The sequence below is a fragment of the Oryctolagus cuniculus genome, chromosome 10 (genome assembly GCF_051225735.1).
Source record: "Oryctolagus cuniculus isolate XC-2025 breed Fujian yellow rabbit chromosome 10, ASM5122573v1, whole genome shotgun sequence".
In the NCBI taxonomy this organism is placed as follows: Eukaryota; Metazoa; Chordata; class Mammalia; order Lagomorpha; family Leporidae; genus Oryctolagus; species Oryctolagus cuniculus.
The window spans coordinates 113,070,059-113,353,603 of NC_142876.1; the positions used below are offsets into that span (position 1 = coordinate 113,070,059).

The following is a 283,545-nucleotide window of genomic DNA, read 5'->3' on the forward strand; positions in this document are numbered from 1 at the left end:
GATAATAAATACTTTGTTCTACCACCCCAATGTCAGTGAGTTGGTCCAGGTTTTGGGGTTCTACAACAAATGTATTTTCCTTGGGGGTGAGGGTGAGGAAAAAGGGAAGACGTGTCTTGCCAAAGGTGGGGAAGGGGAGTGCAAGGTGTCCGGCGCATAACAAATCTTCCCAGGCAGACGAATCAATTAATTCACAGGCTTTTATTGGGGTTCCGCTCCCGGGCGAGGTTCCCCGGTCCCAACAGAGCAGGGGCCGGGGAAGTCGCACGTCAGAGATTGGGAGAGCTCCTTTTATAGATTCAGGGCATGGGGGTTAAAGGTTGAGGAGGGTCTGATCCTCATTGGTTGACCTTTAGGCACCCGCAGAGACCTTGACAAGGACTTTTCTTCCCGCCATTCCCGGAAGTATAGGCCTTCCCTCCTGGCGGATCCCAAAGCTACCAGGGAGGGGTGGTGAAACTCTGAGTCTCTACTCTTCCTGGGAAAGGCCAGAGGAAGAGGCAGGCACAGGAAGAGAAGCTACAGAGGGAACCAAGAAACAAATAAATGATATTAAGGAATGTGTCCAGTTCAAATTGCTATGCATTTTTTCCCAAACAAATCTAACTGAAACAAGCAAGTGACACAGAAATGTGTCAGATCCTGCTTTAGTTCACAGAGGTCTCCCTCAATTAAAGAAGTGAGAAACCCAGTGGCACAAACTTTCCAAACAAAAATTAGGCAAACTGGCCAGCGCCCACGGCTCACTAGGCTAATCCTCCACCTGCAGTGCCGGCACTCCAGGTTCTAGTCCTGGTTGGGGCGCCAGGTTCTGTCCTGGTTGCTCCTCTTCCAGTCCAGCTCTCTACTGTGGCCTGGGAAGGCAGTGGAGGATGGCCCAAGTGCTTGGGCCCCTGCAACCCGTATGGGAGATCAGGAGGAAGCATCTGGCTCCTGGTTTCAGATCGGCACAGTGCGCCGGCCATAGCAGCCATTTGGAAGACCTTTCTGTCTCTAACTCTGCCTGTCAAAAAAAAAATTTTAGGCAACTTGTGTTAGAGTTGGATTGCTCTTGCCACCCCAAAAACAATCCAAGAGACCTTCTCTCATGCAATTAACAAAGGGTAAGGTTTATTGATGATCCGACATGTTGGGGCCCCCGTCCCAGTACAGGCGAGCGGCCCAAAATAGTCTTGAGCTGGGGTTTTTATACACATTTAAACAAAGAAAATCAATCATTGCATAGATCAGACAGAGGTATAGGGTAAACAATTGATACAAGTTAAGTGATTTTACAACCAGTTGATTTATGAATACAGGGAGTACAGGATATCGAGTAAGGGCCTGATTAGACCTCAGAGAACCATATGGCCTATACAGGGAGTATCAAAAAAGCCTCCTATTGCCAAAAGGGAGGGCCACACAACAAACACAACAAGGTTGCAGGAACTGCCTTGATGATACCTAGGAATGCAGCCGAATGGCGATAAGGGACACATGGTGGGGTCAGGGTTCCAGGAGGCAAAGAGATATATGGTGACTTCTTCTATCTTACTTAGGTGAAACTAAGGTTACGCTCACATTGGGGTAATTTACTGACTAATTAACTTTATAGAGAATGGCTATGCAGAGCAAGTCTAACCGGGTCAGGAAAGTTCACCAGAGGAGGTGGGGGGGGGGGGACCGGCTTTTAACTTTTTAACCCTTCACTTGTAAGTCATCATTTCTAAGTAACTTCATACTGGAGTGACTAAAGAGTTCTGTTATTTTGCCATTTTAAAAAAGGGTTTATTTATTTGAAAGGCAGAGTTAGAGAACTTCCATGCAGTTGGGGCTGGGCCAGGTCTTCCACGTGGGTGGCAGGGGCCCATGTACTTGGGCCATACTCGGCTGCTTTACCGGTATTTTGCCATTTTCTAAGTTCACTTTCCTCAATTTATAAAAACGAGTATAATGTGATTCATCTTGTTGTTACCGAAGAAATTGCAGGGTTCTTGTCTTCGAGCAAGAAAGAATTCAGGCGTGGGACAGAGAGCAGTGGGAGGTAAAATAGCAAGGTTTACTAGGGAAGCGACATCTGTAAGGATGGATGGGCACCTCTCCAGAAAGAGCCTGAGAGACTGGGGGGGGGGGGGGAGGAGTGAGGTTGGGGGGGGTTAAGGAGATGGGTCTTGCTTCACACACTTCCTCCTGAAACAAAGGACTTTATGGATGCAAATGTTAAGAAGCTTCTCCCTGAGTGAGTGAAGGTCTGGCAAATGTTATCAGACAGGAGGAAGGGAGCAGAGTGTTTGAGATGCAGATACTGGGCCGCACCTGGGAGATTGTGGAAGATTTGTCAGGCAGAAGGGGTGGGGACCTCCACCTGGCAGGTTATCAGGTAGAAGGGGGCAGGGCAGGGCAGGGCAGGGCAGGATGTGAATACCGGGCTGCCCTTGAAACACCATTGGGATGACCTTGAGATGCAGCATATGCTGGACATAGACATCTCCTCTTTAGGCCTTTATGTCGCACACACATAAGCTCATGACTGACTTCCTACCTAACATTGTTACCGAAGAAATTGCAGGGTTCTTGTCTTCATGCAAGAAAGAATTCAGGAGTGAGACAGAGAGCAGTGGGAGGTAAAATAGCAAGATTTATTAGGAAAGGGACATCTGTAAGGATGGATGGGCACCCTCTCCGGACAGGACCCGAGAAAGTGCCCAGTCGCTTGGACTGGGCGGGGGGAGGGCAAGGTTACACGGTTGACAAGGTTGAGTAGAGAGATTACACCTGGCCAGCCCAGGCGGGCGACTCAGCAGAGAGGCAGAGGGCTGAGCACACAGTCTGGTTGAGGCGGGGTGTGTGTGTGTGTGTGTGTGTGTGTGTGTGTGTGTGTTTAAGGAGATGGATCTTGCTTCCCCACCTCTGCTCCTCTTGGAACAAAGGGCTTTTTGGATGTAAACAGAAAAACTTCTGAGTTTTCTCTTGAATGTCTGAAACAAAGGACTTTATGGATGCAAATGTTATCAGACAGGAAGAAGGGTGGGCAGGACCCCCTAGAGAATTGGGATCCCTAGCAGGGTGTTTGAAATGCAGATACTGGGCTGCACCTGGGAGATTGTGGAAGATTTGTCAGGCAGAAGGGGTGGGGACCTCCACCTGGCAGTTATCAGGTAGAAGGGGCCAGGGCAGGATGCGAATACCGGGCTGCCCATGAAACATTGTCAGGATGACTTTGAGATGCAGATGCATATGCTGGACATAGACATCTTCTCTTTAGGCCTTTATGTCACACACACATAAGCTCATAACTGACTTTCCTACCTAACAATCTCACAGGACACTTGTGAGAATTAAGTGAAAGAATCCATCAATGCCCCGGCTTGAAGCACCAGCATCCCATATGGGTGCCAGTTCTAGTCCCAGCTGCTCTTCTTCAAATCCAGCTCTCTGCTATGGCCTGGGAAAGCAATGGAAGATGGCCCAAGTCCTTGGGCCCCCTACACCTGTGTGGGAGACCCAGAAGAAGCTCTTGGCTCCTGGCTTCGGATCAGCACAGCTCCAGCCGTTGTGGCCATCTGGGGAGTGAACCAGTGGATGGAAGACCTCTCTCTCTCTCTCTCTCTCTCTCTCTCTCTCTCTGCCTCCTCTTCTTTCTCTGTGTCACTCTGACTTTCAAATAAATAAATAAATATTTTAAAAAAGAACTTTTACGTGTCCCAACTGAAGCTCCAGGGAAGAAAGAACGGATGAGGAAAGTGAAACCACCATCGGTGTGGTGGTCTGGCCTCTGCCATGTGCCCTAAGATGCAGTGCAGACAGAGTGCTCCAAGCTAAGGCAGAGCCAGAGGAGGTGCAGGAGGCGCTGGCACTGGAGTGTGCTGTGAGGTTGGCAGCTTCTAGCGATTCCGACTCATTCATGTGAAAGCTTAGAGGCCGTGATGTGGAAGATTGTGTGGGTTCAGGAAACGTTCCTTCCCCTCCCCGGGCTCTGGGCCGCAGGAGCTAGAGAAGACTGGCACCCCAGTGGTGGGCTCTGTGGGCTGTTGACTCCTCTGATTAAAAGGTGAAAAGCGACAGCCTGATAAATCATCTGGTGGAGCTCCTCGACCGGTTATTCCAGCCAGCTGGCACCACGGCTCACTAGGCTAATCCTCTGCCTGCGGCGCTGGCACCCCGGGTTCTAGTCCTGGTTGGGGCGCCCAATTCTGTCCCGGTCACTCCTCTTCCAGTCCAGCTCTCTGCTGTGGCCTGGGAGTGCAGTGGAGGATGGCCCAATTCCTTGGGCCCTGCACCCGCATGGGAGACCAGGAGAAGCACCTGGCTCCTGGCTTCGGATCAGCGCGGTGCGCCAGCCACAGCGGCCATTGTGGGGTGAACCAATGGAAAAGGAAGACCTTTCTCTCTGTCTCTCTCACTGTCCGCTCTGCCTGTCAAAACAACAACAACAACAAGCTGCCCGAGAGCCTCGTGACAACGATGCAGACTCCAGCCAGGTCCAAGTCCATCCTCAGAGAATGTATTTGGGCGATGGAGCAGATCTGAGCGCTTGCTTTTAACAAAATGCCAGGGAAGGCAGCCCTGGTTGTGGGGGACAGGAGGTGATGGGCTTATGCTATATGACATCAATGTCAAAAATGGCATCAGCCACTGTTCACCTCAGAAACATCCAGGCCATTTCAGACACAGGATATGGGAAACTAGGTTTAAAGCAAACTGTTGGAAACGGCTGGTCTTCTTAGAGGCTAATACTCAAGGGTTAACATGTCCTGTGACAGGAACACTATTCAGCATTAGTTGATGGATTTTTTTAAAGATTTATTTACTCATTTGAAAGTCAGATTTACAGAGAGAGAGGAGAGACAGAGGGAAAGAGGTCTTCCGTCTGATGGCTTACTCCCCAGATGGCTGCAACGGCCAGAGCTGTGCTGATCCGAAGCCAGGAGCCAGGAGCTTCCTCTGGGTCTCCCACGTGGGTGCCAGGGCCCAAGGACTAGAACCAGAGCTCATATGGGATTACAGGCAGCAGGCTAACCCATTGAGCCATGAAGCCAGTCCCATCAGGTTCCTTTTGCCCTCGCCTTTGCCACTTTTGGTCTCCTGCGTGGTTCATCTATTGTCTAAATGTTACAAATGAGTGTAATGGCCTCAAAATGAAAAGTCTGCAGACCAGAGAATGGAGCTGCAGAGGGGACTGAAGTTTGTGAGGACAACTACAGGATCTTACAGCAGGTGAACGGGTGATTGTGGCAGAGGTGCAGCAGCTTCCTCCATGCAGGACAGCAGAGGGGGAAGGACTCTTCCACATTTACAAATCTAACAGGGGGACAAAGTAGAAGCTTGTGCTCCAACATTCCCTCACTATGCTCTCAGAGCCAGCCTCTCTGACGTCGACGTCTTCCTGCCTGTATCAGGAAGACTTGGAATAGGACTTAAGAAGCTTTACACCTGGAGAGCAGCGTCAGCTGGACTAGCAGGCTGTCAGCGTGCTAAGGTAGGGGGAGAAGTCAAAATGGACTGGTGAGACTCAAGACAGCATTACTAGCTTGCTGTCACACAGGGCAGTGCCCCCAGCAAGACCTAAGGATCCTCCCACCATGCCCACCTCTTAAAGGTTCTACCACCTTCCAGCACCACCATTCGGGCAACCTATCCTCCATCACCTGGGCCTTTGGAGGACACGGAAGCCATCTCTAAGCCATAGCAGGGGTGCGTACATCATTTGGAACAATGAGGAAAGGTGTCCTATCCTGGGTTTGGCTGAGTGGTGAGACTGAAGAAGCCTGTTTCTCTGAGGGCTTGGTGGAGCAGAGCAACTATCACTGGAGATAAATTGTGGGGTTCTTGTCTTGCAAGAAAGAATTCAGGTGTGAGACAGAGCAAGGTAGCAAGGTCCTATTGGGGACAGGGCATCCATCAGAATGGAAGGGACAGAGAGTGCCCAATCACTCGGACTGGGGGAGAGTGAAGTTACATGGTTGGATGGAGAGAGTACACCTGGCAGGTCAGGTGGGCGGCTCAGCAAAGAGCAGAGAGCACAGAGCTGAGCGCGCAGTCTTTGTTTAGACCCGGGGTTTCTAACGGAAGAGGATAGTTCGTTCCCGTGGTTTCTCTTTACCTCTTCCTCCTTCTCCTCTAGGACAAAGGCTTTGCTGAGTGTCAATGAGAAAAATTCCTCCCCAAGTTTACTACTGAGTGTCATCAGACTGGAGGAGGCCACCCTGGCACCGGCCTAGGGTGCCTGCCCTGGGGGAAGGATGTTTATCAGGCCAGGTAGCCCATTTAGTCCTGGGGAGAGAGAATTCTCCCGGGAGCTTTCCTAGGGTGAAGGGCTGGCACACCTGGAAGGTTATCAGGGTCTGGGCAGGGCTCTGAAGTGTAGATGCTCTGGTTTGGTTTCCTCAGGCCCCTCTCGCACTCACACAGGCTAATTTCTAACTTCCCACCTAACGCCACCACTCTGCCAACCCCGGGCTGCCTGCCTCGTAGGAGCTTTTCTGTGGCACAGAGGCTTGCACTGTGGCACGGTGGGCTAAGCTGCTGCCTGTGACACCAGCATCCATTTGAGTCCTGGCTGCTCCACTTCCAATCCAGTCCCCTGCTAACGTGCCTGGGAAGGCAGCAAAAGATGCCTCAAGTCCTTGCACCCCTGGAACCCATGTGGAAGAGCTAGACAGAGTTCCAGGCTCCTGGCTTCGAACTGGGCCAACCCTAGCCACTGCAGCCATTTGGGGAGTGAGCCAGTGGACAGAAAATCTCTGTGTGTGTGCCTCTCCCTCTCTGTAACTCTGCCTTTCAACAAAATAGAGAAATCTTAAAAAAAAAAAAAATAGTGCTGTAAGTTACTCATCAGATCCTATACGTTGGAGCCAACTGCTGTAGAAATTATCATGTGGCGCCGGCGCCGTGGCTCACTAGGCTAGTCTTCCACCTGCGGTGCCAGTACACTGGGTTCTAGTCCCAGTTGGGGTGCCGGTTCTGTCCTGGTTGCTCCTCTTCCAGTCCAGCTCTCTGCTGTGGCCCAGGAAGGCAGTGGAGGATGGCCCAAGTGCTTGGGCCCTGCACCTGCATAGGGATACACCTCCTGACAATCGGTTGATCCTAAGGAAAGACATTCCCTGATCAGAGGTCCTGTCAGGATGCGTGCTCACCCATGCCCACATACAGTCCACACCAATCGTGTTTATTCCCACCTGTGAAAGGAAACGCCTTTCTGCCTGGCTCCTGGCTTTAGATTGGCACAGTGCGCCGGCCGTAGTGGCCATTTGGGGGGTGAACCAATGGAAGGAAGACTTTTCTCTCTGTCTCTCTATCTCACTGTCTAACTCTGCCTGTCATAAAAAAAAAATGAAATTATCATGTGGCCTGAAGCGCTTATTAGACAATGCACTGACAACCTACATATATGACCTGTTGGGAGTAGATTAGCTCCATCGGCTTTCTATTGTAGACAGTGACTTGGTTTACTTGGCTGGCTGCTGCAGAATGGGGGTCAGAGTCCTATTTTTATATAAAATCTAATGTAAGGGAGGAAAAAAATAATTTTCCTCTACATTAGTTGGGATGGAGCCCTGTAACAAAAGACAGATTGACAAGAAAAAGAATTCAACCTTTACTGACATGTGTACATCACGTGCACCTGGGAGACAACCCAGAGAACTTGGTGAATCTCCGGGCAGATCTCAGAGCAGGCTGACTTCAGGATTCAGTACCACGCAGGGAAAGGCTGGTTATGGGGAGCTGGCCAGGAAACGCACCCTAAAGGAAGGGTAAGGTTTGTTACGCAGATTCAAGACATTTCCATTTCGTCATTTGCTCTTCCTGGTACAGACCCGAAAGACACCCCATCAAATGAAGAGTTCCCTTAGAAAATGGCAACTTCTGCTCTTGCTTTCAGTTTCTCCAGTGCCTGCCTTCTCCCAAAATAACCAGTTCAACACAGTCCTTATGCCAAAACCACATATTTTGGGGTGACATATTCCGATCTTCTGGAATCATTTGAGGTGGCATGTCCGGAACCCTTTTACTACCACTGTCAGCTCTCTCCCGGAGCTGTACTGCCCATATCCGCCTGCCCTTGGACCTCAGAAGGGCCAGGTCTCTGGCCTTCAGTTCCCAGGACTTCCATCAGCAGTTCCCTCGGTCCCAAGTCTTCAGATGTGGACTGAGCTCTGCCACTGGCTCCCCTGGTTTTCCAGCTCTCAGATGGCCTGGCAGGTGTCCACTCAGCCTCCATCATCCTATGACTTGGAGAGCTCCAAGATAAATCCCTCACCTGTGCACATCTCTCTGTATTGTCAGTTCCGTTTCTCTGCACAGCCCTGACTCATACAGGTCACCTCCTGACAATTGGTTGATCTTAAGGAAAGACATTCCCTGATCAGAGGTCCGGTCAGGATACGTGCTCACCCATGCCCTCATACCAGTCCACACCAACCACGTTTATTCCCACCTGTAAAAGGAAACGCCTTTCTGCCTGACCTTTCACATATCTATAGCTCCCACGGGCTGAGCAATAATTCTCTCTACCGCAATCGCACTATGGCAACAGTACCTTTTCCCTAGTTGCAATTGTCCTCTTGATAAGCTCTCCCTCCGAGGGTTGCCCCATGGCACTTGATGGACTGTGGTGCAGGCTCCCCAACTACACCCAGAAATGCAAATTACACATGACTGGGAAAACCTGTTGGATCATGGGGAAACTCACCCTAACTAAGAAGATGCTGCAGTTACAAGTGCACATCGCAGATTGCAGTCCATATTGCTGCAGCAATCAGCAATTGGACTACCTGCCTACCATTCTCTAGCAGGATGTTCAACACATGTAACCCTGCTCACCCCATCTGACTGCCATGGGGAATTCTTTCACCATCTGCTAGGCAGGCTTCAAGTTGCTTCCTGTGACATTTTCTTGGCCCATACAGTGCATGCATGGGCAGCTTATGATTCCCAGACAGGGCAACTCCTTGGTGGAATCCGAAGGCCTTGTTTGCAGATGTCCAGTACCCATTGCATCAGGGGTGAGGACCACACTTCTGTTAAAATTCTGTTCGCTCTATCTGACCACTCTGACGGATTCATTCACCACCTGCAACACTGGCCTCAGCTGCTTCCCATGAGATGCTGTGTGAGGCTGGATTTGTGTTTCTGTTTGACTATGGCAGTGTCACAGTCCTGTCCCACCTCATGGCAGTGGGTTGAAGAGCTTTCTCCTGGGAAACAAGCCGAGTCTTCTACACCGTGTTGCAAGGTGTCTATCAACACAAGTACTGGCATTTGACCTAGTAGCTGAGATGCCAACATCCTATATTGGAGTTTTTAATTTTTTTATTTGAAAGGTAGAGTTGAAAGAGAGAGAAAGAGAGAGAGAGAGAGAGAGAGAGAGAGAGAGAGAGAGAATCTTTTATCTGCCATTTCACTCCCCAAATGGCCACAATGGCTGGGACTAAGCCAGGCTGCAGCTAGGAGCTTTTTCTGAGTCTCCCACATGGTGGCAGGGGCCCAAGAACTTAGGTCATCTTCTGCTGCTTTCCCACATGCATCAGCAGAGAGTTGGATCAGAAGTGGAACAGCCAGGACTTGAACTGGTGCCCATATGGGATGCCAGCACTGCAGGCAGTGGCTTAGCCTACCAAGCCTCAGCGCAGGTCCCTATGGATTAGATACCTTTGCTCCTGCTCCTAACTCCAGTTTCTTGTGATGCAGACCTTGGGAGGCAGTGGTGATGACTCAAGTGACTGGGGTCCTGCCACCTACACGGGAGACCAGCATTTAGGGAGTGAACCAGTGGCAGAGCCAGGATGGAAATTGAAGCCATGTGTCTCCTTCCCTTGACCACTATATCATCCAGAGGACTTGCCATCACACAGAGCAGGGCCGGCATTGCAGTGCAGCACGTTAAGCCGCTGCCTGGGACACCTGCACCCCCCATCAAGTGCCATGTCCCAGTGCTGGCTTGAATCATGGCGCCACTTCTCATCCAGCTTCCCAGGAGCATCCTGGGAGGCTGCAGGTGACTGCAGCTTGGGTCCCTGCCATGCACATGGGAGACACACATGGAGTCGTGGGCTTCTGGCTTCAGCCTGGCCCAGACCTGGTTGTTGTGGGCATGTGGAGAGTGAGCAAGATGGAAATTCTCTGTGTCTCTCCCTCTCTTTCTGTGACACTGTGCCTTTCAAATAAATAAATAAATGCAACCTAAAAAAAAAAAAAAAAAAAGTGGTGCAACCTTTAACACATGGAGCCCAGTAGAAGGTGGTTAGGTCACTGGGCTCGGGTTGCGGAGTAGATTAGTTCTCCTGAGAGGGGGATGTTAACAAAAAGAGGAAGACCAAGCCCTCCCAGCTCTCTGCTTCCTGTCTCGCCCTGGGATCTCTCCCTGTGGCAGGACAACCCATCATGTTGAGATGTAGCCAGGTCCTCGAGGGAGTCAGCAGATGCCGGTGCCACGCTCCTGCACCTCCAAAACTGTTGGCCAAGGAAACCTCTTTTCCTTCTAGGTGCCCAGTCTGGGATATTTTGTTACAGAATACAGCCAAAAACATCCATCCACGCACAATCAGGTGTGGCCGAGGTTGTTTCTCCCTGAGTGAGCTGAGATCCCAGTGCCTGCTTGAGCTCTGCCACCCATCCCCACTTCTTTGGAAGTGACCTCACTTGTTAGGTTGTGAGTTTCTCTAGGGCACCAGTGAAGTCCCCTCGTGCCCTGTAGCATCCTCAATTTGACCCACTCATGTCAGTCCCTGGGAGAGCACAAAGCTGGCTGGCACAGCTCTGGCCTTCAGATTTACCAAGAGGTGAAATGTGTTCTTGTCCTGCCTCCCCTGGGCCCCAGAGATCTCAGTACCCACTGGCGCTCATCTGGCGAGATGCTGGGGAGCCTCTGAATGACCAGTTCCGAGTGGAGGTCATTCTGAGATCCACTATGCCTGCAGAACAGCCATAGACAACCAAGGAATGAGAACCTGTTGGGTTTGTTTTTCGCTTTGTAGAGTTATTATTTTTTTACATTAATTTATTTGAAAGGCAAGGTTACAGAGATGGGGTGGGAGGGAGGATCTTCTATCCGGTGGTTCACTCCCCAAATGGCCACAACAACCAGGGCTGGATCAGGCTGAAGCCAGCAGCCAGGAGCTTCCTCCAGGTCTCCCACATGGGTGCAGGGACCCAAGCACCTGGGCCATCTTCTGCTGTTTTCCCAGGCGCATTAGCAGGGAGCTGGATCAGAAGTGGAGCAGCTGGATCTCAAACCAGCATCCATATGGGATTCTGGCATAACAGGCACAGCTTTACCCCGCTACACCACAGTGCTGTCCACTGGGGAGTTATTATAAAGGATTTGGGATGAAGGCCCAGGAATGCAACCTAGGCAAGGTCTCTGTCTAAGCAGTGTGAAACCAGCCTGCTGTGACTGGGGGTGTCTGGTGGCGTCCAGCCTGGCCCAGCCTCTGCAGCTGGATCTGCTCTCAGGGTAGTGGGACAGACAGCTTCCACAGACAGCTCAGCACCTTGGTGCAATTCATGGAGTTATCTCCTAGCTGATCAGGAGGAAGACGCCTTTCCTGAGACACAGAAACTCCATCTGGCAGCCTTGAGGGTAGGGCAGCCCTTCCCACCTCGGCCGAGACCTCTTGGTTCAGCCCCAGCAGTGCTCCCCAGGCAGTGGCTGTCAGGGCTTGCGACAGACAGACCCCAGGCAGCAGGTGGCCGTGGAACGACAAAGTCAAGGAGCTGGTGCTGTGGTGTAGCAGGTAAATCCACCACCTATGATGCCCGCATCCCATGTGGATGCTGGTTCGAGACCCAGCTGCTCCACTTCCAATCCAGCTCCCTCTCTGCTAATGTGCCTGGGAAGACAGCAGAAGATGGCCCAGATGCTTGGGCCCAACGATGTCTGAGAAACAACCTGGCGGGCGTATCCTGGCTTGTGCCCATCCACCCAAAGCCAAAGCCTGCAGCTGGGCAGAACCTGGCCCCCAGGCTCCCAGCGTCCCGGAGGACGCCACCTTCCCCGCCCCGGCCCTTTCCCTGCCCCACGTTCTTCCTCCTGCTGGCGGCCCCATCTGCCTCTAGCCAGCCCGCAGTTCTGCAGGCAGGTACCGGCCCTTCGCAGCTCCGCCTCTTCCCCCAAGTCCCGCCCCGCCCACCCTGCGCATTGCCCCGCCCAGGCACACCCGAGCGAGCGAGTGGCATCGCAGCTCTGGGCGCCGGGCAGGGGCAGAGGACCCCGTCTCAGGCTCCTGGCCTGGCAGCTCTCGGAAGCCAGGCGGTTTCTTCCTCGCTCTGGTTCTCCCCGGAGGCAAAGGGGCGGGGGCCGGTCGGGACTCAGCCCTTTTCCTCGTGAACCTCACACGGACCTCCCTCGGAGATTGCCCAAATCGTGGGTGGGGCAGTGAGGGGGACATGTCTTCTCCATTAAATGTTAAACATCTGAACAGCCAAAGTTAATGTAAAAGGACAACCTGGGGGAAGTATTTGCAACACATTCCGGAGATAAGGACAACTTCTTTATAGAGAATTTTCACAAATCAATTTTTAAAAGGCTCAACAAGTAACTGTTCAAGAACGTGAGTAGGTGATTCACAGAAATACGGCTTTTAGACATGAGATAGGAGACCCAGCTTCACTCATAACTGAATGTGAATAAAAACACGAGAGTGCGTTTTTCATTGATGAGACCAGAAAAGACCAAGCAATAGTTTCACAGAGGATTTCGGCGAAAAGTGCATTCTCTCACACACGCTGGGAACCACGTTTCCAGTTCTATCAAAACATCGGATGCAGCTGCCTTTATTGTTACCAGTGTATCCGTCAGATACAGTCTCACAAGTACCAAGGACAGTGCAGGGCCATCCAGCACAGCCCCGCTTATAAGACAGAAGAGAACCCACACCCCCAACAACCGGGCACTCACTACAGAACCACGGTACTATCACACCGCAGTGAACAAGAACGAGGTAGATCTTATGGGCTGATAGAACCATCTCCTAGACACACAAAGTGAGCAGGTGTAGACAGTGGTATCCCCAAGATCTCGTGTGTGTGTGTTTAAAGTGTGTGTGTGTAAATGCGTGAAGGAACTATGGCTGGGCAGATCCTCGAAATTTACCAGTGTTTGCCTCTGGGGTGGCAGCCTGGCTGTCTGGACTGAGAAGGCACCTTTTCTTTAAATGCTTTTTTACCAATGAACTGTTTACCACAGACAAGCATTCCTCTTTAAAATGAACAAAGAACTATTAGATGGGGCTAGGGGACTCTGGAGGTTGGGAGAAGATGATGTAGGATTGTGCTGAGGGTGATGACCAGTGAGTGGTCAGCTTCCTCACTCAGGTGAGGATTAAATTAGAGCACATCTGGCATTTAGGAAGGTGCTAGGCTCACAGGAAGCCCTCCACTTAAGATGATGATAATCACACCTTGGCATTGGCCCAGCAGGGAACTTGCCAAGAGGGAATCAAGTCCTAAGCAGGAGAATACCCATGAGGCATTCCAGAGAATAATGCATGGGTCAGGTGGACATCAAGGGGCCTGAGGCTGTGAGGTCTTGGGTTGCCCCCAACCCTTCCCCCAACCAGAAAGGCATTAGTGACTACCAACACAGCTTGGTGGCTCCCACTTACCATGTCACAGGTCTCATCGGGCTGTGGAGGCCCAGACTTCTGGGTGGAGAATTTGCTGCTCGATCTTGGGGTCTGCCCATTCTGTTTTCCAAGTAACACATCGGTCCCTCTCTGGCCCCATCATTGGCTGGCTTGGAATGCCATGGTCTCTCGCACTCTGCAAAAGGCTGCCTGTGTGATCTCCAGGATTTCTTTCTCTCCTTACAAGTCCAGTCTCCAAACTCTCCCCAGAACGACATCACAAAAAAATCTGAGACCTTCTGAACAGCTCTTGGTGAGGTGGGTGTTTGCACAGCAGGTAAGATGCCAGCTGGAATGCCCACATCCCTACGTTCAGGTCTCAATTCCAGCTTCCTGCTAATGTGCACACGGGGAGGCAGCAGATAATGGCTCAAGTAGTTAGGGACCCCCATCCAAGTGGGAGACTTGGATTGAGCTCCATGCTCCTGGCTGTTGCAGGCATTTGCGGGGTGAACTAGCAGATGGAAGATGGACCTCTCTCCCTTGCTCTTTGCTTTTCAAATAAGTAAAAATAAATGAAAAAAATTTTAATACACATGGAGAAGGTGCATTACAAAACAAAAACAAAAACAAAAACAAAAAACAAAAAACCAACCCTAAAAACAAAAAAGCTATGCATGGATTTCAAAACGTTCTGCACCAAAATAAATGCACACTAACTTGTTCTAACATATCTGAAGAGGATCTAATTTGAGGCACTAAGAAGACATCAGGGCAATTTTGCGAGAGGTCTGAAGAGAAATCTTTGGGCATTCAACATACAATCCTTATTGACTCCTGATGTCTTTGTTCCGTAACTTTAAAAAATCTTCAAACTGCAACCCTGTTTTAGTTAATACTGTCAAAAACATTGCATTGACATAGCTAAATTCCCAAGATGTTTTACTGATGGACTAAATGACTGGTCTCATGACTTACACAAGTGATTTTGACCTTGGTGGAGCTTTGTGTTGAGAAATAAAGTTTGTATTTTTATCATTTAGTTTCATTTTCCATGCATTTTTTATTTTATGGTGAAAAAAAAAACATATATTCAGAATTAGCCAGCTGGACCGAGTTTAGAAGATCCCAATTTTGTTGGCAACTTCTGAAGCAAACATACGCCATCTTCTGTCCATCAGGCCTGACCCAGGGTGGTGACTGTGGCCACATCAGTGTCACACAGTTTCTTCACAGCCTGTCTGATGTGGTACTTGCTGGAGGCTGACATCTACAATCAACACGAGTGTGTGTGGTTGTCTTCTATCATCTTCATGGCAGACTCGGTGGCCAGGGGGAACTTGACAATGGCATAGTGGTCAAGGTCAAGCTGTGTCTCCTGGGGGTGCTCTGAGCATGCCTGGGCTGCTGCAAGGGGGCGGAGTGTATAGGACTGCTGGAGTGTGGGTGACATGTGGCTCTGTTCTTGTGGCTGTGACACCTCTCAACACTGCCTTGGTGGCCTTCAAAGCCTTTGCTTTGGCTTTGGGGGAGGCAGGAGCTTCCTTCCTTGCCTTGGGCGCCATCTTGGTGAAAAGGCTGTGGTTTTCTCTCCCTCGCATTCTTCAACTGCACCCCTCACCTCACATTCGGTCCTCAGTAGCTGTGGATCTTATTTCCCTGCTCTAGGCCCTTATTTTGTTGCCCCCCTCACCAACAGTCTCCCCCTCTGAACAAGCTGACACTTTTCTTTCACTAGTTTTTCCCCTCCTGATCAGAAAAGTAACTCAGGCGCATGGCGGAAAATGTAGACAGTGCAGGACACTTTAACCACTGTGACCACCCCCATCTATTTGCTTCCTTTCAGTCTTTTCTTCCTGTATACATGTTAGAAAACTGGCTCTAAACACTGTCTTATTGTGTACTATTCATTTACTGTTACTGTGAGCATCTTAGCATGCCACAATTCTTTAAATTATCATTTTTAGAAACAGCACATAATTTAACTACTCACAGTCATTTTAATAAAAAAGTAATGTTGACATATTCATAAATCACTGTCCAAATATTTATTTTCAATATAGCTTCCTAACATGGTGCTATTATAATATCAATACTATTTTTAAAAAAGAGCTTTTGGGCCAGCATTGTGGCATGGCAAGTGGAGCTGTTGCCTCCGATGCTGGCATCCTGTGTTGGTGCTGGTTCGTGTCCTGGCTACTCTGCTTCCGATCCAGTTCCCTGCTAATGGTCTGGGAAAAGCAGTGGAAGATGGCCCAAGTGCTTGGGCTCCTGCTATCCATGTAGGAGACTTGGAAGAAGCTCCTGGCTCTTGGCTTCAGCCTGGCCCAGCCCTGGCCCCTGTGGACATCTAGGGAGTGAACCAGCAGATGGAAGCTCTCACTCCCTTTTGTAACTCTTGAGTTTCAAAACAAAAATATATCAACCTCCCCTAAAATTATAGCAATGTATTAAACTGGTCAAGAATCTGTAGCAGTGGGATGAAGGGAAGAAGCTTCTAAAAGATGGAAAATGGATGAAGGGTAACTGAGAAAGTTAGGCAGTGGGAGTGATGGCTGAGAACACTTTCTGAGGGCAGTACAATGGAAAGAGGTTGCTAAAATACCCTCCTGAACCTCAGAGAGACTGTGACTGGGAAACCCAGGTACAAGGAAGCGAGAGGGCTTAAGATAAGGAGACAAACTGAAAATTTGTATTAACACAACTATTCTCTCTTTCCCCTCTTTTAAAGATATTTTAGAGGCAGAGGCAAAGATCTCCCACCTGCTGGTTAAATCCCCAAACGCCACAGCAGCTGGGACTGAGCAAAGCCAAAGCTGGAAGCTGGAAATCAATTCAGATCTCTCACGCGGGTGGCAGGCACTTAACTATCTGGGCCATCAAGGCCCATACTAGCGGGAAGCTGAAACTGGGAGCAGAGCAGGGACTTGACCCCAGGCACTCTGGTATGGCATGAGGGTGTCCCATGTGGCATCTGGACTGCTTAACACCCACCGTTCTCTTCGAGAGAAGCACTTAATAGTATCCAAATTCCACATAAAAATATGAGTTTTTCTTAAGAAATAAGAGTCCTAGACAAAAGATTCTGGCATTTAGAAGCCCTCACGGAAATACCCCGATCCTTACCAATCACTCCAGATGGAAGCCTGCTAGTGAGCAAATCCCACACCCACACAGAGGTGTCAGTTGGGTTTTTAAAGCACACACATACACATACTTGTATGTGTGTACGTGTTATCAGTAAGACATTCCATATTTGAGGAAGTTCTCCAGTGAGCAGGCAAAACAGAGGAAAAAGGACCCAGGGGTAGATGGAGTGAGAGGGTAGGAGATTTCACATGACAGAAGAGATTTTCAAGAAAGTGCTCATCAGAATACTCAAGATTATGCTACAAGACAGGAATAAAGAGGAAGCAAGGCTCTTAGATATTAAACTAATTACTGTGAGAACTAAAAACTGATTGGAAAGGCTGGGAAATAAGGTCCTCACAAGTGTCACAAGACAAGGTAATGGCAACAGAGCAAGCGGTGCGGATTCGGAAAGCAAATATAGGAACCTACTCTGTATAGGGGTAACTCATACAAATAAGTTTCCAAGAGTAGATGTACCCGAGTTGCTATCCTGAAAAATCCCACTGAGTGCAACAGAGAATTAAATATACCAAGAACAAAAAGGAGATTTAATTTTTAAGATTTTTCTTTATTTTATTTAAAAGGCAGAGAGACAGATTTTCCATCCACTGGCTCACTTCCTAAATGCCTACAACCCAGACCATGCCAGGCCCAGGCCAAGAACCTGGAACTCAGTCCGGGTTTCACACATGGGTGTCAGGGACGCAAGTATTGGAAACTCAATGGAAGTAGAGGAGCTGGAACTCAAACCAGGTGCTCCATACAGGATGTGGGTGTCCCAAGTAGGACCGTAACTATTGTGTCAAACGCCTGCCCTCTTTCAAAGTTTCCAGGAATGGAAGTGAGGGAAAGGACCGCTGTAATGTAAATGATACTGACTGTCCAAGAAACAAGAATCAGGCTGGAATCAGAGAACTCATTAACACCACTGGCTGCTGTAAGTCAGCAAAGTGATGTCTACCAACTCTGGGAAAACTTTCAGCCTAGAATTCCAGATTCAGTCAAACTACCAATCAACTGCAAGCTCAGAGCTAAAAGCTCAGCAATTTTGCCTTCCATGTTTCTTCCGTGGCAAGTGATCTCAAGAACAGATGACGTGAAACGAGGGAGGCAGGAGAAGAAAAAGATGTGGAATCTGGGAAACAATGGAGCCCAGAGTGACAGGACAATAGGCAGAAAGGTCATCCAAGACTAGAGCGTAAGGCTGAGACCTCTGGAAGGGGGCTACACAGAAAAAATGGGCAGAAAGGGGACAGCGTAGAGGATGAAGAATGGGGAAGTCACTGAGAATTACAATCAATCAGCACAAGGCGAAAGGAAAGGAACTGAGAACTGCAGTAAAAACACAGAGCTGTTCTGAAAAGGAAATACGAACACAGTACGATCTGCAGCGAACAAGATTCACATGATCCTCCCAACGTTCGTACAGCTTATTCCCAACGTCCAGACAGATCAATAAAGAATCAAAGTACAACTATGATTACAGAAGTGAATTTAAAATTAGACTTCATGTCAGAAGTGGAGAAGTGAAGGAAAGACAAGGAAAGGGAGGGCATACATCTATCACCTTACAAAATGGGGTACCAAGATACTGTTAGTTAATATAGTGAAACTAAATGTCAGTATAGTAATTTATTTTTGCACAATTAAAACAATTCTTGTTTCTTATAGAAAAATGGAAACTACTCCCCCAAATCTCCTTTCATCAACCATAATCTTACCACTTAGAAGACCTGGGTTTGCTCTAAATTTACCATCACTATGGCTATGAACAAGTCATTGGAATCGCTCATAACATTTTCTTATATTTCCTTCAAGTAATTTATATGCTTTACACAATTTGAACTCAGACGTTTTCCCACTTTACAGCATAAAGTAAAACTCTGGATTCATATTCTCTGAAATTTTTTTTACTACTTCTAAATAACATTCATTATGCCTTTGGCCTCAGGGTGCTTAGAAGCTTCTCAGAAATGAAATTAAACCAAGTTTTATAGGGGGCTGGCACTGTGGTGTGGCAGGTAAAGCCTCCACCTTCAGTGCCCGCATCCCATGTGGGTGCTGGTTTGAGTCCGGGCTGCTCCTCTCTGCAATGGCCTGGGAAAGCAGAAGATGGCCCACGTTCTTGGGCCCCTGCACCCATGTGGGAGTCCTGGCAAAAGCTCCTGACTTTGGACTGGCCCAGCTCCAGCCGTTGCAGCCATTTGGGGAGTGAACCAGGACCTGGAAGACCTTTCAGTCTCTCTCTCTGTAACTCGACTTCTCAAATAAATAAATTAAATTAAAAAAAAGAAATCTGAGGTCAGGTAAGTAGAAGAGGGTTGAGCAGGAAGTGGTGTGAGATAACACAGGCACTGAGGAAGCTGTGAGCCAAGGCACGGAGAACACACCTGCACTTCTAGGCTGTAGCAAAAGATGCAAGGGAAGCAGAGAGATGAGGCTGCACAGATGACAGGGCTCAGGAAGTCACGCTTCCCATGAGATGCAAGAAGTGGCTTTTCTACAGGAAAAAAACCACACATTTTCATAATGAATGAATGATACAGGCAGCCAGAAATGGCTTCTGAGTATCCAAACAGAACGCCTCAAGTGGTAGGGAGACCACCACCAACTGCCTAGAGAGGAAATCCAGAAGATTTAAAGGTTACCTGTCTAGGTCATATTTTATTTTTTTAAAGATTTATTTATTTGAAAGAGCTACACAGAGAGAAGACACAGAGAGAGAGAGTCTTCCAGCCTATGGTTCACTCCCCAATTGGCCATAACAGCCAGAGCTGCACCAATCTGAAGCCAGGAGCTTCTTCACGTGGGTACAGGGGCCTAAGGAGTTGGGGGCCATTTTCTACTGCCTTCCCAGGCCATAGCAGAGAGCTGGATCAGAAGTGGAGCAGCCAGAACTAGAATCAGTGTCCATATGGGATGCCGGCGCTTCAGGCCAGGGCGTTAACCTGCTGAGCCTCAGCGCCAGGCCAGCCCCTAGGCCACATTCTTAAGAGTGCATAGTCTAGGCCAGTGCCATGGCTCATTAGGCTAGTCCTCCGCCTTGCGGCACCGGCACGCCGGGTTCTAGTCCCAGTTGCCCCTCTTCCAGGCCAGCTCTCTGCTGTGGCCAGGGAGTGCAGTGGAAGATGGCCCAAGTGCTTGGGCCCTGCACCCCATGGGAGACCAGGATAAGTACCTGGCTCCTGCTATCGGATCAGCGCGGTGCGCCGGCCATTGGAGGGTGAACCAATGGCAAAGGAAGACCTTTCTCTCTGTCTCTCTCTCACTGTCCACAATGCCTGTCAAAAACAAAACAAAAGAGTGCATAGTCTTTGTTTCTTCTTTATTGTTACTGGTGACTATGTATATATCCCCAAGTGAGACGTGAACCATGGCTTGGCTTCATGGAGCCCGTATGATTCCTCAAATGGGCCCAAAATCCAATGTGCAACGTGCATTTCTTGGGGACAGCATCCAGAGTTCCCACCAGACTGTCAGCCTTTATGCAGCCCCACATGGTTAGGCACAGTGGAGGGAGGAGCAATGCAGCAGATGTGAGAGATGACAGCTGCCTGGGCAAAGGGGATCTGCAGCAGCAGTGCCCAAAGACCCGTCTTCCTGGGCCTGGAGGCATTCACGGCTGATTGTGCTCGTAGGGGAAGACAAGCCCCTGTGGAGACAGCCCCTGTGCTCCCAAAGCCCCTGTACACGACTTCATCACCAGTTTCCCATCTCTGCTGCACTGAACACACGACTGCTAAGTACCACCTCGGGGTCAGAGTTCCTGACTCCACTCTGACGCCATTCACAAGGACCTGCAGAGCCCCTCGTCTGACAGCTCAGTGTGCGAGCACTCGGCAGCTTAAGAAAACAGGGCTTCAGAGGACACAGCCACTTCACAGGTGGTTATTGTTCCCCAAATAGAAGCTGGAAAGGAAAGAGCAGGTCGCAATCTATTTGAGGGCTGGAATTGAATTGGGAGGAGGTGTGATTAGCTGACTAGTAATGTATTTGCATCTCATGATTTGTGCCAAACTCAAGGTCCTGAACTCAGGTTTAGCTTCGTGAAAATACAGATCTCAAGATGAAACACAATCGCAAATGCACAAAGCCCTCAGGGACACTTACAAGCACGTCAGGACCTGGCTTGTTCAGATAAAATGTCCGGCACGTGTACTTAAATACAGAAGGCTGCATCTCAGAATCCTAACACCTAGGGATTGGCGGGGGGCTGCAGGACACCTGGTGCCGCCTAGCGTGTCCTGTTGTGGGTTAATACAGCAGTGCGCCTACAATTTCCTAGGCTGGAGCTCCCCCTCTCTGCCTCAGTGCGCACGTTAGTGGCCTGCCGGCTTTCCTTGACTGCTGCGGTGGCTCATAACCTTGGTTGCACATTGTAATCTCCAGCGTTTTAAAAAATACTGAGGCTTCGGAGTGGAAATCGTTGAAAGTGCATGTGATTCTGACATGCAGCCAAGGCTGAAAACCACTGCTGTACCTGAAGGTGAGTCAGTGACACTCAAACCCAGCTCTGCACCAAAATCACCCGTATAGCTCTTCTCCCCAGCTGACAAACAGAAACCTGCAGCCAGTATACTAAAATCACCATGGCAGAGTTTAATTAAGACAGGGAAGACACAACGTGAAGTTAAAACAGCTCAACTGTTTTTAATGGTCATAAATCCCGGCTGTGAGGAAAGTACACCTTTGAGGAAAGTACACTTCTGGTCTCTTGGTGGGTGGGTCAGGCCATGGAGTTATCCAAACCTTTGGACTTGCTCTCCTGATGTCCTAAGCTTCCAGGAGGAAAAACAGCTACCTTGTTGCTAATATCAGCAGAGACAGATGGTTTTACCCTGGGGTCTCCTGACCTCCCGCCAGAGGGCAGTGGCCGGAGAGGGCATTCCTACTTTTGAATCCTTTCATTTGTGTCTCCACGATTTAGGCTGAAACTCAGAAAAACTGGCTATGTTCTGACAAGATCTGCCCAAGAACAAGAGGTGAGAAGGTGTATGGAATTGCCTGTGTGTTGTATAAACTAGAAACACTATGTGGTTAGTATCACTCAGCCTTGCAGAACTGACACAGCAAGAGTGTTGGACTGCCAAGTGCCACCAGATGGCTTATTTAGGACAAATGCTCTTGCATGCTCAGAGGCGCTGCAAAGGGGTAGAAACAGATACAGAGTCCTAAATTCCAATTTTAAGATTTTGGCTTTCTGGTCACAGTGACAACAGTGTACCCCAAACGCACTTCCCCAACAGAAAATGAGAATACATACCCCTCAGCCTCCCCTGCAGGCCTGAGCAGGGATTATGGGTAGTTAGGCAAGCAGCATGGCACAACAAAGGGAACCTGGATTTAGGTGCTGGATTTGGGTATGGGTTCTGTCCCTTGTTACCTGGCCTTGTGTTAAACGACCACTCTCAAGTAACTGGGCGAAATCTGCCAGTGGTACGTGAGTTCAGGTAATGATCTAGGGAAAGCACTAGGTAACCGCCAGGTTTCATGGTTCTGTTCGTGACGGTACACAATAAAGGGTAAACGTTCTGTATAGATACAGCGCAGTGTTATCACGTTAACACTACCCATTGCATAGTTTCCAGGAGTCCATGCCCAATAGCAACAAAGTCCTCTTACCTTAGCCAGTCTCTTCATCCTTGTCAATTATCATATTCCAAAACCCACAAGCTTCCCCCAAAACTAAGGTCTTAGGAATCATACTCTGCCTCCTCCCTCTCCCTCGGTCTTCTCAGAATTGGAAGAGCACCACTATTTCTTCTAAACATCATCCCGAAGTTGAGACTGAAACCCACACTAAGACCCCTGGCTGGGCTTGGGCAGAATGAGCAGAGACCACTTGGGCATGTCTCTAGACAAGCTTTATTCTGACTCCTGTACCCAGGTGGTGGGAACTGGGGACTTGAGTTGTGTGCAGCTGTCACTCAGTGAATGACTGTAGCTAGTGTGTGTCCCCATGAGTCCTTGAGAGCTGGCCAGGTGGACTGAGACACAGTCAGAACAGACTTGCCATGGCTTTACGATCCCAGAGTTTAGTAGGTACACACAATAAGGGAAAAGACTGTGTCCTACATCTGTCCATTTCAAAAATGGATGCTTAATAGGTTTTGTTTTGGTTGGTTATCTTAAAACTTACCTAGGGAATGGACAGCTTACCAGTGTTTATAGGTGAGTTGTCGAATTGCTACCCCAAGTGGTTTCCTTAACTAGAAACTGCTTCACCTGAAACACTGGATAGAACACAAGGTACAAGGCTCCAGATTCGCCAGGCAGTCTGCTGTTGCTCAAGCAATCACCAGAGTTTCAAAACAAAATTATGCAAAAAGATCTTTCTTCATATAGGATCTTTATCAGCTGGCTCTGCACGGCCCATTCCTAAGAAAGCCACACTCGGTTTCAGAAAATATGACTGCTCAGGGTGGAGCTCAAACACCGTCCCTGCCAGCAGGTGCTTCTCACCGTCTTATTTAGAGCAGCCTCTGAAATGCTCGTCTCCGGTGCTGCACTCCTGAAAATGGTGCTCATCAGGACCCGGGAAGAACAGCAAGCAGGTGTCTCTTTGGGAGCCAGGAGGTCCTCACCAAGGACGACAGGTCTGCCTTGTCCCCTGCTCGTTACTCGACCAGGTGGGTTCTGTGATGTCGCATGAGGTGCGAGTTGGAAATGAAGGCGGCGCCACACTTCGCACATTCATAGGGCTTTTCCCCAGTGTGGGTTCTCTGGTGCACAGTGAGGCTCGACCTCTGCCGGAAGGCCTTGCCACACTCACTACACGTGTACGGCTTCTCCCCATTATGGATCCTCTGATGAATGAGCAGGTATGAGCTACACGTGAAGGCCTTGCCGCATTCGTTACACACGTACGGAAGATCCCCGCTGTGAATCCTCTGATGGACGATAAGGCAAGAGAGCTGGCTGAAGGCCTTCCCACATTCGCTGCAGTCATACGGTTTCTCGGCCGTGTGGATTCTCTGGTGCACAATGAGGTGGGAGAAACAGCTGAAGGCTTTCCCGCACTCCTTACACTCGTATGGCTTCTCACCGGTGTGGCTCCGCTGATGGACAATGAGGTTTGCACTCTGGGTGAAAGCTTTGCCGCAGTCGTTACAGGCAAAGGGCTTCTCCCCGGTGTGGATGCGCTGGTGCACGATGAGGTTGGAGCTCCGCGTAAACGTTTTCCCACACTCGTTGCACTCGTAACACTTTTCTGTAATGTGCACCTTCTGGTGCCGCGCCAGCTGCGAGCTGTAACTGAAGGCTTTCTCACACTCACTGCACTTGAAGTTTTTTTCTAAAGAGTGGATTCTCTGATGCACGGTCAGATTGGAGCTCTGCGTGAAGGCTTTCCCGCACTTTGAGCAAACGTAAGGCTTCTGTCCGGTGTGGATCCGCTGGTGCACGACGAGGTTTGCGCTCTGGATGAAGGCCTTCCCGCACTCATGACACTCAAAGGGCTTCTCCCCGGTGTGGATCCGCTGGTGCACGACCAGGTTCGCGCTCTGGCTGAAGCCCTTCCCGCACACACTGCACGTGAAAGGCTTCTGCCCGGGCTGCACCTTCTGGTTTCCAGCAGGGCCAGAGCTGAGGCTGTGCTTCCCCCGGGGTTTCTTAAGCTTCTGGTCTTCCTCTTCCTTGAAGCTTTCCAGTAAGTGACAGTCCTTCACTGTCACCTGTCCGAAATCCCGCTTCTCCCTCTTAATTCTCTGCCTCTTTAACACGGCCCCCTGTTCACAGGCTTCTCCTAACTCAGGTCCTGGCGAGTCGGCTCTCTGGAGTCTCACTGTTCCGATGAGGGGATCCTCAGCTTCCTCACAGATCTCAGTTTTTGGAACCAGTAACTGCAGGTGCTTTGTTTCAGCACCTGAACGAAGACAGGGCAAATGCAAAGGTTAGCTTTCTCTGGCTAGAAAAAGAACAGGATCATCAAGTCATAAAGGGCAGGGGGCCTGTGACGTCAGTCTCTGCCAAGGGCTTCATCTAAGGCAGCACTCCAGGGGCTGGCACAGTGGTGCAGTGGCGCAGTGGGTGAAGCCACTGCCTGGGATGCAGGGGATCCCTACTGGAGCGCTAATGTGCCTGGGAAAGCAGCCAAAGATGACCCAAGGGCTTGGGCTCCCGCCATCCACATGGTAGACCTGTACAGGGTTCCAGGCTCTTGGACTTGGCCTGGCCCAGCCCTGGCTTTGGGGCCATTTGGGGAGTGAAACAGTGGATGGAAAATTTCTTTGTCTCTTCCTCTCTCTCACTCTGCCTTTCAAGTCAAGAAAAAAGCCTAATCACACATCACTGCTTCTCTGGGACTTCTGCTGGGTCTGTGCCCTCCCCGTCACTCAGACCGGAATCCACTGACGCACGGTCTAGCCAGCACTTCCACTTGCTGCACTGGACATGGGCCCACTGCCACATGCCACGGAGGCCCAGTCTCACAGATGGCGCTCCTCAGATGGAGGTCTGATGGCTGACCCCACAATTGAGACCAGTCACGAAGGCCACTGGCCTCTGCCCAGCCTTGTCCTCTTACCAGGCTACCTAGCGTGGATCTCCTTGTAACCCCCCAGTGAATGAGGGAGATCCCTTACGTGTAAGCAAGATCTGGTAGTTCAGACCTCCGTATCTAAGGAGGCTGGACACTGGACAAAGGGCGGGCGCATACAGCAAGGCTCGCCTAGACGCCCAGACGGCCATAGGGCCCAATGCACCACACTGGGAGGCTGTGCTGAGGTTAAGAACAGGGGTGCTGCAGCCACACCGTGTGGCTTCAAGTCCCTGCTCTGCCACCAACCCAGCTGCACGTCGTTAGGCCACTTAATACTGTGTGCCTTAGTTTCTGAGTCTCTAAACAGGGATATTACCCGTGTCCACCCGGCAGCACTGTGAGTGGGTTAACAGTTACTCCACACCAAGGGCACAGAACAGAGCATGGGGCACGGTGAGCACTCTGAATGTCTGCAGGCACTTTCTGTCTGGCTGACGGTGTGGTGGGGGCCCCGGGGGCGGCGATGAACCCCGACGGGGCGGCAGCTGCCATGGTGCTAGCTAGCTCCGCTTGGGGACTTCAGAGAACAGTGCACTCTTACCCTCATGTCGCGGCAACGGCTTAGCACTATGTCAAGGAAAGCTGACCCTTTGAAATACGGCACAGCCTGATCCACAATGCCAGAAAATACCAAGAGACCAGCAACACATCCTGAAGTTTTAATAGCCTCATCGGTCTCTGGGCCCTCTCCACTACCTCAGAACTCAAACAGCAACAGAGGAGTCCTGCTGTCAGTAGTTCACGGCTCCGCTGTCTGTCTCCTCCCATCATCCAGCACCCTCCAGCCTGGAAGGTGCCCTTGTACAGCTGTGCTGGCACGGGGAACCCCTATTAAGTGTTTGCGAATTAAACCAAGCTCCGGAAAACTATTCTGCACGGAATATTTCAGGTTCTGAATGCACCGTTTCATGTCTTTTTCGTGCACTGCTTTCTCCTCTCTTCGCGTTCTCTACGATCCCCACATCTCCGCTTAGTTTCCTCCCTTCTAACAGCTCTCTCCCTGCTTCCTTTTACCCCCTTTCCCTCCCCTGCAACTCCCTGCCTGGCTGCCCCAGTGGCGTCCCGGGCCCTGCCAGGCATCTCTCCCACAGAAACAGAGCCGTGGACACTTCCGTTCACACTGCACTCCTGCACTCCCTGGACCCGCACTCCTGTTCTTCTTATTGTTAGGAAGACATGAAAGCTGGAGTCCGACAGGAACTACTGAAGTGACTGCAGCCAATAACAGACACAGTTCCTCGTATGTGAATAACGTCTTAGGTCATGATTGCCACAGAACTGGTGCAAGTGTAGCCTAGGTTTAAATGCAATTGGTTATGTAATCAGAGAAAAAGAGAATTATGGCTTATCTGTGTGCTCAAGTTCTACTCTCCCTGGAGGAAAAGACACTCAGTAACTCAGGATCTGCAATCGTAGTTTTTTGAAAGAGTTTTTCCTTTTTGGGCCATGTACAATTACTATAACTTTAAAAAAATATATGCACAGAAATAATGAAGAAATAAACTAAAAACTAATCTGTGATTAACCAGAACATAGGCATATCATTAAGGTTTGAAATCAATACTTTTTGTCTTTTTTTAAAATATTTTATTTATTTGAGAAGTAAAGTTACAGACAGAGAGAAGGAGAGACAGACAGAAAGGTCTTCCATCTGCTGGTTCACTCCCTAGATGGCCACAATGGCTGCAGCTGAGCCAATCCAAAGCCAGGGGCCAGGAGCTTCTTCCAGGTCTCCCACATGGGTGCAGGGCCCCAAGCACTTGGGTTATCTTCCACTGCTTTCCCAGGCCATAAGCAGAGAGCTAGGTCAGAAGAGTAGCAGCTGAGAAACAAACTGGCGCCTACATGGGATGTCAATGATGTAGGCGGAAGCTTAGTCTACTAAGCCACAGCGCTGGCCCCATCCTTTTTTGTTTTTTCTTTAAGGGATCTGAAATACTACACAAGCCTGCCATCACAGCTGCATACTGTATTCCAAAATGGGAGGGGCAATTTATTAGTTTGCAAAACCTACATGCTTAACAAGACTGTACTGACAAGATTTGCAAGTCTTTCTGATTCGGTGTTTGAAATATTTTTTAAAATGAAACATTAAATTCGCAAGTATGTTTTTCATGAGCATACTTCAAAGTCTGGAAAATGAATTTAAAGATAAGTTTGGGGACAGGTGTTTGGCTTGGTGGGCTGCCCATCTTCCATAACACAGTGTCTGGGTTTGAGTCCAAGCCCTGCTCCCAATTCCAGCCTCCTGCTACTCAGATCCTGGGAGGAGGCAGGGATGGTTCCAGTGCCTGGCTACTTCTGCCTATGTAGAAGACCTGGACTACGCTCCTGGCTCCAAGGTGGCCCAGTTCTGCCTGGCGTGGGTCTTTGGGGAGTGAACCAGCAGATAGGAGAGCTCAGTCTCTCCCTCTCTGCATTTGAAATAAACAAATTAAGAAAGACGTGAACCGTTCAGAAGGCCGCAGGCCATTCCTGCTGAACGGGGGCAGCTCTTGGAGTTAAAGGGACAGCTGCTAGCCGGCGCCGCGGCTCACTAGGCTAATCCTCCGCCTTGCGGCGCCGGCACACCAGGTTCTAGTCCCGGTCGGGGCGCCGGATTCTGTCCCGGTTGCCCCTCTTCCAGGCCAGCTCTCTGCTGTGGCCAGGGAGTGCAGTGGAGGATGGCCCAGGTGCTTGGGCCCTGCACCCCATGGGAGACCAGGAAAAGCACCTGGCTCCTGGCTCCTGCCATCGGATCAGCGCGGTGCGCCGGCCGCGGCGGCCTTTGGAGGGTGAACCAACGGCAAAGGAAGACCTTTCTCTCTGTATCTCTCTCTCACTGTCCACTCTGCCTGTCAAAAAAAAAAAAAAAAAAAAAAAAAAGAATTAAAAAAAAAAGGGACAGCTGCTGCCAATGTGAGTTGCCAGCAAGGAAGCGGCACGCAGAGGAGTGCACCAGACACAACGAACAGAAAGCTGAACAGCAAGAACGGCGGGGGCTGACTCCAAGGAATAATTACTGACAAGAAAAGGGAGAGATCCTAACCTTCCCAACAGTACTGGTCCCCAGATGCGCCAGAAGGTGGCGCTGTGGTGGTCATCCAGGTGGCTGTTTCCACACACAGGACTCCCGACTGTGGCATTCCTGACGCACAGGTATATGTCAAGCCTCTCTCACCCGCTGCTCAGAACATGCTACCCCGGGGTCTCAGCGTCGAGAACAGCTGATGAGACGCCATCAGTACTCTCATCAAGACCTGGTTCTGAACACCATTTTGCTTGACATGCTGCTCAAAATTCTCCGGAATTTGCACAAAAATCCACAGAAACAGAGCATCTTCAGGCATTTCCTCAAAGTGAACACAAAAACTGACCACTTCTACCTTAGCTCTAGCGTCCCCGGCAGGCTCACTAACCTGTGACAACCAGAAAGCATGCACACAGGACACACGTCTGCATGTGTGCATCCGTGTGAATCTCGCTAAGCAAATAAACCTGGAGTTCACCTGCGTTCGTCTGGTGTCTTGGGCCTGCGTGCAAAGGCAGGCATCTCCTAGGACAAATGCACAGGCGTCTCTCAGCACCCCTTATCCAGCTCTCCCTGACACTTGTCCACACCTTAATCCTCTCCACTGCTCAAGCCAGGAGACAGATGCCCACCCACGGTTTCCAAGGCAGTGCTGAGAAACCCAACGGATACATTCTGACTCCGGCAGCCGAACCTTACCCAGGGAGTTAGTGTTGCCCTGCGTCTCTAGGATCTCGCTCTTGCACAGAGTCCCAGGCAAGGAGCAACCACCGAGGGGGGAAGCAGCAGGTGGATCTCGCGTTGCTTTCAGGACCACAGCCATGTCCCAGAACATGTTCTGACCCTGCAGACAAGTAGGCATAGGTGACTGACGAGGGCACTGGTGCTGGGGGGCGATGTAATCACAACCTGTGAGGAGGACAAAGGTTCCTATTCCTGGAAGCCATACGACAAGTTAGGTAATGCAAAGGGACACCAGAGTCTTCCCGAATCCACAGGATGGGCAGGCAGAGGAGCCAGCTTGTCACCCTTTCCCCATCCCTTTGATTCTGCCTACTGCTCACTCCAGCATCCATACCACCGTGTCAGTGAGCACCCGACGAGAGAGCACACGGCGAGGCTCTTCAGAGTTGATTTTTCCAGCATTTAAAGACCCAAGAAGCGAAGCCTCCGTGCTGCAGAAGGCTCTGGGGAACGTGTCCTCAGCAGGCCAGTAAAGGCAAGGAGTGTGTCTGAAACATTAAGGACACAGCATAGAGGAGAGCCTCACATCTCCAAGTGCGGCCCACAGGGGCCACCCGTGTCCCCGACTGGAGCACTTGCCCGAGTCCCAGATGCTCCATTTCTGATCCGGCTCCTGCTAAAGTGCCTGAGAAAGTAGAAGACATGACCTAAGGATGTGGGCCCCTGCCACCTGCGCGGGAGGCTAGATGGAATTCTGGGCTCCTTGTCTGACCTGGCCCAGCCCTGGCTACTGTGGCCATTTGGGGAGCAAACCAACAGATGGAAGAAATCTCTGTCCATCTGTCTCCCCTTCTCTCTCTGGCACTGTCTTTCAAATAAATAAATCTTTAAAAAATAACACTCCAAGGCACAGCGCTCCAGCCAGGATCAGGACTGCAGGAGTGTGCAGCAGGGGCAGAGGCTCCTGTGAAACTGCGCGGGTCTGCAGGTCTCCTCCCCCTCCCTCTCAGGCACCACTTACCTTGTCCTCTTCTGACACATCAGGGCCCGGGGGAGGCCCCTCCGCTGGGGCACAGACCGGGCCGTGCTCAGAGCGCCCCTGCTCACTGCATGCCTGACTCCCGTAGGCCGCCGCCTCCTCCTCATCCTCCTCCTCCTTCACCTTCACGAGGCCCCAGGGGGTGAGGGCCATGGCCTCTCTCAATTCCGCGGTCATCTCCGTGCAGCAGGGGAACGGCCAGAGCTGGGGGCTGCCCAGCACAGGTCAAACCCCATGGAACCTGGAACTCGCGGAAGCTTCTGCTGAGCTCCTTCCCAGGGCCACGATCAACAGGGTACACTGAGAAAGCAGAACGCACTGTCAGCGCGGAGCAGAGGCTTCCAGGACGCCCAAGCCCAGAGGCCAACATTCCGGCGCCTGGTCAGCCGCCTCCGGAGCGCAGGGAACACTCTCATCCCCGCTCACAGGATGGAAGGCCTCGGGCTGGACAGACGTCATCTGTTTACACAACAACCACGCTGCCAGCACCCATAAGTAATGCCTACTGATCTTCTGCTTCAAAGTTAACATTTTTTAATGTAAACACTTGGAAAAATACAGAAAACAATGAAGAAAAACTCATCCTTGTTTTTCCTCTAAAGAGATAACCAGTGTATAATGTCTGTAGAATTTAGGATATTTCTTTCAAGGAAAAACTCACAAACCATCATTGTGATTTTACATTTTGTTTTTAACCACAGGAATACATACTTTCATAACTGTCATCATAATAGTTTTTTTTAAAGGGATATTAGAATACAAAGACTATTGCCACGGACACAAAATAGGGTGAACAAAAGACGCCGAGGAAAAAGACCAGAAGTCCATACCAACATAATAGGAATGGGTGGTTAACCTCCAGATGGGGTAATCACAAACAGCTTTGAGGTTCTGGTTTCTTAAGAGTTGTACATCTCCTTATCCTCCAAATGTCCAATGACGCCAAGAGCTACTCTCAAGGCAAAAACAAGGGGCCGTGCTATGGCATAGTGCGTAAAGCTGCCTCCTGCTGTGCCGGCATCCCATATGGGCGCTGGTTCAAGTTCCGGCTGCTTCACTTACAACACAGCTCTCTGCTATGGCCTGGGAAAGCTGTGGAGGATGGCCCATGTCCTTGGGCCCCCTGCACCCACGTGGGAGACCCAGAAGCTTCTGGCTCCTGGCTTCGGATCGGCCCAGCCCTGGCCGTTGCAGCCAATTGGGGAGTGAACCAGCAGATGGAAGACTCTCTCTCTCTGTTCCCGTACCTCTACCATTTAAAATAAATAAATAAATCTTTTAAAAAAAGAACAAAAAAGATAATTTTGTGGTATTCTTAATTTTTTAAATCTCTTATAGAATAACTTGAGATGCTGATAAAGTTTCACTGCAGTAATCAAATAACAGAAACATAAAACTAAATAAATATCACACCCACTGTGCGGATTGAGCCTCTTCTCTGCATTTATTTATTTATTTATTTATTTTGATAGGCAGAGTTAGACAGTGAGAGACAGAAAGATCTTCCTTCCATTGGTTCAACCCCCAAATGGCCGCTACGGCCGGCGCACCGTGCTGATCCGAAGCCAGGAGCCAGGTGCTTCCTCCTGGTCTCCCGTGAGGGTGCAGGGCCCAAGCACTTGGGCCATCCTCCGCTGCACTCCCAGGCCACAGCAGAGAGCTGGCCTGGAAGAAGAGCAACCGGGAAGGAATCCAGCACCCTGACTGGGACTAGAACCCCGGTGTGCCAGTGCCGCAGGCGGAGGATTAGCCTAGTGAGCTGTGGTACCAGCCTGAAGTATGTTTTTGAAAAATAATATGTGTAGGGCCGGCACCGTGGCTCGCTTGGCTAATCCTCTGCCAGCAGCACCAGCACCCCAGGTTCTAGCCCCAGTCAGGGCGCCGGATTCTGTCCCGGTTGCTCCTCTTCCAGGCCAGCTCTCTGCTGTGGCCCGGGAGTGCAGTGGAGGATGGCCCAAGTGCTTGGGCCCCGCACCCTTGCGGGAGACCAGGAGGAAGCACCTGGCTCCCGGCTTCGGATCGGCACGGTGCGCCGGCCGTAGTGGCCATTTGGGGGGTGAACCAACGGAACGAAGACCTTTCTCTCTGTCTTTCTAACTCTGCCTGTCAAAAAAAAAAAAGACATACTTCAGACCACACTTGTATACCATTCACAATCTGCACTATTTGGTTTGCAGCCAGTTTCCACGTTTCACAGTATTCTTAGCAACCTTTCATCACACAGCACACGTGGGGCTACCTCCCTGTGGCACAGTGTTCTAAACCATGGCCCATTACCATTTACTGCAGCATTTCCTATTGATGAACCATTCCTCTAGCTAAAGGAGATTTGACTTTCTGGTTTATTTTCCTGATAAAAATTGTTTAAAAAGTTTTTTTTCCTGCGCAAATTTCTTTTGCTACATTACTCCTTTAAAACAAGAGTGGTGGTAATTGGGTCAATGCTTTTATGGTTGATGTGTGCTGTTAAACAGCTTTCCAAAAACAGCACACCGAGTCACACCACCACGAACGACCGTCCCCTCCTTATCGCGGCTGTAACACAACCCTACGGCTTTGGCTGATGCAGCAGAGATGGAAAATCTCCCTTCCACTCCTCCCCGGACTTTCTGTCGGCTAAATCCGCTCTCGTGGTTCCCCAGGCCCTCCTGTTATTTTTCCTACGACCGCTTACTGCGGATTTGCTGTGCACAATGAATTCTCCGAGTAACGCACTGCGTTTGTTCCCCCGACAACTCCATTCTGGAGCACTGTGCTTTCGAGTCCACCGGGCTGCAAGGCCCTCGGGCCGTTCCAGCCGGCGGTCACGGCCAGACTGGCCAGGGGAGCTCTAACATCGGGGCTCCCATCAGAGTCGCGAGGACCCCAGCCCCGGGGGACGCACAGCTCCCCACCAGGGGCTCCCCTCGCCCAAGTCCTCTCCCCGTCTCCAAACGCCGCAGTCCCCCCGCTCCGCCCGGCCGTCCGCAGCCCCGCTCCCCCGGGCCAGGCCCGCGCCGGCCGCAGCTGGGACGCCGGGGCGGCGGGGCACGGACACCCGGGGGGCAGCCCGTGTCCCGCAGGGAAGGGCGCAGCGGGCCGCCCAGGACGGCCTCCGCCTCTGACGCCGCGCCCGCGCCCACTCACCCTGGCCACGGAGAGGACCCGGCGGAACGCGCCCGCGCCGGACCGGGGCGCTGACCGCCCGGGACCCCCGCTCCCACCGGCGCGAGAACAATGACCGGACAGGAAGTGCCGCGGGGTGGGCTTCCGGCTCCCCGAGTCGCCAGGCCGGCCTCTCTAGGAATCTCGGAGGTGCTTTCTTCTCGATGGGAGTCCAACATTGCTCCGGACCTGGGCTGGGGGCGGAGCGATGGGAGCAGCCCCTCGGCCTCCGAGGGGGGCGTGCCAGGCCGGGCAGGGGGCGCCCAGAGCGCGCTCGCCGGGGGTCCTCGTGCTGCACAACATCCGTCTGTAGAAAAGTCCTGATAGGTTCCCCCGAACGTTTTATTTTGAAAATACCAAACGGTACAGAAAAGGTGAAAGCAGGGAACAGTGAACACCCATGTCCTCCACGGGAACGCGACAGTGACGGCTTTTCCACGTTTGCCCTGTCTGTACGTACACGAACACATGTATGGGAAACTTGTAAACCCCAGGATATTTCATTCCGAATAGCTGAACACGCATCCCTTAATAATATTCTCCAAACTAACACCATCACCATCGCAGGTAAGGAAATAACAAGACCACCCCGTGTCCAGACACGTTCAGATTTCCCCAACCTAACACAGATTTGATAACTACCCCCCACATCAGCTTGACAACACTGTATGTGGCTATTGTTGTTTAGTATCGTTTACGTCTAAAGATCTGTTTATTTGAAAGGCAGAGGTATAGGGGCAGAGAGAGAGAGAGAGAGAGAGAAAGGAGTTTCTTCCATCCGCTGGTTCACTCCCCAGATGACCACAACGGTTGGGGCTGGGCTAGACAGAAGCCAGGAGCCAGGAGCTTCTTCCGGGTGTCCCACAGGGGTGCAGGAGCCCAAGCACTTGTGCCGTCGTCTGCTGTTTTCCCAAGTGCACTAGCAGGGAGCTGGATTGAAGTGGAGCAGCCAGGACTCAAACCGGTGCCCACATGGGATGCTGACACCACAGGCAGAGGCTACATCACAGCTCTGGCCCAGTCTTGTTTACTTTTTATTTTGTAATGACAGAGTCACAGGAAGCTGCAAACAATACCCTTCGCCCCATCTGCCCCAAGGGTTACGTCATGCAGAATTATAACATGGCAATCAGGAAAGAGACATTGATCCTGTGCGTGGACACCTCCGTGTCACCTGACGACGTGGGTAGATGTGTGTAATCACCGCCAGATGCCCAACTGTCTCATCGTCCCACCACCCCTGACCTCTGGCAACCGCTAATTCGTCTCTCCTCTCTTCAGTTTCAGCAGCTTGAGAATGTTTTCTGAATGGAATCGTAGGACTTTTTGGGATTGGCATTTTTACTCAGCTTTAATTCCCTTAAAATTCATTTAAGTCATGTAGCTGTCAATAGGTTGTTTCATTTTATTGCAAAGTAGTAAGTATTCCATGGTGCAGACAGACAGTAGTTTGTTTTGACCACCTGATGAAGGTTAGCTGGGTTGACTACAGGTTTTAACTTACAATAAAAGCTGCTATGAACATTCATGCACAGGTTTTTGTGTGGCGTAAAGTGCATGACTAGTTTCATGAGAAACTAATAATCTATTTCCCTGAGTGGCTGCACCATCTTACATCCCCAGCAATATATAAGATCCGGTTTCTCTGTATTCTTGCCAGCATTGCTGTTATCACTTTTTTAAAAGCTATTCTGAAAGGTTTATAGTGGTTATATCATATTAATTCACAAATTCCTAATGACAAATGATATCAAACATCTTGTCATTTACTACTTTGCCATCTATACTTTGGTGAAATGTTTGTTCATGTCTTTTGCTCACTGTTGTCAAATTGGAGTTTTTAACTGTTAGTTTTTTTTTTTAATTTTTATTTAATGAACATAAATTTCCAAAGTACAGCTTATGGATTACAATAGCTTCCCCCCCCCCCATAACTTCCCTCCCCCCCACAACACTCCCCTCTCCCACTCCCTCTCCCCTTCAACTGTTAGGTTTTGACAGTTCTTCATGTGGTCTAGATATAAATCCTTTGTTGGATATATGATATACAAATATTTTCTCCCAGTCTGTATTGTCTTTTTATCTTTAGGAGGATCTTTTTTTTTTTTTTTTTTTAAGATTTTATTTACTTGAGAGGTAGAGTTATAGACAGTAAGAGGAAGAGACAGAGAGAAAGCTCTTCCTTCTGTTGGTTCACTCCCCAAATGGCCACAACACCCGGAGCTGTGCCGATCCAAAGCCAGGAGCCAGGAGCTTCCTCCCCGTCTCCCACACGGGTGCAGGGGCCCAAGCACCTGGGCCATCGCAGAGAGCTGGGTTGGAAGAGGAGCAGCTGGGACTAGAACCGGTGCCCACATGGGATGCTGGTGCCATGGCACTGGCCCCTAGGAGGATCTTTTGTAGAGCAAACTATCTTAATTTTGATGGTGCTCCATTTATTTTTTTCTTCTATGGAGGATGCTTTTGATGTCACCTAAGAGTTCTCTGCTTAACCCTAGGTCATGTCATTGTTTTCGTTTTTCTCTATGGATATACATTTGCTCCAGCAGCATTTGTTGAAAAGGCAATACGGCATTGCTTTTGCACCAACTGGAAATTAATGGGGGCATTCGTTTGTCTATTTCTGGTGCTTAGTATCCTATGATTCTTTTGTAACTCATAAGATCAACCCCCTCATCCAGTTTTTATACCTTTTATTATGGAAAATTTCATACATACATAAAAGTAGCCAACAGTACAGTGAACTCCCCACTCACTTGTCCAGCCTCAACAAAGGACACATCTTTCTTTCTTACCATGACTGTCTGAAGAATCCAGGGAGGGTTTCTTTATACCATGACCTGGATTTGTCTGTTTCTCACGGAATCTTTCATCTTGTTCCTCTGCCTCCAGTATTTCCTGTAAACTGGCAAGTAGGTCTAGGTCTAAAGTTGATTAAATATAACTTAAACATTTTTTGGCTTATTACATCACACAATGAGACATATTCTGTGGCTGTTTTAGCAATGCAACATTCTGTCATGGGCAACACCAGCTTTCTCCATTGTTAAAGTATGTATGTTGCTTTTTTTTTTTTTTTTTTTTTTTTTTTTGACAGGCAGAGTGGACAGTGAGTGAGAGAGAGAGAGAGAGAGAGAGAGAGAAAGGTCTTCCTTACCCTCCAATGGCTGCCGCAGCCGGCACGCCGCGCTGATCCGATGGCAGGAGCCAGGTACTTATCCTGGTCTCCCATGGGGTGCAGGGCCCAAGCACTTGGGCCATCCTCCACTGCACTCCCGGGCCACAGCAGAGAGCTGGCCTGGAAGAGGGGCAGCCGGGACAGAATCCGGCGCCCCGACTGGGACTAGAACCTGGTGTGCCAGCGCCGCAAGGCGGAGGATTAGCCTAGTGAGCCGCAGCGCCGGCCTGTTACTTTGTAATTATTATAAGCTATCGCATGATTCTTCTGCAGCATGGATATGAAGCATTTTTATAGTCATTACCTCTCTTTAAAAAGGATTTATTCATTCATTTGCTTATTTATTTGAAAGGCAGAGAGAGAGAGAGAGAGAGAGAAACAGAGATCTTCCAAATGGCCTCAACTGTCACGCCTGGCCCAGGTGAAAAGTCAGGAGCCAAGGCACCATTCAGATCTTCTACATGGCAGGGAAGAGGCCCGAGTACTTGGACTATCTTCCATTGTCTTCCCAGGCACATGAGCAGGGAGCTGGATTAGAAGCAGATCAGAGCAGCTGGGACTCAAACCAATGCTCTAACACAGGATGTCAGTGTCACAGGTGGCTGCTTAACCTGCTGTGCTAGAACACCAGCCCCATATTCACATCCTATTACCAACTCTGTGAGGTAGATATTCTTCCTCCTGTTTAGCAGAGGAATTCAAGGTTCCAAGAAGTGAGGGAATTTGTTCAAAACAAGTGGCAGAACCTGACACATTCCCAGGTTTTAAGGCTTGGTCCCTTGGTCTTCTCTCCTGGATACTTTTTATTCTCATCAGGTACCAAGCTCTCAACACTCCACTTTGAAAAACATCATTCTGTTATTTGTGTATTCCAGAACTGGAGTTCTGGGAATTACAATGTAAAATTATGAACTCAAGAACGTAGGCTAATCAAATTTGTCCTTAAAAACAAACTAGGTATATAATCTACTAACACCTTTAGACATTTTAAAGCTGTATTTTAAAACCTGTCTCAAATTATTAAATTACAAATTTACTTATCCACCATACTTTCTATTATAAAATGAACAACTTTGAGTTTCATGGAATCCCCCTCATTCTAATACTGACTCAGTGCATAAACTAACATTATGCCATGTTTTAGCTTTTGACAATACCTCTTATCCAACTTAATTGACAACTGGCTATTTCATAAAGCACTTTCACACAGATTCTTCCACTTAGCCCTCACAACAACCCTGTGAGGTAGGCATATGTCATCATGTGACTGACTCAAACCGAGTCTTCGAGGCTAGTTAGTAATGTTACACAGCTAGCTGGGGACAGAGCCAGAACCAAACCTAGGTCTCCTGACTCTGAAACCAGTGATCTGGGGCTGTCCTCCAAAAATAGGCTCTTGACCACTGAACTCCACTGGACATGTCTGGATCATATTGTCTAAACAGACTTTCTGTAGCAGTGATGATATATTTAAAACATACACTACACATATTTCAGAAACAACATCCACTTGTTAGTAATGACATCAAGACATCTTGTAAGACACAGGTCAGTTTTTTTGGAGTCCTTAGTTGCTCCAAGGTCTCTTTCTAAGTTCATAACAGATGGTCAGGAATGGAGTAGCCTTTAACCAGAAATTGTATTGTTTCTGTAGACCTGAAAGTCTAGATTAACTTTCTTCTACATGCAACTCACTTGCACATAAAAAAGGGTCATGAGTGTTTTTCCCTGTAAGTTATTCCTCTCACAGTTCCTTCAGTAGGCAGGGACTATATTCCATTTTACCTACGACACTAGATTTTCTGAATCTTTATCTTAGACTCACTGGTATTCTGTAGCCAAGAGAATTCTTCCACAGTGTGGATTTTTTGTTGAGGATGTAGATTTGCAGTCGGACAGAATTCTTTTTCTGACTCATCACGCTCACAGGACTTTCCATCTGTATGAATTTTCTGATGTACAGTAAGGTTTTTTCTTTGTCTAAAAACTTTATTGCAATCATTACACCCATAGGGTTTCTCCCCTGTGTGGATTCTCTGGTGGCCAATCAAATTCCTCTTAGAAGTAAAGGATTTCCTACACTTCTCACACTCATAAGGCTTTTCCCCAGTGTGCATTCTCTGATGTACAACGAGGTTTTTATTCTGACTAAAGTCTTTCCCACACTCATTGCATTTATACGGTTTCTCTCCAGTGTGGATTCTTTGATGCACCGTAAGATTTCTACTAGAGGTAAGGACTTTTCTACATATATGACATTCATAGGTCTTTTCCCCGCTATGAATTCTTTGATGTTCAATAAGGTTTCTGTTATAAGTAAAGCCTTTCCCACACTCATTACACGTGTAGGGTTTCTCACCAGTGTGGATTCTCTGATGGGCTATAAGGTTTGAGCGGTAGCTGAAGACTTTGCCACAGTCACTGCATTTGTAAGATTTCTCCCTCGTGTGAATCCTCTGATGCCCAATGAGGCTCTTCTTGAGAATGAAGCATTTGCCACACTCATTACACTCATAGGGCTTCTCACCGCTGTGGATTCTCTTATGCTCGATAAGGTTCCGGTTGGAACTGAAAGCTCTTCCACACTCAGTGCACTCAAAGGGCTTCTCGCCGGTGTGGATCCTCCGATGCACAAGCAGGCTGGAGTTGTAACTGAAGGCCTTCCCACAGTCCTCACATTTGTAGGCCTTCTCCTGTGTGTGCAGCTTCTGATGGACCATGAAACTTTTGCTCATGATAAAGGTTTTCCCACACTCTCGACATTCATAGGGCTTCTCTCCATTGTGCAGCCTCTCGTGGTCAATGAGGTTTCTGTTAGAACCAAAAACCTTGCCACAGTCTTTGCATTCATAGAGGTTCTCTCCGGTGTGGAACCTCTGATGTAAAATGAGGCTCTTCTTCAGGATAAACACCTTGCCGCACTCGTTACACTCGTAGGGCTTCTCCCCGTTGTGGAGTCTCTGGTGGTCGAAGAGGTAAGCACTCTGAGTGAAGGCTTTCCCACACTCGGTGCACCTGTAAGGCTTCTCTCTGCTGTGCATCCTCTTGTGCTCGATGAGGCTGGACTTCGAAGTGAAAATCTTCCCGCACTTTTTGCAACCGAAGGTTTTCTTCTCTGTGTGGACTCTCTGGTGTAAGAGGAGGCTTTTACTCCTGATGAAGACCTTCCCACATTCCTTGCATTTGTAAGGGTTCTCCGCACTGTGCAGTCGCTGATGGTCAACGAGGTAAGTGGTCTGAGCAAAGGTTTTCCCACATTCGTCGCACTTATGGGGCTTCTCCCCAGAGTGGATTCTCTGGTGCAGAATGAGGCTCTTCTTCAGAATGAAAGCCTTCTGACACTTGTTACACTTATAGGGCTCTTCCCCTTTGTGAAGCCTTTGGTGGTCGATGAGGTAAGCATTCTGAGAGAAAACTTTGCCACACTCATTACACTTGTAAGGTCTCTCCCCGGAATGGCGTCGCAGATGTATAATAAGGCCGGAGTGCCGATAGAAACCCTTCCCACACTCCTTACACTTGTACGGTTTCTCCCCCGTGTGGATTCTCTGATGGTTCAGAAGGTAGGCGCTCTGAGAGAATGCTTTGCCGCATTCGTTGCATTTATAAGGTTTCTCCCCAGAATGGTTCCGTAAATGCATCAGAAGGCTAGAGCGCTGGATAAAGCCTTTCCCACACTCCTTACATTTATGCGGCTTCTCCCCAGTGTGGATTCGCCGGTGGTTTATAAGATGGGAGATTTTATTGAAATGTTTACAACACACATCACATTTATAAAGCTTTTTTCCCTCAGTATCCACTAAACTTTCAGGGACAGCTGACCCCAAAGTCGAGCTTTCTCCAAATTCCTTCCACCTTTGGCGTTGTTCCGAAGGAGTCCTTTTCCTCTTGTCTCGGGCACAGAGGGGAACTTTCTTCACTGTGTCTACCCTTTGCTCCACTTCGTTTTCCCACTGCCTTGCCAAGGCCTGCCATTCACACGCTGCCTCAGGCGCCAGGGCCTGGGGAGCATCTGCATGGAGTCTTTTTGAAGTGCCTTTCTGAGAGTCTGCTCTCTGGGAAACACTGGGCTTGGATGTCACCTCCCCATCTTCCACCATGCTCTCCCACTCTGGTAAAAGGAATTAAAAATGAAAATGTTACCATGTTCCTATGTCTGTGAAAACAGGATCTTCAAATGAATTTAAAACATGCTAAATGGATACATTTTTATGCACATACAAAAAGGAGAAACTTCTGATTGAATGAAGGTACAAAGGAGAATACTATACTGACAGGATGTTGTAAATAGATTAACATACAAATCATACTTCTAAGCACTTTACAATCAAGAAGCAGAAGGAAAAATAAAAACGAAGCTGAAAATTTAAATGCAAGAAAGAACCAGAGAGAACATGGGATTTTAACTAGGTGGCTCAGGCCTAGGAAGTTGCGTAGAACACAAAGAACCATTTGGCTCAGAAAGAATTCTCTGTTTTCTCATGTTAGGAAGATGAGAACTTCAAAGGAGAGGAAATACACTTAAGGATTCTGAAAGGCAATTTTTAATTTTTGAAGAGCCAAATTATGAAATCTTTTTAATTAGTCGAATGCAATTAACCTACAGAAAAAAAATCCCTTAAAAAAGCAACTTAGTTCTTAGACTCTATATAAAACTATTACTCCTTCAGAAATAGAAAATTTGAAATTCATTTCACAAACAACGACAGGTCTGTGTTAGACTTGTCTTAATTAGACATAAGAGAAGTACAGAATGAAAAGGAGAAAACAGAGAAGGAGTAAAAAACATGAAAACATGGGTAAAATGATGAGGCTTAACTAGCTATCTCCAAGGTCCCTTTCTACTTGAACACTTGCAAATGTTTCAAAACATAAGATTATTTTTATGAAAACGTTTTGGAAGACTACTCTGAGCTATCCAAGTATGAGGAAAATGATGAGCCAGCTCCCCAAATTGTCTAATAATTAATGTGAATAATACAATATCTATTCTTTGAATATAATAATTTTCTTCTACCTAGAGACAAAAAGAGAAAAGGAATATAACTATTTTTTTTTTTTTTTTTTTTTTTTTTTTTTTTTTTGACAGGCAGGAGTGGACAGTGAGAGAGAGAGACAGAGAGAGAAAGGTCTTCCTTTTGCCGTTGGTTCACCCTCCAATGGCCGCCGCTGCAGCCGGCGCACCGCGCTGATCCGATGGCAGGAGCCAGGATCCAGGTGCTTTTCCTGGTCTCCCATGGGGTGCAGGGCCCAAGCACCTGGGCCATCCTCCACTGCACTCCCTGGCCATAGCAGAGAGCTGGCCTGGAAGAGGGGCAACCGGGACAGAATCCGGCGCCCCGACCGGGACTAGAACCCGGTGTGCCGGCGCCGCAAGGTGGAGGATTAGCCTATTGAGCCACGGCGCCGGCGGAATATAACTATTTTTATTTCATCATCAATGTCAAGTTCATGAGAGGGTAAGGATGGGAAACAGTCAATAACTCTTGACTCAAGCTTCTTAGGTCAGGGCACTCAAATGTTATCTTTTTTTTTTTTTTTTTTTTTTTTTGAGAGGCAGAGTAGACAGTGAGAAAGACAGAGAGAAAGGTCTTCCTTTCCGTTGTTGGTTCACCCCCAATGGCTGCTGCGGCCAGCATGCTGCGGCCGATGCACCACGCTGATCCAAAGCCAGGAGCCAGGTGCTTTTCCTGGTCTCCCATGCAGGTGCAGGGCCCAAGGACTTGGGCCATCCTCCACTGCACTCCCGGGCCACAGCAAAGAGCTGGACTGGAAGAGGAGCAACCGGGACAGAATCTGGCGCCCCGACCGGAACTAGAATCCAGTGTGCCGGTGCCGCAGGCGGAGGATTAGCCTATTGAGCCATGGCGCCAGCCTCAAATGTTATGTCAAGTGCCCCTTTCTCTGGGACTCGGGCAGGGCTGCCAGCTACACTACCAACCACTGGCTGCAGGGATAGGTATGTGTCTTAGTTCTACCCAATATTAGTACTTCAGTTTATTTTTTAACTTGTATTTTTTTTTTAAAGATTTATTTATTTGAAAGTCACGAAGAGAGAGAGAGAGAGAGAGAAAGGGGAAGATCTTCAATACACTGGTTCATTCCCCAGAGGGCCACAATGGCTGGGTCTAGGCCAGGCCAAAGTCAGGAGCCAGCACCTTCTTCCATGTCCCCCATGTGGGTGGCGGTGTCCCAAACGTTTGGGCCATGTTCCAGTGCTTTTCAGTTTTCTTGTCCACAGTGACTGGATCAAGGCACAGTTTCACAGGTGAAGCAGGACACTTGTGAAGAGGAGGGCTCTCTTTCTTTATATAATGAAGCAACAGGGCTGTGCTGTGGCCTACAGGATTAAGCCACCCCGAGATGCCAGATCAGGTCTTGGCTGCTCCACTTCCGATCTATTTCCCTGCTAATGCTCCTGGGAGAACAGTGGAAGATGGCCCAAGTACCTTGGCTCCTAACACCCATATGGGAAACGCTGATGGAGTTCCAGGATCCTGGTTTCAGTTGGGGCCAGCACGGGGCGTTGCGGCATTTGGGAGTTAACCAGTAGATGAAGATCTCTTTTTCTGCCTTTCCCCCTCTCTCTGTAACTCTGCCTTTCAAATAAATAAATAAATGGTTATATAGTGAAGAAAGCTTTGACAAATGAGAACTGTTACGAGCAGTTAAATTGAGGCTGTCAGTTTCTCCTATACTCCTGGACTCTCTGGCCAAACACATCTTATTTCTTCTTGCCTCTCAGTGCCCATGTCCTTTTCTCCTCCAGAGTTGTTCTCCTTCTTCCCCACTTGTTATGTGCCCTGTAACCATGCACTTAAAAGCTAAGCTGCAAAGTGACCCTCTCTGGGCATTACCACTGATCTTCAAAAGATAAAAAGGATTATAAGCAAATAGCATGAATTATTTGATGACAATCAGACTGAAGTGAAAAATTCCCAGGAAGCCACAAATTACTAAAACTGACTTAAGAAGAAACAGACCTGGGGCCGGCACTGTGGTGTAGTGGGTAAAGCCGCTGCCTGCGGTGCCGGCATCCCATATGGGTGCTGGTTTGGTTCCTGGCTGCTCCACTTCCAATCCAGCTCTCTGCTATGGCCTGGGAAAGCAGTGGAGAATGGCCCAAGTGCTTGGGCTCCTGCACCCATGTGGGAGACCCTGAGGAAGCTCCTGGCTCCTGGTTTCAGATTGGCATAGTTCCGGCTGTTGTGGCCATCTGGGAAGTAAACCAGCGGATGGAAGATCTATCTCTCTCTCTCTGCCTCTCTTTCTCTCTCTGTGTAACTCTTTCAAATAAATAAATAATTTTTTTTTAAAAGAACAGACCTATAGCTATATAGATCCACAGCAAGTAAGCAAATTGAAGCAGGGGCAGGTTTCCCGTATTGGGAGTGCCTGGTTTATTCCTGGCTGCTCTACTTCCAATCCAGCTTCCTGCGAAGGTGCACTCGGGGAGGTAGCAGATGATGGCTCATGTATTTGGGTCCCAGCAACCCACATAGGAGACCCAGATGTGGCTCCAGGCTTCAGGCTGGCCCAGCCCTGGATGCGGTAGACATCTGGGGAATGAACCAGTGGATGGAAGGTCTGTCTCTCTGCCTTTTAAATAAAGTGAGAATAATAAAAATTTTGAAAGGAAAGAATTGACTTATTTATTTTAAAAAATTACCCACAAAAAAACGCCCAAGCCCAGATTGCTTTACTGGTGAATTCTATCAAACAGTAAAGGAATACATACCATTTCTTCCCAAATCTTCCAATAAATAGAAGAGGTGAGAACATTTCCTAACTCATTCTGAGGCAAATATTAACCCTGACAGCAAAATCAGGAAGAAAAAAGAAAACTACAAATATACATTAGGAGGATTATGAAGACAGATTTAACAAAACACACCTAGCAACACATAAAAAAATTATATAAGGGGTCTCCAAAAAGCTCATGGAAAATGTATACTACAGAAAAAAGTGAATTTCAAAATTTTTTGACTAAAATCAACTTATCTTTTAATTCTGTATTTTTCTATGAACTTTTTGCAGTACCCTTGTACACCATGGCCAAGTGAGATTTATCAGAGCAATGCAATGTTTAACATCAGAAAATCAATAAATATAATATACCAGAGCAACAGAATGAAGGACAAAAACCACAAAATTACTTCAACAGACACTGAAAAATATTTAGAAAATCCAGTCAACAGGGGCTGGCAGTGTGGCGTACTAGTAGGCTAAGCCTCTGCCTGCAGGGCCAGCATCCCATATGGATGCCAGTTCAGGTCCTGGCTGCTCCACTTTGCATCCTGGCTGCTCCACTTCCCATCGGCTCCTTGCTAATGTGCCTGGGAAAGCAGTTGCAGACAGCCCAAGTGCTTGGGCCCCTGCATCCACGTGGGAGACCCTGAGGAAGCTTCTGGCTTCGGATTGGCCCAGCTTCGGCCACTGTGGCCATTTAGAGGAGTGAACCAGTGGACAGAAGACCTCTCTCTCTCTCTCTCTAACTCTGCTTCTCAAATAAATAAATATTAAAAAAAATCCACTCAGAGCCAGCGCTGTGGCTCACTAGGCTAATCCTCCGCCTTGTGGCGCCGGCACACCGGGTTCTAGTCCCGGTTGGAGCGCTGGATTCTGTCCCGGTTGCCTCTCTTCCAGGCCAGCTCTCTACTGTGGCCAGGGAGTACAGTAGAGGATGGCCCAAGTCCTTGGGCCCTGCACCCCGTGGGAGACCAGGATAAGTACCTGGCTCCTGCCATCGGATCAGCGTGGTGCGCTGGCCGCAGCAGCCATTGGAGGGTGAACCAACGGCAAAGGAAGACCTTTCTCTCTGTCTCTCTCTCTCACTGTCCACTCTGCCTGTCAAAAAAAAACAAAAACAAAAACAACAACAACAACAAAAAAACCACTCAACAAAGTAGGAATAGGAGGGAATTTCCTCAACCTGGTAAAGGACTTGTACCACAAATCCAAAGCTAGCATCGTATTTAATGGTGAAGGATTAAATGTGTTCCCTTTAAAAACAGGACTAAGAAAAGGCTGTCTGCCCTTGCCATTTCTATTTAACATGCACTGGAAGTTTCAGGCCGAGCAATTAGGCAAGAGAAACAAAGAAAAGGCATTCAGCATTCAGATGGAAAGGAAGAAGTAAAGCTATCATCCACTTGTGCTATCATTCACTTGTAGAAGATAAAGATTTTTTTTTTTTTTTTTTTTGACAGACAGAGTGCACAGTGAGAGAGAGAGAAAGACAGAGAGAAAGGTCTTCCTTTGCCATTGGTTCACCCTCCAATGGCCGCCATGGCCGGCGCACCACGCTGATCCGAAGGCAGGAGCTAGGTGCTTCTCCTGGTCTCCCATGGGGTGCAGGGCCCAAGCACTAGGGCCATCCTCCACTGCACTCCCGGGCCACAGCAGAGAGCTGGCCTGGAAGAGGGGCAACCAGGACAGAATCCGGCGCCCCGACCGGGACTAGAACCCGATGTGCCAGTGCCGCTAGGCGGAGGATTAGCCTGTTGAGCCGCGTTGCCAGCCAGAAGATAAAGATCTTGTAAGCAGAAAATCCTGAGGAATCTACTGAAAACTATCAGAGCTAATAAATAACCTCAGCCAGGTTGCAGGACACCAAGATCAATACACAAAAATCAGTAGCATTAGGCCGGTGCCGCGGCTCACTAGGCTAATCCTCCGCCTAGCGGCGCCGGCACACTGGGTTCTAGTCCCGGTTGGGGCGCCAGATTCTGTCCCGGTTGCCCCTCTTCCAGGCTAGCTCTCTGCTGTGGCTAGGGAGTGCAGTGGAGGATGGCCCAGGTGCTTGGGCCCTGCACCCCATGGGAGACCAGGAAAAGCACCTGGCTTCTGGCTCCTGCCATCGGATCAGCGCGGTGCGCCGGCCATGGCGGCCATTGGAGGGTGAACCAATGGCAAAAGGAAGACCTTTCTCTCTGTCTCTCTCTCTCACTGTCCACTCTGCCTGTCAAAAAAAAAAAAAAAAAAAAATCGGTAGCATTGCTATACACTAGAACTGAACGATTCAAAGAAATATTAAAAAATTATAAACAGCATCAAAAGGAATAAAAGATTAGGAATACATTTAACAAAAGTAGTCCAAAACTCATGCTCTGAAATTACGTCTCAAGTAAAACTGCCACAAATCTCTCTCTGAATCATCTGCCTCCTTCTCCTACTCCCTCAACCCTCTGCCATGCCAGGTTCTTACAGGCTCCCACATCACCTCGTGTGCACTTTAGTTATGTAACATTTGGCACGCTGTCTTGTAACTGTCAGGTGTACGTGTCTATCTCTCTAATTTGTACATCCAAGTTCTCAAGAGGGGCTAAGTCTGATATGAGAATTACTCAATATTTCCTGACTATTTCCCTTGAAATTCTAGTCCAATCTCTCAAACAAACAGACACAAATTATAACAAACATATACATACATATATAACAAACATGAATCTTTTATATATTGGAGCAGTGTGTACAAGCTATCTATAAGTCTACTTTTCTACCAACTTATCAATGTATGGAAACTGAGTGCAAAAAACTGTCCTATTGATAGTGTTAGGCCTGCTTCATACTTGGGGAATTCATCTTGGGGAATCTGGTTATGCCCAAGTTTTAACCAATGCAAACAGTTACCTGGGTCTATCTCCACACATTTTACTTACCCCCCTCTTTCTGAACCATTCCTTAAGGCACCTTCTTTAAACCAGAATTGCTTGGTCAGACTCCAACAACATTGACGCTGGAGGATATTTAATTCATGCAAGTTGGCTTAAACTTTCCCTTCCTCATAGAGCTGGAATAAACAAGTAACTCCATTTTCTTGTTATTTTTTTAAAGTTTAACTGCTGGGCCCATTCAGAATTTATTTTTCTTTTAAAGATTTACTTATTTATTTTTCTTTTAAAGATTTATTTATTTATTTGAAAGGTAGAGTAATAGAGAGGCAAAGGCAGAGGCAGACAGAAAGGGGGCTTTCATCCTCTGGTTCACCCTCCAAATGGCTGCAACGGCCAGAGCTGGACCAATCCGAAGACAGAGCCGGGATCTTTTTCCGGGTCTCCCACATGGATGCAGGGGCCCAAGCACCTGGGTCATCTTCTGTGCCTTCCCAGGCCATAGCAGAGAGCTGGACCAGAAGTGGAGCAACTGGGACTCGAACTGGCACCCACAGGGGATGCCGGCACTGCAGGTGGCAGCTCTACCTATTACACCACAGTGCTGTACCCCAGAATTTATTCTGCCATACAGCAGGAACCATGGTGAATGTTTTTCATAAAATTAGCCATAAAACATATTTTAAACTTCTTAGAAAAAATGGCTTATTTAGCAAACAGCATTGGGAATACTGAAAGCCACTTGGTTCAAAAAAAGAAGACTCCATTGTCATTTTATGTATCAAGATAAACTGATAGGGCTGGTGCTGTGACACAGTGGGTTAAAGCCCTAGCCTGCAGTGCCACCATCCCATATGGGCACTGGTTCGAGTCCTGGCTACTCCACTTCCTATCCGGCTCCTTGCTAATGCTCTTGGAAAAGCAGCGGAGGATGGCCTAAGTCCTTGGGCCTCTGCACCCATGTGGAAGACCTAGAAGAAGCTCCTGGCTCCTGGCTTCAGATTGGCACAGCTCTGGCCGTTGTGGCCATCTGGGAAGTGAACCAATAGATGGAAGACCTTTCTCTCTCTCTACTTCTCTGTGTAACTCTTTCAAATAAATAAAATAAATCTTAAAAAAAAAAGATAAGGTGATTAAGATCAAGATGGATTAGTTCAAACATCAAAATAAAACAACAGATGTAACAGGAATATGTGGATGGATTTTTAAAAAAATAATTTTCTAGGAAGAAAAGACTATAAATATTATAAAGGAAAAATTTTTTTTTATTATTTTTTTTTTGACAGGCAGAGTGGACAGTGAGAGAGAGACAGAGAGAAAGGTCTTCCTTTGCCGTTGGTTCACCCTCCAATGGCCGCCGCGGCCGGCGCGCTGCGGCCGGCGCACCGCACTGATCCGATGGCAGGAGCCAGGAGCCAGGTGCTTTTCCTGGTCTCCCATGGGGTGCAGGGCCCAAGCACCTGGGCCATCCTCCACTGTACTCCCTGGCCACAGCAGAGAGCTGGCCTGGAAGAGGGGCAACCGGGACAGAATCCGGTGCCCCAACCGGGACTAGAACCTGGTGTGCCGGTGCCGCTAGGCGGAGGATTAGCCTAGTGAGCCGCGGCACCGGCCCATATAAAGGAAAATATTAAGTTTGATTACATAAAGATTTTCCTAAGGCTTTAAGAATTCATAAATAACACTGAAAGGCAGACAAATGGGAAAATCATATGTAACACCTGATCAAGTGCTAGTGGTTCTAATATATAAAGAAGAGCCCATATATAGGAAGAATATGAACAGGAATAAAATAACCAACAAATATATGAAGAGACTGCAACCATACTAATAATCAAAAACAGCATACAAAAAATTAGTATTTGTCTATCTAGCAAAGATTTAATTAGAACATTGCACTGACCAAATTATACACACATATAGGGGAAATGGGCCCTCTGTTCTCTTTTTGTGGGAGCTCAGTTGGCACTCATGGGTAGGAAGCAGCTTGGGTATATATCAATGCATAAACTCAACAGAAAGTCTGACCCACTATTACCACTGCTGAAATACTAAAGGATATATCCTCCTAACTGTATAAATTACCAGCCAGTAAATACTGAGGCTGCTGGGTACAAAATTAATGATCAAAAAGTCACCATTTTCATGTATGTACCCAGTGGCCAATTAGAAAACATAGAAAACCCCCCTCTGGATGAATATGATTGTGAAAGACGCCTGAGTCATACAAAGGTAGTACAGAGAAGAAATGCAACAGTACACAATGCTACTGAATGGGAACATCAGAATCACGAAGCTGTCAATGTAGAGCAAGATGCGTGAAAACGGAACACTATGCAGTCATTTAAACTGATCATATAAATGTGTATCTCAGTCAGAATTAGCTCATGTGGCTGCCTTCTCAGGTTTTTCTTTTCTTTTCTTTTCTTTTTTTTTTTTTTTTTAATTTGAGAGGAAAGAAAAAGAGCTCTCATCCACTGGTTTGCTCCTCATATACCCGCAACGGCCTGATTCCTCAGTTTTTAACACGTTTCTCCAAACAGAATCCTCCTCCTGTAACCAAGTTCTAGCACAGAAGCCACCTCCTTTATGGTCTTTCCTAACCCCCAGGAGTGGAACTGGTTGCTTTGCGCCCTGCATTCCCATCACACAAGGTTTATGCCACTCCTGTGCTGTTCCACTCTGCCTTATACTTGTTCATTCTTTCCACCTCACTTCCCACACCCCAGGGGGCAGAATCGCACCATTTTCACAGCAACGTTTGCTGGAACCACAACAGTTAGTAAGAAATTTTAAACATCCTTATTTTCCTTATTTTATTACTAATCAAACACATCTACTGGGGCTGGTGCTGTGGTGTAGTAGGTTAAGCCTCTGCCTGCGGCACTGGCATCCCATATGGGTGCCAGTTCGAGTCCTGGCTGCTCCACTTCTGATCCAGCTCTCTGCTGTGGCCTGGGAAAGCAGTGGAAGATGGCGCAAGTCCTTGGGCCCCTACACCCGTGTGTGAGACCCAGAAGAAGCTCCTGGCTCATGGATTCGGATCGGCCCAGCTCTTGCCATTGCAGCCATTTGGAGGTGAGCCAACAGATGGAAGACCTCTATCTCTGTCTATAACTCTGCCTCTCAAATAAATAAATCTTAAAAAATCTACTTTAGAATAAACAGGCATTGGAACTTTACAAAATTATATTAGTAAATGAGTGTGGAGTAAAGGGAGTGTTCTCACGCTGCACCAGTAAGATAAGCAGAGAAGACGGGAGTGGTTGAAGGAGCCTCAACAACTCAACACTTGGGCTCAGTACCTGTACTTCAAAACCACAGTGAGAAGTACAGAAAGGCCACAGACGCAGGGTTGATGACTGTTGTGACAACTAGGCCAAATAAGGAAATGGCTATCTGAATAATGGTACAATCTATGCAGCCAATATAGACTAACAGAGTAAGTTTGTAATATGACAGCAAGAAGAATGCAAGGAGAGGGAGCTGTAAAACTGTACCCCCCCCACACGCGTGTGCACACATGTGGAGGAGAGAGAGCTGTAAACTACACAGACACACACACGTGTGGACACATGTGAAGGAGAGGGAGCTGTAACACTGTACACACAGACACACACTCATTTGTGCACATGTGTGAAGCAGAGCTGCTGTAACACTGTACACACACATGTGTGCACACGTGTGGAGAGGGAGCTATAACACTGTACACACAGACACACACTCATTTGTGCACATGTGTGAAGCAGAGCTGCTGTAACACTGTACACACACACACTCATTTGTGCACACATGTGAAGGAGAGCTGCTGTAACACTGTACACACAGACACACACACATACTTGTACACATGTGTGAAGGAGAGCCAGCTGTAAACTACACACACAGACACACACACACGTGTGGACACGTGTGAAGGAGAGGGAGCTGTAACTGTACACAGAGGCACACACTCATTTGTGCACACGTGTGAAGAACTGCTGTAACACTATACAAAGACACACACACATACTTGTGCACACGTGTGAAGGAAGCCAGCTGTAAACTATACACACACACACACACACACATGTGCACACGTGTGAAGGGACCTCCAACACGAGGGAAAGCGAGATAACCTCAAAATGCCGACAGCTCTGGAGGGGCCTTACCCAGGGAGGTCACAGTTCCGTAGTTCTCCAGCATCACATCCCAGTACAAGGCCCTCTGAATGGGGCTCAGACACGCCCACTCCTCTGCAGTGAAGCACACGGACACCTCCTCAAACATCACCAGCTCCTGCAATCACAGGTGCGTGTGAGACCTGCCCCGCTCAACAGCTCCCCTCTGGAGCTCCCTCACTCTGGGGAAGGGGTAGCTGTGAGCCATGAGGCAGGCCACAGATATCAGATACACAATGAGACCCCAGGTAAGGGCAGTCGTCCAAGAGCGTGCGCCTTGAATTAGGTGGGAGCTCACTGGCCACCCGAGCACCGGGCCGTCAAGGGGAGTTCAGCCACAACTCAGTAATGCAGACAGGAAGGAGAGGGGATGCAAACCTTACCTGGGGCTGGGCTGTTAGCAGCATAAGTGCCATTAACTGATTCCTTGGGTTCTCTTCTTGGGAAAGGGCAGAAGCTTCAGGGGCAGGAGCACCTGAGGAAGGGCAAACAGCTGCCTGAGATGACTGCTCTTCCTGCCTACCCCCAAGTCAACAACTCCCACAGACTGGGAATCCACAAAGACCCAGAGCTCCCAGGCCCAGGAAATCATGGCTATAAAGTGACCTCCAAATCTTTTCTGAGTGATTCCCAGGTGCAGGGCTGGAATAACACACCAAGCAGCAGGGAGCACGCACATGGAGTCAGAGGGACCCAGGTCAGGGCAAGGGGGAGGAGGGGGAGGAGCAGCAGCAGCAGGAAGGGCAGGGCACTGAAAGGCGACTCCCTGCGAGTAGAGGACTGAGCCACAGAGCAAGTACCACGTGGAGGATCCTGGAGGCCGAACAGCACTGAGCCGGGAAGAGGATGTGGGCGAATGCCAGCGGCTACGCGGCCGCCAGCGGGTTCAGCGGGAAGGGCTGCTCCTGCAGTGCGCATCCCGTCTTGGAGGGCGTCCTGGTCCTGGACAAGGACGGGAACCTGGGGACAAGCAGGACAAAGTAAGCTGGTTCTTCTCGTACTTTCTGCAGCTGGACTCACCTAACCACCGTGGACCTCTTTCTGCCCACAATCTAGAACTGTGAGAACAGAGAGACCCACCTCACACATGGAGCAGCAAGACAGCAGTAAAGCTTTGCATGAGAACAGTGGAGCTGCCCTCTAGCCCCACTCAGGGCACTGGTGACCTCTCCCACAGGAGACCGTACAGAACGGTGGGAACAGAAGCCAGACCTGGGTATGGATTAGGAGGGAATGGGAAGTCACAAGCAGTACTCGAGAGCATGGATTTTAGCTTTAGATCAGACTTGGGTTCAGTAACGCTCTTCTCCCTGACCCCGCTACCTGCACCCTGCTCCAATACACGTCACTCGTGGCTTGGCTGCTGGCCAGGTGTCTAACCTTGGCAATCCACTGAACTTTCTTCTGCCACAGTGTCCTAATCTCTCAATCGAGGATAGATTAGAAATTCCTAATGAAATATGTAGCTCTAAAAGGCTTCATTTTTATGATTAAAACAGGCCTGTCCTTGATGTCACTCCCACATCTGAGTCCTGGTTCAGACTCAGAGAGGAACGTTCCAGGTATTTACTGAAAGAATCTCACACACAAGAGACTGTATGATGTCCCAACCTGAGGATCAAGGTCAGCAAAGCCTTTTCAGATGCAGGCATCTCATTCCAACCCCTCATCTCGCAGGGGCCCCAGGAGGAGCACGCCAGGAGAGGTGCTGCTAGATCTGGAGAGCTTCACTTCTATGCCTCTGCCTTCTGTACCCCAGGCTTACATCACCACCCCAGACCCACAGGAACAACGCATGCAGTGCACATGTTGCTGCTAAGGGGGACACGTTATGTTCTTCAGGGTCTTGGACCAAACTCATCCCGGGCACGCATCACCCAGGCGGACAAAGCACAGTCTGTGCCTCATGCTGACACCTCACTCATAAATCCATTTCTCTGCAAAGACACTGCACAGCCTGGACCGCTTGTGGACTTGCTGTAATTAGCACTGGCCTGCCAGTGTGCTGACGGTTAATGACAGTCACTGGGTCACCCTCCAGCCCAGCCTCCATTCTTTTCTCCCCTCCCCCTCCCCCCCGCCTTTCTCACTTTCAGCGCTGGTCCATCGAGGTCCCTCTGCAGCTCCTCCACCAGGGCCACAGCCTCCTCACCACTCCCGGGGCGATGCAGCTGCACCCAGGTCCGGAGCTCCCCGGGCAGGATGCTCAGGAACTGCTCCAGCACCAGCAGCTCCAGGATCTGGGCCTTGGTGCGGGCTTCTGGCCTCAGCCACCGGCGACAGAGCTCCCGGAGCCGGCTCAGCGCCTCCTGGGGTCCAGACGTCTCATGGTATCGCAACTGTCTGAAGTGCAGGTGGGAGGTCTCCCACACGGAGGAGCTGCTCCCTTGGAAGCTGGTTCCCCACTTCCAAGTGTCATCCTTCCCCTTCACAAGCCCCTCTTGTCTCAGAACGCTGTGGGTCCAGCTTTCTCTTGTCATGGTCGACTTGTAAGAAACCTTCGGGTCCCCTGAATCCTTGTTTGACTTCTTCCTCAGCACCTGGAGCTCATCATCTACGAGACCTCAAAAAATCAGTGCTAAAGTTAACCCAGAGAAACCAGCAAGCTTTCCAGACCCCAGTCAGCTCCCGGCAAGCAAGAGAACCCCGAGAATGCAAGGTTCCAGTCTAGGCTCTGGAGAGCTTCTTCGGACAGAGGCCCCCTGGACGAGGCCCTGGGGACACAGCTATTGCTGCAATCAAGAGCATGAAATGGGCCGGCACTGTGGCATAGCGGGTAAAGCCACCGCCTGCAGTGCTGGCATCCCATATGGGTGCTGGCTCGATACCCAGATGCTCCACTTGCTATCCAGCTCTCTGTTATGGCCTGGGAAAGCAGCAGCAGATGGCCCAAGTTCTTGGGCCCCTGCACCTACATGGTGCAGGAAGCTCCTGACCCCTGGCTTTGGAATGGCGCAGCTCCAGCCATTGCAGCCATCTGGGGAGTGAACCAGTGGATGGAAGACCTTTCTCTCTGCATCTTCTCAGTGTAACTCTGACTTTCAAATAAATAAGTAAACCTTAAAAAAAAAAAAGCATGAAATGCCTTATCCATAGCATCTCTTCTCTTTCCCTGCCCTCTGACTGTGGGCATCCTGGCTGCTCCTGCAGTCTGAACAAGTTACCTCACTTCTGAGCCATGGTTCCCTAACCTGTAAAATAGGGATAATAATAGTTCCTACCTCATGGAGTTGTTTTTGAGAACTGGATGTCCAAATGCATTTCAAGTGTTTGAACACTGCCTGGTACCCAGACTCACCCTTTAGACTTTTTAAAAAATGTATTTATTTTTTTTGAAAGGCAGTTACAAAGAGGCAGAGGCGGGGGGGGGGTGTCTTCCATCCACTGGTTTAATTCCAGATGGCTGCAACCACCTTCCCGAGCAGCCAGGACGCAAACCGGTGCCCATATGGGATGCCGGCACTGCAGGTGGCGGCTTCACCCACTACGCCACAGCGCTGGCCTCTCAACCTTCAGTCTTATCCTCCTGTGATTAGCACTCTTTCCAAACTTCGGTAAGAGTCAACAAGTAATCACGGTCTTAATCCTGAATCCATGAGATCAAGTCACAACAAAGAAGGAATGAACTGAGTTCTGCGCAGCTTTGCTGTACATACTTTTTTTTTTTTTTTTTTAAAGATTTATTTATTTGAAAATCAGAGTTACACAGAGAGAGGAGAGCCAGAGAGAGAGAGAGGTCTTCCATCTGCTGGTTCACTCCCCAGTTGGCCTCAATGGCCGGAGCGGCACTGATCCGAAGCCAGGAGCCAGGAGCTTCTTGTGGATCTCCCACATGGGTGCAGGGGCCCAAGGACTAGGGCCATCCTCCACTGCTTTCCCAGGCCATAGCAGAGAGCTGGATCGGAAGTGGAGCAGCCAGGACTCAATCTGGCACCCATATGGGATGTCGGCACTGCAGGCGGCGGCTTTACTCGCTATGCCACAGTGCCAGCACCTGTACATACTTTTAATGTTCTCTGAAAATTGCTCATTTTGTTCATCAAAATATTCGCATAAATTTGAATAAGGTTTTATTATACAGAACTTTGGGAGTTTGCTTTCTTCAAACCAACTCTTTAGAAACAATCTTTTTTTTTTTTTTTTTTTTGTTTACAAAGTAGAAAATTTGTAAAACTAGAAAACCCACACGTGGGTGTTGCCTGAGTTTCCGCTCAGGGATGGGGTCTTGCTGATTTCCAGGAAAATGAACAGTTTACTTCCAACGGGAGCTGCAATGTGTTCTGTGTGTCATGTGCTCCGGGGACTCTTACTCATGTGAAGACACTGTGCTCTCAGCCATATCTGCCACCCAATCTTTTATTTTATGGCTTCTTTCCCACTGTGAGCATCAACAGTCTTCCATGGGGTCAGGATTCTCTAAGGGAGGCATGCTGTGGGGAGGGAGGAGGACTAGGTTCTGGGAAGCCAGTCAGGTTTTGCAACATTCTAAAGCAAAGTAAGTGCTAAATGAAGTAGTAGCAGGGTAAGACAAATGAGAGAATCTGGAGATGACGGGGAGGAATTTTTAAAGAGGATTGTAAGGGGTAGGTGTTGTGTGGAATGGGTTAAGCCAACGCTCGGGACACCTACATCCCAATCCAAGTGCCTCAGTTAGGATCATGGCTACTCTGCTTCTGCTCCGGCTCACTACCAGCGCACCTGTGAGCAGCAGAGGGCCGTCGGAGACCTGGGCCCTGCCACCCACAAGGGAGACCCCAGCCAGGTTCCAGGCTCCCAGCTTTGGCGCAGCCCACCCCTGGCTGTTGCTGCATTTGGAAAGTGAACCTGTGGACGAAAAACCTCTCACCCTGCCTTTCAGGTAAGTCAGTCAGTCATCTTTTTTTTTTTTTGGGGGGCGGGGGGGGGGAGGATTTTAAGTATTTTTCTGCAGTCAATGGTCAGAACTCTACACTTGGCAGCTAAAAACAATAAACCCTTGAACACACTTTCTGCTCGCTTCTCAGAAAACGTCTGTGAGGCAGAAGTTACAGAGAGCAGGGTCAAACGAGCTCCGGGATCCACTCCGGGCCTCCCAGCTCCTTAGGCTGGGAAGCGAATTCGGGGTGCGGGGATTCCACTTCCCAGGGTCCAAAATAACTCCAAGGAGGGGCAGAAAAACCCAAAGAGCGGCGGTTCTAGGGCTGGTCCACGACACAGCTTTAATCCGGCAAGCTGCAAAGGCTGAAGGCTAGTTAACTGTACAGCGACGGGCTGGCAATGGCATCATCATCATTATTATTTTGCAAAGGAGCGCACTCACTCTGAGTTGATGTTTTAGTACTCAGTGTCCGGACGTGTTCCCTGACGCAACGGGGGAGTGGCGGCTTCGCTTTCTGAAGGCTATCGTATTACAAAATTAAAAGACGACAGCCAGTCCGGCCCTTAAAAGATCGCGGTGCCCCGCGCTCGGAGGGCCGCTGCTCCCGGCAAGTCCCGGCGGCGAGGCCACGGACACTGCCCAGTCCCCCACGCGCGCAGGGAGCTGTCCCCAGGCCTCCCCAGCGCGGGCCGCGGCGGCCAGCTGTCCCCGGCTGCCGGGCAAGGGGCGGCCCCGGGCGAGCGAGCTCAGGCCCGCGCCCCCGGCCGCCCTCGGCGCAGCCCACCCGCCCCCGGGCCCACCCCGCTCACCGGGGGCTCCAGCCGCAGCTCCACCTTTGGGTACCGCCGCCTCGGCGCCAGGCCACTGGGAGATGACCCCGGGACCGAACGCGCCAGACCCCAAAGAATGGCCGAGCCGCACATCCTGCGACTTCCGGCGGCGCCTCGCCGCGCCCCCCACCCCGCACCCCCGGCTCTCTAGGAAGCCGCAGCTCTATGGTCTCCTGCTTTGCCCGCGGACGCAGGCGAGCACAGAGATCCCGGGGTGGTGGTCCTCGTGCTGGGCGGCGGGGGCTGATGCCTTTCAGGTGGGGAGGATGCGCGCCCCAAGGACCGGACCCAGGGCCTCGGCAAGCTTGTTGCTTCCTCTCTGGGTTTCTGTTTTAAGATCTTCCATCTACTGGTTCACTCCCCCAAATGGCAGTGCTGTGTCCGAATTGCCCAATCAATGCACCAGGCACACTCGCGGATGCAAAAGCAGAGGTTTATTTGTTACCAGCCGGCTGGGACCTCCTACCCGCACATAGCCATTTAGCAGTGCACAGGCAAAAGGCCCTCTCGTTTGCATAAGAGAGGTTTTTATAGCCTCACACTTTCAAGGGTGCAGGTCATCTCCTAAGTAGGTTACCTTCTTATTCTCTATATGGCAAGGTATTGGGAACTAACATGTTCATTGGTTCATTTAAACGTAAAGACTATATATGTTATGTGGCGGGAAGGCCACGCAAAGGAGATGGCACGGGGAGGCACTGGCGGGAAGCATCATCGGGCCATAAATCCCAGGTCATAAATTCCAGGGGAGCATAGCAGGCAAGCAAGCAGCCAGAGGACAGAAGACTCCAACTCCTACAGCAGCAACACCAGGGCTGGACCAGGCTGAAGCCAGAAGCCAGGAGCTTCCTCTGAGGCTCCTACGCGGTGCGGGGGCCCGAGTCCTTGGGCCATCGCATGCTTTGCTTTCTCAGACACAGAGCAGGGCGCTGGGTCGGAAGTGGAGCGCCCACTGCTCCAACCAGACCCCATAGGATGCTGGAGCTGCAGGTAGAAGCTCCTCCCCGACCTTGGCTCTCACGTGTGTTTCAGCTGATTTTCACAGGGGGTAGTCTTACCAGGCTGGCAAGTCCGAATCTCAGCTTAGGGCAGTTCTCACTAAGAACATGGCTTACACATCACTCCCTTGTCAGTCTGCCTACTGTGGTTGTTATCTCTTGCCCCAGAGATGAACTGCTGGTATGACACAGCGATCAACTGGAAGCTGCAAGGTCATGGGGAAGTGGGGGAGAGGGGCGCCCGCTCTCCCTGAAGAGGTGGTTACTGCAGTTGTCCATCACTCTGGGTAGACAGGTATACGTCAGAGAAAACGGAAGGCTGGTCTTCAGTGGATCCCTCAATCTCTTGGGTTTGGACTTCCGCAGTGGACACCTCTGTACATGGCTAAAACTGGAACCAGGCTCCAAGAGGGCAAAGGTCATGTGTGAATGGCCCTTATGTATACCCAGGACCTAGAACAAAGCTGGATTCACACTCCCACCAGGTGGTGGCTGAATGTTTGCTGCGCATGAGTCTGTTTATTTCTGTGTGTTCTCCTGGCTTTCACCAATCCCAGCTTCTGTTCATTCCTCCACTCAGCAGCTGTTAGCTGAGTACTTGCTGTGTGCCAGCCGCGTGGCTCTAGGCTCCAGGGACCCAGGTGAAGAGGCAAAGCCCCTGTTCTCAGGGAGCTTGGCTCTAATGCAAGTAGAGAGAAAACAAATACCGAAGTGCATCAGTCATGTAAGTGCTGAAAAAAAGAGGGAGAGGAGGACCCAAGAAAGGAGACTGAGAAGCTCCACCGACCCACGTAGCAGGAGAACCAGGAAACAGCACCTTCTGGGTCTCAGAGCACCCGTGGGTAGATTCTGAAATATAAGAATGGCCCTGCTAATGGCCTGGGAAGGCAGTAGAAGATGGCCCAAGTGCCTGAGCCCCTGCCACCCATGTGGGAGACCCAGAAGAAGCTCCTGGCTCCTGCCTGGCTCAGCCCCAGCTGTTGTGGTCATTTGGGGGGTGAACCAGTGGATGGAAGATCTCTCTGTCTCTCCTTGTCTCTCTGTAACTCTGCCTTTCAAATACATAAATAAGTAAATATCAAAAATTTAAAAAAAATCTAAAAAAAAAACAACTTGCCTTACAAAAGCCTGAAATGTCTTTCTGAATGGAAAGGTTATGTTTCTATAGATATCAACCCCACTCTAGGGGTTATTAGTGGCTAAGATGCCGATAGGAGCCCTGCGTCCCACCCCTTAGCTGTAGCTCCTGCTAATGCAGATCCTGCAATGCTGATGGCTCAAATAGTTGAGTCCCTTCCACTGGCATGGGAGACCTGGATTGACTCTCTAGCTCCTCACTGCAGAACTCAGGCCTTGGTGGAACCTGTTGTGGGCATCTGGGGAGTGAATTAGTGGACAGGCGTGCTGTCTCTTCCTCCCTTCCTTCTTCCTCCCTCCTGCTCTCTGTCTCTTTGCCTCTCAAAAAAATATATTTAAAACCCCACTCTACCGGTTTTTTTTGTAACTCAGTTAAAATGCGACTGAGTGGGGGGCAAGATGGTGGATGAGTGAGATACTCCAGTGATCGTCTTCCCAGAGACATCAGTTGAGCAGGTATCCACGCACAAGCCACCTTCACAAGAGCTGAGGAAGCCAGGTGAGAGACCACTGTGCCAAGTGTCATACTAAGAAAAGACAGTTTGAAATGGCAGGAAGCAAATGGTTGCCATAGCACCCAGCTCCTAACAGTACAGCTCCATGCCACGGATCTGAGAAACCGAGAAGGATTTAAGATCCTAGCCAGCATCCCATATGGGCACCAGTTTGAGTCCCAGCTGCTCCACTTCCGATCCAGCTCTCTGCTGTGGCCTGGGAAAGCAGCAGAAGATGGTCCAAATTATTGGGCCCTTGCACCTTCGAGGGAGACCGGGAAAAAGCTCCTGACTCCTGGCTTTGGATCAGCTCAGCTCCGGCTGTTGTGGCCATTTGGAGAGTGAATCAGCAGATGGAAGACCTCTCTCTCTCTCTCTCTTTCTCTCTGCATTGGCCTCTCTGTAACTCTGCCCTTCAAATAAACAAATAAATATTAAAAAAAAAAAAAACAAAAACACACTTTAGATCTGAAACCCAGATCTAAGACCTTAGATCTGAATCCCAGGTCTGGGTATGCCACCGTGAAGTTCAGCACCATCAGGGCCTCCCGCCCCTGGCCCCAGCCAGTACCTCTGGCCTGAGCCTTTGGAGCCCCCTTAGCCAAGTGGCCAAGGGGCTCCACCCCACCCTCTGGCGGACGGTGAAGCAAGACACCAGCCACTGGGAAATAGGGTGGTAAATTCAACTCGGATTTTTCCTTTGAGCTTAGTGCCTGGCCTGCCATAGTGGAACTCAGCCCCAGATGAAGTACAAAGTCCTCTCTCCTCAGCCCTTGGACCTGGGACAAATGTGGGGTCCGGGCGCCCTCTAGTGGTGAAATGGCAACAACACACTAACAGTTGATTTAAGGCCAACCTTCACTTAGGGCAATAACCAAAATAGTATAGAGGCTCAAAGAAAATAAGTAGACTGCTTGGACTCTCTGGAAAGCAGGTGCAAATGAAGCCACATTAAAAAATGGAAAAAACTCCTCATCCTTCAGTGCACACATGATGCCATGCACCAACAAGCATCAGGAACTTTTGGGGGGCCATGAGTTCACCTGACGAACAAAATAAGCCTGAGGAACAATTAGACAGCAACTGACATGTGCAAATTCTTGGGTGCAGAATTTAAAATTGTGTTTTATGAAAATTCAGTGAGGTTCAGGAAAACCCAGAGGAACTCTCCATTACTCTAACAGAGAAACAAAACAGATAAATGGAAGTAATTTTTTAAAAATCAGAAAAGAATCCTTGAGTTGAAAAGCACATTAAGCAGTGGCTGGTGTTGTGGCACAGTGGGTTAAGCCACTGCTTGTGACACTGGCATCCCATAATGTTCTGCATCCAAGAAAGCAGCAGAAGATGGCCAAGCACTTACGCCCCTGCCACCTATGTGGGAGACCAGCATGGGGAGCCTGACTCCCGGCTTTGTCCTGGCCCAGAGCTAGCTGTTGCAGCCATCTGGGGAGTGAACCAGAGGATGGAAGATCTCTCCCTCTTTTTTTTTTTTTCCCCTCTGTCTCTCCCTCTCTCTCTCTGTGGCTCTGCCTTTCAAATAAATAAACAATTTTAAGTACTTTATGGAAAGATTAAAATGTGATAAAAGGCATCAACAGAAGAATAGGTCAAAGGGAAGAATTAGTGAGCTCCAGGACAGGCAATTTGAAAATGCTCAGGCAGAGGGAAAAGAAAGAAACCAAAGAATAAGGAGGAATGAAGAAGATTTACAAGAATCTCAATGCAACACTAAAAGAGGAAATGTCCAAGCTATTTGGGTTCAGGAGTGCATTATTTGGTTTTTCACTACTGTAACTAACACACAAGAGGAGCTGCTTGGGAAAGAAAACGTTTATTTCTGCTTTCAGTTCAGGATCAGGTGGCCCATGGTCTGACATCTGTGGAGGCTGGTCATGACAGGTGCAGAGGTATGATCACATGATGAACTAGGAAGGAGAGAGAGAGAGAGAGAGAGAGACAGAGACAGAAAGATACAGAGGGAGACAGAGGGAGAAGTTAGGCAAAACTCGGATTCACATAATGATCATGTTTGTGGGAACCATGTCCTCAATGACCTAAACACTCCCACCAGCCCCAGGTCCTACCTAGAACTATTAGATCAAGTCTCTATCATTTTTAAAGAAAAAATTATTTATTTGAAAGCGTTACAGAGAAGGAAAGGTATAGGTGGGGGGGAGGGGGAGGGAGGGAGAGAGAGAGAGAGAGAGAGAAAGATCTTCCATCCACTGGTTCACTCCCCAGATGGTTACAATGGTCAGGACTGGGCTAGGTTGAAGCCAGGAGCTTCTTCTGGGTCTCCCACATGGGTGCAGGGGTTCAAGCACTTGGGCCATCTTCTGCTGCTTTCTCAGGAAACTCAATCAGAAGTGGAGCAGCCAGGACTTGACCCAAACCGGCACCCATGTGGGATGCCAGTGCTGCAGGTGGCGGCTTTACCTGCTATGCCACAGCGCCGGTTCAAGTTGCACCTTTAATCCATCAACAGTTAACATTGAGACATCAGAGTTTTTTAAACATCTTGCTTGAGTTTTGGGGAGACAAATCCTACTCAACCCATAACAAAGAGGGACTTGAGAGGGCCAAAGGGGTAGAAAGAATATTCAGGGGATAACAGAAAACCTCCCAAACCGAGAGAAAGATGCAAACAGCCAGGTATGGGAAGGTCAGAGGTCACCAGTTAGATTTCTTTCTTTTTTTTTTTTTTAAGATTTTATTTATTTGTTTGAGAGGTAGAGCTACAGACAGTGAGAGGGAGACATAGAGAGAAAGGTCTTCCATCCATTGGTTCACTCCCCGAATGGCCACAACGGCCAGAACTGACCCAATCCGAAGCCAGGAGCCAGGATCTGCCTCTGGGTCTCCCACGCGGTCTCCCACTTGGGTCATCTTCTGCTTTCTCAGGCCATAGCAGAACGCTGGATTGGAAGAGAAGCAGCTGGGATATGAACCGGTGCCCATATGGGATGCCAGCACTGCAGGTGGAGGACTAACCCACTGCGCCACAGCACCAGTCCCCCACCAGTTAGGTTTCAACGCAACCAATTCTACCCAAAGACATTATAGTCAAGCTTTCTAACGTTCAAGAGGAGATTCTCCAAGCTGCAAGAGAAAAGAAACAGGTGAAACATAAAGGTGTCTCAGTTTGCAGGTCTCAGACTTCCCAGCAGGAAGCTTACAGGTCAGGAGGGACCGGGATGAGACTTTCCCAGCACTGAAGGGATAAAACCTGTCAACCAAGAATACTGTACCCGCCAGTGCCGCGGTTCACTAGGCTAATTCTCTGCCTTGCGGCACTGGCACACCGGGTTCTAGTCCTGGTCGGGGCGCCGGATTCTGTCCCAGTTGCCCCTCTTCCAGGCCAGCTCTCTGCTGTGGCCCAGGAGTGCAGTGGAGGATGGCCCAAGTGCTTGGGCCCTGCACCCCATGGGAGACCAGGATAAGTACCTGGGTTCTGCCTTCGGATCAGCGCTGTGCGCCGGCCGCAGTGGCCATTGGAGGGTGAACCAACGGCAAAGGAAGACCTTTCTCTCTGTATCTCTCTCTCACTGTCCACTCTGCCTGTCAAAATATAAAAAAGAATACTGTACCCAGCAAGGCTGTAGTTTATATATGCAAGGGAGATAAAGACATTCCCAAACAAAAGTTCTCCCCCAGGACCTGCAAAAGGGAGTTCTTCAAACTGAAAGAGACACTAACAAGCACCAAGAAAATAGCAGAAGATGGAAAAGTCGCTTAACAGAGAGCCTGGAAGTAAACCCAGGCTACTGCAGTCAGCTGGTCTTCAGGAAAGGCGCTAAGAAAACACTCTGGGGGGCTGGCACTGTGGCCTGCGGTGCCGACATCCCATATGGGCGCTAGTTTGAATCCCAGCTGTTCTGCTTCTGATCCAGCTCTTTGCTGATGTCCTGGGAAGGCAGTAGAAGATGGCCCTTGGCCAACTTGGGAGTGAACCAGTGGATGTAAGACCTCTCTCTCTGCTTCTGCCCTCTGTAACTCTGCCCTTCAAATAAATAAATAAATCTTTAAAAAATGAAAAAGAATCAGGTTTTTTTCCTATAATAAAATCAAGTTTTTTTCTTTTTTTATAATAATAATAAACAATCCAAAATGAAAATTTAAATAATTGTATCATTTATAATAGCACTGACTAGGACATACTTAGGAATTAATATGATAAAAATTAAAAATCCTGCATATTAAAAACTACAAAATAGTGATGAAATTAAAAAAATAACTAAATAAATGGAAATCTATCTTGCTTATGGGTTAGAGTAAGCAAGACGATGAATTTGTTCATGCTCCACAAATTGAGCTATAGATTCAACTCATATCATTAAAAATCCCAACATTTGTCTCTGTGTGTCTTGTAGAAATTGAAAATTTGTCTCTATCAAATGTGAAGAACTTTGAATATCGAAAACAAATTAAAGAACCAAGACTCCAGGACTTGCATAAAACTAGAGTAACAAGACCATGTGTTTTGGGTAAAATGATAGGGAAAAATAGATCAGTGGAAGAGAATAGAGAATCCAGAAATAGATCCAGAAACATATATGGAGAACTGATTTTTGACAAATGTTCAAAGGCACTCAGTGTATAAATGATAGTTTTTCCAATAAATTTTATTCAAATAATTGAATGTCCCTAGGCCAAAACTATATCTTTGCCCTGTATCTCACAGTATATATAAATTAGTCCATAACAAATAGTAAACCTAAGTGCTCGGTAGGCTAATCCTCCGCCTTGCGGTGCCAGCACACCGGGTTCCAGTTCCGGTCGGGGCGCCGGATTCTGTCCCAGTTGCCCCTCTTCCAGGCCAGCTCTCTGCTGTGGCCCGGGAGTGCAGTGGAGGATGGCCCAAGTGCCTGGGCCCTGCACCCCATGGGAGACCGGGAGAAGCTGCTGGGTCCTGCCTTCGGATCAGCGCGGTGCGCCGGCCGCAGCGTGCCAGCAGTGGCGGCCGTTGGAGGGTGAACCAACGGCAAAAGGGAGGACCTTTCTCTCTGTCTCTCTCACTGTCCACTCTGCCTGTCAAAAAAAAAAAAAAAAAAAAAAAAAAAAAGAAAGTTTAACATGTACCGGCGCTGTGGCTTTTACCGGGTAAAGCTGCCACCTGCAGTGCTGGCATTCCATATGGGCTCCAGTTTGAATCCCGGCTGCTCCACTTCCAGTCCTGCTCTCTGTTCTGGACTGGAAAAGCAGTAGAAGATGGTTCAAGTCCTCTGGCCCCTTTACCTGCATGGAAGACCCGGAAGAAGCTCCTGGCTCCTGGCTCCTGGCTTTGGATTGGTGCAGCTCTGGCTGTTGCAGCCATCTGGAGACTGAACCAGCAGATAGAAGACCTGTCTCTCCTTCTCTCTTTGTGTAACTCTGACTTTCAAATAAATAAATGAATCTTTACCAAAAAAAAAAAAAAAAAAAAAGTGCCTATTAGTGTTTTGAACTGACTCAAAATGAAAACATGGAAAATTATGGAAAATTGTTAAAACAATAGTTGGAAATTACAGCACTAAATGCCCATGTTAGAAAAGAAGAAAGTTTGGGGCCACCATTTTGGCACAGATGGTTAAGCTACGGCTTGCAGAGCCAGAATCCCACGCGGGCACCAATTCAAGTCTCCACTGCTCCACTTCCAATCCAGCTCTCTGCTATGGCCTGGGAAAGCAGCGGAGGATGGCCCAAGTCTTTGGGCCCCTGGACCCACATGGCAGAACTGCAAGAAGCTCCTGGTTCCTGGCTCCTGGCTCCTGGCTTTAGCCTGGCCCAGCCTTGTGTGTTGTAGCCATTCAGGGAGTGAACTAGCAGATGGAAAATCTCTGTCTCTTCTATCTCTCTGTAACTATGCCTTTCAAATAAATAAATAAATATTTAAAAAGAGAGAGAGAGAGGAAAACAAAGAAAGAAAAGAGGAAAGTTTAAGAAATTAACAAAACCAAATCAACAATAGGAGTCACTGTGTACTTTCTCCCCATGTAGGATCTCTGTCCTTAATGTGTTGTACTATGTGAATCAATGGTATAACTAGTACTCAAATAATACTTTATACTTTGTGTTTCTGTGTGAGTGCAAACTGTTGAAATCTTTACTTAATATATACTAAATTGATCTTCTGTAGGTAAAGATAATTGAAAATAATTCTTGATGTGAAAGGAATGGGAGAGGGAGCAGAAGATGGGAGGGTTGCAGGTGGCAGGGAAGTTATGGGAGGGAAAAGGCCACTGTAATCCAAAAGCTGTACTTTGGAAATTTATATTTATTAAATAAAAGTTAAAAAAAAGAAATTAACAAAACCAAAATAAGCAAAAAGTGGATTAATGAAGATCAGAATAGAATCTCTAAAATACAAAACAGAAAAGTAGAATCAAAGAAGCCAAAAATGTATTTTAGAAAAATCAGTAAAATTGATAAGCCTCTAGCAAGACTGAGCAGGGAAAAAAAGGAGAAAACACATGAAATGTCAATATCAGGATAAAAAGAGGTGGCTTCACTGTGCATCTATGCCAAAGAAGGGGGAAATAGGGTGGTCTTATAAATAACATTGTGCCAATAACTTTGACAGAGAAAACGGCCAGTTCCCTGAAAGACAGACTATCAAAGTTCACTTTAGAGGAAATAAATAACCTGAATAATCCTGTAAAATAAGTTTGTAGTTTAAACACCTCCCATAAAGAAAACTCTAAGCCCACTTGGCTTCACTGGTGAATTTTGCCAAATAGTTAAGGAAGAAATAATTCTAACGCTACAGATCAACTCTCGCAGAAGATTGAACGCGAGGACATTATTCCCAACTTGTTCTATGATGCTGGCAACACCCTGATCCCCAAGCCAGACATTACAATAAAGTACAGACCAGTAGCCCTCATAAACGTAGATGTAAAAATCCTGAGGTTGCAGCAAATAAAGTCCAAAAATATATTTAAAAAGAGAACATGTCATGACCAAGTGGAGTTTCTTCAGAGGATGCAGGTTTGGCTTTGTACTTGAAAATTGAACTGCATGATTCACCATATTAACAAACTAGAAACAAAAACTCATAACCATTGCAATAGATGTAGAATAAGATTGTTTTTAGACATTTTAAATTTTATTTAAAAGACAGAGTCTGCTGGTCATGCCTCACCTGGCCACAGCAGCCAGGGCTGGGCCAGGCAGAAACCAGGATGCAGGGGTCCCAGCACTCAGGCCATCTCCTTCTGCTTTCCCAGGCTCATTAATAGGGAACTGGATCAAAAGATGATGGTGTTATAAGTGGCAACTTAACCCATTACACCACAATGCTGGCGCCTAGAATAAGGTTTTGATAAAATTCAACATTCTCGGGGCCGGCACTGTGGTATAGCAGGTAAAACCACTCCTGCAGTGCCAGCATTCCTAAGGGCGCCAGTTAGAGTCCCAGCTGCTCCACTTCCAATCCAGCTCCCAGCTAATGCACCTGGGGAAGCAGTGGGAGATGGCCCAAGTTCTTGGGCCCTTGCACCCACATGGGAGACCCGGAAGAAGCTCCTGGCTTCTGATTGGCCCACCAGCTCCAGGCACTGCAGCCATCTGGGAAGTGAACCAGCAGATGGAAAATCTCTTTCTCCCTTCTTCTGCCTCTCTGTAATTCTCTTTCAAAGAATTAAATAGGGGCTGGCGCTATGGCGAAGCGGGTTAAAGCCCTGGCCTGAAGCACCGGCATTCCATATGGGCGTTGGTTCTAGTCCTGGCTGCTCCTCTTCTGATCCAGTCTCTGCTATGGCCTGGGATAGCAATAAAAGATGGCCCAAGTCCTTGGGCCCCTGCGCCTGCATGGGAGACCTGGAGGAGGCTCCTGGCTCCTGGCTTCGATTGGCACAGCTCCGGTCATTGTGGCCATCTGGGGAGTGAAGCAGCGGGTGGAAGACTTCTCTATCTCTACCTCTCTCTGTAACTCTGTCTTTCAAATAAATAAAATAAATCTTTTTTAAAAAAAGAATTAAATGCATCTTTTTAAAAAACCTCAACATTCTCCCCTGATTTAGGAATTTAGAAACACAATGAATTTGGAATAAGAGATCCTCCATTTGATAAAAAAAAATCCATAAAAATTTTCTAGCTAGCATGATATTCAATAGTGGAGGACTATGTGCCCCCTAAGATCATGAGGATGAGGAAGATGCCTGCTTTCACCACTTCTACAGAATGCTGGACTTGGAGGGTCTCGAGAGTGCGGGTAAATAAAGAAAAAGAAGGGGGGAGGGGAAGGAGGAGAAGGGAAGGCATCGGCTTGTAAAGGAAGGCTTTTGAATTTCACCATTAACTCAGTTTATTTAGTCCTCAAATACATGAGGATTTGCAAATATCTGTTATAAATTCTATTTTAATTCCATGCATGTTCTGCAGTTACTGTTTTTTAATTTATTTATTTGCAAGTCAGAGTTACACAGAGAGTGATGGGGAGAGGGAGAGAGAGAGAGAGAGGGGAAGAGAGAGAGAGAAAGAGAGAGGGAGAGAGAGAGAGAGGGAATCTTCCATCTACTCTCTCTCTGACCTTGGGTGCATTTCCTCATGTACATATGCCAATTGGTACTCAGCTGAATATCCTAGGGGACCCATCACACACACACAGAATTCTCTGTGAAGGTTTCACCCTTCCAGGATTCCAAGTTGTGAGCTATTCTGCCTCAGTCCCTTTGGATTCTGAGCTCTGTCTCTTCAATTCAAAACCTTTGCCAGGGCCCCCTTCTCGCTCGGTGCCTGGGTGAGCTATCTCACCCAGGGCCATGTTTCCCTTAGTGTGCTGGGCTTTTGCAGGGGGTGGAAAGGGCAGGCCTTTCACTTCAAGTTTGGGCAATTTTGAAAGGCCATCCAAGTCTGACTGCGTCTGAAGTCTTTGCTGTGACTCAACACAGCTAACTACTCCCACTGCTAAAACTGCTTTCTTCCTCTCTAATGACGTTAATCCCAGTAATGCTCCCTGATAAGTTTTCTGCTTTATATCCTGTCTCAGAGTTTACTTGCTGGACTAGTCACATTTTCCTCACTATAACAAAATGCCCAAGATAAGCTATGTGTGAAGGAAGAAAGTTTATTTTGGTTCACGGTTTTGAGGTTCACTATCCCACTAGGGTAGGCCCCATTGGTTCAGCCATCTGGTGAGGTTAGAGGCTGGCAGTAGTGGAGCGTGTGCAGAAGGAACACAGAGCAAGCCAGGAGGTAGAGAGAGAGTGGGCCCAACTCAGCCTTTTATAACCAACCCTCCCAGAACTTCCAAGGGCACACCCTCCATGTTCTAAGGACTTCCCAGTAGGCCTCACTTTCTCAACACCATAACTGGATTAATTTCTCCCCTCTCAGTACCATCAACTTAGGACTTTGGAAGTTAACGAACTATATGGATTCAGGAGCCATAGCCCATTGGAACCATAGCACTTGCTAAAAAGCTGAGCTTAAAATAACTCAGGTTTTAAAACTGTTAAATTGCAAACAACTGCTGCAGGTATATTTGGAAGTGTATATTTTATATTACTTTCTTGGTTGGGTATTGCTCACATTTGAACTCCAAACTATCATGACGATTGGCTCACATCAATTACTAGAGACTTATTTTCCACTTAAGTACCAGGAAATGTCCTGTAAGCTTCTTTGATGCTTTCCTTTGCTCCTTTTTTCTAATCCCTGCTGTTACTCAGGGCACAGTCCTGGGTCTGGCCTTCTTGTTTAGATCTCATATCTAATTTTCCACCTCTTGCAAGCCCGAAGACTCAAATCCTGTCCTGTGTGATTGCTATGCTAAACTGCCTCATGACACCCAAAGGCATCAACATCCACTTAGCTTTCTGGCTTCCACTTATTATTCATTTTTGGCTCTGAGGATTTATTTTATTGAAAGTCCTTTAAAAGACATTTCCATTTTACCCAGCATTTCTAGGTGTCTTGATGATCTGATTTGCTATATTCTATTTTTCTAAAGAGAGCTCTCTCATAAATCCTGTGGTTAAACCAACACTGAAAATGTGGCAGCAGCCTCTCAGATTCAGTACTGTTTGCTAACTTATCATATGATCATATAAACTTTGGTACATGAGCCAATAATTTTGTGATTTACAAGATCTTCCAAGGGAAAGTGGATAATTATTATAAAAGTAGTTATGTAGAGTCAAGGCCCTTAAAGGATCTGATTCCCACTGCCAAAGTTTTATTGTATATCAATTCATAGGCCTCCCTCCAAGCTGAGTATGCAGGACTGGGAAATCTATTTGTAGGCATCAAACAATTCCTGATGATCCCCAAGTTTGTAGCTCGCTGGCCTTCATTTCAGACTGGCTGTATTTGCAAATCTAGAATCCATGTGGTTCAACTCTGCCATGTGGACTTGAAATAATCCGTGGGAGAAGTGGAGACTAGTCAGGTTCTGCAGCCATAGCTCCCAGAAAGGAGTCTGCTCTCTTTTTACCCCTAAAATCTACCTTTGGGAACAGAGATGGGCTTCAGAGAACATGGCTGTTGTTTATATGGTCAACTGAGGGCTACATAACAGTGGGGGTTCGAAACACAAATAAGGCAAGAGGGGGTGAGCCAAAAACTCTTTGGATCCATCCTCTAAGAAAATAACAGAAAAAAAAAATTACTAACAGAGAGCTCTCAAATATGTCTTTTAAGAACGAAAACAAGCTTCATGTAGCATTTACATAAAAAACAAGCCAGAGTCACTTCTTCATTCTAAAAACAGCTGCTTAAAGAAAAGCTTGAACTCTTTTCTTCTCACTCTGAACAAAGGAAGCAAAAAGAAAAAAATTATCAAGGGTATGTATAAGAATAGCAGATGTTTATTGAAGGAATACCACTATTTCCTGAAAAAAACAATTTTAAGACTGTAGTTTTATAAGAGGTAATTGAAGACAGTCTATTGACTAAAATCTAAAAAATGAGCATCCCTCATTTAAATGATAGGAAATAACTTTAAAAAAGACATCTGTCAACAAAGACACAGGACTGCAATGAAATCTAGTACAGGATTTAGAGTCAACATAATTACTCAGCTACTTAAAGCTCTTTTTGGTTTTAATTTTCTTCCAAGTAAGACCTAAAACAGGACATACTACCTACAAAAAAGATCTCTAGGTTCAGGAAGACACTTCCCTCTCTAAGAATTCTTTCTGCCTTACGTACTCCCCTTGAATCAAGCTATATGAAATTTTATTTCCCACTTTCTTCTCAACTAAAAAGGGGCATACATATTTTTATTCCACACAGGAGCACTTCTATAATATCAGAATACTTGTGGCTAGGAAAATTTGGGGTACTAAAAATAAATAAATAAATAAATAAGTGAATAAATGTTAGTGGCTGGCAGATGACAAGCACAGGGATGGGGTAACACAGTGTAGTCTCTTTCACTTCAAAACACCCAGGGTTCTGATGGAGACAGAAACTAGCAACTGAGGGACTGCCAAGCGAACACTGCCCTTAGGAAGCAGCCAGGTTTCCATCAGGACAAGAAAGTGTAGAACACCAGAGGTTGTTATAAAAGGGCCTGAAAGGATGCAAAGGGCTGCACGCTTCAACTTTGACTAACAGCTGGTACTCCTGTGGACTCCAGCAGGAAGGTGGGTGACCTGTTCAAATTATAGTGACCTGAAAGAATTCAAGGACCTGTTGTCACTGTTTACTCCTGCAATGTATGCAGGCATCAGCCTAGAAGACGAATGAGGGCTTCCTCAAGGGACCGTAATCCCAGCTTGCCTGGGGCAAGAAATCGGAGGCTATTCTGTATTCAGATGTCTGGATACGAGATATTATGTCCTTCCTAGAAGATACTTTCATAGATCATAAAGTCTTTTAAGATGAAAAAGCCCATTAAAGCAAAGAATTACAGACCCATGACACAGTGATGGGAACATGTTTTGCTCAGAAAATATCTGCTCAGCAATTCAGGGAGCATCAACAGTCAGTGACGATGTCACAGTCCCATCTCCTGAATGAAGTAAATCTGTTCCAGGCCTTCCAGCCAAACAGGGAATACTGCATCAGAAAATTATGTGCAAAGCACTGTCGTATCAAACAGGAGTTTTTTTTTTTTTTTTTCCACATAAACACTTAATTTTCACACCCATCACTTCTTTTTTTTTTTTTTTTCCAGTAACAAGGAAGAAATATATAACCCTTCAACCTAAATTATGAGCCACAGGAGAGGGCATTGTGGTACAAGGTGGTTAAGCCTCTGCTTCAGACACTCACATCCCATATCCAAGTGCATGGGATCCAGTTCCACCTCAGACTCTGCTCAGCCTCCTGCTAATATGGCCAGGAAGCAGCTGATGATGGTTCAAGTACTGAGTCCTTGCCACCCTTGTGGGAGACCCAGGTGTAAACCCAGGCTCCTGGCTTTGGGTTGGCCCAGCCCCAGCTGTCACAGGCATTTAAGAAGTGAGCCAATGCAAGACCTCTCTTTCAGTCTCATTCTGCCTTTCAAATAATACACTTTTAAAAAGACTTGGGGACACAGAAAAAATTGAGGTTCAAATATAGGTCATAAATCTCAGAGAAGATTGACAGCAACTTCCTTATGAAACCATGCTCAAATAACTGTCCAGATACAATCATCTGGTTTTTCAATCACACAGACACCATCGTGGGCAGAGGCACTTTCGTATAAAGAAGGGAATATGAACTGCAAAGTCAGATCTGAGCTCAAATTCTGACTTAATTAGCCAGTCATCTAACCTCACCAAGACTGTTTTCTTGTGCAAATTATGGGAAGATTGAAATAACATATTCTCCACAGTTCCTGAAACAATGAAGTACTCTGTGCATAAGATAAATGGCACTGGCCTTAGGGAATGGGGAGCTTTTAAGTGTTCTCAGATGGATTCTGGGCTAAGAACTTGTAAGTTTCAAATGCTATTTGAAGATGGGCTAAGGCTTTCTTGGAGGCTGGCATAAGGAAAGGCAGAGGAAGCCACTGAAAAAATGTAGTGTTGACTACTCAGTACCACCCTTCCCTTCTTTTGGGAAAGTTTTTTTCCCTCAATGATGAAAGGAACCAAAGAGAGCCTCTACTTCTTATTTACAGACTTTGAAGAAGCTGTGTGAAGAAAAACTTGCAGTTGGGGAAACTGCCTTGCAACCACAAGGTTATGAAAAACGAATGGCAATATGTTGAAAATTGTGGTGTTAACGTGGATGTTTGATGCACTGCTAAGTCACCAAACAAAATTTCAAACTGCTTATCTATTCTCCCCCTTAAGTAAATCATCAATGTTCTTAATGTCTATACTACCATTTGGTACTGTTCATTACACCTGAAAATACTACCTTTGGCAAAACTCCTCCTCAGTCACTCTCAGTGAAGTGTTTAGAAATACCATGCCAATGTCCTACACCTAAGCTATTACTGTTTACCAAGTACCAGGCTTGTTGTACATTATGTGCATTATTTAATTTCATCTTCACAACAACCGTATGGACTATTCCTCTTTTATAGGTGCTGCTCCTCCGCACGCGGAGGAGCCGCACCGGACCGGGCGCTTGTTGTTCCCCTTTTTTTACAAGTCCTTTCTATAGTAAAGTAAGAATAAGTAAACAGCAAACTCCCAAAGCAAGAATGAGTAGAGAGAAATGAGAAAGAACGAAGTAACGAACTTCCCCGCGAACTCTCCAACGCACTCTCCAACCAACCCACACCACCATGCCGTCTCTCTCCTCCTATATAGTCCTCTCCACCAATCCCAACTCGGCTGCCCACACGCCGAGCACGCCGCTCTCCTCCAATCAGGAGCAGCTCCTGCAGCTTGTCAAGTTGGTGAGAGGCAGCTGGGTAGAAGCTGTTTACTTCTCTCCCAGCGCCATATTGTGGGAGAGCAGATGCATAGAATAAATCTTAATTCCAGTAACAGTATAGTCCGAATTGCTCCCCACAGATCCCCCTTTCTTTTTATTTTTTGGCGTTGATACGCGCCTGTGTAAAGTTCAGTGTGATCTTCATGCTATTGACTCTTGTTTGTCGTGCTACTTCAGAGTTTGTTGAAAAATGTCCCGTATTCCAAAGATCCCGGGGATTGGTTATTCATTGTTTTCTTCCTCAAATGGAGTTTTCTTCTTCTAGATCTTCTGCTGGCAGGTTTATCAACCGAATTCTTCTCTCAGGGGTCCATATTGGTTGTGCCGCACCCTGTGGAAAAAAACAAACGGCGCCTCGTACTCTTCTGAGTAAGGGGAACGGGCCTTTCCATTGGTTGTCCTGTAAATCCTTCCACATTACCCACTGTATTGATTCCTTATCAACTGATTGAGTATGCATTTCTGCAGGTGTTTTACCGTTCTTTTTCTTGTTCAAAAAATTAATTGTATAAAGAGCTAGGGCCAAGACATCCTTGTTGGATGTGGCCATTTCCCCTATTCCCCCTTTTTGTTTAATTATTAAATTTTTTAAATATAAGTGAGCGCGTTCTACCACAGCTTGCCCTTGTGGATTGTATGGAATACCGGTAATATGGGAGATTCCGAATTCTTTCAAAAATGCAGCAAAACGCTTTGATGTATACGCTGGGCCGTTATCCGTTTTGATCACATGAGGAACTCCCCAGGCTGCAAAAGCCTGCAAGCAGTGTTGGATTACTTGTTGTACTCCTTCTTTATTCATGGCTGTGGCCATAATTACACCTGAGTATGTATCTACAGTGACGTGAACACAGCTTTGTCGCCCAAAAGAGGGGATATGTGTAACGTCCATCTGCCAGATATGTCCTGGTTTAAGGCCACGGGGATTGGCTCCCGCAGGAATCTTTGGAACTATGGTAACAACGCACTTTTCACAGGATCTAATGATATCTTCTGCTTGCTTGCGGGGAATATTAAATTTAAAACTTAAAGTGTGGGTGTTAACATGCCATTTAGAGTGATATTCTTTAGCTTGTTCCAAAGCGGTGCATGCAAGCAAGAATCTTGAATAATGATCGGCCATCATGTTTCCTCGAGTAAGTGGGCCAGGTAAATTAGAATGAGCTCTTATGTGGCCTATGTAAATAGCATGCTCTCTTTGATTTAATAACCCCTGAATTTCACTTAGATAAGAATAGACTGAGGAGGATTTAAGAATAAGGCACTGTGTAGCGAGCATCTGAACTGCATTCACCACATATGCACTATCAGACAAAATATTCATGGGTGCACTCTCTCTGCGTAATACTGTTGCGATAATAGCTAATTCTGCATGTTGTGGAGAAGGGGATGCTGTTAAAACGAAATATCGTTGATTGTTAAATATAGCTGCTCCTGTTCCGCCTTTAGCTCCATCCGTAAATACGGTAACTGCCCCTTGAATTGGATCCCTTCGCACCTTCTGCACCCGTTTTATTGAAACCTGTGTGCAGAAGTTAACAAATGGATGGCGAGGGTAGTGATTGTCAATCTCTATTTGTAGAATGAGAACTATGTATGCCCATTGCCAGCATTCCCTTGTAAAGGCTTCTACTGCCTCTTGAGCAAAGGGAACTACACATCGCTTTGGAGTCTTCCCCGCCATTTCTGTCGCCTTTTTTATTGCTGTTAATATTAAATCGGCCACCGCAATGCCTTGGGTGTATAGTACACGCGGTGCATGTGAATGTGGGTATACAAACAACAAGGGTCCTCCTTGCCAAATGACTGCGAAGGGATACAGCTGTTCCATAAAAATTAATATTTCTAGGGCTTGTTGTGGATCACATCTTTCCATCTGCATTGCTTTAATTTGTTTTTCAATTTTCTGTAACGCCAAGTGGGCTTCTATTGTCAATCTACGAGGGGAATCAAGCTGGGCATCTCCTTCTAAAATATTGAATAATGGCATCATATCTTCGGTAGTTAATTTACAATAGGGCCTCAACCAATTTAAATTGCCACATAATTTTTGGAAGTCATTAAGGGTCTGTAACCCATCTATTGCAATTTCAAATTCTAATGGGGTTACCTTTTCAGAAGTTACTTTAAGTCCTAAGTACTGTACTACTTCCCCTTTTTGTATTTTCTCTGGCGCTACTTGTAACCCAACTTTTTCCAAATATAATAGCAGCAGCTTATATGCTTCCATTAGGTGACTTTCACTTTCGGCCGTTATTAACAAGTCATCCATGTAGTGTAAAATTTGTACCTTTGGGCACTGTTGTCGAACCGGCTCTACTGCCTGGTCAACATATAGCTGGCATATGGCAGGACTGTTGGTCATTCCTTGGGGAAGCACCTTCCATTCATATCTTTTGTCGGGACCTTGATGATTAATGGAAGGTACGGTGAAAGCAAACCTCTGAGTGTCTTGTTCATGTAGAGGTATGCTAAAAAAGCAGTCCTTTAGATCGAGTACTATTAGTGGCCAATGCTTTGGGATCATAGTAGGAACCGGGAGTCCGGGTTGCAATGCCCCCATGGGTTGCATCTGCTGATTAACAGCCCGTAAATCATGCAACAACCGGTATTTCCCTGATTTTTTCTTTATCACGAATATTGGCGTATTCCATGGGGAGGTTGATGGTTGCAAATGGCCTGCCTCTAATTGTTGTGATACTATATCATTTACCGCAGCCAACTTTTCCTGGGTAAGGGGCCACTGTGGTATCCACTTTGGCTTGTTGTCCAGCCATGACAATGGCAGCGGCTGCATCTCAGTGGCCCCCACGAAAAACCCGTGTCCTGTCTTTTAAAATCGCCTATGGGCTGGGCTAGGTCCCTTCTGCCTTCTCTGGAGCCTAATCCTCTCTCCTGATATCCCTTTTTATACATAATACGCCGTCCTGTAGAACTCTCCAATTGATCCTCATTTGTTAACGTCAGTCCCAATTGTTCTAAAATGTCTCTTCCCCATAATGTGATGGGGAGTGCACTAACATAAGGTTGCACATTTCCCTTGTTCCCTTCTTGATCCTGCCAATGAAGCACCTGAGCACTCCTTGATGGTGTCATGGCCGCACCTAGGCCTACTAAAGTATTATCTCCTGGCTGAAGGGGCCATGACTTTGGCCAATCATTTTCCGAAATTATACTTACATCCGCACCTGTGTCTAGCAGGCCCTGAATTGACTTTCCTCTAATGGTTAAGGTCCACAGAGGTCGATCTGCTAGAGATAGGGACAAGGCTGCAAATTTCTCCCCTTGGGGTCCATTAACATCCTGCGCTCCAATCATGATCAGTATTTGAGCCACAGGTTCTTCTGGTTTGATTTGAATAATACCCTTTGTAGATTGTATTAGCACTTTTAGCTTATCAAAAGGTAACTGAATGACTCCGGTGATGACCATTAGGCCTCTCAAAGCATTTGTTTCTTTTCCTACGATTATTCCAAGTCCGTTATGCTCCGCTGAAATTGTTTCTGCCCTCACCTCTATGGCTTGTGGCCCCATTTGAGGTGTCAGTACCGAATATTCGGTGGCTCGTAACTCTGCGCGGTAAATATTTGGTTTTGGGACCGTGGCACCCACCGATTGTTTTGGCCCCGGGGTGCAGGGGCCCACATTCCGTTTTTTTGCTGTTGACCATATACACCTGATCTTCTTATGGGGCCCGGCTCATTTGGCATCCTCTGGGGATTGCCTGCGCTGTTTATTTTAAAGTAACATTCACTGACCCAATGATTTCCTCTTCTACAGCGTGGGCAAAGGCCTGGTCTTCTCGAGTTCTCTATGCCCTGCCGATCTCGGGCTGGAAATCTGGCCCTACATTCCCTCATTAGATGCCCTTCTCGACCACATCTAAAGCATATACGTCCCCTCATGTTCTGTCTAAATTGTCGGGTTACTGCTACTGCAGCATGTGATCCAGAAACTACATCATCCATGACATCCCTACAGATTTTCAAAAAGGTAGGGATGTCCTTATGCTGCCATGGTCTAAGAGCTTCCCGACATGTTTTATTGGCCTGTTCATACGCCAATCTTTTGACTAAGGGCATTGCTTCTTCCACGGTTTCGAAAATGTTTCCTGCTGCTTCCATTAATCGGTTCACGAAATCAGCGTAAGGCTCAGTAGGGCCCTGTACTATCTTAGTTAGGCTGTGTCTTACTTCTCCTTTTCTGGGTATCACCTTCCAGGCTCTTCTTACTATTTCTCTCACCTGTAAGAGGACAGCTGTTGGTAATCGGGCCTGCTCATCGGGACTGGCAAATCGCCCTTCTCCATTTAACATTTCCTCATCCCATGCTTGATTCCCTGTTTGATAGTTCTGCTTTGAATATTCTCGCGCAAATTCTTTATAAGCAGCTAGCCACAAGAGGAAGTCACCCCCGCCTAACACCGCCTTTACTAAGTTTCTCCAATCCTCAGGTATTAGGCCTTGCTGCCCAATGTTATCAAGGATTGCCTGAGTGTAACTTGCATGGGGCCCATACAATTGTACTGATTGCTGCAACTCTTTAAGTAATTTATGGTCAAGAGGCGTCCATCCCCTGTTTCCCTGTGGATCCTGAATTACAGGAAACACCTGGCCTGGTTCCTGGTACTGCTCCCAAGCAGGTTTTCTATAAACAGCTCCCCTTTGCTTGTTTTCGGTTCTTGGCCTTTCTAGCTCCTCCTGCATACCTACTCCCTCCATCACTCCTTCTTCCTCCCACTCTTCTTCAATCTCATGTGGAAAAAAGGGGCTTTTCTTTACAGGAGGAAACTTTGGTAGTACCAATGGGCGATACCGGGGTGGTGATTCATCCTTTATGGTTGAATTTGCCAACCTTGTATGGCCAGGATATATTCTTGGCATCTCTCTCGGGGGCGAGGTTCCCTCCTCAGCTTCTTTCTCCCCCCCATAAGCTTCCTGGCTCTCTAAATCCTTCTTTGATTTTCTTCTCACTTGTTCGTTACAGTAGTTGCTCGCCTGGCTGCCCTGCCATAATTCTTCCTGCATTTCACTCCCCTCATTAAGCAACAACTCGATCCCTTCCGTGGGGTTCTGAAGCACCTGATCAACGAGTTGCCACAGCTTCAGCACTTCTATCGGTTCCCCAGCCTCGCGCATTTTCCGTCCCACCTGCCTCCACTGCTGTGGAAACCAGGGGGACGTCTCTACGATTGCTCTTACGAATGCATGAATTTTCCTCCCCCCTCGTTTCCCTTGCTTAGAGGAAAAGCTGCGAGGAGGTAGGGAGTAGGAAGAGAGAGAGAGAGAAACCATATTTAGCCCATAGATGATCTTTAGGGAGAAACAGAGGATGGTGCCCAGCAGGAGGAAGAGGTAGCCAGTGGGCAAAGAGTAGCCAAAGAACTCCATTGTCTGTACCGTCTGTGACATGTTGGAGCAGTGAGCGTAATGGAAGACTGAGTCTCCCAGACGTTCCCAGTTAATACCTCCTTCCTAGCTTCTAATTTTCTTCCCCCGCGGCTTTTTTCCTAGGTTCTGACTAGCTTTTCACCGGCACTCTTTCCGTCCGGCCTTCCCCTAGGCTCTTTGCTAGTCTCTCTCTCCAGTAATTTCCCACTTCTTCCCGGTCTTTCCCTCCTAGGTTTCCTATCCGAGTCACGGCACCACTTGCTGCTCCTCCGCACGCGGAGGAGCCGCACCGGACCGGGCGCTTGTTGTTCCCCTTTTTTTACAAGTCCTTTCTATAGTAAAGTAAGAATAAGTAAACAGCAAACTCCCAAAGCAAGAATGAGTAGAGAGAAATGAGAAAGAACGAAGTAACGAACTTCCCCGCGAACTCTCCAACGCACTCTCCAACCAACCCACACCACCATGCCGTCTCTCTCCTCCTATATAGTCCTCTCCACCAATCCCAACTCGGCTGCCCACACGCCGAGCACGCCGCTCTCCTCCAATCAGGAGCAGCTCCTGCAGCTTGTCAAGTTGGTGAGAGGCAGCTGGGTAGAAGCTGTTTACTTCTCTCCCAGCGCCATATTGTGGGAGAGCAGATGCATAGAATAAATCTTAATTCCAGTAACAGTATAGTCCGAATTGCTCCCCACAATAGGTAAGTCTGAGGTTCACAGCAGTAAAGTGATTTATCTGAAATCAACAAGCTAGTGCGTGGTAGATCTGGAACTAGAACACAGATCTCACCAACCCTAAAGCACATTTAGCTACTAAGCTCTACAGAACATATGACAGCAGTCTTCTACTAGTTTTATATTAATGGTAACTCTTTAAAGTGTTTGAGCCTACAATTCTTTCAATTTCACAAAGCCATTTTTCTTCTAGTTGTTTAGACACATACAGAAAAAAATGGAGCCTAAGTAGTTCTCTATCATTCATGGATCCTCCCATAACCATAGGATGCAGTGTTCTTTAACCTAACAGTGATCACACATTTTGCTGACAACTGTAAAGTCAGCTTATCTTAAGACAAAGGGTTGGTGTTTGTGATTTCCCTGAACAGGAAACAGGCTCTAATTGGAAGTGATCTGCTCATGGTTCCTCTACTGCTAAGTGCCAGGACCAGTGAGGATACTTTGAAAAGTTCAAGGAAGATGAAGTTAAAAAATATGTTGGTGCAAACACATTTTGAAATCCATGCAAAGAGTGTTCAAAAAGTTTATGGAAAGTGCATATTATGAAAAAACTATGTATGGAATAGTTTTGTACCAGAATAAACATCTTTTAATTTTCCATGAATTTTTTGAAGTACCCTCTTGTATTGGTTTGCAATCCTGGAACTTGATTCCATATACCATATGCCTTTCCTAACACTGTTGAATGAACATGGGTATGTACTAACTGCACTGAAAAAATACTGTACTTTTTTCCTGAATATAAAAGTAGTGCATTCTCATTGTAGAAAATCTAGAAAGCATAGAAAAGTATACACACAAAAATAGAAACCATCTATAATCCTATTACCCAGAGATAATCACTGTTAACATTTTTAGTTTTGGTTTACTACCTTCCCTTTGTTTCCTACACATACACATTTTTAAAAATTTGGATTATATGTCATTGTTTTCCCTTCTTTGTTCCATTTTATCTAAATCATTTCTCTGTGGCATTAAATATTCTTTAAAACTGCTTATAATGGCTATCCAAAGACTACACAGATGGACTGCTGTTCATTTAAATCCAGTACCATTAAAAAAACTAGTTTTCTTTTTTCTAGTTATGTGTGATACTGGCATGAGTATCCCTTTTTTCAATCTAAGTATACTTTTCCCTATATGAATTCCTAGAAATTCATGAGGATACTGAAAACCTGTTTTTCAGAAAGTAGTAATTAGCCCTATGACCAACAGTATTTGTTACAATCACATACTGCACAACGAACTTTCAAACAGTGATAAACTGCAAATAAGGCAGTGGTCTCAAATGATTACACCACCTGGCGGCACTGTAGCTTCATTTTGGTTAAGTACATTCAATGTTTACATGGCAAGATTATCCAACAATGTTATTCCTCAGAACATATCCTGGTCATTTAGTGACGCATGACTGTATTTATGAGGCTTCTCTCTCTTCATTATGTTTTCTCTGATGTTGAATAAGTTGTGAGCTATAGCGATAGGCTTTCCCACACTCACTACATTTGTATGGTTTCTCCTTAGTGTGGGTTCTCAAATGTAGAATAACTTGAGATGTCTGCCTGAAGGTTTTCCCACATTCGTTACATTTGTAAGGTTTCTCTCCAGTGTGAACCCTCTGATGATCAATAAGGTTTCGATTGGAAGTGAAAGCTTTCCCACACTCATTACATTTGTAAGGTTTCTCTCTACGATGGAGTCTCTGGTGTTCACTGAGGGTCTTCTTTAAGATGAAAGCTTTGCCGCACTCGTCACATTCATAAGGCTTCTCCCCAGTGTGAATTCTCTGGTGGTCCATAATCTTTGTATTAGAACCACATGTTTTCCCACACTCCTTACATTTGTAAACTTTCTTTCCTTTGTGCATTCTCTGATGCTGAGTAAGGTTTGAACTCCGGCTAAAGGCTTTCCCACACTCGATACAAGTATAAGGTTTCTCCCCAGTGTGAACTCTGTGATGGGAAATCAGTCCTGAACTCCGGCTAAAGGCTTTCCCACACTCCTTACATTCATAAGTTTTCTCCCCACTGTGGATTCCCTGGTGCCGAATGAGGTGCGACTTACCACTGAAACATTTCCCGCATTCACTGCAAGTATAGGGCTTTAGTCCAGTGTGGATTCTCCGGTGAACAACAAGGTTGGAGCTATGACTGAAGGCTTTTCCACACTCCTTACATTTGTATGGTTTCTCTCCTGTGTGGATTCGCTCGTGTACTGTGAGGTTTGCACTCTGGCTAAAGGCTTTTCCACACTCGGCACATACATACTGTCTCTTTTCAGCCTGAACTCTCTCATTTGTTGCGGCGTCACAGTTCTGACTACCATCTTTTTCAGATTCTTGGTCACTCAGGTCTGTGAGGGTTTTATTGTCTTTAACCATCTTATGTTTGAAGTTTCTCGTCTTTCTCCTCATTTTCTTCTATGTGAAGCATACCACTGGCTTCTAAAGTCTTCTCTTTTCCTTTTAAGGAAACTTCTACATGTTCACCTCTTTGGCAACAGCTCTGCGGAATTCTATTGAAAGCATGATTCTGATTTTTCAGGAATGTTGCTTTGGAATCAACATCTCCTCAGTCCCACTTATCACCATCTGACAGAGAAACAGAAATTGCACATGTCACCCGTACTCTGTACTAGAACAAGGAGAATTATCTGAGGACAAGATAGGTAGACCATAACAGGACACATACAGACATAATAGGACAGATCTCAGGACATAATAGGCAGACCACGGGCACATGCTCAAGGGCAAGGGAGCTGATGAAAACAAATGAGGAAAGGAAAGTGACACAGAGAGGCCAAGGTGGAAGCTTATGGAAAGCCAGAGGTGGCAAGGAGCCCAAGAGGTCCAGCAGCAGAATTAGCAATGAATAGTAAATATTTGCCCTGGTTTCTTCCTGCCTCATCTTCTTCTTCTTCTTCTTCTTTTTTTTTTTTTTTTTTTGACAGGCAGAGTGGACAGTGAGAGAGAGACAGAGAGAAAGGTCTTCCTTTGCCGTTGGTTCACCCTCCAATGGCTGCCGCGGCCGGCGCACTGTGCTGATCCAATGACAGGAGCCAGGTACTTCTCCTGGTCTCCCATGGGATGCAGGGCCCAAGCACTTGGGCCATCCTCCACTGTGCTCCCTGGCCACAGCAGAGAGCTGGCCTGGAAGAGGGGCAACTGGGACAGAATCCGACACCCCGACTGGGACTAGAACCTGGTGTGCCAGCGCCGCAAGGCGGAGGATTAGCCTAGTGAGCCGCGGCGCCGGCCCTGCCTCATCTTCTAAACCCAGAATTGGATGCATTTAATTCCAAATGGCAGGCTAAACTATAATCTGGGTCCTAGAAAATGTGAACCAGAAGACCCTCAGTTCAGTAGCTCAGATGACTAATCTTCAGATTGGCCTGGCTTTTAGCTCTTGCTGACTTATCCTCTAGTTGTAATGATACAAGAGCTGGCACATAATGGGTATTCAAAACTGTGCTATAGAACAGCAACAGGTGTTCTGTCTTTGGGTACGACTAGGATCCTATTTTTTGCTCTAGGTCCTGGTAGTAAGCCCCAGATGAAACCCTTGTTTGTAAGCCCTTCCTTGATAAGTGGTGACACAAGTCTTCCAAAACCAGAGACTGGCTGTCTCACAGCCACTTCACAGAGGCTTGCCTGTAGCAGGACACAGCTTTATGTGATAGTTTCATCTGTCTGTTTTCACCATGCTATTACTGATAGACCGGGGCTACTGAGTGAATCTGAGAGCCTAAATGAGGGAAGAAGGTTAAAGCATGGCAGAGGGAAGCTCTGATAGGACCCTGCCTGGCATAATAAGAAAGTATCTTAAGGAGAGCAAAAGGGTGAGAGCAAGAGAGAACACAACCAAGAAGGGCTGATACCTAGAACCACATGAGCAGGAATTTCCCAACTGGTCTGACATGAAACTCTGGACATACAGATAACCCTGCAGATCTCAAATCTGGAGGGCACTGGGTTGTAAAAAACCCAAGAAACAGGCCAGCGCTGTGGCGGTAGGCTAAACCTCTGTCTGTGGTGCCAGCATACCACATAGGCACCAGTTTCTGTCTTGGCTGCTCTTCTTCTGATCCAGCTCCCTGTTTATGGCCTGGGAAAGTAGAAGAAGATATCCAAAGCGCTTGGGCCCCTGGGCCCACATGGGAGACCTGGAGGAAGCTCCTGATCAGCTCAGCTCTGCCCATTGTGGCCATTTGGGGAGTGAACCAGTGGATGGAAGACCTTTCTCTCCGTTTCTCCCTTTCTTTGTCTGTAGCTCTCTCTCTCAAATGAATAAATCTTAAAAACCCCCAAAAACCCAAAAACCAAAACACGACTCTAAGATATTAAGACATGACTTTCCATTTATTATGTTCCTTTCCAGAATTTTCCATATGCATATTGTTAGATAATTAAACAAAAAATTGTGTATATTTTCATAGTATCCAGCATGATGCTTTGATATATGTACACACCATGGAATGGTTAAATCAAAGTAATTAGTATACCTATTGCCTCACATACCTACTTTTTGGGGGAGTGAGAACATTTAGAATCTAATCTCAGCAACTTTCAAGTTTATAATACACTGTGATTAACTATAATCACCATGTTGTACAACAGATTTCCTAAACTTTGCTGTCCTGAAATTTTCTATCCTTTGACCAACATCTCCCCAGTCCCTCTCCCATTTAATTTTTTAAAGTATTTTTCCATATTGCTCTTTAATCTTCATTGGATCATTTTATGGCTACAAACACATCACTAGTTAAATTCCTTATGTTACCTGCCACTTTGCTAGTAGTAGACATTGCTGTTGTTCCTTGACGTTTAACCACTATTTTCCTTTGTCTCACAGCTTTTTGACAAACTGAGCCATGCTCTCTGGAGGAGGGATATTTCCAATGAGAGTTCAAGACCCACAAGAAGGGAACTGCAAAGGCTGGAATTCACGGCTCAGGAGGACAGGTGTAAACCATGCACAGACTGACGCCCAAGAGATGGAGGGTCAGCAGAAAGGATGGAGGGGGAGGTGGATTCTTGACAAGGTCCTGAGCTCACTCCTTCAGCTGCTGCTACTTCTCCTCATGGAAGATGAAACAGGTGAAGGAAACTCGATGAGAAGCCAGGGGCTGCAGGGCAGATGGAACAGACTTTTCTGAGCAGACAGATGGCTCTCTCGGATATCCTTTTCCATTTCTAATCTTGTCTGAAACTTCTCTTTTCTTTGTGCATTCCTTAAAAAATTATCTGGTACCCTGTTCTGTACATACCCTGTCTTGGGCCCAACAGGGAATATTTAAAAAAGCACAGCTACAAACTGAATGTTGTGGCTCTTTAAAATTCTTATGTTGAAGTCCTAATGTCCAATGTGCTTGTATTTGGGGACAGCCCTGAATATCTCCTTACAGGTAATAAGGACGGGCACTGGTCCAACATGAGGAGGCACGAGACAGCTCTCACTCTCCTTGTATGTACGCAAGCAAAGGTAACGGGAACACACAGCAAGAAGGTGGGCATCCTCACACCGAGGCGAGAGCCCCCAACATTAACAGAATTGGCTGATCACCCCAATCTTGTACTCACAGCTTCCGGAACTGTGAGAAAATACATTTCTGTCATCTATGGCATCTGGTCTATGGTATTTTGTTATGACAGCCTGAGCAGACTAATACAAGCATGAAATATACCTACTTTTAAGGAACATACAATGGAGTAGTATGACAAAATAATAAAGAGAAGTTACAAATTCGCAAATCACCCAAGCAGGATATGAAGTAGAGAATGGCTAGAGAAGGGAGGAGCAATTAATTACTGGGGCTTGGGATGCTGGGGAAAACTCAGAATTCAGGCTAAGCTGCAGAAAATGAACAGTGACTGTTTTCTCAAAAGGAAGGTGGCATAGTGTTGGTGTACTTAAAAACAAGTGGGAAGCCTGGGTGTTTAATGAACCTGTTAGGTTGCCACTTGAGATGCTCACATCCCTCTCAGAGTTCTCAGTTTGAGCCCTGGCTACTCCGCTTCTTCTCATTCATTCATTCATTCATAGGCAGAGTTACAGAGAGAGAGAGAGAGAGAGAGAGAGAGATAGATCTTCCATCTGCTGGTTCACTCCCCAAATGGTGACAACAGCCAGAGCTGGGCTGATCTGAAGCCAGGAGCCTGGACTGCCTTCCAGATCTCTTCCACATGGGTGCAGGGGCCCAAGCACCCAGGCCATCTTCTACTGCTTTCCCAGGCCATCGGCAGGGAGATGGATCAAAAATGGAGCAATCAGGATTCAAACTGGTGCCCATATGGGATGCTGGTGCCACAGGCAGAGGCTTAACCTACTATGCCACAGTGACGGCCCCCTACTCTACTTCTGATCTAGCTTCCTGATAATGCAAACCTTGGGAGGCAGCAGGTGATGGCCCAAGTACTTGGGTCCCTGCCACCCTCTGGGAGACTCAGGCTCAGCCTAACCCTGGACATTGTGGGTATTTGGGGAATGAACCTGCAGATGGACGATCTCTCTTCAGCTGTCTCTTTCCTACCCTCTCACTTCTCTGCCTTTCAAGTAAGATGAAAATAAATTAAAAATAAAAAAGGAAGTTGTCTTTAAAAAAGTGGGAGTTCATAATATAGTCTAAGCTCCATGCTGGGGGGGGGGGGGGGTTGGTGCTGTGGCACAGTGGTACAGCAGGTTAAAGCCCCGGCTGCTCCACTTCTGATCTAGCTCTCTGCTATGGCCTGGGAAGGCAGTAGAAGATGGCCCAAGTCCTTGGGCCCCTGTACTCATGTGGGAGACCTGGAAGAAGCTTCTGGCTCCTGGCTTTGGATCAGCTCAGCACTGGCCGTTGCGGCCATTTGGGAGTGAGCCAGTAGATGGAAGCTCTCTCTCTCTTTTTTATCTCTCTGGCTTTACCCCTCTCTGTAACTCTTTCAAATATAAAATAAATCTTTAAATTTCAAACATAAAATAAATCTTTAAAAACAAAAAAAAAGTTCCACGCTGGCAGATTCTGTTCACCACTGATTCCCAGCACCTACAACAGTTCCAGGCACGTAGTAAGCACTCAGATTTTTCTCATCATTGAATGAACAAATGAAAGAATCAAGTTACCTGAAGTGAGTCCAGCCAGAACACTGAAATTACAAGGCAAAACAAAGAGGTATAGAACTTGACGGTACACAGGAGACAAGCTCTAAACACAAGAGTGACATCTGCCCTTAACTTTCCCCACTCTATGTTCTTTTTTCTACTTTGATATTTTCTCTCCTGTTAGTTTTCTTCTCTTTCGCACTTGTCAATATAGTTTTTCTTTTTTAAGATTTATTTATTTGGCAGCCACAGTGAGAGAGAGAGAAGGGGAGATACACAGAGAGAAAGATATTCCAGCTGCTGGTTCACTCTCCAAAATTACTGCAACAGCCGGGTCTAACCAGACCAAAGCCAGGAGTCAAGAACTCCAATCCCAGTCTTCCACACAGGTGGCAGGGGCCCAAGGACTTGGACCACCTTCTGCTGCTTTCCCAAGTGCATTAGCAGGAAGCTGGATCATAAGTGGAATAGTGAGGACTGGCACTCTGATATGGGAAGCTGGCATTGCAAGCAACAATTCAACCAGCTGAAACACAATGGCACCCCCTCAATATAATTTTTCAAACATTGCTATTCATTTCCTTTAATCCCATATACCCCACCCTCAGTCATCTCTGCTAATATTTATTTGTTTCTTAGCTTCAGGAAGTGGAAAACAGAAGAGAGAGGCAATTGGTGTATCCCATGGGGAGTAAACTGAGGAAAATGAAAAGAGTCTAAGAGGTGCCACCTAGGAGTAGTGTAATCACATGTTCTGATTTTCCAGAATAGTGCTGGCTTATACCTGCTATCCCAGTATCAAAATTAATAATGTCCCCCTTAACTTAGAAAAGTATCCCAGTTTGTACAACAAATTTTGTATCAGTCTATCCTAAAGTGAAATTAGGAGAGTGCTTTAAGATCAGGCTGATGGTTTGGTTTGGGGAGGGATGGAGGTGGAGGGGGACTGGAGGAAGGGGAATGAGTTGGCAAACAACTTCAGGAATGCAGTATGGGTGAACATTATTCAGCCTAGCATTTTATAGAAGCCTGCAAGTGTTTGTTGAATCAGTAAACAAAGATTGAGATAGCAAGACCCAACAATGAAATTCCGCTATGTCCAAGAAAGTACCCATGTACATCAGAATGGATATATGACTGACAGAAGCAATGTAAGGTCATCAGATCCACAAGTGGGTATGAAGAATGATGGTGTAACTAAGCGAGGTGGGGCATGAGAGATACTTTAGACATGGGAAGGAATGTCAGGAATGCAAATATGAGGACAGTATGACAGATGACAGAGGGGGTCACAAAATGCATGAGCTGGGTTAGAGTGAGACTGGGTTAGAGTGAGAAGCAGGGAGCAGGAGAAAGGCACAGGACGTGTGCTGTGTCGGAAGCTGTGAGGAGGAAGCAGGCCTGGACAGGGGACTGGGGAGGGCCAGGCTGAGGAGAGGTTCACGGAAAGGAAACCCAACCATTTGCTGTTCTGCTTGACCAAAAGGAAAATTCCCTCCGAAATCCCCAAGAATGGCCAGGCATTAGGGAGGTGGAGTCTCGGCTAGAGAAGCAGAGGGAAACGTGAAGCCAGACACTCGTGGTTTCTAGGCAACCGTGCACAAAGGGGCAGGCTCAGATGGTCAGTAATTGAATGAGGACTCAGATCACCAACCCACAAATTGCCCAGGCTCTTCGGATCCCAGGCCTGTCCACTTCAGGCTGTGAGACACAAAGGGCAGAGTGCTCTCCCAGAAAGAGCGGTGGTAGGGGTGGGGGTGGAGAGGACAGCGCCTGCACCAGAGCGAGCAGAGAGCGATAAAGAGAGAGAACGGCTTTACCCCGAGAGGCTGTGTTCCTGTCCTCTGCCGATATCACCGGCTTGTTCAGGTCTCTCTGAGTAATGGCCACATGGTTCTTGGTTACTGCAGTGGAGTGAGGATAAACAGGAAATACCTGAAAATAAATTGGAGAGACAAATGAGTGAAATGTGGGAAGTGAAGGGAGAAAAAAAAAAAAAAAAAAAAAAACAAGAAAATAGCAAGGGACTGCCTACTTTGAGAGAGAGAAAGGCATAGGCCTTAAGAATAAAACAAGGGAGATGCCATAATGGGAAAAGCTGATTGTAACTGACTATAAATACAACAGCCTCTTTACCCCCAAAAAATCACACAGCAAATCTGTGGAGTTGGCCTTGCACTAGGATTGCTGTGTCCCTTCTCACATGTACACGTTAAGCTCTAAGCTCCCGGGAAGCAGGGCCCATGATCCTGACCTGTGGATACCGCACTGTGTCTGGCACAAAGAGGGGACAGCAAATGTTAGGCGACTTGAAATGTACCAAACAAGTTCAGGATTGTATCTAACATCCAGAGTGCTCCCCGTTGGGGATGGTGAATCTTCTGCACATCACCACCCCCACCACTCCTCTGCCTGGTCATCCTCTTTGGGTTTCGTATTATCTGACAAATACCACAACAGTGGACATGCATTCCTGGCGATTCTGACTCGGTGAGGACATCCAAGGGCCTCAGTTTCCTAAGAGACTGACCCAGGCCCACTGTTCAGAGGCTCTTTGAACATCACAGCTGGAAGGGACCTCTCAGACCACCTACTCTCAAATGCACAGAACTTACAGGAGAGCTGGCAATCAATCCAAGTCCCATGACCATCAAATTTGAGTTACTGCTACATCACCCCTCCTTCCACCCCACAAATCCAGAGGCCCTCCTATCACTTCCACACTTTTTTCTCCCCGTCTATTAACCATCAAGAAATGCTCCCTTAGCGGGCAGGATTCCTGTGCCACAGTCTGGGTTCCACCTGCCCAGGGCAGAAGGAAGGGACTCACCCTCACTCTGTGCACAGCAGCTTCACTCCCAGGGATCTGCCCAGCACAGATTTTTTTGCCTGGTCTCCTCCTAATGGGGTCTCCAATCACTGTAAGCAGAGGGAAAGGACAGCGTCTTCTAAGACCTCAACCCCAGTGGACACTCAGGGCAGTGTCCCATCCTGGGGAAATCTGCAAAACGGAACTGAGAGCAGTAAGGATGATCATGCTCATTTTAAAGACAAGGACGTGAGGCTCCCAGCGATGGACTAACGGGCCCAATGCCCCTGGCTGAGTGAGTGACCAGCTTCCTGTAGGGAGGCAGTCCTCAGGCCCCGGCGCCACGATCACTCCCTTCCACCCTATTCGGCTGACATCTGAGAGCCTCCACTCCCCTCAAAATGTGCAAAGTGCACGCTTCCTGGGAAGTTCTGTGCAAGACCGCACACGGGGGTCCAGCTTGGAACTGGGCAGCGTCGAGGTCCTTTAGAAAGACCTAAGACTTCTACGGGCCGCTGGAAGGATGTTTTATTCCGGCGACCCTCTTAGCATTGCCAGGCCTCCCTGCAAACGTGTGTTGTGTCTTCCCCCTCCAGGAACTCAGGCTTCGGGCTCGCTGCTTCCTCCCCGCCGGGGCGCGCTTCTGCCTCGCGCATCCCTGACCGAATGCATAAAGGAACTGACGAGGAAGCCCCGGGCCCGAGGGTCTGCGCTTCTCTCCGGCCGCCGGGCCAAGCTTCGAGGAGGCCAGAGTCCGGCCGGCGGCCCCCCAGCCTAGAGGCACTGAGGACACAGCCCGGTCCGAGCGGGCGGCTCCGGAGCCCGGAGCCCACAGCCAGGACAAAGAGGTGGCGCGGAACGAGAACAAAAGCCCCTGAACTGCCGCGCCCGCCTCAGCAGCCGGCGTCCGCGTGGGAGGCCTTGTTCCCGGCCCGGCCCCGGCCCCGCTCCCTGGACCTAGCCCGAGCCCCCGGCTCCAGAGAGCGGTGCACCCCTCACCCAAAGCGCCAGCCCCCTCTCTCGGAACCAAGAGGACGAGGAACTGCGTCAGCGACACCCCCTACTCCCCACCCAGACCCTCCGGCCCTTCTAGGCACCGGGAGGTTTCCTCATCTCTGTGCCCCCCGGGCCGGAGTCCTCCCGCCCCCTCGGAATCCCTGCGGGATCCGCCGGCGCTCCGGGTCCCGCCTCCCACCCAGACTTTGCCCTACAATTGGCTGGGAGGACAGGCGGGCTGGGAAACGTCAGCCAATGAGAGGAGGGGCGGAGCCTGGGGCAGGGGCTCGGTTAGCTGTGGGTGAGAGACCCAGAAGCGCACCGCCGGGCTGCCCGCCGCCGATCGAGACCCTCGGAAACCACATCCCCAGCTGGCCCTGCCGAGCGGAGCGGTCGTCGCCGTCGCCGTTCCTTCCACAGACTCGCATCTTCCCGCCTCGAAGCCAGGGCCAGCCGTCGGCGCAGAAAATGGCCTCCCTGCCCCGAAGGGCCTAAGTGAATACGGAACGTAGCAGCGAGGGGAGGGAGGGAGGCTGTGCCGAGACCTTGACGGATGACAGGGAAGGTTTAGGACGCCGGAGGCTGCGGTGAGGGCGGCGGGCTGCTCTGACGACGCGGGCTCCAACTCCCCGCCCACCGACCCGTGCCGCAGCTGCAAAGATTTGCTGGTTATGACACAGGGAGCCACGACGCTCCTGCGCATTCCTTGCTCTCAGACCTTGGTCTAACGTAAACCTTGTGAGACAGTTTCAGCTCATGACTTGCATGTTTAAGGTTGCACTGGTTTCCCACCTGCAGGTGGGCAAGGGTGGACGCAGGGAGGTTAAGGGGCTGTGGCAGCATCCCAGGTGAGAAGTGATGGGGGCGGCGAGAAATGGTTCTGCGTTTGTTTCGAAGGCGTGGCCAGCATGATTTACTAACGGACTGAATGTTGGCTGAGGATGGCCCCGTGGTTATTGTTCCGAGCAAGTAACTTGTTTATTGGGAATGGAGTAGCCTCAAGGAGGAACAGCTTCAGGGAGAGGGAATCAATAGTTTCCAAGAGGAACCTCCAATGGCATAGGAGTCTGGAGTTTAGGGGGGAAAACCTCATCTGATGATATACACTTGGAAGCTGCCACTGTCCAGGACAGGATGAGATCATGTAGGGGGTGACTGAAGACACGGAAATCATCTGAGAATTGAGCTCTTAGAGCACGTGATCGGTCAGCAGATCTGGGCCGAATACTTCAGGTAAACCAGGAGCTTTCTCAACTGTCTACTCATATAGGTGGTGCAACTCTGCCACATTTCACAGAGATTGAGAAACAGATTCAGAAAGGTGCTAAGATGCCACGCATTCACACCACCAGTTGATGCTGGAAGTAGAACAGACTATTGCCAACACACTAGGAAACATTTAAGAAGAATATGCCCTATAGTTCCGGGCAATTATAGTCTTCAACTTGGTCTTTTCACCTACTCTCATTTGAAAGGGATCATTTATTCTGATTCAAGCTGCTTGTCCCACACCTGTTTCCAGGAGGAAATAGTTATTCATATTCTGGTCCAGTCATTCTCAAATTTTAGAGAGCAGTAAGAACCAGTTTGGATGCATGTTAAATTCCAGCCTGTGGCCCATCCACCTTGTTGCCCTTACCCACAAGCATAGTTTTCTTCCCTCAAAAATCCATTCAGTCCAGAATGACTTTGAGTAAAAGAAGTTACTCTCCACATGTAAGTTCTTTTGCTTACTGATACCCATTTAAGGCTCCTCCCTATCTTTTCATGGCTTGTTAGCTCTTTCCAAGGCTAAAAAATATTGCAGACTCTGGATGTGCCACAGTCCACTTAACCATTCACTAACAATTGCAAATATCTTTGCTCACTTATACCTTTTGATTTCATGGTGTCTTGATGGGCAGAAGTTCTTAGTCAAATTTTGAAGTCTTTCCTCTTATGGTTAATACTTTTTGAAGTCATTTAAACACTTTCAAGGTAAAAAAAGACTATCATATTTTCTTGTGAAAATTTTCAAGTTTAGCCTTTGACACTTTGATAGTCTTTTTCATTTTTTGGTTCTTTGTCATTTATTTATTTTTAGAAAACTTTTATTTAATATAAATTTCAAAAGTACAACTTTTGGATTATAGCGTTTTGATTCTTTGTCTATTTAAAACATTTTTATATACACACATATGTATATATGTGTATATATATATACATAGCACACATACATACATAATAGTATTATGTAATTTTTATCCAACAACATCTGAAGTTCTTGTCTGAGCCTGTCATTTTGCCTCCACTATGGTATGTTTAGTGTGTGTGTGTGTGTGTGTGTGTGTAATCTCTGGAACTTATGCTTAGTGGGGCTTTGTGGGTGTACTGTACGGCTGGATAAAGGGCATGTTAAGTAGATTTTTTTTAAAGATTTATTTGAGAGGCAGAGTTACAGAGAGGCAGAGGCAGTGAGAGAGAGAGGTCTTCCATCTGCTGGTTCACTCCCCAGATGGCTGCAACAGCTGGAGCTGAGCCTATCCGAAGCCAGGAGCCAGGAGCTTCTTCTGGGTCTCCCACGTGGGTGCAGAGCCTAAAGCACTTGGGCCATCTTCTACTGCTTTCCCAGGCCATAGCAGAGAGCTGGATCAGAAGTGGAGCAGCTGGGACTTGAACCAGCACCCACACGGGATGCCAGAACTGCAGGCGGTAGCTTTACCTGCTACGCTATGGCGTCAGCCCCCTCCTATAGATTTTTAAGTTAGATTCTACTGAGTGTTTCTGGATCACCACCAGCTTGGGGCTAAAATTTTTTTTTTTAAATATCAAAAACGTGTTTATTGGGAAGGTTTCCCACTCATCTTGGTTCAGGGTGCTTTCAGTGCTGCTTCCTCCTGAAGGAACATCCTTCTGTAAGCCTTGCTTTTCCTCCTGTGGGCTGGCAGAGGACAGTGGAGCAGCCAACGCACAAAACTACCATTTGTGCATGGCTGAAAACCGTGGTGATTTTATAGCATCCTGGGCACTTCACGTCCATGAAGTAGGAACTGGGGCTCTGCACCAGGCGCTTCTTCTTGTGTTTCCTCTTCTCCTCTTCAGGAGAGGGATGCAGGAGATCCTTTGCGAGAGGCATGTTTGCGTGGGTTGGTCGTCACCGCCGGAAAAAGCCAGCTTGGGGCTAAATTTTATGCTAATTCTTCAGCTTGCTGGTTCCTGGGTTACACAGTGCAAATTTGAACCCCCAACTTGCACAAAGCTGTAAATTCTCATGGGCCCTGTTCCCCCCTCAGCCCTGGGAAAGTTTCCTTATTATTTCTCCCTGAAAATGGAGTGTTTTTTTTTAAGCTTACCTCTTCACCAAAGATGAGGATTTCAGGGTGCCACATTAAAAAAAAAAAAAGTTCTTTATTTAAAAGGCAGAGTTAGAAGAAGAGACAGAGAGATCTTCTATCCACTGGTTCACTCCCCAAATGGCCATAATGGCCAAGGCTGGGCCAGGCCAAAGCCAAGAGCCAGGAGCCTAATCTGGATTTCCCACATGGGTGCAGGGGCCTAAGCACTTGGGGCCATCTTTTGCTGCTTTCCCAGGTGCATTAGCAGGGAGCTAGATTAGAAGTGGAGCAGCCAGGCCTGGAACTGGCACCCATATGGTATGCCAGTGGTGCAGGCAGTGGCTTAACCCTTTATACCACAATGCTGGCCCCTCAGGGTGCCATCTTTATGACAGTCCCATTTCCAACTTCCTCTCTGGCCTGGGCCTGTCGTCGTTCTCATGCTTGTGTGGATATCAACACTCAAGAGAACAATCTACTCCCATACCATCTCGCAGTCCCTGGAAGTCACGCCATTTTACATCCTGTCAACTCTGGTTTTCATTTCCTCCTTTGTCTCCAGTTCTTGGCAGTTCCTTCTATTTACCGCAAATTGAATTTTTCATTTGAGAGGATGTTATACTTGGGCAGCATCTCTTGCTTGTAGAAGGAATGGTTCCACATGATCTCACTTGTCACACCGACGGAAGTGGAAGTCCTTTCAGGGAGATTTGGATGGTCAGGTGAATTCGACAGGACTGTTTGCCAGGATGACAGGCCCACTTGAGAGGGCATGAGGCCCCTTCGCTCCTGCATTTGCTCCTGCGAGGAGCTTATGTGGAAGGTGAATCATTGAGTTCCAGCCTCTTTTACTCCTTTGGCTTCGCCCACTCTGCTGATCACTTGTTTCAGTTTGTGCCCAACTTGACCAAAGAGGCCTGAACCTGAGACAAGTGTGACAACACCCATGACCAACTGCCATTAAAGGGGCCAGCTTGTCCCAGACTGGCTGGCTAAGAGTTCCTGTGGTCAGGACGTCCAGCAGGGCCGTGCCATTCCAGCCAGTGATGGAAACTGAAGGGGAGAGGGATTTGGGATACCACAAATAGCTGCTTCCTGTGGCCCCAATAGATAGATGTACCTCCTGTTTGCTATGCCCTATAGGAAGCCCCAAAGACCTAAAAACCTCAAACAAGCTTTCTCAAAGGGTAGCAGCAGCCAAGAAGGGAAGGACTCGGAACTCTACACCTAAGGCCTCCACTAGGATTCCCGCAGAGTTTCAGGGCCATTGTCTTCCAGTCAGAGAAAGAGAAAAGGGCTGGACAGAGGAGAGGGCACAGACTTCAAGGAAAGACTTTCCCTATTCTTAAAAGATTTATTTATTTAATCTGAAAGTCAGAGTTATACAGAGAAGGAGAGGCAGAGAGAGAGAGAGAGAGAGAGAGAGAGAGAGAGAGAGAGGTCTTCCATCTGCTGGTTCACTCCCCAATCGGCCGCAACGGCCGGAGCTGTGCCAATCTGAAGCCAGGAGCCAGGAGCTTCTTCTGGGTCTCCCATGTGGGTGCAGGGGCCCAAGGACTTGGGCCATCTTCTACTGCTTTCCCAGGCCATAGCAGAGAGCTGGATCGGAAGCGGAGCAGCCGGACTCGAACTGGCGCCCATATGGGATGCCAGCACTTCAAGTGGCAGCTTTACCTGCTACGCCACAGTGCCGGCCCCAGGAAAGGCTTTCTGCTTACTCTTTTTGACAAAACTCACATTCATCTGCTCACTGCTAGATTGAAAATCAGAATATGAGCTCTTTGACCAGAACACACCATCCAGTTGAGCCATCCACTGGGTGCAACCCCCCTGCCAGACAGCCTCCTGTTTGGGCTCTCGCTACTAACTACACGACAGTACCGTCTATACCTCATGTTAAGTCTCTTTTTTTTTTTTCTTTTTAAAGATTTCATTTATTTGAAAGACAGAGTTACAGAGAGAGGTAGAGACAGAGAGAGAGGTCCTCCATCTGCTGGTTTACTTCCTATGTGGCCGCAATGGCCGGAGCTGTGCTTATCCGAAGCCAGGAGCCAGGAGCTTCTTCTGGGTCTCCCATGTGGGTGCAGTGGCCCAAGGACTTGGGCCACCTTCTACTGCTTTCCCAGGCCATAGCAGAGAGCTGGATCGGAAGTGGAGCAGCCAGACTAGAACCAGCGCCCACATGGGATGCCGGCACTTCAGGCCAGGGCTTTAACCTGCTGTGCCACAGCACCGGCCCCAAGTCTCTTCTTATATTGGGATGCCAGTCTGCCTCTCAGCCATTTCTACTTTTTGGGAAAACATTGGCTCCTACTCATCCAGCCCACTTTGGGGGCTGTGCAGATCAAATCACCCTGCTTCTCTTTTACCTAGCAGCTCCGCCTGGGCCCCTGTCACATTTCCTTCCTCTTAAGCTGAGGAGACCTGGTTCCTCCCATCTGTCCTCTTATAAAATGGCTCCAAAGGTGGACATCACCCACCAGATGTGGTCTGGACTTTTGTCTCTTACAGCTTCCCATGATGGGGTTGCCAGGTGGCCCAGACCACCTCTCGCACCGTTGACCCCATACACAGCAACATCAAGGGCTTGCTGAGGATGGCAGACGAGGGAGTGCTCACTGAGGACAAGGCCAACGCCCAACCCACAAGAGCTCCAGTGGGTGTGAGGGGAGATGCCCAGGAAGCTGTGAAACTTTCCTGTGGAGGAGGCTGGTTTTCCCACCACAGGGGCACACGGATGAGTCTGGAAGCCCCTGGAAGGCCTGAGTTTGCTCTCTAAGCAAAGAAGTGGACTCTTTCCCCTTCGTGCCAAGCACACCGAGAACCTGATTAGAGAGTAATTTCCTCTCTTCCCTGCTCCTATCCAAGGCAACCTGGTCAGTTCCATGTGCTCATCTGCTCCATTAGGGAAGACAAAGGGAGGAGGGACAGTAAGAGAGAGAGGAGGTGAACCCCACGCCCACATCCATGCTGGGTGGGGAAGGCTCTGGGGTCTCCTAGATGCTGCTCACTGCTTCCCTGGCATATGGACCCAACTCGGCCTCACCCCTGTCTGGGGTTAGCTGGACCAGATTGTCTTGGTTACTTCCTCCTGCCCTCACTTGCTCAGAAACATGGAGAGGGCAGCTCAGGAGAACTTCTGGTCTGAGCGAGCTGTGAGAAGCAGGGCTGTTCAGACACAGCTCCCACCCCACCCCAGGATGTCCACCCTGGAAAGGAAGAGGCTGACCAGTGGGATGAGGCTGCCAGAGGAGCCTGGCTCAACTACTATTTTTCTCTTCCTACTTAAGACTCCGTTTTCACCCCACCTCTACATAGGGAAGACGTCCTCTCAAACAGGAAACCAAAGTTCTTGGATGAGCACTAAATGTCCAAGCTGGAACGTTTTTTGATCCTGTCCGGCACAAAAGGCAGAAAATCCAAGCCAGGAATGTTCTGGGGAGATGAGCGATGGTGTCCTGTGGAGCTCCTCTCCAGAGAGGCCTGGCCACTGTGTGTCCTTTGGGCTGGGTCCAGCCTTGGAGCAGAATGGCTGGAGCTCTGCGCAGGTGGTCTGGCAGCAACACAGGCTAGACTGAGAGCACATGGCAGTTGTGGTCTTGTCTTTCCAGGTCCTCCTGATGAGACTATTTTCTGTGTGCACGCTGGAGGCCTATCATGGTTTTCAAATAATTGTGCTGGACACAGAAAAGGGAAGAAAACAGGAATTAGGACTTTACAGGGACTCAGAAGCTGGCCGACTGTGAGATATTTTGGTTTTTGTTGTCCATAGTTCCTGGCTCATCACTCCCTCACCAAAGCAGGCCACAGAAACTCAGATAGTGGGGCACAAGATCCAGGCCTTTGAGGAAAGAGTGCTGAAGAATTTGAATAGAAAGGCCTTGCTGGGCTTCTCCATCCAGTGTACTAACAGCCACGTGTACACAGTGAGGTCTCCCAAAAAACCCAGAAGAGCAGGGCTCAGACGGCTGTGGGATGGCAAAACGTGCGGAGGGAACTGGAGTGTGGCACCCCAGAAAGGGTACACCTCACCCCAAGTATCTTCTCGTCTGTATCTTTGTTACAGCCTTTATAACAAATCGGTGAGTGTGTTTCTCTGAGTTCTGTGAGCTGCTTGAGCAGATTAGGTCACCCTAATGAGGGGGTCATGGGAAACACAGGTAAGGCTACCTGGAGCATGTGACTGGCAGCTAAAGTTGGTGGGTGGGACAGTCTTGGGGTCTGAGCCCCCAACCTGTAAGATCTGACACTCTCTCCAGGTAAATAGTACCTGGTCAGTACTACCTAGTGCCTGGTGAGTTGAGTTGAATTAGGGGATGCCCAACTGGTGAGCTTGGCTACAGAACTGTTTGCTCACCGACAGGGATAAGACCCCACATCTTCTGAGGTCACAGATTGTTGCAGTGTGAGAGTAAAGCAAAGAGGCTTTGGTTTTTCCAACACACAGAGAAGCCACTGACACTCAGCCCATCATGCTTTCTGCAAACAACAGTTTCTGTACCAGCATTTGCTGTGAATAGGCCCAATTCTCTGAGAAATAACATGCTATTCACACCTTTTCATTATTTCATCCTAAAAAAAAGTATGTGGCATTGTTTTAAAATGGTTTGGCAGTCATGTTTAACAGGAGGCATGCATGTTAAAAGTTATTGACAGGATGGGGCCTGCACTGTGGCACAGTGGGTTAAAGCCCTGGCCTGAAGCACCGGCATCCCACATGGGCACTGGTTCTAGTCCCGGCTGCTCCTCTTCTGATCCAGCTCTCTGCTATGGCCTGGGATAGCAGTACAAGATGGCCAAAATCCTTGGGCCACTGCACCCACATGGGAGACCCAGACCCTGGCTCCTGGCTTTGGATCGGCGCAACTCTGGTCATTGCAGCCATGTGGGGAGTGAACCAGCGGATGGAAGATCTCTCTCTCTGTCTCTACCTCTCTCTGTAACTCTTTCAAATAAAATAAAATAAATCTTTAAAAAAAGTTATTGACAGCAAACAGGTTCAAGAAGAAGAGAAGAGGGCTCTCTCTCCAGAGGACTGAGACCCTCCTACAACCTCAGTCAATGAAATGTTCACACATCCTGTGAATACATACCTTCAATGCATGGCTACGTTCTTAGAAAGCAAGTGGTGAATGTCATCTGAAATAGAGTGGGCAGTGAGCATGCAAAGGCTAAAACCTGGAATACGGAGCTGAATCCTAGATTCTTCACAAGCAGGGGAATGAGCCTGAAGCTCCACACTAGCTAAAACTCTTGGTCCTGGGTTGGTAATGTCCCAGGGCTACTTGCAAAAAGCAAGTGCTAGGTAACCCTTTCAGGAGGTAAGCAATTTAACTTATGCGCTCAGGACTCTTAGAGCTTAAGTTCAACCAAATATGAGCACATGACTGAAATACACACTTGTCAAGACATCAGCTGAATGTAAAGAATGCACTCAGTTGGGAAAAGGGCTTTATAGCATCACAAAGAATCTAGAAGCTGAGAAAGAAAAGTCTGATGAATTCCTGCTAAGGTTTGAATATTAGGATCTCGCCAAAATTCACACATTGAAATCTAACCCCCATAGTGATGGTAGTAAGAGGTGGGAACTTTGGCAGTGATTAGGCTGAGAGGGAAGATCCCTCAAGGGATGGGATTAGTGGCCTTTTACTAAGGGTGATTTACCCTTCTTCCAGATAAGGACACAGCCAGAGCTGTCATTTCCACCTGCAGAACTGTGAACAATAAACTGTTGTTTGTAAATTATTCAGTGTAAGATATTTTGTTATGGCAGCCTGAATGGACTAAGATACTTGATTTCATTAAAAACAAACATGGTAAAAAATCGCTATAAGTAACAGAAAAATGACTGGAGCCAGAAGCCAGAGCCAGGCACTGAATCTACACACTCATATATGGGACAAGAGCATCTCACCCAGCATCTTAACCACTAGGCTAAACATCAACCTCATGTCAGGCTTAACATTTAAGTCAGCCTACTGCATCACCTATTCAAAAATGTTAAACACATAATTACAAACATATTTTTGAAAGAATGAGCTCACTGAGTAAGTGGTTATCCCATGTGCATCTGCCACCTGCTGTCTAAGAACAGCCCTTGGGTCCAGGGGATGCCTTCTGACTGCAGGCTGGGTCTTGGCAGAGCGCAGGGAGGACAGTGCCAGCTCTGCCTTAGCTGCCTGTGGTCCTCTGTCCCTGGCCACCTGTGGAGGGTGGTCCTGTTAAAGAGTCCCCCACCCCTTTACAGGCAGAGGACTCTGGGGCTCCCTAAATCTTGGGCTGTGACCCACACATGGATCACTCATCAGCCATGGCTAGGCTTGACCATGGTCTGAGACCCCTCCAGTCACAGCGGGTGACTGTGGATCTGCCTGGGCTGGCTTCAGCTCCAAAGCAAGGAGCATGACCCTGGGTGTCCTTGCTGATGAGGCCCCAAGGCTCCACACTCAAGTTACCTTCTGTTCTGTCTTGACTTTGGCGTTGTAGAAGGAGACGGAATCGGGGCCCTCGGGCAGCACTGTCTGTTGCAGCTGGCTGAACTTGTCCAGGTCATCTTCTCCCTGGGAGAGGACCCACGTAGCACCGAGTCAGGAGCCACCCTGGCAGGGCCCATGGTGGCCATCAGGGCAGTCCCTCGCTGGGACATCTCACATTCTCCCAGCCCTTGTTTCTCAGCATTCTCATGGAGACACATGGGTGGCTCTTGTCTGTGTCCCCCTCCCTTGACCTGTCTGGGCAGCTGTGGGAGAGGCTGGGAGCACCTCACATGAGGCCCTGGTCCTGGACACGACAGAGGACTGGGGGGCAATACCGCCGCCCATGGCGCTCACCAGAGACGCGATCCTGCTGGAGGGCACCATGCCCGGCCGGATGCTGCCACCCGGCTTCAGCGCCATCTGCACGTCCTCAGGGATGACAAAGGACTCGTTGTACCAGATGTCAAATTCTGCAAAGAGCCAGGGAGACAGCGCCGTGAGGACGCAGGTGAAGGCGGCATATGCCCATCTGTCTGGTAGCCTTGTTTACTTCTCACCCTTGCCCCGGCCCTGGCACTCACAGTTCTGCAAACCATGCATCTGGAGCCCTTGCCCAGCCCACGCCTCTGCCACAGAGAAGTTCTGAGGGCGCTTCCAGAACACAGGGGCTGTGCCTCGCCCTCCCCAGCGGGCGCACCCATGAGCAGGCGGTGGCGACACTGGTCCACCAGGCGCCGGCAGTACTGGATCTCAGCCCGCAGGTCGAGCAGGTCCTTGTACTCTCCGCGGTACTGCTTCTTGAGGTCTTTGAGCTTCAGGATCAGCTGGAACTCCTCCTCGTCCACCACCAACAAGCCTTTGGCCTCGTACTCGCCTGCGGGGAGACGGAGGGGTCAGGAGAGGAAGTGGCATCCCCCAGGAGTCGGAGAAGGAAAGTCCTCCAGAAAGAGGGCCCAGTGCTGGCAAGTCAGGAGGACAGGCGGCTGGACGCAGGCTGTGGGGTGGCAAGGAGGCGGGCAAGGCGCAGGCCAGCCAAGGCCACCAGGGCAGTCCTACGGCTCTGGCAGCTCAGGGCAGCGGGGCCACACTGGCACTCTGGGACAAACAGGAGGGGTGGGCGGAGGAGAGTTTAAAGAGGTCCCATAAGCCATGCTTATTTTGATCTTCAGTCTCATCAGCCAAAAGGTATTTAGCCAGTACCCCGATTTCTCTTGTCAGTTATCTACACGAGCTGCCATCCCCAGCTGGCCCCGCAGGCCCTTGGGCAAGGCTCCTTCAAAATAACAGTGGATGCAAGTCCACCGTTCAAATGGTCTCTGCTGATTTCAGTGTCCCCAGTTCCTTCCTTGCTAGAGACAAGTGTGCGTCTGTGTCGGGTCAGGTGGCCGTCAGAGACCTCTTAGGGTCTCAGGCTGGTAAGAGCCATTGGGTTAAAACAGAACAATGTGGTCTCTGAGACATTCACCTGGCTGTACGGTGTCCACAGCACCTGAAAGCTTATAAAAGGTGTCACGTCAGCCCCTCCCCAGGTGCGGGGCCAGCACGTTCTGCCTGTGGCCTGAGGAGTGAGCAGGCACACGAGGCAGTCCCCAGGTGCTGGTGGAAAGCACCGGCGCTTCCACTGATGCTCACAGGGAAACCGAAGATGTGTTAAATGTCACTGGCTCCATTATTGGCTCTGGCTCTGGGGTGGGTGGGGGCTCCAGGGTCCCCCTCACCAGGTCCCTCAGCTTCAACGTGGAGTGAGCACAGACCCCTCCCAGAGCACAGGGCAGTGGCTGTGGCTCCTTCGCTACCACCCAAGGGCTCGCTGAGGACATGTAGGAGAAAAAGAAAAAGGCTGAACCTACAAATGGTTTTTGCATTTTTCTTTACAAAATGTTCTAAGTATGCTGACCTTTCTGGGTTGACAAGCGGCTGTCAATCCTAAGGTATCTGGCAGGTATTTGAAAACAAATGAATTGACTTGATCTATTCCCTCAAAATAAAGACATTTTACTTGGTATTATAATAAGCAATGGAAAAGCACTACTTTGGGGGAGAAAGAGCAAAAATGGAGTTTTGGGGGAGACACATAAAATTTTAAATGTTGAAAGCCATTGTTTATTTCTTCTTCATCTCATCCTTTGAAAACGTCCATTTTCAGGTGTATTTAGGAGTAAATGATTTGTCAGCACCCAGTGAGTGTATTTGACTTTAAATATGTAATAAGGAAGGGCCAGCCCTTCTCCTGTGGCACGAGCATCCCATATGGGCGCTGGTTCATGTCCTGGCTTCTCCTCTTCTGATTCAGCTCTCTGCTATTGTCTGGGAAAGCTGTGGAGAATGGCCCAGGTGTTCGGGCCCCTGTACCACGTGGGAGACCTGTTAGAAGCTCCTGGCTCCTGACTTTGCCTCTGGCCATTGGTGGCCATTTTGAAAGTGAACCAGTGGAAGGTCTCTCCCTCTGTCTGTAACTCTTGCTCTCAAGCAAATACATGAAATCTAAAAAGAATATGTAATGAAGGACCATACGCTCAAAGAAGGTGTGGGCAGCGGGGACAAAGACGAGCTTGTGGGTCACCATGTCCACCCCCCACCCTGCAGGTTCTGGGTCACGTGGGTGATGTCTGGAGCCACATCACTGCCCTCTCTCGTTTCCCAGGACCTTGGATGGCTGTGTCTTGGAAGGGAGTGTCACAGTCTGTCTCATGTGAGCAGAATGTCATAGGCTGTCATGTGTGAGCAGAATATCACAGTCATGTGTGAGAAGGCCACAGACTATCATGTGTGAGCAGAATGTCATAGGCTGTCATGTGTGAGCAGAAGGCCACAGACTGTCACGTATGAGCAGGAGGGTCCCAAGAATCTGAACTAAAGTTGTCCTCTGAGAAGTAAAGAGGAAATCACCCCCGTGAATGAGATGAGCCATCCTGCCTGTAGGAATAGACCACGGGACTCCGCCTCCTCTGGCCGGCGACAGGGCAGGAGTTCACGAGGGCAGCCCAGCAGTCTGCAGGGGCCCCATCAGGGAGAAGACAGTGAGATGGCACCAGGGACAGGAGGAACAGTGTGGGCTCTGACTCTCCTGCCTCCGGGTTGGGATGGCTGCTCACTGAAGTGCCAGCCCTGGGCCCTACTCCTATCTCCTGAACAGAACCACTGCCAGGGGCCTTGCATCTACAGCTGAGCAGCCCTCCCAGACGAGTCCTCTGCACACAGAGCCTGATGATGACTGGCCCACAGGGCAGGTGTGGGCAGCGTGTGCCACTGGCATAGGGCAGCAGGCCAGGGTAACCAGATGAGCATCCTCTTCCCACAGGGGTCCCAGCTCTTCAAGTTCAGGGCCCCTCTACCCATCTGACCTGGGAGACGACACTGCCAGGCCTGCACAGGTGTCAGGGGCTCGGCTTGGGACATGGTCTGATCGACAATGAGTCCCTTGGCCTTCTGGTATCCACATGCTCATTTCCCACGGTCCCTCCTGGCACCCCCCACCCCCAATATGATGACCCTGGGCAATGAGACCACAGCAGGACTCAGGGAGCGTGTATGGGTCACCAGCTACCTGTCTCCTGGGGACACCACTGCAGGGCCAAGGCCCTGGTTCTCCACGGACAGCAGCACAGGTCTGAGACAAGGCAGGGGCTGACTGACAGTGTGGGACTCTTGGGCCCCGTGAAAGGACACCAGGGGAGAAGGCCACCTCCTAGGAACCCTGCAGACCCTTGCCATCTCAGTGCTCTGGGGCCCAAAGCTGCCCCACGTGGAGCCCAAAGACCCTAGACCCCACAGCTCCTGGCCGTCTTCCCGCCCATATACCTTGTTTCTCCCCTAGTGACTTCTGGAAATCGAGGGCCTCCTTGGTCTCGTCAATCTCCCGCTTGATGGCATTGATGCGCTGTGTGATCTCGCTGGCTCTCCTGCTCCGCTCGTTCAAGATGGATTTGTTTTCTTTGAAGATGCGGTTGATCACACTCCCTTGCTCTTTCTTAAACTCCTCAAAGGCCACGGCCTTGGAAGGTGGGGTGCTGGGTCTGGAGACAAGGGGGGAGGCCAAGGAGGATAGAGAACTGGAGCAGCCAGACCCTCGATCTTTCTTCCCCTGGGGCTTCTGTGGGCAGGAGGCAGAAGCCCTCACCACCATACACCCCCAACAGGAGCTGAGCTGCTCATTCCTTCATCGCTGTGTTACTTGGTACACAAGGGCATGTGCCCAGTGCAGGAAATGATGAAAGCAAGGATGAGGGCTGGCACTGTGGCGTGGTGGGTTAAAGCCCCAGCCTGCAGGGCCAGCATCCCACATGAGCACCGGTTCAAGTCCTAGCTGCTCCACTTCTGATCCATCTCTTTGCTATGGCCTGGGAAAGCAGTAGAAGATGGCCTTGCACCTGCGTAGGACACCCATAAGAAGCTCCTGGCTCCTGGCTGCCGATCAGCTCAGCTCTGGCTGTTGTGGTCATTTTGGGAGTGAAGCAGCAGATGGAAGACCTTTCTCTATCTCTGGCTCTACCTCTCTCTAACTCTTTCAAATAAATAAAATAAATCTTAAAAAAAAGAAAGAAAGCAGGGATGAGAAAAAGGAAGTAAGACAAAAACCACTCACTCCCTGCCAGCACCCAACTTTGGTGCAGCTCCTTATAGAATGTCTTTGATGTATTTTTAATTTTTTAAATTTTTAAAAATATTTATTTGTTTGAAAGACAGAGATACAGGGAGAGGTAGAGACAGAGAGAGAGGTCTTTCATCCGCTGGTTCACTCCCCATTTGGCCGCAATGGTCAGAGCTGAGCCAATCCTAAGCCAGGAACCAGGAGCTTCCTCTGGGTCTCCCATGTGGGTGCAGGGGCCCAAGGACTTGGGCCACCCTCCACTGCCATCTCAGGCCATAGCAGAGAGCTGGATTGGAAGAGGAGCAGCCGGACTAGAACCGGCGCCCATATGGGATGCTGGCACTTCAGGCCAGGAACCTTAACCTGCTGCGCCACAGTGCCGGCCCCTGATGTATTTTTTAAATGCTTGAGACTGAGCAGTATATAAGGTTTTATGGGGCCAGTGTTGTAGTACAGCCAGTTAAATCTGCCTGGAATGCTGGCATCCCATAAGGGTGCTGGTTCGAGACCTGGCTGCTTCAATTCTGATCCAGCTCCCTGCTAATGGCCTGGGAAAGCAGAAGATGGCCCAAGTGCTTGGGCCCCTGCAACCACGTGGGAGACCTGGAAGAAGCTCCGGGCTCCCGGCTTTGTGCTGTTGCAACCATTTGAGGAGTGAACTGGCAGATCAAAAATCTTTCTCCCTCTCTCTCTCTCTTCCCCCATCCACTCTCTGTAACTCTTTCAAGTAAACAACTAAATACATGTGTATATATATATATATATATATATACACACACACACGCACGCACGCACGCGCGCGCGCACACACATAAATGTAAGGTTTTCTATCTTACTTTTTCCCACAGAGGCATTCTCTCATGCTAGTAAAAACTTGAGAATGCCAGTTAATGAGCCATTGGGCGAAGTGTTGGCAAGGGGGAAGTGGACTGATGCTGCAACTTACACTGAAATGCACCAGAGCAAGGTGGCGGGATAGGCACAGGATGCAGCAAGAACAGTAACAAAGGACATGTCGAACTGAGAGGGTGCTCGGTGCAGGTGTGCTCACTGCGCCATCCGTTCACGCTCTCTGCATGTCTGCAACTATCTCTGGGCTGGGGTGGGGGGAATTCTGCACAAGTGTCTTTGCACGAGCCCAGGGCAGAGAAGTAGTTCACTTAGTGCCCTTGCTCTTATGTTGGCCTTGCAGATGTTTTCAAAACAAAACACAACAAAACAAATGAAAAAAAAAAACCCATTTCCTGCTTTTTAAAATGATTCAATGACTGCCTTTTCGCATAAGCCTTGCCCACTCACTGCTTCCTCAGGGAGGGGACCGAATGGTGGGAGGAAGGGAGAGTCACATTCTTGCAGACCTCGAGTGCTCTCATGCCTTTGCAAACACATTACTTACGCCTAAGACAGATACTTCCTTATTTAAATAACTGCCATCTGGAGGTTCTAGAATGATCCCCCGTTTAATGGTGAGTCTTAGGTGGCTGCTGAAGTGACAGTGATTAGCATGTGCATGTGTCCTCCTGTTTTTGCCTGTCAAACTGTGCTCCTCGTCACTGCCCATCATCCCCTATTTTCTTTCTTTCTTTTTTTATTTGACAGATAGAGTTAGACAGTGAGAGAGTGAGACAGAGAGAAAGGTCTTCCTTCTGCTGGTTCACCCCCCAAATGGCCACCATGGCTGGAGCTACGCCGATCCAAAGCCAGGAGCCAGGTGCTTCCTTATGGTCTCCCATGCGGGTGCAGAGGCCCAAGCACTTGGGCCATCCTCCACTGCCCTCCTGGGCCACAGCAGAGAACTGGATTGGAAGAGGAGCAATCAGGACTAGAACCCAGTGCCCATATGGGATGCTGGTGCCGCAGGTGGAGAATTAACCAAGTGAGCCACCCACTCACAGCCACTCTTGACATGCTGAGACTCACTCTGCTTCCAGGTGATGGGTGTAGGATCTGATGTTGGGTAGTTACCTGGGTGGGCGTGATTCCTCCTTGGGGGAGTCTGAGGGGAGGCGCTCTGTGCTGGAGGTCTCGTGGTCTTGCAAAAGCAAGTCTTTGACATCTCCTGTGACCAGCTGGGTCTTGGAGGAGGAAGGCAAATCCAGGTCTCTGCTACTCACAGGGCTGCTGGCTCCTTTCTTTTTTGCTGCGGATCTGGGAGGAGACAGGGAGGTCGCAGGGCTCAGTCATGGGCAGTGGTTGTGGGTGACTTTTCTCAGGCATCACTACACGGGAATCCATCCCACTCAGCTCCTCCATCTTGCTCATCTACCTAGGTCAAGGACTGTGACCATGAGCCACACACACACTTTCTTTAATCAGAACAAGGAGGCCTGAGCAGTAATAGTAGGAGACGTGGGAGGAACAGGTACAGTCCCTACAGCCTGTGAAAACTGCACTCATTACTGCTCATTTGTGGTGTGACTTTAGGGAATGGCTTCCCCCTCTCTAAGCCTCAGGCTGTGTGGACAAGAGGCGACCCTTGTGCCATGGCTGGTTCTAAAGCGGCCCAGGCCTGGGCTCAGGTTGGCAGCAGTGATGTATGTTGTGATGACTTGGTAGCTAAGACACCAGGGCGGGCAGGTGGGGTGCAGTTCCCAACTCCTTCTCACTCACAGAGGAGAGCCTGGCGCCAAGCAGGCAGAGTGGCAAGGTCTCTCACCTGGGTGGCACTTTGAATGTCTTCTTGGCCTTGGATTTCTTCCCAGGTTTGCTAGAGGAAGGGGCAACACCAATTCCAAAGGCTTGTTCATCAGGCTCACCTGCTTGGCTGCCATCAACATCCACGAGCCCTGCCTGGGGAGGCCAGCCGGAGGGTCATGGGTTAGGTTAAGGGCTTGGGTCCCTCGGGGGACAAGTGGCCCAAGGCTTCAAGTGGGCATGCTTGCCCTATACGCCAGCTGGTTGCTGCTTCAGGCTGTCCCCAGCAGAGCTGTCCCAGGTCCACCCTACCAAATGTCCACCTTCCACATCAACTCCCTCATCAGTCCTGGTGGCCCCTTCTGAGAATGTTAAGGCTTGGTACCAACCTAACTCGAGGAATTAACCTTATTATTAGCTACATATCTACTTTGTGAAAGGCATTTTCAATTCGGCCGTGCCCTTTTGGCTGTCACCTTTCTCTGCATAATCCTTGCTCTGGTTGAATGCAAGACACTGTTCCCTCTGCAGGTCTGGGAGGAGCAAGAAGCGACTGAGCCCACCCACCTTCTGGACAGCAGAAATGGCTGAAAAGTCATTCTTGTCTGTGAGGGTGAACTTCCTGCGCAGCGCGGTCTCTACTTCCTGTTCCTGTTGACTTGGGGGAGAGAGAGATAGAGAGGATGGCTCATAGCAGGGGCCAAGCTGAACCACTGTCAAGAACTGTGTCCCGGGGGTTAGAAGTCGTTTGCCTGAGGCTGTTTATGATGGAGCTGCACCCTTCTCATGAATCAGATTAGGGGAAACCAAGGAAGGAGTTCACCCACCCCAACTCACACAACCCACTGCCCAGGTCCCAAACCTGCCGGGGCACTGTTTTGTGACAGGTGCGCCTGCTCCAATATGACATTCAACAGGGATTGTAAGCCTGACTTGGAACCATGTGCTCGCTGCATGGTTCTGTCTCCCACAGGCCCCTCAGAATCACATGAGGCCCCTCAGAATCACATGACCCCCTCTGTGACCTCACCCAGCATGAGCTCTGCACCCACACAAACCACAGCTGCCCCGAGACCAAGGGGGCAAGGATCACTCATGATGCATGCTCAGGGCTGGAGCTCCATAAACACCTCCTGTCCAATTTAGGAACTCAGTGAACCCCACCAGGGGCCGGGTATGCCCTGAGGGCTCTGCTTTCCCTCTGAGAGCAGGGGTGCTCTGGGATGCAAGAGCTCAGACCACCAGCAAGAACAGCAGCATGGTGGGGAGGGGGTGTGAGGAGGGGGGTGCAGGGGCCCTCACCTCAGGACCACCCGGAACTGGTTGAAGACCTCCTGGATCTGCCTCAGGTTGATGATCTGGGGAGGGAGCAGGGTGGCGGTGAGACCCTGGGCGCTGGGGGAGAAACCAGGCCCCCTGCTGACCCCTGCTGCGCCATCTCAGGAAGGGGGCATCTGGGGCCAGCCTCTCAGCAGAGAGCAGTCTGGCTGCTCTGCAGCAGGAACGCCAGTTCTTTAACAGCTTTACGACTCGGTGTTTTCTGCACTGTGACAGGGAAGATCTCACACAAGGGAAACGGCTCTAATTCTTGAAAACATATCCCAAGAAAAGAGTTTTAAATAAAATCCAGCTCCTTGGCTCTCTCCTGCTTCCTGGACCTTCAGCTGGCCACCTTCACACGGAGCCCACTTTTGAAGACGTCTGAGTGGACCCGGACACACACACGTCTGTGGCTGGAGCATCAACGGCCCTAAGGTCCTAAGCCCTGGGCCTCACCCTTGATCAAGGGCTGTTGGTGGCTGCCCCACCCTCCAGGAATCCCAGGCCCACCTCTTGCGGCTGCTCACAGTGGCAGCCCATGTGGCCTGCACTGGAAGAACAAGGGGTGTCTTTCCCTCCTTGGCCCACTCCCGGGACCTGCCCGCTAGACAACCAGCACCCCTGCCGTGCTTATGTGGCTTCATCGGAACACAGCCAAGCCCCTGAAGGGCAGCAGCTCAGTAACCCCTGCTCGCTGTCTCTCCCTGCGCACAGCTGAGGTGGGCACACTGCCCAGGTCACTCTGCGAGCAGGCAGCTGGGGGGAACTGAATTCAGGCAGCCTTGCTCCAGGGTCCATGTTTGTGGCCCCCACTGGGCCCACTCCTGTATTGCATGTGTTCAAGGCCACTGGCCACTCTGTGCAGCCCCATGACCTTGTAACCCTAACCATGGAAGCTGAGGCCGTGGTGGGCTAAAGGAACCTGATCCCTGGGGATCCAGTGTTAACCCCCCACAACACACAGACACTGTATGTACACACAGGAAGTGTGCCCAGGACAGGGAAGCCCAAGCCAGCTGAACACGGCAGTCCTGCAGAGGGTTCCTTACATCAATCTCGTCCAGCGTCCCCTCCAGGTACCTCCGCACCTGGGAGTTGATCTCGGCAATCTGGATTTCATCCATGGGGTCGTAGGTCACGAGGGTGCGGTTGGCCTTGAAGGAGGATGAAGAACATGTGGATCAGCTGGGGCCCTTCTGGGAGCCGCAGTGAGGAGGCTGGCACAGGCCTACGAGGCTCTGTCCTTCACTGTCCTCATTGTGCAGGAGAGGGCCTGGGTCAGAGGGGACAGTAGGCAAGAGGAGGAAGCCACTGGACATGGGGCCAGCTGATGAGGAGGTCCACTGGTCCTGTCTCAGCAGACTCTGCAGGGTGATGCTGGGTGTGTGTGTGTGTGGGGGGGGCAGTGCTGCCTCTGTCTTGAGGCCCTGCAACTCTGAACATTGGCCCAGGTGGGCCACCAGGGGACTCTCTCCCACCTCTGCCCTCACGGCCCCCTGCTGCTGCCCCCTCCCAGCCTACCCAGCCTGTCCCAGTGCCCCGGCCCCAGACCCTACACCCTCCCTCTGCTGCGAGCATCTCACCAGGCTGTCGTGGATGGCCAGCTCTTGCTTCAGCAGCGCCACCTCCTTCTCCAGGTTCTTGACCATTCGCTAGCAGGAAAGAGTGGAGACAGGGCAGGGGTGACGGGAAGCATCGTCAAGGAGGCCACCTGCCTCTGCCACATCAAGTGCCGGACTTCTTGTCTGTGCCCTGATGTCTGGCTGTTCCTGGGGCCTCACGGGCTGTGTCCTCAGCTTCCGGTCCATCCCCTCCCCTCCTGCTGGTGACCCTTCCCCAACTGCGGTGAATTCAGGCTCTGAGGGGGCCTCAGCAGTCCCTCGGCCTTGGCCTCTTCCAGCAGAGAGACTGGGAATGGGGAGAACACCGGCCCTTTGGCCACCCCAACTCTGACTCCAGGGCTCCAGGCTCAGCCCATTCTGCCAGGACAGTGGCCCCTTCCACGCAGCCTGTGGGCTCCAGGGTGCTGCCTGTGGAAAACCACAGTGTAGACAGCTCACCACCCTTGGAGTCCCACAGCACAGCAAGCTGAGCCCTGCACATGGGTCACGGCATCCTCACAGGCTTTGTAGAAGACCGTCGCCACCTCTCTTCTACCGCTCCCCGAATCAGGTCACATGAATCCCACCGGGCTGGCACATCCCCGCCTCTGCCCACCGGTCTCCTGTGCCCCAGTGCTCTTCTCCCAGGCACTCTCACGGCTCATGCCCAAACTTCCTAAAATCTTTGTTCAAAACCTTCTATGTGTGGATTTCAAAACGTTTTTGCACCAAAATAAACTTTGCTTTTTATTTCATTTTCCATGAACTTGTTGAAATGCCCTTGTATTTCCTATCTACAGTTGGCTGAATCCATGCAAATGGAACCCATGGACACAGAGGTTCAGCTTGGAGCTACTGAACCTTTGTGATGTGGCTAATGTGACTGAGGAAGTGGGCTGTAATTTGAGTGGATTAAGTAGCCACATGTGAGGAGTGGTCCCTGTACTGGGTGAGGAGCGATCTCTGTACTGGACAATGAAGCTCCAGGACTTGCCCGGCCACTGTGTGTGCTATCATTGCTCTTCCCTGCCCCAGGGAGCTGGAAGCTCAGAGATGTGTATTTCTGTTCACCGAGCCAGGACTCCCAAGTGCTTCAATATGTGCCCTGCACAGGGTCAGCACTGCTCAGATCTGACTCCAGGAGGTATAAAGGATAACAGTTCCGGAGGCAGCCCACTTAGTCACTTCGTCTTTAGTAGAGACTGTCTGTCTCCCATAAAGCAGCACAGAGGATTTCATGCTGTGAACAACAGGGCTTCCTGTGTTGTCATTGGGTGCAGCTGGTTAAGCTGCCCTTTGGGACACTTACACTCTGTATGGGAATGCCGGTTCAAGTCCCAGCTACTTGGCTTCTGATTCAGCTTCCTGTTAATGCACCTGAGAGGCAGCAGACAACAGCCCAAGTACTTGGGCTCCTACCACCCATGTGGGAGACCCAGATGGAGTTCCGAGTTGCTGGCTCTTGGTTTTGGCTTGGTCCAGTCCAAGCTGTTGTGGGCATTTGGAGAATGAACCAACAGATGGTAGATCTCTGTCTTTTTCTGTCCTCCCACCCTCGACATCACTCTAATAAATAAATGAAAAATATAACCAAAAACAGATCTTGGATTCCAGGACTAATGACCAAAGCTGCAACCAGTCCACAGCCCTGCCCCACCCTCCCTTCCCCAGGACAAAGGCCTGCTTCACTGTAGCCCTCCTCCAGCCAGGTCCATGGGCACGGAGGCCCACCTGCCACCTGGCCCTCACCTAGCAGGGGGTGACAGCTTGCTAGCACCTTAGTGGCTCTGTGACAATTCAGGTAAAAAGACTGGAACCCAAGGCACCTGACTAGGGTCCAAATCCTGGCTCTACTTCTCTGGGTGTCCGAAGGTCTCCTTTAGGTGTGGCCTTCCTGTGAGGTCAAGGGGAGCAGCTGGATGGCCATCCCTCTCCCTTCTCCTCAACTCTGGAAAAGATATCATGGGAGTGGGCCCAGTGACCTGTGGATCAGCAAGCCAGCCGGTGACTCTGATGCCCCAAGCTATCTCTCTGCCCCAACCCACAATGTGTTAGTGCCACAGAGCCAAATCCTGTCATTCTCCTTCCGGATTTAGAATCTGGGAAGTTTAACTGGAACTCCGTGAGCTCCTGCCTCTAGTAACATGGTCCAGAAGCACCTTTAAGCAAAGCCAGATGAGCACAAATGTGCTTTAACTTCAGTAGGTGTTACCAAAAAGCTCCCAGAGGTGGGTGTGTCAATTATGCGCCACTTAGAAATGTAAGTTTCTGTTTCTCCACATCATTCTTCACTAAAACTCTAACGTTTGGTGCTCTGTTTAGGACCAAGTTCTGATGTTTGGGATTCAGGAGCCTCAATTCCACTCAAGTTAGAATTTACATTTCCCTGGCTAATGGTGATGCTGAGAATTCATTCTGATTGGCCAGCTCTGCCCACCAGGCCCACCCAGGCTGCAAGGAAGGAGACTTAGCAGTGAGGTGGCCCAGAGATACACACACTGATTTAGTTCTGGCACACTTAGCTCCAGGGAAATCTTGTGGAGAACCCTTGGTGCCCCACACGCGACCATGATGGAGGCCTGCGCTAGCCCCTTTCACCTCTGTGGTAGCCTCTTAGGGTCTCCAGGAGCCCTGAAGACTGCCATGTCCCAGGGTGGAAATAGACTGATCCAGGGTTGAGGCAGGAAGGAAAGCCAGGCTTGTGTGCCCCAAGGAGCAAACCCACACCACCAGGCACCTGCCCACAGCCCCTCAGTACCTCAGCATCATACTTTTCATTGACAGCGGGCTCCGTGGTGACCAGCTTCATCCTGCTGGCAAACCGCAGCGAGGACAGCTGAAATACAGACCAGGCCACTGTCACCCGGTGCCCCGCTGCAGGCAGACCCTGGGGGCCACCTTCTCAGACTCCTGCCTCCCCTTTCGGTGCTCTTCACACTGTCTTGCCAAGCCAGGTGGGTCCACTTCCCTGCGGGGACACTGCTCGGAAGGGCTCTTGGCACTGCAGCCCCCCAGTGAGTGGAGCAGGAAGGCAGGAAGCTGACAAGCACACACACGACAGCCTGCTCCCCACCTTGGACACTATGAGGACACACGATGTCCAGTTCTCCAGCCGACCTGATCATCACCCACCTCTAGGCCTTTGTTCCAGGGCTGCCTCGCCCAGGAGGTTCCTTTCTCTCCCTGCACCCTGACAGCCTTCCTCCGTCTCTCCAATGCCTGCAGGAAAACCCTCGCAGGGGTGGAGACAAAGGGAGGGCGGGCATCCTTCTTAACAAGAAGGCAGGTGGTGCTGGTTTTTTATGGCTCCTTGAGGTCTAGCTCTGCTTTGCTGGAAGTTTCCAAAAGCCTCCTCTGGGGTGGCGGCAAGCGCTCCTGAGTTTCAGGGCCCTGGAGGCTGGCACAGTCCCTCGGGCACACAGCTGGGAGACCCTGCAGGCCATCTTGCAGCAGTGTCCCTGGAAAGGACGCAGTTCCCTGAAGGCCTCGTGTGCCTTAAACAACCGCACACAAGAAGCAGACAGTCTCATGGCTGCTTTTCATGCCTTTCTTGTGCACGAGGATGGGAGGGGAGCTCCCATGTGGGGTGCGCCACCATGTCGCACGATGGCAGGGGAGCTCCAATGTGGGGTGCATCACTGCAACGTAGGCTTCCTCCTGCCTCTGGCTCTTAGGAGCTCCCCCTTCCCCAGGCCGCCTGTGTCCTGCCTGCCCTGGGGTTCGTCTGCAGGAGTCACACCTCTGGCCACAGCTCTCCCTCCCTCAGTCCCTGCGATGTCCCCAGCCACCTGCAGCAGGCCAGCCAAGGCCTCCAGGGCCCATCCAGACCCTGCTATCTCCTTCCTTTCTCTCTTTTCTGAACCCCTCTGAGAGGCAGCCAGATGTTCCCAGCGGGGTCACACCTTGTCCCATGTTACCTTTGACAGGAACAGCCCTGCAGGCCCCACCACCAGTCCTCTCTCCCCAGCCGGTCCAATGTCCCCTTCCCCACTCAGCTTCAGGAAGCCCACCACCTCCAGCCTCCTCTGAAGGTGGCTTCCATCTGGGCCTCACACTTGGGGCCCCAGCTTCTCTCTCTTCCTGGGCTGGGGACTTCGGGGCCCAAGGCCATGTGCTTCTCAAGTCTCCTGAGCTGTGCTCCCTCCCTTACCACCTGCCACCTGTCTCCTCCTACAGGCCACAGCCATGCCCTGGACACCGTGGTGTTCTCGAGATGTCTAAACACGTGTGGACAGAAGAATGAGTAACTCTCCATCCTGAGTCCTGGGAGTAGCTCCCCAGGAGGCGCGATTCCGCCCCCACGAGGCTGACTCCCACTCGCCTCCTGCACCTGCCTCCTGCCTGGCTTGCTGCCTCTGCACAGCCCAGGTTTGGGGTTCACCTCCTGGCTCCAGGTCCCCAAGCAACTCTGGCTCAGACCCATCCCCTGGATGCCTCCAATCCGGACAGTGCCTGTGGCTGGTGTGCAGTTCCTGTAGCCCGCAGCCAGCCTAGGCCAGCCCCGGGGCCCTGGGAGGGATCCCTGCCAGCCTTCCGCCATGGCCTCACCGTTTCTTCCAAGTGGGCGGCTTCACCGTGGATGTTTGTCACCAGGACCATGTTACAGTTTCCCCCTGTAGGGAGTGGGACACGGAGGGGCCGTGAGCCACGTGGCTTTTCTGCCAAGGGCCTCCCATGGAGCTGCTGGGGTCTGTTATGGTCTGAACATTTCTCCCCATAAGAATCTGCATATAGAAGTCCTACTTCCCAGGGGGGGATGGTGTTTGGGGGTAGGGGACTCTGGGAACTAAGGAGGTATGGATGAGGTCCTGAGAGTCAGTCCCAATGAAGGGCTCCATGTGCTTGTGAGAGGACAGAGACCAGAGCCTCTCTCTCTTCCCATGGAGGTCATCTGCAAGAAACGAGCACCTGCCGGCACCTCCTCCTTGCACTCGCCAGCCTCCAGAACGCTGAGAAACATCTGCCGTCGAAGCTGCCAGTTGATGGTAGTTTGTGATGTTGGCCCATGCTAACTAGGACAGGGTCGGCAAGAACTTGGCAAGTGTGCGGAGGCTGGCGAGACAGAGGGGAGGGGCCGAGGCCAACGGAAGTTCCTAAAAGAGGAGTCAGAGAGGACAGCAGAGGAGAGGTGCGTGGGGCAGGGTAGGGAGCGGGCTGAGCCAGGGCTTTCCTGGCTGGCACTTTGCTAGCAGACACCAGTGACCGTGTGGTCAGGCCCAGCACAGGGGCCTGGGACACGGGGACGACAAGGCACAGTCATTGTTGCTCCTGCGGGAGACTGTGGGGCAAGGGAGGCAGCGTGGGAGACGCCCTCCTGCTGGGCCTTCAAGGCCATGCAAGATTCTGCCCCCTATTTCCGGATGAGGGAAACGAATGGTGTTTCCAGCAGAGTGAACGCTGGGAGGAGTGACCAGTACTGAGTGTTCTGGGTGTGAGAAGAGGGCCCTGGGCTGGCTTCTGCCTCTCTGGGAGTGGCTGCAGGTGGGTCCACAGCACTGGGAGGGGGCGGTCCTGTGGGCCCCAGGGGAGATGTCCCTCCTGGGCCCCAGCCACGCTCTCACCTAGAGAGTCCTTCAGGGCGTGGGTGAGCTTGCATTGCCGGAAGGGGATGTGGTCTCGCCTCTGGTCACCCAGGGCGATGATGGCCTGCTCCAGGAACGACAGGGACTTGTTGATGTAGGTGGCTTCCTTCAGAACGCGGCCATCCGACTGGAAACCAAAGGCCAGCTTCGCTCACTCCAAACTGCCCTCATGCTCGGGCTGCCATCAGCCTGAGCTCTCCCTACTCCTCCCAAGCTCTCTCCCTCCCATCTCAGCAGCTCAGTCCCAGAGTCCAGCTTCAGCCTTAGCCCAAACCCCTCCCAGCTCACACTGTGATCTTGCAAGACCTTTAGAATGAGCCCAAGCCCTGGGGCTGGTTCCGCGGCATAGCAGGTAAAGCTGCCACCTGCAGTGCTGGCATCCCATATGGGTGCTGGTTTGAGACCCGGCTGTTCCACTTCTGATCCAGCTCTCTGCTGTGGCCTGTGAAAGCAGTAGAAGATGGCACCCATGCAGGAGACCCAGAAGAGGCTCCCGGCTTTGGATCAGCTCAGCTCTGGCCCCTGCACCCATGTGGGAGACCCAGAAAAAGCTCTTGGGTCCTGGTTTTGGATGGGCCCAGCTCCGGCTGTTGTGGCCATTTGGGGAGTGATCCAGGGTATGCAAGATCTCTCTGCTTCTGCCTCTCTGTAGCTCTGCCTTTCAAATAGATAAATAAATCTTAACAACAACAACAACAAAAACCCAAAAAACCAGCCCAAACTATCCCTCCATCTTGGCAGCCCAGCTTTAGCTCAGACCCCCAAGCCCCTGCTCGCCACTTTGCGCTACACAAACCAGTGGTTTGTAAGGGGGGGGGGGGGGCTCGCTCTCTGCCGTGCCTGCACCCGGCAGTGAAGCCCTCCCAGGCTTTACTTTCCTCAAGAAGCCTGGTCTGGCTGTGGCTTCTTACTCTCTTCTTTCCTGACACCAGGGCTCATCTCAACACTCCTGAGACTGCCAGTGCTTGCATGCGAATTGCTCTTTGAAACGCACTGCTCATGCTCCCACACTAGCCAGGCACCTCACTGAGAATTTAGGGGGCATCATCTCACTCACTGCCTATAAAAACCCAGTGAGGCAGGGCCTGCTTCTGCTAATTCTGGCCCTCCAGCTACTCTACGGGCTCCACTTGACCTTGCCCACAGACACCCAAAGAGGGACGGCCCCTGTGCCCAGGCACTACGGTTACTAGGTGGGAAACTGTCTCAGGGCTCGCTGAGAAGGGATCTCCGGCGCCCCTCACTTACCCCAGACCTGCCCAGCCTCTCGGAACCTGCCAGATCCACCAGGTTAATTTTGGAAGTGATATACTTTTCGTCTGATAAGGTCCGAGAGTGAGCCTACGAAACACCCCAAGCAGAAGTTAGGCTTTCTGATGGCCCGGGCTCCAGTCTCATCAGAGGGTGCGTGCCTACCTCCACGTAGATGGTGAAGATGCAGTGTGACCTGGACGAGTTTTTATTCATCGTGTGTGAGGCTACGATCCTGTTGGTCTCTCCCTGAAGAAGAAGGGAAACGTGGACAACAGTTGGAAAAATCAAAATGACAAGAGAATCTCGTATCGCTGCCAGCACCTGGGCCTTCCAGGCTCTCCTCCATTACAAACCACTGGAAAGGGAGACGCATGGGAGTCTGGATCGCTGCTTCCACCTGCTAGAGAAGAGGAGTGAACTGGCACAGCTTTTGGAAAAGCAAGGTGCCAATTAGGCTCAAGATCCTTAGAATTGTTCAGGAATAGTGCATGGGAATCAACCTGCACACCAACATCAGAGAATGATCCATGTGTACAATGGAATATCAGGCAGCCAGGAGAATACTGACAGATAGTTCTAAATGACAGAGAAAGGCAGAGTCCAGAATCACGTTGTACTGTGATTTTAGGAAGGTAAAAGCAACCATACAGGATACAGCAGAATACTGCTATATGGATATCAATGACAGTCATTTCTGGATTGGTGGATATGTGTTTCTTTTTAATACTGTTTGGTTTTTTAGACTTTTTTTTACAGTGAATATGAGGTGCTTCATAAAATTAATAGAAAGTAGAATTAAAAGATACATTTATTCTGGTGCAAAAATTTTAAATTCTTGCATACAAGGGGTCTTCAAAAAGTTGATGAAAACGTGTATTATGAAAAAATGCATGGGTTAAAACTTTTTTGCACCAAAATGAACTTATCTTTTAATTCCATTTTCCTACAAACTTTTGAAGTGCACTTGTATGTATCACTTTAAAAAATGTGGAAAAAGTAAGAAATTTGTATTTTTAAAGGGACAGTAAGACCCTGCCCTCCAAGCAGCATACACTTAAAAGGGAGTATGGTGGAAATGGCTGTCCTTGGAGAAGAAGTCCTGGTAGGATGGACATCTGTCTCCTTGAAGTCCCCTGAGAGAAGCTGAGGATGTCACGGCTCCTGGAGAGAGGGGAGCACCTGCTGAGGAGTGGAGCCCGGGCCTGGGAAGCAAGGCTGGTCGGCCCCATGGTTCCATCTCGACAGCTTCTTCCCCTCCACGGCTTCCACAAATCCAGCACCACTTACTGAGTGCATCAGGGGTTACTGCTCCTGTGTTTTCCAGTCTCCTCTTTCAGAAGTACCTTCTGCCTTTGCCTTTGTCTCTTACCTAGCCACCTCTGCAGGCCAGAGGAAGTGCCCTTTCTTCGAGCAGAGTCCTGTGTTGACTGCACCCTGGCCCACATCCATGGTGTGCCTGCCACTCCCTGACCATGGCCCACACTGGGCCACTGTCATTACAGATTCTTTATTTGTTTATTTGAAAGGTAGAGTTACAGAGAGAGAGGGAAAGAGAGAGAGAGAGAGAGACAGACAGACAGACAGATCTTCCATCTACTGGTTCACTCCCCAGATGGGTGTAACGGCCAGGAGTTTCATCCAGGTCTCACCTGTAGGTGGCGGGTGCCCAAGTACTCTGGCTATCTTCCACTTTCCCAGATGCATTAGCAGGGACCTGGATCAGAAGTGGAGCTGCTGGGACTCAAACCAGCACCCATATGGGACTCCGGCCATGTAAAGAGCAGTTTAACCTGCTGTGCCAAGGGCATCAGCCCTCCACAGAGCTCCCTTAGACCTTAGGTTAGTCCTCTCACCATCAGAGCTCAGCAAGGATATGGGACAGGAATGCCTCAGGTTGGAGGAATCATTGCTGCTAAGTGCCTGGTTCAATTCTCATCAATGAGTCCTCAAGCAATACTGGTCATGCTTCTGAACAGCATCCACAGAGCACATATCCTGTGCAAGGCCCGGGGCTCAAAATGCCTGATCCTATCTCATTTGCAGAACAACCTTTTGGCATAGGGACCATTAGTGTCTCTACTTTTACAGATGAGCAAACTGGGACTAGGAAAGATAAATTATTTTTTTAATTTTTAAAAAATATTTATTTTGCTTATTTGAAAGACAGAGCTACAGAGAGAGGTAGAGACAGAGAGAGAGGTCTCCCATCTGCTGGTTCACTCCCCAAATAGCCGCAATGGCCGGAGCTGCACCGATCTGAAGCCAGTAGTCAGGAGCTTCTTCCAGGTATCCCATGTGGATGCAAGGGCCCAAGGATTTGGGCCATCTTCCACTGCTATCCCAGGCCTTAGCAGAGAGCTGGATTGGAAGAGGAGCAGCCGGGACTAGAACTGGCACCCACATGGGATGCTGGCACTTCAGGCCAGGGCATTAACCCACTGCGCCACAGCGCTGGCCCCAGGAAAGATAAATTATTTGCTTAAAACTAAAGCTTCATAGATTTAAAGAAGCCTGGACTTGAGCCCCAGAGCCCAGGCTCCAAATGCTTCACCTTTTGTACTGCATCTCAGCCCAGAACATGAAGCAGGCTTCCATTTTCAGCAACACCAGTACAACGGACTAAGTATTTAGAAACCCTGCTGATGGAGCATCAACAGAAAGCTTTAGCTCCACGTTGACCTCTCACCTACATAGCAGCCAGGCCCCCACTGCTGCCCTGCCTTGACCAGCCCTGCCTAGTCTGTACTGCTGGACACACACCTATCTGAAGAGTCCAACCAGCAACCTGAGCTCTCCCCATGTTACAGAAACCTGGAGTGGGAAAATTCCCTTTGTTCAAATAAGCATCAGACAGCAAAGGATATAAAGCAGTTTACGAACTCCAGCAGGCTCAGTGGGAATCATTCCCTGAGAACTGAGCCCTGAGCCTAGGTTTCTTACCATATTTATAAGTTCGTCAGCATCATACCTGAACTGTTCACAGCACTGGTGAGTTTAAATTGTAGCCTGCGTGACTTGGGACCACACTTCTAATGGTCGGCGGGTCTGCTATGTTTGTAAAAGAGATACCTGGGGCAGGTTTACAGGACAGATTTTATGTCTAGAGCTACAGAAAGCAGAGCTTACGACATCTTTCCTCCCTAGATAAGATAACCGGGCACAGCTGCTTCACCAGATATTTGGGAGCAGCCGCTTTCCAAGTTAGTGCTGGAGGGTCCGCTTTCCTTCCTTTGTCTCTGCTTGCAGCCTTATTTCCTCTACACCCACTCTTCCCAAGCTCTCTCCCCCAACTCAGAAGCTCAGTCCCAGTCCAGCCTCAGCCTTGGCCCAAATGCCTCCCAGCTCACACTGTAATCTCGCAGGACCTTTACAAGTCCTAGCTCTCCCTCTACCGGAGCAGCCCAGCTTTAGCTCAGACCCCAAGCCCCTTCCTGCCACTTTGTGCCATATAAACCGCTAGTCTGTATGGGAAGGGGGCTCTCTGCTGTGTGTTTGCTGGCAACTCTTGGCTGAGTATTCACCTGGGCTGAGCCCCTCGCAGGCTTCATTTTTTCTTCTGAAGAAACCTGGTCTGGCTGTCACTTCATACTCTGTCTCTTCTCTCCTGACACCTGCTACTGCAAAAACACCTACAGCTAATGGGCAGAATATTTAAAGCTTCCTTTTGAATGAATGTCTGAGACTGCGAAAAAAGTACAGAAGAGCACACAGGGGCCAGAAGCAAAGTGGAAGCAGGAATCCAGGGACTGTCAGCCAGAACCAAGGCTCTCCCTGTCACCCCCCATAGAATGTCTTCCACCAAGCCCCCTCAGGCCATTTGCTCTCCATATTCTAAGCAGGGCTGATGGGGGGCCACTGGTCTCCAAGCCCAAATCTGTCCAGGTGCAGACTCCCTGCTCGCCCAAGCCATCTGCTCCCAATTAAAGGGTGATAAAATCTCTTTCTCCCTTGGAGCCTGGAAACTTTACATTCCAGGGTGGAGACTTCCCTGATTTCCCAACAGAGAATGTGCAAACCCTCCCAAATCAAAGCCTGGTTTCCCTCATTCTCTTTCCTTCCCTCTCTTCCCCCCAACACCTTAATAATTTTCTTTCCTCCCACAGAGGGAAAGAGGGGTAGATGTGGCAGCTATTACATAAACTCTGAGATTCATAACTTTGAAGTTTCTCTCCAATAACACAGATCCCCACCCTCCCTGTGCTGCCCCATGGGGGACTGGGTATAGGGGTCAAGCATTACAGTACAGATGCAACCACTTCTGCTGTGAGGCTGTGCGAAGGCTCTTAGTTCTGATTCAGATATTTCTGGGTGTGTGTATGGAAGACTTCAAGACATGGTAATCCAACCGTGCAAGCAAAGGAAGAGAAAACTTGGGTTCTACCAAGGGAGGTGTCTAATAAGCCACATGTGCAGGCTATCCCTAACCCCTTTGGCAAAGGAGGAAAAGAACAAAGTCTGATGCAGAAAATGGAGCACAAGAAAGCTATTTCTGCACTGGTCTTCTGTCTGGACAGAAGGGGTATGAAAAATGTGTCCAAAAATTCACAATCACAACCTCAACCCAACATGAGTTTGGGGCACAAGTATGTGCTACTTATAAGTTCTGACAATATTAAACATTTCATTTGAAGGGGCCCTGGGTTAGCTAATAATGTTTCCTAGGCTTAAAGAACATTTGCTGCTGACAGAGCCCACATTGTGGCATAGATTAAGCTTCTGACTGTGGCGCCAGCATCCCTTATGGGTGCCAGTTCAAGTCCCAGCTGCTCCTCTTTTGGTCCAGCTCTCTCCTAATGGCCTGGGAAAGCAGTAGAAGATGGCCCAAGTCCTTGGGCCCCTGCACTGTGTAGGAGACCTGGAAGAAGCTCCTGGCTCCTGGCTTTGGATCAGCCCAGCTCCCACCATTGTGGCCATTTGAAGAGTAAACCAGCGGATGTAAGGTCTCTCTGTCTTTCCCTTTGTCTATCTGTAACTCTGCCTCTCAAATAAATCTTAAAAAAAAAAAAAAAAAAAAAAAAAAAAAAGGACAGCTACTGATACAACTCTAAGGAAGTACAGCATGTGATCAAGTCACAGAAGGCTCATGGAAACAAGGTACCCTACACAAGAGTCCATGGCAAGAATACCTGCAGGGCTGACCTGCAAAATCTAAGATAGTGGGATTATTAGAGAAAGAATATCAAGGGATGAGAGTGTGGGTGGGAGGGTGGGTACAGTGGGAAGAATCACTATATTCCTAAAGTTGTATTTATGAAATGCATGAAGTTTGTGTTCCTTAAATAAAAGGTTTCTGGGGAAAAAAGAATATCAAGTAATATGTCTGATGTGTTTAAAGGAATGAAATTGAAAACATGAGAAATTAATAATAAGGTTCTTTCAAAAGTAACTAGTAGGATTGAAGAACAAAATAGAACTTTTAAAAATGAAAAAAATATAATGCTTGAGTTTAAAGAGAAGAGTAGATACTAATCTGCTGAAGAGAGGATTAAGAGACTAGAAAGTCCATCTATGAGATTAGCAAGCACAGAGCATGGGCAGGTAAAAGGATGGGGAACATAAAAGAGGGTTGAGAGACGTAGAGGGCAGGGGGAGAAGACAGAAGGACACTTGTTCGGAATTCCAGAAGGAGATAACTGAGATTAAAAAAACAGAATGCTCAGAAAAATATGGCTGTGATTAGTCCCAGTTCAAATGAAAAACATGAACTCACAGATCCACAAAATATAATAAATCACAAGAAAGATAATTTTAAACCATATGCTTGGTACATGCATAAAGAGAAACCACACAGTGCCAGAGGTGCAGAAAAGACCTAGATGCGGCCAGTGAGAAAGGAGATCAGGGAGGCAGATGGAGAGCTGCCTTCTCAATGACCATGATGGAAGCTGAAGGCAGTGAGATGCCGCCCTTGGCATCGTGAGAAAAAATGACCTTCAAGCTCCATTCTATGCCCAGTGACAGAGTCTTTCCAATAGACTGGATTATGTGAAAAAATCCTCCTGTTGAAAGAAACATAAAAGTACTTCATAGAATACCCTTAAGATCACCTTATAATGCTGAAAAATGGAAAAGATGGTAGAAAATTCCCAGCTCAATGCTGACAGAGTCCTGCACCCAGAGAAGTAACAACAGGCCCAGCGCACTAAGACTGCCTCGTCTGAGGGCACTTCTTCACCCAGAAAACTGTTTTTTTTTGTTTTTTTTTTTTTGTTTGTTTTTTTTTGTTTTTTTTTTTTTTTTGATAGGCAGAGTGGACAGTGAGAGAGAGAGAGACAGAGAGAAAGGTCTTCCTTTGCCGTTGGTTAACCCTCCAATGGCCGCTGCGGCCAGCGTGCTGCGGCCGGCGCACCGCGCTGATCCGATGGCAGGAGCCAGGTACTTCTCCTGGTCTCCCATGGGGTGCAGGGCCCAAGCACTTGGGCCATCCTCCACTGCACTCCCTGGCCACAGCAGAGAGCTGGCCTGGAAGAGGGGCAACCGGGACAGAATCCGGTGCCCTGACCAGGACTAGAACCCGATGTGCCGGTGCCGCAAGGCGCAGGATTAGCCTAGTGAGCCATGGCGCTGGCAAAACTGGGGTTTTAACAACAGCTTCACGGAGAAGGGAAATAGCAGTCAAAGTTCCGGGAGGGCCCAAGGTGAGCAATGGAAGAGGAGATTCTTCTCCACCCAAACACACACATGAAGCTACGACCCCAAAGACTGCACCCACTGGATGTGGCACCACTGAAACTAAACCTACCCTCAACCTCAACCCTAGAGGATTACAGAGAAGGCTGCTTCAGCACTGGACAGGACAGAAACAGGAAAGCAAAGGAAAGCAAAACCATCCCCAGAGAAGCTGTGGCACAGCCTGGAAAGCTATGGTTTTGAATTAAGGTGGTACCTGATTGATATCTTCCCAAATGTTCTGGTTAGAGTAAAAGCACATTCTTCAAAGGCCTTCAGGAATCCCCTCCATTTTTCAATGGCAATGACCAGAACACAGTCAAATATAAATAGGCACAGAAGCCAATAAGGAATTGAGAAAGTAGATGGACTGAAACTCCTAGACACTTTGGTCACTAGAAGTACCAAAGACTCTATAACTATACTTAACATGTTTTTAAAAATAAGAAACTTCAAATTATTTAACAGAAAATCACAAAACGTAGCACTTTTGTACAGTGGGTTAAGCCACTGCCTGCACCAGCATCTCGTAAGAGTGCTGACCCACTTCTGATCCAGCTTCTTGCTAATGCGCCTGGAAAGGCAGTGGACAATGGTCCAAGTGTTTGGACACCTGCCACCTACATGGGAGACCCAGATGGAATTCCTGGCTCCTGGGTCTGGGTCAGGCCATTGCAGCCATTTGTGGAGTAAACCAGTGGATCAAAGACCTCTTTCTCTGTCTCCTTCAATCTCTGTAACTTTGCCTTTCTTTCTTTTTTTTTTTTTTTTAAAAGCCATTTATTTATTTCAAAGTCAGAGTTACACAGAGATAGAAGGAGAGGCAGAGAGAGAGAGAGAGAGAGAGAGAGGTCTTCAATCCGCTGGTTCATTCCCCAATTGGCTGCAATAGCCAGAGCTGCGCCGATCCGAAGTAGGAGCCAGAAGTTTCTTCCGGGTCTCCTGTGGGGAGCAACTCGGACTAGACTAAGTTACTGGAATTAAGACTTATTTTATGCATCTGCTCTCCCACAATATGGCGCTGGGAGAGGAGGCAACAGCTTCTACCCAGCTGCCTCTCACCAACTTGACAAGCTGCAGGAGCTGCTCCTGATTGGAGGAGAGCAGCGTACTCGGCGTGTGGGTAGCAGAGTTGGGATTGGCGGAGGAGGACTATAAAGGAGGAGAGAGACAACATGCACCAGGAACATCTAAGGGGAACATCTATCTGAAGGAACACCTGTGCAGCCCCCGAGAGAGCTGGCCGGCGGTGTGCCACTCCCCTGCGGAAGTGGGGAATGTGGCAGGGGGAACCTCCCTTCCACCTCCGTGGAAGGGACGGTAGCCAACCCGGGAAGAACCAGCAGCAAACCCGGGGAGGGCCGAGCAGACGAAAGAACAACGCAGGGTCCTGTGTCATTCCTCCATGAAGACGGGGAGCGACATCTCCTACACAGGTGTAGGGGACCAAGGACTTGGGCCACCTTCTACTGCTTTCTCAGGCCATAGCAGAGAGCTGTATCGGAAGTAGTGCAGCCAGGACTTGAAATGGCGCCCATATGGGGTGCTGGCACTGCAGGCAGTGGCTTTACCTGCTACAACACAGGGCCAGCCCTGTAACTTTGCTTTACAAATAAATAAATAAATAAATCTTTTTTTTTTTTAAAGAACTAAATAGAACTTCTAGAAATTAAAAAACTACCATAATGATGAACTCAGTAGACATGACTTGTAGCAAAGACACACAGAGAAGATGGAATTAGGAGCCGGTGCTGTGATATAGCGGGTAAAGCCACTGCCTGCAGTGCCAGCATCCCATGTGGGTGCCAGTTCGAATCCAAGATGCTCCACTTCTGACCCAGCTCTCTGCTGTGGCTTGGGAAAACAGTAGTGATGGCCCAAGTGTTTGGGTCCATGTACCCGCATGGGAGACCCAGAAGAATCTCCTGATTCCTAGCTTCAGATTGGCATGGCTCTGGCCGTTGTAGCCATCTGGAGAGTGAACCAGTGGATGGAAGACCTCCTTCCCTCTCTCTCTGCCTCTTCCTCTCTGTAACTCTGCTTTTCAAAATAAAATAAATAAGTCTTCAAAAAAAAAAAAAACACACCAAGAATTAGTGAATTCAAACAGGGTCACAAAAAGGTATTAAAAATAACTCATAAAAATACATCATGGGAAAAATGGAAAAGAGTGTAAGATAAACTGGGAATAGATGAGAGGTCAGGTATTAAGAGTTCAGAAGCATGGGGCTGGTGCTATGGTGCAGCTCTCTCCTACAGCCTGGGAAAGCAGTAGAGGATGGCCTGAGTGCTTGGGTCCCTGTACTCGCATGGGAGACCTGGAGGAAGTTCCTGGCTTCTGGCTTTGGATCAGGCCAGCTGCAGCCATTGTACCCATTTGGGAAGTGAACCAATGGATGGAAGATATCTCTTTCTGCCTCTGCCTCTTTGTAACTCTGCCTTTCAAACAAATAAAATCTTAAAAAAAAAAAAAAGAGTTTAGAAGAAGAATGATAGGAGAAGGTAATATTGGAGAAAGGGTGGGTGCAAAAATTTCCCAAGAAGCACAGCAGAGGCAGGCACATGGCACAGTGGGTTAAACTGCTGCTTCGGCCACCATCATCCCCTATCGGAGTGTTCAGGATTGAGTCCTGTTCTGCTGCTTGTTCAGCTTTCTGCTGATGTGCTTGGGAGGCAGCAGATGAGTCCTTGCCACGCACACGGTGTCTCTTCCCTGTAGACACAAGGATCAGGCACAAATTATCCTGAAAACAACCATGTGGGGTCTTCAAAAAAGCTCATGGAATACACACGTTATGAAAAAGCTATAATGGTTTTCAAGATTTTTTACACCAACATAAACTATAATTCCATTTCCCATGTACTTCCATCCTCTCATATTCAACTTCAAAATATAAAGTTTCATTGATGCATAATTCAAACACCATAAAACCCCTGTTTAAAATATATAGTTCAATGATTTTTTAAAATTTTTTTTTTATTTTTTGACAGGCAGAGTGGACAGTGAGAGAGAGAGACAGAGAGAAAGGTCTTCCTTTGCCGTTGGTTCACCCTCCAATGGCTGCCAAGGCCGGCGCGCTGCGGCTGGCGCACCGCGCTGATCCGATGGCAGGAGCCAGGAGCCAGGTGCTTTTCCTGGTCTCCCATGGGGTGCAGGGCCCAAGCACCTGGGCCATCCTCCACTGCACTCCCTGGCCACAGCAGAGAGCTGGCCTGGAAGAGGGGCAACCGGGACAGAATCCGGCGCCCCGACCGGGACTAGAACCCGGTGTGCCGGCGCCACAAGGTGGAGGATTAGCCTAGTGAGCCGCGGCGCTGGCCCTAGTTCAATGATTTTTAATAGATTTGCAGAGCTGTGTAGCCATTAGCATGTCCGTGCTTTAGAACTTCTGCATCAGCTCCGAAAGTACCCCCGGCCCATGATCTATTTTCAGAGTCTACTTGAATGGACTCATATACTATGTGCTCTTCTAGGGCTGAATTCTTTCCCTTGGCATGTTCTCAAGCTATCCACCTTGCAGCATGTATATACCATATTCCCTTTTATTGACAGTTTTCATTGTATGGATGGATCACATTTTGTCTATCCATTTATCAGCTGACAGGTATTTGGGGGCATTTCCAGTCTTTGGCTATTCCGAATGACGCTGTTCTGAATATCGGCATTCAAGTTTTTGTATGCACATATGTCTTCACGTTTCTTGGGCAACCTAGGAGGAGAATGGCTAGGTCCTACGACAAAATTACTCTTAATGTTTTAGGAAACTGCCTAAGTGGCTGCACCATTTTACATTCCCACCAGTAACATACGAGTTCCAGTCTGTATGATTTATTTATTTATTTTTTGACAGGCAGAGTGGACAGTGAGAGAGAGAGACAGAGAGAAAGGTCTTCCTTTACCGTTGGTTCACCCTCCAATGGCTGCTGCGGCCAGCGTGCTGTGGCCGGCGCACCACGCCGATCCAATGGCAGGAGCCAGGTACTTCTCCTGGTCTCCCATGGGGTGCAAGGCCCAAGCACTTGGGCCATCCTCCACTGCACTCCCTGGCCACAGCAGAGAGCTGGCCTGGAAGAGGGGCAACCGGGACAGAATCCGGTGCCCTGACCAGGACTAGAACCCGATGTGCCGGTGCCGCAAGGTGGAGGATTAGCCTAGTGAGCCGCGGTGCTGGCCATGCCTGTATGATTTTTAAAAGAACAACACACACTTGATTGATTTGTAAGAGCTTTTATGCTCCAAGGCCATTCATCCTTATTTTTTCTTTACAACAAGTTCTCATGATTTAATGTTCACTGAAAATGGGAGCAAAAGAATAACTTCAACCAACAGACAGAAAAAATTGCATAGGAAAGAAGAATAGAAGGAAATATACGTTATACGTTACTGCTGCCTTATGTAAAAAAATAAAAAGATTGAGCAAATTCTTTTTTGGTCCTATAGCTTTTTTCAGTACCATCTAAATGTGCTAAATGAGCATCTATTGGCATTTTCACCTGGACCATCGAAGGAAGTAGAAAGCTGAGAAGGCAGGAGGGAGGGAGAGGAAGGAAAGGGTCCCACAGACTTGATCATCTCACCTCAAAAAGGAGGACGAAGGCGTCCTCCTCCTGACTGGTGAGGTGGACTGACAAGCCCTTAACGAAGACTCCTTGTGGGTTTTCCACGATGGTCATTGGTGTGACGGAAGGTCCAACGTAGGGCAGAGTGGACAGGAGATCAAACAGGTTCTCGTTGTAGATTTCCAGGTAGGAAACACGCACTGTGATGGCATGTGTGGGGCGTTCTTTGATCATCCTAAAAACCTGGATGAAAGGTTGCACAGCAGTCACTCCAAGCTGGCTAGTACTGGGGTGGGGGGGAGCACTGGGAAGTGTGAGATAACTCTTGCCCTAATGGCATTTGCAGACTAGGTGATCAGCCAACAGCATCAGTTATTATTAGCACAGCAGGTGACATTTATTTTCATCTTATAGCTTTTGGAGGCTTGATTTACAATCTGCCTAACACGTGTAAAGTCCCAAGTAGTAGAGACATGATGAATGTAAAGATCTCTTAATTTATGGAATGTCATCATATACGTGCCTCTTTCATGTCTGCTGTTTAATCCCCTCTGAAGCAGGGCAGGGCAATATCCACTTGAAGGCTTCAGAGACCATTCATCTAGGGTCACCCTGCTGGTAGGGGTAGAAGCAAACCCAGAGTCTGTGTTTCTCAACTCCTTATCCCGTCCCCAGTATTTATCATATAAGTGACTTTGAACTGGTCTTTCCCCCTCGCTGGGCCTTAATTTTCTTATCTGTCAAATGGGGAGCCAGGCAATATAATCCCTGAGGTCCCACTTTCCCCTGACAGTACAGACCTGTGCTGTCTAAAATGGTAGACACCAGCCATAGATGACTGCTGAGCAGTTGCCAGTGGCAATGAACTGAAGCTTAAATTTCATTTAACTTCAGTTAAACTTTAATTACAAACTAGTAATTCAGTTATTGGTAAGCTTCCTAAGAATATCTGGAACAACTTGGGTACATAAATCTTTCCTCAATGCTAACTTCTGTGAAATCTAAATACAGACCCAATATTTCTGACGAACACTGCCTAAACTGAAATGCGCTCTAGGTATAAAACACACATTGAATTTCAAAAACTTAGTATGAGAAAAAGAATTTAAAGTATCTAGATAACTTTTATATTGGTTATATGTGGAAATGATACTTTGGGTTTGTTGAGTTAAATGAAACACATTGTTAAAATTTTCACCAATTTTACTTTTCTATGGCTCCTGGAAAACTCAAAATTGCATACCTGACTTGCATCATATTTCTGTTGGATGACACTGAGGCATACTACTAAAATCTAAGCTGTTGAGCTACTGAATGAAACTTTGGCAGTGGGGTATGAAGGGCATTGCTTCAAAAACCAGAGCATGGACAGCAAACAGACTGGAGGGGTGTGTATACTTCTTATAGGGCAGGACCGTAAAATTAAACATGCCCTTCGAGAAAGATCTTTCATCTCCTACCTCCAACCAGAGGGTCCTCCCAGAACCCCATAAGCTAGTGGGCCCCAAAGAAGGGCCCCTCTGCCTGTCTTTAGTCATACTTTCAGAACCCCAGCCCTGACAGGTCAAGTCCCATCCTGCTTCTTGTCTTGGCTCTTTCAGGGGATGTAGTGGTAAAAGAGACCAGAGCAGGCTGGCAGGAAAGCTTTGCAGGGGTTCACCTTCCCCTCATTAAGGCCAGGAACATTGGGGAGGGGGGTATTTGGCATAGCTGTGAAGTCATCCCTTGGGATACTTGCATCCCATATTGAACTGCTTGGGGTCAAGTTCTGGCTCTACTTCCAATCCAAATTCCTATTATTGTGCAGCCTGGGAGGCAGCAGACAATGGATCAAGTACTTGGGTCCCTACCACCATGTGAGAGATGTGCATGGAGTTATAGGCTCCTGGCTTTGGCCTGACCCACTACCAGCTGTTGCGGGCATTTGGGGAGAGAACCAGCTAACAAAAGATCATCCATTCATATTCATTTTCTCTCTGTTTCTCTCTCTCCTCTCTGTCTCTCTTAATAAAAGTAAATAAAACTTTAAAAACTGTTTTTTTTAAAAAAAAAAAAAAACCAGGAGCATGATTAGGAACTTTGAATCCTTAGGACCTTTGAATCCTTAATTACAGGATCATGGGCCATCAGAGCTCTTCATAAATGAGGGTTCAGCTCAGGGCGGGTATGGAGCAGAGTCTGAAACCTGGTTTCCAGATACCTCAAACCCCACCTCTGGCCATGTGTATCCCATCTGATACCAGCATTGGTTGCCATTCCTCTGAGGGCTGGATCCCATGACTTCAGTAGCTGGCCGGGGCTGGGCAGTATCTTGCAGAAAGAGGGGACCTGTGTGGCACCCCTCCCAAGGACCCAATCTCTACCTGCTGCAGGGCACGAGGGAGGATCCCCCGGTGCTTGTAATTCTCAGTTGCCCCCGTCATGGTGTATGTCTTGCCAGCTCCTGTCTGCCCATAACAAATGATGGTACCTGCAAACATTTCAAAACATGTCTTGGTGACATTCAGAAAAATAACTCCAAAGACAATTCTCCCACTCCCCTGGCAAGTCTCAGGTCAGCAAGGACCTTGGGATGAAGGTGGGCAATGGGATCAGTCAAACACGCCAGGAATCCCCCTATGGAGGTGGTGGGTAGACAGGGGAACTGTGACATTAACAACCAAGACATAGACTTCTGTCCTGGATCTGGGGTCACACAGTATTCCACTGCCCCTTTCACCAAGAGATGTTCTGGTCTTGAGGCTTCCCAGAACACGGAAGCGCAGGGAACAGAGGAACTGGAATGCTTCCCAGAAAGACGAGGAAGGAGACAGGAGCTTCAGCCCATGTTTATGAAGTCTATCCACAGGAGACATCAACTTAGCCACAGAGATGAAAGCTTTAAAAATCTCCATGAAGAGACACAGTAGGGAGGGCATTTCCTGCCAATGCTGAGAATTCTCTGCTGACTGCAAATTCCCAGAGCATCAAACAAGGCCCCTGGTCCAGAAATGGGCCACTACGATCAGGCGAGGATCTGGTCCCACTGCCCTTCCTGGGCAAAATTTCACGTGCACCTGTCATGTCCTTTAGGTCTCCACCCCCACCAGGCAGTCACCCTGGGGTCCACCTGCTCTTCCTCATGGCTTGGCCAGTCTGAGCTAGACCCCATCCCAGAGGCTGCCTCTGGGCATTCACACAGCAGACCAGCTGGGGCCACAGAGGGCTGTGGAAATCACATTTGCTCTAGTTCTAGGGATTGGTGGCAGGTTTGAAAAGAGGGGCCCTAATTCAGCATTTGAATTAGAGCCAGAAACAGGGTCTGTTATCACAACAAACTGAGCAGGAAGGAGTCACATCAGTTGACTCAGAGCCCATTTGTGCTTCTACAGCACCCAGTGCCCAAGACACTCAACCTCCCTGGGCCTTGCTTCCTGTCTCCACCTCCTCAGGGCCACATTCTCTCAGGGCATCATGAAAACCAATGAGAATTTCTTTGGTCAGTGGGACCATATGGATAACATGCACGAAAAACTGCAATGTCTGAGCATCCACACTCAACAGACTTACATAGAGAACCTAAAATATGCAAAACCGGAACATTCTAATTAGCAACCACCACATGGCAAAAATCAACATTGCAAAAACCTATGATGTATTCTTTTCAAGGATTTTAATCCTTTTAATATTTTAAATCAATCTTAAATGAACAAGGTTGTAAAATTCCCTAATAAAGCTGCTTTTAAGAAGATCAAATTCTAATCAAGTTTTTGGTGGAATGTAATTAATCCTATAACAGAACATGAACAGTACATTGATAATGTTATAGGACAGAAATAGCTCCTAGCAGGCAGTTAGAGAAAAATGTTTGAACTCTGTCAAATTCATCATAAAGGCATATCTTCAAAACTAATATTTGAGGGATCTGAGACAGATAATAGTTGAACCTCCATGACATGTAAAAAAGCCAGGGGCTTTTAATCTTCCTAGGAGGGTAGGATCCCAGAACACGGGATCAAACCATGCCGACAGTGTCACCACTCAAACAGTAAGTCTATCACCACAAGAACATGCAGACAGAAAAATAAGCATACAAATGCTAGGAAATGTGTGAGCCTTTTATTTCATTCACTACAGAACCGTTGCACCTCTTGCTTCAGGAGGGGCTCCTGGTAAGACAACAGTTAATTAAATTACCATTATAGCCATCAAGGGCCTGAGAAACCACATCTTGTGCCACTGTCTCATAAACCAAGTCCTGGGATGCGTCATGGAGGACTCCATCCAGCTTGAATGACCAATCTGTCTGCTGGTTATTGACAATTCCTCTCCTTGTGTCCTTTTTAAAGTGAATATCAATGCTCTGGGAAAAAAATAGGTAGAGAAGGTTATTTGTCAGGAAACTGGTGCAAAAAAAAAAATCATTGACCTTGAGAAAATAGCAGTGAACTTGAGAATCCATAGGAACTCCCTCATATGCACTGATAATAGGCACGAATGCTTTTGGATGGGAGAGGGGAGCTTGTGCACAGAGGCCACAAGACATCAGTAGAGGAAAGGTCTAGAGCCTGGAGCACCCCCGAGTTTCAGCACAGTTTAGAAGGTGCTGTCTGTCATGCTTCCCCCATCTATGTCACAGGGTCCGGAAAATGTTCTGATTAAGCAAGGTGAGATTCAGCAAGTACATGGAGGTACTGAATTAGGGCATAACGAGCAGGGAGCTTGGTGCCAGGCCTGGGTGCCAGCCCCATCTCCCTGCTTCCCTGCTCCCTGCTGTGAGGCCTCCCTCAGCTCTGCATTGTAGTGAGCTCCTACTTCTACACCTGGTGTGGGCCAGTGTAACAAGGAAAAGAACAGCCACAGAAAACACCCTGGCCTTTCTGGATACACTCACTCACAGGGATCATAGTGAAGCGGGGGAGTCCAGCTTGCTGTGGTCAGCAGATATTAAGGTGTACACTCCTTGGCAGCTGGGCAGCTGTGGCTGCAGCTGGTTCAAGGACACCATCGGGTAAGGTCAATTCCCGTATAATCCCCAGCTTCTTGATGCAGACTTCTGATGTGAACAGACTCTTGCTGATATCTTGCACTGGCTGCTGTCATCTGGGAGCCAAGACATGGCCATGCAGTGCGACACTAACACCAAGAACACGGGCTGTAGTATGCCCACAGACGTTTGCTGAATGAAAACACCCAACACTTGGCTGCTGACCTAAGCCTGCACAGGCTTCAGAAGGGTTCTGAGGACACAGGCCAGATAAATCGTTCCAGTTCTTGTGATCGGTTTCTCACACTGCCTTGATAAATTTAACAGTAACAAACTCAAGACATTCTTAGCGGCAGAGACTATGGTGCCCTGGGATAAGCTGATACTTGGGATGCCTGTACACCACATCAGAGTGCTGGTTCAAGACCCAGCTCCTCCACTTCTGATCCAGCTCCTGGCTAATGTGCCAGCAAAAGCAGCGGATGATGGTTCAAGTATTTGGGTCCCTGCCACTCACAGGGGGGATCCAGATGGAATTCTAGGCTCCTGGCTTCGGGCTGCTCCAGGCCTGCCTGTTGTGAGCATTTGAATCAAAAGACAGAAGATTTTCTCTCTCTGTCTCTGTCTCTCTCTCCTCCCTCCTTTTCAAATAAACAAATAAATCTTTTTTAAAAAAGACATTTTTACTATATTCCCTCAAAGATTGCATAATGCCAGACCTAATCACCAGCAAGTGTTGAGTGTGGGAAAATGTCCATTTTCTTGTGTCTGATATTAAATTATTAAAAGACAAAGATGGGAGGCTCAAAAACTTCCCAAATAACAGCATCATGAGGGAGTGGTTTGGACTTGACAGATTCTAGAATCCACTGGAACTCTGACCAGTTCTGTCTTGGTCCTGAGGCAGCTGCTCAGAAACAGGGTCACACTACTGAGGTAGGATGGGGAGAGGCCCAGGCAGGTGAAGGCAAACACACGGCACTTACTTTGTTGTCATCTCCATAGGTGATCATTTCATGAGCAAAGTCATCAGTGGGTTTGACACGCACAAACGCATGAACTTTTTTCCTAGTATCCATTCTAGCTAAGGAGAAGAAAATGGCAAGATTTTCAGCAGCCACTGTGAAATAACGACGAGTTATTCATTGAGATCAGAAGATCAGGCATTCATTAAGAGATCGGAAAGAGCACCATTTCCTCCCGCCCTGCAGAGGGCCAGGCTTCCTCTTGGCCCCTCCGCAGGGCATTTGTTACCAGCGACTCTGTAAGACCAAAACTCTTTATGAAGGCTCCCTATCTTAGTCAGCTTTGCATTACTATAAGGAAATACCTGAGGCAGCTTAACTTTATGGAGAGGGAAAGTTTATTTCGGCTTGTGGTTCTGGAGATCTGCCCATTGGTTCAGCCTCTGGTGATTTTCTTGCTGGTAGACTCCAAAGGTAGCCCAGGGCATCACCTGGCAAGAGGCAAGGAGCATGTGTGTCTGTCTGCACAAACGTGATCTCTCGTCCAGCCACATGATTCAATCACGGGGCCTCACCTAACAATCTAACCTAACCTCTACCCGAATGCCCCACTTCTAGACTTCGTTGGATTGAATTATTACCCTTAGAATCATTAATGTAAGACTCTGCAGACTAAACTCTTCAGTTTGAGGGGAACAAATAACCAAGCCACAGTACTTCCTTTATTTGCCTCATCTTAGATGTTGTTTCTAGAAATGTTCTGCATCTAAGATGGGCCCGCTTATGTTTTGCCTCACTGGTTCTATCTTCTTCAAAAACACTATAGAATACATTCATTTTGGGGCTGGCGCTGTGGTGCAGCAGGTTAAGCTGCCACCTGCAGTGCTGGCATCCCATACAGGCACTGCTTTGTGTCCAGGCTGCTCCTCTCTGCTGTGGTCTGGGAAAGCAGTGGAAGATGGCCCAAGTCTTTGGGCCCCTGCACCCACGTGGGAGACCCAGAGAAGCTTCTGCTTCCTGGCTTTAGCCTAGCCCAGCCCCAGCCATTGCAGCCATTTGGGGGAATGACCCAGAGGATCAAAGACCTCTCTTTCTGTCTCTCTCTCTGTCTTTCAAAATAAATTAAAAAATCTTAAAAAAATACATTCATACTCATTTTTTCTTCTTTAACATGGCTTGCTTTAGATACAGAATCCCCTCTTCTACTTAGACCAACTGAATCAGAAACATATGCCCTGACGGTATATTTAGTATAGTCTAGAATCAACTATTCCTTCTCTTCTCACTCCATTGAAAGAAAAAGCAAAAAGTCCCCTATCTTACCCTCTTCTCCTAAAACCTAAGTACAGCCTCATCATTTCCTTTCAGGTAGCCACAAATACATGTGCCTTCCCTCATCTATACAATCATGAATACCATGTACAAGCTCAGTAAAATGTTAAAATAAGTTTCTAGTGTTGTTTCCTGGACTATGATGGAAGAGTATAGATACAAGTGACAGGGAGGCAGATTTGGGTAAATGACTTTTCTAGATGTCAGGATGGAAAAGACCTTCTCAAGGTAGTGTGTTGACAAACACTGTCAATAGTTAGGTCAACAGGGATGCTACAAAGGTGACTGCTGCACTGAATGGAGGACTGATTCATGAGACCCTGTCCAATAAAAATAACTTATAAAAATTTAAAAATTGAATTGCACAACCCTCTAAATAATTAATATCATATTTTCTAGGATATTAGTATCACTGGTCAAATTACACTGAACTCCCTCTTAGGAATGCTTGTGTAAAAATATTCAATATTAATCAGATGGTCAGTTTTGTTTCTAGCACTGACATATGTGAAGAAACAAACAGGGTTATTAAACAGAGGTGATAATGTATGGTACTGTAGCATATTGGGCTAAGCCTCTGCCTGCAGTGCCAGCATCTCATATGGGCACCAGTTTGGATCCTGGCTGCTCCTCTTCCAATCCAGCTTCCTACTAATGGCCTGGGAAATCAGTAGAAGATGGCCCAAGTACTTGGGCTCAAGCTCCTGGCTCCTGGCTTTGGATCAGCCCGGCTCAGGCTGTTGCAGGGATTTGGGGAGTGAACCAGCAGTTGAAGACCTTTCTCTCTGTCTTTCTCTCTCTATTACTACATCTTTCAAGACATAAATTTCCTTTTTTTCCTTTTTTTTTTTTGACAGGCAGAGTGGACAGTGAGAGAGAGAGACAGAGAGAAAGATCTTCCTTTTGCCGTTGGTTCACTCTCCAATGGCTGCCGCGGCCGGCGCACCGCGCTGATCCGATGGCAGGAGCCAGGTGCTTCTCCTGGTCTCCCATGGGGTGCAGGGCCCAAGCACTTGGGCCATCCTCCACTGCCTTTCCGGGCCACAACAGAGAGCTGGCCTGGAAGAAGGGAAACTGGGACAGAATCCGGCGCCCCGACCGGGACTAGAACCTGGTGTGCCGGCGCCACAAGGCGGAGGATTAGCTTATTGAGCTGCGGTGTGCATACATTTCCTAAAAAATAAACAGAGGTGATAATGACACTAACTTTTATTGCTTTAAGGGAGACTTAAAACTTAATAATCAACTTAGCCGGCGCCGCGGCTCAGTAGGCTAATCCTCCGCCTTTTGGCGCCAGCACACTGGGTTCTAGTCCCGGTCAGGGTGCCGGATTCTGTCCCGGTTGCCCCTCTTCCAGGCCAGCTCTCTGCTGTGGCCAGGGAGTGCAGTGGAGGATGGCCCAAGTGCTTGGGCCTTGCACCCCATGGGAGACCAGGAGAAGCACCTAGCTCCTGCCTTCGGATCAGCGCGGTGCGCCGGCCGCAGCGTGCCGGCCTCAGCGGCCATTGGAGGGTGAACCAATGGCAAAGGAAGACCTTTCTCTCTGTCTCTCTCTCTCACTGTCCACTCTGCCTGTCAAAAAAAAAAAAAAAACAAAAACAAACAAAAAAAAAAACCAAACAAAAAAAACCAAACTTAATCAACTTTTCATTATACACATTGATGACAAAGGATTATATATTGAGAGAAAATTCCAAGATTTCTAAGGAAAGTTAAGTAAAAACCATCTGTAATCAAGATTGCATTAAATATGGTTAAGTAATACTAAAAAATAAGATAAAAATCTCTAACTTTATTACTCAAAATGACTGGAAAAATCAATAGAATAATTTTAAATTGTCCTAAGATGAAACTTTTTTTTTTTTTTGATAGGCAGAGTTAGACAGTGAGAGAGAGAGAGAGACAGAGAGAAAGGTCTCCATTCCGTTGGTTCACCCCCCAAGTGGACTCTATGACCGGCGTGTTGCTGCCAGCTTGCCTCGCCGTTCTGAAGCCAAGAGCCAGGTGCTTCCTCCTGGTCTCCCATGTGGGTGCAGGGCCCAAGCACTTGGGCCATCCTCCACTGCCTTCCTGGGCCGCAGCAGAGAGCTGGACTGGAAGAGGAGCAACCGGGACAGAATCTGGCACCCCAACCAGGACTAGAACCCAGGGTGCCAGTGCCGCAGGTGGAGGATTAGCCTAGTGAGCCACAGCACCGGTCAAGATGGAACATTTCTAATTTTACTTATAAACTTTGTATTATTTTATCTGAAATAATACAAGTTTCATATTTTTTCCTTTTTCTTAATAATTTGAAGAATATCATCACATAGCAGTCCTAAAATTAGGCTGTCAAACTTTTAAAAAATATTTATATTCATGGTACTATAAATATAAATATTAAAAATCCACTAGGAATTACTGCTCCATATTGTGGATGGAGAAGGGGTGTGCAGGCACAACAGTTGCTATATTATGCACTTCTTTTTTGACCTCCCATCAGCATCAGATCAGTTCAACAAGAAATGATGCATTTTCCCCTAAAATAAGGAGAAAGGATAGAGGTAAGGCTAAAGAAAACTTCTGGAAACACTTTTGAAAATGACAATCACCAAAGGCATTTGCTGCAGCATTTGTATAAGGTTAGGGAAACGAGGCATCAGGAGCTGTCAATTTCCAGCTTCAAATTGGAAAAAAATTGCTTGCTGACACCACTGCCGAGGACTCTGGCAAATAAACTGAAAAGATACTTAATATACTCTAAAGTAATTTTAACACCTTTAGTGTAAATAAATGAAAAGATAATCACATATTACAGATATTTCTTCCTTTGTGTAGTTAGTATTGTTCTTTAAAAAAAAATACATTACAGGCTGATGCTGTAGTGTAGAAGGTAAAGCCACTGCCTGCAGTGTTGGCATCCTATATGGGCATCAGTTTGAGTCCTGGCTACTCCACTTCTATTCCAGCTCTCTGCTAATGCTCCTGGGAAAGCAGAGGAAGGCCCCTGCACCCAACTGGGGGACCTGGAGGAAGCTCCTGGCTCTTGGCTTCAGGTCAGCCCAACCCTGACCATTGTGGCCATTTGAGGAGTGAACCAGCAGATGACAGATTTTCTCTCTTTCAAATAAAATAAATAAATCGTAAGAAAAATACATTGAAGAATGGTAACACTTTACATGTTAATTATCTACAAAGGGGTTATTGTTACCTCACAAAAATTACTTCAGATATTAAAAATATGTCTTTCAACATGTCCAGATGTAACTTATTACACTTGGTTTCCTCTTCCAACTATATCTCCCTAGAGTATGCATGTACTTCCTATATTTCTCATGTTATTAGGAAGTCTTCCCCTAGCCACTCTGTGGCCAATTAGACATTTGTGTTTTATTTTATTTTTTTTAAAGATTTATTTATTATTTATCTGAAAGTCAGAGTTACAGAGAGAGGAGAGGCAGAGAGAAAGAGAGGTCTTCCATCTGCTGGTTCACTCCCCAATTGGCCACAATGGCTGGAGCTGCACCAATCTGAAGCCAGGAGCCAACAGTTTCAGACCTTTGTATTTTAGAAAATGAATCTTGGGGCTGGTGCTGTGGCATAGCAGGTAAAGCTGCCACCTGCAGTGCCGGCATGCCATTTAGGTGCTGTTTCGAGTCCTGGCTGCTCCACTTCCAATCCAGCTCCCTGCTAATGTGCTTGGGAAAGCAGTGGAGGATGGCCCAAGTCCTTGAGTCCCTACACCCATGTGGGAGACCTGTATGAAACACCTGTTTCCTGGCTTGGGCCTGGCCCAGCTCTGGCCATTGTGGCCACTGGGGAGCGACCAGTGGATGGAAGACCTCTCTCTCTTTCTCTCTCTGTAACTCTGAATTTCAAATAAAATAAATAAATCTTTAAAACAATGATTCTGAAAGATATCTGGGGTGAACAAAGATAATGGCTTGTCCACTTTAAGTCCCCATATTTTTGTCTGCAAATTTGAACTCGAGAGATAAAAAGCCACAGATAGTCTCTTCATAAATTTCAAAAGGAGAACATCTCACCTGTAAGTTCGCTTTGATCTTTGCTGTTGGGGAGTTAGGAGAGAAGCGAGTTTTGACGCAAACACTTAAGCTCTATTTTTAAAGTTCTGAAAAACACTTCCCCTGTCACTCCCAGGGGCCCATCCTCCTGCCCTGGGAAGTTCAGATGTCATCCAGGGTATCCTTTGAAAGGGACCATGAAGAAGCAGGGGTGCTTTGAGAACAGGTGTTGAGACCTTAAACAAACACAGCAGGAGTGGAGCACAGCCCCGACCCAGGCCTGACCCTTCCCTGCCAACAACTGGCCAACATGCACATGCACATGCAGCACCTTTCCGCTGCCCACAGCCCTGGTATGCTCATGCCCCAGCTCCAAGCATGCTGGGAGCCACACCCAGCTGCAGAAAGCCTTCTGCGTGAACCACACCCTCCCAGGAGCCTGCTACCTGGCAGCTGCTCAACAGTGACACCTGCACTTACTGAAATCCTGCTAGTTATTGTTTTACGCTACTTCATTTGAGTGAGCTTCAGCTTCCAGATTAAACTATAAGGTACTTGAGGGCAAGGACTATGCCTTTTCTCTCTTTTGAATCCCCCCACCAGGCCCAGAACAGCGCCCAGCACAAAGCAGGTGCTTAAGAAATGGTGGCTGGTGGTGACAAAGGGCATGGCTGGAAGTCAGAAGACAGCTGAATCTCCCCATGTGTGTCCATCTTTGGTCACTACTGAGAGAGCCCCAGGGACACAGGATGCCACTCCCTCCCATACCGTCTCCAGTCCTGAGCCCACAGCCCTGCAGAAGAGTTGGGTTTCCAGGTGCCAGAAGCCCCTCATCAAATCTCCCCTTTTGGTGGCCTCCTGGGAAATGCCCCCTCTCTTCTGGACACCACCTTCGGGGGGTTCTGGTGCAGCAAAGTGAGTCAGGACACCCCGGAGCTGAGAGGCTCGTGGCTTCCTCATTTGAGAACGAACAGATTTGCCACTCAGCATCCCTGACTGATGGGAGAAAAGGCACCAGGCAGGTTCCTGTCCTTCAGAGCTCCTGCCCAGACGGGGGCTCTCATGGGGAACCCTCATAGCCACAGTACCCCCAAGCACCTGGACCCAAAACTCAGGGCCCAACTGCACCCAGCCTTGGGCTGAGCACAAAACTGCGATCCACACAAAACCAGCGTTTGTCTTTTTTCTTACCCTTTGTAGGGAGCCCGGGTGGCAAGGGTCCCTGTGCCCAATGCTGTCTTCTTTCTGTAAGGGTTTTCTTACCCGGAGGGCGAAGGGCCTGGCTCTGTGACCCAGTGAGAAAGCCCACGGGTACAGAAGAATCCTGAGACTCCTGGTCGCCGCCTCACGCCGCCCACGCCTCGGCAGCTCTGTGGGACCCGGGATACTACTAGCTCCGAGGACCCCTAGCTGCAGTCAACGCTGAAACAGGCCCCGCGGTGCTGCGCGCTTCCGCGCAGGACTTCGCAATCGAGCGACCCAAGTCGGGGACCCCCGGAGGCAGCGGTTTTCGAGCTTCGGCCGTTGGCACCGCCCGGGCGACATCGTCCAGCCTAGTCCCTTCCACTCCTCCCTCCGGCGCGCGGCCGCCACCGCAGGCACCTAACCCCGCACGCGACCCCGCAGTCAGCAGGTGCGGCAGCCCAGCTGTGTACACGGTCGCCACAGCAACGAGCCACGTCCGGGAGCTGGGGGGGGGGGGGCGTGGCGGTGAGCCTGGGCGCCGAGGACGCCGCTCAGGGCTGCGCAAGGACTGCAGACAGCAGCAGCACACAGGAAACCAGTCTACCCGGAATGAAGGCGGCAGGTAAGCCAGGAAGCGGGGCTTTCGCTAGTTTGCAGCTACGATGGCCGCGCCAGCCCGCTCGCTCCTAGCTCCTTGCCGTACGTCGCAGCGCCACGGTCAGGGCGGGGAGGTGGCGGTCGCCGAGAAGCCGGAGGACCCCGGGGGCACCTCTCGGTGTCCGGTGTCCGCGCACCTGCCGGTCGCACCTGCGGCTTCCTGACGAGCGGTGCGACGTGACGCTCAAGGTCCCGGGGCTCGGCGCTGCGGGCGAGGGGCGAGGGGCGAGGGGCCGAGCAGTCGGGGCGAAGTTGCCGGACGGAGAAGAGGGCAGCCCTTCAGGCCTTGGAAGGAAAGGCTGAGGCGCGCTGCTGAGGGCTTCGGACAGAGAGGGCAGGGCGCTCGCCTCCCTCCCACCACAGATACCGGAAAATGGACTTGCGGTCCCTCAATGGAGAACAGGTGCCGGCTTCTCACAGTCCGCGCCATGGAAGCGCTTTTCCAAAGCACTGGAGACATTTGTCCGTGCACCTCCCAGTTGCCTGTGCTGGTGTAGAGGTGGAAAATTCACTTTAGGAGTCAGCGCCTGCCCTTGACCCCTACCCTGCCACCTCCTAAGATCTGGGAATGGAAGGCAGACGGCCGCGACTGCCTCAAAGCGGCTCACACAGGCTGCAGGGAGATGGAACTCTTACCCACCTGTTTCCCGCCAGCATGAAGCATGGCGCGGTGCTGGGGGCCTACAGTGAGGCCAGGCTGCTCCAAGCTCGCTTCTTGTTGGGCTTGGGCTGGAAGGCTCTCAGGATCTGTGGATGAACCTGTTTAAAATAAACAATTATGCAGGCATGTTCCTGTCTTCCTTATTTTCTACATGGTTAAGGAAACTTTTCTTCCATATACGAGGGGATGTCAACAAGCTAGTGAAAAATGGAGTTTAAAGACTATAAACCTTACTTCTCAACATAAGCTCCATCCAGTTCACGACGCTTTTCTAAGTGATAACTAAAGAACTCGGATTTTTTTTCCAGATTAGGAAATAAAAACAAGCCAAAGGAGCCAAGTCAGGACAGTAAGATGGATGTCTAATGATTTCCCATAGAAACTCTCAGGAAACTGCCCTTGTTTGGTAAGGGGAGTGAGCAGGAGGGAGTTCCATCACGGTTTCATAAAGCTTTGGCTAACTTTATCAAAACGCTCTAGTGAGCAGATGATGTTCTTTGGCCCTCCAGAAGTCAATAGAAAGAATGCCTTGAATGTCCCCAATGGTGCTGCCATGACCTCTGCTCTTAACCAGTGCACTTTTGCTATCACTGGATGTCTTCCACGTCTTGGGAACCTTTGATTATGCTTTGTCTTCAGGATCCTACTGGTAAGGCCATGTTTCATCTCCTGCTACATTTTTTAGAAGAAACTCTTCAGGATCTTGATCCCATTTGTTTTCCATTGAAAGTTTTAATTTTGTCTGCAGCTGATCTGAATGCAATAGTTTTAGCACCCATCCAGCAGAAGGTCTGCTCCACTTCAATTTCTGTCAGAACTGTGTAAGCTGCACCAGTATCTGCCTTTTGTTTCTGCTACTAGTCATCAGTCCTGGTCAGTTAAGACATGCTCAAGTTTTTTGCCTTGCAGACTGATCTGGGTGGTCTGCCATGTTGGGCTTCTTCTTAAACATCATCTCCATTCTTCAAATTACCCATTTGTAAATGTCTGATTTCTCTGAGGCACTGCCACCACAAACTTGTCATAAAGCATTCTTCCACCCAAGCTTCACCATAAATTGGATGTTCTTGTTCCATTTTAGCAGGATTCATGTTGCTTTGATAGTTTCTTCTTGAACTAACATCTTATATGGCTTAGTGCTTCAAACTAGATCCTGCTCACACATGCTGTGTAACTAATCTGAGTTTATTTTGGTGCAATGAAAATTGGTAATCTATGCAGAGTTTTTTCAAAATACACATTTTTCATACTTTTTGTAGGCCCCTTCTATCATTGGGACAATTGCCCACCCCAGCTGAGAGATGTACATATACATGTACACACACACACACACACACACACTAGCTTTTTAAAGACAGTACTTGTAGAAAGACTTCAGGAGTACACGTAGAACACAATGGCGTATTTGTATGTGATGTCTTATGATAAGATGCACTGCCATCTTTAGAAGCTTATGTTCTGATTGGGGGAGGAGATTGTGCATACTTTAAGAATGATTCCATTTAAGGGTTGAGGTTCAAAAATTATTTAGTATATATAAACTGTTACCTGTATGCTGAGATACATACACAACATCAAGAAGTCAATGAAAGTATATACATTATGTTAAGAACAGTGTACAAGGCAATTCAATAATAGTTGCAACATTGTAGCACCAGATAATTTAAACCATTCAGGTCAAATTAATGGAAGCTTAAGGGGAATAAAGAAACATTTGAAGGGGCCAGCCCTGTGGCTCACTTCGTTAATTAATCCTCCTCCTGCAATGCCAGCATCCCACATGGACATTGGGTTCTAGTCCCGGTTGCTCCTCTTCCAGTCCAGCTCTCTGCTGTGGCCCAGGAGGGCAGTGGAGGATGGCCCAAGTGCCTGGGCCCCTACACCCGCATGGGAGACCAGGAAGAAGCACCTGGCTCCTGGCTTTGGATGGGCACAGTGCCAGCCGAAGTGGCCATTTGGAGAGTGAACCAACGGAAGGAAGACCTTTCTCTGTCTCTCTCTCTAACTCTACCTGTCAAAAAAAAAAAAAAAAAACATTTGAAGAAGAAAGTCTAAGTGATAAGATAGATCTTGAAGGAACTGAAGGAACATGTATTACGAAACAGAAGTAAAGGTTTTCAGGGAGAGAACACAGTGATGAGAAGCTACGAGTTATAGGTTGAAAAAAGTAGATGTGGAGGACCATATTAAACAGGCAGGAAAGAATTAGGGTCTTACAGAATACTTTTATGTAAATAGTGAAATGAAGGTAATCCCATGGAATAGAGAAGATATCTCTGTATCTGGTAAGCGCACAGTCTGATTACAGGATGCATAGTTGGAAAGAGACAGAAGGTGGGTGTTAGGCCTGGAAATTAAAATATGGGTTAGGACATCCAAGTCCACAAGAGAGTGCCTAGGTTCCAGTCCCAGTTCTGGTTCCCGTTTCCAGTTTCCTAGCAGTACTGACCCCTGGAGGTAGCAAAGATGGCTCAAGAAGTTGGATCTCTGCGTCCCCATATGGGACACTGTTTCACCAACCACGCCAGCTATTACAGGTACATGGGAAGCAAAAGAGCAGACAGGAGCTCTTTCTCAAATGAGTAAGAAAATTTTTAAATGAGATATATAAAAATAGTTAACATTTTAAAATATAGGAAAAGGGAAATCTTCAAGTGAAACATGTAGTCCCTACTTTCCCAATACTAGTGAAAGATTGCACCATGATACTCCCAGCTCCCAAGTGAGTGACCCAGTGGAAAGCAGCTAGGGAAGGCCAAGCTTTGATTAGTACTTCCAGGAGAAGACGGCAGTGAGCATCCTTCTTCCTAGAAAAACATCATAAAGTTCCTTGTACTTGGCAGAGAACCAGACCTTAAGAAGAGACTGAGCCAGACCTGAGAGTTTCTCTCCAGTGTGAGTTCGCTGGTGATAATTAAAGGTGGAACGCTGACTGAAGGCTTTCCCACACTCAATACATTCATAGGGTTTCTCTCCAGTGTGAACTCTCTGGTGTACAATAAACTGTGAGTTGTCACTAAATGCTTTCCCACAATCATTGCACTTATAAGGCTTTTCCCCGGTATGAGTTCTCTGATGTACAATAAGGCTGGAGCTATAACTGAAGACCTTCCCACACTCCTTACATTCATAGGGCTTCTCACCAGTGTGAATTCTCTGGTGTATGATGAGGTGAGAGTTCTAATTGAAGGATTTTCCACACTCCCTGCATTTATAGGGCTTTTCACCTGAGTGAAGTCTCTGGTGCCGAATAAGGCATTTACTCAGATTGAATGCCTTCCCACACTTGCCACATTCAAAAGGTATTTTTTTTTTATTTTTTGACAGGCAGAGTGGACAGTGAGAGAGAGAGAGAGAGAGAGAGAGAGAAAGGTCTTCCTTTTGCCGTTGGTTCACCCTCCAATAGCCGCCACGGCTGGCGCGCTGTGGCTGGCGCATCGCGCTGATCCGATGGCAGGAGCCAGGTATTTATCCTGGTCTCCCATGGGGTGCAGGGCCCAAGTACTTGGGCCATCCTCCACTGCACTCCCTGGCCACAGCAGAGAGCTGGCCTGGAAGAGGGGCAACCAGGACAGAATCCGGCGCCCTGACCGGGACTAGAACCTGGTGTGCAGGTGCCGCAAGGAGGAGGATTAGCCTAGTGAGCTGCGGCGCCAGCCTCAAAAGGTTTTTCTCCAGTATGCATTCACTCATGGACAACAGGCTGAGAGATCTGACTGAAGGCTTTGCCACATTCACTACATGTGTATGGTCGATCCCCAGCATGGAGGCTCTGGTGACGAATGAGACATTTGCTCCGACTGAAGGCCTTGCCACACTCATTACACTGATAAGGCTTCTCCCCGGTGTGGATTCTTTGATGGTCAGTAAGATTTCTGCTGGAACAAAAAGCCTTCCCACACTCATTACACTTGTAAGGTTTCTTACCAGTGTGAAGGACTTGGTGTCGCACAAGATTTTTACCACGACCAAAAGCTGCTCCACACTCCTTGCATTCATAAGGTTTCTCTCCGGTATGGGTCCTCTGATGATCCAAGAGTTTGGAACTCTGATTAAAGGCTTTTGCACATTCACTACATTTATAAGGTTTCTCCCCATTGTGGAGTCTCTGGTGCTGAATGAGATGGGAGCTGTGCCGATAGGTCTTCCCGCACTCCCGGCATTCATAGGGTTTTTCCCCTGTGTGGGTTCTGAGGTGAACAATGAGCTGAGAGCTCTGCCTGAAGGTCTTCCCACACTCACTACACGCATAGGGTTTCTCTCCCGAGTGGATTCTCTGGTGGCCAATGAGGTGGGAACGCCAACTAAAGAATTTGCCACATTCATTACACTGGTAGAACTTCTGTCCCTTCAGGCCTCCTTGATGTTCAACCAAACTGGAGGACAGATTCCCCGTTCCTCTGCTTCCTTATAATCCTCACATGTATCTTTTGTGGATTTTTCCTTATCTTTGTGTCTTATTTTGAAGAAGTCACTTTGCAGTCTGCTCCCTTCTTCACTTGAAGGCTGCCCTTCTAGCTTCTCTAAAGTATCTCCACAGACAGCTCCAGGTTCTGGTCCCCCAGGAACTACCCCAAACAGTCCCCCTGACATCCTATCAGATGACTCCAATCCTTTAGATAGGTCCTGCTCTGGAGTCAGTTCTGAACTCTCTTCCACGTTCCTACCTGCTGCCAAAAGAAAGAAGAAAACAACTTTTACTCATTTCTTGTGCTGTTGAGGGATCAGAAAGAATCATGAAGATCCCATGGACCTGAAGAAAAGTCACAAAAGCTTCCCGAAGGTTAAGGAATGACATAGTACAGAGAACAAGACAGGAAATAGAAGTGTCTCAATTTTTAATTAAGGTACAGAAAAATAAGGGGAGAGAAGATGGCCAGCAGGATGACAAGAAAGACGGTCAGGAAGACAGTGGAAGGTGAAAAAATGACAGTGAGACAAAGGTTAAGCCAGCACAGTCAAGTGACAATGATGGGGATGGCACTGTGGCCTAGTGGGTAAAACTGCTACCTGTGGCACCAGCATCCCATATGGGTGCTGGTTCAAGTCCAGGGTGCTCCATTTCCAATCCAGCTCTGTGCTAATGCACCTGGTAAAGCAGTAGAGGACAGCCCAAGTACTTTGGGCCCTATACCCACATGGGAAACCCAGAAGAAGCCTCTGGCTCCCAGCTTTGGATTTGCCCAGCTTTGGCCATTGTAGCCATTTGGGGGAGTGAACCAGCGGATGGAAGATATCTGACGTTTTCTAACTCTGCCTTTGAAATAACTCTTTCTTAAAAAGTGAAAATGGTAACTGGAAAGTAGTCTCCAGGACTGAAAAGCATGACATGGCTGGCGCCGTGGCTCACTAGGCTAAACCTCCACCTGCGGCGCCGGTACCCTGTGTTCTAGTCCTGGTCGGGGCACCGGATTCTGTTCCAGTTGCTCCTCTTCCAGTCCAGCTCTCTGCTGTGGCCTGGGAGTGCAGTGGAGGATGGCCCAAGTCCTTGGGCCCTGCGCCTGCATGGGAGATCAGGAGAAGCACCTGGCTCCTGGCTTCAGATCAGCTCAGTGCGCCAGCCGCAGTGCACCGGCCGCAGTGGCCAATGGGGGGTGAACCAACGGAAAAGGAAGACCTTTCTGTTTCTCTCTCTCACACTGTCCACTCTGCCTGTCAAAAAAAAAAAAAAAAAAAAAGCATGTGATGATCTTAAAGAAGTCACTGTAATGCCAAGTCTCCTTAGTAAACTAAGGATCTCTAAGTTCCTTTCCAACCATGATGCTGTGTGGTTTCCTGCTTTACAGACAACATGTTGCAAGATACAAGAGTGGCAAATATCTTAAGCCAAATATGAAAAAGTGAGAGGAATAAAGATGGGAGTGAGTTGATGGGAAGTCTATGTAAAGAGAATATGGATAGGAAAGTGCACAAAAAGAAGAGATCTTATATGACACGACAGTGACGAAATTTAGAGATGCTATAGGATCAGAAATGCTGGGGACCCATGTTAAAGGGGGCAGAAGAGGAGGTCCAAAAGTGGGAATACCACTGGTCCCCAGAGCACTGGACTGACAAGAAAAGGATTTATTATCATATAACAAGAAAGGCAGCAATAATTTGAAATATGAATTAAAATATCTTTATGGTGTGGGGAGCAACTCGGACTAGACTAAGTTACTGGAATTAAGACTTATTCTATGCATCTGCTCTCCCACAATATGGCGCTGGGAGAGGAGTAAACAACTTTTACACAGCTGCCTCCAGTTCGACCAGTAACCTGCAGGAGCTGATCCTGCTCCTGATTGCAGGAGAGCAGCGTACTCAGCGTGTGGGTAGCAGAGTTGGGATTGGTGGAAGAGGACTATAAAGGAGGAGAGAGACAACATGCACCAGGAACATCTAAGAGGAACACCTGAGGAACATCTGAGCAGCCCCCGAGAGAGCCGGCTGGCAGTGTGCCGCTCCCCTGCAGAAGTGGGGAAAGTGGCAGGGGGGCCCGCCCCTCCACGGAGGTGGAGGGATGGCAGCCAACCCGGGAAGGACCAGCAGCAAACCTGGGAAGGGCCGAGCAGACAAAAAGAACAGCGCAGGGTTTAGTGTCGTTCCTCTGTGAATGGGGGAGCGACATATGGGATCTTGGTTCTCTAGAAAGATAACTTAACATTCACCTTAAATTCTGGTTTTGAATACAAAATATGGGAGAAGGGAGAAATATTGTGGTCAGGATTGGTTCCTAACATGCTGTTTCCTTTCAATCATATCTTAACCAGGGCTATAGTCAACCGGCCACTTAGTATATAGAATGTTAAAGATGGGGGCTGGCATTGTGGCTTATCAGGTAGATCTGCCGCCTGCATCCCATATGGGTGACAGTTCAGTCCCGGCTGTTCCACTTCCAATCCAGTTCCCTGTTAATGTGCCTAGGAAAGCAGTGAAGGATGGGCCGAGTTCTTCGGCCCCTGCACGCACGTATGAGAATTGTTAAGAAGCTCCTGACTCCTGGCTTTGGCCTGGCCCAGCCTTGGCCATTCCGGCAGTGAACCAGCAGATGGATCTCTTTCTCCGTGGACTCTGACTTTCAAATAAATAAATAAATCTTTAAAGTCAGAAAATAGATGGAAGTGTAGTTCAACTACAGTGCAGTCATTAATTTTTGCTGTGGCCTGGGCCAACAGACTGCCTAAACAGGTGATATACAATCGCTGTATCAACCAGAAGCCTTTTCTAATAAAGTTTGGAATAGGAAGTAAGGCAAAATTAAAATTAAGTCAGTTATGAGGCAGAGTATAACCTAAAATGATGCATGCAGCCAATTCAAGGTATTAAGACCCATAGCAAGCAAATATGAAGGATCAGAAAATCTAAATAAGTAGGAAGAGCTATGGTAATTTAACAAAAGATTCAGTGAAGAAATGGGTAGCAGTGAGAGGAGACAGAAAACTTGTAAACAGTTGTACTTCATTCACACTGGAACATTTGGTTTTTCTGTGAGGCTCTTAGGCTGCCTTAGGTCAAGGCCTAATCTCCATGAAGACCTCTGTCCATTAGTTCATTAGTTTGTTCTGGGTTCCTATTCCTTTAAGTCAACAACACATAGCTAGCTCCTTACTCATCCTAACTTGAGTGATTCCCTATTCCTCAGAACTTAAAAAAACACCCTGTCAATCATGAAGTAAAGAGAATGCTAAACTGAGTAATGGATGCAGAATTCACTCTGCTACTTCACCCACATTTGGAAATCTTCATAATAAAAAGTTCGAATACGAATACAGCAAAGAAAATGCACACAGTGCAGACTCCAGGCAACTGGGAAAGAGAGCCATTACACAGCAAGGCCGTGTCATGGCGATTTTCTGGCTTCATGTTCTGGTGCGGGGCCCTCTGACTGAGGGCTGGACCTCTCCAGTTCTCCTGACTGGAGTCCACAGACAGGTCCTCAGACACTGCAGTCTCCTGGGATGACAAGCTTCTATTGCGTGGGAACATCCCCAGTGTAAGAGCAGAGGCATCAGAGATACAGAGCGTTCAAACTCTTGGTGGGCCAAACGGTGGGGAAAGGGAGCTAGGATGATCCATCCCATAGGACAAGTCCAGGGCAGCAGAGTCCACTAACTACAAGTAGGAACCCAGCTCCAGGGAAAGCAGTCAGGAGACCCACAGGTGCTGTCTCAGAGGGGAAGGGCCCTGGGGGTGAGCTCTAGCCATTCTTGGACTACAACATAGGAACTTGGGAAAACAGAGCCACGCAGGCCTGGGGCCTGACCATCTAAAGCACAGTGGCCACTGCTTGGTCTCCTGAGTTCCCTGCTTGGGGAAGCAAGCTGAACTGAGAGAGGGAAGAAGGCTGTGATCAGGAGAAGCCCCACCCTCACCGCGGTAAGATCTATATTCCCACTGAGTTTAGTCAACAGACCCCAGGGAGCTCCACACACACTGACTCTTCTCCTTCTTCCAGAAGGTATAATCCCAAGAGTGCTGTGAATTTTCCCTGGAGGGCTCAGTAGAAAGTCTTCCTCCCAGCGCTCATTCTCTTCAGCCTCTCTGAAGCAAACTGCACTTCTGACCACATTCTCTCCCCATGGCCTCCCCAGCAACTACCACAAGCCTGTTTTCCACCTCACAGCTCATCTTTCTTCCTGCTCCTGTCCTCACTATGGACACTCTTAGAAGTCCAGTCCCTGGTGCTTCCTTCTGTCAATGATCTCACTGACTTTCTCACTTCTCTCATAGTTCTCACTTCTCCCCTCCACACGACACACCTATCACACACTTTTGGTTGCCTATGAGACATTTCATTTTTTTCTGTTCCTTTACTGATTTGCAAAGTTCTGTCAAATGACTTTATCATACACCCAAACTCTTCACTCTTCCTCCTCTCCTTTTATTTATTTATTTATTTGAGAGAGAGAGAGAAAAGAAGGGCTGGGGCTAGGCCAGGCTGAAGCTGGGAGGGACCAGATACTTAATTCAGGTCTTACATGTAGACCAATTACTTAAGCCATCACTGGGGTCTCCAAGAGTCTGCGTTAGTGGGAAGCTGGAGTCAGGAGTCAGAGCTGGGGATCAAATCCAAGGACTGTGTTGCTGGAAAGAGGCATTTTATCTGGTAAGCCAAATACCCACCCCACTTCCGTTTGTTGGGAACCCAAGTCCTATGGACCCTTCCATCATAGTGTTTTTCACATCTACGCTTTTCCATTCAGCCAGTAACTACCTCTCATCTTTCTACTACCACAGCCTCTTCTATCCATAATGCTCACCAGAGTGAACTTCCTTACATACTAACATATCACTCTCCGATCACCAACGTCTTCCTGGCTTCAACCTCAAAGGCCCTGCACAAATAGAACCCTTCCAGAGCCTACCTTAGGAGGGGCCCAAGAAAACCCCAATATGAAGTTTTTGCTTATATCCTCTGCAAATGGCACACTTTTCACTTTTCTAGCTCCTTCAGAATCCTCCGTCATTTTTCATTGAACACCCACAGCTACTTCCTCCATGAAGCACCTCCTTCCTGCTGCAGCACACAAAGATCTTGCTTTTTACCCAGTGATCATCTTTTACAACACCCACATTGCTCACATGTGATGGGGTCATATCCCTGAGGACAGATGTCACTCATATGTATCCTGTGAGATGGCCTCTTACATGTATGAATAATTCCCTACCACAAGATAACAAGCTCTTTGAAAGCAGTGAGAGTATACTGTATTTCTTCGGTCCCCAGCAATGTATTTCCCATGACATGGACTTGACAGAAAGTTGCTAACTACATGACTGAAGAAGGAACAGATAAAAATCACTAGGGAAGACAAACAGATGGCAGGGCAAGAGGGATTCCAATAGGTGGGAGATGGACAGATGAAGGAGACTCCTGAGTAGATAAGGGAAGCATGATTTGAGGCCACGGTTCGGGAGATGAGTACCAAGTGCCTATTGTGGTTGGGTGGTGGTGTGCCCCTGGGTCATGAGGCTGCAGGTGGGCTCCAGAGGATAAGCCCCCACTGCAGGGTGAGATATGAGATTCCTCTGCTGTACCAAGAGCTGTCATCTCCTCCACTTCCACTTCCTGGTCCTGTATTGGTGCTGAAACCTAGAGATCGAAATACAATTGGGTCCAAATAGCATCCTTGAAGATGCTGAGCCCAAATCTCTAAGAAGCCTCCTCCAGAAAGCAAACCATGGAAAAGAAGAGTCAGGGTGTCCTTCCAGCCCTAGCAGCTGCCTACAGGAGAAAAACAGTACAGCTTCCTAAGAAGAAAAATTGTCGAGGCAGAATCTAAAGCTTGTAATCCTACTTGCCATTCCTCTGTTGACCTGCTTGGTAGGAACCTGAGGACCAGATTCTATAACCATTTCTACTGTGTCAGATCTTCAGATGCAAATTTGCTTATGAAGAATCATCTATGAGAGGGAGCCAGAAGAGCAATTCAGTACATTCTCTAGGGCCTTAGCCTACAACATGCAGAAGTAAAAGGAATTAAAGAGTGACAGGTGTATATACCTGTATGTGCACAAATAATGTAGTAAAGCTGAGGGCTGACACAATACTTTGGAACAGAAAGCTCACAAACCTTAAGAGAGTTTTTCCAATTTCACAGGAAGCTGTCTCCTTTTCAGAAAAGCTTTACTACACTGACAAAACAGGGATAGTCTCTCTCAAATTACCTGGTTATATTTTCTATATGGCATATATTAATTTTTTTTGACAGGCAGAGTGGACAGTGAAAGAGAGAGACAGAGAGAAAGGTCTTCCTTTGCCGTTGGTTCACCCTCCAATGGCCGCTGCGGCCGGTGCACTGCGCTGATCCAAAGGCAGAAGCCAGGTGCTTCTCCTGGTCTCCCATGGGGTGCAGGGCCCAAGCACTTGGGCCATCCTCCACTGCACTCCCTGGCCACAGCAGAGAGCTGGCCTGGAAGAGGGGCAACCGGGACAGAATCTGGCACCCCGACTGGGACTAGAACCCAGTGTGCTGGCGCTGCAGGCGGAGGATTAGCCTATTGAGCTGCAGTGCCGGCCAAATTTTTAAATTATATTATTTATGTCCTTATTGTCTATTTTTCCTCCACTACAACCTAAGTTTTTTGACGGAAAGAACTTATCAGTTTTGGCTACTAGCTCTTAATGCTTACCCCCATGTTAGTGTTCCATTAATATTTGCTGACTTTTGACATTTTCTAAAGGTCTTTAGGGTTATATGCAAACTCAGTTTTCAATTATGTACTATATCTCCTCAATAATTTATATAAAAATCAATTAGGATCAGGCAACACTATACTTTAGAAACCTTAAGAAAACCTCAGGGCTGGCACCGTGGCATAGCGGGTAAAGCCTCTGCCTGCAGTGCCAGCATCCCATATGGGCCCCAGTTTGAGACCTGGCTGATCCACTTCCTATCCAGCTCTCTGCTATGGCCTGGGAAAGCAGTGGAGGATGGCCCAGGCCTTTGGGTCCCTGAACCCATGTGGGAGACCCAAAAGAGGCTCCTGGCTCCTGGCTTTGAATTGGCACAGCTCTGGCTGTTGCGGCCAATTGGGGAGCGAACCAGCAGATGGAATACCCTCCCCCTTCTCTCTGTTTAACTCTGACTTTCAAGCAAAATAAATAAATCTTTAAAAAAAAAAAGAAAAGAAAAGAAAACCTCAGAGCATAGACATTTAGTTTCTAACCCTTGCTTCCTGTTACCTAACTAGCCCTTAACAATCTCATGGTTATATTTTTTCACCAGCAGTTGGAGCAGAAAATCAAAGCTTAGAGCATATTTACAAGCTCACACTGTGGCATGTTCAGAGCACAAATACAGGTAAAATATACCTTCTTCCATAAACTGTGCTGGACTTGCCATTTTTGGGTTACATATACTGAGATTTTAGGGGACTCTCTCTGTTAATATATTTATCACTAGTAGTGGTAGAACCAGAAGCTCCCCAGGGTGTGAGGTCCCCAGCTTCTCCACTAGGCAGTTCTTAATAAATGAGTCACAGCTCTTCAACACAGCAGCTGTGCATATTAATTAGCAGAAGGCAGAACTAAACTGCACTGTGGTAACAAACTTGTAATTCACTGCCAGTTCCATCCCGGTACTGTTCTTGTTCATTATCTAGGACTCAGACTCAGGTTTCCTTTCCTTTTAGGCATGAAAACCTCATTTCAATTCTCATTCTAGAATGGCATTCGTCATATGGCACTAGGGCATAGGTGGTGACCATCTGGCCCATGGGCCATTTAAGGTCCACAAAATCACTTGGTCTGACCATGCCAAAGTAACTGTTGGTGGGACTAGAAATTCAGTGAATCTACAGCAGGCTAATTTTTAAGATAATAATTTTGTATGGCCCACAAGTAATGTTATAAAAATCCAATGTTATAAAAATCTTCTGCCCTTGGCAGAAGAAGGGTTCCCCAGTCCTGCACTTGAGAAAATCAAGTGGCTTAGAACCTAGTAAGGTGGAAAACCCCAGCTTTCACATTTAGTGGTAATCCGCAAGGACATATATTTTAGGCTAAACCTTGTGGACGAAACAGTACTTACTAGACCTGTCCTCGCTGGTGAGTTAATTAACCTCCCCGTGTTCACCTCACTTGCCAAATGGATATAATGATTACTGTGCTGCCTGATCTGTAAGCCTGGACGGAGCTAAGACACAGGATAAAAAAAAAAAAAAAGCCATGTTGTAAATCGTTCAATTCTGCAACCAGCAAGGATTACTCTATACCCCCAACCTAACCCCAAGTGCACCCCTGTCCATGCCCTTCAACTGCAGTAAAGTGGCTTCCTCCTGCTGAGCAGAATGAATCTGATTTGCCCTGATCCTCCTTAAATTCTTCCTGAAAAACTGTCATGGAAAAGCTTGCTTATTCACACAGCCTTTTTTAAAAATAATTCTTTTGTTTTATTTTTTCACACAGGCTTTCAATCAACATTTTCAGAACTCCTACAAGGAAAAACAGTCCTGCCCTCATGTTTTGATTTCAGAAGAACACTGATAGTAGTGGAGGAGCAGGAAATGGAGTCAGTGTATTGACTCCTAGGCATTGACTCTTTGGCCTGCTCCAGCTCTGGCTGTTGTGGCTAATTGGGAGAGTAAACCAGAGTATGGAGGACTTCTCTCTAACTCTGCCTTTCAAATACTAAACAAATAAATAAGAAAGTAAAATGAGAAAAGATTTTTTAAAAAAGCAGTGAGTAAAATGATATAGTGGGGAATGGAGCATTTGGTACAGCACTGAAGACACCACTTGGGGCATCCTCATCACCTACTGGAAAGCCTGAGTTCAAGTCCTAGCTCTGCTTGATCCCAGCTTCCTGCTAATACAGACTGTGGGAGGCCACAGTGAGGCACAAATAGTTGGAAAGTCCCTCGTGGAAGATCCAGATTGAGCTCCCAGCTCCTGGCTTTGGTCTGGCCAGTCTCCAGCTGTTGTGGGCACTTGGGTAATGAAAAACAGATGGAAAAACCATTTCTCTGCCTTTCACATGAATAAAAATAATCTTTAAAAAAAAAGAGTATGCTGGGGCCAGCATTGTGGCATAGTGGGTAAAAGTGCTGCTTGCACTTATGGGTGCCAGTTTGTGTCCTAACTGCTCCACTCCCGATCCAGCACCCTGCCAATGGTCAACAGCAGATGGCCCCCTGCACCCACAAGAGAGACCTACCTGGAAGAAGCTCCTGGCTCCTGGCTTCAGCCTGGCCCAGTACCGGCTGATGAGGCCATCTGGGGAGTGAACCAGTGGATGGAAGATCTCTGTCTTCCTCTCTCCCTCTGCTGTAACTCTTGCAAATAAACAAATCTTTTTAAAAAAGGACATGCTGGGTATTTGGGAAATTCTATATACTAGTTTTCCTGGTAAAATGCAAAGGGATCCCTTTCTCTGGCCAGGAAGCAATTTGAGATTCATTAGGAGGAACTAATGTGTCACAGCACGATAGTCTCTTGATGTGTTAACTTGGCACTAATCAAACACTAATCCAGCTGTTGCTGAGAAGTATTTTCTAGATGTGATTCAAGCCCATAATCAGTTTACTTTAAGTAAGGGAGATTATCCTAGATAATTATACAGGGGAGGGAAACCTTTTTACTGCTAAGGGCCATTAGGATATTTCTTACATCATTCACAGGCCATATAAAATTATCAGCTTAGAAATTAGCTTGCTATTGATTTACTGAATTTCAAGTCCTGCCTGCAGTTCTCCTGGCAGAGCCAGACCAAATGATTTTGCAGGATTTATGTGGCCTGGAAATTCCCTACCCCTGTACGATGGATGGATGAAAGGGCCTCAATCAGCTGAAAGGCCTTAAAAGCAGGGGGCAAAGTTTCATGAAAAAATTCGGTCTCTGCACTGCAGCTTCAGCTTGTACCAGAGTTCCAGCCCTTCCCTGACGACTTGTCTTGGGGATATTTGACTTGCCTCGGCAGTCTTACAATCACATAAGCCTCTTTCTTTCTTTTTTTTTTTTTTTGACAGGCAGAGTGGACAGTGAGAGAGAGACAGAGAGAAAGGTCTTCCTTTTGCCGTTGGTTCACCCTCCAATGGCCGCTGCGGCGGGCGCACCGCGCTGATCCGATAGCAGGAGCCAGGTACTTCTCCTGGTCTCCCATGGGGTGCAGGGCCCAAGCACTTGGGCCATCCTCCACTGCACTCCCGGGCCACAGCAGAGAGCTGGCCTGGAAGAGGGGCAACTGGGACAGAATCTGGCGCCCCAACCGGGACTAGAACCGGGTGTGCTGGCGCCACAAGGCGGAGGATTAGCCTAGTGAGCCGTGGCGCCGGCCAAGCCTCTTTGTTTTAATACCACTGTATGTACTCCAGAAAGTTCCTAGAGGGGCAGGTGTTTGATGTAGTGATAAGGATGCCCACATCCCATATTGCAGTGCCTATGTTTGAGTCCTGATCCCAAGTTCCTGCTAATGCAGACCCTGGGAGGCAGCAGGTGATGGCTCAAGTAGTTATGTCTCTGCCATCCATACTGGAGAACTGGAACAAGTTCCCAGGTTCCTTCCAGCTTTGGCCTGGTCCATCTCTGGCCTTTGCAGAAATCTGGAGGGTGAGCTAGCAGATGGGAGCTCTCTATCTTTCTTTCAAATAAATAAATAAAAAATTAAGGAAAAAAATTGTGGGAAATTAAAAGAAGTTTATTTTGGTATAAAAATATTTTGAAACCTATGGGTAGTTTTTTTTTGATAATACACATTTTTCATGAGCTTCTCAAGATCTGGCATGTGAGTATACACACACACACCCCTGCTCCCTATCTCCTACTCCTACTCCTTATGTCCTACTGCTTCACAGAGCCACTTATCCTTGTGGTTCTAGAAGCTGGATTTTCCAATGTATCATACTGCTACCTCTTTACAACTTTTCGTCTAGTTTGCGTTATCTTGGCTTTAAGTTTAATAGAAACACAGGAAATAGGGAAATTGAAATTAGGGAGACAGAAGTTGGACTTGGAGAGCTAGCAAAAGGAACAGGCCCAAAAATGTCACCTCTCAAAAGGAACCTAAGAGGCAGGAAGGGAGAGAATCCACAACAAGGAGTCATGAGAGCTTCCCAAATGAGCACCCGTGTTATGAGCAGGCCCCAAGACCCTCCTCTCCCTTCCCTCCCATTCTAACTACCATGCAGATGTCCTGCCTACCTGGAATGCTTTGTGGATCTGTAGGCTACCGGTAGGCTCACATACAGTATTTCACGGAGTGATGATTCACAGAGCTTAGCCGAGTTGTCTTTTTTTTCTAATGCCCTGGAGCACAAAACTATTTCCCCTCCATCCATAAAGCAGGTTAAGAAACCCTACAGACAGACTGTCCTAGAATCTGGGGAATGGAGAATGCCTGTTTCCAGGCTAATCCAAACACCAGAAAATAGTTCCAGGTAGTGTTCTAGACTTAACTTCTCACCTCTCCTGGTCCACTGAAGTGTCTGTGGAAATCTTCAACGACAGCCACAGCCTCCTCACCACTCCCGGGGCGATGCAGCCGCACCCAGGTCTGCAGCTCCCTGGGCAGGATGCTCAGGAACTGCTCCAGCACCAGCAGCTCCAGCATCCGTGCCTTGGTATGTACCTCTGGCCTCAGCCACCAGTGGCAGAGCTCCCGGAGCAGGCTCAGTGCCTCCTGTGGCCCAGACATCTCGTGGTAACCTAACTGCCTGAAGTGCAGCCGGAAAATCTCAGACAGGAGGGTGGTTCTTCTGGAGACTGCAGCCCTGCTCCTGAGTCTGGCTCCCTGGCTCCTGCTTCACAGTCAGGTGCTCCTCCTGCTTCTGGAAAACAGTGCTCCAGGGGCTAAGACCTAAAGTTCCCCTGCCACTGGTGGTCACTGTGACCCCTCAGAGAGGCTTGTTCCTGCAGCAGTTGGTCCAATTAAAATCATGGTCTCAGGAATTGTTTTTCAGGATTGTAGAAGGGGGCGATAGGAGTTATCACCTGCAGAAATATCAAAAAAGAAATCAGGGTCCCAAAAGTGTTCAGCCTCAAGCTGGTAGCAACAGATGCTTCACTGAGTTAAAAAGCAAAGTTTCAAGGAAAAAAAAAAAAAAAAACAAAGAGTACAACCAAGGAAGGTCTTTCTTGGCATCTCTGCAAGTAGAAAATCATCTCTTAAAATTTTCAGTGGTTAGGGTTGGTGCTATGGCATAGCAGGTAAAGTCACTGCCTGCAGTGCCAGCATCCCAAATGGCTGCTGGTTCGAGTCCTGTTTACTCCATTTCCAATCCAGCTCTCTGCTGTAGCCTGGGAAGGCAGTACAAGATGGCCCAAGTGCTTGGGCCATGCACCCATGTGGGAGACCTGGAAGAAGCTCCTGGCTCCTGCCTTCGGACTGGCCCAGCTCCAGCCATTGCGGCCATCTGGGGAGTGAACCAATAAGATCGAGGACCTCTCTCTGCCTCTGCCTCTCTATAACTTTACCTTTCAAATAAATAAGTAAATAAATAAATCTTAAAAAAAAAAAAAACAACAAACAACTTTCAGTGGTTCTCTTTCTTCCAGGCTGAAGTCTAAATGTCTACACCTAGCATTGGGAGCCCTTCACAACCCAGGCTTAGACTTCGGGTCCAGCCATTTTTCCTACCACTCTCCCCAAGCACTCAGGCCAAACATTCTTTAACATAGAACATGGAAGAGATCCCAAAAGAAAGTACTAAACTGTCATTTGACTCCCATTTAACGTATGTAATATAATGTAAATTAAGATATAGTAGTGTATACCTGTTTTACAAATAAATCTTTGTTGGAATCCCATGCTTAAAACCTCATCTGCTAGAAATGAACAAGTTTTGAGACTAAAGCTCTCGATACACAGGTAGAGTTCAGTCTTCGTTTTAATTTTTCCTTTTTTTTTTTAAATTCATTTATTTATTTGAAAGGCAGAGTTACAGAGAGAGGCAGAGGCAGAGAGATCATCTTCCATCCACTGGTTCATTCCCCAAATGACTGCAACAGCTGGGACTGAGCCAGTCCTCAGCGTATGAGGCCACACCTCAGGCACATTAGCAGGGAGCTGGATCAGAACAAGATGGCCGAAGTGCTTGAGCCCCAGCCATTCATGTGGGAGACCTGGATGGTGTTCTGAGCTCCTGGTGGCCACTGAGGCCAACTGGGGACTGAACCAGTAGATGAAAGATTTTCTTCTTTCTTTGTCTCTCCTTCTCTATCACTCTGCCTTTCAAATAAATAAAAATAAATCTTAAAAGTGTCAACACTTTTTCTACTGGACTCACTTCCCTCAGAAGGCTTTGCTGGTGTCTCCAGGCTTCAGCGGTTATCACCTCAGGGAGCCCACAGCACGTCTTCCATCCAAACCTCTGTAAGAGCACTGCTCACACTGTAACTGTCTCCCCCGTTTTCCCGAGCTCTCCAAGGGCAGAGCTGGCTTCCAGGCACCTTTGTACACATGTAGTGCATGGCACGTGGGGACACATATTTGGTAAAGGGAACGAAGGTGGCTCATTTAGCTGACACCGAAGTGGGGGGAAACTGTAATCCAGTTTATCTACTGTAAAATACTCTTGGCAAAATCAGTAGCTTACTGGGTGCTCGGGCATGTGTGCTGTGCTTCCAACTCACTATTCATCCCCAGGTCCCTGGGTCAGCAACTTGTTCCTGGGCCTCAACTGTCTTTTTTTTCCCCTAAAAAAGAGAGCAAAGATGGATTTAAAAATAACCTGGGGACTCTAATCCCACCCACGTAAGAAGTGCTGGCCTTAGCTGGTGCCGCAGCTCACTAGGCTAATCCTCCGCCTAGCGGCGCCGGCACACCGGGTTCTAGTCCCAGTCGGGGCGCCAGATTCTGTCCCGGTTGCCCCTCTCCCAGGCCAGCTCTCTGCTGTGGCCAGGGAGTGCAGTGGAGGATGGCCCAAGTGCTTGGGCCCTGCACCCCATGGGAGACCAGGAAAAGCCCCTGGCTCCTGGCTCCTGCCATCGGATCAGCGCGGTGCGCCCGCCGCGGCGGCCATTGGAGGGTGAACCAACGGCAAAGGAAGACCTTTCTCTCTGTCTCTCTCTCTCACTGTCCACTCTGCCTGTCAAAAAAAAAAAAAAAAAAAAAAGAAGCGCTGCCTTCTCCTGCTTCCTTGCCATCTCGAATGCACAACAGCCTAACTCCAGTGGATTCCGGCGTTTACAAGTCGCACCTCACGTCCGACATTCTGGGCCTGGGTCTGACCCTCTGCCTATCGTCTCCCAGGCCAGGCTGGGCAAAGAGCCACCTCCACTTCGTGTTACACCAGGTTCTTGCGCCGCTCACCTGCCCTGCTCTTCGCTGTGCCCGCCTCCTTGCCAGGCACGGCTGGTCAGAGAAATGGGACAAAGAGGTCTACACCGGGCGGCCTCACGGCGTCACGGGGACTGCGCGGCCCGCGGGGACCGAGGCCAAGCGAGCTCCGGGCCGGCGTTAGCGACCCTCGCTGAGGCGCCCCCTGCCACACTGTAGCCCACAAGCGGCCTCAGAAACGACTCCGAACACCTCCTAGGCTCGCAGAAACGAAAACAACATCCGCGCCGGAAGCGACATGACCCCCCCCACTTCCGGCCCGTGCAGGATCCCGGAAGTCTCGTCGCAAAGGTGGGCGCGCGGGGGCGGGACCCAGGGCACCAGGACCCTCTCCCTCCGCGACAGGCGCGGGGCGGGGCTTCACGCGACGCCTCCGGGCCCCTGCCCCGCCCCCGCTTCCCCCCTCCCGCTCTGCCCCTTCCTCTCCCAGCAACCTGGGAGAAATACCTAACTTGTAAGCCCCAACTGGAAAATGCAGAGCCCAGCCCGTCTGCTGGGGCCCATGAATGGGGTCACGTAGGGACACTGCCTAGCCAAAGGTCAGGCATATTCTGAGCCTTCTCTCTGCTGTGCCAGGTCTGGTGCTCAGTCCGAGTCTGGAGGAGAGACTGTGCTATGCGGCAACAGAACTGTGGTTAATCTCTGCGAAGACGCAGACACCGCGTTCTGGTGTCCAAGGAAAGGCCAAGGAGCAGGTAAAACGTGGGAAGATGCAGTTGTCCGGGCTGGTGTGTGGGAGACACGTGACTTTGCCTATGGATGTAGGATGTGAGCAGCTTCCTGCTGCTAACGTGATTGAGCAGGCACTGTGAGCACAGCCTCAGTGGGTGCAGCCCAGAGGTTTAGATGAGCCATTTTCTGATGGAGTTATCCATGTATCTTTATGCATCTCACTGTAGCCCGGCAGGTGGGTCCTTTACAGGGTGCAAAGTAACCAGTCTCTTGAGCCGTCCAGGAATCAGCTCTTGGGTCTACCTTTGGTCCTGACATGCTCCCCTCTTGTATCTGCACAGGCCAGCATAGAGACAGAGACATCGGAAGTCCTGCTGCACAGTTCTCACAGGCTTGAAAGGGAATACCTTAGAGTAGTCTTTGTCCACAGAGCCTTAAGGCAACCTCCTGACATCAGTTTCTCCTCTGCATTTGGAAATATCAGAAAGAAGTCAGTTACCCGGGCCTAGCCTCTGACTAGGTGTAGCCCACTGGGGCACCAAAGCCTCCAAGGCTGAGTTTTTGAGCAGGAAATCTCTTAAGGCCAGGCCAAATGCTGTCCAAATTTACTTGACCGTGTCTGATACTGCAGTTCTGGCTGCCTGCTGCATGAGAAATGAGGATCCGAGACCAAGACTGAGTTATTTTTGTTCCTTAGGGCTGCTTCATGCTCAGCTGGTTGGTTTTCATTGTGAGGGCCTGGCCATCTGGGCGGTGTGTCTAGACAGCAGAGGTATTTCTGTGTCCAGCATTGTGGGCTTAATCTATCACTGGCTTGGGCAAGACATGCGCCATGATGCCTCCCCAACAGCACCTTGGGGCACCTACATTGGTGCCAAGGACAACCCCAGAATGCCTGTAGGCATCCTGTACCCCACCCTGACCTCCCTTAGAAACTATCACAGGAGCTTTGGTATAACAACAACCAGACAGGTAACCCAAATTCTACATTCCTTAAGTGAAACTCACCACCTACCACCGCCCACCAACAGCTTTAAAAGGCAGTATCATTCACCCAGGGGTCTAGACTAGGATCCTGGATATCATCCGAGCTAGGTGACCCTGGGTGAGTTACTTAGCCTCTCTGTGCTGTAGCTTCCTCATACGTAAAATGAGGATAAAAATAATTCCTAAATTGTGGAGTCATTGTAAAGATTGGATGTGATAAATCCTGTAATGCGGTTAGAGTGGTGCCTGGCACACGAAGTCCTACAGGTGTTTTCTGTCATCATGTTCACATACTTGTTTCATCCCTTATGTCCAGACTTTTGCTAAGGCCCTCCAAATTTGATAATATTCTTTGATAATAATAATAGAAAATACCTGTACCGCTTGTTGTGCTGCTCTGTGTCACCATTGTCCCTTTTTTGTGTCAGATCCTGCCTGGAGGGGAGCAGTTGTGAGAAAGGCATCCCTTGGCATCTTTTAGTTGTAAGAAGACCACAGAGAGGAGCACAGTGAGGTCTGCAGTTCTCGGCCCCAAAACTGCTCAAACTGTGACATCATCGGTGTCGATATTCCCCTTTAAAAAGGCAGAACACTCATGTATGCCATAAAAGAAAATGGGGCCCTAGACACCCAAGAGAGTCAGAGTTTGCTGCAGCATGTACAGAAAGCTCAGCTACTGTGCTTGAATGGGAATGATGGAGCCCAAACCCTAGCTAGGAGAGCAGACAGATCTTTCATCTCAAAAACTCCTATTTACCCTTCAAGACTTAACTGAGAAGCCCCTTCTCCGGGAAGCCTTCTCGGCATCCATGTCCTAACCTTGATTAGGTGCCCTTTCTTTCTTTTCTTGTTTCCCCTTCTTCCTCTCCTTCCTCTGCTTCCCCTCCTCCCCCTCCTTCTCCTCTTTCTCCTCCTTCTCTGCCTTCTTTTTTATAAAAGTTTATTCATGGGGTTGGCGCTGTGGTGTAGTGGGCCAAGCCTTCACCTGCAGCACCGGAATCCCATATGGGTGCTGGTTTGAGTCCCGGCTTCTCCTCTTCCAATCAAGCTCTCTGCTAATGGCTGAGAAAACAGTGGAAGATGGCCTAAGTGCTTAGGCCCCTGCACCCACATGAAAGATGCAGATGGAGTTCTGGCTCCTGGCTTTGGATCAGCTCAGCTCTGGCTGTTGCGGCCATCTGGGGAGTGAACCAGCAGATGGAAAGATACTTCTTTCTGTGCATCTCTCTGTCTGTAACTCTACCTCTTTAGAAAAAAGATTTATTTATTTATTTGAAAGGCAGAGTCACAGAGACAGAGAGAGATGAGATCTTCCATCTGCTGGCTTATTCCCTAAATGGCCACAAAGGCCAGGGCTGGGCCAGGCCAAAGATAGGAGCCAGAAACATCATCTGGGTCTCCCATGTGGGTGCAGGGGCCCAAGTACTTGGGCCATCTTCTTCTGTTTTCCCAGGTGCATAAGCAGGGAGCTGGATAAGAAGTAGAGCAGCTGGAGCTTGAACTGGCACCCACTTAGGGTGCGGATGTTGCAGGTGGTAGCTTAACCTGCTGCAGCACAGCACCAGCCCTGTCATTTTCTCTTCTGACACTTGTTGGGTCATATGAATGATTCAAGAAGCTTGGAGTAAAGAGAACTCCTCTGGGGTTTAGGGTAGCCAGTAATTACCAATTGGTATAAGGAAACTTAAAAATGCTAAGGATCAGGATGGCTGTAACCATGTGAACAAACTAAACTTCCTATGGCTCTGGGTCTACTTCTCCTTCTCATATTGCCACACAAAGTCTTTCCATGTTATACCCAGAGAGCATCCTGCTCTGAGTTCTGACCCTCTTGCTGAAACTGAGCACTTTACAGTGCCTTTGATGCTGATGCTAGATACCATCGAGTTCTAGTCTCCCAGTCTTTCTCCCTCAATGTAGAGTTTCCCTGCCTTGCTTTTATGATTGTAAATCATCCTCCTACTAAATTGAATTGAGGGAGTGGTATGGCAGGCCCAACAGGGTCCTTAAACCCAAGACTCATGAGCTCATTTATCTCCCCTATAAATAATGTCTTGATGTTGGGTCTTGTCTTAAGGGCTTTTTTCCCCAGAAACCCCAGGCGCTGAACAAGAAAGTAACTCCTACCTGACTAAGAGGAGCGCACTTTGCCATCATCAGAACTTCCGAAGAACATGATATCACTGACCGATCGTAGGAGGGCCACGAGCACTGCAGGCCAACCAGGGACCTGGACATGAGCTTAACACTCACCTTTCAACTCCAACTTCAATCTACAAGAATCTTTACCCCTAACCCCTGGAGGACCCTAGGAATTAAGCCATAGCTGCCAAACTCTTTCCTTTGAGCTTTCCAACAAATTGCCACATTTTTACCTCTCTGACGTCAGCAATTGGCTTGTCAGGGAAGGAACTTAGTTTTGAGGATGCTATAGCAATTTCTCCTACTAGTATTAGGGGTGTTCTACAGAAATCTTTTCCTGTTTGACTATTCTTGGCCTTGATGTTTTGGATCATCCCTGCTTCCCTGTGTGGTGCCCATTTTTGGACAGGGATTTTAGATTTCCTGGGAACCTTGCGCTTTGGCCTGTCCTATCCCACAGCATCTGGAATCCTGGCTAGGAGCCATGCCATCTCCCATTCTTCCTCTCCTGGGAAGGGGACAGTAGAGATTGTATGGAGTGCTGTAGTGAATAGGCCAATGGGTTCGGCTTCAGTGGTTATGCTGCATCAAGAGAGTGTTACCTGGTTCTTGACTTCCTTCAGTATAGAAACTGAGTTCAGGGTGCAAAGTGAAAGGAAGTTTACTGAGCCAGTGAGAAGAAGGATCAAAGCTCTCTAACTGGAGATCAGTAGTGCAGAGAGCGGCCCCAGAGCCAGGAGTCTATTGGGGAAATGGGGCCCTGAGTCTTTTACAAGTAGTTTAACATCCTCTTTGCTTATTCCTCTTAGGCGGTAACATGAGCACAGGGTATGAGGCAGCTTTGAAAGGGGTTTTGGACTGGTTTTCTTTTTTTAAAGATTCATTTGTTTGAAAGAAGAGTTACAGAGAGAGAAGGAGAGATACAGAGATCTTCCATTTGTTGGTTCACTTCCCAAATGGCTGCAATGGGCCAGTGTGAAGCCAGGAAACAGGAGCTTCATCTGGGTTTCCCATGTGGGTGCAAAGGCCCAAGGACCTGCGCCATCCTCCACTGCTTTCCCAGGTGCATTATCAGGGAGCTGGCTCAGAAGTGCAGCAGCAGGGGCTTGAACCAGTGCCCATATGGGATGCCGGCATTGCAGGCAGTGACTTAACCCGTTATGCCACAACGCCGGCCCCTGGGCTGGTTTTCTTGTGTTCACAAGCACAGGCACAAAAGGGTATTTGATTGGCCATGCCATGGTGCTTGTGCAAACAGGATTGGACTGCAAAATGAGGAAGAAGAAGGAGAATGGGGAAGTCAGTGGCCATTTTAGACTTCGTGGTTCATTTCGGAAACCTTATGGGAGGCCCTCTGTCCCTCTGTGTGGATCTGCCTGCTCTATGGTTATTCCACTTCCTGACCCTGTTTTTCTTGGGCCACCCAAACCAATATGTGGCAGGCAAGGTGCTAGGAGCTTCAGAAAGGATGGTGTCACAAGCATTATGAACAACCCCTCTCAAATCACTCCTTCAACTTTGTGCTGGTCACCACTTGAAGTTTATTGTATAATTTCTTGGCATTTGTTTTCCTCAGGAAGCCGTGGCTCCATCCATCGTGGGTCAGTGGGTGTGGGTTTTAGGAAAGGCTGTTGCCTGCATCCTGACAACCTTTGAACACTTGCAAAAATGTGCCTCTGCCTGGAACGTTTCATTGCAAGGAGATCGAGAGCCCTTACTTCTTGTGACCGGTTATGGCCTTGCTGAGGAATGTCCGTGTTCCAGTTTCCATTTTGACCCCTAGCTTTGGATCTCTGCCGTGCCCGTGGGCGGAGGTCCTCCAGGGCAGCTCTGAGGTCCAGGAGCCTACGTGGCCCTCAGAGGGAGGTGACGGGGATCCGGGAGAAGCGGAGATGTTGGCCCTCCCAGTTTCCTGGAGAGTCCGCGGGGGCCCGGGACGGCAGCGCGCAGGCGCAACACTGACCATCTGGAGGGGGCGCGGGGCCGGGGGCGCGAGGGACCAGGGTGCAGCCCGGGCTGTGGGCGGCCTGAGGGGGCGCGGGGCCGGGGGCGCGAGGGACGAGGGTGCAGCGCCGGGCTGTGGGCGGCCTGAGGGGGCCGGGGCCGGGGGCGCGAGGGACCAGGGTGCAGCGCCGGGCTGTGGGCGGCCTGAGGGGGCCGGGGCCGGGGGCGCGAGGGACCAGGGTGCAGCGCCGGGCTGTGGGCGGCCTGAGGGGGCGCGGGGCCGGGGGCGCGAGGGACCAGGGTGCAGCGCCGGGCTGTGGGCGGCCTGAGGGGGCGCGGGGCCGGGGGGCGCGAGGGACGAGGGTGCAGCGCCGGGCTGTGGGCGGCCTGAGGGGGCCGGGGCCGCTGCTGCGCGGGAGCCGTATGCCCCGGGGGTGGCGGAGACCCTCGGCCTTGCGCACAGCGGCGGGCGGCCGTGGCTGGACGCTGCGCCGCGGTGAGGGGCCAGCCCTGACTTCCCTCAGGAATGCGGATGAAGCGCCTTCCCCCGGGGCATTAGAATGCAGGGGTAAGTGGAAGGGAAACGTGTCCTCCGTTCGCAAATCTTAGCCTCCGGGCTGCTCGCTGTGGAGAAGCCTCGCGGATGCGTGTGCGCCCTCATGCACGCGTGTTGACTCAGTGTGATTGTGAAATGGGATCGTGCTGGTGCGCTTTCAGAAGCAAGCCCGATGACATACACAGAACATTTACCGTACAATAGATTAAAATGTAACATCCCCAGTACTTAAAAATTAGGATTCTGTGGCACTAATCACTTCGATTTTCTGATCTGCAAAATCGTGGATTATTCAGTCAGCCTCCTTAATAGATATGGTCGTGCTAGTTCTAACCGCTGTTCAGTTGATTCTTTTTTTTTTTAAATTTTAATTGTTTAAGGATAAACACTAGTATCATTTATGAGCAATGTTAGGTGGTGTATCCTTTATTTCCGAACAGTTTTCTGTATTTTTCATTTTTCTTGTCTAATTACATGGGCCAGAAGTACATTGTGTGATTCTTGCCAATTTTAGTGTTGAGGCTTTTATTGTTTTTATCATTTAGTATCACATTTATTGTAGATTTCTTTTGGCTGTTTTTAATCTCAGCTTAGAGATGTTTCCATAAGATTGCTAAGTGTGCCCACAAAGGAGCTATAATTATAGTTGCTATAGACTTTTTTTTTAATTTGATAGGTAGAGTTACAGACAGTGAGAGAGAGAGAGAGACAGAGAGAAAGGTCTTTCTTCTGTTGGTTTACTCCCCAAATGGCCGAAGGCAGGAGCCAGGTGCTTCTCCTGGTCTCCCATGCGGGTGCAGGGCCCAAGCACTTGGGCCGTCCTCCACTGCCTTCCTGGGCCACAACAGAGAGCTGGACTGGAAGAGGAGCAACCAGGATAGAACCCCGTGGCCCATATGGCATGCCAGCACTGCAGGTGGAAGATTAACCAAGTGAGCCACCGTGCCGGCCCCTGTAGACTGTTCTTTAAGAGAATGCCAGTCCAGTGAATAGCCTTATGCCAGTAAATGGGAAAACCCAGATGAACACTTGGTTTGTTTCCTCCTTATGACTGTTGGGAATGGATTCTGCTATGAACATTTCTACTACCAGCTTTTTCTTTGAACAGCTATTTTAGTTTGTCTTGGATTTATACCTAGGAATAGGATTGCCAGATCAAATAGTAACTGTGTGTATAACTTAACTATGTTTTGGAGAACTGCCAGAATATTTTCCTAAGTGTCTGTATCAACTATATTTCCACCAGAAGTCTATGAGATTCTAATACCTCCACGACCTCCCAATGCGTGTTATTATCTGACTTTTTATTCTAACCAACCTAGTGAGTGTGAAGTTGTATCTTCTTGTTTTGTTGATCTGTGTTTCCTGATAACTGAAGTTGTTAGCCAGTCCTTTGTGATTTTTTGGTCATTTTGTATTTTCTTTGGAGAAATGTTTATTCAGACCCTTTGCCCATTTTTAAATTGGATTTTTTTTTCTTACTGAGTTGTAAGAGTTATTTATATATTCCAGATGTAAGATTTTATTAGATCATTTGTGTATTTTTTTCCCAATCAATGGGCTATCTTTTCGATTTCTTCATTTATCTATTGAAACAAAATGATTTTTCCATTTGATCAGATCTAAGTTACCTGTTTCTTGTTATCATGTACTGTTCATTTGCATTTGGCAAGGATTCTTGCCAAATTCATTGTCACAGAGATCTATACTTTCTTATAAGAGTTTTGTAGTTTTAGTTTTACATGTAGATCCTTGATTGGTATTGAGTTACTTTTTTATATGGTGTGTGTGCAATAGGACTCCAACTTTATGCTTTTGCAAGTAAATTCCCAGTTGTTTCAGAACTATTTGAAAATATGATTTTTCCACTTTGAGTGTTACTGGCACCCTTATTAAAAAAATGACCATAGATGTATGGGTTTATTTATGAATTTTAATTCTTTTTATCTATGAGAGGCTACATCAGAAATTTCACATAAAAATGAAATTAAAATACAATTTTAATAAGTTTTTTTATTTGACAGGTAGAGTTATAGACAGTGAGAGAGAGAGAGACAGAGAGAAAGGTCTTCCTTCTGTTGGTTCACCCCCCCAAACGGCTACTATGGCTGGAACTACGCTGATCTGAAGCCAGGAGCCAGGTGTTTTCTCCCAGTCTCCCATGTGGGTGCAGGGGCCCAAGCACTTGGGCCATCCTTCACTGCCTTCCTGGGCCATAGTAGAGAGCTAGACTGGAAGAGGAGCAATCGGGACTAGAACCTGGTGCCCATATGGGATGCTGGTGCTGCAGGCAGAGGATTAACCAAGTGAGCCACAGCGCCGGCCAGTTTAATAAGTTTTTTTTTTTTTTGACAGGCAGAGTGGACAGTGAGAGAGACAGAGAGAAAGGTCTTCCTTTGCCGTTGGTTCACTCTCCAATGGCCGCCGCGGCCAGCATGCTGCGGCCAGCGCACCACACTGATCCGATGGCAGGAGCCAGGTACTTCTCCTGGTCTCCCATGGGGGGGGGGTGCAGGGCCCAAGCACTTGGGCCATCCTTCACTGCACTCCCTGGCCACAGCAGAGAGCTGGCCTGGAAGAGGGGCAACTGGGACAGAACCCGGTGTGCTGGCGCCGCAGGCGGAGGATTAGCCTAGTGAGCCACGGCGCCGGCCCAGTTTAATAAGTTTTTAAAAAAGACTTATTTATTTGAAAGACGGAGTTACAGAGAGAGAGAGGTAGAGCTAGAGAGAGAGAGAGAGAGACGTCTTCCATTCTGCTGGTTCACTCCCCAAATGACTGCAATGGCCAGAGCTGAGTTGATACAAAGCCAGGAGCCAGGAACTTCTTCCGGGTCTCCCACATGGGTGCAGGGGCCCAAGGAGTTGGGCCATCTTCTGCTGCTTTCCCAGGCCATAGCAGAGAGCTGGATCAGAAGTGGAGCAGCTGGAACTTGTACCAGTGCCCATATGGGATGCCGGCACTACAGGCAGTGGGTGGCTTTACCTGCTATGCCACAGCGCTGGCCCTTCAGCTTACTCTTAACATTATTTGCTATATGGATCTCTTGAGTTTCATATGAATTTTAAGATCAGCTTTCATTTTCTAAAAAGAAGCATTCTTGTACTCTGTTAGAGATTGTATTGTATCTGTAGATAAACTATCAAAAATCCATTGGGCATGAGTTTGAAGAAAAAAGAGGAACCAGAATGTTTGACAAGCATCTGGATTAATTGACAATATTTAGCAGATGAGGAAAGGAAGGTGGGAAGAACATGCATTTTGTTTTTCAAAGGATAATTTATGTATTTGAAAAGCAGAGAGAGAAACTTTGATTCCATCTGCTGCTTCACTTCTTAAATGCCTGCAACAGCCAGAGCTAGTCCACATTGAAGTCAGGAGTCAGGAACTCCATCCAGGTCTCCCCTGGATGGCAGGAACCCCAGTACTTGGGCCATTATCTGCTGTCTCCCAAGCACATTAACAGAAAACTGGCTAGAAGCCCGGAGTGGCTAGGATTTGAACCAGGCAATCCGATATGGGACACAGGCATCCCAGGCGAGGGCTTCACCTACTGTGACACAACACCAGCCCCAGAAAAACATGCATTTTAGACACCAAACTTAAGGTGTTGTGAGACACCCAAGTGAAATGTCCAGTAAGCAGTGTACATAGGCAGTGGAGCCTGGGGGAGAAGTGAGGACTGTGAGAGCAGTGGTGAAGTCAGTGAGACTGGTAACAGAAAAAAGAAGAAAACAGTAGGACTGGAATTCCGAGGGTGTCCACAGTGAGAGGACAGGAGCAGGAAGAAAGACGGAGGTGTGAGGTGGAAAACAGGCTTGTGCTAGGTTCTAGGGAAGCCGTGGTGGAGAGAATGTGGTCAGAAGTGTAGTTTCCGTCTGAAGAGAATGAGTGCTGGGAGAAAGACCTTCTACTGAGCCCTCCAGGGAAAATTCACAGCATCGTTGGGTTCATAACTTTTGGAAGTAGGATAACAGTTTTATGGAACTGCCTGGGATCTCTTGACTAAACTCAATGGGAATATAGGTCTTATGGTGGTAAGGCAGGACTCGTCCTGCTCACAGCTTTCTTCCCCTCCTCATCTCAACTGGCTTCTGCAGTTCCTGCCTTCTCCAAGCGGGAAACTTAGGATACAGAGGTGGCCACTGTGCCTTGGATGGTCAGGCCTCAGATGAGCATGGCTCTGTTTTCTGGAGTTCTGGTGTATGTGGTCCAAGCTGGAGCTCACCCCCAGGGCTCTGCTCCTCTGGAATGGTGCCTGTGGCTTTCCTACCTAACTGCTTTCCCTGGAGCTGGGTTCCTACTTCTAGTTAGTGGACTCTGTGCTGCCCTGGACTTGTCCTATGGGATGGATCATCCTAGCTCACCAAGAGCCTGAACCTTGTTTCCTTTGTATCTCTGATGCCTCTGCCCTTAGACTGGGGATGTTCCCGAGCCATAGAAGTTTGTTATTCCAGGAAGACTACAGTGTCTGAGGACCTGTCTGTGGACTCTGCTCAGAAGAAGTGGAAAGGTCCAGCCCTCGGCCAGAGCCCTGCACCAGAACATGATGCCAGAAAACCACCACAGTATGGCCGCTCTGGGTAATGATTCTCTCCCCCAGTCGCTTAGAGCCTGTGTTGGGTGCATTTTCTTTGCTGTATTCTCATTCTTTTAAAATTTTTATTACGAGGATTTCCAAGCATAAGTGAAGTAGTAGAGTAAACTTCTGCATCCATCACTCAGTTTAACATTCTTCATAATTGACTGATCTATGGTGGTTTTTTTAAGGAGATTTTTAGTTTTAAGGAATAAAGGATCACTCAAGTTGGGGTAACATGGTAAGGAGCTGTGTATTGTTGACTTAAAGGAATGGGAACCCCAAACTAACAGATCAGTTAGACAAGATTGTGGGAAATGGAGTCACATGAAAACTAGGCCCTAACCCAAAGCAACCCAGGATTCTCAGCCCAAAAGCAAACGAATGTTTATACCAGCATTCCAGTGTGCTCTCTGTTTTCTTTCTGTCTCTTCTTACTGTCCTCATGTCCTCACTCTAAATCCTTTGTGAAGGAATCATCATAAATCCTGCTTAATTCTATTTTCCGTTCCCTCATACTTGTTGTTGGCCAATGTCTTAAGTTGGCTCCATGAGTCATTTCAATTTCTTCTCTGGCTTGTCTTATATGTGTCCTGCTTTCCATTTAAAAATTTACTCAGGGAAGGATTCTGATTGGTAGAGCCATTAAATATCATCTGTGTTTTGACAATCTTTGGCTCAGGCCATGGCAGAGGCTAATCATTAACGCTTGGATAAGCTACACTTGGGTCTAGCACCTGGCTCTGGCCTAATCATCTGTCATCATGGGATGCTCAGGGTCACATGACACAAAATGTGGTTGTCTAAAATTTCTTTGCAAAGGCTAGGGCAGGGGAGGTCCTGTGAATGACATGTTTAGTAGAACAGACAGTTTGGCAGAGTGGGCATAGCAGTCATTGATTCAGACAACTTTGACTTCCCATATGGTAATGCTATGATACCTGTGGTGCTGGTTAAGACATGATTGAAAGGAGCCAGCGTATTGCTATGAAGCTATGGCCATGATTGCTATTTCCTTTCTCAGATTTTGCATTAAAATATTCAGATTCAAGGGAAATCTTCAACTTTTCAATTTACTTTTTATCCTAGGGAACCAAGATCCCACAAATTTTAATTCATATTTCAGATTATTGATGTGCTTCTTAATTTTTTATATGAATATAGAACTGGCTCCCACCAGAGTGGTATTCTTGGAACCAGTGGCATCCCCACTTTTAGAGCTCTGCTGTCCCCTTCAACATTGTTCCCCAGGATTTCAGAACCTACAGATTCTCCAAATCTTGTCACTATCCTGTCATATAGACCTCTCCTTTCTGTGCACTTTTCTTTTCTTTTTTTTTTTTTTTGTCATTACGTAGATTTCTTAACAGCTCACTCCTATCTTTGTGCTCTTTCTTGTGTTTGAGATATTTGCCAGACTTGTCTCTTGCAGCATTTTATCTCAGAAGTGTGGAACCATATAATACCTTGGTTGGAAGGGAACTTAGAAATACTCAGTTTGTTAAGGAAATTCAACATCCCAGTGACTTCTCTAAGATTCCTCATGCTTTACAGTCTGTGCTGCTGCTTTCCAATTGTCATTGTCACTTTGCTCTGCTGACTCAAACTCTGTCCTGTCATTTTTTTCACCTTCCTTCAATGACCATCTTCCCATATTTTTCTGTCCCTGAATTAACCATTAAGCTACTTCCTGTTTCCTCCTTTGATCTCAGTGTCTCATTTTATTCCTTACCCTTCTGGAAGCTTTTGTGACTTTTCTTCAGGTCCATGGGATCTTCGTGATTCTTTCTGATCCCTCAACAGCACAAGAAATGAGTAAAAGTTGTTTTCTTCTTTTTTTGGCAGCAGGTAGGAACGTGGAAGAGAGTTCAGAACTGACTCCAGAGCAGGACCTATCTAAAGGATTGGAGTCATCTGATAGGATGTCAGGGGGACTGTTTGGGGTAGTTCCTGGGGGACCAGAACCTGGAGCTGTCTGTGGAGATACTTTAGAGACGCTAGAAGGGCAGCCTTCAAGTGAAGAAGGGAGCAGACTGCGAAGTGACTTCTTCAAAATAAGACACAAAGATAAGGAAAAATCCACAGAAGATACATGTGAGGATTATAAGGAAGCAGAGGAACGTGGGAATCTGTCCTCCAGTTTGGTTGAACATCAAGGAGGCCTGAAGGGACAGAAGTTCTACCAGTGTAATGAATGTGGCAAATTCTTTAGTTGGCGTTCCCACCTCATTGGCCACCAGAGAATCCACTCGGGAGAGAAACCCTATGCGTGTAGTGAGTGTGGGAAGACCTTCAGGCAGAGCTCTCAGCTCATTGTTCACCTCAGAACCCACACAGGGGAAAAACCCTATGAATGCCAGGAGTGCGGGAAGACCTATCGGCACAGCTCCCATCTCATTCAACACCAGAGACTCCACAATGGGGAGAAACCTTATAAATGTAGTGAATGTGCAAAAGCCTTTAATCAGAGTTCCAAACTCTTGGATCATCAGAGGACCCATACCGGAGAGAAACCTTATGAATGCAAGGAGTGTGGAGCAGCTTTTGGTCGTGGTAAAAATCTTGTGCGACACCAAGTCCTTCACACTGGTAAGAAACCTTACAAGTGTAATGAGTGTGGGAAGGCTTTTTGTTCCAGCAGAAATCTTACTGACCATCAAAGAATCCACACCGGGGAGAAGCCTTATCAGTGTAATGAGTGTGGCAAGGCCTTCAGTTGGAGCAAATGTCTCATTCGTCACCAGAGCCTCCATGCTGGGGATCGACCATACACATGTAGTGAATGTGGCAAAGCCTTCAGTCAGATCTCTCAGCTTGTTGACCATGAGCGAATGCATACTGGAGAAAAACCTTTTGAATGTGGCAAGTGTGGGAAGGCATTCAGTCTGAGTAAATGCCTTATTCGGCACCAGAGACTTCACTCAGGTGAAAAGCCCTATAAATGCAGGGAGTGTGGAAAATCCTTCAATCAGAACTCTCACCTCATCATACACCAGAGAATTCACACTGGTGAGAAGCCCTATGAATGTAAGGAGTGTGGGAAGGTCTTCAGTTATAGCTCCAGCCTTATTGTACATCAGAGAACTCATACCGGGGAAAAGCCTTATAAGTGCAATGATTGTGGGAAAGCATTTAGTGACAACTCACAGCTTATTGTACACCAGAGAGTTCACACTGGAGAGAAACCCTATGAATGTATTGAGTGTGGGAAAGCCTTCAGTCAGCGTTCCACCTTTAATTATCACCAGCGAACTCACACTGGAGAGAAACTCTCAGGTCTGGCTCGGTAGTTTTCTAAAGCCTAGTTCTTTGAGAGAGGGAGCAAAAATATTGAGTTAATCTTTCTTTTTGAGAAAGATGCTCACACTGTTTCTCTTGGAACCACCAATCAAAGTGGATCATTCTCTTAATTCTTTCTTTTGCAGCACCAACGTTAGTACAGTTCTTCCCTGTTATTGGGAAAGTAAGGACTACACATTTTATTTACTCCTTGTATTTTTTCGTTATTTTAACATCTCATTTATTAGCATTCATTCCATAATCCGATTATGTTTCTGTTTTTAAACAAGCTTTTTTTTTTTTTTTTTGAAAGCAGAATGACAGAAAGGGAACAGAAGAGAGAGGGAGTGAGCGAGTGAGCTTCTATCTCTGTTTCACTTTCCAAATGCCTACAAGATTTAGGGCTGAACCAGGTCAAAGCCCGGAGCCTAGAACTCCATTGAAGTCTCCTATGTGAGTGGCGAGGACCCTAGTGCTGGGGCCATCATGTGCTGTCAGCCGGACTCATTAGCAGGAAGCAGAATCAGAGTTGGAGGTGGATCAACCCCAGGCGTTCTGATATGGGATTCAGGCTTCTCCAGGGCAGGCTTAATCTGCTGTTCTAGATTGAGTATTTCTAAAGTGCATTGATCATAGCTTTATTCAATTGCATCGCTCTGTGTACATAAGTCATTTCACAAGACCCTCTGTAGGGCAAATTTTTTTTTTTTGACAGGCAGAGTGGACAGTGAGAGAGAGAGACAGAGAGAAAGGTCTTCCTTTATGCCGTTGGTTCACCCTCCAATGGCCACTGTGGCCAGCGCGCTGCGGCCGGTGCACCACGCTGATCCAATGGCAGGAGCCAGGTACTTATCCTGGTCTCCCATGGGGTGCAGGGCCCAAGTACTTGGGCCATTCTCCACTGCACTCCCGGACCACAGCAGAGAGCTGGCCTGAAAGAGGGGCAACCAGGACAGAATCCGGCGCCCCAACTGGGACTAGAACCCGGTGTTCCAGTGCCGCAAGGCGGAGGATTAGCCTAGTGAGCCGTGGCGTCTGCCTGTAGGGCAAATTTTATGTCATGTTAAACTTATCACTTCTTCTTACCTAGGACCCTCCACATCTACTTTTTAAATTTAATGGTAATCTATTAGCTTCTCATTTCTTATATTCCCTACTTAGAAAACCTCTATGAGTAATCTGTTTTCCTTTCAAGTTCAAAATCTGTCTAATTTCTGAAAGACTTTCTTTTTTCAGATGTTGATTCTTCTTCAACCTCTATTGATTGGACTTCAGTTCTTCAAATTAGCTGGTGCTTTTGTATGCATCTGTTAAGTTGCCTTTTTAATTGCTCTTAATGAGGATACTATTATACCAACTTGCAGTCTCTTGAGTTTGGTGAAGGTATCATTTTCTTTTGATATATAAATAATAGTTTGATCACTCATCCTTAAATGATTTCTTAAACTTTATTCTCCCATATTTACTGGACTAGAAACTTTGAAAGAAGTGGCATCTCATCATAGGATATTGGTACTGGCTTTGCCCTGGCCCACCCCTGGGTTTTGCAGACATTTGGGGAGTGAACCAGTAGATGGAAGATCTCTTTTTCTCTTGCTTTGCCTTTCAAATATATAAAAATGAGCCTATCTTAAAAATATTCAGATAGACTTTTTTTCTTTTTAACTCTTTTTACTTTGGGAGCTACCAGATACCAGGAAGAGTCCAACTCTATATCAGCATGTGGATGCAGCCCAGCTCCTTGACTTAGATATTTCTGGTCAGGTTTTTGTTAGCATCACACTGCCTGTTGGATGCTCTGTTTTACCTTTTGGTACTTATCTGCTCATCTTCTTCTACTATAAGATTCTGGAGTGTGGGAACCAGCATTATCCAAATGGCTACCAGTCTGGGGTAGGTACTTGGTAAAAATGAATGCCCTGGCATTCTGAGAAAGCCAGACACTCTGAGGAAGTAAAAAAATGGCTGCATTTGAAAGCTGTATCTCAGTTCCTGTTGGTAATTGTTATTATAAACAAAATTCATAAAATTACTTTTAAAGAAATTATATGTAGAGCCAGTGACCTTGATAAATATATATCATTTTAATAGTTTATTTCATATCCTGGCTCTTCTGGGTCTGTTTATATAATGATTTGTTTAATCTCCATTGCCAGTCTTATGCCACTTTTGTTTACATTTGCCAAAACATCAAACAGTGTTTGTTTAATAGTGGATTACCTGCATTCCATGTCTTATTCCCTGTAGGGGAATGTTTTTAGTGTTTTGCAGTTTCATATGGTGTTCATTATTGGATTCTGATAAATAGGCCATTGTATTTAGGAAGTTTCCTTTTATTCCTATTCCTGTTTTTAGAAGAAGCAGTTTATTATAGTGGTTATGAGCACACAATTTGTAGTCAAATCCTGTATCTACCACTTTGCTAAGTTTATGACTGAGCAAATCACTTAGCTTCTTTGGGTCTCAGTTCTATGAGCTATCTCAGGGTTGTGAAAACTCAAGTTGAATATTTATAAGGTACTTAAAAACTGTACTTAGAACACAGTACACACTATGGCAATTAGAGTTTTTTTTAATTAGGAATGATTGCTTAGTACCATCAAGTCTTCAGAATTTGTGGTAATTTTATGAGCTCTGTACTTTTTTGTAATAGAATTTGTTAACAACTTTGCTAATAATTGAAATGTCTATACTTCTTGAATAAAATATACTCCTGGTGATTTTGTTGTTAAGTACAGAACTAGATTCATTTTGGTAATGTTTTGGTAGCTTTGAAAAATGAATTTGGAAGATTTTTAAAAATTTTGTTTCATCTTTTACTACTTGCGAGAGTTCTTTATTCATTGAAGGCTTTCTAAAAATAACGACCTCATTCTTTTTGGTCATGGGTGGAGGGGTGGTAGGGACATATCTTTAGCAACTGTGGTAGTCAGCTTGAGCTGCTGTGATGAAATTCTATGGACTGGGTTACTTATTCATAGTCCTCTAAGCTTGAAAGCATGGCCGAGTGATGGTGAGAGTTCTCTTCCTGGTTTATAGATGTTTACCATCTTGCTGTGTCCTTATGTCTTGGAGAGAATAAGAGCACTGGTGCCCCTTCACTTCTTTTAAGGGTGTTAATCCAATTGTGAGTGTCCCTGTCCCAAGCTAACCCTAATTACCTCCCAAGGGCTCTGTCAAAACCCCCTCCCAGTACCATTACATTTAGGATTAGGATTTCAAAGTAAGCATTCATTCCCTAACCTTCCACTTTGGCTCACACCCCAACATGTCCTTGAGTGCAAAATACATTCATTACATCGCAACAAACCCAAAAGTCTTAATTCATTCTAGTATTGACTAAAGTTCAAAGTCACACTTAAATTTCTAAGCCGTACAGAGGTGAAACTATACATCTTAACCCTGACTCTGAATTCCTCTCCAGCTCGAACCTGTGAAACCAAGAAGTGTGCCTCCAGAATACAGTGGTGAGACATTCCAATTCTAAAGGGAGACATTAGAAGGAATTAAGGGAGGATGGGTCCTATCCAAGCTGCAAACTTAACAAGGCAAATTCCATAAGATCTTAAGACTCAAGAGTAATCCTTTTTGGTTTGATGCTGTCTCCTGCATGATCCTTAGGCTGGTGGTCCTGACCCTGTACATCTGTCAGGCAGAGGTCCTTCCCTGTTGAAGGCCTTCTGGCCTGTTGAAACAGTGTCCTTGCTGGTCTCTGAATAGCAAAGAGGAGGGTGGTTCTTTCTTTCTGTTGAACAGTACATGTTCACAGGCTTCCTCATCCCTGGCTGCAGGACTCCAGGTACTTTCTATTGGAGCTAAGGACTTCAGTGTATGAATTTTGGGAAACACAGTTCAGTCCATAGCAGTACTTCAATTCCCCTGATCTGCAGCTTGCCCAGTTACCTCCAAAAGTACTTGTCATCCCCTGTATTGATGACATTCTCCTTGCCAGCCTAAGAAACAAATTAATCAGTTACTATGTAAGGTCAAAGACATTCTGACACATGTAGGCTAGGCTGTCAGTCATGATAAGATTCTGGACTTGCACCCATCTACAAGAAAGAAATTTAATAGCTTGTAGGTATGTTTGGCTATTGTAGTCAACATGTACCACATCTGGTTATTGCCTCCATTGGTTAAAAGTTACCTGCAGGGCAGCCACTTCTGAGAAGGGGCCCCAGCAATAGCAGACTAGAGGCATACAATATGCATTAGCATGAGGCTGCTATCAGGGCCAAAGGAGCCCTTGGGTCAGGGAATTACAGGTCTCACTGACTCCTACCCACATAAATTGGGAGCCTGTGGTAACAAGAGACTTATCTAGGCCCCTCAGGATTGGACCATATAAATTACTCTGAATGGTCACCAGTTACACTGTCTTTGCATGCCAACTTGTAGCCTACTGTTGGGTCTTAATGGAAACAGAATGCTTGACCACAAAGAGTGAGCTTCAGTTGCTTATTGCACCAGCATCTTTTATGCTGGCCCATGGGCTGGCTCACCTGAAGGCCACAGTTTCTATCAGGTGGCCTGATCCTAGCGGTGATAATAACCTTCTGAATATTGACACTTAGGATTCTCTACCACCTCAGGTTGCAGTTCCTTAACTCTGTCCACCTTTTTTAAACTGATAAGAACAGATACTACACTTGATCTTAGCCAAAAGGCCGAGAAGCGATCTGTCCACCTTTTTTTTTTTTTTTTTAAATTTTATTTTATTTATTTATTTTTTTATTTTTGACAGGCAGAGTGGACAGTGAGAGAGAGAGACAGAGAGAGAAAGGTCTTCCTTTGCCGTTGGTTCACCCTCCAATGGCCGCCGCTGCAGCCGGCGCACCGCGCTGATCCGATGGCAGGAGCCAGGATCCAGGTGCTTTTCCTGGTCTCCCATGGGGTGCAGGGCCCAAGCACCTGGGCCATCCTCCACTGCACTCCCTGGCCATAGCAGAGAGCTGGCCTGGAAGAGGGGCAACCGGGACAGAATCCGGTGCCCCGACCGGGACTAGAACCCGGTGTGCCGGCGCCGCAAGGTGGAGGATTAGCCTATTGAGCCACGGCGCCGGCCTCTGTCCACCTTTTTTAAATCACTCTGATCTCTCTTACCCGATTTGTGCCATCTGTTTCTCTTCCATCTCATCACCATCTTTCTGGTGTTCAGAGTCCATTTGTTTCCATCATTGGTGACTGGAACATTGAAGAGGAATGTGAAGCATGGTGAAAAAATCTTGGCATCTCTACTTTCCTATTATATTTTCCCCCTTACTTCCTCAACCTTTGGGTCAGACCAGTTCTGCTCAGCCCTGCACGTAGACACGTTGTCACTAGAGGAATTCTGCTTGCAACTTGAGGTTTCTGCAAATAGGTCCTTACCCAAGGCTTGCCTCCCCTGAGGATATAAGAAGATATGCACTGAAATAGTGACTTGTTAAGGATTTATAGGAGCAGCTTAACCAGACTCACATCTTCAGTCAACTACCCAAGGACAAAGAGTACTTGCTGGTACTCAGGTGTCTGCATCTTTATTATTTCTTGACCCTGCAACCCCCTCCCCCAACTCTTCCTGCCACTTATACTTAAAAATTGCCTGTTAAAAGGCATTCACAAGATTTTTTAAAAAAATATTATTTATTTGAAAGTTAGAAGAGAGAGGGAGTGAAGGAGAGGGAGAGAGATGTTTCATCTGCTGGCTCACTCCTCAGATGGCTGCAACAGCCAAGGTTGGGCCAGGCGAAGTAAGGAGCTCCCATGTGGGTGGCAGTCTTCTGCTGCACTTTTCCCAGTCCACTAGCAGGGAGCTGGATCAGAAGTGGAACAGCTGACACAGGAAATGTCACCCACATGGGATGCTGGTGTCTTGGGTGGCGGCTTTATTTGCTGTGCTGCAACTCCGGCCCCAAGATGGTTTCTTTATAACACTGGTCAGCCCTCTTGGTTTGCCAGCACACTGCATAAACTGAATTTCTTTTTCAGCACACTGCCATTGAATTAGTGGCTGTGTGTGTGTGTGTGTGTGCACCTGCATAGTGGGCAGATGAGCTTGGATGCTGTAACAAGTGGAGCAAAGCCCAGGGCACAGATGGACATCATCAGCATGCATCTGAGAGATCAGCTGGCCGATGTGCTGCAGTCTGCCTCCAGGAAGCTCAGACCAGAGGTCTACCAGGGTTCTCTGGTCACTGGGCACAACTGCTTGCAGGAGATGATCTTAGGGCATTGGCTGTGCACCCTCAAGGTTCTCTTGCACTGACAGTAGAGGATACTTTCTGCTACCAGGTTGGGCAGTATCTTGATGCTCTGCTGTTTTTCAGACAGCCTGTCCAACCTCCAACCTACTGCAGGATTCCACGTGCTGTTCAATACATTGTTCACCCATCAGTGAGCAGTTAGGAGTCACCAATGGGAGAAAACAGGTGGAGGCCATTCTGTAACGTTTCTGTCCTGCTGGGCTTGGGATGAACAAATCCCTGTATGGATGGTGGTCTTGGGAATGTGGTGTCCTGGACAGGCAGGAGTCTAGCAAGTAGCTTCCCAGTAGGGTCTGGTTTCCTTCTTGAAGGGTAACCCCGGGAGGAGGAAAGAGCAGCTTCCGTAACAGTTCCTCCTGGACAGAATGAGTCAGCTGCTCCTCTGTTCATCTCTGGTTTTGAGTAACTTTGTTCTCTCGGTGGAGAAAGGCCTCCAGGGCAGCCCTGCGGACACCAAGAGGAGGGAGGTGGGGCAACAGGCCATGCGAAGTGTGTGTGTGGCAAAGCAAATGGAGGAACTGAAATTTTAGCATCAACATCATGAATGTATTGAAGGGCCAAAGAATGGAGAAGCAGGACCTCCACGTCCACAGGTGTTGGCACACCGCGGTATGAGAGACAACCAAGGTAGAGTTTTACTTCACCGAGGAAGGACTGTGCCTCAAGAAGCCATAGTCTCGAGAGGGCATGGAGGTTGTATTTGTGTATTCTGGGGTTTCAACGACAGCACGAGCTCCTGTTGTTGCAGGCAGCAGCCACGGAGGATGCTCTCAGGGTCGGGATGCAGGTGAAGCCGGTCCTTCTGTCCTGTGGAAGTCTCCAGAATACCCACCTGTGAACAGCTCCTGTAGAAGAAGTCTCAAAAACACCTTAGTTGAATGTACGCATTATTTTGAGTTGAGGAGGTCCTGTGTTCCCTAACAGGAGCCTCATTCTCAGATCAACTTCTCAAGTCGCTGAGGGTTGAGGAGTTTTTATACAGGGCAGATTGGGGCCTGTGCTGTGGCGGGTATAGCTGCCTCCTGCAGTGCCGGCGTCCCATATGGACACCAGTTTGAGTCCCGGCTGCTCCACTTTGATCCAGCTCTCTGCTATAGGCTGGGAAAGCAGTAGAAGATGGCCCAAGTCCTTGGGCCCCTGCACCTGCGTGGGAGACCCTGAAGAAGCCCCTGGCTCCTGGCTTTGGATCCGCTCAGCTCCAGGCTGTTGCGGCCGTCTGGGAACTGAACCAGCGAATATAAGACCTTTCTCTCTCTCTGTAACTCTTTCAAATAAATAATGAATAAATCTTAAAAAAAAAAAAAAAAAAAAAGCACAGGGCAGAAAGAGCCCGGAGGGGTGTGAGACATGCTAATTATGGGAAGAATAGTCAAGCATTTTCTTGGGGTAGGCGGGGATTTCTCGGAATTTGGATATTTCTGGTATTTCCTGTCATGGCCGCCATCAAGTGTGTCATTTACCATGAAATTATAAAGTTTGTGGGCTGCTGGAGGTCACTGAGGCGGTCATCTTGGATCCAGCTGATTCTGGCCAGCTAGCCTCAGGAGTAACTTCTCACCGAAGGCATCCTGTTCTAAAAGATAAACAGTGCTAGCTTCACGGCGGGAACTTTACTAGGCCGCGTTGCCTCAGGTCCCGGGCATCCGGCATCCGAGCGAGTGCGCCAGGTGGCCAGCGGCGGGAGGCAATGGGCAGCCCAGCGCCGCCCTGGGGCCGGGGAGAAGCGGAGACGTCGGCCCTCCCGGTTTCCTAGAGAGGCCGCCGGAGCGGAAGGGGTGGTGGGGGGACCAGGGCGGTGACGCGCATGCGCGCTCTCCGCCACCGGAGGAGGCGCGGCGCGGCCGGCGCGAGGCCCGAGTGTGGGGCGGCGGCTCCAGTCGGTGAGCTACCCGGAGGGGCGTGGGCGTGGCGGGGGCTCCTCCGCGGGCTCGGGGCTCCGGGGGAGCGGCGGGGACACTCGGCCCTGCTCGGGGCGGTGGCGCGGGCAAGCCTGGCTTGGAGGCTGCGGTCGGGCCGCGAATCCCGCCCCCACCGCGGTGAGGCTTCCTGAGGAGGGGTCTCCTGAGCACCTGGGCGTCGGGGCGTGGAGTCTGGGGTCTGTGTCTTTTATCCCGGTTAAGGCCCGTGAAGCGCATTCATCGGAGATGGTGCGACAGCAGAGGTAAAAGGGAGAAAGTAAAAGTAGTCCCAGTCCGGAATTGTGAGTCTCCAGGCTTCTGGACGTGGAGGAGAATGTGTGCATAATTACACACGCGTTCACATGTGTGCACACGTTTTGAATGGGGACGCGGGGTCGTGCTGCTTGCTCTTGACGAAATTTGGTTCATACCATCGTGTTGAAACAACACTGCGATAAAATAGACGCACCGTCAGACAATACGTGACATTTTAACCGTTGAGAGAATACGCGATGCGCTGATGTTCAGTAATCATACTACTGCCTTGTAAAAATTGCGTTCCGGACTTGGCGGAAGGCCTTTGTTCATATTCTGGTTAAAACGGGTGCTGACGTTATGGCGTTATTTTTTATTATTTTTTTAAGCCTAGTGAAGACGTAGTGTTTGCAATGTACGCCCTGTGATCTGCATCTATTTGAAGCTCCCCAACAGGTGACTTTTGTGCAGGAAAACATTTGCAAAACTGTTGTAGGGGAGAGTGGCCGGCTTTCGGAATGAGGGCACAGGGTACAAAATGCGGTTTTTGTAGGGAGTTTCCGCCGCTTCCCACAGCCCTTGTGTGCTCTGACTGATAGGGGCGGGAGAGAGGGGAGAATGGCCACTCTCTGTCAAAGGTGGGCCCAAGGGAGTGCTCGTTATCAGGGCCTTCTTGCACAGAAGTGTCAGCAGGTGGTGTGAGCAGTAGTTTGATTAAGCAGTCTGAGACACGTGCATCCGTGTGCACGTGCGGGAACTGAAGAATTCCGCTGCTCTTGTTACCTTAATGCTAAAGAAAAGCAGGCAGATGTTGCTTAAAAAAATGCCTTCTTAGCGCAAGCTGAAGATAGGAATGTTTTGAGGACAAACATCAAAATGCATTTGACGAGGAAGCTAACAAAGCAGGACACATAGGAGTGTTCTTGGTTGGTGGTGTCTGGGAAGTTCTAGTCCACAAGTATTCCAGGACATCAGAGTTGCCTGAGAGTTGTGGTGGCCGCAGTCTGAAAGAGGTCTCCTGGGCCTGCCTTCCTGTGCCAGCCTGTGTTGGTGACCTCGAACAGCTCCCTTTTTTGTGGGGTGTGTGTGTGTTTTGTTGCATAGCATCAGTCGCTCAAGGACATGCTTTTTGTCCTTGTTCACTTCCGTGACTTTAGTGTGCAGGGCATTGTAGGTGCTCAGTAAGTGACTGAAACTAGTGAAGCGGCGAATCCAGGTTGGGAGATAAGAATGGACAGTTTTTAATGTTCTCAACTTTTAGAAATGGCTGATTGTCATTTTTATACAAAATGAAAATGACTCAAACGTCTTAATTTGCAAAAAAGCTTATTTTGAATAATTGGTTGTTGGGGACATTTGGGGAGTTCATGTCTCTCTTTTTCTAATAAAATGAAAACAAAACCTAAGATAACATTACACTGACACAATGCTGTTCATTTAACTGTTGGCTTTACTGAAAAATCATCAGTGTTTTACGCTAATGGTTGCTTTTGTTCCAGGATCCAGCCTAGAATTCTTTAGTACATTTAGTGTTTCCTTGGTCTCCTTGGGTCTGCGACAGTTCTTTAGTTCTTTCCTTGTTTTCATAACCTTGGCGCTTTTGAAGTGTTTTGTATTTGTATTTTTAGAATGTCTCAGTCTGTCTGTTGCTAACACCATAAACCCTATCCTGTGGTGTCTGTCAGGTTTCACCATGTAAGAAAGTAACTTTCCCTTTGTGTCAGTAGTTGGGGGCAGATCAGTAGGTGCTTTGCATACAAATATTGTTTCTCCTAAACTTTCACCCGCTAGTTAGCATCCTTTGGTGGATCTTGCCTGTGGCAGTGAGTGCAGTTATTCATTGGAATACGTGGCGAGGGGGTGTTGGCCCTTGGCCTTTATTTACTTATCAATCCCATCATAGTGTGTGGGTGCATGTGTATTTTAGTCTTTGGCCTACAGTGCATTACTATTCTTCTTTATTTTGGTGCTTACATTATTCTAGCTTTGGCTGTTTGGAGGAGTGCTTTAGGTTGGTGCCTGTGCCTATATGGCTTCTTGACTTGCATCATCCTTTTAAAAAATGTTTCCCTCATTTTCTGGTACTGCACACTCATGTTTTCCCTGCCTCAGCCTGGCATCAGCCACTTCTCCAAGGAGCCCTGGTTCCTTTAGTTGGAGAATGGAACTAGCATCCAAGTTTTGAGCACTGTAGGTATGAGCTTATTTCTTAATTGATGAATTAATGTAAATGTTATTTTAAAAATGTGTACCCAAAATAATCTTTCTTTAGTGGTGATTATTTTAGAAACCTGTTGGCTTTTTTATTATTATAAAATACACTTATGTATACTCACACTGATAGGAAAGATAAGAATAAGAAAGTAATGGGAATTTTAAAAGGAATAAGAAAATCACATTGTCCATGGGATGAAAAAACTGTTGCATCTACTTGTCATCTAAAATAGAATATTACAAAAACCAGTGACAGTCACACACAAATTTTATTGAAAATGAGAGGCAAGGCAACTGATTGGGACTGACACTCTTTACCAGAGTGTGGCCCCTAACCGTGAGTTACACAGCTTTTTATAGTATTCTCTCCACTAGGGCTCTCAGTTTCTAACCCCTGGTATGTAGTGAACAATAACAAACCCAGAATATGGTTGTAAGATAACAGTTATCAGCAACAAAACCAGGAATAGTAATAAACCCAAGATATGGTAGTGTGATAACAGTGCAGGGTGCATTTCTGTCAGCTTAGGCAGAACACAGGTTGTGCCTTTTCTCAGTTTCTGGAATTTGGGCCCACATAGTTTCATAAGATACACCCTTAGCTTTTAGCAAGCAAAGCTAGTATGTACAGAAGGAAGAGATCTGCAATTAGCTGTTATCCACACTTATTCCATTTTGATTTTTGACTCTACCAAGCAAAATAACGAGAAGAAGTCTCAGAAAAAAGAGCCAAGATTTTGGTTGAAAATTTCCCTATTTTTTTTTAAAGGTTTATGTATGTATTTTGAGAGAGTTACACAGAGGGAAAGACAGAGAGACTGAGAGATATTCCATCCACTGGTTCACTTCCCAGAAGACTGCGACAGCCAGTGCTGGGCCAGGATGAAGCCAGGAGCTTTATCTAAGTTTCCTGCATAGGTGACAGGTGCCTAAACACTTGGGCCATTTCCCATTGCTTTTCCTAGGCCATTAAAAGGGAGCTGGATTGGAAGTGGAACAGCCAGGACATGAACCAGCGCCCACATGGGGTGCCAGGGTCACACCCGCCACATTGCAGTGCCAGCCCCTCCCTGTTCTTTCAGGAGCAGTTTTCCTTGGGGTGAGATGTGAAGCTTCAGGAAGAGGGTCCAGAGAGGAAGATCCTGCTCGGGTTGGTCCCCCAGCTCACTGTTGTGGTATAATCTCAACAGGTTGATAAATGAAGCTTTTCTTCTGTGCTCAAAAGCTGATTGGACAGACAAGGTGGCTGCACAGGATGGGAGAAACAGTGGTCGTGGACAGGAATGGTGGGGCTGTGGTGGAACAGGCAGTAGCCGCAGCAACTTGTTGGATAAATAGAAGTTTGATTATAGGCCTATAAAAATTGATAACTGACATGGGTTGGCGGTGAAAACCTCTGAATGATTCTGCCAAAAAGGTGAAAAGCACGAGTATGTGGAGAATTGTGGTTGAGTTGATGGTTGCCTCACCATCTGTACGAGCTCCTCTTCTTTGCCATAGCAGCTTTGATTTGGGATTGGATGCATCCCTTTCCTGAGTCCACACCCATTTTGGCTTTTTATGTCTTATTTTTTAAGATTGATTTATTTATTTGAAAGAGTTACACAGAGATAGAAGGAGAGGCAGTGAGAGGAGAGAGAGGAGAGAGAGAGAGAGAGAGAGAAACAGAGAGAGAGATTATCTTACATCTGCTGGTTGGCTGCAATGGCCAGAGCTGTGCCGATTTGAAGCAAGGAGCCAGGAGCCTCTGCTGGATCTCCCACACTGGTACAGGGGCCCAGGGACTTGAGCAATCTTCTACTGCCCTCCCAGGCCATAGCAGAGAGCTGGATTGGAAGAGGAGCAGCCAGGACTCCAACTGGCGCCCATATAGGATGCTGGCACCGCAGGCAGTGGCTTTACCTGCTACACCACGGCGCCGGCCCGTTGCCTCATTTTTCTACTTGCCAGTCTTCACATCACTTTACAGATATTTTATTGACTTCTTTGGACATTTCTGCAGCAGCTGTTTCCAGACAGGCCAACTTGGAGATTTACTGTTATTTTGAGCCTCAGTTCCCTAAGTCGGTGCCTTTGATATTTCTCACTGGGTGCGCTTCTTCAGAATAGTTCCCTCTGGCCTCAACTTCCTTCTCTAGCCTCACTGCCAGACTTCTCCCCCTTAGCAGCAGTCTAGTTCTTCTCACAGTTCAGTTGTCTTCACTTTGTTCTCCAAGTTTGGCTGCGAAAGGCTCCCTCTTTCTTCTTTCCCCTTCCCCCTCAACAGGTATTTTTTGCTTCCTGTTGGTGCTGCTGGCGCCAGCTCCCTTCTGGAGCTCCTCTTGGTTCACTTGCTGCTGCGTGTCTGCCAGTCTCCTTCGGTTACCTTAGCCCTTCACTCTTTTTCCTTTGAATGCTGCTGCTCACCCTGCTCTCGTTTTCCACAGTGGGCCTTCCCTTAGCAGCCTCCCAGACTGTGTGGTTCTGATGCAGCTCTTCCCTTGCCTCTTCTTGGTCCTTGGAGCGTTGGTTTCTGTCTTTGTGCTGCATGACGGTATCCCTCCTGGTCTGAATCCCCTTCACTTCTCAGTTTACAGTCATTTCTTTTTGTATTTGCAGCACTTGCTGAGAGCAGGTGACATAGAGTAAGTATTGCTTAAGAGCAGATGTAAGAGAAGGGGGTTTTTCTGTTTTTGATAGTAGGTGACTCACTCAAGTGGTGAGTCCACTTCTTGGTAAGCAGGATCAAGAAACACACCAAAGGAGTTACACAAACACACTTTTTTATTTGTAACAAATAAGGAAACTGTGAGAAATCCCAAGGCCTTGGCTCCCCAAGTGAGGGAGAGCTGTGTGCCTTAGGGGGATATGAGAGGCTGGCTCTGAGGCCTGGGAAAAGCAGCAGAAAATAGCTCAAGTGCTTGGGCCCCTTCCACCCACATGGGAGACCTGTATGAGGCTCCTGGCTCCAGTCTGGGCCAGCTCTGGCCATTGAAGACATTTGTGGAATGGACCAGGGAATAGATCTCTCTCTCTCTTGGTTTGTCCCTCTCTTGCTGTGACTCTGACTTTCAAATAAATAAATCTTAGAAAATACACTAGAGAGGAAGTTGTTGTCACCATTAGGGGTGAGGACAAGCCCCCACAGGTCCAGTTTAGAAACGTGCCCCAGTATACTTTGCAGTTTATGGTATGAAGGGTTAGGCTCCTGGGTGGTGGTGGTGAGAAGATGTCTTAGAATTAAAATCAGAGAAAGGCTAACCTTTGGGACTTGCTCATGCGTAGTTGTGCTGTCTGGACAGGATTGTAGCTGGTTTCAGGGTCAGAGCCACCTGTTTCCTCTCTGTGGGACAAAAAAGCAGCTTTGAAGAAATGTTACTTTTTGTGTGTGTACCCATGGGAAGGCCTCTGCAAACTCTTGGCATGTTGGTCACACAGGGAGTAATTCTTTGAAATTTGCTTCACAGAGGTGAGAGGTAGGGGTGCTGATGTTTTCAGGGGTTACTGTACCCCATCTGTGAGTTGGTGCAAAGAGTAGTGGGCTGCTGTGTGACAGGTACAGAGAAGCTTGTTGTCCATCTCATGCTTCCTTGTAGACCCTAGCTCTGGTCTTATGTCTTCATTCTGTGAGTTCAGTGACTATTGATAGGCATTTCAGTAGGGCAGTGGGTCTGATGGATCTTTTCTGCCCAACAGTAGTGAGTGAGCACTTTGACTCATCAAAAAAGAAGCTTGTGGTTCAAGAAGATGAGTGATGAGATGCTCCCCAGATTGAACCAAGAATCATATTAGACAAGTTCTGGAGAGTTCCACATGATGTGGACACTTAGCTGATCCTTTGCGTGTAGAACCCTAGTTGGCAGGTTTGCAGCCAGAATGTGGTGTCACAGAACTGGCTCCAGGCCATCCCTGGGTTCCCATGCCAGGGAAACACTGCTTGTGCTGCTCCCTTTTCTATGTCTCCTCTTCACTGCTGCTGGATGCTCTTTTTGTGGTTTCTGGGTTTCGTTCGTTTGATTCTTTGTCATGTTTTCGCAGCGCTTTGCTCTTCTCTGCCTCACGGCCACTTTCTGTCTTAGCTCTGTTCTCAGCTGTCCTTTTCTGGTCTGGTTGTGACTTAACTGAGATAGAACTAAGGCCACCTGTGTTTCATCTGCCTTGTAGTTGTGTGAGGGGCTTTCTGAGAACAAGGGAAAAGGGGAACAAAGAGTGAACTGGTGGCCTAATCAGTATCAGTGGATACACGGGCAACCTTGTAGCAGCCTTGTAGCCTTAGAGTTCTCAACCAGATTGTGTGTTACCATGTAAGGGAACAAAGGGAGATAACAAAGGGACTACAAGGCAACCTCCTGCTGACTGAGGCTCTGCCTTTGGATGTAAATCTGCCAAGCCAGTGCAGGCACAAATAAACCATTCCTGCTAAAGGCCTCCATGTCCGGCCTCTCTGTGGGATAACCCTGCTACAGTTGCTTGATCTGCAGCTTCCTGTGTGTATCTAAGTGCCCCTCGGGGATACATTGTCCCTTCTAGCTGCCCACCATCTTCAGTCCTGGGAGCTACTTACTACTCGTTTGATCACTTTGCTGATTATAAAAGGCAGCATAGACAGGCAGGTATTTCATCCTGTAACACCACATTTTTATTTAGGCCAGTTGGTGGACAAGTAGGGTTTATTTTATTTTTTTAAAAAACATTATACTGTTACAGAGAATATGCTAGTAAGTACTAAGCAGATGTCTGTATACTTGTGTATGCAGTTTTCCAGGATAGGTTCTTGGAAGTGAAATTCCGGGGCAGGCACTTGGCTTAGAGTTAAGATACTGCTTGGGACACCTGTCCCATATCAAAGTACCTGGGCTCAACTACCAGCTCTACTTCCAATTCCAGCATCAGGTGATAGCTCAAGTAATTGGGTCCTTACTGCTCACATGAGAGACCCGGATTGAATTCACAGCTCCTGACCCCTGGCTTTGGCCTGAGTCAGTCCTGGTTGTTAGGGATATTTGGGAAGTGAACCAGCAGATGAGAGACCTGTGTCTGTCTCTCTTCCTTTCAAAGAAATAAAATTTAAAAGGAAGTGGACTTTCTGCTGCACAAGGAATGTGCCATTTTAGTTTTACTCCAGACTTTCACGCTACCCTTCCTGGTACCTGTGTACATTTACACTTCTGTCTGTGGTGTGCATTTTTGTTGGAGTGTTGGTGGTGTTAGTGCATTTCAGTGGGATCACCATTGTGTTCAGGGGTTTTGGGTGGCTTCCCTAGGTGAGGCTCAGACACAGATGCTCAGGCGATTTCTTTGCAGCAGCACTGCTGTAAGGTGATAGCAGGGAGCAGACACAGTCAAGGTGGCAGATGACCAGTTGACTGTCGTGGTCTGTTAGGGAAAGGATGAAGGCAGAAGTGAGGAGTCTGGAGGTGTCTCCACAGCGAGCAGGTTTATTGGAGAATAGACCTGTGAGGGGGCAGTTGTCAACCTGAGCAAAAGGCAGAGCTCGCTTACAGGCTAGGGGTTATGTGGGGGGTTTGACCCGGCTGGGGCAGGAGGCGGGGCTTGAAGAGCAACTGTTGAGACTTGTGTAACAACAGGATACTGCAGGTGTGCTTAGGTCTTGGAAATTACAGACAGAGGAGTTTAAGAGTCATCAGCTATGTTACAGGGACAGGGAGGATGCGTCTTGGACTATTTGGCTTCTTTTTGCTGTTACTGGGTTCCAGCATGGTCTTTGCAGAGAAAATGTGCAGAATCCTTCCCCTGCCTTATACCTGTATTCAATCTGGACCAGTTGTAAGGTGTTTCATAAAGGTAGTTTAAGTTATTCTTATAAGGGTTGGCTTTAAGATTGCTGATAGTTGCCTTGCTGCCGAGGTGGCCTTGTCTCCCTGAAATCCCTGGACAGGTTGCGTCATGCAGCCAGCTGATGAGGGTCAGGCCTTCAAGATACCTGATTGGGCCTTAGGGGACGCTTAATTGGACCTTAGGGCTGCCATTAATGTTATAGCCACAGTGTGTCTGTTATAGTATATCACTGTCTTTCTCTCTCTCTTTTTAAAGATTTATTTATTTATTTGAAAGTCAGAATTAGACGGAGAGACAGAGAATATCTTCTTTCTGCTGGCTCACTCCCCGGTATAGACAACAGCCAGGGCTGGGCCAGGCTGAAACCAGGAGACAGGCACTTCTTCTGGATCTCCCACGTGGGTGGCAGGGGCCCAAGCACTTGGGCCATCCTCCACTGCTTTCCCAGGTATATTAGCAGGGAGCTGATCCGAAGTGGAGCAGCTGGGATGCCAGCACTGTGGATGGTGGCTCAACCTGCTGGTTATATGATCTCGTCTTAAGAAATCATTTTTACCCCAAAGTTCTTTCTTTTTCCTTTTTTTTCTTTTTTTTTCAGTTTTGCTTTTAAAGTTTAAATCTTTCACTAAAATTCATTTTTGTGTGATTTTTCAGGTTTTTATTTGCTTTGGCATTTGGCCCAAACATTTCATTGCATAGACTGTTCTTTCCCTCTGACTTATAATACATCCACTGGTTTACTCTTCAAGTGGCTGCAATGGCCAGGGTGGAGCCAGGTGAAAACTAGGAGCCAGATGCTTCCTCTGGGTCTCCCATGTGAGTTACAGGGACCCAAACACTTGGACTGTCCTCTGGTACTTTTCTTAGGCCACCACCAGAGAGCTGGATTGGAAGTGGAGCAGCTAGGACACGACCCAGTGCCCATTATGGGATGCAGGTGTCATAGACAGTGGCCTTAACCACTACACCACAATACTGGCTCTGTTTACAAGTTTTTATGTAAATATTTTCATTTATTCTGGGTGCTGTGTCAATGTAGTGACTTTTTTTCAAGATTGGTTTTATTTATTTGAAAGACAGAGTTAGAGAGAGAGAGAGAAGTCTTCCATCTGTTGGTTCACTCCCCAAATGGCCACAGTGGCTGGAGCTGAGCCGATCTGAAGCCAAGAGCCAAGAGCTTCTTCCAGGTCTCCTACCTGAGTGCAGTGGCCCAAGGATTTGGGCCATCCTCCACTGCTTTCCCAGGCACATTAGCAGAGAGCTGGATCAGAAGTGGAGCAGCCGAGACTAGAACCAGCGTCCATGTGAGATGACGGTGCTGCAAGCTGGGACTTTAACCTGCTGCACCACGGTGTAGGTCCCAGTAGTAACTATGTAGCAACCGTATTTTTTGAAAAACTGCCAGACTGTTTTCCTTGTACCAGCTTACATTTCCAACACTGTTTTGAGAGTTCTGGTGACTGCAGTTCCTCATCACACTTGGTATTGTCTGACTTTTCTATTCTAGCCATCCTAATAGATGTGCTGTGATATCATTGTGGTACTCTCTGCATCTGCCTGATGACTGCTGTTGAGTGGCCCGTTTGTATATTAGCCATTTTTTTTTTTTTTTGACAGGCAGAGTGGACAGAGAGAGACAGAGAGAAAGGTCTCCCTTTGCTGTTGGTTCACCCTCCAATGGCCACCGCGGCCGGCGCGCTGCAGCCGGCGCACCGCGCTGATCTGATGGCAGGAGCCAGGAGCCAGGTGCTTTTCCTGGTCTCCCATGGGGGGAGTACAGGGCCCAAGCACCTGGGCCATCCTCCACTGCACTCCCTAGCCACAGCAGAGAGCTGGCCTGGAAGAGGGGCAACCGGGACAGAATCCGGTGCCCCAACCGGGACTAGAACCCGGTGTGCTGGCGCCGCTAGGCGGAGGATTAGCCTAGTGAGCCACGGCGTCGGCCATATTAGCCATTTTTATATCTTCTTTGGAGAAATAAATTGTTCAGATCCTTTGTCCATTTTAAAATTGATTTTTTATTATTAAGTTGTCGATACACATCCTTTATTAGATATGTATATGATGTCAGCATTTTCTTTCAATCTGTGGGATCTCTCCACTTTGTTGTCCTTTGAAACAGAAGAGTTTTTCATTTTGATGAAATCCAAATGATTGATTTTATTTTTTTTAAAGATTTATTTATGGACTTGAAAGGCAGAGTTAGAGAGAGAAGAGGAAAGAGTGAGAGAGAGAGAGAGAGACAGAGGGAGCTGAATTTGAAGTAGGGCAGCTGAAACTGGAACTGGCGCCCTCATGGAATGTCAACATTACAGGCTCAACCCACTGTACCACAGTGCTCTCTCCTGATTTTTCCTTTTTTTTTTTTCTCAAAGTTTTTTTATTTCCATCTGCTTGAAATGCAGAATAAGGAAAAGAGGGAAAGAGAGATCTTTCATGCTTGTTTACTGCCCAAATGCCTATAATAGCCAGGATTGGGCCAGACTGAAGCAAGAGACCTGAACTCTGTCTGGGTCTCACGTGGTAGGCACTCAAGTACTTGGGCCATTATATGCTGCCTCCAGGATGTACCTTGATAGTAAGTTAGATCAGAAGCAGAGTAGCCAGGACTGCAGTCAGCACTCTGATGTAAGATGTGGGCGTAGCACATGCAGCTTAGCCCAAGGCTGCAACACCTGCTACAGCACCAGCCTCATACTTTGAGTAGGTGTTAGTGTGTGGTGTGCACTAGGACTCCAGCTTCATTCTTTTGTGTGTGAATATAGGATTCTGCCATGCCCCAGGTGTTGAAAAGACTTCATTTTTTCCCACTTTGAGTGATCTTGGCCTCCTTCTGAAAAATAAATAGACCTTAGATGTGTGGATTTATATCTGTTGTACATGGCTTTTCTTGTTTTAGTACCACACAATTTTGATTTTTATTATTTTGTTGTAAGTTTTGAGGTTGGGTGTTCTCTTTGTTTTTCAAGATTGTTGGTCTGTTTTTAATGTGAATTTTAGGATCAGTTTGTCAGTTTCTATAGGGCAGTCAGCTGATCTTTTTTTTAAAAGATTTTTTTAATTTATTTGAAAGGTAGAGCTACAAAGTGAGAGAGAGAGAGAGAGAGAGAGATCTATCTGCTGATTCACTCCCCAGATGGCTGCAACAACCCGGGCTGGGCCAAACCGAAGCCAGGAGCCTAGAACTCCTTTTCCCAGGTACATTAGCAGGGAACTGGATTGGAAGTGGAGCAACTGGGACTTGAACTGGCACATTTATGGGATGCTGGTGTCACAGGCAGCAGCTTAACTTGCTAAGCCACAACACTACCACCCAGCTGATATTTCAGATAAGGATTGTATTGAATCTGGAAGTCATTTTGAGGAGTATTGCTATCTTGGTAATATATATTTTTTTTTTTTGACAGGCAGAGTGGACAGTGAGAGAGAGACAGAGAGAAAGGTCTTCCTTTGCGGTTGGTTCACCATCCAATGGCCTCTGCGGCTGGCACGCTGCGGCCGGTGCACCATGCTGATCCGATGGCAGGAGCCAGGTACTTATCCTGGTCTCCCATGCGGTGCAGGGCCCAAGTACTTGGGCCATCCTCCACTGCACTCCCTGGCCACAGCAGAGAGCTGGCCTAGAAGAAGGGCAACCGGGACAGAATCCGGCGCCCCGACCGGGACTAGAACCCGGTGTGCCGGCGCCACAAGGTGGAGGATTAGCCTAGTGAGCCGCGGCGCCGGCAATATTTACTCTTACTCTTAGAACAATTTATTTTTACTTTCTTTTGAATGGTGGGGAGACACACACACACACACACAGAGAGAGAGAGAGAGAGAGCGAATGAGCAGATCTTCCATCGGCTGGTTCACCCCGCCAAGGTCTGCAAGAGCCAGGGCTAGACCAGGGTGAAGCCAAAAGCCTACAACTCTGGGTCTTCCCTATGGGTGTCAGAGACCCAAGTGCTTGAGTCACCACTCAAGGCCTCTCAGAGTGTGCATAAGCAAGAAGCTGGAATAGAAGTGGAGCAGCTGGGACTTGAACCATGTACTCTGACCCATATGGTATAGAGATACCCAGGTAGTGAATTAACCACTATTCCAAATACCTACTCCAATATTTAGTCTTCTGGTTCATGAACAAAAAAGTGTCTTTCCATTTATGAAGATCTTTAATGTCTTCTAACATTATTTCTGATTTTCATAGTATATGTTTTGCTGTTCTTTTGTCAAATTTATTGCTACATATTTTATTCTTTTTTAAAATAAAGATTTTATTTATTTATTTGAGAGGTAGAGTTATAGACAGAGAGAGGGAAAGACATAGAGAAAGGTCTTTGATCCACTGGTTCACTCCCCAAATGGCCACAATGACCAGGGCTGGTCCGATCTGAAGCCAGGAGCCAGGAGCTTCACCTGGGTATCCCACATGAGTGCAGGGTTCAAGGACCTGGGGCATTTTCCGCTGCCTTCCCAGGCCATAACAGAGAGGGAAAGAGGAGTTGCTGGGATCGAACTGGTGCCCCTATGGGATGCCAGTGCCACAGGTGGAGGCTCAGCCCACTGTGCTACAACACCAGCCCCCAAGTATTTCATTCTTTTTGATGCTATTGTGAATGGAACTGCTTTCTTGATTTTATTTTTGGCTTATTTATTGCTATTATATAGAAATGCCATTGATTTTTGCATATTGATGTTCTGATCTTTAATCTTGTTTAGTTTGTTTATTTCAGTAGCTTTTAGTAGAGTGATTAGGATTTTTTTTTTTTTGACAGGCAGAGTGGACAGTGAGAGAGAGAGAGAGAGAGAGAGAAAGGTCTTCCTTTGCCGTTGGTTCACCCTCCAATGGCCGCCGCGGCTGGCGCACCGTGCTGATCTGAAGCCAGGAGCCAGGTGCTTATCCTGGTCTCCCATGGGGTGCAGGGCCCAAGCACTTGGGCCATCCTTTACTGCACTCCCTGGCCACAGCAGAGAGCTGGCCTGGAAGAGGGGCAACCAGGACAGAATCCGGCGCCCCGACCGGGACTAGAACCCGGTGTGCCGGCACCGCAAGGCGGAGGATTAGCCTAGTGAGCCGCGGCGCTGGCCTAGGATTGTCTATATATAAGATTATATCTTTTAGCAGTAAAGATAGTTTTGCTTCTTTAGAAGTTAGGAAATATTCCCTCTTCTCTTTATTGGGAGAGTTAGTGAATTGATGTTAGTTCTCCAAATACGTGATAGAATTCAGCAGTAAAGGAATTTAGGCCTTTATTATTGACTTTTTTTTGGTGGATGGTTTGATTATGAATTCAGTTTCTTGTTTTAGGTCTGTTCAGATTTTCGGTTTCTTCTTGACAATTTGGTAGTTTGTATTTTTATAGGAGTTTGTCAGTTTTTTGTAAATTATCTGATCTGTGCACAAAAATTATGGTACTTTTCATAAGCTCGTGGCTGAGTTAGGGACTGTCACGTGAGGCCCGGAGGAGTTCATGGGCTGTCTCATGATCCCCACATGACCAGAGTGTAGGCGGTCATGCATTCGGTCCTGAGCAGTGCCTGGGCTCCTCACAAGACCCCTATGGGCTGGGAGGAGGCGGCAGTGCAGAGGAGTTCGGGGGCCCCTTCCGTGTGGAAGCCTATGGGCAGCAAGCTGACATGTGCCGACAGCCGGGCCTGGCACTCCAGCCTGCCTTGACAGATGTGGGGTTGCTTTTCCAAGCCAATGCGTTGGAGCCTGCCTTCCCAGAATCCTCGGGTTGCTGGGCTCTGCTAATTGGCTGTGCCTCGGCTCTATCTCTTGGGGTCGGGCGTTTGAAACGCATATCCACTTCAGGCTCCCATTATCCTGGCCCGCAGCTGCCCACCACCCAAATGGCAGCCTCATTCTACCCTTTTGGGTCTCAGTGGGGACGGTCCCTAAAAAAAAAAATAATTATGGTACTTTTATTTTTTTTCTTTCTGTAAGGTCTGTAGTGGGTTCCTTGTTTTATTTCTGGTCTTTATAAGCCTTCCATTGTCTTTTCTTGATCAGTCTAGTTAAAAGTTTATCCATACTGTTGATCTTTTCAGTGAACCAACTTTGATTTCATTGATTTTCTCAGCTGTTTTTATTGCAGTAATTTCTGCTCTAATTTTTTATTTTCTTTTATTTACTCTAGGTTTAACTTGGTTTTTTTCTTCCCATGTTTCTTAAGGTGAAAGGTTGCTGAATTCCATCCGGGTCTCTCACACAGGTGGCTGGCACCCAGGTTTTGGGCCATCATCTGCTACCTCCCAGGTTCATTCTCAGGAAGCTGGATCAGAAGTGAGTATCAGGACTTGAACTGGCTCTGGTGTAGGTTACAGGTGTCCCAGGGAGAGCCTCTTAACACATTGGGTCACTGTGCCCACCCCTTAGGTCTTATTTTTGAGTAGACTCAGATTTAGAAGTGAAAGCTGTCAGAGAGGGAGCCTTTGTGTTGTGGTGAGCTGTTCCTGGCATTTTTCTTTGTCCTCCTTCATTCTCTTGACCAAGAGTTTAGCATATTCTGCCACCTGTCCCTTACTCTTCTTCATGTACTGTTTCTTCAGATCAGTATGCCAGCATTTGTGTCACGTGGAGTAACAAGACGGTGAATCCTGGGGGTCTGGTTCTAGGTTTTCTTATCTTTGTTACAACATATTATGGGACATCGTTTTGTTTAGAGAGATTAAAAAGTTTGTGGATTCTTTTTTTTTTTTTTTTTAGATTTACTTATTTATCTGAAAGAATTACACACAAAGAAGGAGAGGCGGGGTGGGGGGTGTCTTGTATCTGTTGGTTTACTCCCCAATTGGCCGCAATGGCCAGAGCTGCGCTGATCTGAAGCCAGGAGCCAGGAGCTTCCTCTGGGCCTCTCATACGAGTGCAAGGGCCCAAGGACTTGGGCCATCTTTTACTACTTTCCAAGGCAATAGCAGAGAGCTGGATCAGAAGTGGAGCAGCCGGGACTTGAACCGGCACCCATATGGGAATGTCAGCATTGCAGGTGGCGGCTTTACCCGCTATGCTACAGCGCAGGCCCCAAAAGTTTGTGGATTCTACTGGGTCTTTGTGTCTCCATACTACAAGTTACTGTAGTATCAGCCAGTCTGGGAATATCCTTCGCTCCAGGTTGAGATTGGCATCCCCATGACAAACAGGTTTGTACTTTGTATCTGCCATTTTCCTTGGTCTATAACAGATGTATCCCTTACTCAGCAACAGTTGGACCTTGCTTTATGGGAAACACTGTTGTTCACACCCCTGATTGGGACCACAGATCCTCCCCCAGGCCATCAGCAGCAACTTTGATGGCTCTGCACCTCTCACAGAAGCAGAGTCTGCATTCATTGTCCACTTCCATGAGTTTCTGGCAGCTGGGGACTGGAGGGGATGTTGAGCTTCATGGAAGAAATCTCTGGCTTCCAGGGCACTACGAGAAAGAAGCCTCTCTCTTTTCTTTCCTTTTTTTTTTTAAAGATCTATTTATTTATTTATTTTTCAACATTTTCCTATTTATTTATCTGAAAGGTAAAACTGGAGACACAGGCAGAGAGACAGAGTCATTCCATCCTCTGGATCATTTCCCAAATGACCACAGCAGCCAGGTTTGGGCCAGGCTAAGTCAGGTGCAGGTACTCCATCTGAGTTTTCGACATGAATTGCAAGGGCCCAAGCATTTGAGCCATCAAAAGATCTGTTTATTTTATTTGAAAGTGTTACACACAGAGAGAAGGAGAGGCAGAGAGAGTGGGTCTTCCATCTGCTGGTTCACTCCCCAATTGGCTGCAACGGCCAGAGCTGTGCTGATCCGAAGCCAGGAGCCAGGAGCTTCCTGCGGGTCTCCAATGTGGGTGCAGGGGCCCAAGGACTTGGGCCATCCTCTACTGCTTTCCCAGGCCATAGCAGAGAGCTGGATAGGAAGTGGAGCAGCCAGGACTCGAACTGTCACCCATATGGGATGCTGGCACTGCAGGTGGTGGCTTTACCTGCTAAGCCACAGCACCGGCTCCTCTGTCTTTTTTCTAGTACAGGCATTTGCAGCAGTAAATTTCCCTCTAAACACTCCTTTAGCTGCATTTTATAACTCTGCATTGTGCTTTTTCATTCATTCAAAGTATTTCCTAATTTCCTTTGTGATTTCTTCTTTCACCTAATGGATATTTCGGACTATTTTTTTTGAAAGATTTATTTATTTTATTTGAAAGCTAGAGTTACACAGAGAGAGAAGGAGAGGCAGAGAGAGACAGAATGGTCTTCCTTCTGCTGATTCACTCCCCAGATGGCTACAGTAGCTGGAGCTGTGCCAATCCAAAGCCAGGAGCCGGGAGTTTCTTCCGGGAATCCCAAGCACATGGGCCATCTTGTACTGCTATCCCAGCCCATAGCAGAAAGCTGAATCGGAAGTGGAGCAGCCAGGCTTCAAACCGGTACCCATATGGGATGCTGGCGCTGCAGGTGGCAGCTTTACCAGCTATGCAACAGCCCTGGCCCACAGACTAATTTTTTTTTCCCCCAATTGAAGCAGTTCTTTTTTAGAGAGTTGATTTGTTTTTTACATTGAAGATGATTGTATGTTCACATGACATCATAAGAAATAGTGAAGGCCAGCACCGTGGCTCACTAGGCTAATCCTATGCCTGTGGCGCCGGCACCCCGGGTTCTAGTTCTGGTTGGGGTGCCGGATTCTGTCCTGGTTGCTCCTCTTCCAGGCCAGCTCTCTGCTGTGGCCTGGGAAGGCAGTGGAGGATGGCCCAAGTCCTTGGGCCCTGCACCTGCTTGGGAGACCAGGAGGAAGCACCTGGCTCCTGGCTTCGGATTGGCGCAGCACACCGGCCGCAACATGCCTGCCGTAGTGGCCACTTGGAGGGTGAACCAACGGTAAAAGGAAGACCTCTCACTCTCACTCTCACTCTCACTCTCACTCTCACTCTCACTCTCAACTTTGCCTGTCCAAAAAAAAAAAAAAAAAAAAAAATAGTGAAGAGAACTCCTGTACCCTTAGTTTGATCCAGTGAGCTCAGTAGTAATACCTTCAGTTCCATCTTTGCGAAGGCTCGTCATCTTTTTCTTTTGCATTCTCTTTGCCACCTCTTTTTGATGGGATGAACCCTGTTCTCCACCCCAAAGTTGACTTGAATATTGAAACTTGTAATGACTTATACACATACTGGAGGGTGATATTCCTCACCTGATGAGATTTTCTCAGGGAAGCAAGGCAGTCTCTGAAGCAGGTCTAAAAATGACTTGAAAGAACAGCGTGGGGCCAGCGCCGTGGCTCAATAGTCTAATCCTCTACCTGTGACACTGGCACACCGGATTCTGTCCCGGTTGCTCCTCTTCCTGTCCAGCTCTCTGCTGTGGCCTGGGAGTGCAGTGGAGGATGGCCCAGGTCCTTGGGCCCTGCATCCGCATGGGAGACCAGGAGAAGCACCTGGCTCCTGGCTTCGGATCAGCACAGTGCACTGGCTGCAGCGTGCTGGCCGCAGCAGCCATTAGGGGGTGAACCAACGGAAAAGGAAGACCTTTCTCTCTGTCTCTCTCTCACTGTCCACTCTGCCTGTCCAAAAAAAAAAAAAAAAAAAAAAAAGCAGCGTGGGGCAGCTGGCTTTTAGCTTTGAATATAGTTAGGGGGTGGGGCGGGGGTGAGGATTTTTTGTGCAGCTAAGGCTTGTGTGCTTTGCACTTACCACCAGCAGAGGAGGGAGACCTAGGCCACCTTACTGGTTTGCCCACATTTGGACAAAAAGGAGACGCTACAGTGATGGGCCTTGAGAGCTGACATCAGTCAAATATCAAAAATCAATTCAGACTATTACATATTGACACATCTACTTCCCTCCTGGTCTGATTCTCTGGTCCTTTAATTACCCTGGCAGTGATGAATCTGTTCTCCATTTCCATTTTTTTTGTCATTTCAAGAATGTTATATAAATGGAATCGTGTGGTATGCAACCTTTTCACTTACAATTTTCTGAAGTTGCTTATATATTTTGTGTGTGAGTATCAGTAGTTTGTTCTTATTGTTGAGTAGTATTCCATTGAAGGGCTGTGCCTTACTTTGTTTAACCATTCTCATCTGTTGTAGGACATCTGGGTAGTTTGTAGTTTTCAGCTGTTATGAACAAAGTTACACTGAACAGTCATGTACAGGTTTTTGCATGGGTCTAAATTTTTGTTCTGGGGGTGTAAATGTCCAGGAGTGAAGTGCTAGGCTATATGGTAGTTGTACATTTAGTTTTTAAGAAGCTACTATCCTGTCTTCCAGAATGGTTGTGCTGGTTTGTTTGTTTGTTTTATTGTTTAAGTTTTATTTATGTACTTATTTGAAAGGCAGAGTGAGAGAGAGAGAGAGAGAGAGAGACAGATAGATTTCCTGTCTGCTGGTTCACTCCTTAAATGCCCACAATATCTGGGGCTTGTCCAAACCAAAGCCATGAGCCAGAAACTCCATCTGGGTTTCCCACTTTAGTGGCAGGGACTCAGATAGTTTATTCAACACCTGCTGCCTCCCAGGTTCATTAGCAGGAAACTGGATTGTAAGTAGAGGAGCTGGAACTCAAACCAGGCACTGTGATGTGGGATGTGGTGTCTCAAGTGATGGCCTAACTCTCCGCACCATTATGCTCATCCCTGGTTGTATTATTGTTTTTAAATCCCTACAGTAATGTGTGAGTGATCCAATTTCTTGACTTCTCAACAGCATTTGGAGTTGTCACTGTTTATAGTTTTACTTATTTTTATTTGTTTGAAAGGCGGAGAGGGAGAGAAAGAGAGATGCAAATCTTCCATCTGTGGTTTATTCTCCAAATGCCCATGATAGCCAGCACTGGGCAAGCATCCAGGAATTGCATCTAGGTCACCCACATAGTTGGCAGGGACTCAAATATTTGAGCCATCACCTGCTTCCTCCCTGGAGACACATTAACAGGAAACTGGATCAGAAGCAGGATTGGAACTTGAACCCAGGTACTCCAGTATAGGACATGGGCTTAACTACTGCACCACAACATCTACCCTATTGCTGATAAATGTGTAGTGATAAGCCAAAACTTATTTTCCTGTATTCTAGAATATTTTCTTAGCTTATAAGTGACAACTATATTAGTTAACTTCTTATTAGTATGATGAAATACCTGACACAGGCTACTTATAAAGTAAGGAGGTTTATTTTGACTCAATAGTTTCAGAGGGTCAGGTTGAAGATTAAGCAGCCTTGTTGGTTTGGCTTCTGATGAAGGTAGCAGTGTAGAGCATGGAGCATGAGCTTAGGAGGGGTCACATGGCAAGGCAGGAAACAGAAATAGTGACTGGGCTGGGCATAGCTCAGCCTTTTATAAGTGGCCTCTTGGGAAAATTACATTCCAAGGGTTTGCTTTCCTCGACTAGGCTCTACCACCTTCCAGGAGTACCACACGGGGACCAATCCTTTCACACAGGGGCCTTTGGTGTATAGCCAAACTGATATCCAAGTCATATCATTCCACCCATGGTCCCCAAACATTCATGTCCATCTCACAATGAAGAATGCATTCGTTCCATCACCGAGAGTACCCTTTCGTCCAGTTCCAGCAGAACCCTCATTTTCATCAGAAACCTCATTGGCAAACATTCAGTGTCCACATTTCTTTCAGCGTTCAGGTCTGAGCTTCTGCTAGAAACACCTGGAATGCTGTGCTCACAGCATTGTACTTTTTTCTAGTTTGATTCCCCCAAGCTTTCCTAACATCTGTCAGTTAGCCAATTCCAAAGCCACTCCCTTGTTTTTAAGTATAGTTACAGCAATGACCCTACTCCTTAGTACCAGTTTTCTGTATTGCTCAGCTGTGGTATACTTGGTATATTGGTATAATGAAATGCCAGACACAGCTTACTTAAGAAGCAAGGAGGTATATTTTGGCTTAGGTTTTATAGGTTCAAGTATAAGAACGGGCAGCCCCACTGGTGTGACCTCTGACAGGGTGGCAGTGGTGGAACGTGGAATGTATACAGAGGAGAGATCACATGGCAAGCAATGAGGCAGAGAGGGTGGCTGGGCCCAACTCAGGCTTTTGTAGCCAACACTTCAGTGAAAATTGCCTTCCAAGGGGCATCCCTGTGTTGACCTAAGGACCCGCATTTGTACCACCTTCTGAAGGTTCACTGCCTCTCACTAACATCTCCCTGATGAACAAGCCTTTAACACGTGGGCTTTTGGGGCACTCCCAAACTAAATCCAAAGTCTAGTCATAGTCTTGTCCTGGGCAAGTACATCTGTGCAGATGTTCATATATGGGTATCCTCCTCTCTTTTCATCCAGATATGTTGCCAGTAGTAGAATCTAGCTGTACCATGGATGATGGGTGTTCTTTTATCCTCTCCTGAACAGGGATGTTGGTTGTTTCAGTCTCTTGCTAGTAACTTCTGATGTCTCACCAAACGGCATGTCTACTGCAGTGCTGAGAAGATACTCCCAAGGACACAGCAGCAGCACAGCGAAGGCAGACCTGATTTGAGCTCTGCTGGATAGACCCTGATTAGGAGTGATGCCTCCGGGCAGGTGGCATGCTGTCCATCCTGCTCAGGCCCAGGCCTCAAGGGAACGCGGGCGCCTTCAGGTGGTCAAGAAAGAGGATGAGGATGAAGGCTACACTTCAGTGCAGCCTGCCAGGCCACAGACACTCAACCGTCCTGGCCAGGAGCTCTTCCGACAGCTCTTCAGGCAGCTTCGCTACCATGAGTCTTCTGGGCCCTTAGAAACACTGAGCCGACTCCGGGAGCTCTGCCGCTGGTGGCTGAGGCCTGACGTCCTCTCCAAGGCACAGATGCTGGAGCTGCTGGTGCTGGAACAGTTCCTGAGCATCCTGCCTGGGGAGCTCCGGGCCTGGGTGCAGCTGCATCGCCCCGAGAGTGGTGAGGAGGCTGTGGCCTTGCTGGAGGAACTGCAGAGGGACCTTGATGAGACATCTTGGAGGGTGAGTGAGAGCACGTGTATGGTGTCCATGGAACTTTGCCTGCTGGTGAGCTAGCTTGTCTGGGGTTTGGCTGCCCTCTGAACTGTCAACATGGACATCCCATGGCACCCGGGCAATTTAGAACTGGACCTGAGCCATGGCCCCTTAGCTGGCCTTCCCCACCTTCCCAGAGGAAGCTTAGCTCCAGGATAAAGTCAGAGAGTAGCCATCAGTGGCAGTAACTGGTTACCTGACACTGTGACTTAACTACAAAGTCTATCTCTACATATTACCTAGTTTGACTCGAGTCACTATAATCCAGAAAGTGCAGGAGAGGAGGCGGAGCTCAGGGTCAGGACTGTTGACCTTCGAGTGGAAGACTTTATGTTAAAACCCAGAAGAGCAGTCTACATGTACTGTGTTGCTTCATTCTCAGTAATTTTTGAGAATCTGTGTGCGAGTGTGGGGCTGAGTTTAACCTAAGTGCCAATGAGCCCTGGTTTGGGACATTGGAAGACCTCAATTTTAAACTTCATTCCATACCCTCAAATGTCCTTGGCCACCTTGTTGTGCATTTCACAGCCTTGGTTTATTGAGAGGAAAATGTAGAAAGGATCTAAGCCGGAGAATTTTTCAGTATGTGTCTGCCTAACCTGGACCTGGATCTGGCCTTGGTGTTGGGAGCAGTGCTAACAGTCCCGAGCCTGGCTGTAGAGAAGAGGTGGTTCAGGTCATGCATTCTTCTGCTCCTGCTGGGCTCAGGAAAGCTGATGCCTCCTGTCTATCTTTAGAGTTTTTAAAAAGAACACCTTTTTAGATAGCTCTTAAATTTTCATAAAAATGTGTGATTCTGCATGCATAATTCACATATAAGTGAAACTTGCTGTTAAGGTTTTTGAAACAAATTTGACATTTCTCCCAAATTTATTATAAAAATTAGATCAAATAGCACATCTGAAAATAGTCTACCAGCTTTTGTCGGTACAAGATATAACTATTTTTTTTTTAAATGAACTGCATCAATCGCGCATGCTACCTGGTTTTATTTTATTTATTTATTTATTTTTGGCAGGCAGAGTGGACAGTGAGAGAGAGAGAGACAGAGAGAAAGGTCTTCCTTTGCTGTTGGTTCACCCTCCAATGGCCGCCGCGGCCAGCATGCTGCGGCCAGTGCACCCCACTGATCCGATGGCAGGAGCCAGGTGCTTATCCTGGTCTCCCATGGGGTGCAGGGCCCAAGTACTTGGGCCATCCTCCACTGCACTCCTTGGCCACAGCAGAGAGCTGGCCTGGAAGAGGGGCAACTGGGACAGTTGCCTGGGGCAACTGGGACAGCCGCGGCGCCGGCCACGAGATATAACTATTAAAAAATACATTTTTGAGCCGGCGCCGCAGCTCACTAGGCTAATCCTCCACCTGCTGTGCCGGCACACCGAGTTCTAGTCCTGGTCGGGGCGTCGGATTCTTTCCTGGTTGCTCCTCTTCCAGTCTAGCTCTCTGCTGTGGCCCAGGAAGGCAGTAGAGGATGGCCCAAGTCCTTGGGCCCTGCACCCCATGGGAGACCAGGAGAAGCACCTGGCTCCTGGCTTCGGATCAGCGTGGTGCACTGGCTGCAGCGGCCATTGGAGGGTGAACCAACGGAAAAGGAAGGCCTTTCTCTCTGTCTCTCTCTCTCACTGTCCACTCTGCCTGTCGAAAAAAATTTTTTTTTGTTCAGCATTGAGTACTATTTTTTAAAAAATCCAAAGGATTATTTATAATTGTTACTAAAACAGTGAGGTGTTCAAAAGGGCCTAATCTATGGTTTGGTTATATTCAGTTCATATAGGGCTCCAAGATTTTAAAATCTGTGAAAAGATTGCCAAGTGAGCAGAAAGGGCTGAACTGGCTGAAAACTGGTTAGGAATTAGAAGACAGTGGGAACTGGGAGAAAGCCTTCCAAATTCTGAAAGGGAACATAAATGCTTAAAATGCATTTAAAGCCATAAAATCATCAAAAATACCACAGTGCATAAAAACAGGTGCTGAGAAAGTTTGTAATTTTCCCTTTAGTAGGGTTTGAGTGGAATAGGAGATGGTTGCTGTGGTCTGTTCATGATCTTTAGTCTGTATCATTCTACCAGATATTTAATGGCCAGGGGCTGAGACTTGTCTGTATCAGCATAGAGAATGTCTTTGGCCACAGGGCCAGAAAAACTCGATATTCATTGGCTGTAGCCTCCTGAGTTCATGTCTACATGAAGAACAGCCTGTATCAGACCAGAGCACTCTGCACTTCCAGAGCACAAGTGCTTGCTTCCTGGTCTCTGCTTGGATGGGCACGCCCTATTTCTGTGCCTGAGACTTTTTTCCAAGGCTCATCCTCATACTTACCAGAGCCTTTCTATAGCTGTTGCTGTTTCAGTCAGGTTTATGATGGAGGAGCTCCCTTTCTCCTGTGAGATCATTTTACGTGTCAGTGCCCAGAGCAGCGCTTGAGTTGTATCTGTGTTGTGAACCATTATCTGTTGAGCTCTCTGGGACTAATAGTGGACGAGGGCCCCCTGACATCTGAGGACTGACAGCAGTGCCAGTACTGACGTGCCAAGTGCTTATGTTAAGCTGAAGTCTGTTTCCACCAGGACTCCCCATGGCCCTTGTTAGAGCCCAGGGAGGCTGAGGGGTGGGAGGGGCCTCCCTGGGCTTTCTCCTTGACCTTTGTGCTCTTCCTAAAGGGGTAAAGGCCTGGCTCACCCACCCCACCGCCCTTTAGAGACAGGCCGTGAGACCTCTAGAGCCTTGAGTTTGCTTTCTGATTCCCATGAAGAATCATCTCACAAAATTTTCTTCTTACCAGGACCCAGGCCCTGTCCAGAGTCCAGATGTGCATTGGATGGGTACAGGAGCCCTGCGATCCACAAAGATATGGCCCCCTGCTTCACCTCTCAGGAGTGGCTCTGCTCTGGGAGACCAGCTGGAGCCTCCCTTTGAAATAGGAGTGCGTGACTTCCTGGCTGGGCAATCCGGTACTTGCCGCCTGGCTCCAAGACCCTAGCCTTATGCCACATCTTTCGAACTTCCTGTAACGTTGTCTTCACCATTCGTTCTCTCTGAGGCACTCTGGCCTGGCCCTTTGCTCAGTGTCCTCCATCTCTTCTGTGAGCCATGTCTGGCCAGCTGTTCCTTCTGTTGTCCCCCTGTGCTCCCTTCCCAGCTCTGACAGACACTGGGGACTGTGGTCTGGGTGTTTAGCAACACCTACCTGCTCATGGGGCTAGGAGTCCTCTGTGGGGAAGAGTGGGCTTCTCGGTGGGGCATCTAGGGCCAAGCGGCGCTCTCATGGTTCTTTTCCTCCTTCAGATCTCCATGCTGCTCAGGTGCCTGCCCTTACCCCGAGAGAGGAGAGCCCAGGAGACCAGGTGATGGCAGCAAGTTCCCTGACAGCCCAGCCCCAGGTGAGCCACAGGGCTTTTGCTCCTTCCCTATGACTCCATGTTACTGCCTGATGTAGTACCATACCTCCTCTTAAGTTTCTCTGTCCAGTGATCTCACGAGCAGAGACCCATGTTCCAGAGACCAGATTATCCCCCAGGACCTAGAACTCTTCCAAAGGGTGATGATCACTTTTTCCCCTTTGCCATATCCATCCTGTGCCCACTCAGAGCCAGCCCCATTCCCCCGCCCCAGCTCCTCAGAAACTGGGAGCTGTGGACCAGCTCTAGGCCACAGTGTTTTTTCAGGAAATTATGGCTTTCAAGGACGTGGAGGTGACCTTCTCCCAGGATGAGTGGGGATGGCTGGACTCGGCTCAGAGGAACCTGTACAGGGATGTGATGCTAGAGAATTACAGAAACTTTTCTGCTCTGAGTAAGTCATCCATCTCCCCATATGCCTATCTACCTTGACTTCTACCTTCTTGGCTTTTTTTGTGGTGTGTGGAAAGGGGCCTGAGCTGGTTTCATCCTAGTTCTGTAACTACAAACTGGATCTGTCACCTCAGTGTCCTCTTTGGAAAATTGGGGATAGTAATACCTCACACTGGGTTATTGTAAAGATTAAAAGTATGGTGTTTCAAGTTGCTGGTCCATTTAAGGCGTTCAAAAAAATGTTGGCTGATTGAAAAAATTGAGTTGTGGTGTGGTTCCGAGCTCCGGAGAATCTTAGCAGTCTTTCGCCTTTGACTGCTCTTAGCTTTCCTTGTCTCTGTCAGCTCAGGACTACTGAAAATGGCTGTCTGGCCTCCTGCCCTCGCTCTTTCCCACCTGCCTTCCTGGACTTTCCCCCTCCCTACCTCCTTAGCTTGAGAGGGTCTCCTGTGATCCATCACCCTTTCCATCCAATTCCCTTTTATGCAGTGGGACCATTCTGCAAACCTGCTCTGATCTCCTGGTTGGAAGCAAGAGAGCCATGGGGCCTGAATGTCCAGGAAGCCCAGCCTAAGAGAGAGCCAGATGATGCTCCTGCCGGTGAGTTCCAGAGAACCTACCAGTCCTATCTTTCCTGTATCTACTCTTCCTTTCTTAGTTAGAAAATTACTTATTTATTGTCATCTTACTTGAAAGAGAGACAGAGATCTTCTGTCCATTGGTTTATTCCCTGGATGCCTGCAACAGCCCTCACTGGGCCAGGCCAAAGCCAGAGCCAGGAGCCAGGACCTCAGTATGAGTCTCACACTTGGGTGGCAGAACTACTTGAACCATCACCTGCTGCTTCCCAGGGTGCACATTAGCAGGAAGCTGGAATGAGAACCAGACTGAGTTTTGAACTCAGAACACTCTAATATGAGATGGGGACACCCCAGTCAGCATCTTAACCACTGTGCCAGATGCCACCTATACTCTTCCCTTTCTTAAGGTCAGGTGTGTCACTGGGGACTTACTCCATTGTTCACTAGAAGGAAAGTATTTTTTTTTCCCCCAAGATTTGTTTATTTGAAAGGCAAAGTAACAGACAAGTGGTGTGGGTTTAGTTGGGGAGGGATATATTTCATCTTCTGGTTTACTCCCCAAGTGCCTTCAACAGCCAGTACTGGACTAGGCTGAAGCCAGGAGCAAAGGAACCCAGTCCAGGTCTCCCATGCAGGTGGCAGGAACTCAATGAGTTGAGCCTGTAATGCTGCCTTCCCCAGAGTCTGCCTTGATGGGAAGGTGGAATTGAGCTGGAGCCGCTAATTAAATCCAGACACTTTAATATAAGATGTGGGCCTTTTAACTGGCATCTTAACTGCTAGACCAAACACTCACCCCAAGAATGTACTCTTTTCTCATTCTTGGAACAGGTCAAAGCACCAAGGAGCAGTAAAATGTCATTACTGTACATGCATGGTTTTTGCCTGACTGCCGATATCCTTACAAAATAGCTACTATGAACATGTGGTATGAACCAGTTGATGTCTGTGTTTTCCTTTCTGCCTCTCAAGCAAATAAAAAGGTTTTTTTCTTTTAATAAGAGTATATTCTCTTGTGTTTATTTTTTATCAGGAAGTGAGCTCCAGATTCAGACAGACAAGTTCATTTTAAAACAGGAGCCTTTGGAAGAGAAAGAAACTTGTGCTGTACTAACAGTATGTCCTGCAATAAGTGTTCCTGAGGGAACGGGACTCCTGGAATCTTCTGAGCAAAAGAAAAGGTTAAAGGAGCAATGTAGAAACCTCATACAAGTGGGAGATAAGAAAGAAGAGACTGGTTGCAGTGATAGAGATGGAAAGGAATCCAAAGTGTCTGGAGGAGGAAACAGTGGTGATCTAAAACATGCTACACGTTTGACAGTTTCCAAACGAAAGCAGTCCCTTAAACATGGCTGTGGCAGACACTTCAGAACGAGTTCACACCATTATGACTACAAGAAACATGGGAAGGGGCACAGACTCATGATCGGGGGGTTCAGCCTACATCAGAGAGTTCATACTGGGCTCAAAGGGAATGAAAGGGACTCGTGTGGGAAAGGCTTCAGCCTTAGCTCTCATCACCAGCATGGGCAGAATCTCCACTTGGTGAGGAAGTCGTACAGGTGCAGTGACTGTGGGAAGACCTTCAATCGTAGCTCCCATTTGGTGTATCATCAGAGACATCACACTCAAGAGAAACCATTTAAATGTAGAGTGTGTGGGAAAGCTTTTGGATGGAACTCAAACTGTGTGCGACATGAGAAGATTCACACTGGAATGAAACCTTATAAATGCAGTATATGTGAGAAATCTTTCCAACGCCTGTCAGCCTACCGTCTGCATCAGGAAACCCATACAAAGCAGAAATTTCCCGAGTCAGATCAGTATAAAGAAGTTCTCACCTACAGTACAGAGTTTGAATATCATTTGAGAGACCAAGACAGCGAGAGATCATTTGACTGCAGCCAGTGTAGGAAATCCTTCCATTGTAAAGCATATGTTCTGGAACACCAAAGGATTCACACTCAGGAGAAACCCTATAGATGCACCATATGTAGGAAAACTTTTAGGTGGAGGTCAAACTTTACTCGTCATGTGAGGTTGCACCAGGAGGAAAAGTTTTATAAGCAAGAGAAATGTCAAGAAAGCTCAAGGCAGAAGAACTACAGTCAGCCCCAGGATGCTCCCGCTGTGGAGAAAACTTTTCCCTGTCAGCAGTGTGGGAAAACTTTTACTCGAAAGAAGACCCTTATCGATCATCAGAGAAGTCACACAGGCGAGAAACCCTACCGCTGTAGCGAGTGTGGAAAAGGCTTTACCTATAGGTCAGCCTTTATCGTTCATAAGAAGAAGCATGCCATGAAAAGAAAGCCCGAGGGCACGCTGTCTTCTGGTCAGGACAAGGTGTTCCAAGTTCCTCAGGGCAGTCCCACCACAGGAGAGCCTTACCAATGTAGCCAGTGTGGCAAAGCCTTCCGCAATCACTCATTCCTCCTTGCCCATCAGAGAATTCACACCAGAGAGAAGCCTTACAAGTGCAGGGAGTGTGGAAAGGCCTTCCGATGGAGTTCCAATCTCTACCGACATCAGAGGCGTCACTCTCTGAAAAAACAGTATGAGTGTCATGACGGTCAGAATATGCCAACTCTGAAAGCAAACATCCTCACTGATGAGAAGCCTTTTTGGTGTCAAGAATGTGGGAAAACCTTTACACGTAAAAGAAGTCTCTTAGATCATAAGGGGATACACAGCGGAGAGAAGCGCTATAAATGTAATTTGTGTGGGAAATCTTACGCTCGAAATTACCGCCTTGTTAACCATCAGAGAGTCCACTCTACCGAACGACCATTTAAGTGTCAGTGGTGTGGCAAGGATTTCATTGGGAGACATGCCCTTTCTCTTCATCAGAGAAAACACAGCAGAGCAGCAGCATCCGGGTGCAGCTTGCCTGGGTTATCTTCGCGTCAGGACACTGGGTTGAGTGTGCAGGAATTAAAACCAAGTGGGGAAAAGGCCCTGGAAGATTGTAAGGAGGTTGCTGACCAGAGCTCCAGGCACTCCAGACTGCAGAACATACCTGAAGGGGGCAAGTGCCACAGATGTAACATATGTGGGAAAACCTTTAACAAGCATTCGCAGCTCATTAGTCATAAGAGATTTCATACTCGAGAGAGGCCCTTCGGATGCCTAGAGTGTGGCAAGACCTTCAGGTGGTCTTCAAACCTGGCTCGGCACATGAAAAATCATGTTAGAGATTAGCCTAGGGCCTGACGATGACAATGGGGTCGGGAGTGCTCCCCAGCTAGCCTGCTAGAGAGCCTTCGGTCATGGGGAAATCCTTCACAAAGGGCCCCGCCCTTTGTATTTTGGAAGCTGATGGCAGAGTCCTGAGGATTTACAAGCTCACTGAGGCCCCAGCCCACCTGCTGGAAAGGGCTGCTGGGGCTCTTCTGGCTCTAGGAGTGGCCTCTGCACAACACCCTGGGGCTTCCCCAGCCAGCTCCCACAGCTCTAAAGAGAGAGACCATTGCCTGTTGTTGTTGAACAAAATATTTGAGGCCTGGTGGGCTGTAGCTGCTGAGAAGAGGCCAGTTGGATTCTAGATTTCTCTTTGAGCTTGGCCTGTGACAATGCCTGTTCTGTTGGTATCAAAAGCAATAGCATCAAGAATTGATCTCTCTAGATGCCTTCTGGGGAGTTCTGGCTGGATCTTCAGCTTCATAGCCGCTTTTGAATGTATCTGCCAAAGGCCTAGTGTTGTCTGAGCAGCAGGAGGAGGCGAGCAGGGTGCTGGGCTCAAGTACTTGGAGAATGAAGCTCTCCTGATGTCCTACCACCATCTCTACTGGGCAAGTCTACACAGGCAGCAGCAGAAATGTGCTGAACACCTGCCTAATATCAGGCGCAAGTGTGTGTGCTGGAGACCCCGTAGGTGGTCTGTCCTGTATTGCATCTTGTACAGACACTGAACAAATGAAACATGCGGTATTCTGGATAGTGATGTGTGTGGTGGGCACAGTAAATCAGAGAAGAGTGAGGAGTGTTGGATTTGGAGGTGAGTTGTGATTTTGGGTGATCAGGGGACCCTCAGCTGAGAAGGTAAAATTTGAGCAGTCTTGAAAGAGGTCAGGGAATGAGCCATGTAGATATCTAAGAATTTGAGGCAGAGGACCTGGGGTCTTGTCCGGTATTTTCAAGAGATAGAAAGAAAGTCCTGGTGTAGAATGGAGTGAGCCAACTGGAAGAGGAGGAGAGGGGGCCTGAAAGGTGGTAGACGGGCTAGGTGAGCATCGCAGATCATCCATGGGGCTTGGGACGTCTTATAGTGGGTAGCAGAGAGGGCTCTTTGGGAAAGTTTTAGTTGAGTGATGTGATCTGAATTTGAAACATCTACAAGGGTCAATCACAGACCTAGGACTCAGGAAGATGGCATGGCCATTAGGATTTTTATGCAGTTACTTCTGCCGGTTTCTATAAATGGGACTTTTTAACCCACTAGCACTTCCGTATTTAGGCTGAACACTCTGCAGGTGCCTTCTCATCTTCACAGCCATCTTGGCATGTGAGATCTGGTACTGGCATCAGGTTCAGCCTAAAGTTACCCAGACCACATGCCTGCTGCCTCTAAGAGAGAAGGTGGCCTGTGGTAGAGGTGCCCTCTCTGACTTTTTAACCACTGGTGTTGAAGCAAAAAGCAAGAACACAAAGGTACAAGAGTGACATTTCTAAAGGAAATTAAATTTGTTACAGTTGATTGAAGAATGCAGATTATAAATGCAAGGATGAAATGTCTCAGTTGGGCAACATCTCAGACTGCATTTGCCTATGAGTAGGCGCGCATTTGCAGAACAGGTGCTGTATTGTGATGATGGAAAGAAACAAACTTGGACAGTCTTTTGGTAGAGTACAGTCGTCCTATCTCCTGGTTTGCCGTAGCAGGTGAGCATGAAGCCTCTGGTACTGTGGAATAATATCACAGCATGGGCAAGGGGTGGAACAGGCATCTCCTGTTGGTGTCCTTGTGGCTGTTCATCTTTGTCATTTGGCTTTGCCATCCCCTTGTGTTTGTGCAACAGTGGCTGCCCATGGCCTAGAATCAGTATTTCTTCACATGACAGTGCTGCCCCAGACTGGCCCTGGATATGGCTGAGCAGAGGCCAGAGACCTACGTGCTTGGGCTCCAGGGTCATGAGAAGGGCTTTGGAGTGATCAGATTTGGGTGCCAGCTCAGTGTTCCTTTTCTTGGCAGGGTGATCTTCAGTGAGTCATCAGAATTGTGTGTTAATTTTCTTTAATGTACCTAGCTGTACTATCTGACTCCTGGGACTGGTTTATGAAGGCTCTGGGTTAGGTTGTTGATCTCTCAGACCAGAGCCTTCGCAGAGGTCCCCCTCTCCCCACCCCCCACGACACTGGTTGTTGCTGAAACCACGGAACTACTCTTTTGTCCATATTTTCTTCACTCCTTGTGTAATCTGATACCTCATAAAGTTCCTGCCCCAATAGGAGTAATTTTGCTGTCATTTTTATGGAGTGAGGTGGGCTTGCACATTCCAAATAGGTTTTAACATGTACAAAGGATGAAATCAAGATCAACAGAAATAATTCTGTGTTGAAATAAACTGTTAATACTTTTGAATTTTACTAATGCACTTTGTTCAGTAACCTGAGTTTTCAAATAATCTTCAATTTATATGCAGTCTATTACAGAAAAGTGAGTCAATGCACATTAGTTGAAAAGGTAGAAGCAAAAGTCTATTTGGAACTAACTGCTAAGCATTTTGGTGTAGTCAGTATTTGGCTTAATTGCTCCTCTATGCACACTGTTGGCTGTCTTGCCTTGTGCTGTCTCTTTCACCTGGAGTGCCACAGCTCTGTTCCTGCTGCTCCAGATCTTCCCTCCTCAAGGTCCCCATCCATCTAAGCTCTCTTCCCTAACCCTTCCCCCCGGGGCCTGTGTTACTCTGTTGCCTGGTGTTCCAGTTAACACCCATCACTACAGCCAAACCCATTAACTCTTGGAGTCCAAGGTTGGGGACTTACTTACCTGTTGGCCATGCAGAGATTTTGCATAAAATTGCCTCTGTTGAGTCTAGACCTGAATTTAGTTTTAAGTATGGAGTTTTGGGAAGTAGCTTTTGTGTGAAGTGTTGACTGGAATACACCTGCTGTTTAGGAGCCCAGCTATGGATGGTTCTGATCCATATGGCTCCGGGTGACTATTTGGGTTGTCTTTGACACCAGTTCTCAAATCTTGTACCCCAAACTGATCTGGAGAGCATGCAGGCCCATTTCTCTGCTCCCTTGGAGGAACTGAAGTTGGGATTGAGGAGAGTTAGATGGATGAGGACAGTCACAGAGAAGAGTGGATATCAGAAGGTCTTTTGGTCACCTGTTAGGTGAGTCAGCCTCATGGTTGGTGACAGAGACTATCAGACAAGACAGGCATGTGCTGAGAAGAATACATGGGAATTATAAAATAACATGGATCACCTCACACTTTGTCAAGTTGGCATGTTTTTGAAAACCCAAGTGTGGGTAAGTATGTGGAACAGTGAGAATTCACTGCTTTGGGAGCAGAAATTGTGACAGCTGTGCCAAGCAGTTTGTGAAGTCTTGCAAAGTTGTGAGTATTCTACTTGCTAGCAACTCCACTCCTGGATATATCATAGAGCAACCCTGTATGAAGAAAGAAATGACTGAGACTGTTCATTGCAGTGTTATTTAGGTAGCAAAATTGGCAAAAGCCTACATTTCATCAGCAGAAGAACAAGTAAATGTTTTTTGGTACTTTAGAAAGAGGACTATGCCTTTCAACACAGACAAATCCAAAACCGTGCAGAGAAAGTTGGAGAAGCAACATGCAATATACCACTTTTGCAAAAATAAGCATTCTGTGGGTCTGGGCACATCTCTTATTTGTGTTTCATGTTTGGTTAAATGGAATAGTAGTACAAGCCTCAAAAGGTGATTAGGGGTTGGGGGGCCAGTTAAAGAAATAATGCATGTAAATCACTTAGAATAGAGTCTGACATGTACTCATTGTTGGCATGTAACAGTGGTGTTACTATTTTTGCACAATAATTTCTGTGGAATCAAATGTTAAGAAATAAGTGTAAAGTCATGTGTTGGAATGATATGTACACGTTGCTACTCTGCCTTTTCCCAGGGCGAGAGATGCTGATAAGATCTGGAAAGGGATGTAGGACTTGGAGTTTGTTTCTAAAAATTGATGCAGATGCATCAGAATGTAAAGACTTAACAGGACAATATGATGGGTTCTTTTTAACTATTGGCTTAAACTATTTCAGAATAAAAGTATTTTTAAGCATGGGCTCTGACATCTTGTGACTATGTGGAAATCCTGGATCTGCCATTTATGTGATGTTACTAAGAGGGAGCTGTTTACTGTCAAGGCTTCAGTGTATACACCTGCAAAAATTGGCAACAGCACAAATGGCTGATAATCAAGGATTGGTTAAACAACAGTAGTACATCTGTGATGGAATATCACAAATCATGTTATCCATGTTGTGATGCATGAGCTCCAAGAGAGACAGCTTATAAGAAATTACAACTCCATTTTCCTTAATTCTTCATTGATAAAGAAGAACAGTTGAATCCAGAAGTTATCAGTACGTAATTTTGATGAGGAAAACAGATCCTGATGAGAATGGACATGGTTGTCGACCTTTCTACCTTCTACCGTACTTACTAAGTTAATGCCCACCTAAGAACTGCAAGATTTGTACCAGCCTGGTCATTGGAAACAGAAGTACTGATTTAAACAATGAATTGAAAGAATTAATGAGATAAATTTGAGAAACTAGAAAGGTGTTATGGAGGTAGTATCCTGTATCTAGGACAGCTGCCAGGGCTGGAGGAGCTGTGATAGAATATCTCCTCAGTTCTGGTATTTGGCTGCCGACAGCTTACAAGTTCACCTCATTTTGCCCCACATGTGTGTAAAATAAGAAAGCCCAGGCACTCCCTCATGGTGTGAGGGGGCAGGTCATATTATGCAAAACCTCCTATAACCATAATAAAAACCAGAGCTACTTGATGTGTGCAGTGTCATTGGTGTCAACATCTGAGCATTTTTTGGATGACGGTGTGTTGATCCTGCCTTCCAGGGGCCAACTTCAAAGGAGAAACAAAAGTTACTAAAGTCACTAAAGGTAGATGACGGATTGACGTGCAGCTCACTTCTGACCTTTAAGGGGAATACTGTTGTGCTGGTGCTAGTGTCAGCTCAGAGGAAGGGCCCTGTGGCCGCCTGTGGAAGGAGCCCAGCTGCTGATGGGGGTGTCTTGGCCATGGGGGAGGAGTCACAAGGAGGCTGAACTGGAATTTCTAGTTCTTTTTGCTTGAAGAACATAAAGGCATGTCCTGAGGATTGACACTTGTCCAGAACTAATACACCATCTACTCGTGCAGTAGACTTCAAAGGATGATTGTGGCAATACCCATCAAGCTGCATAATTTTGCTGATTATGAGGAATGTGTCTTAAGGGCGTGGGATCAGTGAAGAAGTTTAAAGTCAGATGAGGCTAAATTTACTGATACATGCTCATTCAGTGGAGATGTGTATTGTTTTTGAGAAACTGAGAATGGTTCTAACTGCTTGCCTGTTGGTTGAATGAAATATGGCCACAAGATCTGCCTGCTGTGGCATAGCAGGTTAAGCTGCCATCTGCAGTGCTGGCATCCCATGTGGGTGCTGGTTCTAGTCCCAGTTGATCCACTTCAGATCCAAGTCCCTACTGATGTGCCTAGGAAAGCAGTGGAAGATGACCCAAGTATTTGGGCCCCTCCACTCACGGGGGAGACTCAAAAGCTCCTGGCTCTTGGCTTCAGCCTGGCTCAGCCCTGGCCATTGTGGCTATTTGGTGGAATGAACCAATGGATGGAAGATTCTCTGTGTGATCCCTCTAATTCTGACTTTCAAATAAATAATAAATCTTTAAAAAAATGACAAAAAATATGGTCACAAACATAGCCTACACTACATGAATTGAAATGCTGGAACTCCTTGCTGTTCTGTAGAAGAAGATACTTTAAATGGTTAGGGAAATTGAAATGCTTGAGTGTATCATGTAGTACCCGCTTCCCTCCCCAAGGGGGTCCAGAGGCATTCCTTCATCAGACTGAGAAATAAATTCATGCTGAAAGTCCCAGATAGCACAGGACAAATTAAAATGAAAACTAAGAACCACATGGGTGATGGAATCTTGAGAGGGAGCATGTGGTAAGCTTGAGTCATCTGAGATGAGAGGTGTGCCTATAATGACAGTGAAGCTGGAGCAGTAATTAGAATAGTCTGACCCATAGAGACCTTTGGTGTTGGCTAGCTGGCCAGAATCCCTGGAAAGCAAATGGATGGGCAGCCTACTAGCACTTTACTTGAGTTACTGGAAAAGCTCCAGGTGAAGTCTGGTTTGACTTGAGTCACCAAAAAGAGTGAGCTAGTTCATAGAGCTTTAAAAAAGGGTAGACCAGGTCCCAATTAGACTGAGCAGAATGCATACTTTTAATCTTCATGGCCTTCCCCAAAGGCATTGAGGGCTGATTACCAGAGTGGTGGTGCATTGGGAAGGGCAAACAATCAGACCTTTCTGGGATTGCCAGACCCTGATTCTGGTTAACACTGATTACAGGAGACTCAGAATGCCACCATGGCCCCCCAGGGCATGTGTGTGTGGTGGTCAGGTAGATCAGAGTTTTAACTGATTGATCTTACAGTAGGCCTAGCAGCTTCCTGAATCCATCCTGTGGTTATTTCCCCATTTCTAAAATGCATAATTTGACTTGCTCAGCAACAGTCCGGAGTCCCACATTGGTTTCCTGTCCCATGGAGCAAAAGCTGTTAGCCTGCGTGGTACCCCCTGGATTTGCTCTACTTTCCAAATAGGAAACGAAAGGAATGCTGCATTTCTGGAGACTATGAAGATCAATGCCACCATCAAAGGCCTGAAGCCACATTTCCAACTTGCCTATTTGGCTTGTGGAGAATGTTTGAATCTTGGAGAAAGACACAAGTAGTGACTCTCAAGTGCAGATGTTGAGCAAATCACATCTGACGCCTGGTTTGCGATTACTGTATCTGTTAGGGAAGACCATGAAGAGCAGTTTGCTTTCAGGTGAATAGACCTTCACTACCCTACCTAAAGGCCACATTAACTCCACATCCCTACTCAAAATCCAGTTTGTCCAGTCATCATTCCACCCTCAGGTTGCCACACAGGTCCACCATATTGATGATATTGTGGTCATTTTGCCGATTGTGCAGGAAGGAGCAACCACTCAAAATGCGGTGAGACCACCTGCTAGAGTGTAAGAAATAAGCCTGGCTTGATTTGGCCAGTGTGAACATTTTTCAAAATTCTCTTCTTCTTTTAATAGTTCTGTATGTTCAAGGAAATCACAGCGGACAGTTTTACATAACTTTTGCTGGGATGTAAGATAACCATGTTTAACATTTTGGGAAACTGCCAAGCTGTTTTCCAAAAGGGTTGCCCTGGACTCTCAGGTAATTCTCAGCTCACAACAGAGATTCAAACAAGGGTATTTCTGTGAGGGTGTTTTTGGATGAAGTTAACCTTCAAGTTGGTGAACTTGAGTAAAGCAGGTGCCCTCCATCATCTTGGTGGGCCTCATCCAGTTAGTTGAAGACCCAAGTAGAACCAAAGGTCTGGACTCCCCTGAACAAGAGAGAATTCTGCAAGAGAGGATTCTGGATCTGTAACATTGCTGCTTCCTGGTTCCATAGCACATAGTCTTCAGGCTCTACCTGGAGCACTGGCTCTCCCAGGTCTCTAGCCTGTTGGTTCACTTTGCACATTCTGGACTTGCCCCGTAATCATAGGAGCCAACGCCTTAAGTGAAATCTACACACATACCTGTGCATGTGCACACACAAGTAGATGTATTTCAATAAAACATGTAGGGGCATTGAAATTTATTTCATATAATCTTGACATATACTCAGTTCCAATTTCCTTGAACCTTTGAAGTATCCTCGTATTGTCTGGTGTCCTTTAGGTCAGACCTAGACCACAGCTTTTACACTGGTGCTGATCCAAATCCCAAGAACATTGGTAATCCCAAGTGTTGAAATGCTGAAAGAATCCCTAAAGATCAAAGTCTTGAAAATCACAATCCTGAAATAATAAATCCCCAAATGCTGAAAATCCTGAAAGCTGAAATCCCCCAAACCACAGTTTCTGTTGGGGGGAGGAGGGAAGGCAGGCTAAAATCTTGGGGAGGGATTAGTGTGTTTTTCGTTGCCAGATTATTCAGTCATGGACTACTGTACCTTGACAAATAGCACCACACTTCTCTTCAAAAAATATCAGGGAACAGACTTGAAGAAGCTTAGAGACTTGAACCTAAGAAATTTTCTGATAATAGGGGTTTCTCTAGTTAAATCTGTGATAGTTAACACAGATTTAACAGTGAACTACTCTTGGTTAGGGATTTGACTCTCAAAGAGGATAAATCCCCTACACTTACCACTAAATCCAACATAGAAAAATTAGTACGTGCTTCACATTGACTAATGAATGGCACTTTCACAACTGTGCCTACTGTTTTTAATAAAATAGATAAAATTTATTCCCCTGATGGACCCTAGAACTCACCCACTCATTTATGTATTAATGATTGGAAAAAAACAAGAACAGTTTAAAAACGGTTATTTGAATATTTGGTGGACTTTAAAGAAGAAAATGGATTTCAATGAATTCACCAAACCATACTGACAGATTTGTAATTAGGTGAGATTAAACTTCTAAAAGTGAATTTCCAATTGTTACCAATACAGTTTGTTTTTTCTACTCAGCCTGATATATTTGGTGGAAAATTTAGATGATGTTGGCCATGTGATAATGGTAATGGCACAAAATTCAATTTAAAGATGTGTCACTTGTCTACATTGGCATTCCTTGCAGCTGATGAAATTTCAGGAGCTTTTAATAAAAGAAAAAGGCAATGCCCAAAGAAACCAGTAAAGTTACTGTCAGCTTGGATAATATGTGCATGATAGGATAAGACATTTAGGCAAATATATTGGTGTTCTATCCCCAGTGCTGTTTTCACCAAATTTGTGATTTGAATAAGGAGTGCATGCAGAGTGGATTTCCTTATAACAAAACGATATAGAAACATGGCACGGAAGATGGGAAAATGGGATTTGGAATAGTCCTGTCGGTGTACATCGGATCATAGAATAATTCCCACAAGATTGTCCCCAAGTTGAAAATGAATGTGGATATATTCTTGGAGGAGAGCATCACCTAAAAGGAAAAAGGTACTATTCATTGGGATTCAAGACATCCAGAGTTAGTTGAGGATTATGGAAATTGGGCCGCTCCCATGGACTAATTCCATGCAGCTGCACATAATCTATTCCTGTAATGCAGTTTCTCATGTGTCAGATTTAATTTTTTTTAGCTTTTTCCTATTTTGAATTGCCAGCATTTTTCTTTTCTTTTTACAATTTGCTATGCTGTGTATTTCATCTTTGCGTCATTTCCAGTAATGGAGATGTAAATTATGTAAAAAAAATCCTCAGAGAATTTCCATTTGTTTTAATGTATTTTTTTTGCAAATTTGACTTTGCAAAAGTGGGTTATTACAAAGCTGACTTGTATGAGAACATTGTGCACGTGTGTACAATGTGGAAACTTCCTTAGTAAATGAAGAAATGTCCCTTTTTGTGCATCTGCACTTGTGAAAGAACAAATTTCTCAAGATCCTGGTTCTTTGGGTCTCTGAATCTGTGGTGGTAATCCTTGCAATTTTGATCCATTTCATCACTGTCCATCAAAGTGTTTGAGATGACAACAGTTATGCAGTGGGGTGCACACAATTACCAACCATAGTGATACACATTTATACCTTTGTTTCTGGACTGTATATGAATATCACTCATAACTGCTATGCCTCTGTGACTATTATTGTGCTTGGAACCATGTACATTGCTGTTATGTAAAGCAGCTTATGAAATGTCCTTTATGTTTTTCAAGTAAATCTCTTTTAAAATATAGGTAAATGCCTTTTTAAAAATTCTTTTATTTTTTTCCTAAATGACATTGTTGAGATTTTGATCTTTTGGGATTTTAGACTCCAGGGTCAAATGCCTGCAACAACCAGGGTGCGCTTGGGCCACAGCCAGGAGCCAGGCACCAGGAATTCAATCCAAGTCTCCCACATGAGTGGCAGGAACCTGTTTGAACTGTGACTGGTGCCTCCCAGAGTTCATATCAGCTGGAAGCTGGAGTCTGGAGCTGGAACCAGGCATGGAAACCAGGTAATCTCAGACGAAACTTGGATCTCTTAACCATCATCTTGACCATTAGGCCAAATGTTCATACTTTCCCCCTAATTAGTATTATTTTTAATTTTAAATTCCATGGGCAGAGAAAGAGAGTTTCCAGTTACTCCCCAACTGACTGCAGAGGCTGGGACTGGGCCAACCCAAAGCAGAAGCTGGGAACTAAATCCAGGTCTCCCACATGAGTGACAGGGAACCAGTTACCCAAGGCATCACTGCTGCCTCGGAGAGTCTTCATTAGCAGGAAGCTTGAATCCGGAGCAGGAGCCAGGTGTTGTGGGCATCCTAACCAGTGTCTTAAGTGCTAGGCCAAATACCTGCCCCTGCCTAATTCTTTTTGCTTTTAAGATTTATGTATTTATTTAAAAGGCAGAGCAATACAGAGAGGAATATAGTACCTAGCTAGATAGTTGGAGAGAGGCATCTTCAATTTGCTGGTTCACTCCCCAAAAGACTGCCACAGTCAGATCTGGGCCAGGCCAAAGCCAGGAGCCAGGAATTTCAGGTCTCCCACATGGGTGGCAGGCACCCAAGCATTTGTGTCATCTACTGCTTTCCCAAGCACATCAGCAGGGAGCCCAGTTGGAAGTGGAGCAGCCAGGACCTGAACTGGCACTCATATAGAATGCTGGCATCATGGGCAGCAGCACAACTCACTGTGCCACAACACTGGCCACTGGGTTTTTTTAAAAATTATTTTTAAGGTTCACCTATTTGAGAGGTAACAGGGCTGAACCAGGCTGGAGCCAGGAGACAGGAACTCCATTTGTATCTCCATGTGGGTGGCAGGGACCCAAGTACTTGAGCATTACCCCTGCCTCCCAAGATACAAACAAGTAGGGATTCAAACCCAGGCAGTCTGATACGGGATATAGGCATCCCAAGAAGTGGCTTAACTCACTATGCCATAGTGCTAATCCCTAGATAGTTTGTGTTTGTGTGCGTGTGTTTAAAGATTTATTTTATTTATTTGAAAGACAGAGTTAGAGAGGTAGAGACAGAGAGAGGTCTTCCAGCCACAGCTTCACTCCCCAGATGGCCACAATGGCTGGAGCTGTGCCAATCCTGAAGCCAGGAGTCAGGAACTTGTTCCAGGTCTCCCACGTGGGTGCAGAGGCCCAAGGAGTTGGGACTTCTTCTTCTGCTTTTCCAGGCCATAGCAGAGAGCTGGATCAGAAGTGGAGCAGCCGGGACTTGAACTGGCGCCCATATGGGATGCCAGCACTGCAGGCCAGGGCTTTAACCTGCTGCGCCACAGCACCAGCCACTGTGTACACGTGTGTGTGTGTTTTTAAGATTTTTTTTGGAAAGGGTAATAGATACATGAATAGGAATTGATAAGAATTCCCCCAAAGCTTTCAGTTTTCGGTGTTGAACTATTTCAGAGGTCATACCAGACATGAGGAGCTTTGGGGAGAAGAAGGCAGTGGTGACACCAGGGATGCCCTAGGTTGTGGATGGGGTCATTATGCCTGAGAGCGCTGGAGCAGGTATGTGTGCTGCTGCTCTGGAGGATTCTGACAGTGCCAGGCGGTATCCAGCCTGGGATAGGGCAGAAAGTGCTTTACACAATAATGATCAGGTTGCTAGGAGCCTCCTAATGCCTTCCGAAGCTCCCCTGCTCTCTGGAACTCCCTCCCCAGACTCCTCCACCGCAGAGCCTTCCGGAAGGTGAGCCTTGAGCCATTCAGACCTGTGTAGTCCCCTGGCTCCTGGCCAGCACTCCTTGTCCCTGCTGTGATCCAGGAATCATTGCATGACGTGCTGACTCCCCCATAGCCTCGTGGGCCACCAGGGGATGGTGGGGGAAACGCCACGCCACGTAGGATGCAGGTGTCAGAACCCTGAATGCTGCTGGTCGATGTATCAAGTAGCAAAACTTGAAGTTTCTCAGGGGCAACAAGTCACCGTGTCTGTTCTCGTGAAGGTGAAGCAGTTAGCAAGCTCGAGGGAAAGCAAGTAGGTAGAGTTTCCCAGCCTTGCAGCCCCCGTCCTGTGTGGGTCCCAGGTTGGCCCACACTATGTGTGTCCCATCACTCCTGTAATAGATGGCCACAGACGTTGCTGCTTGGAGCAACACCCGTTTAGAGTTAGGAGTTTGATATTCTGCCTAGAGTCTCACAAGACCATCAAGTTTTGTCGGCCTGGGCTCTTACCAAGGGCTCCAGGGAAGGATCCTTCATTTTATTGAGAATTCTACCCTCCCCCTTTTCTTTATTTAAGAGGCAGAGAGAAAGAGAAAGAGAGGGAGAGACAGACTGAGGTCTCCCACCTACTGGTTCACTCCCTACATGCCTGTGGGCTGAAGCTAGGAGCTGGGACTTAATCCAGATCTCCAGGAACTCCAATCACTTCAGCCCATACCACTGCCTCCCAGGGTCTGCATTGGCCAGAGATTAGAGTCAGGTGTCAGACCCAGGCAATCTAATGTAAGACCGACCCTCCCTCCCTTCCTCCCTCTCTCCCTCCCTCCCTCCCTCCCTTCTTTCGTCAGACCCAGGCAATTTAATGTAGGATGCAGGCTTCCTCCCTCCCTCTCTTCCTCTCTCTTCTCTGTCTCTCTTCTCTATCCCCTCCCCTCCCCTCCTCTCTCTTTCAAGATTCATTTATTTGCAAGACAGAGTTGCAGAGAGGAGAGACGTAGAGAGAGCAAGATATCTTTCATCTGCTGGATCACTCCCCAAATGGCCTCAATGATTGGAGCTGGGCCAGGCCGAATCCAGGAGCCAGGAGCTTCATCTGGGTCTCCCATAGGGGTTGGCTGGAGCCCAACTTGGTCCACCATCTGCTGCTTTCCAGAGGCATTAGCAGGGAGCAGGATTGGAAGTGGAGCAGTCAGGACATGAACCAGTGCTCACATGGGATGCTGGCATCACAGGTGGTTCCTTAACCCACTGTGCCACAACACTGGCCCCAAGGAACACAGGCTTCATAACCATTCAAGTAAACACCCACCCTGAGAATTTCTTTCTCATGGTTTCTACTTAGGCACTTCCCAGCATCAAGCAAGCCATGGCAGGCTGAGTCTTCCTCATGCTTAGAATCTCGTTTCTCCTACTGTGGCATCTCTCCTTGACCCAGTCAGAGAAATCGTGCTAATTTTTAGGGCTGGAGTGATCAGATTGACCTGGATGACCTGGAATAATATCCCTAGTTTGAGGGCCGTGCTTTAAACCACATTTACAAAGTCTCTGGCCACAGAACTCAATATATTCACAAGTTCCATGTATCAGCGCATAGCTGTTTTTGGTGGACCATTCTGTTGACCACACATGGTCATGTTTTTGTAAAACTTGCATGAGTGATTTTTTTTGTCTTTCTGTATGGGATTCAACGTTCTGCATTCTCTTAATCCAAGACCATTTTCCAAGTTGTAATTAAATAACTTTTGGATAAAATGAGTTTTTACATGTGGCAAACAACATTTTCTTAAGGAATATAGTAGAATTAATTGCATAGAAAATATAAAAGATGGGAAACAGCACCATGGCACAGTAGGTTAATCCTCTGCCTGCGGCACTGGCATCCCATTTGAGCACCAGTTCTAGTCCTGGCTGCTCCGTTTCCAATCCAGCTCTCTGCTATGGCCTGGGAAAGCAGTAGAAGATGGCCCAAGTCCTTGGGCCCCTGAACCTCCATGGGAGACCCAGAAGAAGCTCCTGGCTTCGGATCGGCACAGCTCTGGCTGTTTTGGCCATTTGGGGAGTGAACCAGCAGAGGGAAGAGCTTTCTCTCTGCCTCTGCCTCTCACTGTCTGTAACTACCTTTCAAATAAATAAATAAATAAAATCTTTAAAAGAAAATATGAAAGACCATTGCACATAACTTTGTTTCATGAAATTGTTAGTGTATACACACACATGCACACACACACAGGATCCAGGTCAGGATGTATAGCATTCTCAGTAGCCAGTCCTCCCTCAGATCTGTGCAGAATTGGTTCCAGGACTTTCCCTACCTCCTCAACCCCCTGCCTCAGATATCAAAATATTTGGATGCTAGGTTTGCTTATATATTTGTCTGTCACTGATATACATCCTGGCGTGTTGTTTAAGTAATCTCTAAATGACTTATAATGCCTAATACAACGTGGTGCTATGTAAGTTGTTGTTACATTGTATGACAGACCTTCAAAACCTCATGGAAAATGTGCATTATATTTTAATACCATTTTTCCACAAACTTTTTGAAGCCCCCTGAATTCTCTGTGTGGAAAATACTGACAAGGCCTATGTCTGTGCATGCTTGATACAGACTATTTATTTATTTATTTATTTATTTATTTTTTAACCAATAGTTGGTTGAATCCATGGATGTTCAACCTGAGGATGTGGAGATTGAAAATATTGAAAAGCAAAGCAAGGGGCTGGAGTTGTGGTGCAGTGAGTTGAGCCCACTGCCTTGCGATGCCAGCACATCCCATACTGGAGTGCTAGTTGGAGCCCTGGCTCCTGCTTTGGCCCATCTTCCTGCCAATGAGCCTGGGAAGGCAGGGAAAAATGGTCCAAATACTTGGGCCCCTGCCACCCCTGTGGGAGACCAGAATGGAGCTACTGGCTCCTGACTTTGGTGTAGCTCAGCCCTGGTGGTTGAAGGCATTTAGGAAGTGAACCAGTGGATGGAAGATCTCTCTCTTTCTCTCTGTCCCCTTTTGAAATAAAAAGTAAATAAGCAAATAAACATTTAAAGAAAGAGGAAGAAAACAAAACAAAACTCTAGCATGGATCTTGCGCCTCCCTTTGGGCTTTTTCCTAGTCCTGGAAGTTGTCTGTAGCACTGGGGATACTGCATCCCCCGACAGGTGCAGCTTTGGGTTTTGGGATGCCGAGGCGTGTGAGGCCCCTTCTAAGCCTCCACCCCCAAGGAGGGAAGACTGGAAGATCTCCCTGTTGTCTTGCTCTTCTCCCTCGTAGAGATGTCCAGGAGTCAGTTCGTATCGGGGAAGAAACCTCTAGATACGTTTTTCTGGGTCAATGAGATAACTGGAGAAGTCACCTACCCACCATGGAAGGCCACCATGCCTGCAGCTGCTCCTGAAACACCACAAGAGAAGTCCGGCTCTCAGCATGGGGGCGTGCAGGGGGCTCCTCCCTGTCCCCAGGACCTGCTCGCCGCCCCTGCACAGAGGCCTGTCCCTTCGCCTCTACCCACAGCATCACTGAAAGACAAGAGCTCAAGAGACTCCCTCCCTTGGACACCCACAGAAGGCCAGGCTAACACTGGAGCCAGGAGCCCCTTGCAGTTCTCAGCATTCCCCGCCACCATCTCAGCACCAGGGGGCGCTCTGTTGACACTCGGCCCCCTTGGCTTGGGCCAGAGGTCATCCGTGGCCACCTTTTCTCCCCATCCTTCCAGCCCTTGGGCCTTCACCTGCAAGCTGAAAAATGTTATTACTGGAAACAACCGATTTTCCTTTTGAGCCTCGGGAAGTGTTTGCACCCTGAAGCAGCTTTCTGAGCCATCCGTGGCCGGGGCAGCCACACCTGTTCCTGTGCACCTTTATGCTCTGTGAGGACCTTGCCAAACGCTTTCAAACCCAACATAAACTGTGTTTAGATTTTTGACACATGATCTCTTCTAGACTTTCATTTGCCTCCTGACCATCTGGGTTTTCCCCTCTTAGCTCCATGGGTCGGCAAGGCTGTTCTGATGCTGGTGTCTAAGCCATAGGCAGAGGAGACCTCCACGGGTGGGGATGGGGACCAGGCAGGAAGAGTAGAACCCTCAGGCCCAGTGTCCCTGGGGCATGGCCTGGGTCATCTCCGGGGCAGTGAGGGGCCAGAGCTAAGAGTGGAAGGAGCCAGGGTGGACACTGGCCTTTTGGACAGACCCTCATCCCCGGCTCTGTGATTTTCCTGGGCTGCTGATGCAACAGGCTTGGATGATGCCTTAGTGGAAAGTGGGCAGCATGTGCCCTAGTCCTGGCTGCTGCTCAGAGCCCTCTGGGAATGGAGTGGTGAGCAGTGGGGAGCTGCACCCATGAGGACTTCACCCTGTATCAGGCAGGCAGGCCCAGGGCCATGGGGAGCCTTGGGGAGGAGCTGTTGGAGAAGTTGCTGGAGTTCCGGTGCAGATCCGGCTGGGTCCCGGTCGTCACAGAGCAGCTGCAGTTGGAGTGTCTGCTTAGGGCGGACTCAGTGTGTCAGCGATGCTACAGGGTGGTGGGGCACGCAGAGCCGTGTTGGAATGGTGTGGCCAGGAGCCAGCACCCATGCTAGCTGGCACCTCTGCCCTTTAGCTCGCCTTGTAGCCCTGCTGTCAGCTTTGCCCAGGGGGCACTGTGCCCCTGCCTTGGCTTTGAGCCACATGAACTTGACTTGCTAGGCATTGAGGAAGTAGACTTTGGGGGTGAGGAAGAGAATGACTATGCAGTGGAGGAGACCCTAAAGCCTCTGGCTCACGGATGCCTACCCCATAGAGGAGACCCCCTCCCTTCCCTCAGCTCCCCCTGTAGGCTGTGTCAGCCCTGGCCCTGGAGTCACCCCACACAGGCAGCCTCCAGCCCTCGTCTGATTCTTGGCTGGGCCAGGAGCACCAGGGCCCTTCTTCCAGGTGGGCTAGCTTGGACGTCCAGGCTCAGAGTGGCTTCCTGCTCCTTCCTATGGCTTCTGAATTACCCCAGGAAATGAGGCCATGGGGCATCCTGGCTGCCCTGAGAACCGCCCCCTGCCTCCTGCCCACCCCATTATGTGGCGGGGGCCACAGGTGGACAAGGCTGAGGACCCTGTGAAGCCCAGTTCTCTGGGCTGGGGAGCACTCGCCTGGAGTCCAGTCCTGATTCCGTGGCCAATGTGGACCCTGCCTCCCCTGGCCTCAGCTTTCCTCCATGCACAGTGCAGGGGAGAGCAGGTCTGTCCACCAGGCCTGCCCAGTCTCCTGGGCAGTGCCCGTGTTCTCAGTGATGGGCTGGGTGGAAGCCTGGAGGTCAGGCCTAGGTTTGGGTCAGCAGATCTCAAGGCCAGGCTGCTTCTGAGCGTGGCAGAGGGCAGGGCCTGGCTGGTCCACAGGGCAGTGGGTGGACTGGTTTGCTGTCTCCAGGCCCCATGCAGGGTGTCCTTGATCAAGTCCTTGGTGTCATTGCTGATGGGCAGCCATGGTCTGCAGTCACGAGATGCACAGGATGCTGAGCAGGTGAGGCTGAAAGGCAGAGAGGGCTCGGAGGTCATCAGGACCCTGGTCCTGGCTGGGCAGGCAGTGGTGCCCTGTCTGGCAGGACCACTGAATCCTGACCTACGTGGCCACTTAGCCTCATGTTCATCCAGCTTACGAGGGTCCCAGCAGGTATCTCAGGGGTTCTCAGCAAGGTAAAAGCTGAGCCTTCAACAGGGAGCTGGGCTCAGCATGGTGTGGGATCACAGCTCAGTGACACCAGTGGAATTCTCAGGACAACTAATGCCCTGAACAGACACCCAGACAAAGGAAGCCCTTTTGGGCCAGTGTGGCTCAGTCCCCCGGCTTGTGACCCAGCAGGCCTGCTGATGACGTAATAAAAGTGGGGCAGGAATTTCCTTTCGAGATTGGATGGATTGCCCACTTGCAAGATAGCCATCAGTCTGAGCTCTCAGGGTCTCTGATCCAGAAAGCCAAGCAGCAGTGGGTGTGGACCCTCCACGCAGGCCACTGACAAGAGCCTAGCAGTTAAAGCCAAGCCCAAAACAGCTCCACAGAGCTCACCATGGGCCCAAGTCGCAGGCCAGTGTGTGTGTGTGTGGACAGCAGGGTAGGGGCACGAGTGGGGCTTTGTGACTATCCGAGCTACGGAGGGACAGGCATTTGGTCTTGTGGTTAAGATGCCCATGTTCCATATTGGAGTGTCCGGATTCACTTGCTGGCTCTGGCCCTTGATTCCAGCCTCCTACAGGGCAGACCCTGTGAGGCAGCAGGTGATGGCTCCAGCGGCTGGGTCCTTGCCATCCACGTGGGAGACCTGGATCAAGTTCCCGGCTTCTGGCCCAGTCCAGGCTGAGGCCGGGCTATCCGGGGACTGAACGTGTGGATGGGAGACCTGCATGCCCTTTTGTCCATGTCCATGTCTCTGCCTCTGACTGAGGGTTCTGTTGTTTGCTGATGGAATTCATGTTTTGCCTTCCCAATGGCTGAAGTGGAAGTTGGGGGCAGATCCTAGGAGCTACCTGTCCCTGGGGATCCCAGGCCACACACTGCCAGGCCTGGGCGAGGAGGGTACCCTGGCCTGCTCCTGGTGGCTGTTCCCCATCCCACTCAGGCAAGCCAGACTTGCCACCCTGCAACTCAGACCAGTACCCAAGGGCAGGCCTCTGTCTCCCCTGAGCAGTCTGCACCCAGGCATGCGTGGCCTGTCCGAGGCAGAGGCAGGGGTGCACCAGGTTGTCTGCGGGACACGTGCTGAGGTGACTGGAGGAGGAGCTGTCCCACAGCAACTGTGGGGCCAGTGCAGGAGCTCAGTGGGGAGCCCCAGAGGCAGACTTTGGCTCCATTTGGAGAGAGCGTCTGCTTGTTCAGGGCTACACACTGCTTTGAGCACTGCCTGGGGAGGGAATGAGCTCTCCATCACTGGGGGTGTGCAAACAGCATCTGGACAGGCCTCAGTGTCTCCCACCCTGCGGATGTCCACAGGATCTACCTGCCACTCCTGCTGGGGACTAAGGGCAGCCTGGCATGCAGACAGCATGGGCCAGAACCAGCTGCTGGAGACAGGTCTCATGTGAGGCCAGAGGATTGGGACTCAGAGCTGGACCCGGGCCTCTGATGTCCCTCCCCAACCCCTCGGCTCCTTTGCGGTCACTGCCTCCACAGGAAATCATCCTTCCTGATCTCGCTCCAGATTTAGGATGCAGAATGAGAGCCTTGGTGAGAGTTGCAAGCAGGAGCATCACAAGTTCGTGTGCACAGGCTCAGGGCGGGGCCCAGGTGGGAGTGTGTGTGCGAGCTTCCTGCACCCTGAGGCATGGGGACGGCTCAGAGGCGCACCCAGGGAGAAGGAGGTCTGGCATCCCCAGGGCAGGGGGCTGGCCCAACCTGACTGAAGCTGTGGTGGCACGAAGAGGAAATGGCCCTGGAGCAGGTCAGGTACTGGCTGACCCAGCTCTGGGTTGGTGGTCGGAGGGCTTGGAGAGACACTTGGATGAGCTGGGACTCACAGAGGGTCTTTGGGCAGGGAATGCCCTTCTGAAGGGTGTGAAGGGCAGGCAGGTGCATGCTGTGGCTCAGGCGGGGCTAGAGATAGATATAGGTCTAGGGCTGAGGGGGTGTAGGTACCTACAGGGTCAGGTGGTCTGAGCAGGCAAAGGGAGGGAGGGAGAAGGAAGCTGGGGCGGGGTTGACAAGAGGTCTGGGGCCCAGGCTGGGGCAGATCTTGACAGGATGCCCTTGTTGAAACCCTAGGAGAGCCCCTCTTCCTGCCATGTGCCTTCAGCACCCTCTACTGAGAACGCGCACCATTGCACTCTCTCTAACAGAAGCCTAAAGGATTCCTGCTCACTACTGTGGGGCAAGTACGGAAAGATGGATTGGGAGCTGAGTGGCCATAATGTGCAGCTGGCATGGAAGGCCTGTTACTCGGCTCTGTCCTGCAACCCAGAAGCCAAAAGAAAAGAAAAGCAGTGGGCTAGGCTAAGTGGAGGATGGAACCCACAAAATGGAGATTGAGCAGATATGGAATGCCAGGTAGGAAGAGAAATTCTGTGCACTGCCAAGGTCTCAGGTGAACTTGCATGATGCACACAGTGGGCAGGTTTTCTCTGCAGGCACCCAAGGCAGAATCAAATCAAGCTGGGGGTGGAGGGAGGGGTCCATGTGGTAGCTCTGTGGGTTAAGTCGCCCCTTGAAATGCCGGTATCCCCTATCGGAGTTCTGGTCGAGTCCTGGATTCTCTGCTTCCAATCCAGCTTCCTGCTAGAAAAGCAGTGGAAAATGGTCCAAGAGTGTGGGTCCCTGCCAACCACATGGGAGACCCGGGTCGAGTTTCCAGGCTCCTGGCTTCAGCAGGGTCCAGCCGTGGCTGTTGTGAGCCAGCAATGAACCAGGTCCCAACCCCCTCCCAGATGGGGCATTTCTTCCCCAAGGGCCCACATGTTGCTCTCACAGCCCTGGGAAACCTGGGTTCTAATCCCAAGTCTGCTTGCAGCAAGCTGAAGGGTCTATGTCAAGTCTCTTGCCTATTTTGGTCTCAATTTCCCCCATGCAACATGTCAGCTTAGAGGAAAATGAAATGTCTGAAATTCTTCCTAACAGGCAAGTCCCCATGTGGGAATGGTTTGATTGGCCAGCAGATCCAGGCTGTAGTTGCAGAGGCTTGGGGGAGGAAGTGGGTGCTCCACAGCACCCACCCAGGTCTCATCTGTCCAGGGCGCTGGCTGCTCCACCGTGTCCTCCTCCTTGCCCAACTGCTAAGAAAGGGGTGCCAAGGCTTACCCATGGGAGGACGCTGGCTTCTGGGGGCAGACTTGCTCAGGATGGGAAGAGCTTCCAGGAACACCCTGGTACCTCCTTTCATGGGGGACTGAAGGCGAGTGAGAGTGGCCTGCCAGGGACACTGGGCATGGGAAGCCGGCAGACTCCGTGTCAGGATTTCCTGGGGCTTGGGCCACTTTTTTTTTTTTTTTTTTTTTTTTTTTTTTTTTTAAAGGCAGCTACAGAGAGAGAGGCAGAGGCAGAGGCAGAGGCAGAGGCAGAGAGAGAGATCTTCCATCTGCTGGTTCACTCCCCAAATGGCTGCAACAGCTGGAGCTGTGCTGATCTGAAGCTGGGAGCCAGGAGCTAGGAGCTTCTTCCAGGTCTCCCATGCAGGTACGGGGGCCCAAGGACTTTGGCCATCTTCCACTGCTTTCCCAGGCCACAGCAGAGAGCTGGAGTGGAAGTGGAGCAGCCAGGACTCGAACTGGCAACTATACGGGATGTTGGCACTGCAGGCGGCGGCCTCACCAGCTATGCCACAGTGCCGGCCCCTGGGCCAATTCTTACACAAAGGATAGGCACTGGCAGTGATGGCACTGTTGTCAGGGGGCTGCAGGCTGGGCTTTGGCCAGGTGACATGGATGAGTGACGGGTGGTCTTGGAACAGGTCAGGAATTTGTGGTCAGGCAGCTGCTGGGCCCAGTCTTTGGCATCTGTGGCTTCTGCTCCCTGGTCTGTGGATGGGAGCATGCCAGGACATGATCTCTCCCAGAGCTTGGAGCGCCAGGCCCATCTGTCTCTGCAGACCTGATGTGGTCTAATGGATGCTCAGGGAAGCCTGGACAGAACCCTCCAGGGTAGCTGGAGGCTGGGTTGCTGGCCTCTGTGGAAGAGGCTGAGTTAGTGTGGGGGAGGGGAGACTGGGAGGCTGGACAAGTGACCTGAACTGGAAGGGGTCACTCCCGGGACCTCTGCCTGGGCTGTGCAGCCAATCCTTTAGGATCCCAAACTGAGCTGGTCCTGGCCCCTCTTATCCTGCCCACCCCTCAAAGTGCAGTGCTCTCATTAGCTCAGGGAAGCTGCCTGGAGGTGGAGGCCTCTGAGAGGAAGTAGGGCCTGAGCAGACTTTGGACACATGCCTCCCTGGCTGGGCAGCTGGAGCGGAGGGGCCCCAGCTTTCTGGGGACAGCCCTAGCCCAGCACTGGCACACTCAGCCCTTTGGAGACCAAGGGGTAGAGGGGCCCGCGCTGCGCCAGTTCTGAGTGGCAAGAGACATTTCCCTGCTGTTAGGCGGGGGGAGGTCAGACGGGCGTCCACAGGTCTCCAGGTCTTGTAATTTCCTGTTAGTCCGCGGCGGTTGTGAAACTGCCAATAACTCGCTAACAAGACCAGTCAGTTACCTGGTTGATGCAGGTTTTATTTATCATGTAACCATTAGTTCTGAGACAAGAATCCAATTCAGAACGTATTTCGATTTTAGAAAACGTACAAATCAAACCTCATATTTTGATTATTTTTCTTATGTGAAGTTTTAATTTTTCACTCATTATTTGGTTGTGGGAAATTGTTACAGGTGACAGCATTTGTTACATTAGAAAACAGATTTTCAGTACAGGCTGAATATCCCCTGTCCAAAATGCTTGGAACCAGAAGAGTTCTGGATTTCAGATGTTCTGAGTTATCTTGGGAGTGGGACCCAGTTCTAAACATGAAATTCATTTATGTTTCATATATACCTTATACACACAGACTGAAGACAATTTTATACAACATTTAATAATTTTGTACATGGAACAAAGTTCAAGCTGTAGAATTTCCTACTGTGGTATCATGTCGATGCTCAAACCATTTTGGATTTGAGGGCATTTCAGACTGGAGATGTTCAAGTTGTACAGCCAAGAGGCACAATTATAATAAATCAACACTTCTGATGAACACACATTTGAATTCCAACTACTTAAATAATCCATGGCTGAGATTAAAACATACCTCAGTTAACTGACTCTAACAGTGTACTGTGGAAAAAAATTCCGATTTCTTCAGCAGCAAAAGCCACAAAAACAGTGTCCTGCACTGGGATTCACCTTGTCTCCTTGAGAAAGGACCTGGATCTGGTTTAAAATATGACCTGAAGGAATGGCGGGGTAACTGCAGAGGGAGCTGCACCCTGTACATCTGATCTCTGGCTCTGCTGGGGACGCTGTACCCTGCAGGGCTAACCAGGGGATTCAAATGTCGGTAGGGACAGGAAGGTGGGGGCTGGGGGCACAGAAGTCCTGAGCGGTGTGAGCCATTTTACATTCCACGCGACTCCTCGCAGCTCTCTGGGATGCAGGCCAGAATTCTCCTGACGGTGTGTGCCCATGGGCACCAACGAATCCCCTCCTTCAGGGTTTCAGACAAGTGTCCTGTCTGCTGGTTTGGTGCTGGCAACGGCTAGTTTTTTAATCGGGAGGAGAAATGATGGGTTTACAACTAAATTCTCTGTCACTGAATATGTCACACTGCTCATGACACTGTCCGCCCCATGGATTCAGCTGATCTTGTTCCTTTTTCTCTGAGGCAAAAATCGATTATCTAATTTTTTCTACTTATCCATCATTGGTTTTGGACATCAGCTGTCCCTTGCTGGCTGCAAAATAATGTGTGTGCATTTGTACATGAGAGACATAACCATAACGATGCATGTTGAGTCATGTTACATGTAGGAGATCCCTTCAGACTTTTCTTATATCCTCTCTCTCTCACACATACACGCACGCACACACACTTGTCCAGCCTCATTTACATTTATAAAAATAGACAACTCTTGTAGAATCATTCATTTGTATATCTCTAAAAATATGTTCTTTCTCCTAACCTCTTTTTACCTAGGTTTGTCAGCCCACATGGTAAAACTGGGAGATAAAACCTTTTCAAAACAGATTTTCTAGCAGAAATTAATTAAAAAAAAGGTCTACCTTTAAAGCAGCATCTAGAAATTTTTGTTTTTGTAATATGTAAATAATACTGTTGTATTAAACTGTGGATTTAAATAAGCTTCATTTAACAGCTTCTTTCTTATGGCTTTAAAAAAATAAAACAGGTCTCTGTGTTACTTAATGGCTTCTCCATTCTTCCAGTTCCAGGGAATACACAGGTCTCCGTCCTGCAGGACGGAGTAGAAGTGGGAGACGCACAGGTGCATGCCGCGCAGGGAAGGCAGCGACTGCTCCAGGAGTCTTGTGCAGCAGTCCACCATCTGCGCGCTCGAGATGCTGGGCTCCTTGTACAGCTTCTCCAGGGAGAACCTCTTTGCCGAAGCCTCTATCAACTCCTGCTCAATGCTCTTCAGCCTGGAACATCAACACACACGTTGCTGTCAGCCGGAGTGCATGAGGGAATGTCAGATGTTACCATGGTCTTATGTTTTGGGGCTGCAGCTCCCCATGCATGGCAATGACAGTGGCCTTCACTGGGCCCCGAGATGTTTCCTGTGAAGAGTCACCGCACAGCCCCTCGGGAGGGGTCTCCTCGTGGATTGCAAGAGTACGGTATTTGTCAATCTTTGTAGCAGTAAGGCAAAAATAATTAATGCACAATTTCAAAAGCTCCTTTCCTGCTTCACTCAGCAGCTACTAGTGACTGAAGAAAGCAGAAAGTTGAGAATATAAAACCCCAAGCTTTAGGCACCACCTGAAGTTTAACCCTTGGGCACTAATAACTTTTTTTCCAAAACAAACAAACATTTATTTATTTATTTAAACAGCAGAGTTTTAGAGAGCGAGCGAGAGTGAGAGTGAAAGATATCTTCCATCTGCTGGTTTACTTCCAAACGGCCGAAGCCATGAGCCTGGAATTCCATCCAGCTCTCCCACGTGTGTGGCAGCGGCCCAAGCCCTTGGGCCACCTTGTGCTGCTTTCCCAGGCACATCAGCAGGGAGCTAGATCAAACAGAACAGCCAAGGACTTGAACCAGTGCTCTCATGGGATGTCAGGGTCATAGGCAGCAGCTTAACCTGCTGTGCCACAACGCCAGCCCTCAGTACCGACTTCTAAATCTTCCCAGAGTAGACAGCGGGCTCACAGCGAAAGCTGGAGCTGGGACACCAGGTTCTCGCCACTCTGACTTTTCCACCCCTGCCAATCCCTTTCTCATCCTTCCCTTTCAGGTGTCTTGTCCCACCAGGAGCTCCCGTCCAGGCCTACAAGTTCAATACCTGCAAGCTGAACTCAGTGTCTCAAATCCTTTCTCCCAGAGGTGGCAAATGCTCCTGGATCAAGTGTTCTACTAATTGTCCCCATGCCCCACTCCCAAGGCTGTGTTCACAACACATTTACCTGACATTTGCACAGATAGACTGGACCAACGCATATGATACCTACGGATAAGGTACGAGATGTAAGACTGCCACGGTCAGGTGCTTCTGAACCAGTGTCACTTAAATACTGTACAGGTTAACGGCAGCCATCTCTCCTGTATTTGACCACCCTCAAACTCTGCACGAAAGAGGAGACTATCATAAAGTACCCGTGAGGTAAGCAGAAGTGACTGTTAACGGGTCTGTAGTCAGCTGCCCTCGGATCACCCTCTTGGGGGCTGCTGGCTGCTTCCACACAGCGCTGCTCAGATTCAAGAAAGCGGACAGTGGTTAGGGGAGACGGGGTTCTCAGTTCTCAGAACTCATCTTTAGGATGAACTACACAGCAGGGCATGACAAGCTCCTGTAAGGGGCTTTTCCACTTGCTCAAAAAAATAATAAAGACATTAACAAGATATCTATAGCCTGACTTAGAACGAGGCCTGCAGTGTGAACAAGCTCTGTGTGGTTCCATAGCTGCTCCCTACATAAACCTGGGTAGGGTCCCCACACTCCTTCTAAAAGAAGTCTATGGTCTCAGCCCAGGTTACCCGGACTCTGGGCCCCCGCCGATGATGGGGAGAATGCATCAGTCCTTCTAGGCTGTGACTTCGGTTTGCTAGCACGAGTGCTCAAGAAATGCTGGCTGAATGAATGTGCATTCTTTTACAAGGCTGTTTCTGCCTTGTGAAAGCGTCAGAATTCCTCCACTTGTCTATAACTGTGCATTTCCATTGTTTCCAATTTGTACAGGTGATTCTGGAGTTTGGAGTGGGTGACACTGGGTGAGTGAAACATCAGAGCGAGTCCATGCTTGGGAGCCTGGCTTACTCTCAGGCGCCGGCCACCCTCCTTATTGCCAGCCTGCATCAAGAGCTGTAAACTGGGCTGCTGAGGCCTCAGAGGAGTGTGGGTTCCCCTTTTCTATGCCCCAGCTAGGCAACAGGAGACGGGTGCTACTGAGACGGTCATGTGGGTCCTAGGAAGGTGTTAGGTCAGAAGAATGCATTTCACCCTGTCTAGCAAGCTGGCGTCCTGCACAAGTGTGCAGCGCGCCTACGGCTATGGCTGCCTCGAGTTCCTTTCTCCTGGAAGAGGAGGAGATGTCAACTTCTATCTTGTTTAAAAACCTGCTTTATAAAGATGTATGCAGTGGGAAAGGGTTTGAAAATCAGAGGATCAGTGGGAACATGGTTCCTGTAAGGAGAGAAGGTGCCTTAATCCCTCCCTGGAGAATGCGTTGGAGGCGACCTTGACACGGGGAGAAAGCAAAGGAAAGGAGAGAGGACCATGGGGAGGGCAGGCTGCTGGGGTGGGCCCAGAGCCCAGTCTGGGGGACAGTGAAGGCCATGACTCAGCAGGCAGGTGTGCTGGGCTGGAAGCGAATGCTTGTTCTCCTTGGAGCATAAGCATGGGACGGGGCCCGGAGCTGGGGAGGGGCTTTGGCAGTGAGAAAAGTTGGTGGATTATTTGCTAAGGGCTGGCTGGGGAATAAAACAGGTCCAGCTCTGCCCTCCCAGGGTGTGCATGTGTGTTCTGTGTCAAGAAGAGGGACCACAGAGGGAACGCAATGGAGAATTTCTTTCTGGTATTTTTATTTTTCATTCTGTTCTTTGTGGGGAGCAACCTGGACTAGACTAAGTTACTGGAATTAAGACTTATTCTATGCATCTGCTCTCCACAATATGGCGCTGAGAAGGGAGAAACAGCTTCTACGCAGCTGCCTCCAGTTCAACCAATAAACTGTAGGACCTGCTCCTGATTGGAGGAGAGCAGCGTACTCGGCGTGTGGGTAGCAGAGTTGGGATTGGCAGAAGAGGACTATAAAGGAGGAGAGAGACAACATGCACCAGGAACATCTAGGAGGAACATCTAAGGGGAACACCTGTGCAGCCCCCGAGAGGGCCGGCCGGTGGTGTGCCGCTCCCCCGCGGAAGTGGGGAATGTGGCAAGGGGAACCGCCCTTCCACGGAGGTGGAAGGGTCGGTAGCCAACCCGGGAAGAACCAGCAGCAAACCCGGGGAGGGCCGAGCAGACGAAAGAACAGCGCAGGGTCCTGTGTCATTCCTCCACGAAGACGGGGAGCGACATAATGGTGCCGTGACTCGGATAGGAAACTTAGGAGGGAAGAAACAGGAAGAAGTGGAAAATACCGGAGAGACTAGCAAAGAGCCTAGGGAAAAGCCGGACAGAAAAGGTGCCGGAAGAAGCTATTGAAAGCCTAGGCATAGACTCGGATACGGACTGTGGGAAAGAAGTTAGGATTTAAAGTGAAAGCAAGAAGAAACTTAGACTCAGATACGGACTGCAGGTTGAAAGTGAAAGTGAAACCTATAAGAAACTTAGACTTGGATACGGACTGTGGGGAGAGGCCAGGAGAAATGAGGGAGGAATATTGTTGGAAGAAAACTTAGGGAAACATACCGGGTAGAGAAAAATGTTAGGGAGGATGAAGCCGCGAGTGCAGGCCGAGGCGGAGACGTAAGCCAGCTTGGAATTCTTCAAGTCACCCCGGGGAGCAAGAGGCGAAGATCTGGAACCAGAGGCAGAGACGTGGGCCGCCAGGTTGGAATTCGCCAGGTTAGTCCGGGGAACTTGGATTGAATGCTAGTGGCGGAGACGTAAGCTACGCTGTGTGACTCGCGGAAGCTGCCACGTGCAGAGAGAGCACGGGGTGTGAATAGATAGGGAACGCGGGGCTGGCGCGAGGCCGTGGTGCGGATGTGAAGGGCGTGGAGACCGCAGAGTGTGCGCGAAGCCGAGCCGCGCAGAGCTGGGAGCCCGCCGGCGGGGCGAGGCGCCGGGAAGCCGCGCAGAGCTGTGAAGCTGCCGCGGGGCGGTGAGGCGCCGAGAAGCAGCCTCTGGGCGGGCGCCAGGAAGCCGCAGGGATAAGAGAAACAGAAGTTTAGAAGTAAAATGAGAGAAATAGGAATGCTGGTAGATAGAAGTAAAATAGGAGAAATAGGAATGCCCGGAGATAGAGAAACAGAAAAATAAGGCCTCCCCACAACATGGCAATGAGAGAGCTTGGATTTGGTCTGCCTGATTAGGGAGGTGGTGAGCACCTGCGGGTGGCTAGCAGCTTATGCGCCGCAGGTCACCGAAGACAGGCACGAATTAACATAATAAGTCTCCCCACAATACTGCAATGAGAAGGCTTGGATTCGGTCTGCCTGATTAGTAAGGCGGTAAGCACCAACAGGCGGCTCGACCAGAGTATGAGCCGCAGGTCACCGAAGATAGGCACGAATCAACACCAATAAGTCTCCCCACAATACGGCAATGAGAAGGCTTGGATTCGGTTTGCCTGATTGCTAGGACTTGTAAGCACCTGCAGGCAGTTCTAGCAGGGAAGAGCATGCGCTTCAGGGCACCGAACACAGGCACACATCAGCGCCTAAAAACCTCCTCACAACATGGCGAAGAGAGGACCCAGATTCGGTTTGCCTGATTGATAGGACTTGTAAGCACCTGTGGGCAACTCTAGCAAGCAGAGCAGAGTGTGTGCCGCGGGGCACCGAAGACAGGCGCGTATCAACGCCAAAAATAAAAAGAAAGGGGGATCTGTGGGGAGCAACCCGGACTAGACTAAGTTACTGGAATTAAGACTTATTCTATGCATCTGCTCTCCCACAATATGGCGCTGGGAGAGAAGTAAACAGCTTCCGCACAGCTGCCTCCAGTTCAACCAATTAACTGTAGGACCTGCTCCTGATTGGAGGAGAGCAGCGTACTCGGCGTGTGGGCAGCCAAGTTAGGATTGGCGGAGGAGGACTATAAAGGAGGAGAGAGACAACATGCACCAGGAACATCTAGGAGGAACATCTAAGGGGAACACTTGTGCAGCCCCCGAGAGGGCCGGCCGGCGGTGTGCCGCTCCCCCGTGGAAGTGGGGAATGTGGCGGGGGAACCGCCCTTCCACGGAGGTGGAAGGGTCGGTAGCCAACCCGGGAAGAACCAGCAGCAAACCCGGGGAGGGCCGAGCAGACGAAAGAACAGCGCAGGGTCCTGTGTCGTTCCTCCACGAAGACAGGGAGCGACAGTTCTTGAGTTGAATTTTGTTATTAACAAACCCTGCTTCTCAAACTGAGGTACATGGTAGTAATGCACTTTACCTACTTACACTCATACTTAGAAAATAGCCACATGAAATTTCTTGTAGGTGGAGAATAAACAAATATGGACTATTCACTAGTTTCCTAAGTTTAATTCAGCTTTTAAAAACAGCATTTTTTTTTTTTATTTGAAAGGTAGAGAAAGAGTTATCTCCCATCTTCTGGTTCAACCCCCAGATGCAGAATGAGGGCTGAGCCAGGCTGAGGCTGGGAGCCAGGAACTTAGCGTGAGCCTCACACATGAGTGGCAAGGACCTAACTACGTGAGCTCTCACACGATGCCTACCAGGGTGTGCAGCAGCAGACAGATGAAACTGGAACAGAACTGGGTCCTGAACCCAGGGACTCCAGAATGGAATATGGGTGTCCCCACCAATGCCTTAACTGTTAGGACAAATGCCCACCCCAACACAGTCTTAATGTCCCACATTTAGGAATTCTGAATACTTGGACTTTTATTTAAAAGCTCGACTGGACACACTGACTTCCCAGAGGGCTCACCGTACTTACTCTTCCTTTCTTTTCATGTTCTCTCTTGCCTGCTGTGCTTTGGTGAGAATGAACCACTGGAGATTTGCTGGATCGCAGAGCACTGGGATGTTAAAGTGCCCGAGTTCATGCAGGCTTGGGGCATATCTGTCACTGAAATGAGACACACATTAAAGGAAAATCACAGGCCCATCATTCCACTCCACCACTACAGAGAACGTTTTATTAGTCTGTAACTGAAAAGGAATCACCAAGAAAATTCACCTTAGAGGAGAGCACCACTGACTCCAAGCTCTTCTGTCCCCAAAGACACAGAGGATCAGGGCGACTGCCTGCTTCCCAGCCCTGCAAGCCTCTCTCTGTGCAAAACTTCACACTGAGGTTGTGAGAGCTGAAGACGGAAGTCACTGGAACACCCAGTGTGGTGCCTGGCAGACAGCATATGCACCAAAATGCTGGCTGCTAACTGAGTATTAGTTGGATCCTGTAAAGTGTCCTGTAGGATCCACTTTACCCAGTGAGTGGTAGTCTCTTCAAAGAATGCTGCAGAGATTCAACCCTTTAACCTTTTCATGTCGGCTTATTCCTAATGTGTAGCAGAGGGCTGCTAACGCGAGTGTGCCATTCCTGATTTAATCTCTCAGAACCACACACTGAAATGTAATGCAGTTTAACGCACTTCCACACACAGCCTGCAGGGAGGGACAGAGCGACTCACCTGTTAAGGATCATCTGTAAGCCGCGCAGACTCCGAGGGTGGAACAGTACTCTGGTTTTCACTAATCGGCTATAGAACACGTCAAGAAGCGAGTAGTACTCCTCCAGGGTCAGTACTGGCTGCAGTTCTTCAATGCAGACGACCTGAATGCCACCTAAAAGGTAGCTTATTTGGTCTTCTAAAAGCATCAGCCGCCTTTGTAGGTCAAAGTAGCTTGGCAGCCTTTCAAAAAGCTGGAAAGGAGGAAGAAATAGCATTATGTTACTACAGTAATTTGCTTTTAGGATTACAACAAATGGTATTGAGAAGTTTTAACAAAAAAATCAGTTTCCTAGAAAGAAAGTTCAAGTAAAAGAAAAAAGACTTAATGTAATGCTGGAAACATTAATATTCAAAACAAGTCACTATGAATCTAGGGATTTATAAGACAGGAATTAAATGCTTCTGAACTTCAGGTTTACTTCAAAGTTTACATTAAATCAACTAAATTCAATTAAAATTAATAACCATTACCTAGCACCACCATGTACTTAAGCAAGGAACTGGGCACTTGAATTACAGATGAGGAATTTGTTGCTGTTTGCCCGGAGCTCACAGTTGGGTGCAAGAAAATAAAAACAACACTGAATTCAGCACATAAAGTGTTCATCCGGGACAATGGGTACAGAAATGGGGTTCTAGCAAAGGTTTCTAATGACATCTGACTGGACCAATCTGAAAAGGCAGATGGGATTTAGCATAAGGAGTGAACGGGGAATGTTCTGGAAGGAGATGAGAAGAGCAGGTGCAGACAAGGAAGCCTGAGAGGGAGTTCACATGTGTCCAAGCACCGGGAGCTGGGTGTGGTTGCAGTGTGGCAAGGTTCTTAGTGAGGTGGATAGAGAAGCTGAATGAGGGGGCATATGAAAATTAGGGGCTTAGATTCTCTGTTGAATGCTATCAGAAACTCTGCTGCAAGAAAAGCAACATTCATATACAAATTCCACGTTATTATAACCTATTCCTAATAATTTGTGAAAAACAATTTTACCCCTCACTTTTTCAATTTTTTTTTCTCAATGGGTTACTTATGTTTATAGGGTAACTATTTTTTAAATCTTTTTGAGATAACTGTAGATGCACACACCTTTCACCCAGTTTCCACAAAGTAACAACTTGCAGAAACTACAGTATAATGTCACAACCAGGAAACTGCCACTAAAACAGTTCTTGAGTCTTACTCAGATCTCACTGATGTGCACTCCTGGGCCTGCGAGAAATGAATGCTGTGTTGTTTTATCACACATGGGGACCTGCACAACACTGCACAGCGAAGACCCAGGGGCGCCCCATCACAGAGGTCCCTGGTGCCGCCCTTGCAGAGCCACACACTGCCCTTGGCAGCTACACTCTGTTCTCCCTTTCTGTACTTCAATGAGGTAGATGTTCTGTAGATGGAATGGTACAGTGTGTACCCTGTGAGGCCGTCTTTGGTTACTTTGTGCAATGCCTGTGACATCCATTCAAGCTGCTGCATGTGCCAATAAGCAGTGCATTGCTTTTTGCTGCTCCGCAGGCTTGTGTAGTAAGGACACACCACAGTCTGGTTAACCATTCACCTAATGAAGCATATTAGGACTTTAAGTTTTTGGCTATTGTAAACAGGTTTATAAACTAAATGTGTACAGGTTTTTGTGTGAATGTAATTTTTTTTTAAAAGACATTTATTTTATTGGAGAGAACTACACAGAGAAAAGGAGAGACAGAAACTGAGAGGTCTTCCATTCACTGGTTCATTCCCCAAATGGCCACAACAGCCGGAGCTGGGCTGATCTGAAGCCAGGAGCCAGGAGTTTTCTCTGGGTCTCCCATGTGGGTTCAGGGGCTTAAGCAGTTGGGCCATCTTCTGCTGCTTTCTCAGGCACATTAGCCGGCAGCTGGATCAGAAATGGAGCAGCTGGGACTCAAACCAATGCCCAAGTGGGATGCAGGCACAGGTGGAGGCTTAACTTACTATGGCACAGCACCAGCCCCATCAATGTAATTTTTTACTTCTCTATTTAAATGCCCAAGAAGCCAACTTCTGGGTCACAGGGCAAGTGTGAGAGACTTCCAGGTCTCCCATGTGAGTGGCAGGGGCCTAAGTACTTGAGCTATCAGTGCTGCCTGCCAGGTGCATTGGCAGGGAGTTGGAGTCAGCTCAGACCAGGCACTCTGATATGGGATGCGAGCTTCATGTACTGTGCTGCAACACCTGCCTGTTTTGTTTTAATTGCTGAGTGTTGATGGTTCTTTTGATATCCCAGATACAACATCTTTATCAGATATGTGGTTTGCAAATATTTTCTACTTAGTATTTGATTTGAACAGGGACTCCACCAAAGAAATCATGGAGTTGGAAAATCCATGCATTAGATGTCACCTGTCCTCAGAGAATAATCACCCAAAAGGAGACAGCACCACACGCCTGTGACAGCCTCTAGAGTTAACAAGATTAAAAGCGAACTGTCTTTTGGTAGTTTCATATATACTGTATCACACACACAGATACACACACAATTTGAATTGCAGACAGAAAGAAAAACAGATCGTCCATCCACTGGTTCATTCCTCAAATGCCCACAACAGCTGAGGCTGGGCCAGGTGGAAGCCAGGAGCTGGGAGCTCTATGAAGTCTCCCATGTGGTGGCAGGGATTCAGCTACTTAAGCCATCACCTGCTGCCTCCCAGGGTGCACATGAGTGGGAATTAGGAATGGAGCTGGGATTCAAAACCAGGGTCTCTGTTATGGGATGTGGGCATCTCAAGTGGTGCCCAGCCATGGAAGTTTTTTTTTTTTTTTTTGACAGGCAGAGTGGACAGTGAGAGAGAGAGAGACAGAGAGAAAGGTCTTCCTTTTGCCGTTGGTTCACCTTCCAATGGCTGCCATGGCCGGTGCACTGTGGCCGGTGCACAGCGCTGATCCGATGGCAGGAGCCAGGTACTTCTCCTGGTCTCCCATGGGGTGCAGGGCCCAAGTACTTAGGCCATCCTCCACTGCATTCCCGGGCCACAGCAGAGAGCTGGACTGGAAGAGGGGCAACCGGGACAGAATCCGGCGCCCCGACCGGAACTAGAACCCGGTGTGCCAGCGCTGCAAGGCAGAGGATTAGCCTAGTGAGCCGCGGCGCTGGCCTCCTGGAAGTTTCTTTAAAAGGTAAAATATCCTACCCAATGGCCCAGCCATTCCACTCCATCTATTAACTTAAGGGAAAAGAAATATACATTCGTATTTGTACACAAATGTTCACTGCAGCTGTACATGATACTCCCAACTGATACAACCAACAACACAACCCCACATCCACCAACAGGTGAGTGAATAAATATGTGATCTACTTACTCAATGGAATACTACACAGCAATAAGAAGGAATAAACTCTCAAATGATGCAACAACATGGATGAATATACAAATACTTGAGTGTAAGAAAAAGCACACATACTCTGATTCCACTTACCTAAAACTCTAGAAAACACAAGTAAATCTACAGTGACAGAAAGCAGAGCAGCTGTGGTTTGGGGCAGGGCAGTGGGATGGGCGGGAGGGCTGTGAGCAGGTGATGGACATTTTCACTCTCTTAATTATAGTAACAGTTTTATGGGCATCTACATGGGCCCTTCAGGGATTTCAATGAAAATGGAATTAAAACTAAGTTGAGTTTGGTGCAAAAACATTTTGAAATCTGTGCAGACAAGGGGTCTTCAAAAATTCATGGAGAATGCATATTATGAAAAAAGTATACAGGGATTTCAAAATTATTTTGCACCAAAATAAACTTATTTTTTAATTTCACTCTTCCATGAACATTTTTAAGTATTTGTATTTATGTGTCAAAATTTATCAAAATGATTAACACTATGTACAGTTTGTTCATGTCACTTATTTCTCAATAAATTGTTAAAAACAAGTAATACCACAAGGAGATGCAGGCTGTGCCTCAGGAGACTGTAACACTACCACATCAGTCCTGCTGGCACCGGGGTTAGGCTGTCACCTGCATCCCTGGCCAGGGAGCATGGGGTTCCCAGCTGCTCTGCCTCTGACCCAGCTCCCTGCTCGTGCACCTGGGAAAACAGTGGAAGATGGCCCAAGAGCTTGGGCTCCTGCTGCCCAAACAGGAGACCAGGATGGAATTCCAGGCTCCTGGTTTCTGCCTGGCCTAGCCCCAGCCATTGCAGCTATCTGGAGAGTGAACTGGCAAATGAAAGGGCTCGCTGGCTCGCTTGCTCTCCATCTCTCCCTCTCTGTCACTCTGCCTTTCAGATAAATAAAATAAATCTTAAAAAAATACCTGAATCTTTCCTCTTAACAATTTTAACTGCATCTGATCTGAGAACAGCTGAAGGCATGACTGAGTATTTTTAGTTCATTGATACAGCAGCACTGTTGGGAATGCAAGTACGTGGACGGCAATGGAAGAGGAGTTCCGCCCGCCGGCTCACCTTTGTCCAGTGGTGGTGGACATCCATGGTTCCTAGCATCACGTGGCCCACTGCGCTCATGCCGGAGCGGTCAGTGAATATGATGGTGCACCCTGATGATAGAACACAAGCCCTTTGGTCACATGCAGAGGGGCTTCATCCTTTTAGCACTGTGCACAGAGTTACTGCATCTTAGTGTACAAACTCAAGATTAGGTACGGTACAAGCTTAAAGGCTTATTTGGTGTGGCTGTTTTATTTAAAGGAACAAACCCGGCCATGATAAAGCCACCTGGTTTTCCACTACAAGTTACATGGCAGCTAAGTGACACTGTCAGAAAAAGTGGAAAGATGTTTACCTTTTGCTTTTCTGAGTGTTTCCGAATTCTGCTGTGCTAAGCGGCCTAAACTGTGCAGCTGGCTACAGCGGTGGGCGATGCCCCAGCTCCTCTGCCACCTGGGTCAACGGAGCACAGAGATGTCAGTGAGCGTGAGTGGCACCCTGCAGGACAAGTCTCACCCCACCCGTCTGCCTCCAGGAAGCCAGTGCTGCACACAGCCAACTTAAAAAAGCAGCCAAATGGAAATGAACTGTTTACCAGAGGGTGAAATGACGTACAGGAGAAGGAAAAATGGAATTAAAATATAAGTTGTTTTGGTACAAAAAAGTTTTCATCATCCATATTTTCCATGAAATTACTGAAGACCCCCTTGTAGACTATGTGGAGATATCCAAAAATTTAAAAGAAGATACACTATGTTGCTTCTATTTTAAAATAACAGGATGAGGCTACTGCAGGCATTTGCGGAGTGAACCAGTGGATGGATAAGCTCTGTTTTCTGTTTTTAAGTGTTTCAAAAAAAAGAATAATAAATAAATATTATCCAAAAAGTGAGGAAGAAATGGGAAAAACTTTGAAAGCATCTTTTTTCCCTCCATACTGGACACTGAGGACACTCTGTTTAAATTATTTGCCAGTTAGGCATTCCAATTAGAAGGACTTTGGGTAGGTGCTGCGGTGTAGAAGGTTAAGCCTCTGCCTGCAGTGCCAGGATCCCATATGGGCGCTAGTTCGAGTCCCAGCTGCTCCCACTTCTGATCCAGCTCCCAGCTAATGTGCCCGGGAAAGCAGTGGAAGATAATCTAGGTCCTTGGGTCCCTGCACCGATGTGGGAGACCCAGATGAAGCTCCTGGCTTCAGATCGGCCCAGCTCCAGCCATTGTGGCCATTTGGGGAGTGAACCCAGGAGATGGAAGATCTCTCTCTCCTTCTCTCTCTGTGTTCCAAATAAATAAAAAAAAGGTGACTTTGACAACATTATGTCATCTGCTCATGTTACAGGCTAAGAGTAAATCCCAGTGACAGACTGGAAGCTGATGTTGCTGCCATGTTACAGAGGCAGTGCTGTGGCATGCAAAGCGGCCTGGTCTCGAGTGGCATCAGGAACCCACCCCTGAGTTGTGGTTCTGCAAGTTTCTGGCTCCCTGACCCTGAACCCGTTTCCAGGCTTCCTAGGGGTGCCACTGGCATCCATGCAGCAGCTGAAGAGCTGACATACGTGACAGCACGAGGCACTCAAGCAGGCCCCGGGCATCATGTCCTCCCCACATCGGTTCTGAGGCCCATTTCTTGATCAAAGGCCAACCATTTCTTTACAAAATTTAAAGATTTAAAAATAAATCTTCCTTCAAACCACAGCTGAGAAACTGCATTAATTTCAGAGAATTAACATTAACTTGGGATTATCTGAAAATTAAAAAAGTTTAGGGATAGAGCTTAAGTGTCATGGTCTCTCATACAGGCTGTTAGGAATTAAAAATAACGTCCTTCATCACCATACTGCCATTGGCTGGAGCACTGGCTAATTCTGCAGTAAGTGGAGACTCCTTCTGAAGTTCGTGGTCCTAAACTATTTTGGTCTCAGAGCCCCTTTTATACTCTTTATAAGCTGAGAACCCCAAGGAGCTGGTGCTGACGTGGGTTCTTTCTGCTGATGTTCATCACAGTGTGAATCCCAGCTGGGAACTTCTCCACATTGTTGGAAAACAGGTGTGTTTCCCAGATGTTGATGAAATCTGTCTAGGCCCAGTGTGCCTTTCACGCACATTCACTTGTGTCATAAGCTTTACAAAATGAGTGTACTGTGGAACTGAAAGAGCCCAGTAACCAACATCTGGTCCAGAAGTGACAAATGTGAAGATCCAAGGGCAGCTGTCAGTGTAAATTCAAACACCCCGGAGAAAGCAGGTCCACAGGCTCTGCTTATCAACAATGGTGTCTCATGAGAAAGAACTTGTAAATGCTCTGCGCTCGAAAGGCCCAGGAGAAAGGCGCCATTCTGGTACTTGGAGAGTTGTTTGGTTTGATACTCATACAAGAAAAGTCCTGACAGGGTTGAAAACAACAGAATAGGCCACAGCACAAAGTAACAGAAGTGTCCAAGCCTGAGGCTGGGTGACAATTTTCAGGGTTCTAAGGCAGACGTCCCATGAATGAATCATTTCACTTCATCCTTTTCCTTTCCGTACAGGTTTAAGAACTGTTAAATCTATTTTATAGTAATTTCAGTTGGTTTCTTTATATAATTGTGATTTCCAAGCTTATGAAAATTTATTTAAGAAGTTTGTTATTTAACATAGAACAAGAATAAACCATCTATTTTCTCTCTTCTCATTTAAAAAGACATTTTATTTGAAAGGCAGAAAGAGACAGAGACACAGACAGAGAAAGAGAAAGATAGATAGAGAGGCAGACAGAAAAGAAAGAAATCTTCTATATCCTGGTTCACTCCCCAAATGTCCACAGCAGCTGGAGCTGCCAGGCTGAAGTCAGGAGCTCAGAACTCCATTTAGGTCTTCAAATGGAAACAGGGACCTGTCACCCACTGCTTCCCAGGATGCATCAGCAGGAAGCTGGACGGGACACGGAGGAGCTGGGACTTGAACTGGCGCTCTGACATGGGATGCAGGCATCCCGAGTGCGGGTTGATAACTTGCTGCACCGCGGTGCCCACCTTCTTCTCCCTTCTTTTTAAACTCAAATACCAGTCTTACATGATTGGTACATAATTTTTTTTGCATGTGTCTATGGAAAGGAATTTTTTTTTATAAGATCGATCATATAAAAAGGTTGTACTATTATGCTAACAATGTCAATACTTAAACCTTCCTTCAAGATTTTATTTTTATCATTTTCTATTTATTTGAGAGGGACAGATAGAAGGAGAAAGAGGCAGAAAGCGAGAGAGAGGGAGAACGAATGCCCCTAGCAGGACTGGGTCACACTGATGCTGGGAGCTGGGAACTCAATCCAGCATTGGGGCAGGGATCTGAGTACTCGAGTCATAACCACTCCGACCCAGGGTGTGCACTCTCAGGAAGCTGGAGTCAGGAGCTAGAACTAGAACCACTGCAGTGTGGGACATGGGCATCTGCACCACTAGGCCAAACGCCTGCTCCCTGCCACCTCCAATACTTTATTTTTTTAAATATTTATTTATTTAATTAAAAGATGGAGTTACAGAGAGAGGGAGAAACAGAAAGAGAGGGAGAGACACAGAAAGGAAGAGATCTTCCATCTGCTGGTTCACTCCACAAATGGCTGCAGCAGCCATGGTTGGGCTGGGCTGAAGCCAAGAGCCAGGTTCTTCATCCAGGTCTCCCACGTGGGTGTCAGAGGCCCAGGCAATTGGGTCGTCTTTTGTTTTTTTCTCCAGACCCTCAGCAGGGAGCTGTATTGGAAGTGGAGCATCTGGGACTCGAACTGGCATCCATATGGGATGCTGGTGTCACAGGTGGTAGCTTAATCTATTACAACACAACACCAGCCCCCACTTCTAAGATTTTAAACAAGAAGTTAGTAAAAGTTTTCTTACTTAGAGGGACATGCATTCACAAAAGTGAAGAAAATTTAGTTATCAGAATAAAGATGCAAATACGTGTTTTTCATCTCTAAGTTAGGTTCTCTCTTCTGCAGTACCTGATATCTGAGAGTTGCAATTGATGAGAGAGTTCATCTTTTAAACGATCTAGTTCTTTCCTAAGTGGCAAACTGTTCTTCAGCTTTTTAACAGCACATTTTCCATTGTTATCTAACCAGGATCTGGAGAGGAAAAACAGAGATGGATGCTTTTCAAAGACTAGTGACAATACAAACATATCTACCATTACAAGATGCAGGCACTGCCTCATGTCAGGTTTTCCATCGAAAGCTCCTCTTCCTAAGTCTGTTTTTCTAGAGAAACATCCACTTCTATGATACCTTGCTTGGACAACAGTCAGCACCTGTCTGATCACTTCCCAGTGATGACAACTTCCTTTACATTCAAAACATTAAACTTTAATAACATCTATCATCATATTTCCAGAGATGGGATAATTCAGGAGAATTAATAGATGCTTCAAAACCTCTCATGTTTGTTGTCACTTTCAGTAGGCTATGACAGATGTTCACTTAGGTCAGCCATAAACATGTAGGGTAGAATCAATAATAACTATACAGCAAGTGAAACAAAGAACATTTTGGTCAAGGTGATAAAGTATAAAAGGCAAACTCAAAAGATGTCCCTAGTGAGAATGGAGACAGTAAAGAGGAATACACCAAAGGTTATTTTGTGTGTGTGTGTGGGGGGAATCCAGCTTTTCCCTTTATTTTGACCTTGGATGTGAGTAGCCGGAGCTCACAAGGTTTGCTTCCTCGTCTCACTACCCAAGTCCTCCCACTGGTCAGCCCTTAGCAATCCAGTCCTTCTGCTCCAAAGTCTCCAAACACATCTGTCTGTCCAGGTGGGTCTCCTTATAACCCCAGTGCTCATGCACCCTCCAGTCCTTTCCATCCAACCAAATGCCCACTGAGACCCAGTCTCAACTACAGGTGTGTAACAGGCTCCACAGGAAGATGCTAACTTTGCATTTATCAGATTATTCGCCTTAACAGTGTATGCGAAAAAATAAATACAAAACAATGCTTTAAGGGATCAGCTCTCAGAAAAGAGCTGCAAGACAGCCTGCATGGCTGCCCAGAGTGCAGCTCTGCCCCTGGAAGCCATCTCTCACTCAGAGCTGTAATCACCACGACACAAGGTGTGCTTGCTACTGCTCAGGATCTCTGGGTCCCTACAGGAGGGCTGGAGAGGTCCACCTGAAAGCATACGAAATTAAGAAACTGATATTCATCAGCCAGCAGGGTCCTGTGACCCAGACAAGACTCAAGTGCTATGAAAGCCAGGGGAAAGGGGGAAATCTGAAGAGGAAAAGCATATCTATGTGGCCCTACATATCTCATGAAATGAAGAAAAATTCCCTTTGCTGTGGAGAACATAGTGAGGCATCCCGTTAATCAAATGACGCATTAGTATCACCACATAAACCCGCCATGAAAACCACTCATCTCATCTGTGCTATTCTTGACGAGAAGCTCAATAACCTCTGATCATGAAGAAACAAGGAATATTCTACAGCACAACTGGTTTGTACTCACTGGTGTAATGAAAGAGAAGACAGTGTAGAGGAAATACTCTGGTTAAAGAAGAGGAACAGAAATGGAACCAAATGGGGTCACAAGCCAAGATGTTCTTTGCCTAATAAAGAGTGATGCTCAGAAAATGAGTGACAGTTCAGTAAGAGCTAGAAATGGGCTAAGACTGCCACAATCAAATGTTAATTTCCTGATTTCTACAATTATCCTATAGTTACATAAGAGACTGTCTTTGTTTACATCCCTAAATATCAGGTCATGATGAGATAAACAGCAGAATTATTTTTTGTGTCTATTAGCTTTTCACTGTCAGAGGTCCCTGTGTTGCTCTTCTGGTAAAACAATTCCAATAGGTAGATAGCTTTATTCTTACAGCAGGACTCCGCACAAAACCACGTCCAGCAAAATGGGAGTCTCCCTGCACTCAGAGGCAGCAGGCCCTTTTCTTAACCATGTTCTCCAATCCTCCTGTGAACAACACATGACACTTGATAACCCTGTCATTTATTTTCTACTTATATTAGATAGCGCTGGCTTCCTCTGTTGCCAAACAAGATTGCTGAAAATAAAATTCTCTTGGATTTTCTTGGGGTCAATCATAAATCGTTCAATTATGCTTCTGTCTTTCCCCACTTCCTTTTCTTTCTGCATTGGCTGGACCTTCCAGGACAAAAAATTCTAGAGCTGACGGTGGGCCTTTAGGTTGGCTTGTTTCTCCACAGCTCTGATCCCACCTGCTTTCCATCTTTGAAAAACTGCTAAAAATCTGTTACTGGCATTCCCTGTTCTCCTCCAGAAACCTTCACCAAATGATGAAAGAACTTTCGTGAAGATCTGGGGAGCTGCAGGCTACAAACTGGAAATGCTCTTCTGAGTGATGAGTGAGCTGTTAAGGGGAGTGATGGGTAAAATCCTTTCATAAAGTGAGAATGCGCATTAGCGGGAATACAGATTCCAGGCTGCAGGAAAGGAAAACTCCTTTCGAAGGAGCTGTTTTCACAGTCCAGGAGACAGAACCATGTGGCAATGGGAGTTCCCATTAAGTATCTTTGAGTGATGTCTTCCTCCACTCAGGATGAAAACAAACTGGCAGTCAAGAACTTTTTCCTCTGAAACCTTCCTGGGTATGCTCTCCGTTGATTCTTGTCCCATAGTTGGCCATAGTACTTTCTCAGCATCTCTTTTTGAAGCATTCAGACTATCTGTATAATAATTTCTATGCCTGTGTCTAATTTCCCCCATTTACCCTATTACTTGCCTGTGTATGGAATCTTCAGAGTTTTCTACATATAAGAGTAGATCACCTGTGGACAGAGAATTTACTTTTTCCTTTCCAGTAAATAGCCTGCCTTCCTGCCTCTGCCTTCCCTCCCTCCCTCCCTCGCTCCCTCCTTCCTTCCTTCCTTTCCTCCTTCCCTTCCTCTCTTTGCCTGATGGCTCTGCTTAGGACTTCTAGTTATAGGCTGGGCAGAAGTGGTGAAAATGGGCATCCTTGCTTTGATCTTGAGCTTGGAGGAAACACTTTAGTCTTTCACCATTGAGTATAATGTGAAATTGAGTATGCTGTGTGGGCTTTTCATATATGGCTTTTATGATGTTGACATAATTTCCTTCTATTCCAACCCTGCTGAATTTTTATCACGATGCTTTTCCTGCAAAAATTTGAGACAGTCATTTGTTTTCTTTTTTCCTTCATTCTGTTACTGTGATATACTGCATGGATTTATTTTTGTGTGTTAAGTTGTCCTCGTAACCGAGGGATAAATAGATCTCTCTTGGTCTTGGTATGTAATCCTTTCAGCAGGTTGCTGAATTTGTTTTCCTAGTACAGTGTGCAGTAATTTTGCATCAGTGTTCCTAAATGATACTGGTCTGCAGTTTTCTTTGCTTGCACTCTCTGACTCTGGTGTCAGGATTAATACTGGCCTCACAGACTGTGGTAGGAAATATTCCTTCTTCAGTTTTTTGGGTAAGTTTGAAAAGGATTGGGGTTAGTTCTTCTTTAAATATTTGGCACAATTTACTAGTGAAGCCACTGGATACAGGTCTTCTATTTGTTGGATAATAATTTTCAATTACTGAAGCAATCTCCTGACTAGTTATAGGCTTATTGAGATATTCTATTTCTTTATGGCTTAGTATTGGCGGTTTTTATGTTTCTAGAATTGCTTTATCTAGGTCATCCATTTGTTGGTATACAACTGCTCATGGTACTCTTATACTCTTCTGTAGAATTAGTAATGTTTCCACTTTGATGTCTCGTTTCAGTAATGTGAGTCTCTTTTTTTAGCCCAACTAAATTTAGGTTTGTCAATCCTTGTTGCTTTTTTCTTTCTTTCTTTCTTTCTTTTTTTTTTTTTTTTTTGACAGGCAGAGTGGACAGCGAGAGAGAGAGAGAGAAAGAGAGAAAGGTCTTCCTTTACCGTTGGTTCATCCTCCAATGGCCGCTGTGGCCAGCGCACCGTGCTGATCTGAAGCCAGGAGCCAGGTGCTTCTCCTGGTCTCCCATGCAGGTGCAGGACCCAAGGACTTGGGCCATCCTCCACTACACTCCAGGGCCATAGCAGAGAGCTGGCACCCCGACCGGGACTAGAACCCGGTATGCTGACGCCGCAGGCAGAGGATTAGCCTATTGAGCTGTGGCGCTGGCCGCTTTTTTCTCTTTTCAAAGAGCAACTTCTGGCTTCACTGATTTTCTTCATTTTCTTCCCTCTATTTCGTGTATGTCCATTTGAATAGTATCTCCTTTCTTCTGCTAGCTTTGGGTTTAGTTTGATCTTTGAGACATGTAAGCTGTAAAGGTAGGCTGTAGACTTGATGTCTCCTTGTTTTCTATGAAGTATTCATAGCCACAAATTTCCTCCTTAGTACTGTGTTCCCTCCCATGTGTTGTACTGTGTGCTGTATGCTATTTTCATTCCCATTAATCTATTTTTTTTTTTATTTTTTTGACAGGCAGAGTGGACAGTGAGAGAGAGAGACAGAGAGAAAGGTCTTCCTTTGCTGTTGGTTCACCTCCAATGGCCGCTGCGGCCGGCGCACCGCGCTGATCCAATGGCAGGAGCCAGGAGCCAGGTGCTTTTCCTGGTCTCCCCATGGGGTGCAGGGCCCAAGCACTTGGGCCATCCTCCACTGCACTCCTGGGCCACAGCAGAGAGCTGGCCTGGAAGAGGGGCAACCGGGACAGAATCCGGCGCCCCCACCGGGACTAGAACCCGGTGTGCTGGCGCCGCTAGGCGGAGGATTAGCCTAGTGAGCCACGGCGCCGGCCTCATTCCCATTAATCTAAAGTGTATTGGGTTTTTTTGGTAGAGTGTACTGTGTCTATTATGCACAGTTGGTTTATTCAATTACTTCTGTCTGGTTGTTACATTATTGTGAGTGAAGTATTGACATTTTCAATATTACTATATAACTGCTTCTACCTTCAATTCTGTCCATTTAAAAAAAATATTTATTTTGAAAGAGTTACAGACACAGAGAAATCTTCTATCTGCTGTTTCACTGCCTAGATGGTCACAACAGCCAGCGCTGGGCCAGGCTGAAGCCAGGAGCCTGGAATTCCATCTAGGTCTCCCACATGGGTGGCAGGGACCCAAATACTTGGGCCGCCTTCTGCTGCCTTCCCAGGCACTTCAGCAGGGAGCTGGATCAGAGGCAGAGTAGCTGAGACTCCAACTGGCGCTCATATAGGATACTTGCATTGTAAGTAATGGCTTAACAGTGATGCTGAGTTAAGCCACCACCTGAGATGCCCACGTCCCATATGGGAGAACATGGGACCAAGTCCTGCCTCTGCTTCTGATCCAGCCTCCTGCTGCTGTACCTGGGAGCCAGCAGATGATGGCTCAAGTATTTGAGTTCCTGACACGTGGGAGTCCTGGATGGAGTTCCTGTCTCCTGGGCTTAGCCTGGCTCAGCCCAAGCTACTATGGGCATTTGAAGAGTGAACCAGCAGATGGAAGATCTCTCTCTGTGTCATGTTTCAAATAAATAAAAACAATATAAATGCAATTATCATTTTAAAAGACTAGACATACCATCTACTATAATGTTATATCATTATTAATTTTACTTTATGAAGCTAAGAAAAGAAAGGTTTTAGGTAGCTAATAATGGGTTAACCTAATCTGTCAAGATAAACAGCTGTTGACAACTAGATTAGAAAACAATGATCAACAAATTAAGACTGCTCAATTTCCACTGTTTAAGGTGATATCCTCTGAAAGGGTAGATAACAAGTGAAATGCATTCTTTGAGCTTGTCCTGCTAACTGTCAGCATGAGGGCCTGGGGCAGAGTGCTCTTTAGGTACTGGGTTAACCTGCCACTTAGGACGCCTGCATCTCATACTGGAGTGCTGGTTTGAGTCCTGGGTCGTCTGCTTCCAATTAGGCTTCCTGCTAAGGCACTTGGGAAGGCAGCAAATGATGGCCCAAGTAGTTGGGTTCCTGCCACCAAGGTAGGAGACCCCAGATGCAATTCTTGGGTCATGGCCTGGGGCTGACCCAGCCCTGACTGTTATGGGTATTTGAGAGTAAATCAGCAGATGAAAGATCTCTTTCTCTTGTTCTGTTTTTTCCAATCACTCTACCTTTCAAATAAATAATACATATTCAAATAAGTAAATAAATGATAGCTTGAATTTAAAACAAAGTTTATCTTGGAGTAAATCAAGATCCAGAGTAAAAAGAAACTTGTCTAAACGCAGAAGTTTTTCCTTGAGACAAATGTATCTCAGCTAAAATCAGCACACATCTTCTAGTGAATGGCTAAATGAACTACATTCAATGCTGCGTCACTTTTACCGCTCCCGCCTGCATTAGCTACTTTACATTTCCATAGTAAATCCTGAGTTCTCTTGTCACATTCACATTCATTCCACAGGTCATCAATTCAGTTCAATAAAAATACTGGCCCTGTTCTATGAGTCTAGGAAGTAGAATAATAAACGGGGATGATTAAAACATCATCCCTATTTATAAGAACTATCTAGTATAATGTAATAAAATATAATGTAGGAAAGTCTTATTAGAGACTTGGGAATTCCACTGGATGAACTACACACAAAGAAATTATAAATACCCAGCTTAGAGAAGGAACCTAGCTGAACAGCATGTACTTGCTTGAACTGGCCTTTTGCAGTTTTCATTACTTTTCCAGCTGGCTAACTCTTACTCCTGGGTCTGTAGGACAAACTTTTCACCACAGCTGCACGTGTAGCTCCAGATCAAAATCGTACCTTATAAAACACTCAACTATAAAACACAGACTAGATGCTTCTCTGCCATTCTTAAATACTTAATTTTTTGGTAAATATGTATGTGCTTATTTGAAAGAGAGCGAGAGAGAGAGAGAGAGAACGCGAGCGCTTCTATCTGCTGGTTCACTTCCCAAATGTCCACAATAGCTGGTGTAGCAGGATTCATGTACAGAGACAAGACACCAAGGCCTTTAACAGGAAGTAGTCTTTATTTATGCTGGCTTAAGGCCCAGGTGGAATTTTTTTATCCAAAAGCCTGAACCCTGAACAAAGAGGGGTATTTCCTTATAAATGGTTTTAGCTTCTTTTTCTCCCTTGTATGGTTACATGCATATATTTGGATATTCTAATGTTACATGGCAGCCACAGCAATTGATGCAGTATGCAGCATGAATATGGAGTTACTGATGATGATTTTCCACACACATACTGAGCCCTATGCTGTCTAGCCATCCCTTAGTGTTAATAAGCTGGAACCTAAGCAGATAATAACTTCACAGGCAAGCAGATAACAACTACATTTCATTCCCAGGACAGGATCCTCCTTTCTTCTTCTGACCTTGGGAAAGTCTTTACCACAACTTTATAATCAGGTTAGTTAGAAACAAGTTTAATTAACAAAGGCTTCTGCCACACCTGAGCTGGGTCAGGCTGAAGCCAGGGACCCAAAGCCAGGAGCCAGAAGCCAGGAGCTTCTTCTGGGTCTCCCACATGGGTGCAGAGGCCCAAGCACTTGGGCCATCATCTGCTGCTTTCCCAGGTGCATTAGCAGGGAGCTGGATTGGAAGCAGGGCAGCCAGTGCTCGAACCAGAGCTCATATGGGATGCCAGCACTACAGGCCATGGCTTTAACCTGCTGCGCCACAGTGCAGGTCCCAATACTTAATCCTTAAACCCCTTAGTTTGAGTAAAGGTTTAACAAAGCCATTTTTGCTTTTCTGCCTTGACTTATCCAATATCACTTTTTGTCTGTACCCTTCAGACCATGCATTCCCAATGCTAGGGAACAGAGTAAGATGATGAGCGTGTGAGCAGAGGTTTCAGGTGCTGGATCCCAACAGGTACGAGGCTGAGCACATCTGGCTTAGCTCACGCTCACCGAACTCTAGCTCAGCTCCTACTGCAGCCTCTGTGCAACTGACTTGCAGTCCCGTCTCCTCCGTCTTCCTAAATCAAATTCTAAATTCATCAGCATCTATGCCATTGTGACTGCTGTTCACTACTACTCTCACTTCTTACTCTCTTGTTACTTCTGGTCTATCATTCGCACTCCCAAGCCTGTTTTCATCTCAGTTTGTCTACAGACCAAAGGAGGTGATTTATCTATCAGCTATGCAGGCTGATGGGTCTCACAGAGCCACACCCTGCCTTCGCTTGTTGACTGAGATCTAGCTGGGTAACAGGGGAGGAATGCTAGGGTTTGTGTGGATAATCCACACAGGAACTGGGGGAGGATCAAGGATCATTTACTGTGCTACAGTGCCTGACAATCTTTCAGTAAGTCACTGGGCTCTTTAGATTCAACTGTAGAAGCACAGTGTGCCTGTTCTTTAGAGAGCAGAAATGACTCAAAAAGCATGAATGGTGGCTTCACAAGCAAGGCTTGCCAAAGGATAAAGAAATATTTTATACATGATTTTTAAGATTTAGCAGAATTATTAATTCTCAATAATCTCTGTTAGGATGGTATTTTTAAACAGTGTCTCCAATGAACTTTTCTTTATGTACAGATCAATACATTAAATTACTATAGAGCTCTACAAAAAACACACACACAAAAAAACAAAAAACTGGAAATGCCTAACATGTAAAGAAGCTTAAAATACTTTAAAAATAGAATTTTAAAAACTTCAGGCCAGCGCCGCGGCTCAATAGGCTAATCCTCACCTAGCGGCGCCAGCATACCGGGTTCTAGTCCCGGTTGGGGCGCCGGATTCTGTCCCGGTTGCCCCTCTTCCAGGCCAGCTCTCTGCTATGGCCCGGGAGTGTAGTGGAGGATGGCCCAAGTGCTTGGGCCCTGCGCCCCATAGGAGACCAGGAGAAGCACCTGGCTCCTGCCTTCGGATCAGCGCGGTGCGCCGGCCGCAGCATGCCGGCAGCAGCGGCCATTGGAGGGTGAACCAATGGTAAAGGAAGACCTTTCTCTCTCTCTCTCTCTCTCTCTCACTGTCCACTCTGCCTGTCAAAAACAAAACAAAACAAAACAAAACAAAACACTTCAAACAATCTCTCTTGCTTGTGTTTGGTATCAAAAACTAAAAAATTAAAAGCAGTTGGATGTATTCTGGCAATTTTAAGTAAGAAACATGGATCCTCTTTCTTCCTAACAGTTCCTGGATAAACCAAATGGAAAAGATGCATGCTGGAAAATTAGACTTTAAAGATGAACCACGGAGGACAGTTGTGTTAAATGAAAACTTTTACGTACGTTAAGGTTGTTTCCATTCTCGAGACTTGCTCAAGGTCTTCATCAGGATCCTTAAATCCAGTGAAGGAGTAGTAAGACTTGTCCCACTTGATGGGCCTGTCTGACGTCCTTTTAACTTCTTTGAGAGGCTGGGAACGTACATTAGTGTTCAAGCTTTGGATATGTTCAACAGATAAACTGCAGGAGTTGAGAATATATAATACTGTGCTTAGCAGATCTCTGGTGTGCAAAGTAAATTTGACTGCTCGAAATCCTAGAGAATATAATTCCCCCAAACAATTAATACAGATGATTATTTGCCTTACCTTAAAAATATTTTTCATGCAACATTTATAAAATCAAAATCTGTTTAGAACATTCCGTCACTGATTAAATTCATCCTGTTGTAAATCATCTGCAAATGGAGAATTACTTGGCTTCTCTGAAATGGCACCACATGATTTCTACTTTCCTGAATTCCTTTCTTGGCAGCGCCCTGTCCCAGTTTAGCACCAATGACCAAATTCTTCCCAGCTTAAGAAGGGGATTCAGGATATTTTCAGTACTGCCCATAAATATGGTCTCTCTTATTACAAGACAAAGGCGCTCTCTTATGAGCAGGTGTCCACCTAAGATAGTTTCTAATACACACACATGCACACACACACAGAGTGAGAGAGAGAGAGACAGAAGGAGGACAGTGCCTGCATTGTGACAGTAACTCAGATGAGGAGGGGGCCATGTCATCTAATCTCAGTGGTTACAGCAACCCATCTTGAATCTTCTTTTTATTACAAGAGACTGCCCTCAGATCTGCCCACCTAACTAGCTAGTAATCCAGTATTTTGAGGAATGATTAAACTTTTTCTGTAAAATTTAGTGCTTCACAATCCAATTTTAATGTTGGGCTAAATTTTATAATCTCAATTAAGTTACTGAAAGGAAACCCGCTGGTTTGGTTGGTTTGTTTTTTCCATTTACTGGGTGTTAGGCAAGCTTCTAGGGAATTTAGATATCTTTTCAATCAGCATTCCTACCAACCATGCCAAGGTAAAGAAACACAGGCTACAGGAGGTCAAGAATGAAGAGTGAATGGACACCAAGCCAAGTGTTTCTAATTAGCTCTGAAAATTACACAAGAAGTATGGAGGTGCATGCTTATTGTAAAACTAGAGAGACAAATAGTAATATATATGTATATATATATCTATGTATCTATAAATATACAACTTTAGAATCTTACGCCTTTATCAGATATGGCCACTCTAACAGGCACATATTCTTCCAGATCTGCACTAGTATGTTAGCGATGAGGCATACGCGGCTATTGAAAATTGAATTCATTAAAATTAAAACGAATCTAAAGTTCAGTTCCTCAGTCTTACTGGCCACATTTCAAGTGCTCAGTAGCCACATGGGGCTGTGTGTTGGGTGGCAGAGGTATGGGACATTTCCTCCACTGCTGAAAGTTCTACTGGGCAGCACACGTGGAGATCTTTTCTACGTGTGTATCGTATATAACATATGCACATGCATTAACACAAGCACACATCTACTCAGCTTGAATAGATTATTCAGAAGTTGCTTTGTGTAGGTTTTGAACAGGTTAATTCAAACTTGATAATGGTGACCCTTTGACATTCAATGACTAAATCAACCTCATTCTTTTTAACAGCTACTGTCTTGTCTAGTCCTTGTAACAATGATAGTATCATCTAACATTTCCTATAGTGATGGACATACAACTTGCTTTCAGGTTTTCTCTATTCCATACAAGGCTTAGATGTGTTTTGTCTTTGATGAAAGCACAATTTAAATCATTCTTAGAGATACCAGCTCGGCTTTCCACACAGATTTAATCTTTTTTTCTTAACAAAAAGATTTATTTACTTGAAAAGCAGAATATTAGAGATGGGGAGAGAGAGAGAAAGAGAGGGGTGAGGAGAGAGATATCTTCCATCTGTTGGTTCACTTTCCAAACGGCCACAAAGACACAAAAGCCAGGGCGTGGCCAAGCTGAAGCCAGGAACAGAAACTCCATCCAGGCCTCCAACAGGGGTGGTAGGTCCCCAAGTACCTGGGCTATCTTCTGCTGCCTTAGCAGGTACATTAGCTGGGAGCTCAATTCGAAGCCAAGTAGCCAGGACTTGAACCAGTACTCCAATATGGGACACTGGCATTGCAAGCAGTGGCTTGATCTGCTGCATCACAACACTGGCCCCCCACTTAATTTATCTTAATTGGTTAATTACTTAACCTAATGAAAAGCCAGCCATACAGTCAAAAATGCTTCTATAAGACTGTACATATTCCTTAAAATTAAAAAAAATTTATTTGGAAGGCAGAGAGACAGAGAGGAACAGAAAGATAAATAGATAACTTATGTGTGGTTACTTCCCAGATGCCTGCAATGCCTAGGACTAGGTGGAGGTTGAAGCCAGGAGTGGGGAATGCAATTCAGATCTCCCAAAGGGGTGGTAGGAACTCAGTTACCTGAGCCATCATTACTATCTCCCAGGGTCTGCACTAGTAGGAAGCTGGAGTCAGGAGCTGGAACCAGGAATTGAACTCAGGTACTCAGGTGTGGGACACAGGTGTCCTAACTGCCAGGTGAATCACCTGCACCCTGAACATATTCTTTAATGGTTCCTTAAGAGACATTTTGAGAAGAGGAATTTTCCAGATTTGCAGAGATAATTTCAAACTGCATTCTAGAAAAAGCTTAATTGAATTTACACCCCTACCAATAATGTATGAAAGCATACTCTCACCATATGTGTTATCAGTAAAAGAAAAAATATTAATAGGCAAAAAATAGTACCTAATTATTTCAGTTTGCATTGGAATACTGTATACATTTTTATACTTATAGTGGCTTCTTTTATGCATTATTTCTTGGATTGTTTGTTCTTTGCCTTTGCCTATTTTTGTAATGGAGACTGCTTTTTTTTTGTTTTTGTTTGTTTGTAAGAACTCATTATATACTAACATCATCTTTGTCATATATGTTGCATGTTTTCTACCATTTCTAATTTCATTTTTCTGTGATCTCTTTTTGCTTTATGAGTGATTTAAAAATTAATCATCAACTAAAATTAGAGGACTTTTGTCTTTACTCAGCCAGAGCTGACTACAGCTATTTGTTTTACCATTAATTCACAACGAGTTCTTAGTAAATCCTTGTTTTATAATTTATTCTACAAATAAGGTTTATTTCTTTATAGATCACCAAAAAGATGTAGAGCTGAAGAAACCATTTATGTCTTGAAGGATTTCACTGTATAAATGATCCAAAGTTGCTGTTGAAATTTCAGTATAAAAATCAGGAGGAAGGCATTTGACACAGTGATAGGCTGTTGCTTGGGATGCCTGCAGCCTTCATCAGAGTGACTGGGTTTGAGTCCTGGCTCCATTCTTCATTTGAACTTCCTGTTAAGGTGAACCCTCATGGGCAGCAGGTTCAAGTACTTGGGTCCCTGACACCCTTGTGGGAGAGCTGGATTAAGTTCTTGACTCCTGGCTTCAGGCTAGTTCAGTCCTGTGTCTGCTGCAGGCATTTGGGGAATGAACCAGTGGGTGGGAAATAAGTCTGTATTTCTCTACCTTTCAAATAAATCAATATTTAAAATAATCACTAGCAAACATTTTACTTTACTACCTTCTTAATTATCAGTGAAAGCCTGATTGAGTTTTAATGTTCCAAACATAAAAACTAGAAAAACATTTTATTCTAATTTTATGAACAATAAAAATTTTAAAGAATAAAAAGTCTTAAATTTTTGTCAGAGCACCTGTGGGGAGCAACTGGGAGCAACTCGGACTAGACTAAGTTACTGGAATTAAGACTTATTCTATGCATCTGCTTTCCCACAATATGGCGCTGAGAAGGGAAACAGCTTCTACACAGCTGCCTCCAGTTCAACCAATAAACTGTGGGACCTGCTCCTGATTGGAGGAGAGCAGCGTACTCGGTGTGTGGGTAGCAGAGTTGGGATTGGTGGAAGAGGACTATAAAGGAGGAGAGAGACGGCATGCACCAGGAACATCTAAGGGGAACATCCGAAGGAACACCTGTGCAGCCCCAGAGAGAGCCGGCCGGCGGTGTGCCGCTCCCCCGCGGAAGTGGGGAATGTGGCAGGGGGAACCGCCCTTCCACGGAGGTGGAGGGGTTGGCAGCCAACCCGGGAAGGACCAGCAGCAAACCCGGGGAGGGCCGAGCAGATGAAAGAACAGCGCAGGGTCTTGTGTCGTTCCCCCACGAAGACGGGGAGCGACATAATGGTGCCGTGACTCGGATATGAAGCCTAGGCAGGGCCTAGTGTCACTCCTCCACGAAGAGGGGGAGCGACAAGCACCAATCTTTGTGTTAAAGGCAAAGCAAACATGACTAATAGAGGTATCTGTAAAAAAGAATGAAGATACATAGTCTGTGAATCAACCTCTGGGTTAGGAATGAAGAAACTTTAGTTCTGGTAACCAGTTTTGCCCCTGACTTGCTGAAACTTTCCAAGTGTCACTCTGAGCTTCCATATTCAGTTTACTCTTTAACATCTATATTCAATATTTAAGCTGATGCTGGTAGTAGTAGTAGCAGCTGTGGCTGTAGAAATGAGCTTGATTTTCCCAAACACATACAAATAAAAACAGGCTTGTGATAATATTTTTATTTTAAAAAGCCATACAGGATGTACTTTACCTCCATAAATTCCATTTTCCTCCTGGAGAAACCAGGAATCTTCAGTAGATCATGCTCCTAAGAATGACGTGTCCTTAACTCCTGGCCTAACCCTGCTGCTGCTAACAGGAGCACTAATCTATATGGTTCTTTGGTCGTAGGCCAGCAAACAGAGTGTTTCAATTCCTCACAGACTCTAGTGGCTAAGAACAGCAAGTGCATATGGTTTAAATCAATAATGGTTATCTACATTTCCAAACAAAACGGTGTAGAAGACAGATAACTGTCATTACTACTGACAGCCTTCTTGGTGCGGCTGTTCCTTTACAAAAGGCCTACCAGTTGACTTGTAGTCTGAATAATGAAGAGTAGGAGTTATTTTTAATAAAACCCTCAGTTGGAGGTAGGTGGAAATACTAGCAAGGAAGGAATTTGTGATATTCAGTCACGGGAGAATGGGAGAAGGCAGGCCAATCATTCTATCTATCAAATGTTAGTCTCTGGAGAGCCTGGTGGGAAGCTGTCTGCAACCTATTTTCAGGTCAAGTTCTTCCTCCTCTCATCCGAGGTCCTGAGAACTGGCATACATTAGGTAGCCACACTCAGGATCTCCAGTGTGAATGACCTTGACAAAGAACCCAACTCCTTCATTTTAGTAAATGTAGACCCAGAAGTTCAGGTCACACAGTTAGTCACTGGCAGAGCTAGAAATAAATAGATCCTAGGTTTCAAAAGACCTACCAAATTCGGAAATGTGTAACAGTTTGCTAAAAATAAGATTACAGTGCCTTTTCTACTTGTCTTAGCCTGAATGCACAGAAGGTTTTCACTCGATCTTTAATTTAAAGATTATTCTAAAAACAGTTGTTTATTCAACAATCAAAAAAGGAAGTATACTTAGGGAAACAAAAGGCCTTTAGGGATCTGTACCTAAATATTTGTCCTAATTTTAAGCATCACTGGATCAGGACTAAAAGCAGTGAAGAAAGGTACTGGAAAGAAGTCTGGATGTTAAGATTCATTTAATCTTAGAAACAACAAGGTTAGAGTTAAAAGACATGTGTTCAAGACCCAGATTCTATTTCTATGGTCTTGGGAAAGTCTTTGAATTTCACTAAATTACAACTGGGCAAACAGTGCTATCCTTGCAGGGTCCTGTGAAGGCTGTAAGGGAATGCGAGCTGTATTTTTAGAAAGGTACACTGCAGGGGCAGGCGTTTGCTACAGCGGTGAAGTCTCTGCCTGGGACACCTGCGTCCCCTATAGAAGTGCCTGCTTCGAGTCCTGACTGCTGCACTTCTGACTGACCTAACCGCTAATGTGCATCCTGGGAGGCAGTGGTGATGGCCTCAAGTAGAGTCCCTGCCACCCATGTGCCACACCATGTGGGAGGCTGGGATGGAGATCTGGGCCTTCGTCCTGGCCCAGCCCTGGTTGTTGTGGGAATCTGGGAAGTGAACCAGTGGATGGAAGATATCTGTCTGCCACTCTTATCCCTCTGCCTTTCAAATAAAATTAAAATAATTAAAAATTTTAAAAATATAGACTGTAAAAGATACCCTTAGCACTTAAAACACACAGATATGAAGGAGCAAATAGGAACACTTTAGTTTGGCAAACAAACGCACACACAGCCACAGAATCTGACTTTAGCCAAACTATCAACTGACTGATGTTCTTTTTCTATGTCCACGCTTCAATACAAAGGTATTCTGGCAATGTCAAAATTAATAAACACATTTAACAAGAAGCTTGCAAGGGACCCACTAGGAATAAAAACATGTACCGGAAGTACTAAGGTTTTCTTGGCCATCAGAGGGATTCTGGTCTGTTTCTCTTATATAAAATGTAAGCTGAGTGGGTTTCAAAGACTTGAAGCCTGGTTTCTGGAGGTTTTCTAAGTAGGCACTTAATCTCTTCAGAGAATTTTCATTGACTTCCTGGAAAAAAAATATTAAGGGTATTTACACAAAGAACAAGGGGGAAATTATATACGACCTTTTAAACACATTACTGAGAATACTAAATAAGTTTAATATTCTAAAGTGTTGGGATTTCATGGCTCTTTGGTAAAAGATAAAACTGGATCCACATCCAACAACAAGGCATGGACTGAACTCCACAGGGGCACAGGAGCCCCTAACCACAGTGCTCAGAGAAGATACTACCCAAGTGCCCTTTTAAATTCGTGTTGAGAAAGGCTAACTGCTGAACTATCTGAAAGTAATAAATGACTGATAAATCCAGTCATGTAACTAGGCTTATCCTATCCAATGGTGCAATAGCTCTAGAGACCACAGAGTTTTTTTTTTTTTTTTTTAATGTAAGAAATAAAATAACTCAAAACACACACACAAAAAAAAAAACTCACAGGAGGCAACACTAGAAGACAAACAGCAAACAGCCAGCTAGGAGAAAATATCTGCAGTTTATTGTGTAGTAAAAAGGCTAACGTCTCCTTATAGAAAGAGCTCTTAAAGGCTCATCCATAGGCAAGTGCCTGAATAAATTAGGGTCCTCTGACTTAGTGGAGTACTAAGGAACCACAGGAGAAATAAAAAGAGAAAGAATGTGATGTAGAAGGTATCTGTGAACTGACATGGACTGATTTCAATGATTTTTTTTTTTTTTTTATTTATCTGAAGGGGAGAGAGACAGAGACAGACAGACACTTTCACTCCCCCAAACGGCTGCAACAGCCAGGGCTGGGCCAGGCCAAAGTCTGACACCAAGAATTCTACCTGGTTGTGCCATATGGGCAGTAGAGGCCCAGGACTTGGGGCATCATTATCTGCCACCTCCCAGGCACAGTAGCTGGAAGCTGGATTGCAAGTGGAGGGGCCAGGACTCTATCTCAGGCACTCTGATATGGGATGTGGGTGTCCCTAGTGGCAGCATAACCTGCTGCACTACAACATCTGCCTCTCCAGGGGATAGTGTTAAGAGAGGAAAAAAGAATGTGCTTTAGTTCAGGAGTAGCTCCGCAGAGGAAGAGGACCGGCCTGAACAACTGCTGCTTTTTCACTCTGAGTCTCTTCTCAGGCACACAGAGTCATCTGAAAGGAGAAACACTCATTTATTTTTGTTGGCTAAATTTATAATAATATAACGTTCTGGGCTATGAGACCTGTAAACAAGTGAGGGCCATTTTCTGTGTAAGACTAAATCTTCTTAATTACATTTGTTTTTCCAGAAGGCCACATGTTTGTATTTTGTCTGGAAAGAAACACAGGAAGGACAATGCAGGGTCTAACAGAAAGGATTATCTACAGGAAATGAATAGGAAGGGAGAGAGGAGACAGGGAGGGGAGACTTCTCAGTAAACTGCATTGTGCTTTGATTTGAAACTTACCAATGTTTTACATATTTTAAAATTAGATTAAATTTAAGATTAAAAAAACAAACAAACAAAACAAAACTGTGCATTACTGTGGGATCCTGGACTGTGAGCCTGATTCTGTGGCCAGACAAGACTTAAGTGTGATGACAAGAAGTCAACTGAGTTCATGGAACCTGCATTTTAGTGAAGGGAGAAAAAGAAAGAGTACATCTAATAAATAAGAAAACAGGGTGAGGAGAAGGGAAACAAAAGAGAAAAAGGACTGTGGAGGCGGGAGAGGGAATGCTGCAAAGGAGGGTTGGGTGGGGTTGCAGTATTAAACAGGACAGTCTGGGAGAGCCCCACTGCACAGCGCCACTTGCATGAGAAAGTCAGCGGCAAGCCATGCATGGGACGCTGGGTAGGTGTGAAGGCTGGCACAGGGGAGGCACTCAGTAAACATGGGCTGAAAAAGCAAATGAACACGTGGGTTTCCCAGAACAAGGAAACTCCAGGCGCTCTGTTCTGCCACACTCAGGTTCAAGGATTTGCTAGAGGGATTCACAGAATTTGGGAAACAACTGTGAAAACTCAAGGGCATGGTTTAGAACAGCAAAAAGATGCAGGGAAACTCAGCAATGGGAAAAGGTGCACACAGAAAACTCCAGGGGAACCCAGTGCCATTCCAGCTGTCATCTCACGGTGGAGATCTGACCCCTAGCGATGATGTGACAGGACATGGGAAGTGTGGTCAAACAGGAAAGCTCACCAAACTTGTATGTGTGCGTTTTAGCTGCGAGTCCCTGTCTGTCTAAGGGACTGACCATAGATACTCAGTGTATAGCCCTGCCAGAGGTCAAACTGATACAGACCCAAGGCCCCAGTGAACAAAATAGGTGTTTGCCCTAAGTCACATTGTTGGCTCAGATTATCAGGCACACAGAAGCACTCTTACCAAGCAGTGTATTCGAAGGCCTGAGGATTCTCCTCCCAGGAGTCATCCAAGGGTTAGTACCGAAGCCAGGCCTTTGGAACATGCAGGGTTTATTAAGCAAGCCAAGCTTGCTATTTCACAACAGAAAGAAATTTCAGTTTAAAAAGATACGTGTGGTGCAGTGGGTTAAGCTGCTGTTTGGATCCCCACATCCCACTTCAGAGTGCCCTCGATTGAGTCCTACCTCTGCTTCCAATCCAGCTTCCTGATAATGAATCTGGAAGGCAGCAGATGATGGCTCAAATGCTTGGGTCCCTGTTACCCATGTGGGAGACCTGGATGCAGTTCTTGGCTCCTGGCTTAGGCCTGGCCCAGCCTTAGTTGTTGAGGGCATGAAGGGCAGTGGAAGGTAGATCTCTATCGCCCCCCTCCATCTCTCCCTCTCTCTCTCTGTCATTCTGCCTTTCAAATAAAGAAAAAAAATAAGTAAAAAGATGCAACTATTGCTTGTGTTACAGAAACCTAGGGAGGGAAATCTCTCCATTCAAACAGGCACCAGAGACAATGGAGGATCAAGCAGTTTATTACGCCTGCGGGCTCAGCTGGAATCATTTCCTGAGAACTGAGCAACAATCCCAAGTTTTCTTACAATATTTATAGGTTCATGTGTCACACCTTAGCTGTAACAGCGTTTGTGGGTTTAAATTGCAGTATGCGTGACTTAGGACCACACTTCCAATGGTTGGTAGGTCCGGTATGTTTGTAAAAGAGCTACCAGGGGCAGATTTATGAGGACAGATTTATGACTGGAGTTTACAGGAGCAGAGCTAAGGACTTCTTCTCTCCCTAGACAAGATAACAGTGGGCAGTTGCTTCACTAGTTAATTGCAAGCAGCCACTTTTCAAGGTCTGTGTTGGGAGGAGGAGTCTGCTTTTTTTTCTTTGTCTCTGGTTGCATCTGTATTTCCTCTACACTTGGACTGATTTTTCCATGCATGTTGGGTACTAAAACTTTTTTTAAAAGATTTATTTATTTATTTGAAAGTCAGAGTTACACAGAGAGAGACGGAAAGGCAGAGAGAGAGAGAGAGAGGGAGGTCTTTCATCTGCTGGTTCACTCCCCAATTGGCTGGACTGGCCAGAGCTGCGCCAATCCAAAGATCCAAAGCCAGGAGCCAGGAGCTTCTTCCGGGTCTCCCATGTGGGTGCAGGGGCCCAAGGACTTGGGCCATCTTCTACTGATTTCCCAGGCCATAGGAGAGGGCTAGATCAGAAGTGGAGCAGCGGGGTTTCAAACTGTGCTCATATGGGATGCTGGCACTGCAGGTGGTAGCTTTACCCACTATGCCACAGCACAGGTCCCTAAAAACTTTAAATTATCAACACATTCCCAAGGTAATGGACATTCTCCTGTTGATTCAATTTAGTGATTACTTAGGAAGGTTCTGACTTTGAATAGCCAACATGTGCAGCAATATCATAATCAGAATATTTTCCCACAGCAAAGAAGCAAAAACTGATTTATTTTCTGCTGTAAATGGAAATAAAATAATGTTCTAATTTTCAAGAGTTTCTTTTTATGTTAAATCATGTGTCAATATTGATGAAGACAAAGGGAATCAATGAAGTAATCTCACAGCATCTGCCTTTGTATTGACCATCCTGAGTTCAAAACAACAAAAAGTTCCTACAAAAAGCAATATATTTTCAATTTTCAGTATTTCAATTTTTTACTAATTTTATTAATTTGAAAATTTACTAATTTTCAAGGTAGCATTTTCTATATTTCAGATTAGTTCATAGCTTTGTTTTATATCACCATGACAGAATACTGCAAGCTTCCACAACTATTTGTATTATATTGTATCAAAGGTTAATAAACTAAGCAGACACATGGCCTAGAAGTTAGGAGACAAGTCAATGATTACCCTTTCTCTGGGGTGCTGGCCAAAGAAATCTGGATGCACTGCAAAGTAGAACGGCCTCAAGGCGTTGACGGCTTCAGCTCCTGACAGAGCTCTTGAGTACAGAAAGGAGTGTGGGAACATCTTCTCTAGACACAGCCTTTCGAAAAGACACGGACTGATTATTCAATGAGGTTGCACACGCACATGCACACACAAGTGCCTGATTTATAAGTGACAGTAACACTGAAAGTAACATGCCTAGAAAATACCAGAGAAATGAGGCAGAAATTTGGTGGTTTTCTGAAATATGCTGGTTTTAACAGACAGAAAGTGCTTCATGGTTTCTACAATGGTGGCTTAAGTTCCGGCTCTAATATCAGAAATACGAAATAATAACGACATTTATCCTTAATAGTCCATTTTGAAATATGAACAGGTTTCACTGAAATGATGACAATTTTCTTTATAATTTTCTTCTTCAGATAAAAAAACCTCAGTGTCCAAAAGAGCATCTTTTTATTTGTAGTAGAAAATACGGAGAATCATAGTATCTAAAAAGAGACACACAGGGCCGGAGCTGTGGTATAGTAGGTAAAGCTGCTGACTGCAGTGCTGGCATCCCACTGCTCCACTTATAATCCAGCTCTCTGCTATGGCCTGGGAAAGCAGTAGAAGATGGTCTGCTTGAGCCCCTACAACCATGTGGGAGACCAGGAAGAAGCTCCTGGCTCCTGGCTTTGGATCAGTCCACCTTCGGCAATTGCAGCCATTTGGGGAGTGAACCAGTGGATGGAGGATTTCTTTCTGCCTCTCTGTAACTCTGCCTTTCAAATAAATAGATAAATAAATAAATAAATAAATAAAAAAGACACAAGATGTCTTTTAGTTCATTTCCTCATTACTAGCATGCTAAAATTGTTCTAGTTGGATAACCTGACATTCTTGGTTTTTTTTTTTTTTAATTTTATTATTTTATTTATTTATTTATTTTTGGCAGGCAGAGTGGACAGTGAGAGAGCGAGACACAGAGAAAGGTCTTCCTTTGCCGTTGGTTCACCCTCCAATGGCCACTGCGGCCGGTGTGCTGCGACCAGTGCATCGCGCTGATCCGAAGCCAGGAGCCAGGTGCTTCTCCCATGGAGGTGCAGGGCCCAAGGACTTGGACCATCCTCCACTGCACTCCCAGGCTACAGCAGAGAGCTGGCCTGGAAGAGGGGCAACCAGGACAGAATCCGGTGCCCCGACCTGGACTAGAAGCTGGTGTGCCGGCGCCGCAGGCGGAGGAGTAGCCTATTGAGCCACGGCGCCAGCCTCATTCTTGTTTTTTAATTTTGGCACAATCCACTCTGAGTTTATAGAGAGTACTACTTTCAAGTCCAAATGGAATTTCTGGAAGCACTTTTGGTGACACTTATTTCTGACTGCTGTAATAATTTACCGTGTCCATCTAAAACATCCTAAGCAGGAGTCTCTTGACATTGTGCACAGTTTTATTCTCCTACAATAGGAGTGTGAGTCTTTGGAAAAGTTTTAACATTTTAAAAATGTTACAGACTATATCCACTTCTGGCGATCTTTTAATAACCTGGAGACCGCCAACATATTTTCAGGTTACTTGTTTGTGTCTCCTTGTGTGGTTCGGTCTGTCAAAGTCAGTCAACAGGCAGTACAGCAAGGATCACAGCAGGAGTCTGAACAGCAAGGAAAACTGCAAGCCCAGGGTTAGGGGCCTCCTTAAGAGCTGGGCCAAGTAAAGGACAGAGACAGCTCTGCTGATCCCTCAGCTTGGGTTCTGTTGCCAGGTGTCTGACAGGCAACAGAGCTCTGCTGCTGTCCTCTCCTATTTTATACATCTGAAAAAGACACAGCGGCCGGCATTTTTCTTCTAAATGCAGCCTGGGCACAGGGGCATGGGGCTGTCAGCCGCTTGGGTGCAGGGTCACCTTCTTACTCTGGTCCCTGTGGCGCCACCTTAATCAGTGTTGCTAAGCTCAAAACCCAAGCTGACTCCCCAGCTCCAGCTGTTTTCAGTTGGTCTTGAAACTTCTCATTTTACAGGCCCTGGGAATCCACGCTTCTTTCCATGTTCTCTGCTGCCACTCATCCTCACTGCACAGCCCCTACCTGGTCTACTCTCCTGTCTCTGTCTCTCAGCATTCCGCACACCGTGGCAGGTTAACTTTCCTCATGTGCACTTCTGGGGCGGCTCCTCACAGGCTGCAGTCACACTCAGTGCTCACTCTGCTGCTTACAACTCTGTATCTGAGCCCCAATCTGCCTTTCCAACTTGATCTCCAATCACACCTTAAAAAACCCACCAGTCATGCCCCCAGTGATCATTCCATTCTTCCCCTTCCTTCTACACTATTTTAAGCTCTGATACATCCTCCCCGCTCCTACTTCCACCCATCCAAATTGCATTCACTCACCGAACAACTAGTGCACACCCATGGCATGCCAGGAGGCCCTGTACCCATTTCTCTAAGGACCTTTCTTTGGGTATTATCATAGTCTTCTTAAACGCTTTAAACAACAACAACAACAACTGCATATGCTCATGTGCTCTACCTGTTTGGGTTTGGGATATAACCATAAAGGGAATTATGCTCTTTTTTTCCTCCAGCATTTTTCACATGGAATTCTTGGGAAAGACGGGCTTTTCTCCCTTTCTGCTCTGATTGGACTCTTGGAGGACCTGCTGGCTGCTCATATCCATTTTCTCCTCCCTCTCTCTTTCCTCTCTTCCTCCCTCTCTCACTCGCTGAATCTCTCTTTTGTTCCTGTTCCCCATCATAATATAAAGGAACTTGAGAATTCAAAAAACACAACATAATGGAATTAGCCAAATGCATAACAGATGTCTCCCCAATACTAATTATATATTGGATCACCAAGCTCACCTCCTCAAAGGTCTCAGGTGGCAAAACATTTCTGAATATGGATGTAGGTCAACTTCCAGGCATCCATTAATTGCTGAAAAGTTAAACAGATATGACAAGTGGACAAGCTGATCTTTAAATTATAAACACATTACCAATTATATTACTACCTCCCCAAATGAAATAATTGGGTATTAATATAACAAAATATGAACAAGAATATGGGGAAAGTGATGAAAATCTGATGAAATAAATAACCAAAGGTCTAAATAAAAGTAGAGATATTCTATATTCATGAATAAGAATACTCAATATTGTCAGGATGTCAGATCTTCCCTACTTGGCTTTTAGATGCAATGCACTCCCAGTCAAAATCCCAGCAAGTTATTTTGTGGATAGTGACAAACAGGTTCTACAGTTTACATGGAGAGGCAAAAGAACCAGATTAGCCAATCCAGTGATGAAGAACAAAGTTGGAAGGCTGACCTTACTCAAAGACTTTTTCTGAAGTTCCTTTAAACCTACAGTAATCCAGACAGTTGGATCTTGGCAACAGAACAGAACAAGTAGAAACAGACCCACATAAATGTAGTCAACAGATCTCTGAAAGGAACAAAGCCAATATAATAGAGCAAAGACAGACTTTCAACCACCAACACTGGAACAACTGGATATCCACATGCAAAAAATTTAACTTAAACACATCCCTTGCACCCTTCATGAAAATTAACTCAGGTAAATATAAAACTCATAGAAGATAACAAAGGAGAAAATCTAGAGACTTTGGATATGAAGATGACTTTTAGATATAATACCAAAGGCGTCATCCATCAAATAAGTCATTGATAAGTTGAACTTCATTAAAATTTAAAACTTCTACTCTTCGGGGGTGGGGGTCCAGTGCAATCATTAAGATGCTGCTTGGGACACCCAAATCCCACATTGGAAAGTCTGGGTTTGAGTCCTTACTCTGCTTCTGGTCCAGTTTCTTGCTAATGTACCCTGGAAAGCAGTTAGTGATGGTTAAAGTAGCTGGGTTGCTGCACCCACATGAGAAATACGGAAGGGGGTCCAGGCTCTTGCCTTTGGCCTTGCACAGCCCAGGCTGTTGCGGGCATTTGGGAATGAACCAGTGGATGGCAGATATATATGTGTATTTGTGTGTGTTTTGTGTGTGTAGTTCTACCTTTAAATAAATATAAATAAATAAACCTAACAAAAAACTCTGCTCTTCAAAAGACAATGTTGACAGAGTGTAAGATAACAAGTCAAACACTTGCAGAAATCAAAGTAGCAAAAGACACCTTCCTCATGGGTCAACAATTAGAAAATGAACTAGCAATTTAAAAATATGCAAAATACCAGAGAAAACACCTCACAAAGAAGATATAAAGATGGCAATCATATGAAAATATGTCCAACATCATATGTAATCAAAAATTGCCAAGTTAAAATAATAAATACCACTACACACCTAGAAGAATGACCAAAATTTAAACCACGGACAACACCAAATGCTGACAAGGATATGGAACAACAGGAACTGCTGCTGGGAATGCCAAATACTACAGCCACTTTGAAAGACAGCTTGGCAGTTTCTTATAAAACTAAACATCCTCTTACCAACCAGCAACTGCACTCCTTGGTATTTCACCCAGATGAGCTGGAAACTTACATCTACACAAAAACCTGTATGTGGCTGTTTATAGTAGCTTCATTTATAACTGCCAAAGGTTGGAAGCAACCAAGATGCGCTTCAGTAGTTGAATGGGTAAATAAACCCAGTGAAATGGAATATTACTCAGACTAAAAAGAAAAAAGCTACTGAACCTAGAAACTCCAGGGCGTATTACTCAATGAAAGAAGCTTGAAATCTGAAAAGGCTACAAATTGTGTGAATACAAGTGTGTGGCACTGTGGAAAAGGCAAAGGTATGGAGATCTGTGGTAGCCAGGGGTCAGAGGATAGGGAGGAATGAGGAGCCAGGGGTCAGTGGGTGGGGAGGCAGAGACAGAGGATTTTTTAGGGTGGTGAACTACACTGGTATAAACCTGTCACTCTACACATGTTAAATCCCCTAGGATGTACATCACCAACAGTGAACTCAAGGCAGAGTATGGATTTCAGGTGATAACGATGTGTTCATGCAGGTTCAGTGATCTGCCAATCTGGGACCATATGAAGGAAATAAGTCTGTTATGCATGCATATGGACAGGGTTTTGCTGAATTTTTTTCCAAAGTAGGGGCTGGTGCTGTGGCTCAGCAGGTTAAAGCCTCATCCTGCAGTGCTGGCATCCTATATGGGCACCAGCTCCAGCTCTACTTGCAATCCACCTCCCTGCTAATAGGCCTGGGGAAGCAGCAGAGGATGGCCCAAGTCCTTGGGCCCTGCACCCATGTGGGAGACCCAGCAAAAGCTCCTGGCTCCTGACTTTAGCCTGGTCCAGCCCCAGTCGTTGTGGCCATTTGGGGAATGAATCAGCAGATGGAAGATATCTAGTCTGACCCCTCTCTGTAACTCTGCCTCTCAAATAAATAAATCAATCCTTAAAAAAAGTTGATCAACCTCTAAAAAAAAAATCTCCCATGTGGCTAAACTCATATGCTGCCACATTTAGGCAACAGAATGTTTTGAAATATATTTTTGGGGCCGGTACTGTGGTGTAACACGTAAAGCTGCAACTGCAGTGCCGGCATGCAATATGGGCACCAGTTTGAGTCCTGCTGTTCCACTTGGCGATCTAGCTCTCTGCTATGGCCTGGGAAAGCAGTGGAAGATGGCCCAAGTCCTTGGGCCCCTGCACCTGTGTGGGAGACCTGGAAGAAGCTCCTAGCTCCTGGCTTTGGATAGGCTCAGCTTCAGCCATTGTAGCCATCTGGGGAGTGTTGTACCAGTGGATGGAAGACCTCTCTCTCTCTGCCTATGCCTCTCTGTAACTCCGCCTTTCAAATAAATAAATGCAATGAAACAAATGTCATCAACAATGGAAACGTATATCTTAAAGAAAAAAATCAAGGTTCATATTTTTAAAAAGTACAGTTTCGATCTTGGATACTTGCAATTGATTTTCTGGTTCACTTGTGTGGCAAGAGTTTCTTGGCTTCTGAATGTGATTACAGGTATTAATTTAAATACTAAAGAGATGATTTTATTTAACCATTCACACTGAAATTGTGTTTGAGACAAACACACAGAAAACAGGAAATACTTCTATCACCTCAATGATTTCTGAGGCCAAAGGGAGACATACTGAGGAAAAAGGAAAACCATTTGGACTATCTCCACAGACTTCAACACAGACTTAATTAAGATAGCACAGGCACAGGCTCAAACTTGTAAAGACTGAAAAGACCAAAAGGAACTGGAGCTAACAACTCTAGGCTCCAATGTGAGATGCAGGCATCAAATACCTGTGTTAACTGAAGTAAGTCAGACACAGGCAAATACTGTATGCCTTCCCTCCTATGTGGGAGCTAAAAAATAACTCAACCTGAACACAGGATACGGATTACTAGAGGCTGGAAGGGGTATAGGGGAATATGGGGGGCTTGGACACCAGGTACCAAATCAGAGCTATAAAGCATAGTAGAGTGACTGCAGCTCACAACAACCTATTATATATTTTATAAGCAAATAGAAGAAAGGAGCTCTAACAGTCCAATCAAAGTTACCTCAAAGCAGGGGAAATGTTGATTACCCTGACTTGTACCCATTGCACATATGTACTGAAAGGCTGAATTATAGTTCAAAAGTATGTACAATCACTGTTAATAAAAAATTTAACATAAGTAGTATACATAAGGGACTTCACAACATTTGGCAAATAGAAAGTTTGTAAGAGGGGCAACCATTATTATTATATAATTTAGGATGTCCAGAAAAAACTGCAGACTTCTTTTTCCCATTTCATGAGGTTTCCATATAAATGGAACTTGTAGTTAAAAACAGTATTTTATTTGAAAACAAATTTTGTGATTGAAAAACTCAGAATTATTGCAAGGGCCTGTGCTGTGGTATAGAAGGTTAAACCTTTGCTGCACCAGCATCCCACATGGGTGCCGCTTCCAGACCTGGCTGCTCCACTTGCGATCCAACTCCCTTTTAATGTGCCTGGGTGGGCTGGCTTTAGCTCAGTGGTTCCTTCGTCTACTGAATGTGCCTGGGAAAGCACTGGAGGATGGCCTAAGTACTTGGGCACTCATGTGGAAGACTGGGAGGAAGCTCCTGGCTCTGGACTGGCCCAGCTCTGGCCACTGAGGCCATTTGGGGAATGAACCAGCGGGTGGAAGACAGATCTCTCTCTTTGCCTTTCAAATAAATAAATAAATCTTTTGAAAAAAAGAATTATTGCAAGAAGGGTCAAAATCTGAAAGTCTTAAAAATTCAATCAATAGGCAGTTTTGCCACGGCTGCATATGAACACATTTCAAAATGTTTATGGGAGAATGGAATTAAATGGTGAGTTTATTTTGGTGTAAGCAACTTTTGAAGTCCATGTGTAATGTTTTCATAATATGCATGGCCCAACAAACTTTTTGAAGACCCTCTGTACAGTGCTGTGGGAACTGGTTTTGCCTGAATTAAAGCTGATACTTTAAACACTGTCTTTCAGGGCATGGAGCAGCAATGAGAACACATGAATTCTTTTCTTTCCCTTCAGCCATGATGCCGACTGATTCCCAGTTCTATAGGAAAGTGCCTGTTACAGAAATCTGGGGTGGGAAAACTCCCGACGTTCAAATAGGCACCAGAGACAGTGGAGGATCCAGAACCGTTTAGTAATGCCAGGGGGTTCAGCTGGAATCATTTCCTGAAAATTGAGGAACAATTCCAAGTTGCTTACAATATTTATAGGTTCATTGGCATCATACCTTAGCCGTTACAGCATTGGTGGATTTAAATTGCAGCCTATGTGACTTAGGACCACACTCCCTATGGTCGGTGGGTCTGGTATGTTTATAAAAGAGATAGCAGGGGAAAATTTATAGAACAGATTTATGACTGGAGTTACAGAATCAGAAATTAGGACATCTTTCCTTTGTAGACAAGATAACCATGCACAGCTGCTCCACCAGATAACTGGGAACAGCCGCTTTTCAAGGTTAGCGTTGGGTCCACTTTGCTTCCTTTGTCTCTGCTTGCAGCCTTATTTTCTCTTTATGCCTATTTACCTAAAAATGACATGCAATTACTACTTTTGGTAGCCACTCAAATTATTGTTCTAAGATGATCTGTTCCTATACAAATCATTGGAAAAAGTTAAAAATATGTTTGTTTAAGAATAAGGATGGAAACCGATATTTCTTGGAGTCTTACTAGGTTGAGTCTTTTGGGTATTTCTCATAAGCCTTCCTTTAAGAGTGGGCTCTGAAGACTGACAAGGAACGTGGTCATATCAGGAGCCAGTTTTGGAAAAGAGGGAAGGAAGGAGAAAAAGGGCAGTGGTCTCAAAGCAGTGGGAGCTATCACCTGGAACCCACCCGAGGCCCCAACCAGGCCCTGCAGAATTGGAAACTTAAAAGTGCTCGCGAGAAAAACTCAGGGAAAGATCTTTGGATGGTAAAAATCAAATGAAGACTTTTAAGTTTTTGTTTGACACAGTTGTTTCCTGTGCGGTTTACCTTCTTCTGAGAATGAAATACACCTAACTAAGTAAGCAAAGACATCGTCAGAGCCCGCAGCCCAGTGGCTTGGCTGCTGGGCTTCTGAGGTGCTGATCCTGGGTTAGTGCTCCGCTTTGCAAGATCAAGAGCCCAACGCTCTCAGTTCAGAACTCAAAGGGCTCGGCAATTCTTTATATCCACCTAGAGGAGCCTGTTCAAGGAACAAGCAGGCTCTGGGAAAACTAAACCAGAGGGCCCTGGCTGATCACAGAACCTCAACTTCACTTTGGGGAATCCAGCTGCGATGAAGACTACAAGGTTCAGCTCTAACGTGCTTCCTCTTACAGGACTAGCTACACAGAAACTCAAATCACAACTGGCAGACCTAGGAGACTGCTTCAGGGTGGAGCAGGACACACTCATCTGTTAGTGACACCAGCTTCAAAAGCCTGGGCCGCCCACATCAACTTGCAGGCTTCCTGTCTTCAAATTCTTTCTTGAGTGGTTCCTGTCTTCATTCCACTCTGCCCGGTATCCCATTTGGAAAAGGCATCAGGCATGCTACCAACTAACCAAGGAGGTTGCAGTGGCTTATCTGATGGGGGAAGCATCCAGTGCTAATTCAGGCAATCATCAGGAGGCCTTTATGGAACACTAACTCAAATTCCTATATAAAGCACCGGGAATACAAAATCCTTAGTTCCAGCCCTCAAAAAGCTTACAGTCTTGGAGATAGAGAAGGAGCAGTGGAAACAGAGACACACAAGATAATCATAAAACACTGGAGGAAATGCAATGATTCAGACATGCACAGAGTATTATGGGAAACTCCCAGATGCCAAACCTAGAGTGGGGGTGTGGGGGAGGAGATGGTGTCCTCCCTGGACCAGAGACGGAAGATGAAGGAAGTAACTCACAAATCACCGGTAATGACAACTTTAATACACTTAACGGTCATACTGGCTTCGACTTCATCAAATAAAGATTTCTGATGGAACCATACTAATATGGTACATGAGGCATTAAATCTCTTGTGGAGTTTCAAACCAAATTAGGTTTGCTCTCTAAATCGGTGAGAAGTCTACACAAGGGGAGCGCGTAAATAAGAACGCTGTTTTGCCGCCACCAAGCCTTTGCCAAGTCGTGGGCCCAGGACGGAGCTCTGGCCATGTGGAGTCTTTAGTGGAAAGAAACTTGACAAAGTCGATCTCGGGCTTCGCTCATCTAGACGGCGACCACGGCAGTGCCCGTCTCACGCGGCTTCTATGTTTGCTCCACAAAGGAGGGACAAGGGCAGGTAGCTTTCCTCCATTTTTACATGAGATCAACCCACGGGAACGCGGTAGCTTTCTTTCTTAAATATCTTCATTCTGAGATTTAAATCCTAACGGGCTTTCGGAAACACCACAGTAGGCTACGACAAAACCGAAAGCGCCTTTGCGTCATTTCAAGGCGAGTTCAAAGCGACGCGACACGGCCGCCCGGGCCGCCGGCGCATCCAGCCCCGGGCGCCCTCCTGCGACCCCTCCCCGGCTGCGCCTCACAGCTCCCGCAAACGCCCTCGGCCAGCGCCCACCCCACACCAACCCGGGGAACGCCGCGGCTCCCGCAGCACGGGGCATGCGCATGCGCACGCGCGCCCTCGGAGCCACTTCCGCCGGCAGCGCGGGTCCGGCCCCCACCTCGACACCTCAGCAGTGCACGCGCCGCTCGCCCGAGGTGAGCCCGGACAAGGGGCGGGCCGCAGGCCGCGCTCTCATTGGCCGGAGCGGGCCCGGCCTCTTCCCAAGGCGCCTGCGCGCAGCCGGAGGCGCGGGTTCAACCGCCCGCTGCTCCTGCCCGGCGCCGACGCCGGCGCCCTGGGGACGCCCCCGCACCCCTCCCCCCCCACCGCCCTACCTCTCCGCCCTCTTACCGGCCGCCCTGAGGGGCTCCGCGGGAGGCTTTCGGAAGCGCGAACTAGCACTCCCGAGATGACGCGGAATGAGGCCGGAGGGAGCTGGAAAAATCCCTGCTCCGCAGGTGGGGAAGGCCGGCCCGAGGGTCGCTGGGAGGCCCGGGGACGGAGGACGACCGAGCGCGCGCCGGAGCCTGGCGGGCGCGCGCATGCGCCGGCAGTCCCTGGCCGTCCCCCGCCGAGTGTCCCGGGCGGGGGCGCGGCCGCGGCGCGCCGTGGGTTCTCTTCACAGGAGGGAGGTCCAGGCCCGCTCAGCCCCGTTCTGAAATCTAGCGCTGGCGTCTCCGTGGGCGCTGCTGCTTCCTGGCGCCCGGTCTGAGGGTCTCCGATAGCCCTTGGAGGAGTGCCAGGCGCCGCGGAGCTCGCCACGACCCTCCGCTTGTCAGTCAGCCTTTCTGGCCCGGTGCCCGTTTCAGTCAGGGCGGTTACCGCCGCCCGGTTGTACCCGTGCCGGAGCTCCCGCCTCAGCGCCCGGAGGCCGCCCGGTCTTTTCCTAGGTGATTTTAAATTCTGGCTTAAAGATCAAATTAAGGGCGAGGCTTACTGCCTTGGAGAATGTGCGGCAGATTATGACGGTGACTTCGGAAAAGGAGTTTGGCTTCCTAAGGTAGCTTGGCAAGGAAGGACCCGTATGTATGATTCCAGGCCAACGTCTATGTGACAGTGTTTATGCACTTAAGAACAGTGTTTTAAAATATAGAAACGAAGTTGTTGATGTTATTTTCAACAGTATGCCAGATTGACTCGAATAAACTACCACGTATTTCCCCTGCAGACATGGTTCTTAGAGCTTTTGGATTGACCAAGGATAAAGACTTTTTAGGTGCTGCTTAAACACAAGAAAGGATGGTACCTAAAGAAAATCCTTCTCTGAACATGTAACATCCTTGCAGTCACTAAAATGTTTATTGAATGCTAATAACTTGTTTGATTTCAAGTCTCAAGTAGGTCTCATTCTCATCTTTTTTTTTTTTTTAAAGTTTTATTTATTTATTTCAAAGAGTTACAGAGAGGCAGAGCGAGCGAGCGAGCTGTCTTCTGTCTGCTGGTTCACTCCCTAGATGGCCACAACGGCTGGAACTGAGCTGATCTGAAGCCAGGAGCCAGGAGTTTCTTCTGGGTCTCCCATGTGGGTGCAGGAGCCCGAGGACCAGGGCCATCTTCCACTGCTTCCCCAGGCCACGGCAGAGAACTGGATGGGAAGTCGAGCAGCTGGGACTCGAGTCGGCACCCATATGGGATGCTGGCACTGCAGGCAGCGGCTTTACCTGCTGCTATACCACAGCGCTAGTCCCAGGTCTCATTCATAATTTAAATGTTAAAAGTTTGCAACACACATAAAAATATTTAAAATATAGAGAACTATATAAGTATATAAAACATTTATATCCTAGCCCAGGTGTGGGGAGCCATGATCTGCATTCAGAATGCAGGTTTTTTTTTTTTAATATTTATTTATTTACTTGAAAGGCAGAATTAAACACAAATACACACACACACACACACACACACACCCACACACACACCATCATCATCCAACTGCTTGTTCACTCCACAAATGACCTCAATGGCTGGGGCTGGGCCAGGCCAAAGCCAGGAACCTAAGATATTCTGGGTCCTCCCTCATGAGTGGCAAGGTCCCAAGCACTTGGGCCATCTTGCGCTACCTTCCCAAGCACATTAACGGAGATGGAGAGGAAATGGAGAAGCCAGGACTCCAGCTGGTGCCCATATTCGATGCTGGTGTCACAGGCAGCTGCTTAACCCACTGTGGCACAGCCCCAGGTAAAGTTCTCTCCTAAACAAGCATTTTTTTTTTTTTTTTGACGGGCAGAGTGGACAGTGAGAGAGAGACACACAGAGGAAGGTCTTCCTTTGCCGTTGGTTCACCCTCCAATGGCCGCCGCGGCCGGCGCACTGTGCCTGGCACACCGCGCTGACCCGAAGGCAGGAGCCAGGTGCTTCTCCTGGTCTCCCATGGGGTGCAGGGCCAAGCACTTAGGCCATCCTCCCCTGCACTCCTGGGCCACAGCAGAGAGCTGGCCTGGAAGAGGGGCAACCGGGACAGAATCCGGCACCCCGACTGGGACTAGAACCCGGTGTGCCGGCGCCGCAAGGTGGAGGATTAGCCTATTGAGCCATGGCGCCGGCTCTAAACAAGCATTTTCAAAACTATCTGTAGCATCTGTGTCAAAGTCCCAGGACTTTGAATACTACTGGTATTAGATAGATACCAGGAAGATTTCAGTAAAATCTAAAACTGAAAGCATTTCAATCTCATATGAATAAGAAGAAATCAGAGGAAATTTTTGTATAAATTTTCACTCCAATGGTGGGTAGCAACCCAATGAAAGAGCACAAATCAAATAACAGGTCAAACTTTGCAAAGATCCTAACAAGTAAAAACCTAGACTTCCAAAATACACCTAGGTGATCAATACTTGTGTTTACTTTACAGAATAATTCTTCACATAAAGAGACAGGTTTATTACACTAAATGGCAGTGAGCTTATCCTGTATGTCTAGCAGTGCTCTTTGTAAAATGCTTTTGAAGCATCAAATATGAAATAAAAATATAAAAAAACACTGCAAAGTGACTTCTGAGCATTTTGCAAATAGCTTTTATTTCAGGTCATAATAAGCACAGCATAATTTCACAGTAACCAAAAAACCAGAATAGCTACTTAGGTTTTGTTTGAATAGATCTAACAACAACTATATATGTTAATTGTTATTCCCTATATTGAATTATGAATCCAAAACGTAGAAATAATATAAATTATAATGTGAAGAATTGACCTCT

The 283,545-nt window shown here is 47.6% G+C and overlaps 9 protein-coding genes, 4 long non-coding RNA genes and 2 pseudogenes across 29 annotated transcripts; 6 read left to right on the top strand and 9 right to left on the bottom strand.

The window, feature by feature from the left end:
• Positions 1-22,522: 22,522 nt before the first annotated feature.
• ZNF35 (zinc finger protein 35) lies at positions 22,523-51,150 on the bottom strand. Of its 2 annotated transcripts, none has more exons than XM_070051035.2 (4): positions 51,035-51,150; positions 29,931-30,248; positions 28,925-29,069; positions 22,523-24,540 (listed from the first exon to the last, which is right to left on the bottom strand). In XM_070051035.2, the coding sequence occupies exons 2-4, from the start codon at positions 30,123-30,125 to the stop codon at positions 23,294-23,296; spliced, it is 1,587 nt and encodes a 528-aa protein (XP_069907136.2). In that variant the 5' UTR covers positions 30,126-30,248; positions 51,035-51,150; the 3' UTR covers positions 22,523-23,293. The 2 variants fall into 2 exon arrangements, with proteins under 2 accessions (XP_069907136.2, XP_002713214.2); XM_002713168.6 differs by lacking the exon at positions 51,035-51,150 and adding an exon at positions 33,075-33,238.
• Positions 35,771-53,523, bottom strand: ZNF197 (zinc finger protein 197). 2 transcript variants are annotated; one of them, XM_051852580.3, is made up of 5 exons: positions 53,134-53,523; positions 51,844-52,003; positions 51,427-51,518; positions 51,035-51,161; positions 35,771-40,381 (listed from the first exon to the last, which is right to left on the bottom strand). In XM_051852580.3, exons 1-5 carry the CDS (start codon positions 53,521-53,523, stop codon positions 38,064-38,066), a joined length of 3,087 nt encoding a protein of 1,028 aa, XP_051708540.2. In that variant the 3' UTR covers positions 35,771-38,063. The 2 variants fall into 2 exon arrangements, with proteins under 2 accessions (XP_051708540.2, XP_051708542.2); XM_051852582.3 differs by lacking the exon at positions 53,134-53,523 and adding an exon at positions 52,124-52,255.
• An 89-nt stretch (positions 53,524-53,612) lies between these two features.
• Positions 53,613-84,906, top strand: LOC138844135 (uncharacterized). Its single transcript, XR_011379643.2, has 2 exons — positions 53,613-55,901; positions 84,138-84,906. It is a non-coding gene; the product is annotated as an uncharacterized LOC138844135 (long non-coding RNA).
• On the bottom strand, positions 70,129-81,700 carry ZNF660 (zinc finger protein 660). Its single transcript, XM_070051037.2, has one exon. It carries the CDS (start codon positions 81,698-81,700, stop codon positions 80,705-80,707), a length of 996 nt encoding a protein of 331 aa, XP_069907138.1. The 3' UTR covers positions 70,129-80,704.
• LOC100341943 (small ribosomal subunit protein eS27) lies at positions 80,732-93,283 on the bottom strand. The gene is made up of 4 exons (XM_008260347.5): positions 90,172-93,283; positions 89,194-89,282; positions 88,184-88,298; positions 80,732-81,877 (listed from the first exon to the last, which is right to left on the bottom strand). Exon 1 carries the CDS (start codon positions 93,281-93,283, stop codon positions 93,029-93,031), a length of 255 nt encoding a protein of 84 aa, XP_008258569.3. The 3' UTR covers positions 80,732-81,877; positions 88,184-88,298; positions 89,194-89,282; positions 90,172-93,028.
• Positions 81,744-141,087, bottom strand: LOC100344656 (kinesin-like protein KIF9). Of its 5 annotated transcripts, none has more exons than XM_017343719.4 (25): positions 140,700-141,086; positions 134,466-134,591; positions 134,122-134,219; positions 132,346-132,511; positions 130,533-130,639; positions 128,188-128,412; positions 117,103-117,186; positions 116,935-117,027; positions 115,666-115,813; positions 114,653-114,717; positions 112,863-112,940; positions 110,087-110,155; positions 109,553-109,657; positions 108,486-108,541; positions 107,751-107,841; positions 107,206-107,339; positions 106,515-106,697; positions 103,760-103,974; positions 100,656-100,832; positions 100,313-100,428; positions 99,938-100,042; positions 90,172-97,159; positions 89,194-89,282; positions 88,184-88,298; positions 81,744-81,877 (listed from the first exon to the last, which is right to left on the bottom strand). In XM_017343719.4, the coding sequence occupies exons 3-22, from the start codon at positions 134,212-134,214 to the stop codon at positions 97,109-97,111; spliced, it is 2,361 nt and encodes a 786-aa protein (XP_017199208.2). In that variant the 5' UTR covers positions 134,215-134,219; positions 134,466-134,591; positions 140,700-141,086; the 3' UTR covers positions 81,744-81,877; positions 88,184-88,298; positions 89,194-89,282; positions 90,172-97,108. The 5 variants fall into 5 exon arrangements, with proteins under 5 accessions (XP_017199208.2, XP_069907127.2, XP_017199209.2 ...); XM_070051026.2 differs by having other exon boundaries at positions 140,628-140,764; XM_017343720.4 differs by lacking the exon at positions 134,466-134,591 and having other exon boundaries at positions 140,700-141,087.
• Positions 141,088-141,131: 44 nt separating this feature from the next.
• LOC138844136 (uncharacterized) lies at positions 141,132-155,729 on the top strand. Its single transcript, XR_011379644.2, has 2 exons — positions 141,132-141,243; positions 154,832-155,729. It is a non-coding gene; the product is annotated as an uncharacterized LOC138844136 (long non-coding RNA).
• Positions 143,264-150,437, bottom strand: LOC100342447 (uncharacterized; annotated as a pseudogene).
• Positions 155,730-160,472: 4,743 nt separating the features above from the next.
• On the top strand, positions 160,473-177,588 carry LOC103349175 (uncharacterized). The gene is given in 5 exon segments (XM_089306576.1): positions 160,473-160,988; positions 161,274-161,392; positions 171,416-171,524; positions 171,526-171,581; positions 173,423-177,588. Coding segments are annotated over 5 exon segments (1,782 nt in total). The 5' UTR covers positions 160,473-160,935; the 3' UTR covers positions 174,868-177,588.
• ZNF445 (zinc finger protein 445) lies at positions 161,373-216,571 on the top strand. 6 transcript variants are annotated; one of them, XM_089306572.1, is made up of 9 exons: positions 182,894-182,981; positions 194,320-194,444; positions 197,405-197,514; positions 203,579-204,164; positions 206,980-207,148; positions 207,483-207,577; positions 207,863-207,989; positions 208,478-208,588; positions 209,603-216,571. In XM_089306572.1, the coding sequence occupies exons 4-9, from the start codon at positions 203,736-203,738 to the stop codon at positions 211,765-211,767; spliced, it is 3,096 nt and encodes a 1,031-aa protein (XP_089162698.1). In that variant the 5' UTR covers positions 182,894-182,981; positions 194,320-194,444; positions 197,405-197,514; positions 203,579-203,735; the 3' UTR covers positions 211,768-216,571. The 6 variants fall into 6 exon arrangements, with proteins under 6 accessions (XP_089162699.1, XP_008258579.4, XP_089162700.1 ...); XM_089306573.1 differs by lacking the exons at positions 182,894-182,981; positions 194,320-194,444 and adding an exon at positions 161,373-161,392; XM_089306574.1 differs by lacking the exon at positions 194,320-194,444 and having other exon boundaries at positions 182,551-182,981; positions 209,401-209,668.
• On the bottom strand, positions 179,394-179,535 carry LOC127492586 (U2 spliceosomal RNA; annotated as a pseudogene).
• Positions 216,572-217,676: 1,105 nt separating the features above from the next.
• Positions 217,677-228,166, top strand: LOC138844134 (uncharacterized protein C3orf86). Its single transcript, XM_070051039.2, has 3 exons — positions 217,677-220,816; positions 221,632-221,818; positions 226,756-228,166. Exon 3 carries the CDS (start codon positions 226,758-226,760, stop codon positions 227,259-227,261), a length of 504 nt encoding a protein of 167 aa, XP_069907140.1. The 5' UTR covers positions 217,677-220,816; positions 221,632-221,818; positions 226,756-226,757; the 3' UTR covers positions 227,262-228,166.
• Positions 228,167-233,613: 5,447 nt separating this feature from the next.
• On the bottom strand, positions 233,614-281,017 carry TCAIM (T cell activation inhibitor, mitochondrial). 6 transcript variants are annotated; one of them, XM_008260359.5, is made up of 11 exons: positions 280,701-281,015; positions 273,202-273,274; positions 270,323-270,458; positions 265,928-266,081; positions 259,488-259,740; positions 250,301-250,423; positions 246,680-246,777; positions 246,343-246,434; positions 241,880-242,112; positions 241,183-241,314; positions 233,614-235,552 (listed from the first exon to the last, which is right to left on the bottom strand). In XM_008260359.5, exons 1-11 carry the CDS (start codon positions 280,891-280,893, stop codon positions 235,312-235,314), a joined length of 1,728 nt encoding a protein of 575 aa, XP_008258581.1. In that variant the 5' UTR covers positions 280,894-281,015; the 3' UTR covers positions 233,614-235,311. The 6 variants fall into 6 exon arrangements, with proteins under 6 accessions (XP_008258581.1, XP_089162704.1, XP_051708552.1 ...); XM_089306578.1 differs by having other exon boundaries at positions 259,488-259,615; positions 280,701-280,928; XM_051852592.3 differs by lacking the exon at positions 250,301-250,423 and having other exon boundaries at positions 280,701-281,017.
• LOC149124422 (uncharacterized) lies at positions 235,550-237,449 on the top strand. Its single transcript, XR_016215053.1, has 3 exons — positions 235,550-235,745; positions 236,369-236,734; positions 237,311-237,449. It is a non-coding gene; the product is annotated as an uncharacterized LOC149124422 (long non-coding RNA).
• On the bottom strand, positions 279,706-280,512 carry LOC149124423 (uncharacterized). The gene is made up of 2 exons (XR_016215052.1): positions 280,373-280,512; positions 279,706-280,199 (listed from the first exon to the last, which is right to left on the bottom strand). It is a non-coding gene; the product is annotated as an uncharacterized LOC149124423 (long non-coding RNA).
• Positions 281,018-283,545: the final 2,528 nt, after the last annotated feature.

Bases quoted from the DNA above. Each gene is read 5' to 3' on its own strand.
- ZNF445 (XM_089306573.1), top strand. From the start codon at position 203,736: ATGCCTCCGGGCAGGTGGCATGCTGTCCATCCTGCTCAGGCCCAGGCC. The intron at 207,990-208,477 runs GTAAGTCATCCA...CCTTTTATGCAG, and splicing joins CAGAAACTTTTCTGCTCTGA to TGGGACCATTCTGCAAACCT. The intron at 208,589-209,602 runs GTGAGTTCCAGA...ATTTTTTATCAG, and splicing joins GCCAGATGATGCTCCTGCCG to GAAGTGAGCTCCAGATTCAG.
- ZNF660 (XM_070051037.2), bottom strand. From the start codon at position 81,700: ATGAGGAGAAAGACGAGAAACTTCAAACATAAGATGGTTAAAGACAAT.
- LOC138844134 (XM_070051039.2), top strand. From the start codon at position 226,758: ATGTCCAGGAGTCAGTTCGTATCGGGGAAGAAACCTCTAGATACGTTT.
- TCAIM (XM_008260359.5), bottom strand. From the start codon at position 280,893: ATGCGCGCGCCCGCCAGGCTCCGGCGCGCGCTCGGTCGTCCTCCGTCC. The intron at 259,741-265,927 runs GTACATGTTTTT...TATATTCTCTAG, and splicing joins AGAAAACCTTAGTACTTCCG to GATTTCGAGCAGTCAAATTT. The intron at 246,778-250,300 runs GTACTGCAGAAG...CCGTTGACCCAG, and splicing joins TTGCAACTCTCAGATATCAG to GTGGCAGAGGAGCTGGGGCA.
- ZNF197 (XM_051852580.3), bottom strand. From the start codon at position 53,523: ATGACAAGAGAAAGCTGGACCCACAGCGTTCTGAGACAAGAGGGGCTT. The intron at 51,519-51,843 runs GTACTTGCTCTG...GCCCTTCCTCAG, and splicing joins CCTCCAGGATCCTCCACGTG to GTGCTCCTGCCCCTGAAGCT. The intron at 40,382-51,034 runs GTAAGGCCCCTC...TCCTTTTACCAG, and splicing joins CGGAACTGTGACCTCCCTGG to AGTGGGAGAGCATGGTGGAA.
- ZNF35 (XM_070051035.2), bottom strand. From the start codon at position 30,125: ATGACCGCGGAATTGAGAGAGGCCATGGCCCTCACCCCCTGGGGCCTC. The intron at 29,070-29,930 runs GTAAGTGGTGCC...ACTTGTCTGCAG, and splicing joins ATGTGTCAGAAGAGGACAAG to GGTCAGAACATGTTCTGGGA. The intron at 24,541-28,924 runs GTAAGGTTCGGC...GTCTTCGTTCAG, and splicing joins GGGCAACACTAACTCCCTGG to GTGCTGAAACAAAGCACCTG.
- LOC100341943 (XM_008260347.5), bottom strand. From the start codon at position 93,283: ATGCCTCTCGCAAAGGATCTCCTGCATCCCTCTCCTGAAGAGGAGAAG.
- LOC100344656 (XM_017343720.4), bottom strand. From the start codon at position 134,214: ATGGATACTAGGAAAAAAGTTCATGCGTTTGTGCGTGTCAAACCCACT. The intron at 117,187-128,187 runs GTGAGATGATCA...CTTCTTCTTCAG, and splicing joins CCTTCGTCCTCCTTTTTGAG to GGAGAGACCAACAGGATCGT. The intron at 103,975-106,514 runs GTAACTACCCAA...CCTTGTCTCCAG, and splicing joins GAGGAATCACGCCCACCCAG to ACCCAGCACCCCACCTTCCA.